This window comes from Dermacentor andersoni, chromosome 5 (assembly GCF_023375885.2).
Source record: "Dermacentor andersoni chromosome 5, qqDerAnde1_hic_scaffold, whole genome shotgun sequence".
In the NCBI taxonomy this organism is placed as follows: domain Eukaryota; kingdom Metazoa; phylum Arthropoda; class Arachnida; order Ixodida; family Ixodidae; genus Dermacentor; species Dermacentor andersoni.
In genome coordinates this window covers 68,866,934-69,131,712 of record NC_092818.1, presented here as the reverse complement: position 1 = coordinate 69,131,712, position 264,779 = coordinate 68,866,934, and the positions used below count along the sequence as shown (strand labels likewise).

Genomic DNA, 264,779 nt, shown 5'->3' with positions numbered 1-264,779 from the left:
GAGAAGGGCAGTGTAGGCCCGGGCGAATCTGCTCTCTTGATTTACATCCTTTCCCAATATGTCATTGTACGCCCACGGGACACTGTGGTATAGCCTGAAAAGATCTATTCGAGATAGCATTCTAGCACAGTTTAATTAGCTCATATGTTTATGTGGCTTCACCCTTTAGAACAGGCGCGCGCTAATGCTGCAGTCTAACCTTGATAACTAGAACCTGTGCAGAAAAGCGAAACCGGATGGGCTCAGAGAATTATTTGCGTGAACGCGCGTATTGTTATTGCGTACTATGGGTCACTTGTCACAGGAATTAAGATGGCAGCGATCAATAACATAATCGGCTTCAAATTTTTAAAGACATACCATATGGGGGAAAAAGTTTTCTCGTTGCGCACGGAAATCTTTGACGAACTCACCATACAATGCTATGCGCTAAGCCAATAAAACAACCGCACGGTGATTCAGCATCTTGAGTAGTTCGATCTTCCGCGCTGTTTCTTGTTGTCTTATTTTTTTATGCTATTCGCGTGGCGCATCCCCTCGATTGAAACGTCGGGCAATCCTGCTGCCTCAAAGACGTAAACTAATGAATACAATGGGGTACTCTTTCCTAGTTTATTTAGTTAGTATTTTGGTGCAACCGGAATCGCATCACCGGCGTCTACAACACGGCCACCGGACTTTCCACGCTCCCGTATACCACCTACGAAGCGCACTCTCTGGTTGTCATCAAACTACCGTCAGCACGAGAATTTCTCCTTAAGGATAGCTTGTACAATAGCAAATAAGAGAGCTTTTCGCAATCCTTTTTCTTGGCGCTCCTCCGGTATGCCACCGAGATGGCGAAGTGCCCATAATATACATTGTAAGTAACCTTGATAGTGGAAGGCCTTCGTTACTAGGTGACGTTCCCAAGAGCAAGAGGGTAGGACAAAGCGTCCAAATCTCATGGCAGCTAATAACAAGCGCACTCAAAGATACAGACCGCCTGTAATATACCCTTATTATAAAAAAATAAAAGAATATGTTCATTGCATGTGTGCCATGAGCTTCATTTTCTCTCAATTTAGCGCATAGAAATCATGGCCACGAAAAGCGGCATCACGCTTTACTCGGCCCCAACCGCTCATTGGCTGTGGCACATGATCACTGAAATAATCGCTAGCCTAGCATCGAGAGCCAAAAAAGAATTCAAGAATGATCCAACATTACGATTTTTAAGAAGGAAAAGCCATTCATTTCGGATTCAGTGGACTGCGAACAGAATTGCAACAGTGATGAGACGTTGAAAATATACAGATTCTAAACTCAAAAATACGCTATCGAAGGCCCAAAATACATTAGATTTAATAGGAATTCCATATTAGCGTTAAACATAACCATAACTCATAAGTGATGCTCGCACAGAAGAAAATTACGGTGCCAACGCAAAGTAGAAACAAGGCACTTCCTTTATTGTAGTACTGATCGGTTCCACCGTAGAATTTTTCACAATATACAGAAATATTTCGAAAATATCAAAATTGTCATTGGCTTTAACTCGACTGTTATATTCGTCTGCTCATAACAGCCTTTTATCCTTATTTTGACTTCCTCAAGGATAGCTATGTTAGTCTTGCATCCAATGTTCAAGCTTTACAATAAAATTGCACCAGATATTAGTCCTCCAGAAGCTAACTAGCGATGAGTCGAAATTCCCAATAAGAAATACCGGGCAGAGGGTTGAGAATAGCGAGACGGCTGTCATCCACCACGACACCGTTTGAGTAAGGTGCTCATACGTTCCTAAGCAATCTTTGCTTTGCATTATTTGACGGCCGCGTTATCAGTCCCCTGTGAAACGTTCGCGATTGTGTGTATTTTCCTGATGCATATAAGCATTCAAAGCACATTCCTACGTATGTTTATTAGTAACACAATAAATATATGAACACGTTTGTCTTTTCAGACATCGCACTTCAGAGACCGTTTCCGACATCTGAATAGTCCCGATAGCAGAATATCGGATAGCAAACTCGAGTTTCAAGACTAATAGTTTGCAGAGATCAGCGTAACCTTGCAAAAATCAATTGTTCTCGAACGAATCTGGGTTCGAGAGCCACATTTGCAAACTAGTGCAAACACATTTTTCTGTCGACGCAACGATCACACTTCGCGGTCACACGTTAAAAAATACTGATAAGTCCATCCTAAAATGCCTGGTATAATAGTTGAATGTATTGTTGGAAATAAAATTATCGCGTATGAGCATTCAGGATAAAACACGCACAAAAAATTGCGCCTGTTATCAGTTTATTATAGGACATTTTCATTTATGAAAATTCATGCTTCATCGAAATCATTCTCTTCATGGCCATTTTGCGCACTCACATTTCTCAACTTCATCGAACAAATAGTTCTACATACCACAAACACAAAACCAAAGCAGCCTACCATTACACTTCCTCCAACCCAGTCACATACCTGGAAACGTATGTGCAAATCTGCACATCTTGCTGTGAACTGGTGTTTTTATACTCTATGCAAAGGACAAGCCCATATTCCGACACATAGCTTTTGTTATAACTCGAGGCCCTTTGAAACTCTACATCGCAAAATAAATTCCTTCCTTCGAGGTCAATCACCTGCCTGCCGTGCCCTCTTTCACACGAAGTATGACTAAAATGCTGTCAAAAAAATCGTCCTGAAACTTCATGTCCACATAGTTCACTTTCGTGGCCTTGAAAGGCAGTCTATTGTTGGAATTCGACCCACCTAAACACCACCCACGCTTTCAGAGTATACATATGGGCAGGGTTTGGCGATGGTAAAGGGATAGTTACTGAGAAGGTACAATACTGCGCATGCAGTCTTTCCTGTAATTCCTGCGCATGCGCAGCAGCAGTCTCTCGTATGGTTGAGGTATGGGGGAATAGCACCAAAGAGGGAGTCATTTCAACGCTAACCAACCGTGGAGTGGGCCACGTTTGAGGTCTTGTGGTGCGGTGTTCAAGCGCTCTGTGCACTACTGTTTCGCAATGGGCATCGACGTCGATGGTTTACTCGAAGCAGCCGAGGACAAGATAGCCATGATTGACAAGAGCAGTCAAGATATGGGCATCCACAAGCGCCTCCTGCTGTCGAACTTTCTTCAAGAATGGTCCTGGCTGAAAGACGACGACACTGGGCCAGAACAACCAGCCAGCCACAAGCGTAGTAGCTCTAGTCCGAGCCCTAAAGCCAAGAAGCGGCGAGTGCAAAAAGAGGCGGCCTCCTCGCGGAATTCCCATAGGAGGACTCGTCGTGCAGAACGCTCTAAAGGTGGGCAACTTCTGAAATCTTTCATTATTACATCTTTTAGGATTCCGTTAAGCTATAGCTCCAATGTGTATCTTACCGCATGCGATGCGCGTGTCTTTCACACATTCAGGTGAAGGAAATCAACAAGGTCTTGTCTCCCACGTAGGTTGAGCAGACTAGTTGGCGGTATATGCAATGGTATAGACATAAAAACATCCTAAAACGCGATGTCTCCTAAGGGCAGTTGTACAATTACGACTACTCATTGATTCCATGCAGTGGTTACTGCAATGTAATAGCACTCCACTGAACGTAATACTTTCTAAACTAACTCCGCTTGTCTCGTTACTCTTCATATGAAGGACAGCACTTTTCGAAAACGTTTCCAAATCACTTGGCAAAACTTTTGCGTCACCACTCTTGCGTGATTTTTCCCACACGCAATACAAGTTTCGATCTTCAAAGCTTCGAATGTCTTTCGAAGACATGTCGCTATCAGCGCACAATTTCATGTGATTGAAATTCTTGCGTCCCGCGCCTACATAGGTGATTCAAAGGTATGATAAGCATTCGATGCAAGCGCTTCTATTGCACTGATAGTATAGAAATTAACGTTATCATTCATTGGTTTTGTAACTCAATGTACTTAAGCTGGGTGATGGGCACCTATTAAAGCTGTCACACGAGTTGTCATTTTTCTCTATCATTCATACGACTGTCTTCATGTTGTGACAACCATGCAATAAAGTACCTAGCTTTCATTTTTTAATTATTTCGATTATTTTACTCATTCACTTGTCAAAATTCTCGTAGTAGAAATTGCTCCGTGCATATCTGGAGTGAGCGGTAGCTAGTTTCACACGTACAGTGCGACAAAGTTTTTTTTTTTAACAGCACGCTGCTGCCATGCAGCAAATAATTTTTACAGTAGCATTAGTCATTTTAGAAACTTGCAGGTCCATGGGAGAAAAAATTAGAATATTATAACAAATTTGATGATCTAGTTTTACTGGCTCACACATAAGAGTAGGTAGAGCGAAATGGCTTTGCCTTGATGAAGTGGCCCAAACGTTTCGTTTATTTTCTTCAGAGTGCTCATTAAAAGAAACAACTGATCATTACAAACCCACCTTAAAATTATTGATCCCACGAGTATTCCACTGAGCAGACAACTGTTTGCAATATGGCCAAGAAATGCTAATGAGCTGGAAAACGCCCGTGTGTGCCATTCCCACTATTTAAGATATTCGCGTACGCTCCGCCTACTGCAATAGCGAGTACACCAATTACAATATTGTTATTATATATTGTTACAAGGTCTGATTCTGATTTCCCGTTTGCCCGCAACTGCTGTCGTGTCTGTAGCGTTTCCTTGCCTACTTACGGACCTTTTCTCAGTACACACCCCCCCTACCCCTTTCTTTGTATTGGAACTTCGAGCGAAGAGTGGGCGAGCTGTTTTCGTATCACGACCGCGACGGTTCCGCTTATTCTCCGCTTCTCTCTTCCACTTTTCTATCATTCTATCTCGCTTCCCTCTGAACTTGCACGTTCGCAGAAAGGTAAGCGCTGTAATTTTCCCAATGCTTTTAGAGGGGTCACGGATAATTACAGCTGTCAAGAGGATAATGCGACGACGCATAGAGGAGCTCCGGAGGGAATTGTGCACATTCGACGCGGCGCAAATATCCTAACGTTTGTCGCGTCGCATTTACCATCTGACACACTCTCTGACGCCCCCCCCCCCCCCCCCCCTCCCCTGCCCCGACGCGTTGTGCCAGAAAGCAGAAGCAGTAGGAAAGACGAAGGAAAAAGCTTCGCTTTAAAAGTAATTCTTTGTGACAGAACCAAATGGCGTTGTCTGTCAACCGCAAGCCTTGCTGCTACTGCGTGCATTCTTGCCGACACATAACATTGTGTTCAAAGGCAATATTTAAATGTAATGCTTCCAGTGGTGAAAAGTGGCAACCACGATTCGCAAAATATTTATATTTACAATGACCGGGTATTCTATGTAAAAACAAAATAAACAATACATCACTCGTCCTTTGGTATGTTTGAAATTTCGCTTTTGCACTTTCGCATTGCGACTTTTTCCATATGCTTACATACATTCTCGATTGCTATAAGAAATATCGTCACTAACTTAAATATTGAGTAAGCCGTAGCAAGCCCAATGGCGCGTGAACATTTTAGGCAATATCTGTCCTACGGGACACGTTGCAGAATCATTTCCGAGGTGCAGATTGCGTCATGTTGAATAAGGGAGGCACTTGTAATCTCAACCGTGCTAGGTTCCGTCACCAGGTGCCTCTTCCTTATTTGTCTGTTATGCTGCTACATTGAAGATGACCTAACATGTGCCATAACATTACGACGCTCTGCTGCGATGTGTTGCGTCATAGTATGTATAATTGAAAAAAAAGTATAATGTATAATATTGATATAACCATAATAGTTTGTGACAACTGTGGCATGCCTTGACTAAGCAAAAAGAAACTGCGGTGTAAGTTCGAACTTTCATAATCAGCGGAGTGAATTTCTGTCTAATGGTGAAACAATTAACTGCTTCTTATACCAAACTGCAATGAATTTTTTCGCCAAGAAAGCTGATGAGCCAGTCTGATTTAGTGACAAACATTTTTGCTAACAAGCTCTTTCTTTGTGTTATTTTCACTCCAGGCAAACTGGTGAGCCGTGCCTATCCTCCACAGTGCCGAGCGGAAGCCGTGCCGTACGATACCAGTTGTGTTCGAGAAGTCCAACCAGTGCACCCGGTGGCTTGCCTTCTGCCCATTCTTTACGAAGCAAAGCCATGCAACACAAACGAGTGGGATTGGCTCTTCGTGGACGTCTACGACCTGCCAACCGACGCTCCTGTGCCTGACCCGGACTTGTCGTTTCTTGAGTAACACGCAGCTGTGTGATTATTCTATTGGATTTTTTACTCTTTTACTTTCAACTGGCTGCTTTTTTTTACACTTTTACTTTCAACTGGCTGCTTTCTGGCTCATATGCCGAGACCAGTGCGTACCCATACCTAGGTGCTCAGTTTTTAGATGTCCCTCGCGTGCACAAGGATAGCGTATTGTGTGATGACGATTTCATTCATGTTCACACAATCACCAATTTGCTCTGTTACCTTCTCGCTACTACATGCATGAGATCTGCGTACAAAGCGCTAATGTGTTAGAAACGAGTGTGCCCGCCTCACTCTATCTCATTGTACATTCTGATTTTAATAAAAGTCTGTTTGGCACCTGACAAGCGTTGTTTTTCCTTCATCAACTGCAAAAGTACGCGACATTCAGCCGTCGCAATCTCAATTAAGCGACCATTTTTGATCACACCTAGTGTTCCTACTATCTTACATTTCACCCTTTGGATGGCAGTATTCCAACCTTGGAGTGCGTGGTCGGCTACATATGCATTATTTATATTTCTCTTACGCTCTGCATACGAACATAAGCTTGGGGCTGTTGGCTTTCGGGAGATTGTTCCTATGCGTTTTCTTTAGCAGACGCCTGAATTTTGGGTCACGTGATGTCGCGTGACACCACCGCTCCATCGGAACAGAGGACATTGAGTGCGAATGGGAAAGGTATACGATGGTGATCATTTTTAGAATTTACGGAATTTTAAAAGCCGCCTCTGGCAGATGGCATAATTCTTGTCTTTGATGTGCATTATTCAACACACCAAATGAATTCAATATTTACTGGCCATCTTGAAATTTACGCATTTTATCTGGTGAGGTTGCTAGACGTATTCATTTCAAAATAATTTCAAAGGGACAATTGTTTTCGCATAATTTTTCAGAGGGTGTATGAGCAATTACATCAGCATCCCAGTCAATTTGGAGTTTCAAAGCAAAATGAACGTTTGTTGAAATTGTTTGGTAGAACCGTGCATATTTAGGGCGACTTTGATGGCGCATATCTCTAAACTGGTGTCATTCCGTCAAATTCAAAGTGGATACGCCTTTCACACTTGCCGGCTCCAAATCATAAATGTCAAATCGTAATTTAAATAAATCACAGGGAAAATTTATGATTTTTCTTAAATAATTGAATATGTATTTCAATTTTTCCTGCAAGTAATGTAGGCCTTTCTCAATCTTTCAGGTCAAGGACTAGACTATCTTATCTGCTACAGGCAATTTCTAAAGATTACGTAAAAACTAAACAGGATGACTGCGTACGTCGCACTAGAAGTATCTATGGTCGTACTAGATCTTTACTAAAAATTCTTTTGTTAAAGAGCCCCTCGCCAAGTCTGGCCATTTTGAGCTGACAAGCGCAGAGCATACAATGAGCGCCAACGATCCTGTTTGCGAAGAATTATAGCGCTACGTGCCGAGGTATGTTCTGCAATTTCAATCCGAACGCCGTTTCTCCTTTCCCTCGCGGCGACCGCGCTCCAAGCCGGACGGTGACGTACTCGTGCCCCTGCGCCTACGTACTCGTGTCTGCAGTGAAACGTCGCTCGTGGTGACCACGCAGCATCTGTTATTTGTGTGATCTGTTGTTTGAATTCACGAATTGAAGTTTAGAGAAATAATAAAACACACAAACGGAATGTCTGCGTGCTTCTTGTTTTACTTCGTACCAAAGCGAGAGAGATGTACTTACACTCCCTCTGCTTGTTTTCACAGTCGAGCAGTCAGGTGCGCACATATCGAAACTATGCCATTTTCTACCGTGTTCCAGCGCGTGATCATGCTCTGCGATTCGCTTGTTCTGCGTCAGTATTCCTGTTGCACTTAATTATATCGCTTATGATATGTTCTTGCGCACAGCGCGCCAAATCGTGCGGCTCGCGAAACGAGAATAACACAACAGTTCGAGTGCAACGCCGTAAGCAGAAGTGCGCAGCCCCACAAAGATAAAAAAAAAGCGAGGAGAAAAAAAAATGAAGTTGGGGCCCATGCCGTATGCGTCACGCGATCCTAGAAGTCCGGTATGGCAGAACGCCGGCATGGAATTTCGCTTGCGGAGGCTAGATGGGGCAAGTGGAAAGAGCGTCCGTGTTTCCGGTGAAACTCGCCAGCTGAAATAATGGGTACGCGGCACCGAAATATTTCTACCTCGGCTAATAAAGAGCCGATATGAAAAATTTTTGCGACAGAACGCTCTCTAGAGGACACGTCAGAACTTGCAGCGTATAGACAAAATTTTCTATGGGGCCTGGTGAGAGGCCTTACATTAGGTTCCCGGGAGGTGCCATATTAATTAAGTCCTTCTGCAGCGAAAATTATAGATAAACATTAAGGTGGCAGTACAACTCTGGTGGCACGCGCTCCCCATTGTGGTCATTGTTTGCGGGCGCACTGTGTTTTCTGCGCTCATTGGACGGATGATGATGATATTGGATTAGAAAGCTTACTTTCGGCGCTTTCCAATGACGCCTAATATGATCGCCTAGCTTGAAGCGTTACCTGACGGCACTCAAAACAGTCTGAGGAAAATACGGTATTTTGCTGTACTAGCTTCAATTGGACTGCGTTTCCGTCAAATCTGCGTAACATAACAAAATGAAGTTCGTTGTGCCTTTACACGAAATAACACGTCCTTTACACGTCCTTATAAGGATGGGCAGAACAATAAAAGTTTATGACTTAAGATATTTTTTTCATTTTTACCACACAACAGTATTTAGTGGTTTTTGAGGTTACAGTGCACTTATCTATGCGATGTTATTTTGTTTTCTGATGAACAGTTGATTAGTTATTATTACTTCAAATTGGCACTTTATGGCCACAAATTGTCACGCATTAGCGTAGAAGAGGCAAAACTGTTCAAAATAAAACGCTGCAATTTTCAGTTATCAAGCCTCAAGCCTTTTTCTGCAATTATATGAAGATAAAATTGCCTTATGTTGATTAAGGATCCTTCAAGGCAGCAGTGAATTTCACAATTTTTTCTGCTGTCCAGGTCCCTAAAATAGACATTCTTTTTTCATGTACACGCTAATTGTCAACGTGTACTGCACATCAGTAGCGCCATACAATGTTTTGTAACTACTAGCATTCACTAGTTTTCCTAAGCAGTGCTCGAAATAAAATATTTCCACTAAGTAACAAATCTTACGGGCTTTTGCTGGTGGCGCCATTTGTGCAAAATCACATCAAGCTCTTTCGTGTAAGTTCGAATGTTTGTCAAATGTTGCGCCACTAAACATCACAAAGCCAGCAAAACGGGGATTGACTCAGATTTGAGTGTTTGGCTGAGTCTAGTCGCCGCGCCTACCTTACATTCCTTGAAGCACATATGTGTCTGCAACCAGACCTTCAACGTGGTCCTGACGCAGCTCACTCAATTGTGGCTGTTTGGAAAGGAAGAAAGAAAAAAAGAAGGAAAGAAACAAAGAAAGCGCCGTGCACGGTACGGCCACCTAGCTAGCAGGTTCGGGCATTGTGGCATTGCGCCCCGGACAATTGCAGATAATTATTCGAGAAATTTCATGGGTGCCTAATTTTGTTAACAATTGACTGCGGAAGCGTTTTTAAAGTGCAGAAATAACTTGCCCTCGCCTCCGCCTAGTTGCCAGGTGCGTACGACGTTATCTGAAAACTTGCTTACCTCACGCGGTGAGGTTCGATGTGTTTGGTAGCGTACTGTGTTTGCCTTATTCTGGGCGACGCCGTTACAAGAATAGGACTAACAGCAAGAAATTAACGAGCCTTTATTTCACCAACTGCAGCGAGAAGTGCGGAAGGCTGCGTGACCTGTAGTATTCCAAGCCGCGCGCTACCAACGAAGGTCACGTGTTCTGACGCCCAGCAAAGTTTTGAAACAGGTGATTTCCAGCAGGCGGTCTTCTCGCACAAAGATGTATCGTATCTACCCTCGTAATCATCGCTCTCGCGCACTCCTCGAAGCCCCACATTGTCCTCTTTATTTTTCGAGTAATCATCGTACCCTCTTAAATTCATGCAGTGATTGCCATCTGCTGGTTGCGGTGCATGGCAGCCGATCAAGCTAAATTTTACGCCATTTTTTCTTTTTTTTTTTGCGAAGCCTTTCCGCCATTGCATGCGCAACAGCGCACATGCTCGCAAGTCTCCGAATTCAGTAGAAAAAGAGCACGGGCAGTGCGAAAAAGGTCGACAACACGTGCACAATTTACGCTATGTAGACTTCTGACATTTAGAAGAACATACTTTTGGCAAATATTCTAGTTATGCAGTACCTGCTTGTATAGTGCGTGTGATATTATTGCAAAGGCCAGTGCGAGGAATTGCTATAGGACGCCTGTGACATAGGAAGCTAGAGAAACTCTCCTTCGCAAAGGCAACGAGAACGGCTGTCGGCGAAACTTGGAAAACATCTGAGGGCTCTGCGCAAGGCTATGCGCGAGTGCTTGTGATGGTCGCTGTGATCCTCACGATTACGCAATGAGTGCTAGCAGCGGTGAGGGCATGCACATTTAATTAAAGCCAACGTTCTGTGCTACAGCTTGTTTTACCACTTCGCTGTACCGCGTCTCTGAAACTCGAATGACGCGACCTCCAATACCATGCGGGCGTGTTCTGTATCGGGTGCACACGCGACAGCACGTCACGTGACCAGAAGAGTGCGTGATTTATATCGCAATACAACAGACTAACCGCGTGTACTACATGCTATCTGTTTTGTAGGGGTGCGTGAATAGTAACTTTTGTCACCAATCGAACACTGCCAATGACAAATGGATACAAATAACGATTATTCGATTCGACAACCGAATCGAATACGCCACTATTATACACTCTATTCAGATTTCGCACACCCCTACCAGTATTTCATTTCCTTCAACCTTCGATCTTACAGCTGCTGTCCCGTGATAGCGTTCTAGGACTGCAATATATTTGGCTTAATGTCCACTTATTTGGTTGAGACAGAGAGAAACGACTAAATAAAGTTGTTTCTCTCTCTTTCAACCAAATAAGTGGACATCAGCAATTGACAGTTGGCAAACGTTGAAACAAACCCATATAATAAACATTTCTTTTCGTGCGCACATACGCACATTCATCATGTCCTTGAGTGACACTTATCAGTTCAATCATAATGCCTTTTTTTACTCCTGTTTTTTGGTGTAGAGAATAAAGTGACACGCAAGCAGTATTCTTTGGGTTTCCTTTCTTCATTCACGTGTTCGCGTGTCGAATCCTTCATAAATTTTATGAGTAAGTTTCATAGGCGGTGGGTGCACATGAAACGAGCATGATTTCTGTGTAATATCATAACTGCGGGACGCATATTTGTGCTAAGTGGCACACAAGCAGGTGCATCTTGCATGTATTCATATGGAGACTCGCGTGAAAGAACGCTACTGCAATTGTTGTGTGTTTATCTGTACAAGATGATATGAATAGTATCCTTCTCAACTTCCTCTCACAGCCCATCCCACATGAATAGTGAATTAAAAGCATGCGTGCACATGGACGAAGGAATGGGAAATATTTCCGCGCCATGGCTGCGTGAGGTAAACATGCATGAGGCAATCCCCGTTTTATCAGGTGGCTTCATGTCCGGGAGTGCCGCTCTCTGCGCTATGTCCATGGGCCATACAGACCAAACATCTCAGCTATTTATGGCATCTCTATTCTGACACCCGAGCAAAGCAAATACTGATGACAAGCATGGCGAGGGTTTTGTCCGCATGCTCCGACACGGCGACGGGTCCCAAAAACCATTCTGCCGGCTCGTGGGAAATGAGAAAACACGACGTCTTTCGATATGGAGAGAATTCAACGTAGATGAGTAGCATGCCATGCAGACAGGAAGTATCCGGCTGCGTCCGCTTAACTCTACCATTATGCGGATAGTGACTGCTCACCTTCTTTCAGCTTTCCATGCATTTTTGTCAGGAGGAATTGTTGTTAGTGTGGGGGAAGGTGATAGCCTTCGCGGTCATTACCATAACAGTATCGCACGTGGGGAACATTTGAACTATTCCGTGGCAGGCTGCGCTATCATCAGTTGGCGTTCGTGGAAGTGGTCGCCCTCTCCAGTACTAGCTTAGATCAATGATTCTTAGCCTGGGTGATTGCAGGAGCTGGCACCATGCACCGGGCCATATGGCCGATGGCCTGCAAACATTTGTTCGCCACCTAAATCCCTATTTATGTTCAGGCAGTCAGACACCTGTTTTGGGATGCATGAGGCTAATGGTGCTTTGGTTGGCTACACGCAAGGACTTTCCGTCGCGCATCTATATAAAAAGCAGTTTTTTTTTTTTTGCGCACTGCAAAGCGCGTAAAATGTCCGAAGCAATGGAAACCAGCTTGCAGGGGGGCTTCTGAATGCAGAGAAATAGGCATCAGGTCACGTGGCACACGAGCTGGAAACAAAACTGGTTTCAGTGGTGTACACAGCTCTAATTTTTATGCACGTGGTCCGAGGTAGCTTACAAAAGCACTGCGACTTCTTCGAGGAGTTGGTATTCGCCCTCCCCCCCCCCCCCCTCCACCCATTGCAACACGCGACATAACAGTGCCGGTGACAACCTTTCTCGAGGAAGTCACTTCACAATCCAACTGTCTTTTTTTCATGTTTGCTTAGGCGCTATGTCGTAAATATTTCGTTTTTATTCTATACTCTCTACTAACTTTATGCCTTCTCTTCTATCGCCACTCCTCCTCCACTGCTGACCACTCTTCAGGTGTCAGCAGGCTTTGCTTTGCAGTTATTGCAGTCTTTCCGGGCGAGAAGTTGGAGTGGCGCCCTCTTACGAGTGACGTCACGGCCAGGACGCCGCTCGCTGCGTTCGTGCATGCTTGGGGTATTTTTGGCCCTAGCCGTGCTTATTGAAAGATATGTGGGCTTCATTCGGCTGCCATGCCTGAAACGCAGCTCATTCTTCTAAAGCACATGAGTCGGGAAAATTTGCGGCTTGGATATCGCAAGCTATATGGCGTTTAAAGGATGCACTGGTCTTGCAATGCATGTATGCGCCGTACGTCTGTCCATAAATTTTGCGTAAAAGGAATATCTGCAAATTCAACACGCGAAGTTGTGTGCGATGCTTTGCTAAACACTTAACATTACTTTAGTATTAGCTATTAGGAACATTGCATTTTACATGGAAGAGTATTCGTGGTATTTGGTGTCGACGTTATAAATCCGGGTCGGAAGGACACTACCCAGCGAAGCTTTGATCATGATTCGTATTACTTTTGTGAGTTGTTCTAGTCGAATACGGGCGTTTTAGTAATGCGTAAGAGGTAGAGCTGGGCGCATTTTGCATAAAACAATTTGCTTCTATACTTTCACCGTTCTCTGAATTAAACAGGCACCCAGAAACCCACTGCTCATGGCGGTTAACACGATGGCGGGCCACGTAAATGCTTCACGAATACCATGACGGCAATAATCTCAAGGGAAAGTTTCGTGATTAAGATTGAGTGTGCCCTTCACAGTAGCCCTCGGTAGCCTTTATCGACAATATGGCGCATACCTCATGCAACGGAAGCAACCGACTGTCGTTATGGCGAGGCACTGCAGACTGCACTAGACAGTTACTGCGATATACGGCAATTTCTTTCTCTTTCTATCTGTGTGTTTATACGCATAAAACTACATTTACCATTTCAAGCCTAAAACCTTCCTTTAGCGGGTCAACACTTTGCAGATTGCTAAAAAAATAAAAAGAAAGGTAGACACTAGGAAAAAAAAGGAACAATACTAGACGATCAGCGTCACTCAATGTCCCGTCCATTTCATTCTTAGTCTCTCTTTAGTATTACAGGTGTTGTGGTCCGCCGAGGTAGTGAGCACTGCACTCTGCAAACCACCTGCCGAGACGGTTTTCGAAGCAGAGGCCCGTACTCACATGATAGCCACGTCTAAAGCGACGGTGACGAACCACTACCACGCCTGACGCCACCATCAGCAGCACGGAGCATTTTACATGGAGACCATTGTTACATGCATTACATGGACCATTGTTGAAAGTATCAGCGGGACGAAGGCCACCACGCGCAGAAACAATACAACAATGGTGCCAGGCAGAAATCCTCCTGAAAAGAATAAGGGTGGTTGAATTTTCCTCAACTACAGCAGATCGCATGGACCAGCGTCGCCACAGGGACAGACCGGAGCATGCTGCGACGGCGAAGAGCAGATTTTATTCCTTTTTTTCTACACATGACTGAGTGGGGTCGCCTGGTGGGAGAATCTGAACTACACGCGAGATGGCGACAGTGATACCTCCGCCTTAACATATCATGACGAGCCAACAAACAAAGACACCACGGAAACCATCGGGGAAATTACTTGTACTTGCTAATTGAATTAAGCAAATGATAACTTAACAGCAATGAAAGTGGATGAAAAAGCCACTTGCCGCAGATGGGGAACGATCCCACGTCTTTGCATTATGCGTGCGATGCTCTAACCAACTGAACTACCGTGGCGCAGTTTTCCCACCCCCTGTCTTCACGTAATGCATAATTCTTTATTTCAATTGGTAAGTACAAGTTATTTTTTCCTATGGTTTCCTTGGTGTATTTGTTGGGTTGTCATGATAGGATTAATAAAATTCGAGCCCCTCGGTTAATCCCCTTCCTTCTCGTTCTTACGTAACGAGGGTCTCGAATCCGGCAACATTGATTCCTTCAGGTAGTAGCATGTTGTTGCGCTTCAGGGGCGATCCCACCGTTAGCAACCAGTTTGTTGCGTTTGGAGGGCGATCCCACCGCTAGCAACCCTTTTCTTGCGTACTCCAGGGTAGCGTACCGTACTGCTGCCGAGAAGTAGCGACGCCTGTCTATCGAAGCTCGACCGACATTACTTATTGGGTAGCATGGCGTTGTCGGCGGGCTGCAGGCATCCGGTAGACCATGGCGACCGAGCAAGGGCGAGACGATTTGCTAGTGCGAAACTTGCACTGTTTATTCAAAGGTAGTTGAAAGAAAATAAGAGCATGAAGTATGAAGTATATCAAAAGTACATTTCGGAGCCCCTTAAATAGGCTCTCTACAAGTGTGGGCGGCATCTTGCTTCCGTCGATGACACGTGACAGGCACAGAGAGAGGGCGCCTCCTCCTGCATTACCGAGCACGGGAAGGAGAAGTCGATCCTCTTTTCGACGAATCCGGGGAGAAGGTCGGGTGAATGACCCTCTTCGGCGCCGTGGGGTGCGGCCAAGTAGAATGTAAGGGGATGACGTATCGCCCTTGGCGTCCGACCAAGTAGAAGGTAAGGAGATGACGTCTCACCCTTGGCGTCCGACCAAATAGAAGGTAGGGGGACGACGTATCGCCCTTGGCGTCCGACCAAGTAGAAGGTAGGGGGAAGACGTATCGCCCTTGGCGTCCGACCAAGTAGAAGGTAGGGGGATGACGTATCGCCCTTGGCGTCCGACCAAGTAGAAGGTAGGGGGATGACGTATCGCCCTTGGCGTCCGGCCATACCTAACAATGTGCAGGTTTATTGACCAGTTGCCTTCACCCAGAAAGATCCCGTACTCGTGACGCCTGCGGCAGAAAGGATGTTCCACATTCGTCGCCAAGGTTTGTGTGTGGTGGCGCTGGCTGACACTCCCAAGATTAGCTCTAGTAGTAACACATAAATATCCAAGAAAGTGGATGGGGAAACCGCGCTGGCAGTAGCTCAATTGCTTAGAGCACCGCACGCGTAATGCGAAGACGTGGGATCGTTCTCCATCTGCGGCAAGTTGTTTTTTTCATCCACTCTTTCATTGCCATTAATTTATCTTTTCTTTCGTTCAATTGGTAAGTAAAAGTAATTTCACCTATGATTTGCTTGGTGTCCTTGTCTGTTGGCTTGTAATGAGATGAATAATAAAAATCGGGCGCCTCGTTTCCCCCTTTCTTCTTGTTCTTCACCTTAACAGTGAGAAGTAAAATGGCACCCAAGCGAGTTTTCACATCTTAAGAGATTCAAAAACGTAACCTTACTCCTTTTGAGACGAACCGTCGTCGCGCCTGAATGAAAACAAAATGGAAACCTAGCTGCTTTCACTGCTTCTAGATTTTAGACAAAGCTTCAAGACAAGTATCACATGAAGCGACTACATTATGCCGCACAGAATGTTTTCGCGGTAACGCTTCTGCCTGTATTCTTTAGAAAGCGCATCAATGACAAAGTGTTCGAATGTGCACAATGACAAAGTGTTCGAATACAGACGTATCTTGTGTCCCGACCGCGAGAACAAAATGATTCGCGACCTATGCGCTTTACTTCAGCGCACTAGCACCGTGGCTCCACCTGTCGGGAATGGAGACGGTAGAGCGGCGGTTCGACTCCTACGTGGTGTGCCGGGCATTTTGCGCGCAATTTGCGTAGGAAAGACCAGTTGGCTTCGCTAAGGTTGCAGCGCATCGACATATGATTGAACTCTACCGCTACTGTCCAATCAGAGCAGTTCTTTCAAATTTTGACGTAAAAGCCGCGAACAGATGACATTTGAGATCATCACCCTTCGAGTAGAAATGATCTGTTATAAGATACTTGCCTCCCGCTGCATTTATAACAAATGAGCTTAACGTTCTTGTAAAAATGGTACGCAAGCCGTCTGGCGCAATATGAGGATTTCATGATTTATGACAAAATTGTCTTTTTTTTCTCGCGTTATTTATTTCTTTGCAATACTGCCACACTCCTGTCGACACCAAAGGAGGTGGGCATTATTATTATTAATATTTGTTTTGAAACATATATACACTGTACAGAAAGGCAAAGCGAGGAGCACTGCCACGAGAAGGGGTCCGACGCCTGCCTACTCTTCAGAAAAAGGAGAGAGAAACATAGAAGGATTACACATACAAGGCATGTTTTATATAACGAACGGGTAAACGCACCTAAACATGTGTAACAGTTATGAAATTACGATATGAAATTACATCAAACAGGTTCAGTGCGCATGTTTACAACAATACTAATATTAAAAAGGACAAGCCACATTAACAGTGCTCTTCATGTTACATCTGTAAAGATTATTACAATAAAACAAAAACAAATGCAAGGAAGTCAAATTAGTTATAGTTCAGAGGAACGGAAGTTTTGACGATTATGAGTACACAAAGACTGTTTTTCCTAACTACTTATTACATCGTTCAATAACTTAAACACATTCACACGTAGGTACAGTGTTAGTTATAGATGCATCTACGTTATTCCACATTCGATCAACCGGGAGAAACATGCTGGCTCTCTCGTAATCGAGAGTACAGGCAAGCATGAAATGGTAACGGGCAAAGCAGATTCGTTCGTGAAGATACTAGCCACAATCTTAAAATTGATGTTGTACCAGTTCGCAGCAGCAGACCAAACAGCGCCATGCTGTGCACTGGTCCATATGGACGCTGCCCAGCTAGAAGAAGTAAACCGGCTCAAGGTGGCACGACAAGCAGCGAAATGCGCCAGAGACACGGCGCATTTTGAAGAAGAAAAGCGCCTGAAGGAAGCGCCACGCAGTGTGGCGCCATCTCTCGAGGCGACGGAAAATCCGCGCCGCGCACCTCAAAGACCTCTGGCGTTCAAAAGAGCACAGGCAACCCTGTTTCCGCGCCAAAAGATGACAATGAAGTGTATGGTCCCCTGTACCTGCCTTTCGAACGTCCCTATTCGAACGTCCCTATTGCAAATGAGAAGTTACAGCTTGAGTGAAATTGTGAATAAGCTTTAGGAAGAATGTGGAAGCAATATTTCTTGAACTTCTTTGGGAAGTAACTAGCCTATGTAATGTCGTCTTGTGCAACAAGTTAGGGGCCAGGGACTGCAGTATTAGGATTTTACTGATTGCCAGGGTGATTTCATATTGTTCTCGAAACGTGATTGTGACTCAGTGTTCGTACCGTCTCTTCTTGAAACAAACTTTTTCGAAACACGCCAAACGTTAACCAGAGAATTTCTTCACGCCGACGCCGGATTGAGGAAGACGGAGAATAGTTTCTGCTGACATCCGTGCATGTTTCCCGTCAGGGGCCTCGACTACTCAAGCTATCACACCTACAGTGCCGTGGACTCCTTCGAAGTACCAGGTCTTCGATGCTGCTGTTCCTGCGGGGGATGGTCCCGAGACCGTCGTCGACGCCACGGCCTCAATAGTTGGCCTCTCTCAGGTCTGTGGCATTCAGCACATGGGAGGCCTCAACATCCAAGTCACCGTCAAGAGCATGGCTTCCATGTTTCTAATCGTCGATGCTGGCTGACTGGCCATCAGTGGCGAGCGTTGTTCTTTATATTTATAGCTGCATCTACGTTATTCCACTCGCGAGCAACAAGGGACAAAAAAGGAAACGGGAAGGTACAATGTTACAAAGGAACTCATTTAGTGTATACGGATGATCAAGACGAGCTATGCGGGATTAGGAAAAGGTAACGTGCGCAGAAGCATCTATGTTCAAGCGCTTTTGTAGTACGTAGTACATTTTGGTAACGACGATGGTGCGGAATCGTGAATTTATTTATATTTCGATACGTTAGGATATACACTGCCGATGTACTAGGCAACCGCCTAGGCAAATGCCTATACGTGCATTTTCGTATATATTTCCTTCCAAGATTTTCTTATCAGAGCCTCAAGCTTGGCAGAAAAAAAGAACAAATTCCGAGTAAAGCAAACGATAGTGGGATCGTGATTTTTGCACAAAGGAGCACAGAAGCGTTGCGGAAAAAAGGAGACTTACTAGACAAGAAAGACGCTGACTTGTAGCTAAGTATATTTTCAGAGACAAACCACCAGGAATGTTATTGCGCATGCGCTGGCATTGAGAATTCGGAAAAAACATGTTTACATTTTCTGTCAAATAAAAATTTGCCTAACAACGGGGCATGCATCACTGCATCAATAATGACAGCTATGGTGTAGGCAACACGGCACGTGCAAGTGGCCGGACAGAAGTCATTCCAAAAAAAACTTAAGGGGGGTGGAGGGGTATGAGGGGGCGTAGAAACTTTAGCCAAGGGCGAGGAACGTGAATTCCTCATACATCAGATGCGCTGACGGGGCACTAATACAAAGGTTAGCATGAGCGTGAATCTGACCAGCCTCGAGGATTCCCCTTTCGAGCCTGCCTCTGGATCTGCTTATAATCTCGGTTTTATCGAAAAGGCGTTTACAGCCACAATCCCTGCAGTGCGCAGGAAGGTGCGCGGAGTTACTCAGGGCCTCTAAAGATAAAGATGCGCTCCCCTTTGCAAAAATCATGTCAAACCAACAGGCCCAACAGCTTACTATTCTAGATACTGGGAACACCCTAGCCGAAAACTGCACCCGTGCGCGCCTCTTGAGGCTCAGAATCCCAGCGTGGAATCACGTTTTTCTCACTCTCTCTTCAACGGTAGGCTTCCCCTCAACTGTTTCGGGAATGCCGGCGAGTGCCATATTTCGTCCTATGGCGGATACCCATAGAACGATGCTCTTGGCCAATAGCTGACATGGATCATGAAGCGTGAACCGAGTACCGCGTGACCAGCGTAGAAATGAGATTTTGTCCTCGCAGCGTATCACTGTCGAAGGCGTCGGATCTCGATAATTTCGATTAGTCTTGACACTCGATTAGCCTCGAAGTACGCGAAAGCTACGCCCAGAGCGTGAGTACCCAAGGCTACCATGGCTCACGATGAATGACGGTTAGCACCTACAAGAGACGCCGCGCCATTGCACGCTCACTCCCGGCCGCGCTTCTGGCTAGACGTGCTTGGTATTGAGTGCCAAAGTGGCGGAATTGCAATCTGAGTTTGCCTACTATTCGGGCTAGACAACGTCGGTACTCATATCTCATGTGGAGTATCTACGCTTGCATTAGGTCATTATGAAAAATTATTTCGATAATACATTTCTTGGAAGCGCCATATGCGTTCCTAGGCGTTAGGGTCTCTGTGCGCTAGGGTCTCTATAAGGAAGGTTGACAACTCGGCTCTAGTTAGTATAGATTGTTGAAGATTCCGCGTCAATCGACTTTTACGCGTTAATCCCATAATTAAATAAAGGAATCGACATTCCACCTTTCCTGACCTGTCCTCCTCGCTGCACGCATCCTTCCTCACAACTCGATCTCTCTCTTTGCTCTTTTCGATGAAATGCGCCAGGTGTTGCCTTTCACCCACTCTGCTCTGTCAAGGCGTCGCAGCCAATGGGAATTCCGTCGAAGCGCGGCCGTGACGTTGTGTCGCAGCCAATGGCAATGCGAGTTTACGTGCCATTTCGCTGCTACAAATAGCTGTTCGCCGGCTTTTTTGCTGAGTAGGACATGTGACGGTTTTGCATAAAAAAAAAAAAACCTGGAATGCCCGTAAACATGCGGACGCTTGCGAGATTGCTTCCGCGGAAACCGTGGAAGTCAAAAACGTGACGCCGCTCCACGTTAAGGGAGGCGCGTATAAGCCCCGAACCACGCTATGGCAGTCCGCCATGCTCTTTAGACTAACGCTGCAATAATACAGTATCCACAAAGCGACCACTGCAGTGGGAAACATGTATGACAAACGCTATGTTCTTCACTTCGAGGGCCGCGCAGGAGCACAGCGCACCCTTGTGTATCGACGGCGACATGATGCGAAACCGTAAGCGCAGGCTGCGAAGTTAGCAGGCTTGCGGAGAAGCGGAAGATCAGGCAAATCTTGTGGTCCTGGGCTTCAGGAGGCTTAAGCCTATAGACGCACAGAGGGCAGGACGTTACCCCAAGCGCTGGGATTTTCCGTTTTCGTGAGAGCGATCGAATGCGAGGAAACGGACGGTACACCAGAGGTGCTTGCAATAGCCAGTGTATGTAGTACATCACGAAGAAAATGCTGTATGAGTGGTGGAGGGCAGCGAGCGAACGTTTGCGAACTGAAGGTAGACCGTGCAGTCGAAAGCGAAAATTGAGACTGTTTCACGTTCTTTTATGTTCGTTTGAATCTTTTCTTTTGTGACGCAGCTATTTTATTGTTTTAATTCTTGTTATCAGAGCTAGGGCACGGCTCTAGCGCCCGCCCGTTCTAAAGGGTGAAGCCACATCACCATATCAACTCCTACCTGTCCTCTCTAAACATAGTGAACTAGAATGACATATCGAATAGACCTTTTTCAGACAATCCCACAATTCCTCTCAGGCACGCGATGAATTATTTGGAAAGGGTTAAGTCAATGTGAGTGAGTCGTGGGATTATAAAAATAAATTGAGTGAAAACGCGGCGGGTCACATCTTTCTTGACGCTCCTCAAGACATAAGTACACATGTGCACAAGCAACAGAATTTGTATCTCTATGCAAGAAATTTCCAAGAAAAAGTTACAGACGCACTTAAGTCACCTTACGCGCATGGAATGCGGAAGCATTATTACTCCTTCGCGCTAGGCTTTTCACTTGGTCATGCACTCGAATTTGTCAAAAGTCAACCGTGAGGGTGGGCCACCGAAATATTGGAGGTGGGCAAGTCATTTTGGGGGGGGTGGGCCAGGGCGGTGTTTACCGTCCGTCAACTCGAAAGTCAATTTTTTGGGGGGAGGGGGGGGGAGGGGGGGGAGGGGGTATTGCCCTTTCGCAATGCCCCCCGCGAGGCACGGGCAAACACGGAAATCCAGCTTACCTTGCCTTGCCCCGCCGTGGGGGTTATTGCCCCCTGCTCTTCCTTGGAAGTGAGGTGGCCGCCCGCCTGGGGCGCCACCACAGCCACGCGGCAAACCTGCTTTTACTGTGGAATGAAGCCAATCGACTCTCCGTTCTCAACCTGTCAAAACCTGTATTACTTGCCTCCGGTAAACCTAGCTCCCAACGAGTGGTGACCCAGGACATTTACTTTTTTTTTTTTCGAATACTGCCATGGACGACGCTGCTCATACTTCTACTGACAGAGAAGGCGCCACGATTACGTCTGCTGTCATCGCCGCAGAGCTTCAGCTTTCAAAATTTTGGCCTTCCTCGAGTTAGGTTTATGCAAGCAGGGCCCCGTTTTCAACTCTGGCGCGTCACTCCAGACAGCAAAGTACCTCCACGTCGTCTCCGCGCTATCCTCCGACATCGCCGATGCCATAGACGACTTGCTAGCGGGTACGCCTTCGGCCACAGCGTACCTGAAACGCGCGGTCCTGCAGCGGCTCGAGCCATCGCAACAGACTAGGCTCCAACAGCTCCTCTCCGAGGAACTCGGCGACCAACGACCGTCACAAATCATGAGCCGATTACTTCTGTTACTGCGTGAGCACTATGCAAACGAGAGCCAGCTTCAAATTTTGCGCGAGCTGTTCTTGCAGCGCCTCCCACGGTCCGCACGCATAAGCCGCCTATTCTTCGTAGCCGACCGCATCACCGGCACCCGCCTCCTCGCCGACATCGGAGCCGAGCTGTCTATCGCTCCTGCCACGGCCGCAGATCTCCAGCGCGGCACGCCCACACCCACGCGCCACGCAGTGAACACCACTGCCATAGCGTCGTATGGGCTCCGGTCAATAACGACAGACGTCGGACTCCGACGCTCGCACAGATGGATGCTTGTGATCGCCGACGTCAGCTTTGCCATACTGGGAGCGGACTTCCTCAGCCATTTCAACCTAGATGTGAATGTTCGCAATCGGTGCCTAAAGGATAATGTCACAACTCTCGATTTACTTGGCCTCCAGTCCAACTTCGCCTCATCTGGCATCCGTACGTTTCGGCCGGTCTCAACGTACGACAAGATAACTGCTGGGTACCTATAAGAAGCCAACAAACACCGACACCAAGGACAACATAGAGGCAATTACTTGTGCTTCATAAATGAAACAAAGAAACGATAAATTAATGGAAATGAAAGTGGATGAAAAAACAACTTGCCGCAAGTGGGGAACGATCCCACAACCTTCGTATTAGGCGTGCACTGGCACTTTCGGCTGCAAGCTCGGAAGCCCGTTAAAAAAGCAGCTGAAGCTAAATTTTCTTTCTTACTAGAGTGACCACATTATTTATTACGTATATCCTTGCTTGGACAAGGACGGTTGTCTTTTATGCCTTCTCGGGACCCCCTTTAGCGGACAACGCGCGGGATTCGCCATACACGCTTGCGTTGGGGATAACATGTGGCGCTGGGCAGTTCCGGCCATAACAAACTGTCAGTTTGCGCAACTTGCATCATGCCTAGTTTTTTTTTTTTTTTTTCGGGGGGGGGGGGGGGGGGCGGGAGTGGACCGCTATCTCCGTATTTTAAAACACAATCAGCTCGTCACATTCAATCTCCAGGTGAGCCGGAAGTCCGGATAAAGTATTATAATGAGCCGCGCCCAGCGACTGGTGTGGCTTACAGCATGAAATCGTTGGATTGTCAACTGCGAGAACAATTTAATATCTGTCCGTTGCAGCGTTGCTGTCTCAGTATCTTATCGCAATCAGAAATCTAACCAAACTCTTACAGGTACGACTGTCGAATTTAATTATGTAATCATGACTTATGGTAGATATGCTCGTGAAAATGACCTTGGTCGAACTCGCAGAGCCATTTGAATACCAATAGAACACTGACTTCTTCTAAAGACATATGTCACTTCTGACTGACAATTTCATTTTCAAGCTGTTTCTAAATAAGAGCTACACTATTACTTGTTTGCCGGCAGGAGTAAACACAGCACTTATTTCGTAGTTTGAAAAAAAATGAGGGCCAATTTCTGGTGATGCGTACCGAAAGGTTGCACTGCGTAGGTTGCTTACGTACTCTGAAAACAGTAACTGACTGGTCGCTTTATTCCAATATTTATGCGTTACACACGATATTTGGTTGCTTCCCGCAGTGCCCTTGGTAAAATACGCGGGGCATGGTGTTCATATTTATTCGACGTACGAAACAATGTTCCGAATGACGAGCGATATATGTTTACTCTGTGTAGGTTAATTACAGCCTTTGTAGAAAGTTACTCATTGAAGCGTTCCAAGGTGTCATATACTGCCGCTAATCTAGATGTTTCCTGAGCACCTAAAATAACGCACGAGATACGGACGTGAAATTCCGTGAAAATAGGAACATTTTAAACGCAATGGGTAGCGAAACTTTCACTTTCCTGCTTCATATGCAAGTATCGCAGAAAATTACTAAACCCTCGTTTTTTCGTGTATTTTCGTGAAATACCTTCAGTCACGAATTACGACCGACTGTCGATAAATGTGTGAAATCGACAAAGTTTTATCCCAAGGTGCTGGAGACTCCATATAGAAAGAAAGTGAAGCTGGGAGAATGACTCTGCATTTTATAGTGACATATCACAATTACATAGTAATTAAATATTCATTTACTGTACAGCCAGTCAGGCTACGTTTCTTCATTAAATATATTGACTCACCCGCTCGTATTACATGCACGGGTTAATTATATGAAATAATCTTTCGCGATTACTACCGAAACGCCCTACACTTGAAACGTCCCGTGCAAGACGGTAGTGCCTTCACGAAAGCGGTCGTGTGAAGGCATACATTTCACACAGAAGTGAAACGGACGTACTCTAGGAATGCAGAATGTTCAATTTACTAAAATCTTAATTTTCATTGTCTATTCCTTGCAACCACTGCACAGTAACGGTAAAAACAAGTCGCCTTCACAAACGTGCACTTCGTGACTGAAGGGGGATTAACGAGATTCATTGTTTGTTTTTCCGGTGTTCCCGGCGAGCTAAACAAGGCATTTTGTTTATATCGAATTAAAGTTAGGGGCATAGCATGGATAAGATGTAGGCAATGTTCCAAATGGGTAGGTTAAATGCGCATTTTCCAGTATAATACGCATGCAAGCATCCGTAGCGTTATATTTTGTTTTACGAGCAGTGTAAAACTTAGACGCCTGCGCTGGCATAATTACAACTGAGGTCAAATTTTGCGAACATAAGGGGGGAAATACGCCAAGTTTATGTGCATTGGTAAATACGTGTCGACGAAATACAGCGTTAAAAAATTGCAAAGCAAGTGTTCGAAAGTATCGCGCTACTGCTATCTGCTAGGTTTCCTTAGTGTCCCTAGAGTGCGTTTCAGATATATTATACTTTGAAGGAATAGGCAGCATTTTAAGTGCAATGTGTCGCGTAGTTTTAACCTTTCTGGCTTATTTATAAGCGTTACGAATAATTATTGAACCCTCATCTTTTTTTCTACTTATATTTTTATGCAGGATATATTAGTTTCGTCCGGTGCCCTCACTGAACTAAACGAGGCAGCTTCGTTATGTCTGGTAAGTGTAAAGACAAGCTGTGGAGATCAAGTTCAACACAGATGGGGAATGCGGGCTTTCGCAACAAATTACGTATGCAAGCACTCTAAAACGTTATGAGCGTGTCTAACGAGCGGGAAAGAACCGAGCCCGCTGCCCTGGCAGAACTATAAAAGCCGCCAAGACCAAATTTAGCGAAAGTTTGTAGTACACTGTGGAAACTCTTTGTGCGAAGTTAAATGCGGTTGGATGAAACCCAGCCTTTGTAAACAATGTCTTATTCAAGTGTTAGAGCGTGTGATATGGCCGCTATCAGCTATGCTTCCTAGTGTCCCGACATAGCTGTAGTTTACAAGTTTTTATCTTGTGTAAAAGGGAGGGGGAAATGGTAACTGCAACGTGCGACAAAATTTTCACGTTCCTGGTCCGGTTCGTAGCGTTGCAATCATTAATGAGCCGTACCTTTTCTTTCCCTATTTTCAGGCGCCATAACACTTTCCGCCTTAGTTTCAGCAAGGTCCTCGGTGAACTAAACAATACATTTCGTTTACATTTGGTGAAAAAAAGCGCGCATTTGGGCAATATGAAGGCAAACTTCGAAGATGGGGCACTAATTACGACATTTGTAGTAAATTACGCATGTAACCTATTCGGAGCTTTATGAATGTGTTTTATGAACAAAGAATTTGTCCCGTTATCCTGGATGAGCTGTGAACTCAACAGATATCTAATCTAGCGGAATTTGAGTGGGAGGGGACGCATAACATTACAAGCATTACATACCCTCGTCAGCAGTTGTAGTGGTGGTTTTCAACAATTTCCCTAGACGTTCACTGTCGCATGGCCGGGATGGTCAGTCATATATATATATATATATATATATATATATATATATATATATATATATATATATATATATATATATATATTTATATATTTGTGAATATAGTAAGTAACTTATGTTGATCGTACGTCGCTGCGTATAACCTCGACAATACCATTATCTAAACTAGCGATGCATTTATGCTGCAGACTTAAACACCAAGAACAATTATTTGTTCAATTGAAATTTTTTGTACCAAATGTGGATCTTTTATGTGCGCTGTACTTCTGCTACTGGGCGGGATCCGGGACCACTGTGAGGCATTCGTCGCCTTTTGTCCCTGCATCATCTTGAGATTTAGCATAGTTGCCAGGAATAAATGCAAATTCAGATCATTTTTCGGGCCTCCATGGTTCACCATGTGTGATTGATAAATAGGTACCTGTCTGTTAAATATAAATATAACTGACCGAAGCATTTCCAGGCTATTTCACTTATTGTAATAGTAATTCGCAATATATATATATATATATATATATATATATATATATATATATATATATATATATTTATATATATATATATATAAATATATATATATATATATATATATATATATATATATATATATATATAGAGAGAGAGAGAGAGAGAGAGAGATCAGAACGTCTGCGGTTTGCCCACCCACTCTAGAAATAGTTGGTACGCCACTGTATACGGGAGCCTTACGGCGCATAAAAATGGGCGCTTTGTCGCGGTTTTCTCCGCCCTTTACGAATTTGCCTACCGTTACGAACGGTACAAGTCATGCGGTCGCTTACAAAATTATCAATCGAACTTTGACTCCGGCGAGGTTTTCCCTTTAAACAGACACTAAAGCGAAACACTAAATCAGGTTAGACCGACAAAGTATTGCTTGAGAATTCTATTAACTTTGCGATAATTGGTTTATTATTAGAACAGAGCATGAAGGCCAAAGTTCATCTATTTGTCCGTTCTTTTCTTTTTTGTATTTTGATAGGCCGGCACAATCCTTGACGCCACGGAAAGCGGGCGCGGGAACGTAAAGGCGGCTTCGCCACCAGTCTTATTCATGCGCCCTTTCTTTTTTTTTTTCTTTTTTTACTTACGAAGCATCTTCTGCCGCTAAGAGTGGTGTTCTTGGCCATCGTAGTAGAATCGTTTACTGATACATCTGAAGTTATTTCTCTCTCTCACGCATCCTTTAGATGCTACAAACCACCCGCCGTGATTGCTCAGTGGCTATGGTGTTGGGCTGCTGAGCACGAGGTCGCGGGATCGAATCCCGGCCACGGCGGCCGCATTTCGATGGGGGCGAAATGCGGAAACACCCGTGGTACTTAGACTTAGGTGCACGTTAAAGAACCCCCAGGTGGTCGAAATTTCTAGAGTCCTCCACTACGTCGTGCCTCATAATCAGAAAGTGGTTTTGGTACGTAAAAGCCCATAATTTAGATGCTACAAACCTCGTAAAATTTGGTGGAGTGGACACAGAGATTTCTTCGTTTCAGCGTATTCAGATAGGTGCTTCCGAGCAAAAGCTCCCTCTTAAAGGTTCGCACAACGTGGCACAGCACTCCCTGCAGTGTGCTTGCTTTGCATCGCTAGGGCTGATCCCCCATGAGCCCGTGTTTTTTTTTTTTCTCTCTCTTTTTTAGAGCGAAGCTTTTTTTTTTTTCCCGGTTCCCCGGCGTTTGGCCTTCGTCGTTCCATGCATAGACAACCTGTTGCTGACTGCTGCCTTGCCCAGTAGACTATACTGCGGTCATCGGATATATGAGCCCGAACAGACAACTTCGGTACTGGGCAAGTGTTCATGCTTCGCCAGTCTCCCGGAATGGATGCAGCTGAACGCATTTATAACAAATTGCTCGGGCTACACATCATTCTTTGTACATGTCACACTGTTGCAGAGGCGCTCAACCATATTCCATTGCAACCTAAGAGGTAAGAAGCCCGTGTACTTAGATGGGCCCAATTTCAGGGTGTCTATCGAGTTAACACTTCCGAATTCCCCAGGTTTTCCCCGAGTGCCTTTGCGAAATTCCGAGTGACACAGAACTTGGTTTCATGTCAAGGCGGGCTGACACCATGTCGCCTGATGCTGTCACTCGATCTCTAGTAAGCATGTTAAAAAAAAAGGCCTTAATCCAGTTTGCATAGTAAAGAGTAGTGTTTATTTTATTCAAAAAGAAAACAGAAGGGAGGAATTTGTAAAATTCACAGCGAATAAAATACTTTCGAAAAAAAAATGGTAAAAGGTCATTGCAAACCGAGTCGAACATTTTTAAATTCTAATAAAAAGGAGATGCACACAGAAGCAAATATTTTCTAATATGAGCTATTTCTATTAAATGATAGCAAGTTCATTGATATGTTACGTAGGAAGACGCCGACGAAAAGCTATATACAAGTATGTTTACAAGGCAATACGCCGCACTTGATGATGATGATGATGATGATGTCCTTGATGAGTTTGGCGCTTACCCCCTGACGGGGATTGGCCAAGCGTCTGGCAGACTTTGCTTATGTGTTCAGAAAATGGTGGTAAAAATATATAATTTTGTTACATAAATTTAAGCGAGGAAAAATCAAAACGGTTCAGTAGACTGTGTGGGGATGCGCGACCCTCACGCGTCCCCTGATATGTTGGTTTTCCCGCACGGCTCGCGTGGCCCGGCGCCCGCGGCGGTCGGAGTGGTTGAAGCGCAGCGCGAGAGATGGCGCGAGTGTTGCGCTGCTACCGGCGGGGTTACTTGGTTGCGGGAGCGGAAGGCGCTTCCTCTTTGGCGGCGGGACAGCGAGCGGGACGGACGTGCCGCGCGTGCGCCGACCCATGCTTCTGCGAGACCGTCTCGCGTGGCCGCCTTGGAATGCGCCACCGTTCGCGTGACAGTACGCGCGAACGACCAGGCGTTGGGATCCAGCATGGGGCGAACATATTCGCTCGCAATCCGGTCGCGGTGAGTCGGACTTCTAGATTTGTCGCGCGCCCATCGGCATGTTTTGTGGATAGCAACTCGGCTAGCAGGCATTGATCTATGGAAGGTGCAATAAATGCCCTTGTGATTGTTTGCACTACTGTACTGTCGTTCCTTTGTCCCAAAGTACGGGAGGAGAACCCCATATCTCCCACAACTGTCATGCTATGAACAGGAAAAAATCTATAATATATAAATGAGGCAATAGAGGAGGAATGAAAATAATAATACGGTCATCAATGAAATCGGTGTGATTCAATAATAAATTTTTGTAAGGCGAAGCACACATTCCTGTGTGAGTGCCCAAGCACAGACGCTCCGAAAGACAGCAGTACCGCAGTGTTCAATGGCAGGCCAAGCTGCTGCACTGTAATTTCTAATGTCATTTTCCTCATGGAGGAGAAACGCCGGCATTCCAGTAAGTAGTGCTCAATCGTCTCTAATGCGTTGCAAAAATGGCATAATGGGGATATTGCCAGACAAGATCGGTGCATGTAAAAATTTAGAGATGGGACACGACAACGTAGTCTCGTTAATGTGACTTCCGTTTGTCTTGTTTTGCAAAATTTCCTGCTCCAAGGGAATTGTAAGTGGTGTAGTTCCAAGGATGATTTAAGGTTTGATTGTGATGTTAAAAGGATGTATCTTCTGAACCTGGCGGACGTGATAAAATACATCGTTGGAAGAAGGGGAATCACTGGGCCGCTGATAGAAGCCTTGGCCAAGCTGTCTGCCACCTCATTCATAAATATGCCTTGTGCCCAGGTACCCATATTAATCGTAAACTTCTCAAATGACTTGGAGCCAGTGAGTACAAAGTTTTCAATGTGTGACTCGCCGGGAGCAGTAAGTGAAGTGCACAGCGACAAAGAATCTGTGATTATTACCGCGGTTGTCCTGGAAGATTGTAGCTTTCGTAAAGCTAGGACAACAGCTAGGAATTCCGCTAGGTATATGGGAGTAAAGTCGGAAAGCCGAACAGAAAAATACCAGTCCAATGATGATGAAAAAATTCCAACTCCTGCCTTTTCCTCACTCTGCGAAGGCCGTTTCATCGGGCGAGGAGGATAGGGCGCGAGGAGAGCCCTTCCTCCTCTCTGGCTTGGGCGATCCGGCGCGGCGCTGCTTGAAAGTATTGCTGTCGCGTGCTGCGGAACGATTTCGGAATATTTTAGATCGTACTTTGCGAAATTTACGCCATGTCCGTTCATATAAGGTCGTCAGGGAAGCCTTTCGGTGCATCGGTAACTACAGTAGGCGGAAATATCTATTGGGGGCGCAAAAATGTGACGCGTTTTATCAGCCGCGGTGTACGCACATTATCAGTCGCGGTGCGTGTATGTGTTGTTTACTATTTTGCTTATATCGATTTTAATTCAACAAAGAAAACCGGTGTCTCTGTATTAGCAGCATGAAATGGTAAATCTGCTCACTATCGGATCGCTTGGCGTAGGGAGTAAAACAAAGCGTAAGAGCGCATGCTCGTGCACGGCCAACCTAAGGCAACCACGAAACATCTAAGCGGCAGGCACTATCAAATATTTGTGATGCACCGGCATCGTTCTCGCGCATTTCAAGTCTAGTAGGCTTCAAATTACCATATGTCTACGCTAGCCTTCCTGCATGAGGCCGATGGCGCAGCTCAACACACAGCGATCACTGCGGTTGGTGAACCAGCACGATACATATGTAAGCTGTGCGCTTCGGCATTGCCTTTTTGGCCTGCATACAGCCATAATATATGAGAAGGATCGCATAAAAAGAATGCGATGCCTATTTCTGAGGACAAAATTTCCGTAATAAGTGTGAATGCGTCGTAGAGAACGGAACGAACACAACCGAAAAGAAAAATTCGGTTATCATCATCTTTCTCGAAAAAGCAAGAGAAAACGGGGTAACGCCGCAATAGGACCTCGCATAGTCACGCCGCACAACGTTTATAAATATATAACCGCTGATGCCGTATGCTTGGACCGTGCGGTATATAGAACAAAGATATATGTAATCCAGCACCTACCACTGCTTAGGACGCTCGCGCAGTTCGTAAACAGTCCATTTGCTGGAAAAGCTTAATTCAGACTGTAAGGTATGCTGCTATTACTTGCCAAAACTATTTTATTCAGGGGCGGAAACCTCATCCATCGAACCAAGTAGTCACGCAATGTAACCTGCAGCGAACAGTTTGAACGCTTGTCAAAGTATAACATCACAGCTCCTATCGTAGCAGAACGTTACCCACGCGGTTACGATCGTCGCGTATGTTTCATGGCTCCTGAACCTCAGCTTAGAAATAGAGGATAATACTGCAATAGGTCAAATTAGTGATTGGAACATTCAGAAATACGCAATTGGTCTCCGAGGCTGATTGTAGGCTCAAATATGCGCGCACACCATCGCGCTGCGTGTTCCGTCCACCTCAACGCCAGCAGAAATTCCGGCCATGACGCCTTAAACCACTTCAGCTCGTCTCACAGAACCGTTTACCACGTAGAATACGCGCATCGTACTAAACAGACCGCACGACCGCGAAAACAAACGCCAGAACCTACCGCGGAGCGTATACCTGCCATGCAAAAGACCGCTTTCACCCAAGCCAGTATGGCGCTGCTCATAGGCGGCGCCACTGCGTTCACAATATGGCGGCGCCTACGAAAAAACGGTCTATGATTACGTTAGTGTGGAGTTGATTCAAGTGATCCTGGAGTAAGCCGTTAAGAATATGCGAGGGAAGGTGCTTTGCATAGTTTGGGTATAGGTCATCATAAGTAATAACTAGTGAATTTGAGATGCTGTTTTCCGTTATTACATCACTTATATTTACGTCTAACGGATTCAATAACGATTGTGATACAATGACTTGTGGCGTGTGAAACCGTGGCCATCTGACTCCAAAAAATTGGGCTCGTTGTTTGATGAAGATGTACTGGGATCTTCTTAGTGGGGATTCATAGAGCCTTATAAATGTTTGAACGGTAAGTATTTTAAATCTCATTTCAAGGGAAGGTAATCGTGATTCCTTGTAGAGCACAGCGTTGGCTACAAACTTTGGTAGCCCCAGACATAAGCGAAGCGCTTCCCGTTCCAGCAAAACTAGTGGGCGTAGCTTGTAAGTCGCGGCGCCGGAGAATAACACACAGCCGAGCTCTAGTATAGGTCGGATATACATGCGGTAAATCATTATGAGTGTGTCTCTGTGCATGCCCCATCGATAATTGCTTATCCTTCGTAATATCCCCATTGCACGAGAAGCTTTTGAAGTTATATGTTCAATATGCTGACGCCAATCAAGATTTCCATCATAAATAATTCCAAGGTACTTGACCTTTTCCACTTGTGGGATAGTGGAATGACGATACGAAAGGGATATAGTAACTGGGTCTTGGAGGGGAAAGAAAAGAACGGCACTCTTATTTACATTAAGGGACAAGCGAATACTGTCCAGCCATGCTTCTAGCTCGCATAAATATTCCTGTAAGCATTCGTACAGTGACTGAATATCACTTGCTGAAGCAAAAAACGCTATATCATCAGCGTAAACGTACGTGCTTACATTCTGATGATAAGGAATGGAGCTGAATAGGATGTTAAACAACAGCGGGGACAAAACTGCGCCTTGAGGAACCTCGCGCGTTTGTCTGAATTTTCCCGATGAAATTCCACTTTGTGCACAGTAAAACTACCTGCTCTGCAAGAACTCTGCAGTCCACTTCACGAAGTAGTCTGGCAATCCAATATCCTGCATCCTCTTTATTAATAAAGGGTATTCCACACTACCGCATGCTTTAGAAATGTCTAATGTAACTAGGGCAGCACATTGTTTTTGGTAACGAGCCAACTAAATTCGGCTTTCTAGGTCGATATGTGTGCACCAAATGGACATCCCTGGTCTGAATCCAATTTGGCAGGGGCTCAATAATTATCTTGTGGTCACAAACTTAACCATAGGTGCGTTTAATAATCTTTCTATTAATTTTACAAAATTCGATGTAAGAGAAATAGGCCGAATATTGTCTAGGACATACCCTTTGGTTTGGTCTTTCAGCAGAGGAATCACCTTCGCAATTCTCCACACAGGAGGGAACCATGCATATTGTACTGAGTAATTTACAGCATCTAACAATCCGTTAGGAGCGACTTCAAAGAGAAGTTTAATCATCTTGGTAGTGAGTCCATCAGGACCTGGGGCTGCAGCTGGTAAACAGGAAACGGCTTGGGACAATTCTGCCATGGAAAACTCTTCGAAATCTTCTGATGTGCCCGGTCCGTGAAAAGAGAAGGGAAGAGAGGTAGCGAAGCGGGTCTCTAACCCTTGCGTGATTACGTTTAGAGAGTCAGCTTTTTCACTTGTGGTTAAAACTACCGACTCCCAGTTCAAGGGCCGTGGAATCACTTTTTGGGATCTTAAAAGCCGAAATAATGTATGCTTATTATTTGCTTTTGAAAGGAATTCGAAATGTCGGACATTATAATCGTATTTTGCCTTACACACCGTTCTTCTAAATGTTCCAGCAATAAATTTACAGTTGCTCCAGTTTTTCGGAGATTGGTTATGCACGAGTTGTTTCCATGCAGCCTTACGTCGCTTGTAGTCCCGCGAGCAATCTTCATTCCACCAATTTGTAGAAGCAGTGTTTTTGCGTGCCTTTAACTGGAACTCTGATCTTTTGCAGGAAGTATCAATGATTGAGCAAATATCCTCAGCTTTCAGTGGAGAATTTTCCATTGATTTGAAAGTGGTCTGCAAGCATTTTTTAAATGTACGGTAATCCACAAAAGAGTGGATTCGAGCCTCCACGGTGGACTGCGGACCTACCACTTCAAACACAACAGGAAATTGTTGCCAAGACGCAACAGCCCGCGCTAGCCTCTAATCGTCATCGTCGTCTTCACCCTGCTCGCCTCTTTGTCATCGCAAATACTGTTCCGTAGCACTACCCCCGGCGGCAAACGCGCCGTCCCGGAGCGACTAAACGCCGGACTCGGAAGCAGTGTGGTAAGCATTGAGCCTACTGACGTGCACAACATCACTAGATGCCAGTGTAGAGGACGAGGTTGAAGGCACAGGAGCAATTTCGTACGTCACAGGCGTCACCTGGCGGAGCACGCGGTAGGGCCCTGTATATCGCGAAAGGAGCTTCTCTGAAAGTCCGACGTGACGAGTGGGCGACCACAGGAGCACGAGCGCACCAGGCGAAAACTGTACGTCACGGTGGCGGGCGTTGTACTGACGCTGCTGAGTGGTTTGCGAGTCCGTCAGTCGAGCACGGGCAAGCTGGCGTGCATGGTCGGCGAGGGCTATGGCGTCGCGCGCATACTCGCTTGTTGAGATCGCAGCAGGGGGAAGTGCCGTGTCTAGGGGCAAGGTCGGTTGGCGACCGCACAGTAGATAAAATGGAGAAAATCCGGCGGCGTCGTGCCGGGAAGAATTGTACGCAAATGTGACGTAAGAAAGGGAAATGTCCCAGTCGTGGTGGTCCTTGGAAACGTACTTGGACAGCATATCGGTAAGAGTACGGTTTAACCGCTCTGTCAGGCCATTGCTTTGAGGATGGTATGGGGTAGTCAGCTTGTGTTGAATGGAGCAGGAACGCACAATGTCGGCGATAAATTTCGAGAGGAAGCTACGACCACGGTCAGTAAGCAGCTGTCGCGGGGCGCCATGAAGTAAGATAATGTTACGCAAGAGAAAGTCCGCGACGTCAGTGGCGCAACTGGTAGGGAGAGCCCGCGTGATAGCGTATCGGGTGGCGTAATCAGTTGCGACGGCTACGCATTTGTTCCCAGAGGATGACGTGGGAAAGGGACCGAGGAGGTCTAATCCAACACGAAAGAACGGTTCCACAGGGACGGTGATCGGCTGGAGATGACCGGCAGGTAGCACCTGAGGTGTTTTCCGACGCTGGCAGGGATCACAGGCAACAACATAGCGCCGAACGGAGCGAGCGAGACCAGGCCAATAGAAGCGGCGGCGGACGCGGTCGTACGTGCGGGTTACCCCAAGTTGTCCTGCAGTGGGTGCGTCATGCATCTCAAAGAGCAGTCTGTCGTAGATGTTTTGGCACGACAAGAAGATCAGAGCCGTCAGGGAGGAAGTTCCTTCGGTACAGAATGCCTCCCTGGAGGACATATCGGCGAACGGATGCGTCGGTAGGTGTAGAGCGCAGACGCTCGACGAGTACTCGCAGCGATAGGTCTCGGTACTGCTCATCGGCGATGTTACGTAGGAAGACGCCGACGAAAAGCTATATACAAGTATATTTACAAGGCAATACGCCGCACTTAGCCAAGAGGCAACAGTCCGCGCTAGCCTCTAATCGTCGTCGTCTTCACCCTGCTCGCCTCTTTGCCACCGCAAATACTGTTCCGTAGCAATATGAGGCGCGAACTTTGTCACAAGTGAGATTCTCTCTTAACAGCTGGCAAGTCAACCTCAACTGTCCCGACATACTCTCAGCCCGCGCAGGACGCCTCAGTGTTGCGTTTCACAGCTTTAAAGAGATTATATTGGTTTGGATGACGGACACCTGAATCTCGGCGTCAAACAACACTTTGGTCTTCTTTTTTTTTTGAGCTCCAGCTTCAAGGAAGTGGCGGCACGCTTCCTTTCCCATTCATTTCTCAATGCGCTGGTCCTTTCTGTTCTCGTCCTCCTTCCGCTGCGCGTTCGGCCCACGGACCCTTTGAAACATGCTCTTGAGCATAGGCACGTCCGAGAAAGCTCTGGAGGCCTGCCAGTACACTTACTCGGCACATCCGTGCTCGTACTGTGACAGGAGACTGCGCGTGCACGCGAGTATAATTAAGGAGTACATACCGTGTCCCACTACAATTGCCCCTTCGTACGCTTGCTAAGCTTCACCGCGTAACAATTCTGTATTGAGGCGGAGCTAACTTGCGATAACTGGTAATATGTAACGCGCCGTGCATTCCGAGCTTGGAAGCCAATCACAAAGATTACAAAGGCAGAGTCGGTGACAGCAACGATTTCAATGAAAAACACGGCCCAGAAAGGCAAGAACCTTAATAGTGAACGTCCAAGCGGCGCACAGTTGTATACAAGTCTGCAGTGAAGCCCCGCCCATGCCATCATAACCGCAAGCTACTGTTCCTCCGCGAGGCTGCAAATAGTTCGTACTTCAAACTTTCCGTTACCTAAATAACACAAAAATAACATTTACATATTTTCACTCGTATATTATAGTGGAACGGTGAAACATTATTTATTGAACCGAGATAAAACACTTGCTTCGCTGCAACTATTATAAAGTTTCACGAGTAAAACGGGCCCAGCAATGAAATGAACTGTACCGCGGACTTTTATCAAGTGAAATGCTCAGACTCCATACACTTGCCTCATCGCTTCCGCCTATGAAGACAACAGCAGCAGACGCTCCGGAGGCATCAAGTACGACGCCATTTTGAAAGGGTCACATTACGCTTTTGTTTGCTTCTGCGTACAGTGTATTCTGCGATTGCCTGGCGGAGTAACACAACCTCGCGCGGTCCGTGTGCCTTCGTTGCTAAAATTGCACCTAATCTTTCCCGATAGAAGCACCCATTCCCGGTTGGTAGACACCTTATTTCTTTGTACATACACCTCTAAACATTCACCTTACAAGCATAAACGTAGGCCTCGTGCCACAGACTGCTGCAGCCTATGCTCTTCCACGAATTCCAAATGCCAGACCGGCCGCGTCAACCACTACTGCTGCTATCTCGCGAACTCAAATAAGCTTGGAGTCATTACGACTCCAGTATTGTTCCCTTGTTCTTGTTTGCTAGGCTTTGAAATTGTCGCGTGATGCTTTCTCCCACTAATTTAATGCAAATTGCATTCTTTGCAGTCCGACCAGTTTTCTTGCCACCTATCTAACAGGTGCGGACCCCAAAGATAGTGCAGTCTTAATGACTTGCAGGTCAAGTGTGCAACACACACATTCAAGCGTCAGTTGCGAGTTGGTGCCAGTGTCGCGTTCTTTGCCTGTGTGCTTGTCTGTGTAGCACTGTTACTTTTCAAAACATGTAATTACCACCGACTCGCTGAAGTTTTCCTTCTCATGCAGTCTAGGCATTTTCGCTCCCAATCTCGAGATGAACAAATTGTTGTGGGATTGTGTGGTCCCAATTCTTCCATGACATTTTAGTGTAGAGGATGCCTCGCAACCTTCGCTTACACTACTACCCTACGCTTTTATGCTGGAGTGTTCGCCAGTTTCTCAAGCACACACTAGTGCAGTTTAAGGCGGTAAGACTACAGCAAGACGGTGGTATAACGGCATTGTAAAGACAGCATGACGAGTGCGACAATTGAAAAACGATAGAATTACAACTGTATGGCAATGGCAGATTCCGAGATGATGGAACAACAGTGCAACAATGGCGTTACAACAGCGCCCCGAAGAGAATCGTATGTAAAACTGGATGGCTTACGACAAACGCCAGACAACTGCGTGGCGATGTCACATTCATGATCGGATGTCAACAGTACGATTACAATGGAATGACGAAGGAGCAATGACGACTGAAGATAGGCACAATCGGTGGGTTTCACCACTCTATGCATCTATAACACCATCTATATATAACACCATCAGATGGTGTTACTATAGGGAATTGAGCTTTGAACACCGAACACTCCTCTAATTGATGGAAGTACGCGACGTCGCATGCACTTGTGGTAATGGAAGCACCTTCTGGTGCCTCTCTATGGACGGCACCAACAGAGGAGCGAGCTAAGGAAAGCTTTAAAATGTGGGCCGTTCACGTGGATATGCAATGCACTTCAATGAACCTCCGACGACAACTTGGGCAACTTTATGTGCCACTGGGTATGCGTGGACCTAAATGAAAATTAAATCCTGGGGTTCTTGCGTGCTAAAAAACCACGATCCGATTCAGGGCCTCCAGATTAATTTCGACTTCAGAGAAGAGAGAGAGAGGAGTCCAGCTGCAGCATGCACCTCATGGATGAAGCATTTCGGACATTTGCATACTCGACAGCGATCATAGATGAATTCTGCCCAAATTCTTTCCTTCACGTCTGTACGTGCCCTTTCAAGGAGACAGCCATGGCGTAGTTACGCCTGGCTCGCAAATGCACAATCACGGGCCCATCTGCAGCAAAGACTTTCGCCCGTCGGCACAACGTTTTCGCCACATGCACTAGATGGCCCAGAGTAACACATTCGTGTTAAGAGAGGCACACATTCCACAAGCATAGCATTTACTTTTATTTCCTCAACCCAGCCAATGAAGAGGGAAGGAAAAAAAGCAAGCACACTCTTTGTTGTACCAAAGAAGTCTGCACCTTACGAATACACGCTGCAGCATCAAGCAAAAAACATTACATTAAGAAGTGATCATTCCTTTAATTAAAAAGTTATGTACACTGCTCTCTACCAGACAACTACAAACCCTCAGTAGCTTTTTTTTTTCCTCACCCCGCTCCCTTTTTCCTAGAAAAATGGAGCCAACCTCTCGTGACACTGGCCCGAAGGCAAAACCATGGCCCAAGATGCTGCACCGACAGCAGAAGGCCTGAGAAAAAAAAAAATCCTTGATGTCACGCATTCCTGCAACCGCAATTGCAAGCAAAAGTAATAAGCAAAAAAAACTACTCAGGTATGTACATGTCTCACGAGTATGTGCATCGTCGTACACAACAGCGCACAGGCAGGAAAAAAGAAAAAAAAATGTTATCGAAGTCCATTTTGCTATTTAAAAAAGACCACTATTTTTCAAGGACAAGACGGTCAGCCACTAGCGCCTTTTTTTTTTTTTGATCGGCAGCATGCAAGAGTCCGACACGGCTATCGCTACACACTTTAAGCGCTACAGCAAAGTGCTGGAGTTTCAAAGGTCAACTAGGCAGCCAACAGAGCACCTATAGTAAACCAAGGCCGACTGACAAGAAGAAAAAAAAATATACAAACCTGATTGTATATCTACAGCCTGCCAAAAAAAAAAGACCAAGAACAGCTCAACAGTCCCAAGGACAGCCACTTCTCTCACGCACATCAGTGCTACATGCAAGTTGTTGAATACCGATCCAACGGGGAGTAATAAATACAAACGCAACTTGTCTTAAGATACCTGGGAAAATGAAGCAGCCGTGTATATATTGCTGGTAAAATGATTTTTTAAAATTTTGCCTGCATCCGTATGCCATGAGCTGCTTTTTATTAATATATATATATATATATGTGTATATGTCTTTCAGGATGGAAGCGAGCTCCCACAGGCTGCTGAAAGATGTCCCATGGCACGCACAAGAACAAACCTAAACATGAATTAGAGCAATGTCAATTGTGTTCGGAAAAGTTTCTACAAGACAGGAAAGAAAAAGAAGCTATTTTAAGCAGCCAATAGAGAAAAAAGAAAATCTAGAAGTGCTTGTGCATGAAGGTTGTTTGTAAAAAGGAAAGAAGAAAAAAAATGCAGCCAGGCATGAAAGAGAAGATGCAAGGTGAGTGGGAGAGCAAAAGGGAGGAGGAGGAGGGGAGCACTTCTTCAGCAAGAGTCACTAAACCAACGACGTTGCAGCCGTGGAGAAGAAGAGGGTGCACAGGCATCATCGTTGACGTCACAGTCAGCTTTGTTTTTAGTTTTTTTTTTTACTCAGAGACTTCGTCTCCATCTTCTTGCTGCAGATGTGCGTAGATGTTCCTGCTTGTGTACACCTGGGCAGAGAGACAAACAGGACATTTACTTATTTATTAACTATATTCAACCCGAAAGAATTACAGTAGAAGTGTTAAAAACAGGCAGTTTTGGTGTCCAACCAACCAAACAGTGCATTGCATTGAAAAGGTTTAGATCCAAAAACACATTCTCCTCACCAGGCCACAAAGCAAATCTTGGTTATACGCTGCAAGTTGTTCCAAGTCCTCTAGGGAGCATTCTACCAGAAAAATTCTTCAAAACGGTTCATTAATAGACGAGATGGAATTATTTCAGTGCCACGGACCGATGATTTCAGGAGATGAGGATCACCACCAACATAGCACCATCTCCAGTTGTTGCTGTCTAGCGAAATTCCTTCCAGGCATTCTCCCATACCAGAGCTGGAAGATCACGTGATGCACACGTCACCGGCCCCACCTTCTTTCTTTTCTATCCTCTCGCTTTTTTTTGCTGCATGGCGCACTTCCACTGATGGTCTCCCGTGCGAGGTGTTGCATGTCTCATTTCATAATTTTGCGCGCTCTGCATGAGAACTGAATAGCGGTACAAGTCAAAACCACACAAACATTTAGACAGACAACGGCTTATGAAGCCTCCACTTCATGGCTTTTTTATCACTGTAGAAGGGTAATTTAATATTAAAACTCGAATTATTTATATCATTGGCCTCATTTTACCTGACAGCACGCGATGCAACTAGCAATTAACGACCCCTCTCAACTACTGCTTGATCAAAAAACTGCACTGGCACACGCGCATGAAAGAAATTTACACCCCAACGAGAAGAACGATTTCTAAGGTCCAATTCGCACTTGTCCACTTCCCCCAAGCAGCAATAGAAGAACGGCCCTCACCACTTCTTTGTCGTTATCACTCTTGTTGCCAGAAGTGAGGTCTTGTTTCGAGAGTGGCCTCTCGCCGCCATTCCGGGTGGGGGGGCCGTCTCTTGGCCCGCTACCACCAGAGTCCGGACGTCTGATGCGGTCGGCCGGCCGCTTGGCAGAGTCTCCGGGTTCACCTGACGGGTGACACAGCAGAACACTAAGGTTGCGAGCACGGATGGCCACCATCCTTCTTCACGGTGCAAAACAAAACTGTTCTAAAGCCACCGTTACTGCTGGCTGGCATGCGATCACTCTAAGCACAGCTTCCTTTCCAGAGAATGATCGCCAATTCGAAGGCACTGCTAGAAAATTCTCACTGGTTGCAACCGCATGTCGGACATATTTCTTGCAGGCCATCTCGTTCCTTTCTGACCCTTGCATATTTTTTTCTATACAGTATTTACTTTTTGGCTTTTGTTCATTTATGCCCATATTGTAGCACTCTCCGGCCTGCAGTACTGTGAAAATAAAAAAAGTGGGGGGTGGAGCACAGAACAGACATCGGCACTTACTAGCGCTCCTACTGCGTGCTCACGAACACAGGCACTCAAACCAGACCTGCACGCACTCGCAGGCAGTCGCTCACGTTCGCATCCGGCGACTCGCTCAGGGTCCTATTCCTACTCGCGCACATTCAAGTGTTCTGCTACTTGCACTCACGCCTACGCATTCATTAAAATTAAATTCTGGGGTTTCACGTGCCAAAACCACCATCCGATTATGAGGTAACCCCCCTCACTGTAAAGGGGGCCATGAGATTAATTTTGACCACCTGGGTACAGAACAAGTACAGAATGGCAGAACACTGCCTGGAAGGCAAATTCAATAAACAAGAGCAGGACATGCGTGGTGGGGCTGAAATGGATGTGATGATCGCTGTGTTGATGCGACCTCACAATCCAGGCAAACTCTCCAAGACAAAAGCATTTGCAGTTAAATCTCTGAGGCGCAGTGCTGCAACCAAGGCAAGACCTCAGAGATTACCACCTAGAGTGTAACCTGAGGCAATTGTCGTGAGGTTCCCAGAGGATATTGGCGGCAGAGTCGGCGTGCGCGACAGCCATGCAGGGAGTCCTGATAATCAAATGTAGAGCTGGTGGCTGTCCACCATTAGTGCTGGTGGCTGTTTAAACATTAAGTCTACGGGGCCATTGGCAGATCTGCAAAGCTGTCCAAATTACCGAGCGTATCCGGATCATCGGTGTCCGATTTATCGTTCGGCAACTGCACACATTTAGCACTCACCTCGAACAGGCGCGTCGTAACCTTGAGAGCCGTGCCGGCTACTTTGTGAATGTTGGTCGCTGTCCTGCAAGGAGCAAAGCAATGTTTACAGACTATGTAGACAGTCAAGAAAATCACATCGTTATCACAGGATTGTACGAAAAAAGATGAGGGGACAAACATTTTTATTAAATAGAAAGAACTACAGTTGAGCTCACTTGCAGCATCACCGGGTTTAACAATACTCGGATGTAACAATATGCAGCTGTGGACTTTTGCGCGTGTTCTATGGTAAAAGAACACTACTTACTACAATGTTCCCATGCTGCATTAATGGCTATACAGTCAAACCTCGTTAATACGTAGTCAGCCAGGAACAATATTTAGGTACGCACTAAATGATGTACGAATTAAGCGCCAATGCCAGTTTAGAAGCTGCTTGCTGGCCAGAAAAGAACTACGTCACAATGCTCTCAAACACACGCTCAGGCAGGCTTTATTTGTGCGTAGGCAAAAAAAAAAAACCTCGGCAATATTCACTTGCCGCCGTGGTGGCCTTGCCGCAACAACTCCAAACTCTGTGAGGCCGCGAGAGAGTTTGTTCACGAGGCCCCACTTCTCTGCGAAAGCTCGTATGACGCTCAAAGCACGCGCTGTGTTAGATAATGAAAGGCCGTCATCCACTTCCACATCGTCGCTGTAGTCATAACTTTCGCTTGAAGATGGGCAAGGTGCGATGGCGCAATAATGTCATCCGAGAACTCCGCAGATGTAACAACGTCAACAAAGCATTGTGCCGCCTGCTTATCTCCATGCAGCCCAGTGTCATTATTAATGTTATGAAACTTGAATAGGCCATACAAACAAATGACAGCGCTGCGGCGACACACGGGTGCACTGATGACGTTCCGATCAATATAAGTCGTTATCACTCATTAGCACCTTATCCATCCACGTCGAACCCTTCTGAACTGTGATCAAACGTACACTGGTGGCACCTGCGTATATGGCATGGTCACGCGGACCATATCTTTAAAACAATCTGTGATGAGGTGAGAAAGAGCCAACTGCTAATAGCCTCGCATGCTGCATTTTCGCCGCTGCGCGCTGAAGAGAGATACCGGGCCCGCATCTTGAAAGCAACCCATAGAGTAATATAGTAAGTCATTTGGTATGTTACCCTATGAGCGACCTGTGAAAGGGGCACGGTGCGGCTTGTGCCGAGAGCTTCGTGAACGCTGTGTTCTTGCCGCCTCATTCGCGTTGAAGCGACACTCAGTGTGAAGGTACAGTCGTTCCCTGCTGCGGGCTTTATCTTGAAAGCGGTCGTGTTACAGGTCGGACGGAGGGACATCTTTTTCTTTGGATAAGCATAGAAATGCCTATGCATCTTTAAAAAGTGTGTTTTTGTATGGTTACTACTTGAATTGGATTGGGTTCGACGGCGACAGCGAATTCGCATCCCTACCGGCAGCTTCTTAGCATTACCAGAAGCAAATCTCGATGGCCATACTTTTGTGCGCTGCAATCGGCAACAGCTGTATGAGCAGGAACTACGTCATGGTGGCCATGTTCAAACGTCACTATCGCTGGCGGCTGTCGTCCGGGTATCGCAACTTAAGAATTGAACGCCTGCACACACGAGATTTTGCCGATTTTGTGTCTGTGCGTGTAGAACAAGAAAGAAAATAGTACGCACTAACTGTTTGGTGGGCACCGAGCGACTACGGCTTAAGCGGTCAGCCAATACATGGGGTTCAATGGAGGGTGGGTGGGGGAATCTTCGCAACAACATTTAAACCGCAATTACATGTTAACGAGGTTTGACTGTAACAAGTCTGGCTACTGGGTGCCCGTGCTGAAAAGAAAAGCAATGGGAAACCCAGGAAGAAAAAGCACAAGCCCCTTTGACACGCTTTCCCTTGTGCCACGCACACAACATGGCATACCTGTCATCCCTTTCCCTTCCACTCATGCGACGTCAGCGAGAGGGTGGAAGGAAAACAGGAGAGGGCGTGAGGCCCGCAATACAATGTGACGAAGGCGTGCCGTGTGGGGCACGTGGGACAAAGCCAAATGCGGCAAAGCAGCTCGCATACACTTTCTTTCCCCTAAGCAATGGGATGGAGGCACGCCATGCAGGGTGTGCCCCCGGCTTGCTGCATAGCACGTCAAGTTCAAGTTTTCTGGTAAAGGACAATTTTAGGAGTGAAATAACAAAAGTTTAGGCCCATAGATATGCATAGGCGCCAGCCGGGACTTTTGGTCAGGATCAAATTTACCGAAAAATCGAATTACCTGGAATCTAATGAACGGAAGTTTACTGTACTTTTTATTCATCACTGTGAGCAGACTACAAGTTAATACGGAATTAAATGCAATTACCAGCCGCAGAAAAGCTCACACAAACACTAAGCCTAGCCTTGTGGATTTTTAACGAGAGAGAACTTTTTCGCATCTAAATTGGACTCAGTTGTGCAATAGCGCCACTCAAACAGTGCTCCCTAACCACACACTTCCGGGCTTTAGCTAATCAAATGAACACATTTGCTGCCACAACACACATGTTCAATGTTTTTAAGGCTCGTGTGCATTCAGCTTATAGCGGAAGCGTGTGCAGCCCTGAAATCAAGACAAAGCAAAAGACCCACAAGAGAAGGACAAGAGGAGAAAAAGGAACACGGAGGCGTTTGGTACCACTGCCCCTCATCTGGCGCAGTGCGGCCACTTACGTTGCTGTACTGCCGCGACAGTGGTTGCCGTCCCCCGTCGTCATGGGAGTCCCTACCAGACTCCGAGGAGCGCCGCGATCGCCCTGACCCCGAGCCGACACTAGAGCGCCTCACACGGTCATCCTTGCGGCTGGAAGAAAAAAAAACAAAAAACAAATGATACAGCATGTCCCCTGCCGTACAGAAAGCCCCTGCACAAGTCACGGCAAATGCATGGAATGAACAAAAAAGAGAGCACGAAGAATATTTTACAAAACAGTACAAGGGAGTTCATAGTTTTGTGCCTCGTGTTAGGGGCGACGCGGCTTTCGCATTGCGAAAAATAGCCAAAAAATCGAAAACCACATTTTCAGTTTCTATAACTCCTTTTCTATCCGATTCATCATCACTGTAAACCACGTAGAAGTGCTCTAAAAAATTTGTTTTATCAGCCAAGATGGCGAGAAATTTCGCAGAAATCAAGAAAGAACAGCATTTTTCAAGCCACAATATCTCCGGAACAGCGCAACCGAGCGCAGCCATCTTGGTCTCGTTGGAAAGCGCATTTCTCCATCTTCAGATCTGCTGCTTCAGCTACCTCCTCCATACAGAAACAAGCTCATAAAAAGCAAATGATTGAAGGTCGTGCCGGAGTTTGCGACTGGCCGTGCACACCACGTAATTCCAGCACAGCTTGCCATTGGCCCGGCGCTCGCGTCGTCTGCTCGGCTCTTTACACCTCACAAGTCTGGCAGTCTGGCACTGTAACCTCGACGTGTCAAAACGGGCGCTATGCGGACATTGCAGTAGCATGGCCGATCCCTACGTTTGTGGACATCTCAGACCCGCGGCTAAGCATACCGAGCATACCTATTTCACTAAGATCGGTTGATGTAAACATCAAAACGGCCGTAAGGCAAAAGCACTTGACGAAAAAAAAAAAAAAAATAGCTGAGAAAACTGCATTTGAAGTTTTACTGCCACAGCTCCTTTGCCTACTGAATAAATGGAAAACCTCGGGCTCTAACATGTTGCCTAGGTGTTGCTGGGCACAAGAACACCAAATTGACCGAAATCAATTCATGGAAACTTTATCAAACCTTTCATAAGGCAAAGGAACTTGACGAAAAAAAAAAAAACACCCAGCAAGTCACTTTTAGGTTTTTGAATGCTCTCACAAGTTCACACAAGACCTGGGCAGTAGTTTTGCGTCCTGTCAAGCTTGTGCTTCTAGGCCATTCTCTTCATCTTTTCAGTCTCTTTGTGACTTTTCTTAGACCTGTAAAGCCTTTGTTTGTCCTTTTCAAGGCTCCTTCGAATGAGGGAGCTGCCATGAATGAATGTTTGATGTTTAATGGCGCAAGGGCCAAGTATGGCCAAAGAGCGCCATGTCCTTCGTGATAAATTCGCAGTGTAATTACGAGTTCGATGAAATTGGTGGGACGCGACTGTAAAGGGGCCTTAAAAATAGTGGCGCTAAAGTGCGTAAAATCTGTATAATAAGATTATGGCGATGACTTATGACGTGTACCATGAACATTAAGATGTATTTAAATAGAAGAATGATACAATGTGCAAAAATATATCAGCTTATAAGAAATGCTAGAGCACTACTGCCTCCTTAGAGCCCTTGAAACACAGGGGCCTAGAGGCATGTGCTATGCAAAACAATTATCGCAGCGGCATCCTCTGGAGTGAGGATGCTCTACGAATTTAGTGGGCTTATAACGTGTAGAACGACATCATTTAAGAAGTTGAGGACTGCCTTGGTGTTAAAAAGCGGTTCCTTACCAAGAAACATTAGCCAGGTGTAGAGGGATGCAATAACGGTATGCAAGCACTATAGCCAAGCTGCACTGCAACAGCCTTGCTGGTTTGTCATTCCCCGATTGCAGTGTAGTGTGACACTGCTTCAGCAACACCCCTTTCCACAGCCAGCAATGAGTCCTGTCTGTTTTTAGAGCTTTGGGTCTAGATCACAGAGTGCAGGCACACAAATGACATTTTGTGCCATGCTATCACTGCAGCGCTGTAAGAGGGCCTGGTCACCTAAGCCTAGCAAAGACTGGCTCTAGTGCAATGCGAATAAACCTTGGCAGACTGTTTTCATCCGTTGGTGGCTCCTTTTGGTTGGCCAGGGCACGGTTGAAGCACCAGGAGTCATCACCTTCAGGGCAATGACTGATCAGGGGATTCGTCCGTTGAAGTAATGTGCAACAGTGCGGACTGCACCGCCTTCTGTATTTCAGGAACGTCATATGCCTGTGGCTCCTCAGAGCATACCCATAATAGTTTGTTATCTTTTTTATTTTATCCTGGGTAAGTCTCCCCTTCCCACCAAGAGACTCTCCTTGGGCTTTTTTTCTCTTCCACTAAGGTGCCAAGGGCTGTCCCCATTCGCTTATGGGTATGGTTAAGACAGTCTTTTTTTCAATGTCTAAGTATCCGTAGATGCTGTCTTGAGTCATTGGATGAAAAGTGCGGCTACTGCTATCAGAATCGTGTAGCACAGCCCATTCTTCTGCAGGGACCACACCTGAACAGGATCAGTGCTGCTTCCTTCTCCATCCGTCCGGCACTGCAGTCAATGTTTTTTTTGACACTTGTGGGTCATAGCCCAGTCACCGTAGCAATTATCATCGGGGTCAGGTGCTCCTTGGGAGCCATGGCAATACCAAGAAAGGACAACATGGTCTAGCACCAGGCCTGTGTAAAGTTGAATAATGCACCCCACAGCTATGTTAGCATTGTGGCCACGGGTTTTCCAGGTGCCATCAAAAATGACGTCCACGTTTCCTACAGAGTTGAGGAAGTCCTTGTAGAGGGTTCCGACTACTTCCACGCTTGCTGCCTCTGTAGCTGTAGCTACTGTCTGGCAAGCTTGCACCATGGCTTCCATGTGTCCCCTGAAGGTCTTGTGGTGAAGGCCCTGGTGGGAGAAGTTCAGGGTGGCACACAAGTCCGCGAGGGCTGTCACTCCTTTTCCTATGGTTTGTATGCCTTTCATTGCCCCGATTTTGACCTCAAAGGGTGTGGTGTATGATGCTCCGGTGACCCGTGGCGACGAAAAGTGCCGCTCCGCGAAATCGCAACTTCAGCACGTGAGCAGTAGCCTCACCGCTAGGCCATACTGTTTCTCATTGCACTTTTTGAGCTCAATAGTAGCCATCCCACACTTGCTGCACGTTGTGGACGCGAAAAGCGTCTGCAGAACTTTCTTGTGCACAATGACGTACTCCATGCCGCAATCGTCATCGTTACTCACCGCGCCGACGCCTAAAAGCCCGAACTTCCACGAAGTCGCACACTTTTTTGTCAAGGAAGACCTCATGTCTGCATGTTCTTCGTGCTCCACACACTCAGCCTTTGTGTAAAACGACGTGTTGATGCGATGCGCACGTGAGCTTGGTCCAGCTGCGCCCACCGGTGATGCCGAAGTTGACAGTCTTGAGGAGCTTGAAGCAGCCGCGTCGCCCCACAGGCTTGCAGCAACACCGAAGTTCTTGAAGAGCTTGGAACAGCGGCGTTGATCCGTGGTACGATAGCTTGCAGTAACCAAAAACTTGACTATCTGGATGAGTTCAATGCAGCAGCCCCGGGGGACCACGGTACTGCGGCTTGCGACAACACCGAAGTGGCCGTTCCCGGTGAGCCCGGCGCAGCGGCGTCGATAGGTGGCACTGTGGCTTGCAATGACACCGAAGCTGCCGTAGTTGTTTTTGATGATGCAGTTGTCTTGTTCCAAGCATGTCTCCTTTTGCGAACCACTTTCTGCGTGCTTGATTTCAAACGCGAGTCCTGCCCCATCAGAATAACGGCACAAAAACACACATGCACGTATGCACGGCAGCCTGGCTAATAAACGTAGTAACGAAAGTGAAAGCTAAAAGGGAGCTAATAAACGAAAATATTTACATGAACAATGCGAAAAGAGACTGGGACGCGAAACACTGCACAACAAAGAGAAGCCTCGGGCGCACGCAGACAACGCGAAGGCACCACGCTGTCAGCACGCGGCCACGCCAGCTCAAGAAGGAGAGGAGGTACGCGCCAGGGCCAATCGGAGGGTTGCGCCTTGGAGAAGCGCGTGCTTCGTCCAATCAGCGTCGCTCTTTCCGAATTTCACCCTTTGAAAACGTCACAGATGCTGTCGCTCACAGAATGCCTTCGTCGTGTTGAAAAGCGTCAAAATGAAGTACGGGAAACCAGGTTTCAAACGAGACCAAGATGGCGGCGATCGCCCTGCATCGCCCGGAGCTTTGTCGGCTTGAAATTAGGACACATTTTTGAGCTGGGCCTTCAATTCCGGCCCACCAAAACTTACAAATGGCCGTTTTTTTAATACTTTGAGAAGGAATTGAGCAATAATACAGTGGGGTAATACTTTGGGCAATGAAGACTTCAAAATCGAAATTTTTTAAAATTGGCATTTTTTTGCATCTTTTTTTTTTCGATTTCAAGACACGTGTCGCCCCTTAAGTAAAAAAAAAAAAAGAAAAGAAGACTATGAAACAAACAACATTCATTTTGCTTCCCGTGTAATGATGACAGCTTCATTGGCAAACTGAAGTCCTAAAACTACCAGTGCCCTACCAATCCCCGATGACAATAGTCAAGAGGGGAGGGGAATTGGTGAAGAATAAGTTCCACCGAGCAACAACACGCAGTGCAAGAGAGGTAGGAACATGTATCAGCTAGTCCTATTTGTTGCATAACTGAATATAACGCAGAACATAAAAGCAGCAGAAATGAAACAAATCAAATAAAAAGAACTTTGAAGCCAAATTATGTGCGGCAGAACCTCAAACACGAGAAAAAATACATACCAACATGGAAAAACGTACAAACCAAAGTCAATAAAAAATTGTGCAGGCACAACTGAAGTTGACATCTACATAGTGCGAAGTGTTGGGCTAATTTTCGCACAACGTGCCTGCTGTTAGATACCGATCATTAACTGACATCTGTCAAGTTCTCTGAACGCAACCTCTCGCAGTTGCATTCCAATTATGGCACGCAGGTACGCGTCAACCGTGCTATCGGACCCCTAACACAGGTTGGATATTCCGTCCTCATGCGCCGCGTGTGAAGCTTCCCCCCCCCCTGCATCATCATCATCATCGTCAGCCTGGTTACGCCCACTGCAGAGCAAAGGCCTCTCCCATACTTCTCCAACCCTCCTGATCATCTACTAATTGTGGCCATGTTGTCCCTGCAAACTTCTTAATCTCATCCGCCCACCTAACTTTCTGCCACCCCTTGCTATGCTTCCCTTCCCTTGGAATCCAGCCCGTAACCCTTAGTGACCATCTGTTATCTTCCCTCCTCATTAAATGTGTCCTGTCCATACCCATTTCTTTTTTTTTTTATTTCAACGAAGATGTCATTAACTCGCGTTTGTTCCCTCACCCAATCTGCTCTTTTCTTATCGCTTAACGTTACATCCATCATTCTTCTTTCCATAGCTTGTTGCGTCGTCCTCAGTTTGAGCAGAACCCCCCCCTTGACACTTCCTAAAACAGCAACTGGAAGCCGGCATGCTTTGAGGTTGTCGACTCTTGCAGCACTGGAATGCCATTCAAGGACGACCCGTCCCCTCAATTTTCTTGCCGATTTCCAAGACAACACGCTAAAAAAGTGATTTTTTTTTCAAATTCTGCTGCGTATTTCTTCTAAATATTTATCCACAAGATAAAAGAAAGGTCTTGAGATTGTGGAAAATAAAGAAATAGGAAATCTTTACCAAGTCAGCCATTGCATTTCTGTGCCCCCTTTAGCGATTTTTAAAAAGGTCTTGGGAGATGAATTTTGGGTAATACGATTTTTTTGCCCCATGCCGAGAGGTTCATAGTGAGTTTTTACTGAACTGAGCTTTTGTCAGGAAATTAGCAGTTACTGGCACCATTCTGGAGAGGTTCTATGCGTGGTCTACGCACGGTCAGCGGGCTTATATTTTTTTTTACGATTTCACTCGTCTTTAAACTCTCCTATTGCCTAACATATCTTTCCCGTCCCGTCGTGCGCAGTGAGAAGTCACTCTGCCTACCGTCTCAACGCACCTGTCCTGAAATGGCTCCCGGTCCCGGATTTGCCGGCGCTCTTCTTCCTCCCGCTGCCGAGCGAGCCGTGCTTCTATCTCACGCTCTCGGGCAGCCGTGTCCACGGGCCGTGCTCCGCCGAAAATAGACGAGGAGGACTTAGGTGCCGGCTGCGAGGCCTGGGGCGCGGCAGCAGCCGCAGGCTCCGGTTTGTTCGCCTCCACAGGCACGGAGCGAGGTTTGAGCTGCAGCTTCTTGCGTTCCCGTGGCCCAGAGTCTGAAAAACGAAACAAAAAACAGAGGACAGCTTCAGTGCTCAAAATGTGAGCTACGATGTCCCCAGTTATTAACAATGCACCATACAAAGTTACTTGATAGCTATTGCTCGGCAAGATCGACGCAAAAGGATACATCAGAAACAGTCTGGTAAATCGATAACTGTTTAGGTTTCGCAAATCAACTCGGATTATTAGCCCTAAAACACACGTGACGGCAGTTATGAAACAGAGAAGTGCTTGAAAGCTCGTGCAACATGCCCCCCCGCTTCAGACTTTCGATTCGCTTTTTTTTAAATGAAATAAAGATCCTAGATTTCGAAACGACAGGTAGACTACTGGCAAGCTTCAGAGCGCTCCAAGTCATTCAATACACGGCCAACAACTTATTTTTTTTGTTTTTAATGTGACCGTGGGTCCGAAACGTTATTAATCGAAGCCACCATTTTGCTTATCTTGCAGATTCGAACCGCTATAGCCCATTTGCGTTTGGCTGCTGGGCAGTGTTGCCTTCTGCTGTCATGCACTCTGCAATGCTGGGCCTGGCTGCTTTGACGTGAACAGCCAAGCTTCCGGCTGTTCGGCACCATGCTTTTCATTTCAGTCATTTCAAGATAATAGTTTGATTATTAGATGAGAAAATAAAGGTTGAAGTATCAGTATTTGAATTTCGCACCAAAACCCCAATACCGGTACGGCAGTGTGACGTCAGGGATTCCAAAGTATGTTTTTGCATTTAGGCCGCAATGGTTGAGTGAAGGTTTCCGAAACTTGCCATGTTTAATATTTGGTTCCTTTAGAACACAATGTAGTCAATCTGTACCGCTATATAATTAAGTAGGCCCTAGAAGATCGCCACCCGTCTCGTTCTCTCTGGCTTACCAAGAGTCTTATCGTAGTAAGAGCGGTGTTCTTGGTGTCCTAGAGAGGTAATTTACTGATGCAAAAGAAATCATTTTTCTCTTTAGTGCCCCTTTAAGGTTATTCTATGCAACGGATGCAGCATGGATTTTTTACTTTACACAACATAGAATAAGAATGCACATGCCACGTACGCTGCATAGAAACTTATTGTACAAAACACGTGACACAGACTTACCGGGAACAGTGCCACAGAAAGCGACAAAAGCTTTCGCAAGTACGCGCTACACGAGCAGGATGTAACAGTAACACGCGAATTTACCGACGCCGGAAGAGCTGGGATGACTACAGACGGAGGGGATGGCAAAGACAACGGCAAACACGACAAAGGACCTCGCGAGGTGCCGACAATGGCCAAAACAAAAAGACATCAGCCAAAGCAAACATCACGAGATAAAGTTGAGTGCTGCAGCAGGAACAATCGGCTCATGGGTTGTGTAAAGCAGCCACAGCCCACCATTCTAGGTCCAAGCGCTACCGCGAAGCAGACACCAGCCTTGCAAAATAGAGCGGGTTGATATCTCCGTTAAGTTTTTATTTTTTCTTTGAAACCTTTCCGAAGAGCTAGTTTAGAAGCTCTTGTTGAAAAGCTTTTTTTAAGAAAGAACTCTTCACTGCATTTGCCGTAACTTTGCTTATCTCGAAATTTTATCCAGTATTTACTACTTCCAGTTAACAAGATATTGTACACACACACGTACCCATTGTCTCCTGTCAGGCTTCAGAACTATTTCGGATGTGGCTGTGGCGATTTGAGCCCCCGAGGACAGTAAAAGGCACGAATTTGTTTTCTTTCGAAGTGCTCGATCTTTCGTGCCTACATCATATCGCATAACAAGTAGCTGCTAGGAGGTGAACGAGTGAGCCGAGGAGAGTGCCAACATGTGACAATGTCCTGCTCCCACACAACTAGTTTCTGTGTCCTCGCATCAAGACTGTCACCTCATCGAAAATGAAACCAAAGCCTATTAAGGGGGGACGCGGCCCTTGAAAACCGAAAAAGCGTGAAAAAGTCGATTTTTGAAAAATCATATTTTTGGGTTGTATGTCTCATAAACTACCTGTTCTGTAATTATCAGCACCTAATTCAACCATAAAGTACCAAAAATAACGCTACTTTTGAGGCCACCGCGGCCCAAAAAACACGCGCAAATGCTGAAATGAAGTCAAACTTCGCGCGCGAGCCATTCCCGGCCCATGCGGCCTGCCCGCGCCATCTTGGTGTCGTTTTGACCGTGGATTCTTTGTCTCTATTTTGCCGCCTTGCAAAATGGTATCGTCGGCGCGGTTGAGGCGCTATTGGCGTTCTCCCGCGATGTGATGCGGAGCACTGATTGGCCGGAACAGCGCGTTCAAATCCCGCGGGCTAAAGCGCGCCTGCCATTGGCTGCTGCGCGGGCGGCGGCGGCGGCTGCTCAAATCCCGCGGGCTAAAGCGCGCCTGCCATTAGCTGCTGCGCGGGCGGCGGCGGCTGCTGCTCAAATCCCGCGGGCTAAAGCGCGCCTGCCATTGGCTGCTGCGCGGGCGGCGGCGGCGGCTGCTCAAATCCCGCGGGCTAAAGCGCGCCTGCCATTAGCTGCTGCGCGGGCGGCGGCGGCTGCTGCTCAAATCCCGCGGGCTAAAGCGCGCCTGCCATTGGCTGCTGCGCGGGCGGCGGCGGCTTCTCAAATCCCGCGGGCTAAAGCGCGCCTGCCATTGGCTGCTGCGCGGGCGGCGGCGGCGGCTGCTCAAATCCCGCGGGCTAAAGCGCGCCTGCCATTGGCTGCTGCGCGGGCGGCGGCTGCTGCTCAAATCCCGCGGGCTAGAGCGCGCCTGCCATTGGCTGCTGCGCGGGCGGCGGCGGCGGCTGCTCAAATCCCGCGGGCTAAAGCGCGCCTGCCATTAGCTGCTGCGCGGGCGGCGGCGGCTGCTGCTCAAATCCCGCGGGCTAGAGCGCGCCTGCCATTGGCTGCTGCGCGGGCGGCGGCGGCGGCTGCTCAAATCCCGCGACTAAAGCGCGCCTGCCATTAGCTGCTGCGCGGGCGGCGGCGGCTGCTGCTCAAATCCCGCGGGCTAAAGCGCGCCTGCCATTGGCTGCTGCGCGGGCGGCGGCGGCTGCTCAAATCCCGCAGGCTAAAGCGCGCCTGCCATTGGCTGCTGCGCGGGCGGTGGCGGCTGCTCAAATCCCGCGGGCTAAAGCGCGCCTGCCATTAGCTGCTGCGCGGGCGGCGGCGGCTGCTCAAATCCCGGGGGGCTAAAGTGCGTCTGCCATTGGCTGCTGCGCGGGCGGCGGCGGCTGCTCCCTTTGATGCCGCACTCGCGTCGTTGTTGCCCCTTGCTCCGTCCGCCTCAACATGAGCTTGCGCTATCTTTTAGATTATTTGCTCAGCTTTTTTCTTTTCGCTAGTTCTTCGCAGCACGCGATGCCGGCAAAGCCCAAGACAGTGCAGATGTTCGGTGCACGGGAGCGCGATATGCGTCTTGTACGAGCATCGAACTTCCGATCTTCCGCTGCGAGTGCCAACTGCGTAGACGCTTTTCAGCGGCGGAACTGTGCTTTCGGCTGTCGCCAGCCGAAAATCCGACACACTGAGTGTGCCTGGAGCCGCAAGAGCTAATTAGAAGCTCTGCAGGAGCTTTCTAATAAAAAAACACATGTGTTCAACTTTAAGGCCTGTTTACTCGGAATGGATTTTTTCGCTAGTAGTGGTGCTGGGGAAGGCGATATCTCAAGAACCGCTCTTCAGATTTGTATGCCGTTTTTTTTATTCTGTTCCTGAATGACTTTGCCAGGGGGTAACAGGCTTCTTTTTTTGAAAGCTGGTGCAGTTAATTTATAATAAGCAATTAATTTTTGATGAATGTGGTCATTATTGGCTACATCAAATTCAAGGTCGTCTTAAAATTTTTTGGGGGGGAAATTAAAGAAAAGGGCTCTTCAGCCCCCTGGGATATCTATCAAGGGATCATCACAGTGAATTTCAGCTTCATACGATGTCCTGGCATTTCTCCAGGCTCTTCCTCGGGCATATACATGAATCACCTAGTTAGACCTCAATAACTCTGGAACTAACAAACATATCTTCATGAAACCTTGCAGTTCCTCATAGCTCGGTGGTGTGAACGTACCCTGAACATTTCATCTGGATATCTTAAATAATAAGAAAGTTCGGTCTCCAATTATTTATGGGAATAAATTGGTGAAACTTTGCATGCAGATGCGATTTGTGTTTGATATCATAACTGAAATTAGTTTTGTGCTATCTATTATAGCTTGAGTTACAACAATTGACAGCTCCTAATTGTCATCCCCAAATTGATAAATTTCATGTAAGTTCGCAAGATTTTCAAGTACGCATGTTCACAAAGGTCCATTCTGTACAATAAAGCCATTGGTTTATTTTTTAAATGCCGAAATGAGCATAAAAATATTTTTTGAAATTTCCTATGCATATTGTCTTACTTATGACTTGCAAAAAAAAAAGTATCCAATTATTTTTTTACGAGGTGCAGTTAATAATGGACAGCTTTATTGCACTCATCAATTTTCAGGATCTAAGTGCAAAAGACAGAATGATGTATCTGTTCATTCGTTGTGAAACGGCAATGGAATCACTGAAACTGTACGAAAAATGAAAGCTGGGAAAACAGTTCAGTTTCCCTTGTTGTAAAGAAATATTTAATTTGAACACCTAACACGCACCTGGGATGTAGCCCTTTGCCTGTGAGGACACAGTTCCTTTACATTTTCATGTAGTTTTTTGCGTTCTTGCAGCAGTTTTGTGCAGCTTAGTTGCCTTTTTTGGCCGTCGTGCATCCATGCGTCGTATGGAGGTAGATGACAGCGCATTCAAAACGTCCCGCTCTGGTCTCTCGTTGCGCAACCTCTTTATTAGTGAGAGTTGGAGCTGAAATCCGCAGTTGAATATTTAACGCGAAAACTTATGCTCTCACTGATGTCGCGGTGCCCCATCATGACCACACGCGGACGCGATGTCACCATAGCCCTCAGTCGCGTCGTCAGCATCGCACGCGGACACGCTTTCCCGGTCACCCACGTGCGCCAGTCGTGCCTCATCGACAAGCTCGACAGCATCCGCTTCAACAAGTGGTTTTCTCTCTCTTTTCCACATCATTAGTGGTCTTCCGTATGCGTGAATCGCTGGAACTTGATTTCTTTGGGGCTCATTGCAGAACACGCTATGCAAATGCACATGAGAGGTTCATCAGCTGTTGTAGATTTGAATTGCGCACCCTGTGCTCCACACGTGACTACTGCGCCCAATCGCAATGCTGCAGCATTTGCCTTTTTTTCGCTTACGTTTGCTGGTTTATTTTTCGGTGGAGAAATGCGTCACTCCGGCAATCTTGAGCTCTGATCTCTCCTCTTTACGGTGATACCAAGATGGCAGCGCCGCATCAACGGATAGCCAAACGATGCGCGGTGCAACGGGGCCTTCCGAAGCCAGATTTTTTCGCAATTTTTGATGACAGCACTATAGGAAAGTGCTGTTTTCTCTATTTCTACTGCGTATTTTGTTATAATATTTCACCACGAAGCAAATAAAGCTCCATGAATCGTGGAAAAAATCAATAGGGAAACCAAAAGTTTTTGACAATTTTGACCACTTCAACTGCCGCGTCCCCCCTTAAATTATTAAGGTGCTCAGACTACTGCAACTGCATTTTTCTGGAGATTATAGAGGTTCCGGTCCTTCATTTGACTTGTTAAAGAAAAAAAATAACAGAGGAAGAGTACAAAATATCATGTCGGCACACCTCCAACCCATTCCGCTGGTCCTGTCGCTACTTGTCTGTCACCTTTGTCGGACACTGACCTCAGATTGAACAAAATGCACCGCCAAAACAGCAATGCTATCAACACCGCCTCAGATGAAGGGAAAAGGTGAGTTGAGCCTATATGGCAGAACACCCAAACAAGGGCTTTCAAAAATATTTTTGGGAATATATTCGTTGAAAGGCATCAAGGCATCGCACTCATTCCGGAGCGCTGCGAAGGTTCCAAGAAAGGATCGGTAAACCCCCGGTAACTCGAAGCCAGACATCTCCAAATATTGACCCCCCGAGTTCTGGCTAAGCTTTGGCTAAAGTCGCTACCCAAAGGTCTCCATACTTTATCTGCAGCTGCGATATCGCCAAAAAGTGAGAATAAAATTCTGTTACCGCAGCGAATCCCGATTAAAGGAGTCGACAAACTTGGCAAGCGTCTTGCGGTTGCGCCGGGTTGGGCAGAAGTAACATGAGAAAACTAGAGGGGGAGAGCGAACGAGGAGAAAAATGCCAGAATTCTGAGGACAGCCCACGGTAAGGAATGCGAGGGTGCGACATTCCCACCTCATCTACGTGCAGGTGCTAGTAGCATTTGACAAATGTCATGATCAGAAAGCTAATCACCTTGTTGCTCACGGTCGTCTCGGTCGTCGGGGCCACCCCGGTCATCCCTGTAGCTGCTGCCATACTCTCTCCTGCCACCACCAAAGCCTGGGAAAGACGGGCAACAGAAGAGCGAGATATCAAGCACAAGTTCTTGGCAATTCAGTTCAGTTTACTTGTTTTATAGAAAAATAAACACACATACGAGAATATGATGGAGGTCCCAGAGCACATAGCTCAAAAGGGGACCACCTGTCAGAAAATGTGCATTATACAAAAGAATGTAGCAAGATAGAAACAGCCCTGTGATTATAGCCATTACGCATGATAATACAAAACATATAATAGCACAACACAATGGCATACAGTTCAGGTTATTTGTCCGTAAATACAGTAGAACCTCGTTTATACGTTCCCGTTATGTACGTTTTCTCGGCGCCAACTTTCACAATCGAGAACACAAAAAATGACCCAACAGAGTTACGCTCATTTTTTATAAAACCGGTTCATACGTTCCCGGAATACACTATTTTTCAGCACCAACGTTCAGTACGTCGGTAAACTGCGATCGCATGATACTTTTCCGGTCGCTAGATACCATGTAAACAAGAAAATGCACGAGGTGCATGCAATCGAGAACAGTATTTATTTAGCTGCTCGCCGCAGCTGATAACTCTTTCCGCACCGCGCCCCTTGGGCATTGTTAGCTCGCTAACGATGGTTTGCAATGCCACTTTCAAGACCTTCCGTGCCGCTCACAACACTGCGCTATCGGATGTGAAGGAGGAGAACCATATTTTTATGTTCTAAGCAATTCACCTTTTTTCCCCCCCAGGCGGTGATTTTTTAACACAGACCAAAGTTTCGCGATCGTCAAAGTAGAAAGCAAGAACAGCCTCCTGCTATCAATGGTTTGAAAAGCCGCTTCCGAGACCCGCCGCGCCGCTCACGGACACTCTACGCCATAGAACATGAAAGAGGAGAACTGTACTTTCGTTTTCTAAGTAGTTCGCCTTTTCACCGCCAGGCGTTAATTTTTGAACGCAAAAGCAAAAATGGCCACCCACTATTGGTGGTTTGAAACGCCGCTTCCGAGACCTTCCGTGCCGTTCACAGACATTATGCTATAGGACGGGAGGGAGGAGAATTCTACTTTAGTTTTCCAAGCAGTTCACCAGGTGTTAATTTTTGAACACAGTCCAAAGTTTCACAATCGTCAAAGTCTAAAGCAAAATTGGCCACCTCCGATAGCAGCGCATGCACTTCGAAAGATCGCAGATCTCGCGATTCAACTATTGTTGAATTCCAATGGCGGAGTCGGAGCAGCCGACGGACTCCGCGAGCAAGCACTCGACTCTGGCGCAGAGCAACGCCTCCAGATCCGCGAATGGAACACAACCTGCGCCGCCGGAGCAAGGCGGAAGCGGTAGTTCTATCATCGAGTTACCCAGGATACCTTGCGTGTTGTCATTTCCTTCCGCTGTTTGCTCCCAGCACCGCCGCACCGGTCACTTGTCTCTTCAGCGGCATTCACCTGATGTTTTTTTAAAAGTGCGGAATGGATATCTCGCCAAGCGTGCAGCAGCTTTTGCTTCCTCGCAAGTCATTACCGGTGGCGCCTCCCAGCAGACAAACGTGGTAAAGGAAATACGTCACGCAGAGTTCCAGTCCACTCCGCCGATTTTGGCAGAGCATCTTTTTCTGCTCCATGGAGTGACTCCCGCTCTGAATCCCCTCCGACTCTCTCACTGGAACACCTTACTCCCGCCCTCACTCTGCCATTGGAACAAACTTGCTCCGAAACGAGCAGAATAACTTGCTCCGACTCCGCCATTGGAATTCAACATGTGTCTATGGCAGATTTTATCAATAGATCGAGCAGCAGTGAGTGAGGATGCTGCCTTTTTGTCGGACTGTGAATCTGGGAGCGACGAAGATGCAAGCCAGTCTGGAACATTGGCGGCCACAGCCCGGCACACTAAATTGCAATACCTGTTCAATGGAAAATGTTCTTTCTTTTTTTTCCCGGATAGTGCGTACTACACGGTAATACATTTTATTTATCTCATAACCGTTAAGTTTTTTCTTAGTAGATATAAGTGTGTCCTTACAATCCCACTATCTTGATTCTGGAACAAGAAGAAAGGGGGTTAACCGAGGGGCCCCGATTTTTATTAATCATGTCATGTGTGGGGATGCGCGACTCTCGCGTGTCCCCCGATATCTTGTTTTTCCCGCGTAGCTCCTTTCTGCAGTGAGGCTTCGCTGCGTGGCCTGGCGCCCGCGGCGGTCGGAGTGGTTGAGGCGCAGTGCGAGAGATGGCGCGTGTGTTGCGCTGCTGGCGCCGCCTCACGGCAGGGTTACTTGGGGGTGCGAGAAAGATAAGGGGCTCTCTTGGGTGGCGGGCCGGCGAGCGCGGCGGACGTCCAGCGCGTGCACTGATCCATGCTTCTGCGAGACAGTCTCTCGTCGCCGCCTTCGAACACGCCACCGTTTGCATGACCGTACATGCGAACGACCAGCCGTTGGGAGCGAGCATGGGGCGAACATATTCGCTCGTTATCCGGTCGCGGTGAGTCGGACTTCTAGATTTGTAGCGCGTCCATCGGCATGTTTTGTGGATAGCAACTCGGCTAGCAAGCATTGATCTATAAAAGGTGCAATAAATGCCCTTGTGATTGTTTGCACAACTGTGTTGTTCCTTTGTCCCAAGAGCACGGGGGGGGACCCCACACATGAGAAGCCAACAAACAACGACACCAAGGACAACGTAGGGGAAATTACTTGTACTTACTGACTGAATTAAAGAAATGAAATTAATGGCAATGAAACTGGATGAAGAAACAACTTGCCGCAGGTGAGGAACAATCCCACATCTTAGCATTATGTGTGCGATGTTTCTTCATCTTTTTTCTTGCAAGCATTCAGCACACATAATTGAAGTGGCGCGAAAAATTAGGATGACCTTTTTCAAGCGAGACCCGACTGGAAACGAAGTTTTGCTGCAAAACGCCTTTTCCTGCAGGTGCGATATAAAATGATATCAACTACAATATCAATCTAGGACCGTTAAATCTTCAGAGAACATGCATCGGTAACTAGAACTTAAAAGTAACATTTAAAAAATGCATTCTTGGTCTCCAAGACCAGTGTGTACCCTTTACCAGTTTCAACAAGTCAGCACACAGACAAACCTAGTAGGAAGGCTGCTCACATCTGTCGGTGGTTGCCCGTGGGCCCAAACGACGCTTCTATGGAAGGAGTCTAGCTCGTGTGCGTTATCTCAGGCCCAATCACCGATCCACCGATCATGCACTCTACGAGTGGCGAACTTCTCGCTATGTTTTACCGCCCGTTACAACGCCGGTCAGTGGCATGTTTTTTGTCACGGCCACGCTGCCTTGACCAGCGATACATCCATTTCTGTTAAAAACTGTGCTCCTGTTAAAAGTGTTAAAAAATTGTGCGAAGCGCACCTCGATCCCTGTCAAAGTCTCTGTCCCGTGGCCTGTCGTAGCCGCCGAGCCCACTCCTGCGCTCGAAGCCGCGGTCGAAGCCTTGGTCGCGGTCTCCGAACCCACGAGGTCGGTCTCTTGAGTACCGGTCACGGTCCCCGTCTCGGTCAAAGTCCCGCCCAAATCCAGACCGACGGTAGCCGCCATCGTCATCAAATCCTCGGCTACCACCAACTGCAACATTAAGCCAGAGGCACGATTAGCAAGGGCTCTAAAAAATTTCAAAAGAAAAAAGGAAAGAGCAGGAAAGCAAATGAAAAGATGCACAATGTTATTGTAGCATCAGCAAGTGTTGGTTTATATAGCATACTGCCAATCCTATCAGGGTTGCTGGGACATTAGATGAGCAAGCCTGTTTGTGTAGTACTGCCAGAACAACAAGAGCAAAAATTAAGCAAAGAAAGATCTCCAGCAAGAACTTGCAATGCTTATGTCACCACAGAGGTCTGGTGTGGAAATTACAAAACCCAATTTTGTTTTCCCATACAGAATCTACCCAAGATTGCCAAAAGTGTGTTAGCAATTTGTGTAGTTGCGGCCACATAGCCTTGATCAGCCCTGGGCCTATTTGCACTGAAGTATACCAGACTAGGACAACTTTCTATAGTGACTAAATTTATGAATATAGGCTACAGCAGTGTGAAAGTTTTTAATGTGTGGGGATGCGCGACTCTCACGTGTCCCCTGATACATTGTTTTCTTGCATAGCTCCCATCTCCTGTAATCCGGCTTTGCCGCATGGCTTTACTTGGTCGGTATGCTGGTATGCTAGCAGGGTAGTACGACAGATGGCACGAGTGTTGCTCTGCTAACGCCACCTAACAGCGGGGTTACTTGGGGGCAAAAAGAAGAAGGCTCTTCCTCTTTGGCTCGAGGTCGGCAAGCCTTAGCCACTCGCCGACCCAGAGCCTGGTCGTCCGCGTGACCCTACGCGCGAACGACCAGGCGTTGGTGTCCAGCATGGGGCGAATATATTCGCTCATTATCCGGTCGCGGTGAGTCGGATTTCCGTGATTTGTCGCACGCCCATCGGCATGTTTTGTGAATAGCAACTCGGCTAGCAGGCAGTCTATGAAAGGTGTAATAAATGCCCTTGCGATTGTTTGTACTACTGTGTTGTCGTTCCTTTGTCCCAAGAGCACGGGTGAGAACCCCACAAATGTTAGGATGACAAACAACAGACAAAGCGGCCAGCAATGAACAAATCAGCTACAGCAGAAGCCAACTGCCTCTGGTTTTACCCCAGAACACAGGTCGACTAAAATACGTGTGTGTTGGGAAACAAACCACAGAACAGTCCATTGCCTGACAAAATGCAGAAAGCAAAAGCAAGAAAAAAAAAAAAGTACAGCAACTCACAGGAGGATTCTCTCCGGTCATCTTCCCCGTCATCCCTCGTCATCGATCGCCAATCCCCGCCTAACGGTCGGTCGCTTCGGCCGATGTCACGGTTTCCGCGCTCACGGCCTTCGTTGTCTGTCAAAAAGAACAAAGCAATTCATTGTCAGCGCACGCACAGCATCAGCGAGAAGGTTGCTCCTCTTGGAAGCAGACAACCAATAATCGACAACTCACCATGTTCCTCTGCAAGGCTCACTTTTAAGGACCGGCCCTTCAGATTCTGAAAGACAAACGCGTGCGTTTAAGGGGAAGCAGTCCATCAACATCTTAGTATACCCAGCTTCACACATAGCAGGCAGTGCTGTGAAGAATCTCTAGACAGACGTCTTTGACTGTTCGCATTCACGACCAAAAAGTACTGCACACCATACGATAGATGAAGGCAGAATTCCCCGCCTCCCCGAGATTTTTGACAGGTGGGCATTAGCGACCAGAGTCCCGTAAGCCTTTTTGATGCGAATAGCAGTCTCAGTATTGTCAGACCAGTTTTCTTTCCGGCTGTCTATACCACTGAAAATGTGGGCCGATCCTAAAGCTAGCGCCGTCTAAAAATGTGGGCCTTTCATGTGGGTATGTGCCACTGAGCAAGTGTCGCTCTTCAATGAATTTCTTGACGCGCAAACTTCATGGTGCCACTATCAGAAGCTGCAATGTGTCCAGGTGAAAGAGCAAGAGAGGAGTCTGGCTGCAATGCTCGCCTCCTGCATAATGCACTTCGCCTGTTCTGATACTTGAATAATCATCATAGACGAGTTCTGCCCGAATTCCACCCTTCCATTTATTTTTCTTTAAATATGATCGTTTTTATTACATACGACTGCCTCCAAATTTGCCACATACGACGACTTCCCTCAAGGCTCTCACAAAAAAGTTAACAAATGTCTGTTTAGTCTTCTGAAACTCGCACTACTAGCAGCATGGTATGACCACAGTGCCTAGAAACTACAAAAATGCCCCCTTCGCTATGTTCATGGCCTTTTTATATATATATAAAAAAAAAAACATGAAACAGTAAAAACAAAAGAGAACGTCCTCTAGAGTGACTGGCACGGCAAACGCTTAGCTACCGTGGAAACAATGGGCATTAGGTGGATTTGTCCTATCTCCATGCTTGCGGCTCTGTTTATTATGCTTTATCTGCCTTCATTGGCATAAATTTCCAAGCAATCAGATTTCTCTATATGGATGAAGGCCACGAGACTCTACACACATGTATAACGCTAGCATTTCTAACACCATATTTCACTGAATGCGATCAATCTGCAAAGCCGCCAAGTCAGCAAGTCGTTTGAAGCCAAGCAGACGACGCTTAGGGAAATTCATGCACCACTCATCTGTCCCATGCTGGCTGAACCACTATGCTTGCAGATGGAGAAACTAGCAACAGATTTCCCAGCAGCAATTATTGTGGCAAACTAAGCCGCTACAAACCTCACCAAGTAGGAGGGAAGGAGCCATTGTTATATAGCCTTCTGCATGTATCTTCTTATATGCAGCAACATACTCAGGTTTGGTGAGCAAGTCATTTGAAAGAAGGAGGGGGGGGGGGGGGTAATCAATTCGTCACTTTTCAATGTTCCTACTACACTAAAACTTTGTGAATTCAGATTTCATGGGACCGAAAAATATGTCCAAATTAAATGTTGAATTATCGGGGGTACCAAGAGAACAATAAACAAAAGCTTAATACATCAACCCAACTCCATTTACCAAACGAATCGGCAAATTGTGTTTCTACTTTGCACAAATGCAGTTCGCAAGTTGCAATTCTCGTTACCTCATGATTAATTAGTGGCCGTCATGCAAAACCCACGTCTTCATCCAAAACAAGAGTTTCGCTACCATGCGCTCCCATTATTTTTTCGCCAGTGAGCTGGTAGGCAACAGATTGTGTTTGTGGCAAATAGCGGGCAAATTTGATGCCAGTGTGTGTGAGCTGCGGTATCACTTACGCATTGCACCGAGTCAAAACATCACTGTTCCTCGCCGCAACCGACGAAAACGAAACTGTGGTCGCTATCAACGCAATCACGAATGGCGACTACACAGTTTTAAAGGCACATGCCCAGTACAGCATCATGCACAGTGGCAAACGCAAGAATAAGGGCCAAAAGGACAACTAAACATGAAGTGCTCCGGAGATCTTGACGTTTTCCGCTGATGAATGGCGATGCGGAATCTGCCACTTTCTTTTCTTTTGGTAAGATGCTAGAGCCGCTTTTGCAGAGCTCTGCACTCGAACATTTGTCCGACTTGACCAGTGTGCAGCCAAATGTGCCCGAATTAAAAAGAGCTTCTTGCAAAGCAATGAAGGGGGCTAGTTGGTTAACGTTCATGGTTCTTTTGCGCTCAGTTTTACACAGACGATATTAAGGAAGGACAGGACGTAGACGGACGTAGCGCCAACTACGAACTGTTTAATACTGTTAAATAACGCGCTTATATACAACTTGTCATATCTTTTATACCCACCCCCCCGCCATATCTCCTTGTATATAAGCGCGTTATTTAACAGTATTAAAGAGTTGGTAGTTTGCATTACGTCCGTCCACGTCCTGTCCTTCCTTAATATCATCTGTGTAAAACTGAGCGCAAAACAACCATGAGCTTCTTGCCATTAAATATTGCATACACCTGCCGGGATCATAGGACGAGTCCGAATTAACAAGGTTTTACTACCAGACGTGCATTTTCCGTGAGAGATTTATTTTTTTCCTCCCCGCACTTGCCGAAACACTGCTGCTCGTGCGTGCAGTGTTTGACTGCAGCATCACGATTATCGACAGCCTATTTCCTGTCTACAGTGGCACAAAGGCCTTGCCCTGGGATTTCCGATTACCCTTGTCTTGCGCCAGCCAACACCACCTTGTGCCACCAAATTCCCTAATCTCATCCCAGCACCTAACCCTCCACTGTACTTGACTTCATTCCCACTACATCGGTACCGATTTCGCTAGTTTAAAGATCTCCAGTTATTTGGTCCAAGTACTAAATGACCAGCCCGGCTGCCCTACTTAATCTCAACTGGAATGCCAGCAACACAGTTGGCTTTCTAACGCATGCATCATCTAGTCTCTTATTACACCTCACATATGACATTCTATCATTTCAGTGTACAGGAGGCATGCATGAATATTGTGGGAAATATCTACAATGATTCCCCACCTACTTTGGTTCTCCACACAAAAAGTTGAAAATTAGCTATCAAGAAAGGGCAACGAAACAATCTCTCCAATGCTATTCACGGCATGCTTAGAAGTATTCAAGCTATTAGACTGGAAAGGCTTAGGAGTAAGAGTCAACAGCGACTACCTCAACAGCATTCAGTTTGCAGATGACATTGTCCTGTTCAGCAACAATGGGGATGAATTTCACAACACGATGAGGACATTAACAGAGAAAGTGTAAGAGTAGGGTTGAAGATTAACAAGCAGAAGACGAAGATATTGTTCAACAGCCTGGCAAGGGAACAAGATCTCTCGATTGCAAGTCAGCCTATAGAGTCTGTGCAGATACGTTTACCTAGGTCAATTACTCATAGGGGACCCTGACCATGTGAAGGAAATTACCGAAGAATAAAAATGGGTTGGAGTGCATACGGCAGGCATTACCAAATCATGGCTGGGAACTTACTAGAGGCTTTGAAGAAAAGTGTACAATCGCTGCATTCTACTGGTGGTAACATATGGGCCAGAAACTTGGATAACAAAGAAGCTCCAGAAGTTGACGACAGTGCGAAGAGCAAGGGAATGAGAATTGTTAGGCATAACATTAAGAAAAGGGAAAAGAGCAGCGTGGATCAGAGAGCAAACGGGGACAACCGATATTCCAGTAGATATTACGAGATAAGACAAACGGTATTATTACCGTCAACAAGCTGGGCTCGCCCAAAACGCCTAAGGGGTTAATGTAAATGACAAGGAACATGAGTACTAGCGAGTGAGCGCACATGAGTGTGGGTAAGTATGCATATAAAATGTAAGCATACCTGTGAGTGAGCATCCTCTATTTCAGCCAACCAATTTTCACCTCACACAATGTGTTTTCCCAAAGAGCAACAAATTCAATTTCTATGTAAAACATTAGCAGGCTTTAAATTCAAATGCTGTTTGTTTCCAACGTACTGCTGAACATTTTACGAATCTATGGTCTAGTATTAACCTGAAGATTCAAACAAAAATTATGACTTGTGCTAATTGACGACTTAACTACAGTCGCCGACCGATTTTTCGGACATGCTCGATTATTCCGTCTGCTTCGCGGCACCGCCGAAAGTTTGGACACCTTGCAACCTCTCGTCAGATTTTTTGGACACTCCTTGAGCCAACTCGATCGAGAGCACCATGCACCGACTCTGACCGGTGCATGGTTCGACTTGCTGAACGCCATTTTTGTTTTGAACGGACCCTCCTTGCTGCCCCTCGAAGTGGCGCTAATGCAAATCCCCGCTCATCATCGTTTCTGCCTGGTTCGTAGCTCCAGCAGTTATGGTCTCAGCTTAGTAAGCCATGTCAAGACAATCCAGCAGCTGATTTGTCTTTTCGTGCACGACACTGCGAGTAGGCCCCGTTTTTAGTTTGTGCGACTGGTATCAGCGTGGTGATATTTGCTTTGTGTGCTGTGTCGAGGTTGCAGTGATGCAACGCGGCATACGGAAACATCACGTCAAGTGTCTAATGGCGCCGACAGTGCCTACACACACTGCACTGGGGAATGCTGGCAAGGGGGTGGCCTAGCATTTGTCGCCTTCCGATGTCCTCCCTGCCGAGACCTGCGCAGTGGTTGCATTGCGATTCCGGACACCGTCTCATTTGACAGTTTCATAGGTGCTGATACTGCCGTACTGACATGCACAGAACTCGACGACGGCGAGATCATTCGTCAGGTTTCTGCTGCGCTGCCGGACGATGACTCCGAGTCTGAAGATGACTAACCATGTCAGCTAGAAACATTTCAGATTTACATTGGTATACTTGATCATTATTTACATGCATGTTTGTTACATTGAAGTTCTATTGTATAGATCATATTTTGCGAGGTGCAGTGCCTTGGATCATTCAAAGAGATACAGTCGAACCCGGCTACATCGAACTTGCAAGAAAACGCCTATCAGTTCGATATAGGGCACAATTCGATATAAGCCTGCTAAAGAATTGGGCATCATAAAAGCACATACCATTTATAAAATCACTTTATTGCTGAAACTAGCTTGTTTCGCATGAAACAGTCCTGTATTTTCTTCTTCTTGGGCAGTTTCGCTGCCTGCGACGTATGCTCTTCTCCACATTGTCTGAGGAGTCGGAGCAGCTGAGGCCGCAACCTTCCGCATTCGCGCAGAAGCACCGGACTAGTGCAAGTGCACCAATCACCTCAGAGGACGTGGGCAAAGGACCGTTGTTGCTTTCCCCATTGTGCCCACCTTCACTTGCGCTTGGTATGAGGTCAGTAATCTAGTCATCGTTTTCAAACCTACACAGATACAGTAAAATTCTCCCACATGCATATCGCGGCATCTGCCCCTGGTGCAGCGACACATGCCCTACACTCTTTCACATCTCGTGGGGGTGCGGGGGCAAACCTCAACACTTAAAGACACCTAGTACGTCATTTGAGTGGTGGGAGGTACAGCTGACCGGCGATACCCTGGCGGGACAAGAAGCTCTCGTCCAGTAAGTACGTCGAGCAGCCATGGCCAGTGGAGTCCTGGAATGAGGACACCACCCACTCAAGCTCAAAAGCAACCACCTCGATGGTCTGAATAAATGTTTTCTCTCCCTCTCTCTATCTCAAGCTCTCCTGTGGTGCGACATCATCAACTTCACTCGCAAGTCGCCGACCGTCGATTCGTCAACGGCTTTCGGAAATTTTGACAGCTCGGTCCAAACTTCGGCAACACCGGCAGCAGCTTTGTTGCACTCATCAGCGGGCACGCGGAAGCTGGCACGCCCGAAGCAATTTCGGATGAACCACTTCTACACGGCCGTGCGTATGCGTCGGGCGCCACAAGCACTGGGTCGCGAGTTTATCCACTTTAGCCCTAATCTCCCCCTTATTCTTCGAAGATTGCGCTTAGATTGCTCTTCGAAATCTTGCACGCTGAGGGCATCCCGCGTTTGACCAGATTTACGATTTCGAGCTTCATGGTGAGAGAAGGCCCACAAGGCACAAACACAATGATCCCAAAAAGCAGCGAGACAACTCGCACTTGAGCCATCTTGAAAGGGCACAAGAACCTCTGATTGGCTGTCTGAGCAAGCACTGCGGGCGGGCCAGGATAATTTTTTGCAGGGAGGTGTCGACGGCTCGTCCGAGGCAGCGCGGTCACGGTAGGGACAGCGGCTGAGTGGAACTGCACCGCTGGGTTTCCCCACCACCGTGAGGGAAAGCTAACTTCTGGGAGCACTTTTCCACCGCTCGACATTCGATACATCGGGAGTCGCTGCTATTTGTTTGATGTAAGCGTAACTTTTGCTATAGTATATGCTTATTGTAGCAATACCGTGTTCATAAATTGTTTGATATAAAGAATAATTCGATGTAAACGGGTTCGATACAGTCGGGTTCGACTATACTCCGGTACAGCCTTTAAAGGGCCAAGAATAAAATTCTGAGCTAACACTACATATAGATCACAAGTCCTGCGACATTGTGACAAACAAAGGTGAAGCGGACTCCGATATAAGTGTACGCGCCAAAATTGCGTCAATGTGTCACGAACTACAGCCAGTGGAAATGAGAGTATGTGCATTAGTTAGGCCTAAATTGACGCGTTTCATTCCGCGAGCACTGTACATGTTTGTTACATGGGGACATTTCAAGATATTCACCCGAAACACGTCTCAAAATTCTGTGGCTGGTGGGAAGGTCTTTCCTCAGAATAATAGCACAGTTTATGCCTTGAAAAAATTTAGACGTTTAAATTAGGAGATAAACATGTACGATGACTATGAGCCTGCGTGCAGTGGGGAAACACTAATGAAATAGGTTTCTGTGTGTGCCCCCGCGACTTCGCCTAACTACGCACGACTTAAAGGGACACTAAAGGTTACCAGAAACTCAAGTTAAAGTGGTAGAGCAATGTTCTAAAACGTCTGAGACGTCAATATAATCGCGAACAGAGCTTTAGTAACCGAGAAATTGAGGTAAATGCATGACACGATTTGAGACCCCCCAGCGACATTCCGGTACTAGCCCGATGACGAAAGCACTCCTCATAATTTGTGTTACTAATACTCAACTACTCGTATTAAGAATATTTCATTTGATTATAAAACGGAAAAAAATGCTACTTGTCTACATCTATTCGATTCTAAGAAAAAATAACATTTTGACGTTACCCTTCAATAATATGGGTGTTCGAAAGGTTTCGTTTTCGCTCGACTCTGCGCCGCGCACGCTTTGGAGTTTCAGTAGTTTCGTTATCGCGTCGTGCTGTGAGGGTTCTGCTGGCTCGCGAAACTTTCATTTGGAACAAGCAGCGAGAATGCCACGTCCATGTGATGTCGTGGGAAGCCCTCGTTGCTTTCCCGCTCCGGATAGCCGGTGTCGAGGCCGCCGTCGTAGTACGCAACGATGCCAGCAGTGCGAGCCCTCAGCAGCAGGGTCACGCTCGTCGGTGCTCAAATCGCTGAAGTTGAGCCCACCATCGCGAGCCAATCTGTCGGTGTCAGGGTTCATTGCGACGAGCGTCGAAGTTTGCGTCATAGAATGAAGTACCAGCTTATGGGCGTTTTGCGCTGGAGTTTGAGGTATAGTAGAGGCGCCTGGTGGCGGTGCGGGAAACGACATCTGGGTCGTGCCAGCTTGGGTCGTATTGAGCCCTGGCTGTGGCGAAGCACGTTTCTAGGCCAAGTTTTGCGTCGATTCGCACTTTTTTATGCCCTGCTGCGAGTGCGAAAAGGCTCGTCACTTCTCACAGACCACGCCAACCACGCTGCGAGCTCGCCACAGCCTATAGTTTAACGAAAACGGACTCTCCGTGTGCCGTGGGACGTAATGCTGGGAGCAGAAGGAATCGGTGATGCCGATCCGGAGAGACCTAGCCCAGCCTCGAAAAGGCGTCACTGTCACTACTTCTGCGTCGTGGGCTGCCATGAACAAGAAGGCCTGAATCCCAACATCAGATTCTACCGTTTTCCTTCAAGGCTTCACGAAGTGGAGCGTCGGGCGCGCTGCATAGCTGCAGTTCGTCGCGCTGAGTAAGCGAAACTTCGTACCATGCTGACTGCTTCGCCTGTCTTGAAGCTTGCTTGATTATCTGCGTTCGAAATTTCGGTCTTTTGCACCTACAGTACCGACAGCAGACCGACATAGCAGCAGGCATGGCTGGTAATTCACGATTCGAGACCCGGCCACAGCGACAATTAACAATTCGACCGATGCGAAGTGGTGAAGTGTGTGCAAATGAGCACAAATGGTCGGGCTCATTTCGATGACAATTCACTACTACTGCACGAGCAGCACAGGTTAAGAGAGTTAAATGCGCTCATCCTTGATCTCATGCCAGCACGTTGAGGCAGTGCAGCAAGGCAATATTGATTGCAGCACATCGATGTTCGAGCGCTGTCATTAAAAGCTACATCAAGCGAGCAGCGCACGAGCTCGCGCTGCAGCGCGATTCGCACGTACGTGCGAGCTCACATGCATTGCATCAGTTTAGCGGCATGCAGTCAACAACGATTGCAGGAGGCCCGCCGTTTGGCGGCATGTCGAAAGACCGCTGCCGTCGCGGCGCGTACGATCGTGCGTTCGAGCAGTTCGTACATTGCGGCGCGTACCGTCGTGTGCTCGAGCAGTTCCGCACACATGATGTCTGCTTATCGCTGCTGTGGATTCATTTATAGTACGCATTTCCTCGCGTTTGCGCGCCTGAATCTAGCAGCTAGCGTGCAAACCTTACCTGTAGTTCCACTTCGTACGCGACTCGCTTCACTTGCGATTGACACCGTGCTAAAACTTCGCCGCCTAATTCTTGAACGGCGTACACGTATTCGGCACTGCATAATCTCTTGCCTTTACGCAGCGTGCCACCCCTGAAAAAATCTTCGGCGCCCGATATACGCAGCAGGCCGTGCTACAACACAACCGAAAGTGGCGGGTCCATATTGTAAACATGCTTTCCGAAGCAGACGACCGAGCTTGGTACGACCCATTTTAGGACAGAGGGCGCTTTTTAGCACCTTTCTCGCAGCGCCCCCTGGGCAATGCAAGAGCCCCATGGTCGCGCATTTCTCCTTCCGCTAGCCACCATACTCCCGCTTTCGCTCTGCTGTCTGCTCTGTTTCTGGCCGCGCGTTTGCGTTTTGCGCAGAAAAGCCGTAGCGCCGTCTGCGGACGCAGTTCTACTCACCGATGGCGCAACGTCACTATGAGACCATGATGTCAGTACTCCTCGATCGGAGGGCGGGTGATTTGAACTGCGCTAGAGGTACGCGGACGCTTCAGAACGCATTTTCTCTTAAAATAAGTCTCTCCTTGGCACGAAACAAGCGTTTCGAGGTTTCTGTGATGGTACTTCAACAGTCCACGTTGACTTAATAGTAACCTTTAGTGTCCCTTTAAGCCATTGAGAATCCTGCAATGGAGACTTCCTTCACAAATGTTTCCACCTGCTTTGTACGAGTAGGTGCTGAGTGTGCCTGCTTAAGAAACGTAAGCTCAGAAATTTTGGATTATTTCTGATGTTCAAGGTGCTGGGACCTGTTCAGTCTAACAGCTGCACACTCTACACAGGCCTCAACAAGCGTGTACCTCAGGGCAGCATCAAAGGAGGCAAACACGGGACAAGTGCCAACATGCACGTGAAGTTTATTTGAAGTAGACATAGTAATTTCTGGGGCATTACGTGCCAAAAGCACAATCTGATTATGCAGCATGCTGTAGCAGGCGACTCCGGATTAACATTGACCACCTGTAGTTCTTTAACGTGCACCGAACACACAATACACAGGCATCTCTGCATTTTGGCCCGATCGAAATGTGGCTGCCGCGGCCCGGATTTGATCCCGCGACGTGTTGCTTAGCAGCACAACATCACAGCCACTAAACAACCACGGCTGGTTCCAGAGCAGACATGCATTTGAAGCAGCAAGGGATGTGCACAAACTACACGGCACATAAGTGGAAAGGAACATCACAATCATGTTGCAATAATTTAGCAATCCAACAAAACCACATCACAGCAGCTTGTAAAACATCTGTGACGTGTCACTAATCAGCCTTCCCATTTCTTTTTTCAGATATATAATGCTTACATTAATTCCTATGCAAGCAAATTTTTACTCCAGCCCAGAATTCTGTCTGCCTTCTTTTGTACCAACATAAACTGCACGTTTGTTTGAAGTTTCAACGAACTAGTCCGGGAACACATTTCTTTATACCCCTGACACACGGGCACTCTAAAGTCCTTTAGGTAAGGGGACATCTACGGGAAAGGCGTTCAAGCACAGTGATACCCGTGTCACACGGGCAACTCGGATCTCCTTCAAACTTCCTTCCCTTAAAGGACCGCAAGGGAGTTTCACCTCAAAGGAGTTAGCTCCGTGTCACACTGCCTATAAGTGAGCTTTTGAAAGCTGCCGCTGGGGGCCCATTAGGCGTCACTCACCTCCTACGCAGTCATGAAAGAAACACGTTATATGTTGCTAAAAAGTCTTGGGAAAGACGCGAGTCACTCATTCCGCATGCGCGAGACGTGCGATCGCGTTGACCAAAACAACAAAAATGGCGCAGTCGGGGCAAACGCAGCAGCCATTCCGAGAACGCCCGGTTCGAGAGTCGAATGTAGCTGCCCAACTCAAATATCTTTGTCAGTGCTCAAATACTATATTATATGCAATAAAAACAGTTATAATTGCGGGTAAAAGTGAAATTAATAAAAATGAGGCTGATTTCTTGACTTGAAATTCAAGCACGCTGAGAACAAGAGTACTCCCTTCAGTCTGCAAAGGAGATCTTTCGTCTCCTTTCGCTAGGAACTTCCTTAAACTTCCTTTGCTGAAGGACTGCTGTGTGACACAGCGCGCATCTCCCTCAAGATAAAGGCGTCCTTGGTTGAAGGGAGTTAAAAGGACTTTAGCCGCGTCCGTGTGACAGGGGTATGACACACGACAAAGGAGTATCTCCCTCCCACTGAAGTTCCAAGGAGATTGCGCATCTACTTTTCAAGCAAAAAAGGTGTTACCCTCGCACACAGCATGCACTACTCATCAATAGAAAGAAACCTGGCACACAACTACGGTGGCCCATAAGTATTTTTTTTTTACCTTGCGAAAATGTGTTAATTTTGTAGCGGTAATGTAATTTGTCGAACAGTGAAGATTTACTCTAGCTATACTTTCAAATGCTCCCATCACGTCTCTAGTGCTGCCATGTTGAATTCCAGCAGGGTCATTTGCTGCATCGTCTTTGATGTGTTAACATCGTGAAACCATTGTTCGTTGCGCACGTAGGCCCACCTTCTGCAGTTGGCAGCCCGAGGGTACAGTGCCAGAGCAGTCAACATGGAACTGTTCATGATGAGTCGACGTTTGATGTTTTACACTTTCGCCTTGGCTGTGTTTATCTTATCTTCAAGAGATCCGAGGGTAACAAGCGTCGAAGCAACTTTTAACTCTTGCTTCATCGCTAGCATTTCGCTGAGCCATGATGCAATTGCGCAGCTCTGTCACGCTATTACAATTGTGCGAATAATACATTGAATAAAACGTGCTACACCTGCATGCACGAAGGAAGGGAGAACAAAAACCTGGGCAACACCAGAATAAACAACATGCACAGCAAATGACAGCAAAACACCGACTGTACAGAGTTGCTCGACCAATTTAAATTGCTGCTAAGAGTGCAAAACGCAAATAAAACAAAGGAACATGCACATTATAAGGCATTAACAATGAAAAAGAAAAATTGGGGGGGGGGGGGGTTCTACAGTAGCTAAATGCAATCTAAATACGCAGCTTCTTAAAAATGTTTTTTTCTCTTGCTGCTTTAACAAGCAGTGCCATCTTTCTTGCGGCATTCATCTGAGGGAACACCTAAGGAAGTTAGTGCGGTGCCGTGTGTCATCGGCTCAACGTCTTTCCGCAAAGGGCCCTTCAGAGTAACAATAGAGGTTTACTGCAAAGGACTACTTTTGCCCGTGTGTCAGGGGGTATTAAACACCTCCTCTACCTTTTCAAGGTTGAAGGTTCGATAATACCGTGCAAGCTTCGCATGCTGTACTCCACTTTACACATAGCAGGCAACACTTCAAAGGTTAGAGAGACTTCTACGACTGCCCTAATTCACAAACAAGATTTTGCAGCGCATAGAAGGTTGCATACAAAGGATAGATATGCATCACATAATTCGATTTAACATAAAGTCTCGGACTTTGGTACAACAAAATTATGACAATGCGCCGGCACATTTCGGCGACCAGTGGCCACAGCACACTGCTGCACTTGTGACCGAAACATATCTTGCATACCTGAAGCACAAAGCTGCACAAATAAGTTAATTGACATAACCTTAGATCAGCAAGTTGCGATTGTAATATTTGAACTAGTTATTCTGTATAAAGAACCACTCATAAAAAGCAACCGCACTGCGAAAAGCACATAGTGAAACCTCTGTTTGTACTACTTGCATCACTTACTCAGCATTGCCTGCTATGTATGAAACACTATAGCAACAGGCACAAATGTCTATTACTATCCGAAAGCCAGTCAGGGACATGCAACTTGCCTCATTGTTGTAACCCAGGGCCTCCAGGAGGGTGCTACGGTCCGGGAACTCGGCATAGCCAAAGCCACGCATGCGACCCTTGTCACCACTCTCTCTAGGCAGGCGCACAGATGACACCTTTAACGAAGAAAAAAGGAAAAAAGGGAGAAAGGAAAGAAGGGACAAAGTTAGTAACCCAATCAATCAAGGGTACCACAGTGCTCTTCACCTTCAAGCCGCGGAAAAATTTGATGACGTCTTCGTCACAGATGTCGTACGGTAGGTTGCCCAGGTAGACTGTGTAGGGTGGTCGGTTGGGGACCCTGGATAAGTCCACGTCCGGGCCCCGGGCAGCCTTTGGAGCGGTAGGGAGGATGATCTTCTCGTCCCTCTTGTAGTCGATGGTGAATTTCTCTGCTTCCGACGCAAATAGGGCGCATGCGAGTCAAGATAAGGGCTTCGTGTTACAAAAGTAGCAACATTCTCTAGAAGAGTGAAACGAGGTCAGGGAGATCAAGTGGCATGGCTTCTCACACGGCAATGTCCTCGAAAAGTAACTGCAGCATACGATGCACGGACCCCAAGACTCAACAAACAGCAGGTGCGCTAAGCACCAAGTCGTACAATATCACATTTTACAAGCAGAAAAAAAAAAAGGAGAAGCTGAAGGACGCAGTGCTGCAAAGCTGTGAGCGGAAGGGTTCGACAGTTCATTTAGCTTAGCATTAGGACTTATAATGTATATAATGTTAATATAATGTTCAGTAGCTACCACGTGCACCCGGCGAGGAATATCAGCTGCCGCACGACATGCATCGCAAGCGCGATGGCAAATTTCACACGCATGCGCCAAGTGAACAACAGCACAATGCCAAGAACAAAGTGCGCCCACGAAAAGGCCTTACCGTCAACGGCTTCATTTTCCATGGTGTCCGCCCAGTTGATACGACGAGTGTTGACCACGGCATATCCCGACGGCGCTTCCTGATCACCACCCAAAAAGTCATTTAGGTTGAGGGTCTTCCCCTTAACCTTATGCTTTTTTCCTGCAACGGAAACACACGTGGCTCAAACTGCGAGAAGTGTAGCCCAGAGCCGGCACGCGTCGCGACACAGGCAGCAGCCTAACGACGCGACGCCTCCCGATCAGCTCCCTTGCTCCGGCAATTCGGGGCACCAAAGAAAAAAAAAAATGCAGCGGGCGCCAAAGAGCTACGCTAAGCTGGCCGTCTAGCGCTAACAAAAAAAATGGCACACAAAAAAAAAACTGCTGCCTAACTGTCAAATAGCAGTCGTACGCGCTAGCGACAACTCGAGTTCTACGTTACCTGGCATGTCTAATATGAATCCGCGCGCAGGACGTTCACGGGGCGCACGCTGAATGAACACGTTGGGCACGTTCGCTATCAGTGGCCACCAAACTTCGCGAGCAGGCTTAATCGCTACCGGCGGCGGACCGCTGTCCGGCGCACCACGATGAGAGAGGCAGACTACGACAGCGCCTGAACTAGTGAAACACTGCGTGACTAACACGCCGAGATAATTGACAACCATACGTGATAACCACGCCGAGCGGAATTTTATGGCGGGCCCACGAGAACACTCGTCAGGAGCGCGACCCGGTTACTACTACCATATTTAACGGACGGGCGCCGCTTTAGGCATGACTACAAGCGCGCCTTACGGATGACTCGAGACATTACGCGCACGAAACGCACGATGTGAGCGCAAAAATTGCCCGCTGCATAACCAAAAAACCTCAGAAAATATGTTAAAGAAATCCCACGTATTGACCTACCAGTCGACGCCATGTTGAATACTTTCACGATATGCTAATATTGCAAACGAGGATTAGATAGACTCATTTATCGAAAGCGAAATTTGCGTAATTAATTGAGGGCCCAGATTACAGAACGATTGTAGTAGGGTATTGGGCCTAATGACGCGGAAAAAACAATGACTAACAATTATAGGTGGCGTGAAGGAATGCGCTGCTGGCGACACCAGTCCACAGCGGGCACACCGGGTATATTTCCTCTCCTCCCTCCTCCCTGGTTCTCTGTAGCCTCGTTTGAATGGATGTTGTCGTGAAACTGAAAGTTTCGTCGTGCTTTGCGTAGGTGTGCTTGGCCTTTGCTCACCGGAACCAGAGCTGCGTCCCGTCGTCCATTAGGAAAGATAAGAAGAAATGGGACCTCGCGACAATGTGCTTCGCAGTATCGTCGCAATTCGTTGTTGACAAGTAGGCAGCCGGCGAGCGTGTATCACAATGGAAGCCTGCACACCCACGCCCAGCAGTGTAGAGCCCGCAGATGAGGATGCACTTCAGGAGTTCGAAGACTACGAGGCCGTCATGAGCGTGATTCGCAAAGTCACGAAAGGTGGCCTCACCGAACGCGAGATCGAACACTTGCTGGACACGTTTAAGGGAACTTTCGACAAGTATCTCGAACAGCCGTACCTGTTGGACAGTCATTTGAGGGAGATAGTGCAGGCTCTGGTCAGCCCTGTGAAGTCTCCTGACTGCACCGACGATATTCTGCACACTTGCATGGCCTTTCTCGTCGTGGTGACCAATGTTCGCGGATACAAAGTGGTGGTTAACCACCTGCCTCACGAGGTAAGAGGGCGTGGGCAGGAAAAGGCCTTGCACTGCGAGATGAGGCACCAAATTTGCGTTTATAGAGGCAAACGTGACATAACGTAGAACACAAACGCATTACACAGGGCTTTTCGCTCAGGAGGACCTATCGGACACATGCTGGCATGTCGGATTGGAGCTGTCACCTATGGAGTAGTGGGTAGAATGCCAATCGGTGTTCCAATTCATATTGCACATCGCCATACATATGTCACTGTGCATGCTCGACTTTCGTTGTGCTATCCGTGAGCGTTTGAGGTGCAGCGTGAGCCGCTCAAATGTTATCAGCGATAGTTTTCGAGGGAACTGTTAGACTTGGCAGAGGCACAAACCTGTGTCAGTGCTACTTGGTCCTACGACCTCGCCGTTGATAACAAGATGGAGAGACACGAAAAGCCTCACCAATTTTCCGCCAATACACTAAAACAAACCATACGATGGGTATCGTACCGTAGCACACCACAAATTTTGATAGCATTGCCACCTGGAGTGTCATTTGTGTCATTCATTGTGAATTTATTCACTTTGATTAATAGCCCGAAAATTTTGTTGTAACAGACACAGGCATTGCCCTGTCATGGGTGTCGCTATGACCCAGCGTTGCACGCGAGAACACTTGGTATTTCCCATTATTTAATTAAAGACAAGTGTCAAAATCGGGAATCGGTGCTGCCAGGCACTCGCATGCATTTACGGAGAGTGCCTGTCAGAGCATATATGCTACTAGCTTTAGTTGCCTTATTGCAGGCCTCGATTCCCTCATGGACATTGGTAAGCCCTGTCCAGCTGGCTCCTATGACAGCAGCTGCTGTTGGCAACAAAGAGTGCTTCATATTAAAATCGCATCCAGGCTTCAACCTGTCCTAGCACATCTTCCTCAGACACAGAGGCAGCTCAAGGACGTACTCAATTTTTAAGTCGGTTCCTATTACTGACTCGATTGTTATGAACACAAAAAAAAAATATTTATTTGTTTAACCCTTTCCTTATAGGGCCCAAATAAATCAACCAAGTTGATTGACAGCTTTTCAACTTGTTCCTAAATATTGCCGTCGAAACTGGCATCCAGTGCTTCTAACACTTGTCTAATAGAACACAAAATTTGCTCTTTGGTCGACTTGGCTACCTCATTTTTTAAGTCACAGCAGCAATGAAGACACAAGCTTTTGCTGGGTTGTCTAATTTTCCAATGTCTCAAACATCGGTATATGCTGAAGAGTGCATGTTGTCTTTATGATTGTGTTCGACTAATGTCCAGGGGAGCTTTATTTCATTCCCCAGTGAGTTGGTTTTTGTTCACTAGCATTTCGACAGTGTGTGTACTATGTATGGCAAATCGTCACACAAGAGTATGCAGTCAATTTCCGACCGACCTTCTACACATACTTGACTAGCAGTCTAATCTCTTACTTTTTTGAGCACTGCCCTTAATCATCGCTGTGCAGTACTGTTCAAACACTGTATAAAGCATAGAAGGCCCCAGCATCAGTTCAAGGTGCATGACTCGGCCAGCTCTCTTTGACCGATAAGATGATCGAACATGATGAATGAGTATGAGGAGCCTTGTGGATTTCACCCAGTCTGACAACCATCGCTTCAAGATTGCAGAAGAAAAGAAAATTAGGGGGGAGGGGGCTTTGCTGCTAGGGTTCAAAACAGTCCCTGCATAGTAGGCACATACCTGCTTTGGCATGTGCATGATGCACATGTCAGAGGCATCACTGTGGACAATACTAATGCCAACAAATCTGCATATCTGTCATGGTGATGTAGTGGCTTTGGCGTTGCGCTGCTAAGCCCGAAGGCACGGAATCAAAACCCAGACGCAGTGGTCGTATATCAATAGAGGCAAAACGCAAAAATGCCCTTGTATTGTGCATTGGGTGCATGTTTAAAAACCCCACATGGTCAAAATTAATCTGGAGTCCTCCGTTATGGCACATCTCAGAATCATATCGGGAATTTCGGCACTAATTCTGGCAAAACACCAGAATTAAATTAAATTTGCATATTATTACTTTTGCATAGTCTTATCTTAGATAAGTTAGACTCGAGAAACAGGGCACATAATTTATATATTTCAGGTTTTTTTAACTCGATGCACTGAGTAAAAATTGCAAGTTACTCTTTTCATGCATACTTCTTGGGTTGCTTTTGGCTTGCTTTAAAATTTACATAGGAATTTCCAAGCACTCCCTTAGGAGTTATTTGTGCTTTACTTTCATTTAAAAAAAATATGGTGATTAGGTCACAATTTTATGTACCATGGTATATCTTGCAACTAACACATCACCCGCCGTGGTTGCTCAGTGGCTATGGTGTTGGGCTGCTGAGCACAAGGTCGTGGGATCGAATCCCGGCCACGTTGGCCGCATTTCGATAGGAGCGAAATGAGAAAACACCCGTGTACTTAGATTTAGGTGCACGTTAAAGAACCCCAGGTGGTCCAAATTTCCGGAGTCCTCCACTACGGCGTGCCTCATAATCAGAAAGTGGTTTTGGCACGTAAAACCCCATAATTTTTTTTTTTTAACTACCACATCTAAAGTAAAACGTAACATAAAGGTACCAAAAATCTGCATATATCTGGTGGTAAAAAGAAAGAAATTAAATACCCTGGTTAGGTACTGAAGGCAGTATCTTTGTGTACGTGGAGAAAGTAACTGGCTTCTCGTATTCTTTGTAGTAAAAACTGCTTTTCTTAGGCTGCATACAGAGTTGAAGGTGTAACGTCACATGGTAGGTTGGCATATTGATGCTGCGTCTCGGATTTTCATGTGAACTCGTGGCATTTGAAATTCGCTTCATTGGTGCTTTTGGTCTACATGAAATTGGTGTAAGTTGTGAAAGCTGTTGTCAAAAATGTGCTTAAACCATTTCCATAGACTTAGAAGGGTTTGAGTGCGAGCTAGTCGGTACAGGTCATTCATTTTAAACAGTACCAAAAAACACATGGACAAATGCGTGCTTCAATAAAGATGTTGTTGGCAGTCAGCGCTGGTCCTGTGCTCTTCCTTGTCTGTTCTTTTTTTTTGTGCTGTTTAATATGAATGACTTCCATAGAGTTCTCCAAGCAACCGACTTTGTATCCTGGATTAATGTTTTACCTCATTACTTCCAAGCTTATGCTGAAAAGGACCGAGGGCAGGCAATGTGCATTAGAATTTATAAGGAGTGGCATGAGCATGTTGTCAAGAGCAAGACAGATGCATGGTGATGATTAACTCAAAACTGCAGTGAAGCAGTAGCTGTGTTGTTCCCAAAGGTACAGAGGCACGGAACTTTCAGTAAGCCTGTGTCACTTAAGCTAGGCAGATCTCAAGATAGCTCCAGACTATGTTAAAATGTGATGGTGAGGTGACTGCTTGCACCTGGAACTTTCGCTAGGTTGCAGCACCTTTTTAAACAGCGTGGAATTGCTCTTGGAAGTCGAGGATCTTGCTTAGTGGCTCAGTGGGGTGACTTGAGCTGCTATTTGAGTTGTTTGCCTAGTAGAATTGTGCCTCTGTAGCTGATAAAATTGCTTTTGTATCCAGCTTTGGATGCACGTTAAAGGCTATGTGGTCAAATGCGTCTCTCATAGGCCTTCCTGTTTATTTGGGTCATTAAAATTGTATCAGTCAATCAATCAGCTGTGAGTTCCATGAGCTACGTAAGGCTAGAAATAAAGTAGTACTCCACATTACAGAGTGGCAACTGTAGCAGATAATACACTCTTTCACCAACAAAAAATTGGAAGTCTCGAGCTCAGGTCTTTTTTTATAGAGTGGCTGTTTCCTTTCTTTTTTTACATCCAAAGTAAACAATTCTGCTGCCTTTGCAGGCATCAATGAAGCAAACTTGTATCACCTTTGCACATCGTACAGCTTAAGTTATATTAGCAGTTTGAACAGGAGGCATCTTGAATGCTGACCGACAGCAGAACAAAAGTTGATCATGTGCAGTGGCATGAGGCCATGCTCAACCTGATGGGGAACACCGAACGGGCATTCAAGCTACTAATTAATAGGCGACACTTCCAGTTATAGTTGCAGCCTACTATAACTGCAGACCACATGCAACATTTTAGAATATCATACTTCTTTAAGCATTCTAGTATCCCACTGGCCAAGAAGCTGTATTTCTAAAAAAAATTATGCAGATGCGACAAACTGGTAATCGGTGCAGCTGCTTGTGTTAATGCTAAACTAGCTGACATTATGTGGTGTTGCATTATGTAGCTGCTCCATTGATGTCGTGCATGTGATGACATAGCTTGCATCAAAGCAATACATTAGAATGAATTGACTTCTTTATTGCTTGAACTAAGTGAGTGATTGTCACTGCTTCACATTTAATGATAAATTGCACATCTCAATCAAGGTTTTGGTAAATGCCCTCTAGGGTTGCACTGAACAATACAAATGCCATTTGTGACATATGAACTAGTGCCATTATGTAAATACTTCTTTTTTTAATGATAAATTGCACCTCTCAGTCAACGTTTTGATAAATATCCTTTAGGGTTACACAGAACAATACAAATGTCATTTGAAACATGAGCTAGTGCCATTATGCGAATACTTCTCCTTACTCTTCCCATACTAATGCATTCTGGAATTCCACATGCTAGGCACTACATTAAAAAAAAGTGAGAACATTTGCATTATTCTGATGAGACAAGAGCTCTGTGTCCTTGTTTAATCGGCTGCTCTGTTTTACCTTGTGGATTTGCTTGCATTTGAAAAACTTTGTTCCTCATGAAGAGAACTTGCATAGGAGTTTTGTGATTGGATAATTGGCCTGCAAAGCCACTGGGTGTTTAATGCATTAATCATTAAATGTACATTCTCATTACCTAGTAATAAATCGCAGTGGTCTTCATAGTTTTTACTGTTGTTGTTTTCTTGATGGACCAATAACAAGTAAACATCATGTACCCACTCCTGCCTTGGCCACGAAAAGGTGGCTGGCAGTATTGAATAAAAATTAAAAAATATTCTGCAGTGGACATCAAGCAGTGACTAATATGCTGGTCTGGTCGTAAATTCTTGTTGCGATTCTAGCTGACAAAACAAGAGCAGCTTTCTGAATCCACTGGTTTTCGGCTTCTTGCCCGACCAACTCCTTGGTTCCAAAAACCATTATTTTCTTAGGCCATGGTGTAAGTGAGGCATGGTGAAGATAAACACAGAATTAACCGGGACTGTAGTATTTTCTGTCCATTGTTTTTTTCACTTCATCTGCATTGTGAATATTCACCACACCATCTCACCAACTTTGCAGTGTAGCAAAAACTTTTGTGCCACATCAGCCAACTAGAAAAGAGAACCAGGAGGAGGACCTTTCCTTTGCCCACCTCGCATCGCTCTCTGGGGCACTGACTAAATGGAAGCAACACAGAAAGATTCATTATTATTATAATCATCTCAGCCTATTTATGTCCACTGCAGGATGAAGGCCCCTCCCAACGGTCTACAATTACCCCTGTCTTGTGCCAGCCGACACCATCTCATGCCTTTAGACTTCCTAATTTCATACCCGCCGTGGTTGCTCAGTGGCTATGGTGTTGGGCTGCTGAGCACGAGGTCGCGGGATCGAATCCCAGCCACGGCGGCCGCATTTCGATGGGGCTAAATGCGCAAACACCCATGTGCTTAGATTTAGGTGCGTGTTAAAGAACCTCAGGTGGTCGAAATTTCCGGAGTCCTCCACTACGGCGTGCCTCATAATCATAAAGTGGTTTTGGCACGTAAAACCCCATAATTCAATTTTGTTTTCCTAATTTCATCACACCACCCAGTGCTCTGCTGTTTCTGACTGTGCTTCCGTTCTCTTGGCACCCATTCGGTAACTCAAATGGTCCACCAGCTATCTACCTAGCATGTTACATGTCCTGCACAACTTCTTCTGTCCTAATTTCAGCTACGCTATTGGCTACCCCCATTTACAGCCCAATCTGCACCGCTTTCTTCCTGTCTCTTAACATTACGCCTATAATTTTTATTCCATTGTTCACTGTGTGGTTCTTAGCTTCTCAGTTTTCTTTGTCAGCATACAAGTTTGTGCCTCATATGTTAGTACTGGTAGAATGCAATAATGTTACACTTTGCTTTAAATCTGTAAAGACTCCACAGCTACCTTAATTCTCCCCAAGGAAAGAGGAAAAGTATCAATGGAGACACAATCTCTCTAATGTTATCCACTGCATACTTAAATGTATTGAAACTATTAGACTGGGAAGGATTGGGAGTGAGGGTCAGTGGGAAAGCCCTCCTGTCTTTTTTGGAACGCACCGCCAGCCCTCGTTGCTGATTGGCTGACACAAGACCTAGCCTTCACAGCACTGCATGAAGTTGGGGATATGGAGTTTAGAGCATGGAAAATCAGTTTTGCAAACGCCCTCAAGCCACAGGAAAGCTCATGAAAGGGAAAAGTTGTCACCAGTCAACTGCAGCATTAAAACTACAAAGAAAAACCATATGGGTTTCTCAGAAAGAAAGCTTCAGTTTATTTCGTAGTATTGTCCTACAGTCGCATGGATGACACTTTTTTCCCTCTTATGAAGTTTAGGCCAACAGTCAGTGATTCTTCATCTGTCGTGTGCTGCTTTCACCTGGTGGGACACTGAGTCTGTCTCTATTCCCTTTATAGAGATTAAACTTCATTTACAGAAGTGAGGGCGGAAACCAAGGGCCTTGTAATATAAAACTATTCTAATTTGCTTTTATTACAATCTCCTGATGTCAAACTTGGGTAATCGCCGACGCAAGCATAAGGTGTTGACCCACATTGTTGTTTTAAATGCCCAGTCAAGCACCATCCTCGTTTATAGGAGGTCACTTTTGTTTGCTTCCAAAGTGAATAGCATCTGCTACCCTGACAGGTTTTTGTTATCTAATTGGTGGACAAGAGGCAAGGAGCGCATAGAAGTGGAAATGGTTTCGGTGGGTCTGAGCCAGCACAGTGAAAATAGATAACTGGGTGAGGAGAGTAATACCAGCATCTGGGATTGGCCCTCTTCCCCTTGCTTAGCTTGCGGTGGCTGGTCAAAAATTTCGATGACCTGCAATGTAAAATTAAAGACGATGCTGAAATAGATCCTCGGCTAAGAAAATTTGGCAGAGCAGTGTCAAAAACATTCCAAAAGGGTTCAACCACGTTCTGCTGCCATGCAAAAGTGTTATTATACACATATAAATCCATTCTACCCGGCACCTCCGAGTAGCCTGTGCCAGAGCAATCAGTGAGCAGACATTCTCTATTCCTTTTGGAAAATCTTTGACCAATTGGGAAGGGCAGAAATGGAATAGAAACAGTTTGGAATAGCTTTACGTTATAGCGCCTCAAGTCGTGGTCTTCATTCTATCATAGGTATTTACTATACAGAGGCAAGAAAGGGACACCACGCAAGAGGATTCATATAATTAGTGCAAGGCAGTCTGCCAACTGATTTTATTGTAGAAACAATATCCTCATATGCTTGTGGCCCAACCTACAAGGCGCTTGAGCTGAAAACAAGTGGGGAACCAAGCGTAACTGAAATTTACAGTCAGCCACAAGTGTTTACGGGACATGGGCTCCACGACAAGTGTTATTGAAATAAATTTGGGGCTTTTACATGCCAGAACCACGATCTGATTATGAGGCAGTCTGTGGTGATAGACTCCGGATTAATTTTTGACCACCTGGGGTACTTTAACATGCGCACCCTATGCACAATAGACGAGCGTTACTGCATTTCACCCCCCATCGAAATGTGGCCACCATAGTCGAGATTTGATCCCGCGACTTCGTGCTTAACAGTGCAGCGCTAGAGTCATTAGGCCACCACAACAAAGTCCCACGACAAGTGTCAATTTCGGCTTTGCTAAGGCATCAAACTTACAGTTCGATGGATCACTATACAGGTTGCAAATACTGTGCTTTGGAAAGCAAAACTGAAACTTTGAATTGAAGGCCATGTGCCCAGCCTTCACGAAGATTCAGCTGTTTTGTAAATACCCTGTCCTGTAAGCTTTCGTGGCTGACTGTACACATATTTTGTTGATATCCTATGTGGCTGTCTAGGAAACATGCTTTGTAACTGAACAGAAGTGTTGTGCTAAATCAGTTTAAACCAACAAATTATTATTTCGAACCTTAATTTTTTTTAAATAATTTCGCGGCTATAAGTTGATTTCTTTATGAAGAAATACGAGCCAAACTTGCACTCTTATTTTCAAGTCTAAAACCAAGTGCTGGTACATCAGTGTGATGTCGCAGATTTCAAAGTTCTTTTGGGGGGGGGAAGGGGGGGGGGGTGCTCGTTTTGGCTCGGTAGAAGTTCTTGAAAACTGCCAAGTTCAATCTTTCAATCTTTTAGAATACAGTTTAGTCCATCTTTACGGTTAAAAAAAGGAAAGCCTGCGCAGACACCGCCCAAATCTATGACGTCGCAGCAGGATGGTGTGGGAACTTAAAGGTGCTGGAACCGCCCGCATTTCGTTTTTGTGTCTTTTCTGATTTACCAAGCCTCATCTGATGCTAAGGGTGGTTTTTGTGGTATTGTAGAAGGGTGATTTATTAATATAGCATGAAGTGTTATTTCTTTACTGTCCCATTAAGAAAACAAGCTTTCAAACCAACACAGCATCCCATTTTGGCCTATGTAGGCTTCTCGACATGTGAATGGGTTTGGTATACTGCTCCCATGGCATAATGCACCACAGTTGCTGTTATGCCTATTAGTTTTTATCTTGTCCGTATATGTATTATTCTTCACAGAATATCCGGTTAATGAGGATGTGGATGGCAGCAACAATGCTTGCAGCGACAGGTTATGTTTCGTTTAACAACAACGCAGCAAAAACATTTTTGTGTTACGCAGGCTTTCCTGTCGAAGGAAAATTTTTATTTTTATAAGCTACGCAGCTCCAACGCACATGTTAGACTCTATGTGAAGCAAAGCTGTGAAGTGGTTAATGAAATGCTATAAATCTGCCCATTTTATTTCTGCATCTTTGGCATAGTTGAAACTGGCAACTGGCTACACAACATGGCAGATCTTATGTTGACATGTATTTCATTTCTTATTTATTTTACACATACTGGCCGCTCATAGGGTGATCCCCCTCCATGGCGTACGGGCCATAGTACAGAAATTAAAATCATAATCAACATGCAGCGATCATCTCAAAGATCTAGCTGATATTTACCGACCGCTTCTTGGCTGATTCCCCATTGTGGGCATGTGGGATTGTGCCATTGACCAACCGACTGGCAGGCAAACAGGCCCAGGTGAAACCATGGGATAGTAGATAAAGAATGCTTCACGTGGATGATTACACTGACACTGATATTTTATGCCAACAGCCAAGTAGAATATGATGGTTGGTCAATGCAGTCATAGCTCTTTATCCTCTCTGTTTGAAGTCCGCACCACATGATGCTGCCGCCAACGCAGCTGCTCTCACCTGCATCTTCTGTAACCCAGTATACTGTGAAGGGTAATTCATATACAGGCAAGTGAAAACTATTATTACTTCCTGTGCACAATTTGCCAGTCTCCTATTTGCTTGAGAGAGAGAGAGAGATAAAATTTTAATTTGTCCTTGATGGGGTCCGGGGTTGTGAGGGTTGGGAGACTACCCCCCAGTCACCCCCCTCCCTGAGATGGCAGCCAGTCCTTGCTTTCCATGGACGCCTTTGGCCATCCAAATGGCTCAGAGCTGCTCAGCTGTAGTTATGATGCGCGTAGTGTTAGCGTGGTGGATGTTGGAGGGCGAGGCTTTGGGGCATGCCCAGGTATTGTGATCGAGGTCAGTGCAAGCCTCTCATGCTTTGCAGAGTGGGGAGTATGCGTCGGGGTAAATGGGGTGGTATAGCATGGGGTTTGGGAAAGTTTGCGTCTGAAGTAGTTGCCAAGTGGTGGATTGAAATTTACTAGGTGTTTTGTGTACTTGGGGGGTAGTGTAACCGCTCTCTGCGTTAGTGGAGGAGGATTTCTCTGAACGTGACCACTCGGTCCCACACGAGACCGCGATGCAGAACAGTGGGCTCCTCAGGATCGGAAAACACATGAGAAGGGTGATGCTCCCAGTGTATGATAGCTCGGGTGGCGTTCTGGGCGGCTTCGTTTCCAGCCAGACCAGAGTGACCAGGGGCCCAGATGATCTGGACAATTGAGAGGATGACGTCGGACAACTGTCCTGGCCTGTATATAGCCCATGCAGCACCAAGGGGTGGTGCGCTGCACTAACGCCACCAACGACCAGTCCGGCGTTGTGTTGCCTGCTACCATACACTGCCTGATCTCGAAGGCCATGCATTCACTGCCTTCACAAGCCATGCGTTCTGCGCACACTCACTACATTTGCGTCTTTAATCAATGGATACACTGTGCTGACACGGCACAGACCTTAAGAGCTGAAAACATTTCTAAATAACAAGAAGTTCGGCAACATATTACACTCCTGTAACATGTGAAGGAGAAAGCCTGCTGCATACTTAGTGATGCATTAAGTTATGCAATTGTAGGCGTCAGACTTCCTCCAACACGTAATGAGCCAAAGTGTGAAGTACACGTGTGGCAAGCCGTTGTCTGCGAGCTTCGGCCTCCTCTCTATGTTGCCGTCTCGCATCGCCGCATTGCTGCTTTCACAGTTCGGCTTCTTTGGCTCGTCTTCAACGCTTAGTTGTGGCTTAGCTGTGCGCTCGTACACCAGGCTCAGATTTGCATCAGCGACGCTTCTCTTCGACTTTGCATTGCATCCTCTCAGCAGGGGAAAGCAGCACTCATGGTGGAATGCCTTGCTCCCGCCGCTTCGCACATCGCACCTCGTTTCTCGCTTGGCAAGCATCCTCAGCCATAGGGTACTTCTGAGAGGGGTATGCAGTGCTTTATTGATGGTTCAGATGCTTCTTTTGAACTTGTTCTTTATTGAAACATATGCTGCTCTGTGTGTTGTATGGGTGATTCCAATGAGGGTATGCACTGAATGTAGGGAGGCACATTACTTTGCTGCATGCTTGTAGCTGCTGCCTTAAAGGGGGTATTAGCCATTGATGATGATAATTTTTTTACCACTCGACTAGGCACTGCATTTTTTGTCAAGGCCATTGTGCAACAAGCCACTTAGGACTTTTGCTTTAATAATTGGGCAAAGTATGAACAATTTCCTGGCCCGGAGCAACACTTTGGTGGTCCCTCATCCCCATTACAGTCCCAAATTGGCTCCGTGCAAATTTTTTTGTTTTTGTTTCCACGACTGAAGACAGTGCTTAAAGGAAAGCATTGGGAGATCGTGGAAAACATCCACGAGCGTGTTACAGCTTTCCTATGTCATGTCTTGTGGTGCAATGTTCACGTATATGGATCAGCCAAATTGCCCTAATTTTAAAACAGGCAGTGGATGCTTGCGCTAAGGTTATAATATGTATTGTCAAATTTAGCGCATCAGTGCTGACACAGACTAATGAACGCTTAATTGTTACAGGCACGAAGCTAATATATTGTTGGTGCAAATTGCATAGTATTGAAATGAACTCACAAAAGAAGTATCTATAGCACTGCTTGTGGGGGACGCACAGTAGATAGCATCAATGTTAACACGACATAGCTGCTAAACAAGCATAAGTCTCAGTGTCGTAGCTTTAAAAATTTGTATGTTGAGCACGTGGATACACAAGCATTTATTGAAGCACGTGTACTGTTTTTTTACAGTCATGTATTTTAGCTAATTGTCAAAACTTAGCACATAAGATGGAGAAAGCAGAAATGTAGTAAATTAGCTTAAGAAACATCACTATGTATAGACCCATCCATTATGCAGAAAGATGGCGAGTTGGTTGACATTCATATTTTAGTTAGATTGAAGCACACCTCAGATGTGGACACAGAAAGGAAGTAGACAGGATCAGGCGCTGTCCTGTCAACTTTCTTTCTGTGTCCGCGTCTTAGCTGCACTTCAGTTTAACTCAAATTTGAACCATCCATAATCACTCAAATGATAGATCAAGTTGCAAGGAACTGAACACCGCCGAGCAGGCGCTTGCTGAAAATAAAACGCGGTGCCCACCCTCTAGCCCTCACTCTCCTTGTTGTGCCACCACAGTAATAAGAATTATGGTATTGAACTCATTAGAAGGCAACTGGCACAGATATTTGCATACCTTGCGTAAAAGTTTACAAAAAGAACATAGTTTATAGCAGCATACCGTCATTTGCTGCACTTAGAACGCAAGATGCCTACTCCACAGTGTGCAGCCAGGGCGGCGCCACCATCTTGTTGTTGGGCGCTCCCTATTGGTCACTTGTCATGTGGTCCTTTCAGCTGTCGGACATTGAGCCTGTGCTTGCCCTGCTGGAGAGGATGGCGCCAGACAGTTGGAAGTTGCGGCCGACAACGTATATGCTGCTGCTCTGGCTCGGCGTGCTGTCCATGGTGCCTTTTCAACTATCACGCCTAGACTCCGGAGATGCAAAAATGAAACCTGTGGCCCAAAGGTAAGGGTTCTGTTGCTTAGAGACAGGGGGCTCTGAACGATCATGTACCGGTGTCTGAAAAGTAACTGTACAGTGAGAAAATAAACATGATGATGATTGTGAAAGACAACACAGTTTCATGTGCAGTATGGTGGCGCAAGACATCTAGTTTGTCCGGTAACATTCGTTCATTTGAGGGGAGGCGAAAACACCAAGGGAAGGCCTCATTCACATAAATGCCCTCCTGCTGAATGAATGTAGTGTTAATATACAACCTTTACAGAGACATTAAGGGCAGACATGTCAATTCAGTGTTGCAGGATGTGCCACTACAGCACCAGCTCCCATAACAGAGTGCATCCTACTTGTTATTGATAAATTTTAGGCAGCCACTCCTAATAAAAAAGTTGAAGACATTGTACTGCGACAGGAAAGCCAATTCAGTTTGCGTTATGTTATTAGAATTTCCTGTGAAAGAATTCACTGGTGCCACTCTTTGCATCACTTTGTGAGCATTATTTGAGGGAGTCTGGCGTCCTCTCTGTGCGGGTTCCTGAAACAAAAAAAAAATGCAGTAGCATCCAGTACAGCAGTACTTCGGTTATCACTGGTGCAGATAATTCAGAATGCCCTTAATCTTAAGCAATTTCAATATACGAGGGCAAATCAGAAAGTCCTCGCCCCTATATTTAGTAGTAAGGTACATACAGGTAATTACAAATATATGTTCTGTTCTACGTACCTTACACCATTTTTCCAGATTGTTCCCGCACCAGTTCAGACATTTGTACCATCGCAGAACTAAATTTGAGATGCCCCTGTCGTGGCATTCGTCTGGCTGACTATGGAACCACCGTTGGGCTGCTGTCTTGGCTTCATCACTGCACGTGAATCGCTGTCCTGCCAGGAACTTTTTCAGCAGGCCGGAACACATTTCCCCATACGTGGGCTGCATTTCCCTGTGGATTTCGATGTGCGTTGGTCCCTTGCTCCATAGAAATCGAATCACACTTCTTTGCTTGTATGCCGTGGACGTTTGAAACACAACCGCTGTCTTCAACAGCCGACAGCAGCGCTGTGCCGGGGAGCTACCGGCAGATGAGGCTGGGCCAGTCCAAGAAAGGTCCACTGCTGGGAATGAATATGTTGACTTCACATTTACAGCCGTAATTTAGCTAAAAAAAAATTAAGGGCAAAAACTTTCCGATTCACCCTTGTACTAAGGCATCACTTGGTGATTTTCCCTGAAACTTATGCCTCTTCTTGGCATAAAACTAAACTTGTCAAATTTCTGGAAGGGTAGCTTAGCAATTTAGATTTAGATTTTTCGAGTCCGCACTTGTGTGGTCTGTGCTGTGAGTACATGTGTGCTTTGCTTTACTCATTTTTTGTTCCATGCTGTATCATTTACTCATTCTAATTCATTTTAGGATATTTGATGTCATCAAGGCCAACCTCACTGCCGTCGGTAAGGCAAACACTGCCTCCAGCTTTTTAAGCGCTCATTTTATAACACGTCCCGACATCAAAGACTCCTACCTTGATGACTTCATGATGTGGTTGCAGAATGTAAGTGATCTTCCTGGTTCCTTGCTCCTGTTAGCCATATTTAAATAAGAATATGAAAAGTTTTCACGAATTTATTTATTTTTTACATGGAAAGCAATCGAGTCACAAGAATTCTTGTAAAATTTTTCGTCCACTCTTCTGGACGATGAAGTTTGTCCTTTAAAAAATTGAACTAGAAGGAACAGCCAAAAAAAAAAGAAAATTGTGCTCAGTCTTGTAGCTATACACATGCAGCACATGTCAGAAGTTATTTTGTTGCCACTGGTTGCAAAAACAACACACTAATTCACTTCAAGACTGCTCTGAAGTCTACCAATAATTTTTAACAAGGCTTTTGCTGAACACAAGTAAACAGTTTAACGATTTGGCATAAGCTGTAATACAGTACATAAAGTTTGTCCACTTATATGCTCTAATACATGCAGTTTACAGAATTGCAATATGTTTCTGGTGACAAGTTCTATTGAAAAGACCCAATGTCCAGCACTCTTCGAAATAATTTTATGTGCTAACATTTAAATTAGAGGTGTGTTCCCTACAGTGACTAGAATTTTCTTTCTTCGTTAAGGTGCACGAAATGATAATAATAAATTTGTAACTAACAATAGTTAACAATGAATTCCGTTGCATATTTCTTGCAAATATTTCTCCAGGGGATAAAGGGAATAAAATGCTGTGTATTTGTGAGCGGATTCATACACTTCAGAAGTTAGCATGTGACAGCATCACTGTCCACTGGGACAGTGACCATGGTCGGCACATGCTCGTGACCTCCACAGTGACCTTGCGGGCCGCATTCCTCGGTCCCTCTCACCACCTGTAACTCTTTCCCTTCCCTCCAACCCCCACTCTGTACTCATTGTTCAAGAAAATCTATACTCCAGGTGGGCACGCGTGCTCTGATCACCCTGCGTATCTGCTCCCTTTTCTACAACCTCTTTCGGGCAGAGAAAGTTGCTCCAGAGGCCTTGGGCCGGCCCTTAGAGCAGCTTGTACCTGTGGTCAACCCCACGGAGACAATACCCAATGTCCAAAGCGCTCCACTCCTGCATCTGTAGCGAATGCCAGCCATCTACTTTAGACGTGCCTTGAGATCAGGGTATCGTACCAGAACTGAACCAAAAGCTGGGGGAAAAAATCTTTATTTTTGCTTGAAGTGGAACTGAACTGGAACGTTACTTTCTTCTTTTTTTTTTTTTTTTCTGAAGTGAAACTGAAAGGCAGAAATAACAGTTTTCGCTTCAGGGTGGCCACCTTTTCTGAAGCTTTTCATCTATGCATAGCTTGTACTTGTGGCTCAACCATCCTACCTCATTTGTAGATACACGCCATCTTCCCGTGATTTTAAAAGTAGCAGTACTGCTAGTATGGTTTTCAGCATATTGCATCAGGGAGCAGACTACGCTAATGCGGCATTTTCATCATGTCCTATACACGAACTCGCCATAGTGTGATGCGTGCTAAGTAGTACGAGACTGTGGAACAGCATACTTGTCGTGTGTCCCCAGTTTAACTGAGAACGGCAGGAATTGATCTCTTCGTTAGTGCCAGTTAACATCAGGCTGTTCAATGTAAAAGTGTTACTGTACCATTGGCCGGACACGTCAATGCTCTCTTGGCATACTTGTTTAACACAGGTCTAGATTCAAGGCCATGAATGGACCCTTCGAATGGAAACATGTATATAATCACATTCTACAGCCTGTGCTCCTCGTTACCTCCTCAGTCTCCTATTTTTGTCCTCTTCCCTTTCACCCTGAGCAGAGTAGCAGTCTGGAGGATTCTCTGCATTTCCTAAATATATTCACGTCTCTCCTCCTCAGTACAGCTTCGCTTCACATAGATTCCGGCATTGGTGTTGGATCTGCATAATTCTTTTGTAACTGTGTTCGGCTTGAAGAACAAATAGGCATATCGGTAGGGGTGTGCGAATATTGAATAGTAGATTTCAAATCGAATATCGAATTGGATCAAGGAAAAGAAAAGCTGAATATAGAATAGAATAGCAACAATTCTCTCAAAATTTCATGCTTACAAATTTTGGGCAAGAAAATACAGTGCTCCACATGCTCGGCAGTATTCTAGCATTACATAACAAGAATATAGCAAGCTATCAGTAACCTAGATACGTAGAGATTAAAATATATAGTACAGTCTACTCGTATTAAAGGGAACACCAAATTAAGTATGCCAGCACTGATTACAGATAAGTTTTGGTATATAAAGGGCTGTCAAATAATTTTTTTTATCAATGGAATTTCTGTTGAATAGAACCTAGCTTTTTTTTTTCCTCAGAAACTAATGAATTAGTGAATTCTGTTGTAATTAATACCAATGAGGTTGTCACTTTAATAGCATACCTGTGTGTTTTGGCCATTTTTATTTATTGCATAAGAAGCATTGCTTTCCAGTTTTTCTCCAAGATACAGAATGCCTATTTCTACTTTACGGCAGGTGCTTTATCGTAAGGCCAGTGTGCGTCACAGACGAACGGACCACGTGTCACGTGACTCGATCACCGCATTGTGCGTAGTCGGCACTGATGTGGAAAGAGCAGGTGCCGTCCGCGCTGTTTCATTATGAGGTTCAGCTTGATTTGCCACCTATCAAAGATTCTGAAAGCTGGAGGGCCAAAGCAAGCTCGCACGACACTCCTTGGCTGCATTTCCCTTTCATTGGCACCCTCTCTGTAACTAATTGACCACCGGATAACTGCCTTACACATTACATGGCATGCCCAACTCCATTTTTCCCCCTTAATGTCAACTAGAATATTGGCTTCCCCTGTTCACTCTCTAATTGACACCGCTGTTTTCCTGTCTCCTAAAGTTATGCTTAACATTTTTCATTCCATCGCTCATTGCGCAATCCTTGAATTCTCCTGAAGCGTGTTTATTAGCCTCCAAGTACTTGCCCCATATTTTAGCTCCAGTAGAATACAATGATTGTACGCATTTTGATCGTGACTTGCTAATGCCTGCCGTACACGCTCCAACCCATTCTTGTTCTCTAAATTCCCTTCCCATGATCAGGGTCCTCTGTGAGTACTAATTTGCTTATTGTGATAACTGCATAGTCCCGGGTATGCCAGTTGACGGACTGAAAAGAACGCACACATTTGGGTGGGTTTCATAGTGACCAAACTGGATCGCACGCATTGCATTTATTACTATCAAACTGTGGTGCCCCCTGAGCGCTGGAGCGACAACTTTGTATTTGATGTCACTTCAAAAGTGCGAAAATGTTCTACATTCAGGGATTATTTGTCTTAACCATTTGTATTCGATTAAATTTAGAAATTTCAGTACTTGAACACACCAAATGAAATACCATGTTTATTTCCTGCGTTTGTGTGTCCCAGCTGACATGGAACAAGCTTAAACTAAAAATGCGCTGCCTTCTGGGCTATTGAAACCAATTGTATGCTGTTAGTAATTTACGAGAGAACCCTCCAGCATCCTGTTTCCTGTTTTTTGCGTTTATTCAATCAGCATGGAAGCGCCGACTGCAAAACCACGCCGAGTCCACCACGATGCCGCATTTAAAAGGAAAGTTATCATCTGCGCGGAGACGGATGGAAATCGGGCCGGATCACGGGCGGTCAGAGTTCCCGAAACTTGCGTGAGGGACTGGTGCAAACAGAAGAACAAGGAAGGGTTTCAGTGGACCAAAGCAGGGCCGCTTTGCCGAAATAGAAGAGCTGCTCGTGGAATACGTGCAAGAGCAGCGAGCGGCACAGCGGCCTGTCTGTGACGACCGATCTGCTCAAAGTACCCCACCTGGGAGCCACACTAGGCCTACCTGCCCTAACTTCCTACCCTACAGTGGCAAATAAAGTTGTTTCTCTCTCTCTCTCTCTCTCTGCTCAAAGTACGGGCGATGCAGTTAGCCCTACAGAAAGGGCTAATGCGGAGTGACTTCAAATTGAGCAGGTGCTGGCTCTCAGATTTTATGAAAAGAAAAGGCAGACAGGGATATGCCAAAAATTGGCCAAAGAATATGAAGAGAAATTGCACAGTTTTCAGCAGTACGTTTTGAAGTTGCGCCATATAAATGGCTACCACTTCAGACAGATTGGAAATGCCGATCAGATGCCGCTCTACTTTGACATGCCTGTCACCACAACTGTTGGAAAGAAGGGGGCGAAGCAAGTGCGCCTTTTGTCTTCCAGCCACGAAAAAACTAGAGTCACCGCAATGCTTTGTTGCACTGCGGACGGGCACAAGCTGCCCCCGTATCTTATCTTCAGATGGAAGATGCTCCTGAAAGGAATTGTGTTTCCTAGTGGCGTGATTGTGCGCGCAAATGAAAAAGGTTGGATGACTACAGACTTGGTCGCTGACTGGATTAATAACATTTGGCGGAAGAGACCCGGCAGCAGTTTGCATCTGTGTGGGATGCTTGTGCTCAACGCGTTCAGGTGCCACTTTGACCAGCGCATCAAAGACAAGCTGGCTGCATGCAACACCGACCTTGTCGTGATATCCGGCGGCATGACATCGCAGCTCCAGCCGCTCAATGTTTGTTTGAACAAGCCAGTGAAAGGTAGAATTCGGGCGCTCTACATCGAGTGGCTTGCCAGTGGCTGCCACGAATTCAAGCTCACCAATAAAATGAAGCGTGCCACGCTGCAGGACTTTGCTGGATGGGTGAAAGATGCATGGTGCATGATCCCATTTGCCATAGTCAACAAGGCGTTTAAAAAGTGCAGGATTTTGAATGCCATGGACGGCACTGAGGATGAAATGCTTTGGTCGGTTGATAGTGATAAGGAGTTTTCTGATAGCGACGACTAGTGATATCTATTGCCCCACACAACTTGTACCGGTGCAATTAAAATCTTGGCAGCAAGGTACCCCACTACCATTAGTGTTTTTATTCATCGCAACTTTAGTGTATTGGGAATAAACCTGCTTTTTTTCCAAATGAGAGAAAATGGTACTTCTATATAAAAGCACGAGGTGCGTCGTATTTTACTCTTTTTTATTTTTGGTCTTGGGAAACGGGTGCGCGTTACAATCGAGGTTTTAATTTTGTTTATTTTTTGGTCACGGAAAACGGGTGCGCATTACAATCAAGTAAATACGGTAATCCAGACAAGATGAGTGCAACTTTTCTGTGACCTTTCGCTGCTTATTTACTTTCACGAAGACAGCCGCAGATAAGTTGGTATTGATGCTGCACACCGTTGGTCTCATCTACTTTGATGGCCTATCGTTGTTGAAATTTGTCATGAGGTTATAAGGCGTGCTCAGCTATGGGCAGTAAGCCCATGAAGAATGGCCACTGAAAGATGCAGATGTCGTTTTGCTGTCAAGAGATGTGTGAAACCTGTGGCAAACCCAACTTGTGCAAAGCTGAAAAGGGTGGGCTCACTAATGGCATAATATACTCATATTGACTAGGGAGATTGTCTCTTATCCAGGTACTTGCTTTTGTGGTAAGGAAATTTCTTCTTATATTTTCTACTTTTCACTTTAGCAAACATGAAGTTATGAGACCACTACTGCCAGCAGCAAAGCTGCATGCGTGCTTTGGTTCCGTAGCTCTGCTTTCATAGCCACCAGATAGTGCTGCCTGAGGGGATAGGGTGTATGTTGTTGCTTGCAGCCAGTGTGTACAGAATGAGTGCATAGCTCAAACAACCATTACCACTCTCCTTTGTTCAACAGCAAATTGATGCTGAAAATAAGGTGACGACGACAAACATGTTGTCGGCGCTCGCCATGATCTTCAAGCTCGCCAAGCGGGAGGTTGTCATGAAGCACGCAAACAGCTTGATGAGCCTGCTGATGAAGAAAAAGTTATTTCAAAGCAATAATATCATTATTCAAAGGCTTGCATTGAAGCTGTGTCAAAGGATTGGTGAGTGGTAGCATTTTTTCTTCTGTTCCTTTTTCTCTCATAAATTTGCACCTGTGAAAGTGTGTTTTTTCATCTAATCCTTTCAGTTACCCCTTTGTAGTACAACTGCTAACTGTATTCTTGAAGGTAATGCCTCAAAACTAAATTACTAGTCGAAGTAATAACTTACACATGAATGAAGCCAAGGAAAGCATCAGAGATATTAAAGTTTTTTTTTTCTGAGCTGGAATGTAGAAGTTATGTAATGGAAAGGGAAATGAAAGCCGAAGAAAAAACAACTTGCGGCCGGTAGGAGCCGAACCCACAACCTCTACGTATTGAGCAACAATGGAGGCTGTAGCCCATCCACTTCCTTGAGCATTTTCTTCAGGTATTTGCATATGTGTAGTAAACATACTTTGCGAGTGTTAGAAAGCAGCGCTCATGGCCATGGCGGCGAATGTGGAACATAATGTTAATCGCAGATGTCGTATAGTATGTCAACTAAGGAGGGCGAATCTGGCCAATAAACCCTCTTATGCTACCTCAGTGTATCAAGGCAGCCAGAGTTGAGACCAGCTTCACCTGGTCATTGCGAACAATAAATCAAGCACCAGAGTTGCCCTGATTATTTCTTGTCAAAATAAGGACATTCTTTACATGTTGCATACCACTGGAGAAAGAAAAAGAGTTGGAAAGTATTAGCGTTTTGAATGCAGTTACTGCTATATATAGTGATGTAGGGAGTTCGCTGCTTTAGAGTTCCCAGGTAGCTGGTTTTTAGAGCACACTGCTTGTAAAAAAGTCAGTTGTGCTTCTCTAATTGAAATACTGTTTTTGATAGTTGAAGGGACGCAGCAACATTTTTTTAACTTTCTAATGAAACATTTATGTTTGCTCGACAATGCTGCCATGAACATGTGAGCCAAATACTTCGTCTGTTCGATTCTCCTGCACTTCTTTCACGAGTTGACTTGGCAGCAGTTCTGAACTGATGCAGCTCCAGTTCATAAGTGCGGCTGCAGTGTGATGCTGCGGCCTTCCTGAAATTGACGCAAAAGTGGTGCTGCAGAGCAGGTCTCCTGCTTCCGAGTTTGCATCTTGCGCCTTTCGTAGCTGGCATTGTCCAGTGCATGTTGTTTTAATTGTATTGTGAATGCCCGCTTTTGTCAGATTCGCAGCCGCCGTGCCGTCTTTGCCAGCACTCCGAATCGAAAATGAGCAGTGTAATGATGTAGTAATTGCAATGCCGGCATGTTATGTGGTAAGATGGAAAGACAACTAGTAACGTTATTTGGAAGAGGCAGCAAGAAGCTATGTAAGTTGAATTTGAGTTCGAGCGCCTCTTCCGCCTGTCTCGGGACACATCTGAGGGCCGCTCACAAACGCTGACTTCTGTAGAAACGAGTGCCGTTGTTGCTGATTCGCAGTGCAATTTCTGATGCCATTTTCTGAGTGCACAGTCGTATTTCTTGTAGTGTTGTCCGCTGCCATGGCACCAACAGAATTATGTGCTGCTTTGTTGCTTTGGTGGTGAAAAATCACGGTGGTGCAGAAAGTTCAAGAACCGAGTCTGAACTTTACCTGCACTTTTTTAAACAAGCGATGCCGTGCAGAGAATGTCACACCTGCACTGCTGAAACGAATCGTGAAGTGCCAGCACTGTCTGAAGTACCTTCCTCATTCACAAAGTGTAGGGGAACTGAATGCACCTGTCATTCCACTGCTTGCAACAGAGAGCCCACAATCACTCGCCCTCCCCTCCTTTGGCTTTCGAGGCTCTTTCTGGTTTGCTCTTTCTATTCTACTCTTTCTATTTTTATTTTTCATACATATTTCTTCATATGATAGCAAAGAAAAAAATTATGAAATTTTGACCTGTCAACCAGCATGGGAGGTGACAAAGCCAGAGCGGTGGCCAGTAAACCAGAGTATTTAGCAGTAAATCAGAGCAGTGGGCAGTAAACAGAAGTGGTGGGTGGCAAACCAGAGTGGGGAGCGGTAAATCTGAGCAGTGGGCGGTAAACCAGAGTGGTGAGTGGTAAATGAGAGCGGTGTGCGGTAAAAAGAAGCGGTGGGCAGTAATCTGGAGTGTTGGGCAGTAAACTGGAGCACTGGCCAGTGAACCAGAACAGCAGGCGGTAAAGCAGAGCAGTGCAGAGAAACCGGCTGCTAAATTTTTTTTTTTTGCCTTCTGCCATGAAACCACAGCCTCAAGCTCTTATTCCTAAGTCGACACTTTGTGGAAATACTTGATCATTTAAAACTTTTAAAGCAGTGCTTGCTCTGTTTGTATCCTTTCTTTCGTGCCTTTGTTTGTTGCATGGAGGTTGGACTGTATTGCCGATTTGTGAGCGAAACCTCTCTTGTCTTTCAGGCCTTTGCTTTCTTCCCGTCAACCTTGCCTCTTGGAGACACCTTAGAAGCATAAAGCAGCTGTCGAAGAATGTGCAAGAAAATGGTCCCTTGTCAGAAGCAGCCTTCCCAGCTGCACAGGAGAATGGAGAATTTGATGTCCCAGAAATCGTTGAAGAGGTCATCGACAAGCTTTTGGAAGGCCTCGAAAATTGCTCTATCAATGTCAGGTTGTAATCCACTGTCCAGTTCTCTGTGCCCACTTTTGATTCCGTCTCTATTGCTTCATTGTGTAATGGAAAACACGAATCTCCCAAGCCCTCACCTTCTAAAAAGAATACCTAATAATATTTAATTGCAGCAGCATTGTTGCATCTACATGCAGATGCTAAAAACGTATTTTTTCAAAATTTACCTTTCTTTGCATTTACCAAAAGTATTATTTTAATTAAGTTGCAGCAACTAATATGAATGTTGGCGCGAGTAAAAGTGCGTAAATACATGAACAAAGTAATGTTTCTTCCTTACTTCCAATAAATAAGTTAGTCCACAAAGAATTCATAAATACCATGTGGTATCATCTCACATAGCAAAAAAAAAAGTGGCAAAAAATAGCGGAAAGGACTTCTGCACATTTTTCAATGGCTGGAAAATCTCTTTGTAGCTGTATACTTCATTTCATACTTAATCAGCAACAGAAAGATAAAACAGGAATTTTTCATGATGGCCTAAAATTTTCTCATTGACAGGCTTGCTCTGATTATAATATTTGAAAAGTTGAATAATTATTAACTAATTATAGACCTAAATATGCAAAGTACAAAAGATAGTCTGACTTGCTCCAAGCGACGGCAAACAGCATTACCTTGGTTCTGTCCAGCTATGTGGCACTCGAATATATTAAAATTTTGACGCAAGTTACATGGGACAATAGTCTGGTGCAAATTTTGTTGCCAGCAATTTAATTAAATTAGTAACTCAAATTTATTTCCGATGCCGCTGCTGCACCATGATGAAGACGACGGTGCGTGCTACGAGCAATAGATCAGTTCTTTCATATCATCTCATGAGCAGCATATTTTTTTGCCACAAAATAATAAATCAGTGAAATTAAATAAATTTTTTTTTCAACCTTGATGACTAGGTAAGTGTCAGTCTTTTACATGCTGGTTTGCTATGGCTAATAAAATGGCAAACTGTGGCCCACCCACTCCTGACCGCAGCATGTTTGTTTGCTTACAGGTGGTCAGCTGCGAAAGGCATAGGCCGTATTGCGAGCAGGCTTCCAAGGGAGTTTGCCTCCGAGGTTGTCTCGTCGGTGTTCTCCACGTTTGAGAGGCAGGACAGTGAAAGTTCACTTCATGGGGGATGCCTCGCCCTTGCTGAATTCGGTATGTATTTGTGTCATAATATCAACAGTTTACTTCTACATGCAAGTTTAGCGCATGATGTTGCAACATAGAATGCATTTCTAGTTGCAGTATATGTGGTGAACGCATGACTTTTCTTACATTTTATGGACTTGGTATTTTCTGAGCTTCCTTTTGGGACTGTATGTTATCCCTCCACAGACGTACGCAGCGGTTTGAAGAAGCATCTGGTTATGAAACTAGCCAGGTTTCGACCAAGATTAAAATTTTCTTTAAAAACTTGGATGTTTTGGTTTCCACAAGCGAGCCTCGTTTGCAGTGCTTCATTGTGAACAAGGTTCCTGTGTAGATGCCATGAGTGTAAAGTTTTTTTAATAATTAAACTTGATCAGGGTCTGTCTGTTTTTAATGACAGCTTCGGACCAGACTGCATGTTTTCAGACTCCCGGCATAATTTTTATACAGAATGTGTAATTATCATTGTCATCTAATCAGTCACTGTTAAAGAAAGGTGTTCTGGTTTATCGCTTGTGCGAGGTCATCTGTTGACATTGTGTAGAGCACACGAACATCTCGAATGCATTTTTTTCATTGAAAATGAAAACTTGAGCTGCATAACAGTAATACGGAGCACATTGCCAATAAGTAGGGGTGTGTGAATAGTGATATTGAGACCGAATCGAATACAGTCGATGCTCGTTGCAATGGAGCCACGTACAACAGACTTTCAGATATAACAGACCATATTTCAGCCTTAGTTTGCTCTACCTATTTTATTAATGCAACGAAGTTCGCTTTTAATGGACCGCACTACAACGGACTATCGGCTACAGCGGGCTAAATTAGCGGCAATTTTTTTCAAAATCGGGTGTATAAAACATACTTTTGCCATGTCAACACGGGCGACGACTGACTTGCAAGGGTCAGCCGACGATCACAGCTCAATACCGCACGCGCTAGGCATGAGGGGCCGGAGACGAAAGAGAGAGGCGTGCTACTCCGGCAGCTGCTGCTTACGGCACAGCCACCATATGTTGAAAGCGATCTGGATGTGGACAAAGCGCACACAGTGCCGGTAGCTTCGTATGCGCTGTGCTTTCGACGTTTAATTCGCGTCGAAGTGAGAGACAGCACAAACGTCGATTCTCTCGCTGCTGCTGCCACACTTATCTTGCTCAATTTGCCATCGTAATCGATGCTTTGCCTTTCGGGCGAAACTGCAACTTTTTTGTTCGTTCGTTACTTTGGACGTTCGTCACTCACCCTCTGCAATAAATTTGTAAGACGTTGCGACGAAAGTTTTGGAAGTGACGCGTTTCGGATATCACAGACTTCGGATAAAACGGTCATTTCTTTTGCCCAATTATATAGGGGTTTGTTCTAATGAGAGTCGACTGTATAGCTCTTTCAGATGCGCATGCTGTTGCTCAAGAACTTTGGGTCGGCTCAAGGTTTACAGGTTGCCTTGCACGCTGGTTCTCGTGCCACTGCAGACAGCATGCATTTGATGAATTTGCTTTATGTATAGCCACCTGTGCTGCTGCTACAGAGGTGTTGGTCAATGGCTCTGTACCCTATGCAATTACGCAAGGAAACAACAAACGCTGCTTGTGTATCCTTACTGGAACAAATATATGCCTCCAAGTGCATTGTCGCTCTAATAAAGCATATAGCTTTCTAGAAGTGTTCAGCTATTCACTTACGTTGACACTCGTCATCAATGGCATCTGCACAATTTTTTGTTTCTTGTTCAAGGACGCCGAGGCGCCCTGCTTCCTGAGCAGCTGCCTGATGTGGTGGCTTCCGTACTGCCTTGCCTGACCTTTGACGAGCAGCTGGGCAAGCAGTCCTTCGGATGCATAGTCCGTGACGCAGCCTGTTACGTCTGCTGGACTTTGAGTCGTTCGTATGACCCCTGCCACCTGGCGCCTTTTGTAAGCGCTATTGCTGGGGCACTTGTCAGCGTTACTCTGTTTGACAGGTGAGAATATATATGTAAATTTTTTCTCTACTTTGAAATCGTTCCTTTTCTTTGTGGCTTCTCTTGTCGTTCATATGTTTCACACGTTTTGTTCCGCCGTTGAAAGGCAACTCCGGCGTCTTTTTAGTTTCAGCTATATCAGAGAAATGTTGACTGTGAGTTCTGCTCTGTGTTCTGATCATCTGTGCCAGATTGCACAACCTTGTGGTATCATCGTGTTTCTATGCAAATAAATGTCTAATTTATGTGCAGTGTCTGTGCCTGCCAAGTAACGAACGTTCCACATCTGTTTGTTCACTTTCAGTGAAGGGACGCTGTCAGACTGACAGTTCTGAGAGGCGACACCTCTGTTGCATTATTCAGACATTATGTAAGGATAGTATGCTTATCGTGACCCTGCATGCATGTGTCAATGTACTGGATGATCCTGAAGCAAAATAAAATATCCAATAATTTAAAAGTACAGTAAAACCACATTAATTTGGACAATCTGATGATTCAGACTCGTCCTCTGTGCTCGGCATGCATATGCATTATTAATGTCATCAAGCTCTTGTTAATTGGCATGTATTTGGCTGCACACCGGTTAATTCAGACAGTCCTTGGGACGCAGCGAGTGTGGAGCACTGCAATTGTGCTGCATAGTAGATCAAAAAGCGGCACTAGTGTGCAACCGTAATGAAGTGGCAGAGTCCATCATCAGCGGAAACCGTACTGAAACTATAGGAATGCCGGAACACTTCATGCCCATTTGTGCCTGCGCCTTTATTCTTACGTTCACGACTGCGTATGATGCATGTTGACTGCATAATTTTCAAACTGCCGAGTCACCATCTGTGGTCGCGTCTGCAGCGGTTGCGGCAAACAGTAGTCTTGTCTTGACTTGGCCTGCGCCTTGGTTGCAAGTCTTCAGAACTGCATTCTTGCCAAGGTCATCATCAATGATCACGTCGATGGAGCCTGCTGTTTCACCCGCAGCAGACGCAGCAAACTTTAGTTCCATTTTGGCTCGGTGCATGTTGGCAGCATGCTTAGAGAACTGCATAGTCACCATCGGTAGTGGCGTCAATAGCAAGCACAGTTTCGTTCACGGCAGTTCAGAATAAAGAAAAGCTGAAAATCGGCGCTGTCTGCATGCTCTTCTGTCCCTTGTTGCGCTGTTCTAAGTTCAAGACATCTCAACCAGCAAGTCCAAATTCTGACCTTATCATCTTTTTATTTCAAAGAAAATTGCAGTTCTTATCATTCCTACATTTTCAATGAAAAAGCACAATTTTCTCTATGCCCTCTTGAATTTATTGTTAGCTTCACATGGTCGTAAATGAAGAAAATGTTAAAGAAAAGCTAGAAAAAGGAGCTTCCCAATTTCTCTTATTCTTCTCTAACAGTGTGTTGATACTACAAGTATCCCTGCATAGAAGTGCAATTATTACAGCGAAGCTGCATATGTTCTAGGGTTTCGTGCATTCTTGTTCTCCGTCAAAAAACTATCATCATCAGTGGCTCGTACCCCCGTATGCAAGCAAAAAATGCAATGGCTCATAGCCCCATAAGGCAGAGGCTAGAAGCACTCAGCCAAGTGAAACAAACAGTGCTTACATTTTTTTCTAATCACGCATACGACATACAGAACAGCACGTTGAAAACTGTCATCATCAATGGCTCATACACCTGTAAGCAATGGCTCACTCACTCCGCGTGGGTTAGTTGCGATGACACCACCCCTGTGGTAATTGTCGGTGATTTCAATATGAATGTGTCAGGACCGAAAAGGGAGTGGTTACACTTTGACCCACATCGGCCATATCTATGTTTGCACCGCCCTCTCTTTGTCGGCGTTCCAAGCACTTGTGTATCCAAGTAGACCCTTGTTCATACGTTTTGGAAAAAAACGCAAGAAAAAAACGTGCAATCTGAAGTAACTAAAAAAATTTGACAGACTTAACTATTGGTTACAGCTACATAATGCAAAGCCTCACACAGATCGTTGCGGCACGAGACGCCGACAAACGTCGAGCTGGTGTTGCTCCGGTAGCCCGAGACGCATTTTGTTAACGAGGTTCTACTGTATTTTCCTTTCCTTCCGCTCTCCTGGGGTGGCGGTCCCGTTGAAACCTCACGCTTATCTAGTTTCCTCCAGCTCCTCGGGGGGGCAGCGGTCCTATCGTCCACGCGAATGTATATAAAAATCACAGTAAAGGAGTTCATACTTTTGTTCAAAATACTGTGTCACCTCTGTGTCTTGTGCTAAACAGCTTGACTGGCCATCCACCTTCACCGAGTGGAATGGTTCATAATGTTTTTTTTTTCTGCATACGTTTGTAACGTGTCTGAATCTTGTAGATCATTACAGTGGTTACAGGGCTCGCTTGCATGTTCTTTTTTTGTCATTTACAGGGAGGTGATATGCCGTCGGGCGGCTGCCGCTGCTTTCCAGGAATGTGTGGGAAGACTAGGCACATTTCCGCATGGCATCGATATCATCACTGTGGCCAACTATTTCTCCTTGGCACGAGTGCAGACCTGTTATTTGAGCCTCAGGTCAGTGACCTTGTGGGTGAAAAAAATCGCACCTCATTGCGGCAAGGACATTCTGCAGCAGTTGCTGTTCTGCATCCTTCAAGCTCACAGTGTGCCTTTATGTCTGAGTTAGAACTGAAGGATACCCAGAAAAGACAACCCGAATTTATTCTAGAAAACTAGGTTTTAACCGAAAAATGTCAGTAATTTAGCATAATTTGGCACGAGAGAGAGAGTAGAGAGTTACTGCCAAGAATTTTGTAATCTTAAAGTGGTACAGATTGGGATTCATGCATATGTGTGCTCATTTAGGCGAGTAAACTTACCTGCACTCATGACACATGTAAATTAGTTTCAAGTTGAATAAAGACGAAATGCAGTTATTGCTTCATCTTTAGGGATTTGCCTCTACTTGTACTTGTGGTAGGCTGGAGCTGAGTCACCTGAGAGTAATAACAGCTTAACAATTAACCCTTTGAGGGTCGAATTATTTTGAAAAAAACTTTCCCAGGTGGTCAAATTACTTTATTGTGGATCTTGAATGTACAAAATGTATAAAGTCGGGAATAAATAGTAAAAAATAATTAGGAACAGTATTTTGGTGTCGGCATCACTCAGAACTGTCAAATGTTCAATAGTATTTCCGAGCGTGGTACTCCTTGAAACACGGGTCTACGCACAGCGCCTTATCACAACACCTAAAATGCGTGTCTGTTCTCTTGGAGCGATCAGTTGTGTTGGCGCACACGACATCTCTGCGTGCGGCTGCCTTGGGCAGAGGTCTGAGGCACCCTCTCGCTTAAGCGCGTTGCCGCAGAGAGCGAGAATACCTCGTGAGCAGTGGTGATAAACAAGCAAAGAGCAGCGACAATCAAGATAGAAATCAACTTCCACCGCCCTGCAAAAGAGTGCCGACAAAAAAAAAATTTACGTTTCGCGCGCCTCCGTTGCAATCACGCAACGAAACCGAAAGCGCCAAAGGGGTGTTGCCGCAGTCTGAGCGACGCGCTGAAGCTAGCAATCAGTTCTGTTTATCTCCCTAAAAGGTAGCACCAATTTCAAACGCATCTTGTAAGTGCTAAGAGGTGGCAGCACCTCCCTGTGAGCATGCATCGTCATTATGGCGTGAAATTTCAAACGGAGGGTCGGAAACGTACCCATTCGGCAGAGACCTTGCGGGACAGATAACCGCCGCTGTACATGTACGGCAAAAATCTTCAAAGGGTTAAATTACAATAGCATACAGCCTAAATTAGCTGACAGGACAAAGAAGAGGCAGCGGGTCACAGTTCCGTGTGTAAATTTAGGCTGTACGCTACTGTTAATCATGAAGCAACTAGCTCAGACGAAAACATTTGTGAAAGGGCCCCTAAACCACCTCTGACATTCTTTTTTTTTTTTCTTATGCACTTTAAACAGACTTGTGCACCAGGTACAGCACTATACTGAGACAATCATATTTCGCGATTATGTCAGTGCCGCATTCCGCAACTATACCACAAATTCGAAGAACAATCTTGTGCTCCTCTTCGAGCTTTCCTGGTCCTTTCTTAGCACTTCGTGATGCCAGCAGGGCCCTGCACGTGACATCACTAGGGTAAAGGCTGTGGATTGGTCAGCTGGCAAAGGACCGTAGCGCCAGCGTGACGAGAGCCAGCTGTGTGTTCTAAGAATGGTGGGGGACTCGGCCATTGTGTGTCACTAATCCTTTCATAAAGCTTTCATTCATTCAACGTCACTTGGAAAACAATTAGGTAGGGGTATACAATGCAGTAGCCTTTCTACTGGTGTGTTGATGTGACCTGTAGCTTTCGCTGCAGTGCATGGAGTTGGTGGGAGTATGCGGCGAGGAGCAGAGAGTTATTGAAGGAAGTGTAGCAAAGGTAAGCGAGGAACTGTAATGGCTGCGTACTTGTTAAAACGAATGCCTCTAACTTTGCTATTACAACATCATCTTGCTGCTGTATTTTCGTTGTAGACTAGTACACGGCTACCACTGTACAGTCGAACCCACTCATAACAGCTTTCAAGTGCCATGAAAATTTCACTGTTATAACCGATTATTGTTATGACCGGGGTGCACGAAAAAAAAGCAAAATAGAGGGATGGCAGAGCTGTTGTGAGAAAATGGGTAGGCCAGTGCCCCTCCTCACCACATTCCTCCATCCGGCTGCTGATTGCATTGACTCGTTTAACTGTTCCAGCGTGCTCCCATCACGTGTACAAACCACAGCTGTTAGCATTCAAGAATGGCACTGCTATAACAACTGCCAAGAGGGATAACAGGTGGCAAGTGACATGGAGCTCTGCCGAGGCCTTTTAAGGAAGGAATGCGAGAAGGTTGCCGCAACAGTCTCTCAACTTGAGAAATCTAGTAGAAACACTGGGGCAAGATTGCCACAAGCATCTTGCCACATACTTCTCAGCGGCTTGCACGAGAAAACACCATGTCCATTAGCCTTGCTTGCATTATGCAAAGCTTGCCAACATCATTCTTGAAGGGATTGTGGTGTTCCACCTAGCGCAGCAGAAGGTTCCATGAGAAAACGAAGCCCAGGAGGGACTGAATCATCTGCAGGGCCTTCTGCGAGGACAATGTTGAGGCAGCCTGCCCTACCGCGTCTTCGCTGCCGTCGTCGCCATCACGGTCACCGTCGCTATCCGATGCAAGCATGTTCGCGATGATCACCTCTTCGATTAAAAGTACTGATGCTTCTAATGCGTCGTCCACATGTAGGAGCCGTGAAGCAGCCTCGTTGACTGTGGACTAAAGTTTAGGCATCACTTGGTCGGTGGGAGCTTCGCAGGCTTCGTATAAGTCACTGCTTCCTCGGACAAAACACGCTTTTGTAAAGCAGTTCTGCACCGTAGAAGCACTTACTTCGGACCTCGCACCAAAGATAAACTGCATGGCCATCAATAGATTTATCTTCAGGTGTGGTTGCTTCCTGCTTGTCCACGTGGCCATGTCCATCAACAAGACTAACTTGTTCAGGACGCGGCGATGATGCATGACCTTAAAATTGGCGATCGCGCCAGCATCCATGTGCTGCAAACCTGCCGTCAGGAAAAAAAAACTTCCGTTCTTGAGACCTTGGGCATGGAGTGGTGGGCACTACAATTATCTAGGATGAGCACCACCTTTCTCTCGAACCACTCGATACGTTGATCGAACTCTAAGAGCTACTCACGATAAAGTTCTCACGTCATCCATGCCTTGCAGTTGTGATGGTAGCATACCGGTATCCTGGCAGCACCGCGGAAGCAGTGGTGATTTTTTAATTTCTTAATGACAAATGTGGGACACTTGTCACTCCCATCCATGTTGGTGCACAAAAACACAGAGAGGCGCAGCTTGCTGTTTTTACCGCCCTTACGCATGTCTCCTTTGAGTGCATGTGTCTTGGACGGCAACATCTGGAAGAACAGTCCTGTTTCTTCACCATTCATATACATCAGTGTCAGCATAGTTGTGGAAGATACGGGGCAGCCTAACATTTCCTCCATCCACTTCTGGTTCACCTCCATGTCAAGCGAAGCTCCCTCGCCGATGACGGCTTTGCAAACAACGCCGTGCCTCTCTTTGAAGCGCTGTACCCAGCTGCTACCTGTCTGGAAGTCCACATTGTTGGTGAGTAGGCCAAACTACTTAGCCTCTGTGGCCAGAATTGACCCGGTGATGGGCAAGTTCATGTCAAACTTCTCTGCCAAGCGGATTACTGTCGACACTGTCAGTTGTGATGGACCGTACTTCTGCACCAAGTCGCACACATTTTTATCGTCTTTGTAGTCCTTCGCGATACTGCAATTCGTTTCCAAATCTATAGCTTTGTGCTTATCTTTTAGTAACATAGTGCACTGCCGATGATCAGCAAGCGGATCAGCCATCTTTCGTTTTGGCGGCGAGTCAAATGAGGCGGAGAAACCACGTGGCCAGGAACGACATCGACGCAACCAGCAAAGACGAGCACAAGCGACTTAATCCATTGGCAGAACCTTGCAGAATGAGGGGCCAGTGAGCAATCTGGGGGCAGCACTGTCAGCGCAGTTGGCACGGTCCATTCGTGTTTCGGAGGGTGGTGCGGCATAGAGCTGTGGGTGTTCGGAGGGGTGGAAGGGCAACGGGAGAGAGGCGAACAAGGCTGGTGATGCAGAGAAAGCTAGAAAACAGGTCCTACTGTATGAACATGTGGCTGCCGTTGAGGTGGTGGGTGAGGGTGCAGCAGCTCGAATTTCTTTTTCTTTATTTCAAGCATTTCACATTCCATTACTTTTTGGCACAAACACCCAGCAGCCAGACTTCATCGTTATAACCGACAATGCGGCATAGGGGCATTGTAGTAAGCGGGTTATTTCAGCATAGAAAACAAAAAAAAATTTGACAGTACAGTAGCTTCTCGTTGTTATAACCAATATATTACTAAAACCGGTATCATTATAAGTGGGTTTGACTTCGTATAGCAAATTTTCAAGCTCGAAGAGTGGTTTAGAGTCCGTTTAATAATTGCATCTCCCAGATTTATTCAACTTGTTGCAAGTGAAATTCAACAGTTTTGCTAACTGGCTTGCTAGGACTCCTGCTTGGCCAACCTTGCGTGAAATGTAAAACAGCCTGCAGGTTGCCAAGTTCATGGACTACACGCAGCCCCTCATTTTGCACCTCGTGGAGAAGAAGTCGGGTCACTGGGATCCCAACATAAGGACGCTCTGCTCGCAAGCGCTCTTCAAGCTCACCGTGGACGACCCTGGCTTTGTGAGGCAGACCTGCATGCCCAAGCTCTTGGCTGCATTGCATAGTCGAAACCTGAACAACAAGCTGGGAGCCTTGCTGTCTATTGGGGAAGTCGTGCACTCGCTCTGTGAGCTGGGCGAGAAGAGGGGTGAAAGTGTCTACGATGCCTTAGGTAAGCACTTCCCTTGTCTGTCTGTAGTTCACTAGAAATGGGTCAGCTTGAGTATGTATTCCAGTCTGTGCCAACGTGAATTCTAGGTGGACCCTGGATTTCGGGAAAGTCAGAAAAAAAAAAAGAAGCTTTCCTGGAATGGAAGCAGAATGAAAAAAGGGCACTGGACTGCTAAAAGAACATGTCGAGATGTTGCACTTTCAGGATGCTCGCGTTATGATGTCAGCCGGAATTTGATCCCATGTCCCCAGCACACTACCTGACTAAGCAAAGTACACATGTCAAAGGCACGTCGAAGCACATAGGTGTCTGATCTTGTTCTGAGCCATGCCTTGAACATTTGCGACCTCCTTCACCTTGTCCTGTATGATGTCCGTTGTTACAAACAGTCACGCTTCAGTTTGTGTCCTGCTAAAATTGACAGCATCTTTTCCACTTTGTGGCATTGACCTGTTTTGTGGTCGACACTGCGTGGCCGTTTCCTCCAAACTGCATCCTCAAAGCTAAGCTGACCCTCTACTTTCATAAGTTATTTTTTTAAAGAAAAGTATGAGCCTATATTCGACTAAATATGGTAGGTTGTTGCTTAGATGGACTTCAAAAGGATGTTCTCTCTGGGCTCAAAGTCAGCCAGCGTTAGAGCTGTAGTCGGTTAGTATAGTATGTATGCAATGCAGTTTACAGAATACCAAAGTAGCGGAGACATGGACAGTGACAGCAGCGATATTAGGGATGTCTTGTGCTAGTTTGTCAAACCACAGAGCATCAGAAAGAGAGAAGTTGTTTCTTGTCGAAGGAAAAGAAGAGGCATTACTATACATTCACATCTATGTTGCTGTGACACCTCTACGCCGCCGGCTAAATTGCACGTGGCCTGTCATTGCAGTAATAGTATTACACGTTCTTATTGAACTCAACGTTGAAAGATGGCGCCTCTGTCACAAGGTGCTGACAGCTACATCTGCAGTATTACAATGTACAGACATAGACAAGCTAAAACTATCCGCTGTTATAAAACAAGCAAGAAACATACTGTTGGCGGCCCTATGCCATGAGACCGTTAACATATGTTAGGAGACGTTCTCAGATAGGTGCCAACAACTTGTTGGCCAACATTTGGGCAAATATGTCCCTAAGGAACCAGCTAAAAATACGGCGCTGCTAGTTATAGCAGGATTCCTTTCTTTGCTGTACAGTCAAAACTTGTCACGTCTGACACGGAAATGTCTTCGTCACATATGGTATTCATTAAAATCTTATTTCAATTCAACGCTAATATTGGCAAGATAAATTGTACGTTTACCTTCGTTAAATGCTGTAATTTATTATATCAATGTTTATTTCATCAAGGTTAGACTGTACGTTTTCTTCTATTGTTGCCAAGAGCTGTCACACAAAACATATCTTGCTGTTTCCAACAAATATATTGACCAAATTAACCAGCATGTCAGAAAACCATGTTGGTTCCACGTGGTCAGCACATTATAATGCCTAGTATGTAAAACTAATGCTATGCTTGGCATGAGGTCACAGGTCAAAGTAGGTGGAATGCAGAAATGCTCAAGCACTGAAGTTTTGGTGTGCTTTGACTCCAGATGGTCGGAATAATTCTTGAAGCTTTTCCCCAAGGCATCTGTTGTAGCCCGCATGTTGCTTTGTGACATTAAATTTAGGATGTGCAATGTTCAAATACCACTAAATCAAATCAAGTAGTGAACATTTGAATAATTCCATTCGTGAATGGAATACCACTCTTAGATTTTTCGAATAATGAATATACAGCCGGTGTCAGATTTTTCAGACTCGTTTGGGGGCTGCAAAAACGTCTGAAAAATCGGGCAGTCCAAAAAAGCAAATGCATGCTCTTTACTGCCCCCAAAAGCTAAAATTGCCTCAGGCACATCTGAAATAGCTCTGACGGCCTGCCAGTATGCTAATGAGCATATCATTGCTCGCACTGTGACACAAGAGTGGGAGTGCACACGTGCATTACTAAAGAATACATACTGTGTCCCATGACAGTGGCCCCTTTCCATTTCTGATATGCTTCACCGCATACCTCCGCTGTATTGCGGCGAAGCCGACTTTTAAGAACCGACATTTTGCAATTTTTTAACCCTTGCCGTATCTTTCTTTTTTTTTTCCGCGATTCAAAGCTATCTGCGCGGATGACAAAGGTGGTGTCGGCACCATCGCTGATAGCAGCGAATTCTTTCAATGAAAAGCACGGCACCGAACAGCAGGAAGCTTGGTAGCGAACGTCGCAGCAGCTAAGCCTATAGCGTTGCCCTGATGGCTACGGCTGTCAGCGAATCAGCGTCTGAGAGCGTTGGTTCGACGCTGCTGGATAATCAAAATGGTGGCAGTGGTAGTTTACTTATTGCTGTTTCGAACCTGCATTCATGGCAAAAGGTCAGGAGAATCGGACAGCGAAGTGTTTCAGCGTCTGAAATGTCTGACATCCTTGTACACGGGCTCTATGGGGCCTATGGCGGTGCTGCAAAGCCGTCCGAATTATGGGGCACGTCCGAAAAATGATGTGTCCGAAAAATCGGTCCTTCACTGTATTTGATGTAGAGGCTCGCGCAGTGCCACACATTGTGTGAGCCGCGGAGCCCCTCGTGTTCGACGCGCTCAAGCAAGTGTCTCACTTCATTTTCGGTGAATAAAGAGCGCCGAGCATGCCGCAGACGGGCTGCCCCAGCTAACGTAGTAGCTGACTTTGTCACTGCGTACGCTACCCAACATCGGCTCGATGCAGGGATCACACACACAGCGCCCGAACACCGCAATTGACAGAAAGGTGCCGTATCGGCCAGGGCCACTCCTGTAGGTACAAGGTCAGCCTGGGTCGACAGGACATAACGCGACAGACAGAGGGAATGGCAGCAAAAGCAGCACATGTTTCATAATGTGCAAAAGCATGTGCGAAGATATTGCTGATCATTCGCCGATGGTCACACAGATTGTGTTAGATATGCGGCGCCGACCCGCACGCCTAATCTCGGGACCAAACACTGATGAGCCACCCCATATGAACATATTGGTGGCAAGCATTCGCGATGGTTTGCAGCCAGTTGTACCGCGATGGCTAGCGGTGAATTTTTATCGTGGCTAAACTACCTGGGCTGTTGGGCCTAATCAGTGCTCCATCCGGCATTGGCGACTTGTGTTGCAGCGGTGTGCTGAATCACTGCAGATCTATTCGCAGCAGCCACGCGACACTCAAAAAGCTGACAAACTGCCTTGCAAATGAAAGCAAGTGCACGGGATGGCAACAGTTGTTTGTTCATGGCCGCTACCTTTGTGACGCACTGTACGTTGGCCTCTTATTCCCAATGCCATTTGTAGATGCACATTGGTCAGTTGCACATTGCACATCGCATTGCAATTTCAGATGCACATTGCAGCCTTGAGCAACCCATCACAAAACTAGCTTGGATTTACACTTACATGGCAGGTGTGTAAGTGTCATGGCCGGTTGCATGCGTTTACGTGAACACGGGGGTAGGAGGGAGCGAGTGTCACGTGAACTTGCCGTGGCCCTCCAGATTTCAGAATGTTTTGTAGGTGGCAAATCGCGTCAAACCTGACATTGAAATGGCGTGGCCGGTGCTTGCTCTTAACCGTCGGTGGCAGCTATGCACGGACTGGAGATCGCGTCACGTTATGCACGGTCCTTTCGTCTGTCGCACAGATTGACTTTATGATAAACCACCTGCTGTAAAGTTGGGACAGCCCTTCTGTATTTTGGAGAAAAACTAGAAAGCAATACCTTCATTGCAATAAATAAAAGATTGCTAAAGAAAAACGCAGGTTCACTGTTAAGCCTTTCAGGGTCAATGACGTAAATAAACGGCGCTGCGAACAAGTCCAAAATGGTCGATGCCATGTATTTACGGCGCCGTCTGTACATTTAAAAAGCGCGCCAATTTCCCTAATTTTTTTCTTTCCTGGCATGTGCTGCCACTATGTGGGAATACAGGGAATTTTTTTCTCGTGCCTCCCTCTCTTGGTTTTCGTGGCATGGTTTGTTTTAGAGCTAGTTTGCTCCGGCGCATCTATATACTACCATTCGCGCATTGGCACACACGGGGGCGGGCGGCTGTTAGGGTTTTGTGACATGGGCTGTTTTGGCTTCTTGCACTCGCAAAACTGATTGCCATCTCGTTACTAATCGCTCAAAGGGCGGCTGCCTGTTTCTCGCGTGTTTAGTGCTCACAGTTGTGAGCATAGGAAGGATGCCGCCGTGCATGCGTTTCCTTTTATTATCTTTTTTTGGGGGAGACTCACATTCTCTAATTGCATCTGGTTGGCAATAAGATGCAGATTAGCGGAAGTTTGTCACATCTTGCTTTTTTGACGGGCACACAACCACACGGTTTTCTTGAGCACACTGACCTATGCAGTTCGATATTGCTATGGATGTAAATATTAGTGTAAGAGCAGGAACATTTGACACTTGTGAAATATTCTCGTGTGCGCGTATTTTAAGCCTTGAACTATAACAATGCATGAAGTTTTTAATTCTTATAAGTTTAATTCCTTTTTTTATTATTGTTATTGATGACTAAAGAGTACATATATACCAATGCAAAATATTTTTTTCTCACTTTACGCTCACCCTAGAAAGATTAAGTAAATTTTTTTCGAAATAGAATTGAAGAAGGATTGAAATCTGCAATATTGAATTGAAATCTGCAATCGTATATGGCGAAAAAAATCGACCCTGACAAGGTAAACTGAGAGCCTCATTGGTATTCAGTACAACAAGGCGTCACTAATTCATTAGTTGGGATCGAATCCCGGCCACGGCGGCCGCATTTCGATGGGGACGAAATGCGAAAACACCCGTGTAGTTAGATTTAAGTGCACGTTAAAGAACCCCAGGTGGTCTAAATTTCCGGAGTCCTCCACTACGGTGTGCCTCATAATCAGAAAGTGGTTTTGGCACGTAAAACCCCATAATTAAATTTTTTTAAATTAATTCGTTAGTTTCAGAGGAAAAAGAGCACTTCACTCTATTCAACAGAAAGGCTGTTGATAAAACGAAAAACTATTTTCCAGACCTTCATATACTAGAACTGAGCTGTAATCAATGCCAGCATACTACTTTGGTGTTTCCTTTAGGAAGAGTAGACCGTACTGTATATTGTGATTTCTGTGTACTACCTCAGTTACTGATAGCTTGTGTCATCCTTGTCATGCAATGCTAGGAGACTCCTGGGCATGTGCAATCCTGTATTTTCTTGTTCGAAATTTGTAAGCATGAAATTTTGTGAGACATTTGCTGATATGACTTTTTTCTTGATCCAGTTCAATATTCGATTCCAAATTTGCTATTCGGTATTCGCACACCCTAATTAAATTCTCTGAATGTTTCCTGAATGTTTCGTGAATAAGCTTCCTGAACATTTGCGTATGTCCTTGGCGCAGATCATCTTTGCCGTTACTTTGGAGCAGAGTGCCTGCCCACAGCACGCATACAAAACGAGCTCTGCAAACATATTAACATTTGAATTATGAAACAATTTTAAGTGTTTTTCACCAAATGTTATTTTTTTGGCATTGACGGCAGTGTTTTACAACTTTTAAGGTTGACGGGTCTTCTAATGCCTCTCTCACTCTTCGCCAACTGACCTCTCTAGGTGATGACACTGTAGAAACACTGAAAGAGCTGGTCTCAAGCTATGAGGAAAGCAAGGTGTTCCAGGGCCTTGGAGGAGACCCTATGAAGGAAGCCTTTTGCTTGTTCATATACAAGCTGTCTACTGTCCATTTTCCTGTTCACAAGTCGCGGCCTATTCTTGGTAAGCATTTTTTTTAACCCGAGTAGAACGCAAAGGTGAGCTCGTTGTTAAGCACTTGCCAAAGTAGCCCAGCAGCTATGGTGTTACACTGTCGAGCTCGACTTCATGGGTTCGATTTAGGTGGAGGTATTTCAGTGGAGGCGAAATATGAAGTTGCTCACTTACTTAGATTTAGGGGCACGTTGAAGAACCCCAGTGTTCAAAATTAATCCAGAGCTCCCACTATGTCGTGCCTCGTGCTGGTTTTGCCACGTAAAGCCGCAGAAATTAAAATTAAAGAAAGGGACACGCTAGCTTCATCATGCAATAAACAGCATGAAAATGGGACAAGGGAGAGGACTCGGGCACAGTGCTGCATTCAAGCCCCTCTCTGTCTCTCTCTCTCTCTTCCACTTTTGGCGCTGCTTCTTATGCAAGGATTTTTTTAATCTTGACCCTTTGTCTGATCTTTGGGAGTGAGAGGAAGACATTTCATTTCTGCAAAATTGCTCAAGTATAATAGATTATTGCTGTGCAGTTGCCAACTTAGATGGGCTACAACTAGCGTTGCCACCCTTCTCCAAAAAGAAAAACCGGCCCTTCCGCAGGGGTTGGGGGGGGGGGTATTTATGCAGAAGATTGAGGTTATTGTGAAAGAAAGACGCCATATATAGTCTCTGATATGCAATGCTATTTATTGTGCCATTGCTTTCCTACCAAGAAATCAACATAATGTACATGTGCACAAGAAATGCAACATGTAGTTGCGTATTTACTTGAATCTAACGAGCACTTTTTTCCCCAATAAAATGGGTCCGAAAATTGTGTACGCGTTAGAATCGAGTACGACCATAAATCTGCGTTACCATATCGCCATCGGCATTTCAAAATGTCCACCTTGTACGCGCTTCGAGCCTAACTGCCGTAGCTTCCTCCATGTGCTGCAGTATGTGTGCTTAGGCAATGCTTCCTTTGGCTTAGGTTAGTGCACCGTCTGTCTTCCCGTTTTCTGCATTTGCTCTGTCAGCATGGAAGTGCCGGCTGCAAAGACATGCTGAGTTCATCACGGTGTTGCAATTAAAAAGCAAGCGATCACGTCGGGCCACATCACGGGCGTTCAGAGTTCTCGAACTTGCATGCGAGACTGCCACAAACAGGAGAGGCGTTCTACACCGACGGCTGCTACGTACGACACAGCCGCGCAGTCCCTATCTTGAAAGCGATCTGCGACGGAGACAAGGGTCTATGCATCTAGGCGCACCGTGCTGTGTTCTCATCACGTCGTTCGTGTCGAAGCGAGAGGCTGCGCAAAGGTCAATTTCCTCACTTCTGCTGCCTCACTTCCTCACTCCAGCGTTCAAAGAATTTCCGCAGTCATTTTGTGAGACGTGTTCATGTTTGCTTGTGCATACAAGCAAACATGTCCTTTAGAATCGAGTAAATACGGTAGTCTGCTGATTGGCATAAAAGTACCAGTGAATGGAATAATGTTTTTACTAAAAGTGACTGAAGTTTCGGTTATCGCTCTAAATGTGCACTGCGAAGTAACCGCACAAACTTCATCCTTAAAAAGCTCTTTGCATCTGTATGCACCAGACCAGTGACATCATAAATACAAACGAACGTCAAATAGTATACAATGCATATACCACAATGTATCTGTTGTTCATATATACATACACCCACAATAATATGCAGTATACAAACAACATAGAAAAGCAAAAGATAAAATTGTATTACTCGCCTTCTTTTATTTGTGGAACGTTAATGTATATTGAGAGATTCACCTTGGCAGCTCTGATGAGCTGCTTGTTTTCTCTCGCCACCTTTATAAAGTCTTCGCAGATATACGCCATATTATACCTCGCAAAGAGCTCCGCTTTAACCATTGACACGCTTAGCCGATTTCTCTCATCCGTCCACAAGTTCCCCATCGCACTAAAGACGCGTTCCACAAACATGTTGCAGCAAGGGAATGGAGTAAACATGCTCCATTAGGTTCTGCAAATGGGGGCACTTAACCTCTTTCAAGGATTTGAGCCAGATCGGGCTTGATTTCTCGTCATATCCCAGAAATCCAGGTAGAGTATCCCTCAAAAGACAAAGCTCTGAGAACAGTTTGTCACCTTCCTCTTCAATGTTTACACCAAAAAGCTCCCCTGCGTTCATTACGACTGATATGCTGGGTGCATATCGCACCCAGCAGATCCAATTCAGCGAGCCTCTTTAAATGGGGAGTTCTCTAACTCAAAACACTTCTCAAGGTACGCAAGGGCCCTGTCATAGACCAGCATTGCAACTTGTTCGTCAGGAAGGATTTCAAGTCCCTGATTTCAAGTCCCGAAGAGCACATCATCCTTCGGGTAATTGGCTGCTTCCTGAGCTTAGTCATTACAGTGTAAAGTTCTGTCGGCTCAAGGTGACTCTTTTCGAGGGCGAGGATTGCCAAATGAAACATTGCACGGAACGAGTGCATGAAGCGCATGTAGCACTCCGGAAGCGCAACACTCTGCCAAAGTCAATTGGCTCGGCTGCCAATAAATCTCCAGATTATGCTTTCGCACTCCTCATCGCCCTGACTTGGAAAGTATGACTCAGTGGGTGTCCAGTTCTTAATAAGTCTGTCTAAGGCTGTAAACAAGCTTAACCAGCTGATCGAAATATGACCCAGCACTTTGCTATATTCCTGGTCACAGAAGTCAGAAAAACATTTTCAATTCCTCTACACATTTCAAGCTAGAAGAAAATTCTTTAAAGACCTTTAGTACACGGGTTTCGGCATCAAACTTTAAAAGACTTCACTGCATGCTTGGCAGTGTTGTGCACAACATGGCAGTTACAATTGGCCTTCAACAAGTTCGGCTGATCTTTCTGCATTTTCTGGAAAACTGAGCTACGATTCCCGTAATTCACGGAAGCGTTATCTGCGCTATACACAGCAGCTCGCTCCAAAGGCCCACCTTCCCCAAGCTTGTTGCCGAGAGTTCACAGGTGCCTCCAGAAGTCGCGTCCACCTGCTCACACAAGTTGATGAGAGCGTCTGTTATTCCGGCACCATTCACATCGTAGAAACGCATTGCGACGGGGAAAAGTTTTTTATTTCCCCTATTTCTCTTGTTAGAGGCATCCGTGGAGAGAGCAATCGGAAGGTTGTGGCCTGCTGAGTCAACGCTTCTCGACTATGCACTCGGTGGCATAAGGCGCCAGTACATCTTTCACGAGATATTCCAATTGTTCTTCCGAGTCGCATTCTGGAAGCGACGTCTGTATCCAGGAAGCCTTTTGGGGCCAGTTTGCTGCCACAGTTCATTGACAAATAACTGTAGTTGTGCTTGATTCCATGGAAGATGGCGCCCAGTTCTGCAGCAGTCACATTATCTACTGTGCTAGAAGTCGCTGGAACAAAGAACTTCGCGAGTGCAGCTGACTGTTTCAAGGCGAAGCTCTTCTGCTTATGTTTCTGCATTGACGCATGTGATGCTTGACAGCGGTGATGCCATGAAATTTTACAGTAAATATGCTTGCACATAAGGTGCATCTTGCGACTGTAGCGTCATCGTCCACGGGCAGGAGCCAGCTCTCGGACTCGGGTTGAGGCCTCCAGTCTTTCTGGAACACGCATTGACGTAATTTTCAATGTTTCGAAGGCGGAGAATTTGTGCTCGTGATGCAAGCAACGGAAGCACGTAACCACTGCTGCTGATTTTCGCTCTATTCTAATGATCAATATACTTGAAGCGAGCTTGCCTCGAGATCTTGCCAACCATGCTCCGGTGGTCGTTTCATTGTGTTGTGCCTACCTCTCTTCCTCTCTTCCCTCCCCCTCCATCTCGGGGAGCACACTTGCCTGCAAACTTTCTCTGCTCACGTGTCTTCACGGTGCTTGTATAATTCAAGACTTTCTTTTTTGCCGACAAATATTTATTGTCATATTTGTTGAATCGATGCTTATAAAACAAAAACAAAAATAATCGTGATACAGTGGCCTAAAAACTGGTCAATAACGGCCGGTCGAAGGTGCGGACCGACAACCGGCCCACTGTCTAAAAACCGGCCGGGCTGGTTAGAAAACGGACAGGTGGCAACCCTAGCCCCAAAACATAGTCTTGACTTCCTGCATGCATACCATCACGAGCAAAAGTTTGATCGTCATGGGGGCTCTGTGGCTGTAGCCTTTCACTGCTTAGCACGAGGTTGCGAGTTTGATTTTGAGACACCGTGGCTGCATTGCGGGAAAGAAGGAATGCATAAATGCTTGCGTACTTAAGACTTAAGCGCATGTTAAAAAGCCTGATGGTGTTCGAAATTAATCAGAAGCTCCCTGTCTCCACCTCCCTCATTACGGCATTTCTCATAGCCCCAGTGTTGCTTGGGGACATTAATCATAATCTAATAATGAATCAGTTATCAGTAAGTAAGTCAGTCAATCAATCATTCAACTTATCAGTTTTCGACTTCCTGTAGTATGCGTAAAAGATCTGCACGGGCTGCAACGCGATTTTTTCTTCTCGTGAGTACATTATGTGCATTGAAACAGTTTCTTCCGTATCAGTAATGAATAATATCGTTCATATTATCATGTGGTGGTGACGTTGAAGAACACAGTAGCAATACTGTGAACGACAAAACTAACATTTATTGGGCAAACCTGTGCCCACAAGACAGGCTACACTTATAGCACAACGATAGCGGCGAACACAGTCGGCGATCGGCGAAAATCTGATCAGCAGGTCAAGCGCGTCGGCTTTTATGCAGCAGTCGTCGAATGTTCCAGACTGATCGTTGAGACCCACGTGCCTTCCACAATGTTCTACACCATTTGCGTCACGCGATGAAATCTGATAACACAAGGTTCGGCGACAACAGACAGCCGGATAGAAGCATCGATAACTTTCCAGAAACTTCGGATACATGCAGGCGCGTCCCGCGCTGTGCGATAACATTTGTTAGGCAGCGAAACGTGGTCGCCCGATAAAGATAAGTACACGTGTCAATATCGACAAGTTTGCGGCAATAACGTAGCCATGTCCACTTTGAGGGGACAGAAACAGATGGGCGCGCTTAGCTGCCACAGACATAGGAACAGACGACGGGCATGCTGCAGAAACAGTGGCATCTATCTTCACTACTATCCTAATATGGCACGTTTCCGCTAAGGGTGGGCAAATATCTTAGCTGTGTTACAAGCGTCGGCGTATGAATAGGGTACACTTCTAATGTATCAGTGTAAACGTGGCTGCTATCGTTGCCGCTCGCGATTTGTTGCGTGCCCACGAGTGCAGACGAGAAGAATCGAAAGGCGCCTTTTTTGTTGTTGTTGGCCACAGCCATTATAAAGCCTACACATAATAAAGGCAAGTTTGGTTGTAGCTTTTTTTTTTTAGTCATGGAAGTGCGGAAAGTGATGAAAGGAATTGGGGTGTGGGGGGGAAATGAGGCATCTACTTAAGAATGGTTGGTGCGTGCAGACCGCTTGGTTTGTCTTGAAGAGTCGTTCGTGTAGCATTCGACAGATGGTAAGTGCGATCAATATGAGCTCGACTTGCCGCACGACGTATCGCTGCGACAAGTTCGGGGTGCGATCATTACACGGGAAATAACAAAAAACGAATTTTGACGACAAAATTCAGGGGTGCGATCATTACGCGAGTGCGATCATTATGCGAGTAAATACGGTAAGCCACAAGCGGAGAAAACCAATGAGACCGGTTCCTCAGTTATGTACGCATGGGAAACTGGTGACTGCTCAATTCATACTCTCGTCTGGTTCAGCTGGACCGCTTGTTTCACACTATCATCTGCTCGTGTCAGCTCTTGCTTGCGCTTGTTTTGGTCTCGTTTGCGCTTCTTTTTTACAATGACGAGTCGAAACCGATACGTCCTGATGGAAAGGTTGTTGGAGACAATGCACCATATCCGATTCTGTATGACAAGACACCCTGAATACAAGGACACGAAGGCGACACCCAGTACTTCATTCTCCTTGTCTTTTGAACACAGCGGTGCCACAACAGAAGGGAGCACACCAACACGATTATGATCGGTGGCAATAACGTCGTCGTCTTGATAAGACAGGACTCGCATTAAGAATGCACAACAAAGAACGTAAACACTCTAAACTCCTTCGTAACTCCTGCACCTTCGATGCTGTCTGCTCTGGCACCACCAGCCCGGTGGCAGCTTAGCCCGCTCCCTGAAGTTTCATTTTCTGCCATTATCGGGAAGCGAGCATTGGCTGGGGTGGGCAGTTTCTTGGTCCTCGCTCGCTGTCTGCTTGCGCGCCGAAATATTTCACGGCTCGCACCATTCGTGTATTGCGCTACGGTGCACGAATACTTCAAGAACAAGTCCTTCTCTTAATTCAAACAAATTTTCGGGCCTTTTCGATTTCGAATTATCGAGATTCAACTGTATTACGTTTTTTCCATCGCCATCAAGGACGCAGGTTCTGGCAGCTGCTCTTATAACTATTGCTAAAACTGCCTGCTACTACAAAACAGGCAAGTTGATCGTACCGGGCATGCGCTGGCGAGGGATCTGGTATAGGAGAAAAAGAAATCGCATTTATTGGGCTTCTGCAGGCATTTTACAAAGCACTTTACAAAAGCTTTGCGCGCTGTGTTTTCAGGCAGACCGTACCCTGCTTTGCAACCACTTTGCCACAGTGCTGACCCACTTCGCGCGCCCAGTCGGTGATTGGGGCTTATCGTCCTGTTACATCTACTCATTGTAGAGTGCCACCACCCGATCCTTGAACGACTTGTTTAATGCCACATCGAGAGGCTGAAGAATAGAAGTCAAACTGCCTGGGAAGAATGCCAAGGAGGCTTCTTTCTTCTCATCATAGGCATCAGGTAGCGTCTGGCAAACCGTGACACATGTCCTGAAACTCAGCCTGTTCCACTCCATAAAATTCATCACCCAGTTTTTTTAAACCTTGAACTCGCTGCGGGCAATTTTCAGTTATTCCAGCAGAACCTTTTGTTGGGCTAGTTGGTGCATGTTACTGAAGTACTATAGCGCCAAACAGACAACACAAGAAGAGACACGGACGAGCGCTTACTAACAACTGATGCTTTATTGACGGAAACACACAATATATATACGAAAATTTATCGGTGTAACTCGCGCAATGTCAAAAAGAAAAGAGCGCAAGACGAGCGCATTGTCAAAAGAGCGCAAAAAGAGCTCTTGTCTTATGAGTCAGCCCACTCTAAGATCGTAAAAAGAGCGATAGCCACAGGGCAGGGGCGTAGCCAGGGGGGGGGCTTATGGGGCTTCAGCCCCCCCCGAAATTTTTTCGTGCTGTCCATGAGCCGCCGACCAAAGCAAACACCGGCGCCGGAAATCATTCTGGATTTTGTCTAGAACGTCTTTTTCAAGCTCGAAAAGCCATTTCACCGCAAAAATTGCGAACTCAGGCTGGATTTCGCGGCAACACCCATGCACCGGGAGTCACATAGCGCAAGCAGCCCCATCCGAGCACAAAGTTTCAAGGACATTTTGATGGCAAACGGGCTAGCCGGGCGTTTCGCAGAGGCCGCGGAATCTACACTGTATCATGGTATCTACGGAGCGCGTGGATGTCAATTCCGAAACTTTATGGGTATAAAGTTCTCATAAACTTTTGATGTTGAAGGTGCATTGACATTTCCAAACGTGTGCTTTAGATTTCAATTGCGGAACTTTGTAAGTTTAATGTTCCCATAAATATTTGACGCCAAAGGTTCATTACCTTTTTCAAAGTCGTACATCGGGCCATACAGCGAGACAAGCCACATCAACACACTATCAGACAAGTTGACGAAGCCGGCAGCGAGGCCCAATGAGAAGAATCGTTGTGGTGGTTCATTCGTGCCGTCATGTCACATAAAGAAATATGAACATTTTTTTCCACCTGCTCCAAAGCATCCAGTGAAGACTAGTACTAAAGCCAGCCAAGGTAACTACGTTCTTATTAATTTTTTCAACTTTGACTTTTAATCGCGAGGACACATTGAGCCTCTTCAACTTTTTTTCTCTCTCCCCTACCCGCGGGCTGCCAGAGCCAGCCAGAGCGCATGCGTCTTTCTCGTGTTGCCCCGACCACCGCGCGGCGCACTTCGGTGCGCGTTCGGTTTTCTCTGGCCGAGTGCATTTTCGCCTGGCCGAGTTTCGGACGCTTTCTAGCTAGAAGACGAGAAAAAGAAACAATGGTCGCTGGCCGCCATCACTGTGGGGACTCGATAGATTTCACCACGTTCGCCTGAGCGCAACCTCTCCGAGAGTCTTGTCTAGCCGGTGTAGAATACCGAGCAGTATGCGTATGGTTCTAGGTGGACCAAACGTCTCACAATTTCTTCGATATTCTTTCGGCAGCCAAATTAGGTGCCCAAAGTAGGCATTCGATTGTGGAAGTACTTTCCTTTGCGTTTCTGCATTTCAGTGCCCCCGCCCCACAAAAGGAAAAGGACATTGTTGTAGCACAGCGAATTGTCGCATGGTGAAAGTTCGATTTTGTTGTTTCTTCTTTTGCGGAAAGTAATGGGCCATGGGATGCTTCAGCTGCCGGATACTCTTATTATATTATTGCGATAGCAATTATATCGACACTCTAGGCGCATTCCTATGGTTGCCGTCGCCCTCATGTTCCGCATAAAGTCCAAGCGCGATAACATCATAACCGCGCACCGCATGCTGTATGTGCGATTCACGTAAGGAGGGGGAGGGGGGGCTGCAATGGATGAGCCGACGATGGTGGCTCAGTCTTGTGTGCGCAAGGGAGAAAAGTGAGGAGCAAGCGCGCCGCTTTCCGTCGCGCGCGATACATCGGTAGAGTGGATGGAATGGGGGAGGGATCTAGGATTCTGTAAATCTGTGATTGCGCAACATGTTTATTTGCCTTGTTTGACCCATCATATACCGCGACTTTTTCTTAGATACGTAGATTTATTGGAGACTTATACGTACGTTTAGATATCTTGTTGCAAAGTTTTGTGCATACGTGCAGTATGCAAGTATGCAGTACTTTGTTTCCAGTGGCACTTTTTTGCCCTTTATCAAGCTGTATCTTGGCATTTGTATATTCCATTGTATCTTCGCGTTTCTATTGTACGAAGGCGAGTGAAATGAAAGTGAGCCCACCCATCCTGCGCAATTACGGTTCTGTTAATTATCTGCAAGGCCTGCGCGTAGCACACAGGCATCTCTCATTTACAAAAGTGACACGCAGGTGTGAGGATGAATGTTCTTTAATGCGCACATACACTGGGTTGAACATGGTTGCGAGAGGTAACGGACGCTCCAGAAGTCGAGTAGCGTGGTGCCGTGATGTTTTTGACAGCTGAAGGTGTTTCCCAAAAAGAAATTAGTGACCGTATGGCTGCCGTGTACATTGCAAGCAAGCAAGCAAGTAAAGTAAGTAAAGTAAGTAAGTAAAGAAAGTAAGTAAAGTAAGTAAGTGCTTTATTTCCCATATACAATATACATTTGAATATGGACAGGTCTTGAGGAAGAAAGCTGCGTCAGCAGCTTGACTAAGTCCTATTGAACATTGAACATTGCGTTTCATTGGCCACTGTCAAGCGTTAGAACAAACGGTTCAAAGAAGGACGTGAAAGTTGCAAAGACGATCCCAGACCGCACCAAAGCCATCGTGCAATCACTCCTAACAAAACTGAAAAGGTTGATGAGCTGATGACACAAGAACGGAGGATAAGCATCGCTGAAGTGGCAGAGCGTGTGAACATCAGTCCCGGTTCAGTTCACCGTCACCGTTCACGCCATAATTCATGAACATCTCGGTTATCAGCTCTTGTGTGCGCTATGGATGTCAAAGATTTTGAACCACCGCCAGAGTACGGAGAAGTTCGGCGCTGCCTTTACTCTCTGATCCGGTATCACAATAAGGGTGACGATTTCTTGTCTGCAATTGTGATCGGAGACGAACCATCATGCCACTACTACGAGCCTGAAACACGACGGCAAAGCTTACAATGGAAACATTCGAATTCACCACCCCCAAAGAAAGCAAATGCCGTCATTTTCGCCGGAAAGATGTTGCTGACTTTTATTTTTCGATTGTCATGGACCATTACTGATAGAATTTGCTAAATCTTGAGAGACTATCAATTGTTTCAGATATTGTGAAACGCCGGATCGGCTGCGTGTTGCAATCAAGAACAAACTACGTGAAAAATTGACGAATGGGGTCATTCAATGACAATGCCCGTCCACACGTCGCTGATGTGGTTAACACAAGACTGGCAAAGTTCAAGCGGGAAACGCTGCAACATCCGCCATACAGCTCAGACCTGTCGCCTTGCGACTTCCACAATTTGGGGCAGCCGAAAAAACAGCTCAAGGGAACCAGATTCCTCTCGGACGATGACGTGAAAGTCAGTTGCAGACGTTTTGAAGCAACAACCCAAGGAGGTTTATGAGACGGGAATTACGCGACTCGTTAGTCAATGGGCCAAATGTCTAAATGCTCATGGAGGCTACTTTTAAATAAAGTATCCCGTCTGTCATATATTCGCATTGGCTCACTTTGATTTGACTGGCCCTCGTATATTCTGCAGAATTCCTGCTTTTTATACGTGCTCTCTGTTGCGACTATAATTTCGTTGCAATTACTCACGATACATGACCGGTGACAGCTGCTCCGGCGTAATACATTGGAACAAATGACAGCGTCATTGAGATTTTTCACTGGCCCTTGCATATGTACAAGAATGTAAACAAGGATCTTGAATGACAAAGTTTCATTACCATATTTGTCCTCAACTTGTTCATTTCATGGGCTTTACATTTTTCATATCAGTGGCATGCACTGCTTTGCTGGTTTCGAACTGATGTAGTTCTAAAGTTCGTGTGATATTTTCTTTACTTACTAAGTAGACAGAAACATGGAAGCATCGACATCAGTTATGTTGGGCACAATTTTTGGCACATACGAGTATAATATTCAATGAAAAAATACATATTTTACTTGTATTGACAGTGCGTAGCGTTCAAGAATTCGTTTGCAGCATCTTTGGCAATGACAATACAGTTATTATTCATGTATTTGATCCCTAGGCAAATTGTTTAAGAGGAAGCTTTAGCTCGGGCCCAACTCCGACGCGGCCTATTCAGATACATGTAAAACGCAGAAACACTTTTCTGAGATAACTCTTGAATCGCTTTTAATGAAATTTGTTGCAGTTGAGAGAGTAAGTTAAATTCTAGTGTCTGTTGGAAGCGGAATTTTGATTTAGGGCCCGAACTTTGTTTAAAATATTTTGAAAAATTCGAAACTCCGAAAGAAAGTAGAAGCACGAAGTTTACAATTTAATAGGTCTTCATCAAGAACAGATATCGTGGTTCTGTAAACGGCATCCATTACACCATTCAAAGCGGACAAATTCGATATGTCTATTTGAATTGGTTATGTTATGTACAAGGGTTCAGCTAAGGCCTTATTTCCACAATACTTAATTTTTTGAGACTCATGTGTAACATCAATTTTGTCCGCTGAAGATCTACTATTATGTGCAATTTGCAGAATTGTGATATCAATTTTCATTGCTGATTTACAGAGTTGTAAGCTTCATTCTTTCGTTTTCTGAAAATTTTTGATGTTTGCCACTTTTTAATAAAATATTGACGACGTAAATAAAAAATTGGAAACAAAGAATCACTAGAATTTAAGTTTTTGTTTTAAATTCAACAAACCTCATCAAATTTGGTGAAGTGGTTGCCGAGAAAAATGAATTTTCCTTCTACATGTATTTAGATAGGAGCATCCGACCTAATATTTCCTCTTAGGAGGTGGCCGAGCTGCATTGTGAGCCCCCCCCGAACGAAATTTCTGGCTACGCCACTGCCACAGGGGCATTAGAATCAGCTGCCAGGAAATCATGTAAGCATGCCTTACGAAGCAGCTTCCATCAGCAGATTGAAAGGCTAAAGGAGGCAGGGTTTCCACAGACAGTTCTAAGTTCTGTAGTAGAGTGCCTGCTCCAGAAAATAAAAGGGAAAGCAAGAAAAAACACGCAACAAACCAGGAGATTAAGACCTGTATTCGTACCATACTCTCACCGCGTAGCTCACAACCTGAAAAAGGTCGCGAGTAAATTCAAAGTCCCGGTTGTTTTCTCAGCCCCTTCAAAACTTGCTACATTGTGCGCCCGCGTTAACAACCAAAAAACAGAACGCGCGACCTGCGGAACCCAGCATACCGATCCACTTGTCAGTTGCAAGGAAGGGGTAGTTTATCAAATTCCGCTCTCATGCAAAAAGGTTTACATTGTACAAATGGGGTGGTGTTTAAATGAAAGGCTAAAAGAACACGAACGGTCACAGGAAAAAGGAACTGGTTCCAATATGGCCATCCATTGCAAAGAGTGCGGGTGCAAGCCACGCCTAAGAGATACCATCGTTCTGGACAGAAGTCGAGACAGCGTTGCCCGTGAGCTGAAGGAAGCCTTTCACATTAAAAGGAAGGGCCTTGAATGCCTGAGCGAACTATCAAAAATTCTGTATAAAAGTGAGATGTCCTTTTTAGAAGCCCTTAGTTAGAACTGAGCATGTTGCTGCGCCGCCTGCGCTTGGTGAAAATTCTTAATCTTTTAGTTTTTATGAGGTACTCCCTTACGGCGGTGTTTGTGTATCGCGTAACCATTATCATTTATAGTCATTTGGCCCTGTACACCACATGTCATCTTCAAGAACGTCACCTTCACAATCGTTCTATCGCCTTTTGCCTGGTTACCAAGTTATTTTTGACAATGCGCGGTTGCGCCGCCAAATTTTCCTATATATATTGTGTGTTTCCGTCAATGAAGCGTCAGTTGTTAGTAAGCCCTCGTCCGTGTCTCTTCTTGTGTCGTCTGCTTGGCGCTATAGTACTTCAGTAATTTTCAGTTAATTTGCGACAATGCGAGCGTTCACTTGAATGTCCTCGTAGGACACGCTCGGGCCTTTGTCCGGCTGTTCTCTGTCCCACTTTTCCACAACTTCTTCAATGACAGGATATCTGCCCTCCTTCGGGTCCCTGGAAAGACATTTGCAATCCTGCGCAAGCAAAAAGCTTGTCCTTTTGTTGCAGCCAAGTCTAGGCATTCTCCTGAAACGCCATAATTACGCTCTGCTGCTAAGTTGTTGGTTGATTCAGTGTGAATAACTTTCTGCGTAAACACCACACACTAATTGGGCCATTGAGTTGTTGCCATTACAGTGTCATCCTGCCAGACACCTCACAATGTGATGCGGACAAAGCTGCCGAGTGCTTGCAGAGGTATGGTACTTGCAGTTGGGGCGAGTTTTGCAAGCGAGCAAAGCCCGCGCAGCAATACGCAATAACAGAATTACTACTATTCAGACGCGACTGTGCAAGAAGAGCAGAGCCCGGCGCAAGCGAAACCTTTCTACCACCTGCATCGTTCTCAATGGTAACGCCAAGAAATTATTTTTCCATAAATTGGACAGAGATGCGCAAGTAGCATTTTATTAAATGTGTAAAACAACTTTTGTTTTAATTATTGCTCCTTTAGTGCAAATATAGACTAGGTATATGTATGGGAATTGCCATTTGCCAAGGCTTGTCTGTAATTTCTCTTCTACCTTCATTCGAACTAGTGGTGAACAGGATACAGAGGCTCCTTCTCTAATTAGCAATAAAGCTAGAAGGGCCTTGCAAGACATGGACCAGGGAAAAGCAGCAGGAGAAAATGGAATAACAGTCAATATAGTCGGTGAGCTGTCGTAATTCAATCGTGATTATGCACCCATTGTCATGCCATCGTCGTCAGGCAGTCACGATCATGTATGCATTCAATGTCATACCGTTGTCGTCAGTCCATTGTGCTCATGTCATCATCGTCATCCCATTGTCACCTGGTTGTCGTCATACCATCGTCGTCATCGTCTTACTGTCATCATTATACCATCATCATCATTTATAAATTGTTGTATCAACGTCATACAGTAATTGTCATGCATTCGTTGTCATACTGTTGTGATTATCCCATCACGATCATTCTATTAAAGCCATTCTAACTTCTTAATTTGACTCTTGTCATGGCTTCATCGTCTTACCATTGTCATCACACTTCATTGATCCATGCTGCTGTCATTCATTCCTGATTACATGCCTTTCTCGTGCCATTGTCAGGATTTGTGTCTTTGTCAGACAGTTGTTATCATGCATCCATTTTCATAACATCATCATCATGCTGTTGTGGTTGTTCCATTATTCTCATTCTAACTTCATCATCCGACTCTCGTCACGCAGTCGTTGTCGTGCCATTATGTTCATGTCATCGTTGTCATGCTGTCGTTATTCAGCGTTCAGCGTCTCCTTGCCTACGTGCCGTGGTCATCATATCGCCTTTGTCATTCCGTGAACATCATTCATTCTTCGTCATTACATCGTCGTCACTGTCTCGGCCTCAAAATTTCTAAATATTTCATGTTTCACAAACATGGTATTACAAACTTACTGCACTCCTTGGGCGCCTACATATCAGATAAAAAGAAAATTATTAAAATTGGATAATTGCTTGGGAAATTGCTTATGACCAAAAATAATTATTTCAGAAATGTGCAAAAAAAAGTAATCTCATGGGAGAAAATTATTTTACTCTCCTGGGTGCAACAAATGTGGCAAGAAAGCATGCATTTTTGGCAGGAAAGCGAAGCAGAAGACATGCTCTTTTAAGCGAGACCACAATGGCCTGCCTCTGATAAGTGATTCTGGAATGGTGGATGGCAAAATAGTAATTTTCAGTGCTTTCATGGACAAAACTGAGCATTTTTGTGGCATAGCAACAGTGAGGTTTTTTTTTTCTCAATGACATGTTGTTTCAAACTAGCCTTTTTTTTTCCAGAAAGTGTGCAGTGATACATAGATTACATAAGTAGCATAAATGAAAAAGTTATATTTTTTGTGACAGTTTTGTCTGTAAGACCCAGTTCCCTCCTTAACTGCGGGACAGCATAAGACAAGCATTTGACCGTGCAGGTAATCTAATTTTCTTGTGGAAATGAAGCACTAGCAAATATTTCGGACCCAAGTCGGGCTCTGATGCCATGCCGTCCCACCCGATAAAGCATGCCTGTTGGTCCGAGAGCCAACCGAGCCTGACTTAAGATGGGCCGGGTTGCCCGAACCCAGCTTGCGGGCCGGGCCGGACCTGACTGGGCCCTGTGGGCTGGCCCGGACACACCTCTCATATGTTACTATCGTGTTCAAAACTTTGAACACCATATTGTTAGCTTAAAAGATTTACGCTTTCTTCTGGCGTGGCTGTGCAGCCTGGATTTGGACATGCACTCGATTTGTTTGCATGCAGGCACGTATTGTAGTACTTAATGTTAGGATGCACATCTAGCCCGCTAGAAGGTCCTTATTCATGGTGTGATAGTTCTGCAGAAACCCCCAAGGTGGAGAGGAGAAATTAATGAAGGGAAAACGAGACACCCACCCCAATCGTAGCAATTGTCCTTATTCGCCATCCACAAACTCTTGCTCGTTATTGTACAAGCTTGCAGCATAGCAGTTTCCACCTCACACAGCGCAATACTGCTCTGCTTCATGCTTGCCTTGCTATTTTCGCAAAGCTCGGTGTGTAGGAATAAATATTTTGCGATCTCATTGCCAGTGCAAGTTTTCAGCTTGCTTCTTCCGTTTGCTCTTTCTTGCAGATAAGTGGCTGTCTGTGATAAGCCGGTGCCTTCTTCGTGACGAACGCAGCCTGAGGGCCAATGCCTGTGCGGCGTTGTCACCATTTTTGGAAGAGTACTGCAAGGACGAGGACGCCATCTGCGACACTCTTGTCACCGAGTACCTGGAAGGGCTCAACTCGGGCACGGAAGGCGTCCGTTGCAACTTTGCACACGCACTGGGTGAGTGCTGGAGGCAGGGTACTCGTTGGTTTATTTACTGATTGTTTAATTAAAGGGACACTAGAAATGAATGCCAAGGAATCCACAACAAATGAGTAAAAAGAAAATGCCAACTCCCACAGCAAACTTATTGATACTTTCAAGCAGGATAGGTGTATCATTAAGAGGCAACATCAGCATCAATGAAAGAGCAAAAGGAGGTAGATGGAACTCTAACCCTTACCCTACCACTTCAGAGTATACAGTAGTACGTTGTTCGCACATTCTCGAAAAAAATGCCAGAAAAGATGTACTTATTAGGAAAACGTACGATCCTAAGTCCCTAGAAAATTTGGCTAACTAAACTGTAGTTGACATCTACATAATGCAAAATATGACACACCAATGCACCTGGTGGGGCCTGAGCAGCCTGAGAGACGTGTCGTCTTTTCGGCTTTGGCAAACTTACGTGCACGCTTGTCAAATTCAACTTGTCTGAACAGCTTCGAGGGGGGCATTTCGGTGGAAAGTTCTGACGTGCACACTCAGCACGCGATGCCGATGCGACGCACGTGGAGCTGGTGGGGTTCAAGCGACCCGAGACGCACACATTGTTTTCCTATTGCTTAGTTTTTTAAGATGGCAAACGAAATTCAGCTGGTTGGCGATGCTGGAATACGATGCCTACGATGTCGCCAGAGCGAAACACGACACTGACATCATTCTGCCGTCTGCAGCAGGGAACAGCGGCACATTTGAGTTATCGCCTATTAAAAGCGTGCAGTGTGCTTCCAATGGTATGTGCTGTAAAATAGATAGGTGAAGATGCTTATCGCAGTAGGGTTGGTGGCGATAACTGTGAATGCGGCATGCGATGACCCGGGAGGAGGTTTCTTGGAATAAGAAATTGTGTGCGTGCCGGCGTTTTCATGTGAGATGGGTGGGCGGGCGAGCGTTGCATGGAAGCTACTGCAGCGGGTGGCTACGGTTCTTGTCTTATGCGCCTCATGCCTTTTCTTTTTACATGAGATAGAGCGGCCAGGAAACGTATCGTGCAATTGCAGTTTGGCAAACTACTAAGCATTAATGCAAAAGATCACATCTTCCAGGAACATATGAAATGTTAAAAGGTAAACATAACTGTGTTGGGTCATTTCTTTGTGTTCTCTATAGCGGACATTGGCGCAGGAAAATTGTACGTAACAGGATTATGTCAACACGGTTCTACTGTACTTATTTTGTGTCTTTAATGCATTCCCTGTTCTCCAGAAGTAAGTCATGCAAAAAAGGAACATTGCATATTTGTTGTGCCATCTATGGAGAGGTCATCTAAACGCACAAATAAATTTGTGGCAGCAAGTGAAGCAGAACTGTGAAGCAGAAGCAGTGAACTATATTTAACACTGTAATGTCATCAAAACTCTGTTATCAGTAGCCATAAAATGTAATGCCAATATATATAGCATTAACCTTATAGGAATTCATCAGTAAATTTATCTATTTACTTGAATCTAGGCCAGCCCCCATTCTAAGCAGATCCCCGAATGTCTGAAGCCAGAAAAAAAAAAAAACTTACCTCGAACGTAGGCCGAACAAAAAAGTGAGGACAGCGTTAACGAAATCAAAACAGCATTTATTTAGTGTAAGCATGCTGAGCTCACTCTACGTCATCATCGCTGCTAGCCTCATGCGCTTATGGATGCGCACAAGCTCGCGTCTGTGCGTCTGCACATACACAGACAGTGTGGCACGGCTAAATATGCTTCAACTATGTCTTCATCTTGACGCTGAAATTACAAATGTGTGTTAGTACCAGGCACGTACCCAGGATATTTTGGAGGGGGGTGGTCGAATCCTGGCCACAGCAGCCGCATTTTCCATGGCGGCGGAATGCGAAAACACCTGTGTACTTAGGTTTAGGCACACATTAAATAACCCCAGTTGGCCCAAATTTCCGGAGTCCGCCACCAAGGCGTGCCTTATAATCTGATCGTGGTTTTGGCATGTAAAACTCCATAATTAATTAATTAATTAAACCTTCAAAAGTCTGCAGTACAGTTGATTTCACTGCTGAACCCATTTTAGTCATAAATTTCACTGCCAACTCAAGTGAAACTTGACAATAAATAGTTGCAGCGATGCAAGCATTTTATTTCAGTTCAATAAAGAATTAGGCTTTCACCACTCCACTATAATAGGCGAGGGAAAACGTATAAAATTACGCGCTAATAATTATATTTTTGTGGTTACCACCTTATTTGGGTAACGGGAAAAGTTTGAAGTACGAGTTATTTGCAGCCTCGCGGAGGAACAGTGGCTGGCGGTTATGAGGGCATGGGCGGGGCTTCACTGCAGACTGGAGTTGTATCTGATTATAGTAGCGTTTTTTGAATTAGCACTGGAAGAATTATAGAGATCTATATATTTGCGGAACAATCACAGTTCCTTTGGATCCCTCGTTTACGGCTCTATCAAGTGCCAAAACCGACTCTTATTGTTATTTAGGAAATTGCGTAATCATGCGTGGCCGCCAGTCCTGTACAGCCACGTAGAGTGCAGGACGCTGCGGTTCTAGCCAAATGCGCCCACTGTGGAAGGTTAGAAAAACACCCACAAAAGCACAGCAGAGAAGTGGCTACATCAGGCGGCTTGACTGATATAGAAGCGTTATTCAAAACACACAAAATCATTCTCCCCTTCTGGTGGCATTTTCTCTACTTCCTTTTTAAATAAAAAGATATTGATCCGTAAATATTTTCATAAACGATGGTTAAATTTGTTAATTTTCACTTTTCCTTCCTGTTTGGCTGTTGCCTTGGCTCTCACCTTTAGTATATTGTCTAATTTCTCAACTGCTTGTGACTATTGTTTCCAGTTGCCAATTTTGCACGAAAAGTGCTGTACAGTTAGGGAAAAACCAGATGAAGTAACGGGTGACAGTCATATTGCTTATGGGTTTAAGGGTTATTGCAGGGTTTGATGGTGGACGTTCTTTCGCATTATATTAATTTGCACATTATTTAACCCCATATCACGGGTATATGGTTCTGACGATCTGCCAGCATCGCGGCGAGCTGTCACTCGAGGAAATAATGAAGCAAAAGGAAAAGTTGAACGCAACTGGTGCTTTCTCCTACCGCAACTTGTTCCTCGAGCATACAGACCAGCTGACTATGAACCAAATCCCTTTCCTGGTCCGTGGATCAGTCTAAACAAAGAAGGTTGAACTAACGAAGCAACAGCAATGCACGTAACCGTTGAATAGGTGGTGACAAGTGAACGCATCTAGAGTTAAACGCATCTAGAGACAGAAAACTGTCTTTCACACCCCAGTACATGCCGATAACTACTGCCATACTAAAGGAGTGAAAAAGGCAGCGAAATGTTGACCGCCGAGTAGTTGTCACGTCTCAACATTGATTTGACGGCGCTTTAGGAATGTGTGTGGGAATGCGGAGAGGGGGGGGGGGGGTAGTCCGCTTAATTTAGGGGGGGGGCCCTCTCCCTGGTTACGTGCCTGGTTAGTACTAAGGACACATGTACGTGGTACTAAGTTCAAAATCCAGGTGAACTATTTGCACTCAATTCATGCAAAACTCTTAAGGCCCACTATTTTAATGCTTGCTGCTATAGAATGATAGCAGTAAATACGGATGGATCAGCAAGCGTGTTTGTGTTAACTCGTGACGCGATGTTGTGGCGACTATTCTCGTTTACCTATGCTTCATTTGTACTGTTATGTGATCTGTGTATGTAGCAAGTGTGATGTGATACGTCTTGGCACAGTAAACGATTTGGCGCAACAAACCTCAAATGGCAAACAATTTTTTTATACTGAGAAGTTAGCCCCACAAAATGTTGGTGGTGCTTCCGTGCCTCCACAAGAAGCCATTTCAGGACGTGTGGGTTTCTATGGAAGTTTCGCTACTATGTGTACATTTGCGTTGGTAATTTGGTTCCACAACAACTTGTCCTCACAGCCGCTTCCGGCCATGTGTCGTGATCACAAGCATCACGTTAAAGGGCTACATTTCTGCATCTGTTGTTTTGACAAGCACGCTGTGTGCACCTCTTTCCTCTGACCGTCCTTCTCATCAGCATGTCAAACTTTATCTTTTGTCTGATCAGCGTTTCTGTTTTGTGAGCAGATGAATTCTCTGTCCTGCAGCAGGTGTATAACTTAGGGCCCATCGCACACAGCAAAACTGAAAATGCAGAAAAGCGAGCAACAGACACGCGAATTTGACACTGTTCCTCACTATACTCTCCTGTGCTGCCAGCTGCACCACCGTGCATTGCACGCACTCCCCTATTATGTCAGAGTAAAGTTGCGTGTTTTGCTCTGTCCAGTCCGCAAGGTACCTTTGCTCCAGCAAGCATGCAGTAAGAACAGGCTCAACGTTTCGTGGTCACTCTTTCCGTCAGGTCTGGAGAAACTCTGGTAATGTGCAGCCTGTTCTGACTGCATGTTTGCCACCAGTGTTCTCTCCCGATGTCTTTGCTGCCAGCTTCTCGGCATTTCTCAGTTGGCATTATTAAGTACTTCCAACACAGAGACGGGCATCGAAATTAAGTGGGCTTGCTCTGGACACATGTGCAAGAGTAAAAGATTCTAGTCTGCCTCAAAAACTACAGCATGGCCGTTCAACGGTGGGACTGCACAGGAGCAAAGTTTGGAGTGCGTTTATTATGCAAGTGCATTCATTATGCGAGTATATACAATAGCTTTCTTTGCATCTCGCCTACTTTCGTACTTGGTGGTGGGTGGTTGAAACTTCAAGTATAAACCCCATGCAAGCGATCTTGAACGCGACAGCGACAAGCGACACGATGGAGATGGCTATCGCGTTCGCTCGTCGCCAACAAGTCGTGCCCCATGCGATCGATGACTTCGAACGACGTCTCCCCAGTGTTGCCGGTATGAGGACAGCAATATAGGCGCCGAAACTAGCGTGACGCATGCTTTATTAACTTCAGTTGATGTGTTTTACTGTAAAAAGCAGCACAAAATATTTCTGAAAGTCTTGCAGTAGGTTCTTATCCTTGCACGTATAAAATTCAGTCGGAAGTACTTGAGTTATGTACATCCAGTTCCGGCTTCGTGCTATTGGCTAGTCGCTCATAGCACTTCCGGGCGACGAGCGACGAATTCTAGATTTGCAGAACCAAGCGATCACGTGACAAGACCGAGCGATCTGTTCACGTGATGGTCCGATCCATCGCTCGTCGCTGTCACACACAAAATCGCGCTTAATGGGGTTTAGCCTTCACCGTCGATGCGAAGGTGCCGATGCAAAGAAGACGTGCCCTTGCATAACCAACTTGTGGATCACATTCGTTGCCTAAAGCCAACTAGCTCTTTGAGATGCGTGTGCTTTCGCGTGTGAGCTTTGTGGCATCTGAAGATTTAGATGCTGGGGCGCAGCACTCGCTCGTGCTGCTGGAGACACCACACGGCAAATTCCTTTACAAGAATAGCCCCCCATACCACTGCTACCGATGTGCTGGTTGACGACTCTTTTCTGTACGAAATTACGTGATGAAATGACAAGCACTGCTTAAATATGCTGTTACAAATAGGAAACGCATTCGTGCCCATCATTCCTTTAACAAAGCGAACAGCTTTATGGAGGTGTTCTATTTGCTTACTTTGACAATGGTTGTTTATAGGTTTTGCACAGTTTTTCTAGTTTTAGCATCACAAGTGTTTTTAACATGATAGCGTTAAGGAGCCCATGTCGAAAAAAACCCAGCATCCCGCATCAGCATCCAGCGTCAGACGTAGGATTTGACAGGCGATCCTACCGCTGTCAACCAGATGTAGGAGTCGTCGGACCATCTCGCCGCTGCCACCATTTGAAGGAGATGAAGGTCGTAGACAGGAACTCTGTGAACAGGATTTATTTACATATTAACAGTTTAAGCAAGATACATTGGCAGTCTAGCGCGACTCCCATATGGAGCCCGCAAGACTAACATACAGCAAACAGCTTACGAGCACACAGCTCACTAGTGCATTTCTAGCCTGACAAAGAACACTCAGCTCCCGACAACGAGCACGACACGAGCACGACCTAGCAGCCGGCAAACGCTGCTTATAAGCTCTCCGCTTGACGTCATAGTTCGACGTCATTGTTCGACGTCACTCTTCGAGGTCCTCGTGGACGGAGTCCCAGTGGACGGAAACGTTCGTCCAGTCATTGCAAACTAGCCGCCCCCCCCGCAGGACGGCCCACACACACAAAGGCTCACACGTTTGAGTGCCCCGTGGACGGAAATGTTCGTGTTGCACACACACACAGGTGAAAAGGCCGGACAGTTCTCGGTACCGCCCAGCTTTCAGTGCCGACGTCAGAGGGCTTCGTAGAACTCTGCTTTGTCCCGGATGGCTCGGCCAAGTACCAATTTCCTGAGTTGATCGCGCGCCACGTGGTTGCCGCCCCTTCGCAGTTCGAAGTGCGCCCCGTCGGCCGGATTGGAACACGTGCAGCGGGCTGAAAGCTGGCACGTTGTCACCCCGTACGGCCATTCTTAACAGCTCCTCCATGGCACGGAAAATCTCACCTGGCCAGTGCTGGCAACCGCTGGGCAGGAAGAGAATGGCTGGCGAGCAAGACGATGGCTTTGCTCTCTGCAACCCCTGCTTACTTGGAATGCCTTCAGCCATCTTACAACAACTGGCACAGAAGAGTCGACCCGGCAACACAATACCGCTCAGCGTTCAAACGCCCGGAATCAGCTGCTAACCCACCAGGCCTCCTATCACAATTTCAATGCAAGTCACTCAACTGGGAATTTTGCCCCAAAATTTTGTGCCGCCAAAGCGAGCGTTCACGTTCCCCTTTCAGTTCGACCAAATCTGACTGTCGTGCTGCACAAGAGTAAAGGTTTACGCAGAATTAAACCGAAGGCTCTCAAACACCAATACCCAAACATAGCATAAGCAGCCTAACTTCACGAACAGCCTGTTCTTACCCTATCGCAGTGGCATACTTATCTCACGTACTGTTGCCACTGAACAGTCTGGCCAACTCCACAGGTACGCAATAACAATCGCGCTAGCTTTGTGGTCCCTATTCCGAACACGTGCTTGCATCATACAAAGTTTTCATCACGCTGACTCACATTTGTTCCTTTAGTCCACACAGGACACGTTCCTTAAACAAACAACCAAACTTGCGTAACTTACGCAACGCAGAGGAACCTTTGAACAAATGTCTTCTAATAACTAGCTCTACGCACGCGTACTAGAGAAGTCAGAATACGGCTGCCCTCGACACACACGAGCAACCCAGTCATGAACGTTCTGCTTCCTTCCGTCCGCACAGGACACGCGCTAATGGACCTAAGAGCTCTTCTCAGTGCAAATCACGCACTTACTGAAAATCTACACGGTTAACCTTAGAAAATAAAAAAAACGCTTATAAAAAAAAAGAAGGTTAACTAAAACACACGCGCGTTACGATAGGCCTCTCAACAATAACCTTGACACTCAGGTTACTTACACACACAAAAAAAAGAAAGCCTATTTACTTATTAATGAACACCTCGCGAGACTACATGTTTACATAAACCTCATCTTTCAAATCTCAGAACTTCTCAAACGAAAACACAAACAAAGCTCAAACCTTACACATTGAAAGAAATCCTAGTCTCAAATCGCGAAAACTTTCCGATGCTCAAAATAAAAAACAAACAACATGCTTTACTTCCACGGAAACTCTCTTGGCCTCCCGTTCCCGATTGCTTACGACTGACTCATACTTTGAGCCGTACCCGAGGTGGTCGCGGTTTGAAAGCTATTCTGGCTGCCGAGGAACAACAAAAGGGCTGACTCACTATCAGCTCCCCCAAGACGTTACAGTCTCCTGCCAATTTGCGTCCTGGCGCCCCTCTTTCCTCACGAACTCAATTGACCGCGTCGCTACTCCCCACCTGGTCTCGACTTGCCACCTTGCGCTTATTGGTACTGCACGCTGAGCTTTGAAAAGAACTACGGAACGACGAGGAGTTTAACTGCCCCGTGCCCTTTGTCCGCGTCCGCGCAGAACATGCTTCGCGGTCCCCCTTTGACCGGTGGCTCGAACGATTAGGATGCGTCAACATCGTCCGTGACGACCGCACCTGTCTCTTCTCCGCGCCCTGCTTTCTCGCGCCTGTCGCCGTCTTTGGCTTCGCTACTTTAGCCACCGCATTCCGATCCTTTCGGCGCTTCTTTCTGCGGCGCTTTCTCCTCGAACTCTCTTTCATGCCGTCATCTCGCGCCTCGTGCTGGCCGTTACACATCTCGTCGGCCCGGATCGGTCTCTTACCCGCACAGTCTGAGTGATTATCATTTAAATCGACTCTATCTTTGCCTCGACTGGCGGACAGCTCAACCGACTCTGGCACAATGCAGCAGGCTTTACTCGAGTTATGCAACTCGCACTCTTGCGAACTGCCCTCTACTGCATTGCCCAGCTCACGCTGTGCATCGACACACAGCCCGTCGGTCTCGAGCGCTGTCTCACGCGCACAGTCCGAATGATTCCTAATTAAATCATCCATCTCTAGGCTACCTAGACTGGCGGAGAGCCGCACCGATCCCTGAACAATGCAGTTGTTCTCTCGTGAGCTACGGAGCTCGCCACCCCGAGAACTATTCTCAACTGCATCGTCCAGTTCGCACTTCACTTCTGCACACAGATCTGACTCTACATGGGTGCTCACGTCTGTCAAGTCCGTAGTATTCTGTACCTCGCTAACGACCTCGCTACCATGAGATGCGACGCACGCGCGCGGTAACTGTGCCAATTTGTTCGCAGGTGGCCTAGCTGTCTCTACAGTCCTCTGTTGGCACAGCACCTCGTCGCTCTCACTCTGGCCTTTAACGGCCTCTGTTGCCACTAAGGCTTCGTTAGCTGCTAGCACTTCGAGTTCACCTATGAACGTGCTGCTACTCTCACAGGTACTACTACTTTTCTCGGCTTTCGACGAAAATCTGCAATCTACTTCCTCACACTTTTGCTGCGTCCAGCCTACAGATTTCTCAAGCCGGTGTTGACTTCCTGCGTTTAGCTGCTGCAAATCCTGTATCTGTTTCTTTACTGCTGCAATTTCTTTTTCAACCTCCTGCCGTTATTGCTCACGCTCTTGGCGTTTTTGCTCGCGCTCTTGGCATTCTTGCTTAATTGATTCCTGTTCCCGCTTTTTGCTTAGAATTCGTTTGCCCATTTGTTCTATGAATTTCAAATCATTGTTACTTTCTAGAATGGTTTTACGAATCTCTGACTCCCTCAAGTCCTCATCTACGTTTACCTCGATCTCCTCACACAACCACAACAGGTCAGCTCTCGTCAAACACATTAGGACCATGGTCGCTACTTTAAGCTTTGGCTCTGCTGTCACACAGTACTTGTTGCGATACCCACGCAAATCAAAATACAAGTAATAGATCCCAGCGAATCAAATTCAAAAACACAGAGAAATTGAAGCCTGGTAAATCTTACAGCCAAAACCAAACGCTTACCCACTGAAGCAGCACCATATCACCAGTCCTTCCCCGCCGTATCCAGTCAGTTGCAAGAGGTGGTCAATCTCAAGTCGCCTCCAACTTGATCAGGATGCCGGTCGGTCACCATGTGCCAACGTCCGTCAGCTGCCGTTGCTGTCTCCGAGTCGTAGGCCGATCTAGGAGCCGTAGGCTGGTCTAGGAGCCGTAGGCTGATCTCACCGCTGCCAACCAGATATTAGGATTGGAGCGGTCGTAGTCATAGCGAGGACCTTGGGACGACAGGACTGGGCGAGCAGGATTTAATGGCAGTCTTTACATTTTATAACACGAGGTACATCGGCAGTCTAGCGCGACTCCCATATGGAGCCCGCAAGACTAACATACAGCAAACAGCTTACGAGCACATAGCTCACTAGTGCGTTTCTAGCCTGACAAAGAACACTCAGCTCCCGACAACGAGCACGACACGAGCACGACACGAGCACGACACGAGCACGACCTAGCAGCCGGCAAACGCTGCTTATAAGCTCTCCGCTTGACGTCATAGTTCGACGTCATCGTTCGACGTCATCGTTCGACGTCACTCTTCGAGGTCCCCGTGGACGGAGTCCCAGTGGACGGAAACGTTCGTCCAGTCATTGCAAACTAGCCGCCCCCCTGCAGGACGGCCCACACACACAAAGGCTCACACGTTTGAGTGCCCCGTGGACGGAAATGTTCGTGTTGCACACACACACAGGTGAAAAGGCCGGACAGTTCTCGGTACCGCCCAGCTTTCAGTGCCGACGTCAGAGGGCTTCGTAGAACTCTGCTTTGTCCCGGATGGCTCGGCCAAGTACCAATTTCCTGAGTTGATCGCGCGCCACGTGGCTGCCACCCCTTCGCAGTTCTCCGAAGTGCGCCCCGTCGGCCGGATTGGAACACGTGCAGCGGGCTGAAAGCTGGCACGTTGTCACCCCATACGGCCATTCTTAACAACGTCACCTCGGCAAAAAGAATTCCGGACCAAATTCCAAACCATGCATACCCAACCACTTCTCTGCCACCAAAGTTGCTCGTACCTTGTCTTTCATTCTTTACAAAGTTATTCCTCGGAATTTGGAGAATGGCAGCGCACAAACAAAGGTAATGGAAAAAAACACCGACAGCGCATGGCCTTATATTAGCTCTTCTCAGACTGAAATATTAAAAGTGCGAGACAATAACAGCAGATCGAGCCACGCAAGAGGCCGCGTTTCTACCAGAAAGCTCACCTTGGTGCATAGCGTTCGCAGCCAGCATTACATAAGCTGCAGTTGCCGGGATTCATGAAAAGCAGTAAGGGGTCTTTCAACGCTATCGCGTTCCACTCTTAAAGGCGAATCTTAAGCATCCTCTAAATTTCTGTTGCTAGCTTTTCAAAATGCACACGCTCATATTTCAAACATAAGATTTTTTTATGAGTGGTTGCAGCTGGTTTTTAAGACATCTTGCATTCCTATTTCAGGATCCCTGCCAAGCTTTGTTTACAGGAAGTACTTCCAAGTGATCCTTCGTGGAGTTACGGCCAGAGCGACAGCAGAGGGCCGGGAGTATTCGGACTCAAAAACTGAGGCGGTGCTTTCCCTGGCACGTTTTTGCATCTCGGTTGGTGTCGAGGAAGGAGGCGTGTCGCCGTCCCAGATTGAAACCATACTCAACATCCTAATCCAAGGAATGGATGACTACACGCACTGCCCAAAACGAGGAGATGCGGGAGCCAACGTCAGGAAAGCCTGCATGACGTCATTTAAGGTCTGTCGAGGCTTTTGACACGGTGATCACCACTGTGCACGCGTGTGTGCATGGGTCCAAATCAAGCGTGAATAGTGCCAGCTCAGATAGCTATAGAAAAGTTTGCAGTTTGTGGTTTATGTATGCTGATCCCTTTGATGCGTTGTTTTTCTTGGTGTTAACAGAACCAGCGAAGAGATGCTGATTTTTCTCATTCTCGTCACTCATCTTAACATTTTATGTGTAGTGTCAGCAGCTAGCCATTACCCTGACTCGCACAAAGTTAGTACTCCGTGAAGATTTTGAAAAGGAAAGAGTGTGGGTATTGCATGAACTATTACAAACATACAAAACCAGCGGACAACAAATCCAAGGAAAGCCTAGGTGAAACGAACTATGGTTTTTGGATAAAATATATAATTAATTATCAGACAACGAAGACGAGGAAAGCGTAGATTAAACAAACCATGTTTTTTGGGTAAAGCTTAGAATTATTGTTAAATATAAAACTTTGTGGCAAGCTTCATTATATAATTATAGAAAAAGAAAATGGAAGTGGGAAAAAAACACGGCTTGCTGCTGGTGGGAGCTGAAGTCACAAACTCCGCAGGGCACATGTGATGTACTGCCAAGTACTACTGTAGTGGGCGTATCTTTGTCTACTCTTTTCACTACTTGTGTAGTTCATTTAGAAGACTGGGGAAGCCTACTACGAACCCCATACAGTCGACTTCCGTTAATTTGGCCCTGATGGGACCAACGAAACTTATCGCATTATGCGGCAGGTCAAATTTAACAAGATGCCGAAAAAAAGACTGAAACACGCTGCCAATCATTTGGCAGTGGTATTTGCCCAATTCTGACATGCCCCCAAATCAAACGTGCACCAAGTTTCCATGTGTTCAAAGTAGAAAGATAACGTAGAAATGACATTAAAGCTCCTAAACAAAGTAGAAAGCTAATGTGCAACTGACTTTTTAGCAAAGAACATAAGCAAGGTGTAATATGCGTTACCCATTGGTGGCCAGTTTCTTAAAGTCAGCTTTGGTGCAATATATTTCTATTATGCGGTAAAGCACACGAACTCTGCAAAAGCGATTTTGGTTTTGTATTATATTGCATCGCGCATGCAGCTCCAGCCCAATTTTCTCAAAATCAGAACGTTGCGTATTCAAATTGGCTAACTATCATAGTCGTCCGACATTGTGAACAACAGTTATTGCTTAATAATCTTGCTAGAGCAGGCCAAAAATAGGTGCTTTCGACAGGAGATGTTGTATGTTAAACACATTGACTGTCCCCTAAGCCTCATCGAGACTGACGCTGCCATTAAAGGGGTTATACTTAGGGGTGTGCAAATATTCGAAAATGTCGAATATTATTGAATTTACATTTTTAATATTCGTATTCGATTAGAAAAATAGATATTCGGAAACGTCAGAATATTCGCTTGGATACGAATATTAGAATCAAATCAAATATATCGCTGGCTTTGTGGGAGCAAACACAGTTCTTAGCATTTGTTTCTATCTAATGTAAGAATATTGGGGTGATTTTGTGCTCAATGTTGCAATGCGTTCGTGCTGCTAGCGAAATTATGCCTATAAAGCATGCTTAGCCACTAAACGTTTAAGCTTGTGGAAAAGCCAGCCACTCAATAGCAAGGGGCATGGGTTTGCGGACAGCGAGGGTGCACTTTTTTTTTTCCTTTTGCAGCGCCACCCCCAATTCTGAGCTTATTGCTTGGCAGCAAGTGCGATGAGTGACAACTGGCACAGGGTTGAATGCCTCCGACTTTACGGGAATTTAATGGCATAGGCTGATGGGGACAGCTAGTGGGAATTACTAAATTTCCCATGTTAACAGGAGCCAAATAAACAATGTTATTGTATAATGGCTAACTAGTCTATTTTTCTAATATTGACAATGCGATTGCAATGTTCCAACATAACAAATTAACCCAACTTGTTAATAAATGGATGTGCATATCATTATTCTATGTTCGATTCAATATTCGAAGCTGAATGTTCCTGTTATATTCGTATTTGAAAATTTTGATATTCGCACACCTCTACCTATAGTTGCAGTCGCCATACGGGTCAAGCACGTGTGTGCTGACTGGTAAAGTTCAAATTATTCAGTCAAGGATAATTTCAGGATCGAAATAACCAAAGTTTGCACCCATATAAATGCTTGGGCACAGACAGGACCTTCGGTTGGGTGCGAATTAACCGGAAAATTGAATTAACTGGAGTCGAATTAACGAAAGTCTGCTGTATAATGCATGAAAATAGGGAGAAAATGCCAGCTCTGTACTTAGTATGTTCAAAGCTCACAATTTTGCCAAGCTATGCAGTAGAACCTTCTTGATATGTACAATTTCTTGGCACCAACATTAGTGATTGAGAGCACAAAAAATGATCCAATAGAGTTGCACTTACTTTTACCGGTTCATGCGTTCCTGGAAAACACAACGCTTAGGCACTGACATTGACTACATCGCTAAACCACAATCGTATGATAGGATTTCTGGCCGCTAGATCCTATGTAAACAAGAAAATGCACAGGGTACACACGATTGAGAATAGTGTATAGCAGCCCGCCGCAGCAACTTCACCACAATATTCACTCGCCCATCTCACGTGAAAACGCCAACATGCACTCAGTTTCCTATTCCGGTACCAGCAATTCTTCTCCGGCATAATTGCATACCGCATTCACAGCTATCGCCCCCAACTGTATTGCGATAAGCATCTTCAGCTATCTGTTTCACAGCGCGTGGAGTATGGTGCCGTTGGTAGCGTACTGCACACTTTTAGTAGGCGATGAACCAAATGTACTGCCGTTGCCTGCTGTGGGCGGCACGATGTGAGTGCAACATTTCACTTCATTGGCATCCAGCATCGCCCACCAGCTCAACTTCATTTCAGTTTCCTGTTGTAGTCTTAAGACACTGTGCAATGGGAAAACAACAAAACCTCTTGCAACAAAGCACCACCAGCTCGACGAGTGTCTCATGCCTCATGTGCAACAATTCGCACAACGCTTCACATTACGTAGATGTCAACTACAGTTGAGTTGGTCAGATTTTTTAGTCGCTTCGGATCATACATTTCTTTGGTTAGTACGTTATTTCTCGCTTCTTTTTCCAAAATATATGAACGAGGTTCTACTGTACATAAAGGGTAGGCCCAAATTACGTTGAGAAGCTTTGGGGACTACACACACATACCCAGCACAAAAGTGTTTATTGACACTGAATGGTTATTGTGAATTTTACTTGTATATCAACACATTAGATTCAAATCCACACACAATGAGTACCGTATAAACCAGAATATATTTCGACCCCTGACCTTGACTTGGCCAGACAGTGGCTCATAATGTGCTAAAGACTGCTATAGAAAACGAGAAACGACCTTGGCTGTTTGTTTTCTTTTAAAAAAATCTTGGCTTATATTCAGGTTTATATCTGGTAATTATTCCTTGAAAACTAATAAGGTGTTGTGTCCCATATAGCTCACAACTGTACAATGAACCACAAAATTTTATGGACTCGGAATCAGACCACGGAATCTAAAAACAAAGCTGAATATCTCCTGGTGTTAACAGTTCAATTAGATGGGGACACAAGACAAGAAAACGACACCACGAGTGCTGCTAATTACGCTGCCAACACCAGGATGGAAAACCAACAACCCCAAGCTGCTGGTCTATTGAATGTCTCTGCAGCCTCACAATGCAGCCTAATGTTCACACTTCCACTACTAGCATATGCAAACAACTTTGTGATGTATGGTTTTACTGACTTACAGTTACAGGCTGCTTGGAAATTGAACATTGTCTGAGATACCGTGGTCCACAAAATTTTGTGGTTCACTGTACATGTATTAAATCTAGCCTAGAAGTGCCAGCCACTGTCATTTGCCACCTTTATGTAGATGTGTAGCCTTCTTTCAACCACAGGTGTTGTGCAGTATGTGATTGACTGGACAATGAACTTGTATGCTTTCCTTGGCTTCATTCTCTCTTGGCTTCTTAAGGTTGCTCTAAAAATAGACCCCCTTGGTTTCCCAAGTTCTTCTCACCCATGAGTTAGTACAGTGCCTTAATATGCTTAATCCGCCTTTTGCGATGCATTGTGGCGCCATCGTGCGGTGGCCATGAGAAACAATTTGGCAGGCACCGTTGCATGTGAGACAAGACCGAAACAATGTGCTCATGCCGTCATATTTTGTCATCGTCAGCTAGCCATGGAGACAGCTGGTGAATGCTTTGTACCCTGAGGTTTCTTCAGCGTGACTAACGGCTGGAAGAAGAGCTTTGGCAACGCTTTACAAGCTCCTCCTTGACCTGAAACCGCTGCACCTGTGGCGTAAAGTGAATAAGTAATAAAACAGTATGAGTACGCACAAAAATGCATGACTCGAATAGGGCACGAGGTGTAGTTCTTAGGGTGAATATCACGTTTCACCACTGCATGTCTTGCTTTATGGTGTGCCATAGTGCTAGGCGTACATACATGCACGGGCAGTGGGGAGGCCAACAGAAAGCAAAGTTGCATGCGTTATTTACCTACATAAGGTGTGTGTACATCTACAAAAGTGCCAAGAAAATGGTCAGAATGACCAAAATTGGTTATACCTCCTGTTTGTGGGGCACCTGACTTCCTCTCAGAAAGTGCCGCGGCACGGACACAGCGGTCGACCGCGTCCTTATTTTGGGCTGGTCCATGTACATAAATAGTGTCGGTATGAAGTGCAGATGTCTGGGCGACAGCGAAGTCGACCCTGAAACGTGTTGGTTACACAATAAAGGCTAAACCCCATGAGAGCGATTTTGTGCGCGACAGCAATGAGTGACGGCTTCAAGCGACGGATCGGGCCGTCGCTAGTCACGTCATGCTAGTTTCGGCGTTTACATTGCTGCCCTCATACCAGCAACACCGGGCAGACGTCTCTCGAAGTCATCGTGCGCATGGGGTACGATTTGTAGGCGACAAGCGAACACGACAGCCATCTCAATCACGTTGCTTGTCGCTGTCACGCGCAAGATCGCTTGCATGGGGTTTATACTTAAGACGTGCCACTCGACTCTAGAAGATGCCGCACAGAAAAATGAGCCTTAGTGCATACCGTACTACATCCTGATTCGCTAAACAAACATAAACGCCTTCTGTAAGTAAATATTATGTTACTTAGTTCCGACAAGAATGACTAAACGACAACTAGCAACGATTGCTAACTAGTACTGTAAGCTACTTTTACAGAGCACGCTGTTTCACACATCAGCCCGGCAGTGCAGGTGAGCTTGGCTCTGACAGAACTACGCTGGCATCACAAGCATTCACTGAGCGTTTATAAAGCTGCAAGTGTGGTCAGTGTGAAGTTGTGAAATGACGGCGTTGTAGCGGTGGACGCACAGAGACGATAGAAAAAAAAAAACACTTCGCGTTTCACTCAAACAGAGCGCGCGAGCTCAGAGGTCATTTGTTTCGCTAGCTTAAACATACATTTGCGTCTTCGTCAAGATTATTTGTATGAGTCAGTAATGAGAAAAACACAGAGGTAAACTGCATCTACCAATACATACCTGTCATAAAGTGCTTCCCGCATAGTCTAGATACTGCTGCTGCTGCCACGGACGCCCTTGCTCATCTTCCTGCTTCACAGCCCTAATCCAGGCTTCATGGTGCTGCCGATCGCATTTTACTGACAGAAATCGAAAAATTCTCGTTGCCCTGCTGGGATAGTCACGGGAGGTGCAGCCGTAAACGAGACACGACACTGCCGTCGTGCCAAATTACAATGGCAATAATGTTCAAAAGGCGTTCCATGAGTGCGGTAGCGAGAATGGAAAGGCTGACAAGTGAGTGAAAGAACATTATTGGAGGTCTGGCGAGGACGCAAACTCGTCGCACACCTGGCTAGTCCCACGTCTTGACTGGCAGGTCTAGCCCACCGGCCTGGTCACGGGCACGCCGGGCAGCCAGGATTTGCCTGTCTAGAGTGGGGCTACGCAGAAGCGAGCCTCACTTCTCCTTGCTGAACTTGTATCTCGACCCGCACTCCCAGAGCATGTGTGCTAGAGTGGAGGTCTGCCCACAGGACAGGCAGGCATCATCGCGATATGCGTAAGGGTAAACCGTGTAGAATGGCAAGACACGGATATGTGCTAGTCTGTAAGAGTCTAAGAGAAACAGCTGGTGCCTTATTCCACTCACAAGTGCAGCGCCTGCCATGGCCGGACTCCACTCACTCGGAGGAGAGAGTCGAGTCTGGCCGTGCGCCTGCCTTGCAAAAGGCACATTGCATTTCAGTTGTGGTTGCCGTTGCAGTAGAATCTCGGTGATATGATCACAGCTCATACGAATTTTGGGGCGATACAAATTTTTCAGTGACCCCTGCCGACGTCCATTAGTCTACAACATGCTAGAGTGCGGTTGTTGCGAACAGATTTTCGCCCCGCACCATTTCACACAAACAGATATCGCCTCACAGACCGCCTCCCGTCTGTCTGCGGAATAGAACAGCATGCGGTCACGCATTGCCAAGCACACATCGGTTTGGCAGGTTGTTAGCGTCACCCACCAGCTGCGCCTTATATAGCCTCTGAAATGGTGCACGTAACGTGCTTAAACATGCGCAATCTCGGAGGCCCTGATGCGCCTTCGTGTGCCTTCGCTGTGAGAGCACAGATGGCGCTGGCTGTGGAGGCTGCCGCCTGCCCACTCGGGGAAGTGACGCTTTTGTATGTGTGTCTTAGGGTGCCGTTATTGTTTCTGCTGCTGCTGTACTCGAAGCCACGCTGTTGTTCATGGTTCAAGCCTGTTTTCTGCATCACAACAAGCTACGTCTCGCAATCGGAAAGCTCTGTTTCTTAAAGAGAAATTGAACATCCTGCAGAAGGTGGACAAGGACCCCAAGAAACAAATATTCACTGACAATTACGATACTCCGTAATGCAAGATTTGAGTGCAGCTCTATACGCACTTTCATTTCGCTATGTATTGGCTGGTGCAGACAGTCTGTCTCATGCGACACATTAGTAATGGAGGAAAGCATTGCAAAACGAGTAACGCCCAAGCACATTGGTAACGGAGAGCACTCTGTGATCATCGAAATCTGATCCGTGGGTCCACCATGTCGGCTTTTATACATGACTCTTCGAAGGTTCCAGTGTAATCACTCGTGCCCACATGGCTTCCAGAAAGTACTACATAATTCTCATTGCACATACAATCAGATTACAAACACTGTGGCGCCATCTCGTAGCCGCGTGCGGCACTCTGCTTTCCTCCTCACCCTTTCGTCATACTCTCCTCCTCTGCTTTCTGCCTCATGCTTTCACTGTAGCCTCCTCCTCCGCTTTCCTCCTCGCGCTCTCTTCGCTATCGCCGACTTTCATCCTCCACTGCACTGCGCATTCACGTTCATCTTTCACTGTGTTCGTTCGCTCAGTTACAAAAAGCAACGCTGACGCTTGCCACAGAAACAGGTGCCTAAGAGCTGCAAAAAGGCAAACCAAGTTGGCGAAGGAGCTAGGCCTTGCAACATCGACATTAAGCACAATTGTTGGGCAATGTGAACACATCATGAAGAATGTGCTTTCCTTCAATATCAATGCGAAGGCGGTGAAGACGGCCCCTCACATTAAGCTAGAAGAAGCTCTGCTAGAGGAAGTTACTGCGACCAACATGAATATCGACAGTGAGGCTTTGAGAAAGAAAGCCGTCGAGATCGCACTCACTTTGTACGTTGATAGATTCCAGGGTTCTGGCGGCTGGCTGCACCGTTTCAAAACTATGTATAGTCTTGTGTACAAAAGCGTCTGTGGTGAAGGCAAAAAAGGTTGACAAGTCAGTCGTGAAGAATTGGCTCTGGACTACACTGCCATCGCTCATTGCAGAATATGAGCATTGAGATGACTTCAGCGTAGATGAGGTACGTCTGTTTTCCAACCTTCAGCCAGAGGAGAGCCTGTGCTTTAACGGTGTAGCATGCTAAGGAGGGAAAGAAAAGCAAGGAGCAATTACCGTTCTCTTTTGCAGCAACACTGACGGGTCTGAGAAATTTACATAGTGGTGGGGAAGTCTCAGAAGCCCCAATGTTTGAAGCGGGAGGTTTATCTGCCTTGCTTCAATCACGCTAACAAAAAGGCGTAAATGACAACAGCCCTGTTCGAAGAGTTCATCTCGCTCCTTGACAGAAGAATGGGAAACAAGAACAAAAAAATTGTCTTGATACTTGATCAGTGTGCTGCACACCCGAAGCAAGGGAAGCTTCAAAACGTCAAGCTTGTATTTTTGCCCACAAACACAACCATGCACCTACAGCCGCTTGACGCTGGAGTCAAAGAATGCGAAGCATTATTCTATAGAATTTCTCGTGTGCTGCCTTCTTCCCAAAATTGATCGCAAGGATGGCGACTTGCTAGTAAGCCTGCTGGACACTCTTCACTCTATAGACAGAACTTGGGGCCGAGTCACGCCAGTTATGATAGCCAACTGTTTCAATAAGTGCGGCTTCTTCAGGAGTCAACAGAGGTGCCCTCAGAGCCAGAGGACCCAAAAATCGAGGACTGGGACCAGCCTGGTGCCAGGCGCTCTGTGGATAATTTTATCACTGCGGACGACAACCTTGCTACTTGTGGTTTGCACATGTCCGAGGCTGCAAATTCCAGTGATGATGAAAGCGATGAAAGTGCCGAGGGCAACAATGAGCAGCCACCTGTCGCGTGCTATGCCACGGATGAGTTCAGCGACGACATGTGCGCCCATTTTTATTGATATGGAAATTGTCTGCTGGGTAGCATGACGGAAGAGAAGAAACAGAAAGACATCAGGGATTTTACCTGCCGCAAATAAAATTTTCAGAGCACAGATTTTAGGTGCCCATTTCTGTGGCGAGCAGTCGACGTCAGCCTAACCCAGTGAACGAGCACAGCGAAGGATGAAAGAGCGAACATGGAATGCGGCAAGGGGATAAAACATGCAAGAAGGAAAGCGGAGGAGGGTATGGCGAAAGCGTGAGAAGAAAAGCTAGTGCAGCGACTATGGCTACAAGATGGCGCCAGAGTAGCACGCATCGTCTGGGAGGTCTGTCTGCGGCAGTTGCTGTGAATCGCTGCTGTGCCTCTTGTGATCTCCAGATTAGGGAGGCAGTCGCACCACACTTCGCTCCGTCTGCAACGTGCCGCATGCGACAGATTGTCTGCGCCAGCCTATATATCGCAAAATGAAAACATGTACAGAGCTGCTCTCAAATTTCACATTAGGGAGTATCATAATTGTCAATTAATTTTTGCTTTTTCACTTTAGGGAGTATTGTAATTGTCAATGAATTTTTGCTTTCAATGTGCTTTTTGCTTCTCTAAATAAAAAATTTGTTGCTGTGAGTTGTGTTAATTTAGCTTGCCAGTTTTCAATGTTATTCGGTGATATGAATTTCTGATGATGCGAAAATTCTTCGTGACCCCATGAGATTCATATCGCCGAGGTCCCACGGTACTTCTATTTTGAATACGGTTAAATGTTTAATTATCCGCACTGCAGGACCTCATCTGCTACCTTGCATCGGTACAGCCCAGTGCCATTCCCGAGGCACAGGTGTCGTCAATGATGTGTGCCTTAGCCCAACAGAGCGTGGAGCCTGTGGATAATGTGTGCCGCCTGGCGATAACAACTTTCATTGAGCTGCTGTACAAGTAAGAGTTTGCTTTGGACTAATCCATTATGTCAACATTTTACTCAAGCATGCTCAGATTGCTGGCTTAAAAGGCACTCAAAAAAGCCCTCTCCACACCCCTATGCGGGTTGCAGGAGGAGCGTCCGGCACCGCTAACAGATTTACTCATTAACAGTTCTGTTCTTCACTGAAGTATGCAATGAAACAACGAACGCTCCTTAAATGTTCTCACTGCAACAAATGTATGCATTCATGTGCATTGTTCCTGTAGTAAAGCAAATATCTTTGTAAAAGCATTCAGCTACCACTTACATAGACACTCATTGTCAGTGGTTTGTGCACATTTTCTCTCTCTCTCTCTTTTTCTTGCATGCAGCGTCTGTTGCCACCACAACGTTCACTCAATTCTTGTGCTCTAAATTGCAACGTGCTCCCTGATTTTCATACTTACCAAAAAACAAAGCAAATATCCTTGATTGTTTTATTGTTCTCTCATTACATCTTTGTGGTAAGAGCAAGAAATTGTGACTTGTTTTTACTTGAAAAAATAAAATTTATGCACCCGAGCCACAGTGGACCGGGCATTACTCACTGGACACCACCCACAGTGATTTCAATTTATGGCAAGCTTCAAACACTTGCAGTTCATCAATGCATGGCATTCAAGATTGGAAGGTGGGGTTCCAGATGGGGGGACGGGATTTGGACACCACCTGTCCCAGTTTAAGTTGCGTACTCCATTCTAACGCATGTGTCATATTTCAGTGAATTTTTCAGGGAAAGAAGTGCATGTTAATATTGATCACAAATATGCTACGTAACAAAATGCACTATCTTTTGCGTACTAGGGCACTCCATTTTATTCTTTCAATCAACGCAGCACCCCAGAGATTCCATACATCCCACACCGAGAGGAAGCCTGCAAGATCCTGCCTGAAAACCTGGGGAGCCTTATCAACCTTCGGCATTCCAATGAGACGTTCCCCTACTGGAGCCAGCTGCTGGCGCTCGACTCGTACCGTGAACCCCTGCTTAAGGGATTTCTCGTCAGTGTGGGCGGCATGTCTGAGAACTTTGTAAGCTGTGCTGTTCTAGCCATTCACTTTGATCGTATTCAGAGCACAACACATGAAAAAAATAAAGGACAGGCAGCTAGTGAAAGAGCCCTGACTTCCAACTGTAATTTAATTTTCGTGGATAAGTGAAATATATATTATATGCATGCTGTAGACGCTCAGTATACAAAACTTCAAGGGACCGAAGAAATCAGTTCCATTTAACAGCAGTTCTGTTTACTGGGAAATATGTGCAAAGGTACAGCATTTTGTGCATACACCCTCTTAACCCTTTGAGGGTCGAATTATTTGGAAAAAAACTTCCCAGGTAGTCAAATTACTTTATTGCAGATCTTGAATGTACAAAATGTATAAAGTCGGGAATAAATAGTAAAAAAAAAATTTGGAGCATTATTTTGGTGTCGGCATCACTGAGAACTACAAAATGTTCAATAGTACTTCAGAGTGTGGTACTCCTTGAAACACGGTTCTATGCACAGCGCCTTATCGCAGTCTGCACACCTAAAATGCGTGTCTGTTCTCCTTTTGGAGCGACAAGTTGTGTTGGCGCACACATGACATCTTCTCTGCGTTGGGCTGCCTTGGGCAGAGGTCTGAGGCACCCTCTCGCGTTAGCGTGTTGGCGCTGAGAGCGAGAATACCTCGTAAACGGCGCTGAAAAACAAGCTAAGAGCAGCGCCAATCAAGATAGAAATCAACTTCCAACGCCGCTGCAAGAGAGTGCCGACAAAGAGAAAAATGACGTTTCGCGCGCCTCTGTTGCGATCACACAGCGAAACCAAAACCGCAAAAGGGGTGTTGCCGCAGTCTGCGCGATGCACTAAAGCTAGAAATCAGTTACGTTTATCTCCCCAAGAAGGTAGCACAAATGTGAAACGCTTCTTGTAAGTCCTAAGATGTGGCAGCACCTCCTAGTGAGCGCGCATCGTCATTATGGCGCAAAATTTCAAACGGAGGGTCGAAACCGTACGGCAAAGACCTTGCAGGACAGAAAACCGCCGCCGTACATGTATGGCAAAAATCTTCAAAGGGTTAATAGCATTTTAGGGAACTCAAAACACTAGAAGCTGAATGCAGCTGATAGCTTTTCAACAAAACACAGGAAATCACAAAAGGCTTTGGCACAGCATATTATGCATGTACTTGCCGCTGTGCATTAAAAAATGTATCAATTATCGGTTGCTTGAGTCCTTGCAACTGCATTTTCAGGATTGCTTTGCCCATGGAACACAAGCTTTGCAAGAACATTTCATATCTTGGTTCTTTCTAAAAAAACACAATTATTGAAAGCCTGCATATCTAGTTCTGTTCCTTGAAATGGGGTAGCTGCTTCTGTGGTAGCTTGACATGCCTCCTCTGGGTCGTCCTCTTCTTCTTCATTGCATACCTTTGCAGCAATGCTTTCCACTGTGTTTTCAGGGCAAGTTGCAACATCACTCTATACGTGCACATGCTCGCCAAAGTCCAGTGGAATTTCCCTCGATGCACACTGATCTAATAGGTCCTGCTTCTCAGTGGCATCCTCTTCACTATCATACTCAGGCAAATCCTGCATGTCAGAAGTCTGGCCATCTGAGGAAAATCCTGCACACCTGAAGCAATTTGCTACCGTGCTTGCCGTCAGTTGCCTCCAGGCATCAGCAGTGAGGTGAATGGCACCAAGAATGTCCACCTTGTATTCTTTCTCCTGGCTCATACATACCGGCATCCTCTGCAGGAAACTCTTGCGGAAGCTGGCTTTGAGGGCTTGGATAACTCCTTGATCCATGGGCTGTAACATTGTTTTGGTATTAGTAGGTAGGAACTCTAACTGAATCGACTTCAGTCCCGTTACAGTTCCATGACCAGGGCAGTTGTCAACAAGGAAAAGGACTTTCCTTTTCTGCCGCAAAAATCGCGCATCCTTGATGTGAAGCCACTTGCTAAAGAGAGCCTGCGTCATCCATGCTTTTGTGTTCGACTCATAGGCTAAAGGAAAGGTTGTTATTCCCTTAAAACAGCGGGGATCTTTTGACTTTCCGATCACTAGAAACTTCAGCTTGTCTCCGCCCGACATGTCGGCACCTACAAGAACAGTTACCCTCTCATTGCCAAGTTTGCCACCCGTGCATCACTCACCTTTAAAAGTGAGACACTTCAATGGCAGCAGCTTAAAAAAAATTTGCCATTTCATCCACATTGTAGATATTGTAGATATTGTTACGGCCTTGAAGTGACTTAGGATCTCCGGAAGCCGTTGTGCCCGCCAGTCCTGGCATGCAGTAGCATCAGCTGCTGCAGCTTCCCCTGAAATGGCAAGGAAAACGAGGCTATTTCTCTATTTGAACCTCGTCAACCTGCTCTCGCTGCACAAGAAGTCTTTTATTCCCAGCTGAATAACAAATTCTTCTGCCTTGGCATAGATTAACGGTCCATTGATGGGGATGTTTTGGCTCCGGGCTGTCCTCAACCACAACACCAGGCTCTTTGCCAGCTCCTCATGGTCGCCGTGCCGTAGCCTTCTCCTTCAAGGCCCAAATTCCGAACTTTCGAAGGCATCCCGTAACTTCTCTTTGTCGTGCAGAATCCTTGTCAAGCTGCTTTTTGGAACCCCGTGTTTCATCACAAGTGCCGACTTCATGTAACAGCCGCTTTCGAAGCCAACAATAATATACATTTTCTTTTCTAAAGTAAGCACATAGCGTGCATGCTTCTGTGCCACCATGGAAACAGTAGAGGCCAGGCCTCGTAACTTCGCCGACATTCACCAGCCACCAAAGTGAGAAGACGCCGACGTGGCAACGAAGCACAGAATAGGGCCACCACGGCACGAACGAAGCTTGTGAAGATGGGGACTTGTAACTTCGCAGACTTGCACTGGCCACACCGAAGTTACGACGATGGGAACTGGACCACTAAGACAAGGGCTGCACTACTGACGAGGCTAGAAAAAATAACTATGGGAATGGAGCATAGCAGGAACCGAAAAAAACTTATTACCATGGTCGGGGGTCGTACAAGAAGTTGACGAATACAACTTATTTAACCCTTTCACTGTCGGACCTTTCTGGCCATGACGCACCCCCAGTGTCGGCTTGGTTTCAGGGAACGAGCATAACAGGGAATGAACATAGCAATTTATTTTTGATTAAGATTGGTATACAAATAGCATAGTCAATGCAATATGCACATTTCAGTGTTCTGCAGCTGTTGTTAGTAAACATCATCATCATCATCAGCCTGACTATAAAATCCGTTCAACATCCGAATCTGACGATGCGGAACCCTCTTCCTCGCATGCGACTGTGTCCGAGTCCGAATCCGAGCTCGGCTCGTATTCTGAATCGGAATTGAGCCACCGCTCCAATGAGCAGATGAAGGTCCCGCGCGCTCAGCCATCTGAAAGTAACCGCGCGCAGGGAGGATGCGCTTTCAGTCGCCTGCACAACGGAGAGAATCGGGACGTTGCGTGATCAAGAAGACAGAGGGAGATAGAAAAAGGCTAAAACAAAGTTCGAAGGGCTTTACGTTTACTGCTGCAAGTCGGAAGTGAGGGTGCGGCGAGAGAGCGAAAGCAGCAATCGAGTCACACTTTTCGGAGAGGCAACGGCACGTGCGCCTGAACCTAATGCGCCGTAGCAGGCACACCAACAGAAGAAAAATAAAAACCTTCAAACCAGCGGAGATGGCAGAACAACCCTTGAACCCATAACCACACGCGCGCGACGCATGATCCAGCGAACACGGAGCCACCGCGCCACTCAGCAAAGAGAAAGTGGGGAGTGGCAGTCGCACCGTACTCTTCAATACATGGACTAACACAGGTCGGGGCGAATATACGAACTTGTAGAAAGAGTCAACAGATGGCGTGGCCAATCCAGGAGCGGCAGCTTTGCGTTCGGCGCGAAATTTTGAACGCACGATAGAGAACGTACCGGTACGTCAGTGACACTGTGGGGGGGAAGCGCGGTGACGTACCGGTACGTCCGTGACAGTGAAAGGGTTAAAACAGTTCTAGTTCCATCTTCAGTTCCGTTTACATGGTGATGTGGAAATTTTCGTTCCAATTACCAGAAGTTTTGTTTTTACATTATCGAAGTGCAAAACCAACCAACTTCGTGCCCTTCTGTGTACTTTACAAACAAGGCCAATTTTTAACAGTATTGCACGACCATCGACCCGCGTGTTTGTCAGCACCTTATCATCACGGCACAGAGCGGCGAAATAGCGAAAGTAAGCGCACGTGTACACATGCGTGTATCTCATTTGTTTCGCCGCTCAGCGCCGTTAATAAGGTGCTGACAAGCACGCGGGTTGATGGTCACATGATACTGTTAAAAATTGGCCGGGTGCACATGCGAGCAGCGTTTAAAGAAATACTGTCACTATTGTGCATGAGTTGCATTTGTTTCAAGGTAAGGGTGTCTTTCGGTACTTTTGCCATTGAAAAAGATTTTTTCATTTTTAGAATTCGTTAGTTAGGGGATCGACCTATATTCCGGTCCGACCTATAGTTCGGTTTTTACGGTATTGCGATAAGCATCTTCGCCTATGCGTTTTACAGCGCATTGTGCATGGTGCCATTGGTAGCGTACTGCATGCTTTTAGTAGGCAATAATCCAAATGCGCTACCGTTCCCTGCTGCAGTCGCCACAATGTGGGCATCACGTTTCGCTTCGGAGGCATCCGGCGTCGCCCACCAGCTCGACTCGTTTCGGTTTCCCATCGCCTTCTTAAAACACCGCACATTAACAAAACAACAAAATGTGTCTTGGGCCCCTGGAGCGACACCAACTCAGTGCGTGTTGGTGTCTTTGCATCACATAGATGTCAATAATAGTTGAGTCTGTCGAATTTTTTTAGTTACTTCAGATCGTGCATTTTCCCAGTTTCTCAGTCACAAATGCACTGGGTATCTGCCGCTTTTCAACGAAGACCATTCACGCCAACACTCGGCGAGCTGTGCCGTGAATGCAATGGCTACGTGCCACTCTTCAGCAAACCTCTCACTAACTTTGGTCACTGAGGGTGTGCGGCCAGTGAGGGAACCATCCTCAGCATTCGCAGGCACTGGCACCCCATGCTTGTGGATTCAAAGGCTACTCGTGGACTTCTCAACCGTGCCACTAGATGGTGCAGTGTGTCCAGAAAGAAGCGCCAGAGAGAGGAGCCCCATGACGTGTTTCTCAGCGTTCTCACACACCAGCGCACCATGAATGTTGGAGGCCACATGCAGGCTTCACGGCGGCAGCACTAGATGGTGCCGAGTGTTGTTAGGGAAGTGCAAAGGAGGAGTCCCGCTACAGCGTGCCTCATACATAACTCATTTGGGTGGTGGCACTAGGTTGTGTCACTATATTGATCCAGTGCTAAACGCATTGCAGTCAACGGTCGTCGTGGAATGGGTTCTGCAGAATTTTTCTGTTGCCACTGTACTAGGATTGCAACTCTGGAAATTTTGGGCGTGAAACCCCATTGACCTTCATACTTTTTTTTTATTATTTCAGTTCATCACTGGCAAGAAAGCGCTGCTGTCGTTCCTCAGCACGGCCAAACAAGACCGCACCCTTGAAGAGTCTGTGTATGGATTCTTGGCCAGACTCCTCAGTGACGAAGCATTCGTGAACAGGGCTCTGCCCAAGTACCTCAAAGCCCTGGACCACCTTGCAGTTTCTGGTGCCTTCACCGGGGTTCCCCCCGAATTTGTCGAAGTGGTTCAGCAGGATGCTTGGCTTAAAACATACAGGTTTGTAATGAACAGGCTTATGTTCTAAAGCGAGTTGGATACAGTTTCCGGTCCTATATACCCAAGGTCATCTGTAAGGAACTTGAATGAACTTCGCTGGTGTTTGCTACAGAATGATTTTTTATCTACAGTGGAGATAAGAAGCAAGCAAGGAATCCATTTATTGGAAACAACTATGTGCGTATGCTGTAATTTTGCCCGTGCCTTGAACCATTTCTGATCGCCACTAAGAAAACAGTACTCGATGCTTGAGATGGTGTTGACCTGCTCCTGTGCAATGCCCTCAATATCTGCACAGTATCGGTGCAGCATGTCTGCCATAGAAAGTGTCCCATTAGTCGGGCGAGGCGGCTCCTCACACTCAAGAGCATGATGGCGCTTGGAGTGGACGCACCTAGTTCGATATACTCAGTGGCTTGTTTGTTATGAGAGAGCTATTTTACATCAGTACCAATCTATACTAAGTTTCGCATTTTTGACGTAGAGATCAATTAGCTTTATCCAGGTTCGTTACATTTGGGCTCCACTGTACTGGTTATGAAACCTTGTTGTGGAATCATGAGAGCATTTTTTTTTTTTCCTAGGCGTTCACACAACGTTTCAGTGAAGAGTGTCCCGAATTAATAAATGTGAGGTATTCAAGACTAAGCTGTAATTTTTGCCACCAAAAATTTGGGCCGGTAATGGAGATTCAGGACCCTGGGATGACTGCTGACAGGCTCTAGGGTAACTAAACTAAATCTTGCTGTTGACCACCACTGTTGATCACTTTAAATTTTACTGAATAACTTATGAAATGAATATTCTCTGTGCACGTGTTGCCATCCTGAAAATGCTCCCAGCTAGTGATCAAGGAGTATCCACTTGGTTAGAATCCCAGCTTCAAGGTATCCATTCCCGTAGTCAAACGATCAAATGCTTTGGTGTTCCAGTTATGTAGCACTGTGCAGGAAATATTTTGGGGGATGACAAGTGCATTTAGTTATCAGTTATGCCGCGGTCACTCGCCGTGGTTTCAAGTTATAAAGCACAGAAGGTGTCCACCCCCCACCCCTTCTCTTTATTGCCCATTAACGTTTCATTTCGCCTTGATAATATTTACCACGTTAATATTTGCGAGTACCATTTTTTATGAATCTCTAACATGCAGTCAGCTTATAACAGGGGGAAAGTAGCCTGCCTCCCATTTTTGCTGTCCTAGACAGATGGAACTTGTAGAACTTACCCACGTGGAATGTAAATTTATCCACACTTGCTGTCGTCGCAGTCATTCTTAGACAGCTGTTTACTGGTGTCTATGGACCACAACATGTCCTCCATGTGATCGCGAATGGCATGGTGCCTCGACTTACCACCCTGTCAGTTCATCCTGCAATGCACACGAGTCTTTACAGCACCAAAAACACGTTACATGGTTCTGTTGCTGCTAGCTCCACATGTGAAATAGCTTCTCTTTTAAATGCACTTTTATAATATGAGCAGCATATCATCTTCACCCACCTGCGCTAGAGTGTACTAGAATACAGTTGAGTGGGATGAGCGGATGGGACGGTGCGTGCTTTGTGGTGAGGTTTGTGATGACGAAAAATACTATGGCGGCACTGCGAATGAACTGGATTGGGCCGCATCAAGGTCGCGCCGTTGGAAACTGCTGGTGATTCTGCTCAGCGGGATCGTTCGTACTGCTTCGCGCGCTACTGTTTGCGATCAGACTGCCCTAATGGTGTTTATAATTGGATATGACATGTATTTGTATGGCTTAGGAATAGATGCATTTCGTTATCTTCTTTATTTCCTTTTATTGATTTTTAATGCCGTTCGGTGACTGCACTGGCATTGTGGCTGCAGAGTCGGCTTTCATTCTACTATGTTATTGTACGGTTCCCTTTGGAGAACAAATGTTTTTCTTGTTCTTCAAGCAGTATGTATCCCTCATTTGTATATTTTCGCATATAGTTTTTCATCAGTAGGTCTTGAGAATGCAGACGGAAAAAGCTTACGTAAACGTCCTGCTTGCTGCTTCAAACAAATAAAACATATCGACCCCATCCTGCACCCTTTACTCAGATTTACAATTTACTGGGATAGAAAAAGAAAAAAGAAAGCTTCAGTGCTACATACCATTCATGTTTCCATCATCCTCGCGTAACACAACACGAAATAATTGGCACGTTTTCTTTTATTGCGGATGGCACTCGGGCGCCAAAAACGGTTTTAGGTAGCGATTATATATGCTAATCTTTGGCCTGTAAGCCGTGTGAAATTTTTTGTCCAGTCCATGATTAACATCAAAACTCAGTGCCCTTCCACTCTGTGAAGAAGGATGACCAGTGAAGCTGTGTATGTGGGCCCCTTAGTGGCGAACTGCACCTCCACAACGGGTCAGCCCAGTATTGTACTATCTTCGAGATCGGCCCACATATGGGGAGTGCTTAACGCCTGTGTCACCTCCGCCAGCAGTCGGCCTGGCATGGTACTATCTTCGGGATTTTTTCTGCACGCAAACGCGATAGTGGAAAAGTAGCCCTTTAAACCTTCGCTGTTAAGTGGATATGGCGTTGTGCTGCTAAACTCGAGCTCACGGGTCTAAACCAGGTCTATCTGCTATCAAGTAAGTCTCAAAAATTACAATTCATACACCCTTAGTGCACTCTACGCTTGTTACGCTCTATACAACGGACCCACCTACAAACGACTTTCGGATATAACGGACCATACTTCAACCTTAGTTTGCTCGACCTATCTTATTAATGCAACGAAGTTCGCTTTTAACAGACCATGCTACAACGGACTATCGGCTATAGTGGATGAAATTAGCAGCAATTTTTGTCAAAATTTGGTGTATAAAACGGACTTTCGCCTTGTCTACATGAGCTTACAAGTGACTTGTGAGGGTCAGCTGATGATCGCAGCTCAAGGTCACGCGCGCAAAAGAGGGAGGTGGGGCGGCAGCACACCGTCTTCTTTTACGCGTGAGGCACGGGGAAGGGGGGAGGAAGAGGGGGGCGGTTCTGGCAGCTGCTGCTTCTGGAACGGCCGCGCAGGCGCATTTCTTCAAAGCGATCTGCGATATGGACAAAATGTGCGCCCGTGCGGGCGCTGTATCTTGAAAGCAATCTGCAATGTGGACAAAGTGCGCCCAGTGCCGGTAGCTTTGTATGCGCTGTGCTTTCGACGTTTAACTTGCGCTGAAGCAAGATACAGCACAAAGTTCAATTCACTCACTACTGCTACCGTGCTTCTTCACTCCAACGTTTTGACAGCAACTTTCCGCAGTCATCGAGCGAGATGTGTTCATGTTTACCTGTACACGCATCTAATCTGTGCATGTCTAATCCACGCCGCTGTCTTCCTGTATCTTAATGTTACGTCTAAAATTTTTCATGCCATGACTCATTGCGCAGTTCTTAACTTCTCAAGCTTCATTGTTAACCTTAAAGTTTCTGCGCCATGTGTTAGTACTGGTAGAGAATGCAATGGTTGTACATTTTGATTGTACAAAAAACAAATTCTCTACGCTATCTTGTAATTTTCATTTTGTTGGGCATCTATTTAGGTTCTCCTTACCAGGTTTTGACATTGCAGAAGACAGACAGTCGCAGTGCGTAGGTCACATTGCAATCGTGTCTCTAAAGTAGGATACCTACATACTCTGTGAAAGCAGTAAAAAATTCAAACAAAACCCTGCGTGCTCTTTCAAAGGAGCTGGTCCAGCTGTGAGTGAGATTGCATCACACCCTGGCTGCCTCAGTGTCACACATATGCTGCCTACGGTGCAAAAATAGCCAGCAGCAGCATGAACAACTTGGGTATTCTCATAAAAAACAGAAATGTCAGAGAGAAAAGAGGCGGGAGTCTCGGGGTAGTTGTCATTTCGAAAGAGGAGTTTTGTGCTCAACTTCAATGTGGCAGAAGGCAGGAGAGGATTGTCGCTTGTGGGTATTGATCGAGGGACCTGGAGAGGGACTCCGCAAGGGGAGGGTAGCTTGCCTCCTCGCAACATTGCTTTATAGCATTTCTTTGCTTTTCTCTCAGCTACTATAGTAAACCCTCTTTAAAAATTCTTGTGGCAGTATTCCCCCTGGATGGCACTCTATGATGCCTAGTGTGTTATCAAAGTTTCGAATGGGGCCTGGTGAAAGGCCCTTCAAGAGCTTGGAAACTGGGTTTGCTCAATTCAGTTATGGCGTGCGCCGTTGTCATTGCCATCATGCCATCACCGTTATCGTGCCGCCGTCGAGGGCCACTCCCTCACCCTCCCCATACCAACATGGAGGGTATCCACCATGTTGGCTTTGTGGCTATGGTGTTCTGCTGTAGCAACCTCATTTTGATGGGATATCTCGCAAATGCTATAGTATTCCTGAATGTGATCGCCCAAGAATACTGCCCCTGGACTGGTGATCATATACTATTTCATTCTATTCTAGTTAAAGGGAGGTTGTGGAGCTGAGCAGTTCATGTGAGCAACAGAGTGAACACAAAGGTTTAGATAAGGTCATGAGATTAAGAAGCCTTTGTACGCCTGCGTCTATGTGAATTGGGAATGCCAGATTTGTATTTGAAGCCGTCAAATTTGTTTCTTCATCAGGGAATTCCTCTACATGAAGCCCCTAGACAGTGGAACATCGGCGAGTGAGGTTCCAACTTATACATTTGCAAACATTTCAGTTTGAACACACATTAGGTGTTACCTGTCACAGTTGTGCGTAAAGTACATAAATTAGGCTAGATTGCGACTAGGCATGGCTAACCAGATATTTCTGTGAGAGGTATTCATTCTGCGGTGGGCTTATAGGTGATCATATAGTTCAACCTTGTCATGAAAAACTCGCATCTTCGTTATACCAATATATTCATTATATGCTGATATCAGTGAGAAACCTTTTAGATTTACATTGTTATACTTGATAATTATTTACATGCATGTTTGTTACATTGAAGTTCTATTGTATAGATCATATTTTGTGAGGTGCAGTGCTTTAGATCATTCAAACAGATACAGTCAAACCCGGCTATATCGAACTTGCAAAAAAACGCCTATCAGTTCGATATAGGGCATAATTCGATATAAGCCTGCTAAAGAATCGGACATTATAAAAGCACATACCATTGATAAAACCACTTCATTGATGAAACTGGCTTAGTTTCACATGAAATAGTCCTGTATTTTTTCTCCTTGGGCAATTTTGCTGCCTGCGACGCGCGCACTTCTCCACATTGTCTAAAGAGTCGGAGCGGCTGAGGCTGCAACTTTACACATTCGCGCAGAAGCACCGGACTGGTGCGAGTGCACCAATCACTTTGGACGATGTGTGCAAAGGACCAACATTGCTTTCCTAATTGTGCCCACTTTCACTTGTGCCGGTACGATGTTGGCAATCTAGTCTTCGTTTTCAGGCTCTCCTGTAGTCGCGACACCATCATTTGCACTCACAAACTCATCAACAGCTTCCGGAAATTCTGACAGCTCGCTCCAAACTTTGGCAACACCGGCAACGGCTTCGTCGCACTCATCAGAAGTTATCACCAGGCATGTGGAAGCCGGCACGTCTGAAGCGATTTCGGATTAACCACTTGTACACGGCTGTGCATACGTGTCAGGCGCTCTGGGCACCGGGACGCGAGTTTGTCCGCTTTAGCCCTAATCTCCCCCTTATTCAAGATCATGCTAAGAGTGCTTCTCGTAATCTTGCACGCTGCGGGCTCATCCGACTTCTAACCGCGTTCGACCCGATTTATGATTTCAAGCTTCACAGCAAAAATCAAATTCTGCCGCTTCATCACGGCAACACTGTGGGAGAAGGCCCACAAGGCACAAAAACAATGAACCAGAAAAGCAGCGAGACAACCCACACTTGCGCCATCTTGCACGACGAGGGTGCAAGAGCCCTGATCCTGGCTCGCCCGCAGTCTGAGCAAGCGCTGTGGGCGGACCAGGATCGTTTTTTGCAAGGGGGTGTCGATGGCTCCAGCGCGATCGCGGTAGGGAGAGCGGCTGGATGGAGCCACGCCGCAGGGTTTTCCCACCGCCACAAGGCAAAGCCAACTTCTGGGGGCACTTTTATGCTGCTTGTTCGCTATATCGGGAGTTGCTTCTATTTTTGTTTGATGTAAGCATAATTTTTGCTATATATACTCATTGTAACTATACCGTGTTCGGAAATTGTTCGATATACAGAATAATTTGATGTAAATAGGTTCGATATAGCCGGGTTCGACTGTATATAGTACGTTGTGCACAGAAGCATGTGAATTCATAGACATCGGCATTATTGGCGTTCACAAGGTGGGTAAATATGCTATATGTTTTCTTTTTTTTTTTTTTTTGCTTTAGGTCGAAGTCTTTCCAGAAACTCGAAGCCATCTCAAGCTTGCTTGCCACTTGGCTGCAGTTTGAAGGAGATGTGAGGAAGAAAGTGCTCGTAAAGCTCTTCAGGCTTTTGCAGCATCGTTGGAGCAAAGTGCGCAAGGCAACTGCACTCCGGCTGTGCGAATCTCTCTTGCTATACATGGTATTGGAAGATGAAGAAAAGTTGGAAGAGGCATGCATACTTCTGTCCGAGACAGACTGGAATGAGGGCGATATTGACACGCCTGTAGAAAAGCTCAGGAATCTGTTTGGACTGAAAAGCGAAAGCTAGTAATGAAGCGTGCCCATTATGCGTCTTCTGGTGTATACTGCAATGCTTGCAAGGTTTTCTATTTATATTTAGCGGTTAGCGGAATTAAATTTTAAATGATGTAGGAGCATTGTGCACATCTTTTTTTTTTTTACAAGCTGCTCACTTCGTGTTGCATTTATCACCGTGCTCTTCCTGTTTCGTGTAGGCTTGGGCAAATATACTATATCTTCGAATATTCATCACATAAATACTGTGCTATTCAGTATTCACTTCCATTCGAACTTCAGCATTCATAATTTTCGATGTGTCCTGAACCGGCGATCATAAATTACAAAACAGGTGTGATAAACATATCCTGTGTTTAAATCGCATTGCCATTGATGCAGCTCAAAGCCAAGACAAGCCACAGACATAGAATTTGTGTATAGTCGCCAACCGATTTTTCGAACTTGCCCGATTATTAGAACATCCCTGCGTCTAGTTTTTTTTTTCTTTATTGTTTTGTTTCACGGATTCTCTCCGTGTAGGGGGCAGAGGTAAAGGCAAAATGCGTGACAGAGCCTCTGCGCCCTTACAGTTCAAACTAACAGTTCCAGTTAGTTTCTTCATTCTTGTAGCCCGGCCCCCTCTTTATTAACGGCGACCAAAGTTTCGGACCTGATCCACGTTCACAATGGTGGAAAAATGGCGGTCGTGATGAAAGTTGGCGCCATTCAGGTTGACCTCCATACACTTGCTTTTGCCACCCTCTGCGGTGACTTGCGAGATCAAATCCCGGCTGCCGCAGCCGCATTTCGATGGTGGCGAAGTGCAAAAATGCCTATTGTCCTATGCATTGGGGGCACGTTAAGGACATCATAGTAGTCAAATATAATCCAAGTCTCCCACTATGGCGTGCTTCATAATCAAATCGTGGTTTTCGCATTTACAACCCTGGAATTCAATTGACTTGTTTTTGTTAGCGAGGTGACATCTCAACCTTCCGGGAGCCGTACATATGGCCACAGCAAATGGATGTACGTCCATTTAGTCAAATTAATTAAGCAAATAGAATGTACATTTGCAGCACGGTAACAAACCTGTCATTGAATACCATGTTACTTGCATCAATACAAGCTGGCTAAGTGTATAGCTCAGCATATGTAGACATGTAAGGAACGAGCAGTATAATAGACGAAGAGCTTACTTGTTTAGTATTGTAGTAGCCAACGACTATCTTCTGGGTTCCCTTTAAGAGTGGACGTGCACTCCTACTGTAGCAACAGGTCCAGCCTAGCCTATGCTTCGGTGATGACGAAAATGACTGTTCAATGCCAGTTCGCAGATGGTGTTGAGCCTTCTGTCTTGTTGCAGTCTGCTTCAATTTTATTGTCATGCCTCCGGAATACTAAACAAAACAAGCACGTCTGGCTTTCTTTCTTCCAGGTAACACTTTGTGAAAATTCAACAAAAAATTAATGGAATGTCTGTTATAGAAAAGTTAATGAGCAGTACAGAGCAGAAGTTTAACTGTCATTGTGGTGGCTCAGTGACTTGAATCAATAATACTTAAATAGGTCGTCAGCCAAAGTTTTTGTTATGGAATCGTTTTCGTAAGGTCTAGCAGCGCTAGTTAGGCCTAAGCATAGGGGATGTTGGTATGTTCGTACGAGAGAGCCATCAGCGATTGCATTCATGGGCTATGTTATACTAAGGGCTGTAGAAGCGACGTTCAGGTCCCTGGTTGACCAGCCAACTACAGTGAGTGTGCCTGCCAAGTTCATATGTATATGTATGCATATGTATGCTTATTGGATGGAATGGGTTAATCTCGCATGTATAGTTAGGAAACATCAAGCTGAATTTGTGCAATGCAGCCTAAACTCCGGCTGTCGTACCAACAAAATTGCTTGCGGCATTTGCAATTTGCGACACAATGGGCAAATGCATAATGCCTCCACGGCCTCGACAGTCAGGAAATTTAAAGTAGACTGAACCACAACACTGAGGAAGTGTTGGGGAAACAAATTTTGTGTATTGTTGGCAATGTAAAAAAATGTTGACATTTTTTCATAAGAATGTCTTGGGGGGGGGGGGGGAGGCAGAATAGTAGCACAATGCATACAAACCGTTTCCCAAGGTGAAACTCTTCACAACTTTGCAAGTAAAGCCCTTCCGTGTCTTTTTTCTTGGGATCTGTCCACTATTGGATGTTAAGTCAAAGGTTTATGAAAGCCCACAGATATTTGAACTACTCACTTCAAAATTCAACAATATTACTCTTCAAATTCGCTTCAAACCAAAACATTGACATTTGTGTAAGCCTAGTTTTGTGACATCACAACCTATTATTTTGCGCTAATATATATTTTTTAAGTACTGGTTATGCCTCTGTGTCATCCTATGTAATGTGTGCATATTTCAAACTGTGAGCTGGGTTCGCAGTGGTTTGCTGTTATACACATTTGCATATTGCACAGTAGATTGAACACATTGTGATCTAAATAAAGTACTGCATGATGTCAGTCACTTTGTTGTGCCTTTTTTGTGTTGTATAAAAATCCATAGCTTTGCACTAACCTATGCAGATGCTGTGAAAGTTGATGTGCATAGGTCCTCATGTAAAGCATAGAACTGCAGATGAAGTGACACCTTTGCTACTAAGAAGGCTGTATGTAAAAATTTGTTGGTGTGATGTGTGAAAAATATGCCTCAGTGTCACAATGTGTGTACCCATTGTCCTATTAATGTTGCGTCATGGTGCGTGACATGCATGTGACAATGTCACATTATCACAATGTGCTTGTGTGCACATCATTTTTTCGTTTTCTTTTTTGTGCCCACTCGGTGGTCTGGTGGTGCTTCTCTCGATGGATCCTATCACTAGGGTTAGCTTGTCGTTAAGCGTTGATGATAAGAAAGAAATAGAACAGAGCATAAAGAATTGAACCACAGTTTATTGAAATCAAGAAATGCATTTCAAGTTAAAATAGATTACTTCACAAATACCTTGCTGCAAAAAGTACTTCAAAAGGTTCAGCAGAAGCCGAGTTATTGGCAATGAAATGTCGTGGTGCTTCAGCTGCTGCTTCAATGCCTTGCACTGCGAAGGCTACGGTGAAGAGGGGCGTGCCCGCAACGCTCTGCCTACAGAATGTCACCGTGCCGCGCAGTTCAAATTTAATTTTCGATGTGCACATAGATGCTACTATTTCCGATTTTGGCACCTGCGACGTGGCAAACGTATTGAGGGGCTTTAGCCAAACGCGGTTGCCCTCAACGAGCTGCAGTGCGCACAGTCAGCGGGCTTGTTGCGGCACCCAGCGGCGGCTGCAGTGTCTACGCTACATAGCAGACTGCAGCTACATGCAACTGTAGTCCGTATGTGCAGCATTTGCTTTGTGCACGACAGGGCTTGAGTGCACGCTGGCACTCGTACATGCTCCAGTCTGGCATTGCTACGTGGTGCAGACCCACCTTGGTTGCTTAGTGGCTGTGATGTTGAGCACGAGGTCGCAGGATCGAATTCCGGCCACGGCAGTCGCATTTCGATGGGGCGAAATGTGAAAACACCCATGTAATTAGATTTAGGTGCACGTTAAAGAACCCCAGGTGGTCAAAATTTTTGGAGCCCCCCACTATGCCATCCCTCATAATCAGATTGTGGATTTGGCAAGTAAAACCCCATAATATAATTCTTTTACGAGTTGCAGACCAGCTTTGTCCTGCTGCATCTTGAACAATGATAACAGAACATTTTTAAGCGCTATCGATAACTGAATACGAAGCAAAGTCTGCCAAGGCGCCCAACCAGGAGTGAGTGCACGCTGGCAAGCTTGCATGTGGTCTAACCATAATTTTCACATGGTTCGAGGCTAGTTGAGTGCTCAAAACTAGTCGAAATTAGCAAGACCTGATGGCTACGATACCCATAAGCAGGGTGGTCAAAGTTCAATTGCCTATGCGGGTGGCCACAGCCGAGCGTGAGCAGACGGCAGTTGGCTTCTTGCGAAAGTACGTAATTGTTATTGAAATTCGAAAGCAGATTTTTGGTTACTTCAGCCTGTTTATTGAACTGCGTCAATAAATTCAGACAGTAACAGTAAGAAGAAGTGCCCTGATCCAAACACCATTCTTTATTGATGTCAGCTATTGGCGTCCAGAAAAGAGTGAGGAGCACGCTTCTGCTGAAAAGAGGGCATTTAAGAAAAAAAAGACTTTGCGCTTCACTTGCGAGCTACACGTGCCGCGCACGACTGCAGAATTTGGCTTAGATGTTCACAGCACCGTATGCTATACTCGGATTATATTGTTACAGAAGGATTAAAGAAGATGGTGGGACGCTGGCTGCTGCGTGTTGTTGGTGGTCAGCCATCTTAACTACTCTGACTCATATTGTATATATATTGTAAATACACTCTTTCTATACTCCCAACATCCCCGTAACATATTGCTGAAAGGTGTGGGGTACCACGGCTGGAAATGGAGCTCCACAGTGGACGTCGCATCACCGTCTGCACCATGAATGATGGTGAGCACGCGGGATCAACGTCGTTGCTGCCTCCTACATCACCATCGCCAGCTATGTCGCTGTCACCTTCGGTTGTCATTGTGCAACCCAAGGACCCTGGAACTTTCTGCGGGACTGATGGCACCGACGTTGAAGAGTGGGTGGCCATGTACGAACGCGTGAGTGGAATCAACAGATGAAACCCTACGCTTATGCTAGCTAACCTGTTGTTTTACCTAAGAGGCTCGGCAAAGGTGTGGTACAAAAACCACGAAGAGGAGCTAATCAGCTGGGACCAATGCAAAGAGAAGTTAGCAAAGTTGTTTGGCAAACCAGCTGGCCGTAAAATTGCGGCAAAGCAGGAACTGGCCTCCCGTGCCCAATCCCTCACGGAGTCCTATGTCTCATACATCCAGGACGTGCTGGCACTTTATCGTAAAGCCGATCACAACATGACAGTAGCTGATAGCGTCGGGCACATGCGTAAGGGCATTGCTGACTACGTGTTTAATCTGCTCATGTGCAAAAGCTACTCTACACTTGATGCTATCATTAAAGAGTGCCGACAATTCGAGCAGGCCAAAAGCCGATGCATCTTGCAGCCATTCGCCAGACTTCCCAATACTGTCACAACGTCGACGTGTGAAGATCAACCCGCACAGCAGCATGCGTTGCCATCAGAGGATGTGGTGCCAGTAGTTCAACGTGAACTGGATGCGATGGCGCCCGCAGCTTTCTATTCGCATAGCCCTGATGCTACCACATTTTCAATTCTTCTTGTGCAAGCCATAGTTTGCCAGGAACTTGGAAACATTAGTTTATATTCTGTCTGTGCTGTCGCCAATCCCAGAGCTAATGAACGCCTTTCTACTATTTTCGCTCCACCCCGATGCTTCTCTCCGCTTTATCGCAACCCAACTGAGTGGAGAACTGTGGACAAACAGCTGATATGTTTCACCTGTCGCCGCATTGGTCATGTTGCCCGATACTGTCGCAAGTCATGGCCCTCAACACCTCGCACGCCAACCAACCTGAGCCATTTTAATGGAAATACCCGCAATGTTTTGCCCACTGCCGAGTCTAACAGCACCAACAACTCCTCTAGGAACACGTGGTACGGTCGCTCACCATCGGCGCGCTGATACCAGTCTTGCCCACCGCAAACGTGTCGCCTTTCTTCCGTGCGCCAGAGCCGTTGTCACCTTTCATCCCCTGTGGCTCTTGGCCGCACCCTTTCGAAAAACTAAGGAATTCAGCCCTCAGAGGTGGTGCTGCATTGCCTACTACTGCAGCAAATCCTCTGTCTGTGCCCTCAAGGAGAAGTGCAACTGGCGTTAAAATAGACGGCGTACTTGTCTAAGCACTCGTCGACACTGAAGCCCACATATCTGTGATGAGTGTTAGCCTACGCAGATGTTTAACCCATTCACTGCCGCCCGCAGTGCGCGCGTGCAAGCCATCCATACCACGTAATTTTTCACCCAAAGTGCGCGCATGCCCCATGCTCACCTTTCTGTGCGTCATGAGCACCTAAGCAAAATATTTGCTGGATGCTTATCAAAATACATTCATTGACATTTGAGAAATATTAACATTTCACTCTGTAATGTTTCTTCAATTCACAGGCGTTTCACCGTGTGAAAAACCTTGAAGCACTCAGACATGTGAAGAGAAGTCGAATTTATCAACAACTCGGATGTCAATGTCGATGTTGAAAACTCTCGATGTCAAAAACTGTCGTCAAACTCTTGCCTTTGCTTCTGAGTTGTTGATAAATTCGACTTTGCCTGCCATCTGCTAGCTGCCTGGTTAGCTCAAATGGTAGAGCGGCTGCACCGGAAAGGCGGTGGTCCCGGGTTCAAGTCCCGGACGAGGACAAATTTTTCCTCAACTGCGAAGCTTCTCTTTCGAGGAACCCGTATGGGTTTCCTTTATTGCACTTAGCTACGTCTGGGTGGATGTCTCATTTTTCCTTTATTAATTACTCCTCTCCACCTTGCGGGTTTCCACAGAACCATTACGTCAAACTCTTGCCTTTGCTTCTGAGTTGTTGATAAACTCAACTTCGCCTGCCATCTGCTAGCCGCCTGGTTAGCTCAGATGGTAGAGCGGCTGCCCCGGAAAGGCAGTGGTCCTGGGTTCGATTCTCGTATGGGTTTCCTTTATAGCACTCAGCTACGTCTGGGTGGATGTCTAATTTTTCCTCTATTAATTACTCCTTTCCACCTTGCGGGTTTCCACAGAACTATTACGTCATCCTCCCTTCTGTGCCACGTGTTGCAACTGAGTACGTTCGTGAAGTCGTCGATCGCACTCACATGGCACGTCAAGTCGCCCAATCTTGTTTATTAGCCTCGCAGCATATACAAAAAGAGCATTATGACCGGTGCCATCGCAATGTTAAGTTCGCGCCTGGTGCTTGGGTGCTCCTTTGGTCACCATGTCATCGGGTTGGCCTGTCCCAGAAACTTCTCTCTCACTACACAGGGCCTTATGAAGTCCTACATCAAGTTAACGACGTAAATTAAGAGATTTCGCCGCTACAGTCTGATGCATCCTCAAGTCCGACGCCTGTTGATGTCGTGCACGTTTCGCAGCTGAAACTGTACTTCAATCGCAATTATTCGCCTACCATGCGCTGAGATGGCGCTTAATCACCCGGGGGTCCTGTTACGGAAGGATGAAAAAAGAGAGAGGAAGAAGAAGATCGTTGGGCGCTGGCTGCTGCATGTTGTTTGTGGTCAGCCACCTTAACTACTCTGACTCATTTTGTATATATATTGTAAATACACTCTTTCTATACTCCCAACATCCCCGTAACAATATTTTTTCACCAAGCCTGAAGGGCAGTTCAGGGCCTCTTAAAACCGGTCCTAGGTAGGTACAAGAAAATCGCAAGAGATGCCCCAACCCCGAAACATAATCGACCCCTTGCTAAGCTCCCAGCTTAAAGAAGCTGAAAAGTTACCCACCTGAAAGTTACTTAGCACACTGAAAGTTAGCCCACCCTATATTTTCAATTCACTTTCTCTCGATCTTAGGGTGGCTCTCTCTTGGGATTTCAGGGTGTTGGACTATTATCATCAGGTGTTGAAAGGGCAGCAAGCAGTTAACCTTGTGCCATGATGCCTGCCTCCCCAAAGATAATTAAGCCAGGAGTGTATGAAGCAGTCGCTTTGGCTGGTGGAAATCTCCCAAGAGGAGCGCCCACCCTCGGAACATGAATGGTGTCAAAGTGAGTGGCAGCGTTCGTACCTGTGTGGATCTATGTATTGCTGCGGCGGACCACACGCATTTTGGTTTGCCATTCTCGGGAGAGACGCTAATAGATGCATCCGCACGGTGACATTCACGTGCAGGAAATAGAGCTAAGCGTATGGCCGTGAGGATGGTGCAGTCTCTTTTTCCACTAGCTCTCACAAAATCTCAAAAGAAAACTTGTTTCTTAGTATCCATATTTTTTTTTCTTTTCGCATGAAAGTTGCTTTCTTTACCATCCCTGGAGCTTCTAATTTCTTGGATTTGCTAGACGCATACTCGTGAAGTTAGCCGCCATGGTGGCTTAGTGGTTATGGCATTGGGCTGCTAAGCAGGAGGTTGCAGGCTCGGCAGAAGCATCCCGATGGCATGAAATGAAAATAAAACCCTCGTGTACTTAAATTTAAGTGCGCATTAAAGAATTCCAGGTGGTCAAAATTAAACCGGAGTGCCTCATAATCATATTGGGGTTTTGGCACATGACATCGCAGAATTAAATTTTTTGGTTTTATTCTTTTATATGTATTAAAGTCTGGTGCACTATAGCCACCATGCTATCACACAACAGCAGTGCATTGCAAGGTTTTGCTCTCTGCACAGACTCTTGAAGCAGTATGTGGCACCTGTCCGTGTATTTCGAAGGCCGAACAAGCAATATTGCAGTGGACTACGATAACATCATGTGCATCGCATAGATTTTTTTTTTTTTAATGGTGGTGAGTAGAAGTGAAGGTCTTCATTGTCATGCTCCTGAAAACTTCTCAATTTTGTGGTTTTTGGGAAGCTTTAGCTCGGGGACGAGTCCGATTTCCCTATTCAATTTAACAGAAATACAGAAATGCTTTCACGATACAACTGCTAGAGACACATTTGAATGAAATTTGTTGCATTTGAGAATAAACATCGAACTCTAGGAAGCAGAAATCTGATTTAGGACCTTGACAGTCTTGCACAGGTTGGCAAAAATTAAAAGGTAAGAAAAAAATATAAACACGAAGTTTGCAAATCCGTTATGCTGTACCAAGAACAGATATCGTGGTTCTGTAATGTACATCTGTTAGAGCATCTCAAGAGGACAAATTTTATATGTGAATTTGTAGCATACATTGAATTGTTACATTGCTTTTGAGAGTTTTGCAAAAGATCTATGAAAAGATTAGCGGCATATTTCAAAGAGCGATGTTAAATACATCGCCTTTTTACATTTATCGTTTTTCACGCGTGAGCTCCCACTTTGAAGATTTGCGAAGCGGGTGTACGAACCTCGGCGGTGAAAGTTGGCTCAGCAGCAAGAATGAGGTCAGTGTCGCAGCTGTGACGATGCACTATGGATGACCTAGATTATAATAGGCAAGTGGCACTGCGGATGACGTTATCGGCACAGATGGTGCGGTGCCAGTTAGCACAGGTAGCATGGCACGGAATGGATGGCTTCAGCGCCCGATTTTGCAGCTGAACAGCAAGCTGGAAGGACGGTAATGGTAGATAATGACAGAAATGGGCAAAAGTACACTCACCTGAAAAATGGGTTGACTTTGTGGATCGAGGTCGTTCTTTATTGCTGTGTTGATCGCGATCGAAAGTGGTCGTGTGACACCGGCATAAATCATTGAGATGATTTGAGCGTGTAGCTTCAAAAGGCGATCAGTACTGGCCGCTGCCCTATCGGATACTGACATCTGACAGTTTCAAAGTTGCTGCCTCTTATAACCGGCGGAAAACAACTTTCCTTTGGTAAGCAGTTCACAGAGCAAACGGCGCCGGCAGAATCTGGATATGTCGTACAAGTTACATATGTAGAAAAGCATTTGCTACATGCTTGTCTCACTGCAGGAAATATTATGTATTCCGGTTTCTTAGTCAGACGTTCGATCGCATATTTTATGTTTCTTGTTTGAATATATCCACCTCGACTGCCGCTCTGAGGTTTAGAACCGCGAAATAAATTTTTGCAATGTGCTAGACCGAGCTTTATCACAGTCGGCACCGTAAGCGATGTTTGCGAGATAGATTGTTGAGCTGTTTTAATAAATTTGTACAAACGAAAACAACTGAAAAAGCTACTTGAAATGACAGTCAGAAGTATCCTACACTACAGAACCAGAGCGAACAAATGAAAGATCCCCGACAACTCCTTGCACTTTCCAGCAACTGCAGCTCATGTAATCGTAATGTTTACCAGAAACGCTGGCGGCGAACGCTATGCACAAAGGCGAGCTTTATGGTACAAATGCGGCCTTTTGCATGGGCCGATCTTCTGTTATTGTTTCACACTTTAAATATTTCAGTCCGAGATGATTTAACATAAAAGGCATGCGCTGTTGGTGTTTTTGTTTCATGACATCTGTTTGTGGGCTGTCATTCTCGAAATTCCAAGGAATAACTTTGTAATGAATGTAACAAGGTATGAAGGTATAGAATATATACAGCAATTTTCGCTCATGGGATGCCAATGACATCTACAACACCGGATTTCTTGCGATGCGAGGCCCTTAACACTGTCTCGTTGAAATTCCTAAGCACACAGCTACACGGTTAGACGAGCTTCCCGTTATGTAGATGAATGAATTATAGCAAAAAAGGGGCATGACACAGTCACCCGACAATTTGCGATTCTCCGCAAGAAATTGTAGTAGAGGGTCTATTATGGCTATGCATGTGTAAAAACTGGGCTGTAAAAGCATACAGTGGAACCCCGGTTTTGCGACGACCCGGGTTTTACGACGGATTAGCGCAGTCCCGGCGAAGTCCCCATAGAAGCAATGCATTAAAAACCCCGGTTATCCAACACAATTTTACGCCTGGCCTGCGTTATACGACGACCCTCGCAAAGCGCGGGACAGAACGGTGCACGAAAGAAAAGTGCCGCGGGTCTCTTTCCTCGCTCCGTTTCTCCACATGCGGACACCGCTCGACCGGTTCGCTCCAGCGCAGCTTTCTTCCCTGCCTCGTCTCATCGTTCGTTTCTCTCTCCCCTACCAGCAGCCGCCCGCAACGCTCGCTGTGCTGAAATAGTGCCTTTTCTTCTCCACAATCACTTTCTCCCTGCCTTCTCAGTGGCATCGCCTCTCGTCGCGTTGGGAAAGTGTTTCTCTCCTTCCAGTTTCCCAGCAGCGGATCGCCGACAGGGTAGCGCAGAGAGGCCTAGGTTTATCGCACATGTTCTTCGTCGTAATCCTAGCGACCAGCGTTCAGCGTAAGTTTTGAGTTGTGTGGAGCAACGTGATGCACGATGTCCCAAAAGCAGACAGTTATATCGCTCGGCCATAAGCTGAATATTATCGACGAAGCAGAAAAGCGGCATGGAGCCACGAAAGCCAGCATTGCCCGGGACCTTAAGATACCCGAATCTTCGCTTAAGACAATCCTGGCAAACAAAGCGGTGATATTGCAGAATGCCAACAAGTTCGGGCTCAAGCGAAAAGCGGCAAAAGAAGGACAGCACGAGAAGTTAGAAAAAGTTCTCGTCAAGTGGCTGCATCAAGAACGGAGCTCTGCGATCAACGTTAACGGCGCCATTCTAAAAGAAAAGGCGGACCTTGTGGCATTGCGTCTGGGCATCGATGACTTTCAGGCATCGAACGGGTGGCTGGATCGCTTTAAAAAACGAAACAGGATTGTGTACAGCCGCTCCTGCGGAGAAAGCACTTCCGTGGACGTTTCAACGTTGAACGAGTGGATGGAGTCGCTGCCGGAGATGATTGCTGCATACAAGCCCTGCGACGTTTTCAACGCCGATGAGAGTGGTATAATTTTACCATATGCCGCCCGAGCAAACACTTGCGTTTAAGGGTGACAGCTGTCATGGTGGCAAGCGTAGCGAAGAGCGTGTGACGGCACTATTCTTTGCTAACGAGGACTGTTCCGAGAGGCTGCCCATGCTCATTATTGGAAAGTTTGCAAAGCTACGGTGCTTTAAGAACTTGAAGACGCTGCTGTGCAGCTACAACTTCAACAAAAAGGCGTGGATGACGTCTTCGCTCTTCAGCAATTTTTCACAGCAACTGGATAACAAAATGGGTGCTAAGGCGAGGAAAATATTGCTTTTCGTGGACAACGCACCGAGCCACCCACCCGATACATCCAGCCTGAGGAACATAAAGGTTGTTTTTTCTCCGCCTGACTGCACAAGCCAGCTGCAGCCGCTAGATGCTGGCATCATTAAGTGCATCAAGCAAGGGTACCGGAAGCGGTTAGTGCAGCGTCAGCTGGCGGCTATGGAGCGCAGCGAGTCGGAAAAAAAGATCACTGTGCTCGACGCCATGCATTTTATTGCCAGTTCGTGGAACGCAGTGTTGCAAAGCATAATCACTAACTCGTTCAAGCACTGTGGCTTTAAGCGAGAGACTGCCTCCTCTGCTGGGGACGCAACAACTTCGATGTCGCTCGAGGCTGATGCAGGCTTCACCGACGACGATTTCGAGGGTTTAAACCTCGCCATGGCCTTCGCCAAGTACATGGAGGCTGACGACAACGTTGCGATCTGCGGCGAGGTGTCGCTGGATGACACCATCGAGGAGGCTTTGCCTAGTGCCGACACCGCTGCAACGTCGTATGAGGACAACGACGACGCCACAGATGCCATGCCTGTGCCTACCACCTTCGCCGAGGTGCTATGGGACATAGACAGCATCCGGAACGTCATCTGTTCATGTGCCGCCACAGAGGTCCTCCTTTTGGACGTTGCCCAACTCGAGCGAAAGCTCATGGTTCGCGGATCAAACAAGGTCCAAAAGAAACTTAGACTTTTTTTAAAGTTCGCGCTGGCTGGCGGGAATCGCGACAGTGGGCAGTGGAGTGCCGTAAAGGTTCGTTTGAATAAAGTATGATTGGTACCTGTACTGCAGCATTAATTCTTATCACATTTACTTTTTTGGTAATTTGGGTTTCCAAGCCCTTTAGAGTACATTAGTAGTTTACATTGAAGTTTCTCGTAAATCCGTCGCGCGAAATAAGTATTTTTATAAGCATAATTTACGTTCGGATTTTATGGCGCTTTTTCGCAGTCCCGAGAAAGTCGTTTAATTGGGGTTCCACTGTATTTCTGTCCAAAATATGAGCTAGAACTCGCCGGCTCTAAGCCGTGCCCTCTGGCACCGAGTGCCATATTGCCATGCCATGTGCGACGTCATGTGCTGCATGGAACCAAGCCATTGTCTGCTACAGAGTGAGCCACCACACCACCCGAGGTCAGAGCATATAGCTGCCGTTTGTTGCCACATTTGCATATCGCACACCATGTCTTTGACACTGCCAACTTCGTGTGAAGAAGCAAGCGATTAATCTTTGGGCAGCAGAAGCAGCGATGGCATCGTATATACGCTGTGCATGTTGACTTTGGCCCCGTTGCCACGAGCTCAAATGACGAAGACAGTGTGGAAAACATTGTCAACAGAGATGACGACATTGGTGTTGCACAAAACGCTGGTGATATGCCTTCTGCACTGATGAGTACTATGGCTTCATTGCATCATACTTCGTGTGTGCAGCGCTGCTTAGCCAGCAATTCACGGGAGACGAAGTGTGGCGCTACTTTGCACAATGCATATTGTTATGCGCATAGATTGTTTGCTGGCATGCATTCCATGCATGCCTGTTCCTCGGATGCGTACTCGACAAAACTACGATTTTGCTCAACTGCCACGTGTCCGCACCAGTTTTTTTCCTTCCTCGCTGCAGTTGCGTGCGCCAAATGTAAACAAATGCCCACGCACGACATGTGCCCACGCACACGTGTTCGTGGCACAAGAAATTTGCGTGATGTGCGCTTTGGCGCACATCACGCAAAATTATGCACATCACGCTAACCAATGGTTAGCGTGATGGTTTATGCACATCAATGGTTTATAACATCAATGGTTTATGCACATCACGCATAAAGCATTATTTGAACTTACGTTATTGCACCCGATATCGATAAAAAAAAATAGCAAGGCTGACATTTGGCTGGGGCACTGCCTAGCTGCCTGAAGCCTCAAGAAATGTCAATAGAGCACCTCCAAGAGCATAATACTCGCCGTGCAGCTCACTCGGCTGTGTTACAATTCTTTTTCGAGCAGCGTAAACAGATTGTCAGCTGCAAATACCTACCATTTCGCCTCTTCAGTGGGGTTAGTTCAATGGGCAGTGGACATCGCAAGCTCAAAAAATTATGGTGAAAAAGTCACTGACAAATTTGTGCAAATTACCATTTTAACTAACAACCACAAGGCGCATGTTGCAATGGCGCAGATGTAGCCAGTCGACAATGTATCCAGTTACAATTAAATCTGTAAATGCAATGTGGAACATAATGCATTCATGTTGTAGTTGCTCTCCTCCTGCAGCATAAAAATGTGAGCAAAGTAACTGAGACAATAATGCCTTTTGCACACACTTATACAACGTATACCTTGAAACTGGTGCAACTTCAGAATGAGGGCAACAATTTTGCTATATCAACATGTCGCATAAACTCATTTTTGTTCCGATGTTTTGTTCAACATGCAGGCTCTGCCTTTGTAAGTGACCACACGGGATAGGCAAATTAGCGGCATCTCACACGATTTTTAAAAATTATCTTGCAGGTTAAAAAAGAGCAATGCCTCAGTTAATTTCTGACTCTGGGTTAATAGAAGTTTATATATTTTTGGAAGCAAGCTCACAAAGTCGAGCGTTGAGTAAAGCTTGGTACAAGACTTGGCAGGAGGATTTGTACGCCACCTGATAAAGAAAGGACATTGCATGTTTCAGGCGTCATTGTGGCTAGTGCAGACAGACGTAGACAGCTACAGAAGACATCTGCTGCCTTAACATGCATGCCCTAACTTGCATGTTTACATTTGCATGTAAACATGCAAATAAGAAAACGGCATTGAGGCCCGTGGAACCGCTACACAGCAAGGCTTGCAATGAACGTTGAATAAAACAACAAAAGAACCTTCGGCGTGTGCAACGCGTGACTTCGCAGCTGACATGACAGCATTTAGATATCTGCCTTCTGCTCCACTGTGATGGTAGTTGCCTCCGCTTTCCACTTGGCTCATCGCGGTCGAGCAGCACATATGGCACACAACACAGCTGTGTGATCGAGGCGGCAAGCGAACTTCACCGCGTTGGTTTGACTCGGCCGGCTTGTAGCCTACAAGACTGCACCGATGCCAATGCGATCTCGGAGGCCACACCCAGTTGCGAGCCCGCGCGGCACGCTGCAGGAAGAGGCCAAAGTGAATGCACGGCTTGGGCGTGACCTCAGAGAGTGCACCGCGGAGACCTGTGAGGCCAAGCCCAGATGCGGCTGCCTGAGCGACGCGCCATGTAGAAAGGTGTGAATGCACTAATCTTTCGCACCACCGCGATAGCAGCGCAGCACGGCATGACTGTACTCGTAGGCAACTTCCTGTGGCTATGAAGGGAAAGCTATGCGGGTGGTGCTTCTGCACATGCGTCACCGCGCCAAGTAGCCCACCAGAGTTTTACAGTGCTTTTGGTTGCGCTAGAGTACACTCTAGTTGCGCGGAACTAACGGTGAATCAACGCAGCTTCCACGTGCGACGGTTTTGCATTTGCCCGGACGCAGAAAGGAAAAGCTGCAAAATAAGTAAACGTTTACATTCAGTGGTGTGTTTTGCCAAGCTTATTTGCCTGTTGCTAATAAGGTTTATGTTCAAGGTATCTACCAAGTTGACATATCGAAATTCCCTCAGTTTTCCAGGTTTTCCCTGCATTTGCAAAATTCCTTGAGTGACACAGAACTTTGTTTTACATCAAGACGGGCTGACACAATGTCACCCAATGCTGTTACTCTCTATATACTAGTAAGCACGTTAGAAATTGAAAAAAAAAAGCAACTTAATCAAGTTTGAATAGTAAGGACTAGTGTTTATTTTACTCAAAAGAAAACAGAAGGGAGGGTTAGTAAAATACACAGCTAATCAAATATCTTTGAAAAAAAAGAAATAGGTAAAGCCATATGCATTGCAAATCGAGCCGAGCATATTCAAATACGAATAAAAAGAGATGCATACAGAAGCAAATATTTTCAAATATGAGCTATTTCTATCAACTGATAGCAAGCTCTTTGGTATGGGGCCCAAACTTTGTCACAAGTAAAATTCTCTCTCCCTGCAGCTGGAAAGTCAAGTTTCGATATGGGGCTCTTGCATTGCCCAGGGGGCGCTGCGAAAAAGGTGCTAAAAAGCGCCCTCTGTCCTAAAATGGGTCGTACCAAGCTCGGTCGTCTGCTTGGGAAAGCACGTTTACAATATGGACCCGCCACTTTCGGTTGTGTTGTACCATGGCCTGCAGCGAATATCGGGCGCCGAAGATTTTTTCAGGGGCGGCACGCTGCGTAAAGGCAAGAAATTATGCAGTGGCGAATACGTGTATGCCGTTCAAGAATTAAGCGGCGAAGTTTTAGCGCGGTGTCAATCGCAAGTGAAGCGAGTCGCGTACGAAGTGAAACTTCAGGTAAGGTTTGCACGCTGCTAGATTCAGGCGCACAAACGCGAGGAAATGCTTGCTATAAATGAATCCACAGCAGCGATAAGCAGACATCATGTGTACGGAACTGCTCGAGCACACGACGGTACGCGCCGCGATGGCAGCGGTCTTTCAGCATGCCGCGATGTACAAACTGCTCGAGCGCACGATCGTACGCGCCGCGACGGCAGCGGTCTTTCGACATGCCGCGAAACGGCGGGTCTCCTGCAATCTTTGTTGACTGCATGCCGCTAAACAAGTAGTTATGCCTGCGTTGTAGTAGCGGCCATCTGTCCCTTTTAGTAACTGGTAATAACTGATGCAATGCATATGAGCTCGCACGTACCTGCGAATCGCGCTGCAGCGCGAGCTCGTGCGCTGCTCGCTTGATGTAGTTTTTAATGACAACGCTCGAAAATCGATCTGCTGTAATCAATACTATCTTGCTGCGCTGCCTCAACATGCTGGCTTGAGGTCAAGTATGAGCACATTTAACTCTCTAACCTGTGCTGCTCGTAGTGGGGTAGTGAATTGTCACCGAATCAACCCGGCCATTTGTGGTCATTTGCACACACCTGGGCACTTCACCACTTCACAGCGGTCAAATTGTTAATTGTCGCTGTGGCCGGGTTTCGAATCGTGAATCACCAGCCATGCCTGCTGCGATGTCGGTCTGCCGTCGGGACTGTAGGTGCAAAAGACCGAATTTTAGAACGCAGTTCTATAATCAAGCAAGCTTCAAGACAGGCGAAGCAGTCAGCATGGCGCGAAGTTTCGCTACCCAGCGCGACGAACTGCATGCAGTTATACAGCGCGCCCGACGCTCCGCTTCGTGAAGCCTTGAAGGGAAACGATAGAATCGGATGTTGGGATTCAGGCCTTCTTGTTCATGGCAGCCCACGCAGTATCGACGGTGACGCTTTTTCGATGCTGAGCTAGGTCCCTCCGGATCGGCGTCGCCGATTCCTTCTGCTTCCAGCATTACGTCCCACGGCACACGGAGAGTCCGTTTTCGTTAAACTATAGGCTGCGACCAGCTCGCAGCGTGGTCGACGTGGTCTGTGAGAAGTGACGAGCCTTTTTGCACTCGCAACAGGGCAGAAAAAAGTGCGAATCGACGCAAAACTCGGTCTAGAAACGTGCTTCGCCACAGCCAGGGCTCAATTCTATGATACGACCCAAGCTGGTACGACCCAGATGTCGTTTCCCGCGCCGCCACCAGGCGCCGCTACTATACCTCAAACTCCAGCGCAAGACGCCCATACTCTCACTTTGTTCACAATATGCCTCAGTGTCGCGTTTCACTACTTAAAAAAGTTTATTTTGGTTTGGATGAGGTACACCTGCATCTAGGCATTAGCCAACACTTTGCTTTTTGAGCTCAAGCATCTTCAAAGAAGCGGTGGCACACTACCTTAAATTTCCCGTTTATTCCTCAATGCGCGCCGGTGCTTTCTGTTGTCCTCCTTCCACCCCGTGTTCGCCCCATGGACCATTTGAAGCATCCTCTTGGTCAGTTGTACAGTCGAAAGTTCGATTTTTCGTACTCCCTAGGATTCGCTAAAACTTCCGAAAAACCGGGCAGTTCGAAAAAATGAATGCATGTTTCTTACTGCCCTTAGAGGCTCAAATCGCCACAGGCACATCCCAGAAAGCTCTGAAGGGCTAGTGATTTGCGTACTTATTGCGCAAATCGGTACTCATGCTGGTACAGGAGATGGCGGGTGCACGAGTGTATAATTAAAGAATACACACTGGGCCCCGTGACAATTGCCCCTTACCCGACTTGTTAAGCTTCACCGCGTAACATTGCTGTATTGTAGCGAAGCTTAATTTCGGAAACCGGTATAATTCAATATGCGTCGTGCTTTCCAAGCTTCAAAGCCATTGGTGAGTACAACAAAGGCCGAGTCGGCGCCCAACAGCGGCGAATTCCTAACAGTAGCGAACGTCGAAGTAGCTAGGCCTGAGATAAGCAAACTAGCGGCGGTAGGGGCTTTGATTGATGCCGTTTTGTACCTGCGGTCACGGCAAAAAGCTGGGAAAATCGGATGGCGAAGGGTTCTTGCATCCGAAATTTCATACGTTCTTATGCATTCTCTATGAGGCACGTAGTGGTGCCGCGAAGCCGTCCGAATTACCGGGCGTCCGGAAAATCTGTCGTCGACTGTACACTGGCAAGTCTTCCAGCCGACGACACGGCGTCAACGATTCCAATCTGTCACTCGAGCCAGCATTAGCGCGACTTTCATTCCCTTTCAATAAAACTATAGCTAATTTTCCCCGATAGAAGCATAAATTCCTTGAGTTTTCCCTGAGCATTTCCGAACTATCCGTAGCTTTTCTTTAATAGCCACAGAAAGTTGTCCGCGAGTATAGCACAGAATTGGGGGGGGGGGGGGGGGGCGCATACCCCCGAGATTGCGCCAGGGAGATTTCGGAGTGCACGCCCACCTACGCGCGGATCGTGCAGCCAGGCACGCTCAAGAGAGGTCGGTGGAGAAGTGCGATAGTGAATTGCTGCTTGCCACGGAGGAAGGAAACTAAGGAGAGGCCCTGACGTCACTCTTTGTGAAGCAAAAGTGAAGCCGGAATTTGGCGTTGCTCATGGCGATGCTCCGCCTTTTGGGCCACCCTCCTCTCTTGTTTACATTTTTCGCGAAACCACGCCGCGCTGCGCGTGGTGTCGCGCGCTCGCGCAACATCTGGCAGAGCAGGGTGCAGGTAACACAGCGCAACAAGACACGCTGACTAACGCAAACCCGCCCACTCAGCGCCTTTGCTACGGCCCGAAACCTACCAGAGCAACACGTGTGAGCGCTCAAAACCATAACAACGCCGCCATTATGGCCCAAAAGGCGTGGCCATACAACAAAAAAAATAAAAAAGCAGCAAAAAAATGAGAACCTACTACGTCATTTCCGCCACACTTTTCTCCTAGCGCGCGGAGGGGGTAGGGCACGGAGGAAGGAAACTAAGGAGAGGCCCTACCCCCTCCGCGCGCTAGGAGAAAAGTGTGGCGGAAATGACGTATAGGTTCTCATTTCTTTTGCTGCTTTTTTATTTTTTTTGCTGCATGGCCACGCCTTTTGGGCCACAATGGCGGCGTTGTTCTGATTTTTTGAGCGCGCACACGTGTTGCTCTGGTAGGTTTCGTGCCGTGGCAAAGGCGCTGTGTGGGCGGGTTTGCGTTAGTCACCGTGTCTTGTTGCGCTGTGTTACCTGCACCGTGCTCTGCCGGATGTTGCGCGAGCGCGCGCGCTCCGCGTGCGAAACCACGCGCAGCGCGGCGTGGTTTCGCGAAAGATGTAAACAAGAGAGGAGGGTGGCACAAAAGGCGGAGCATCGCCATGAGCAACGCCAACTTCCGGCTTCACTTTTGCTTCACAAAGAGTGACGTCAGGGCCTCTCCTTAGTTTCCTTCCTCCGTGGGGTAGGGCCTCTCCTTAGTTTCCTTCCTCCGTGCTGCTTGCGCACGGGGCAGTGAGAAATACCAGTGTTGCTCGACTACGTATTCAACACAGGGATGCGGGAGTTTAGAATTGCCGTAGCGAACGAGTGCCGAATCCCGCAGAAAGCGATGTACTCGGCGTGCAATGGTCGGATATTTTTTTGGGGAGGGGGGGGGGGGGGTCCAGAGACAAATCTAGATCGTTACTCCAATTGGCAGGTCAATTTTACTTAGTGACAATAAGTGTATACGGCTTTCAAGTGGAATTTCATTTACTTCATTATACCCATTATTTCGTTATATCTCGTTCCGTTATAACGAGGTTCGAGTGTATTATAGAAAAAAATTTAAAAATAGAGCCTTACTGCAAAAGTTTATTACTGACATTTGTAATGAGACATGATAGAAAGTACAAAATCCTATCGTGAGGTATCAGAATACTTTAAGTACATGCACACCAGAATGTATACTGCACACATGAGCGGTGGCCGAACTGCAACAGTGCATGCTTTACTAGACTTGCACACTACATGCCATGTGCAGACAAAATCTGCAACATATTCCTGATATAGTTAATCTGACTGCACAGAATAGCGTTCTTCGTAATCATCAATGCTACAGGGGAGCTTCCAGCACTTATGCAGTTCTTTGTCAGTAGCACATGCATTCACCAAAACAGCTAGCTTGCTTTGTACTCTGTGCACAGAACTGTTAAAAATGTGTCTCAACAGATATTTAATGTGTGCAAACACTTTGTGCATGTTGCCACTACTAAAGTGTGCAGCTAAGCAATCCAGTCACTGTTCCCATGCTCCCGTTAAGTACCAACAACTGCTAATGTTGTAAACTTTACGTACCTCAACGAGAAGCATTTAAGAGAAGTCTGCTGTACTTGTTTCAAGTGTCATTAGACAGGCCCTACAGTGTTTACCTTGTTTTATCCACTTGCATCGTTCCAGACTGCCATGCTCCAAGTTAAGAAACGGGGATGAATGTCCACTGTGCACATCAGAAATGTGGTTCAAAATGGAGAGCCACTTTGCTACAGTCAGATTCCTAGCTTCATTGCTTGTAGAAGCGCAGCAGTACAGGTGACTGATGACTAATTTTATTCAAAAAGCAATAACATTGATGTCCTTGAAGTGCTTTGTAGCCGTTAGAAGTTTCTCCTTGATGCCTTGACATTTGGAGAACACAACGAAGCTGCAAGAGTGCCACTAATGAAATAACTTATTTTTATACATTTGCATGACACAGCCTCTTCAAAAACACATACAGGAGCACCATATGCAGATATCCATCTATCAGTGATTACCTTTTGCAATATGCCATACATCAAATCTGTGGTCTATATCTCTAGGGCTGCTGGCAAGGCACTTCCTGGTTGGTCTATGCCTGTCAGTTATTAGTGCGGCAATTGTAATTCCTTGACTTTTCAGGTATCTCGGGCCTCGTTTAAGGTGTTCCAGTTCCGTGTTGTTACTGCCACCGACTTCATTCAACTGAAAGTTATAAAAAAAACAAGCCAAGTGACATCCAATGCAGTTGCATTTGGGTACACAAGGAAAAGGATGCAGTTACCTGCACCAGCTTGAGGTGAATGACCTTGTTTTGGTTCACACGCAACACAGAGTATGTGCCAAACTTTGGAGAAAACCCCGGCTAGTCTGAACGGCCATCACCAGCTATAATCGTTTCACTTCCCACAGCTGCTGACCCAAACCCCCCAAAAATTTTGAAATAAGTATGAAGAAACAATGTTTAGAAACAGCACTTTAATACAGTAGCCACAGCTAATTCTTCCAGACAGTGTCACTACCAGCAGCTTTAGCAGCATCAGTGGCAGAGGGAAGTTACTGGAGGTAATGGGTCTTTGCAACTCAGGCAGTTTAAATTTGTGTTCATGTCCACTGCGATGCAATAATAACCTGTACTGCACTCTACAGTCAGTGAAATAAACCAATTTTTCTACCCGTGACATTTATAATATAACGGTGGAAAGCAGACAGGATGGCACACATGACTCTTAACACTTTCTGCACAGACGGAATCAACAGGTTCTGCTTATGACAGAAGAAAGTCCTCTTTGACATGGTAGCCACCTTTACCGATGACAGCATCCGCAAAGACTTCGCTGGGTTCAGGCCAGAAAAGAATTTCTGCTGCAAGAAGCACATTCCCAGCCGCAAATGGTCCAATTTGGGGTTGAATGTGCCAAACAAATTCGTGCTGGTTGGGGCAGAGAGCTACGACTTCGAGTGATGTGCCGTTCACTTTAGTTGTGATGCTTGCATCTTGAGGACAGCTGCAATAATCTACTCTAAAAAACAACATATTTTGATTCATCCTGTGAGCCAGGGGACTCGTCAGTCACATATAAAGCTCCTGAAAAAGGCAAAAAAAAAAGAAATTTGACACACCATCAACTGTAGTACAACAAATCGCACACTGAACTAATCACGCAAAGGAGCCCTTCGAGTACAGTCACTTCCTTAAACACCAAAGTAGGTGCACGAGAACCAACATTGCACTTTCAACCTTTTGTTCCCCTAATTCAAACACTGAATAATATGCTTCTTGTGTCCATAGGTTGACACCTTCATACTCACATTCATTTCTGAAGAGTGTAACTGAGTGGGTATAAACATGAGAGCGGACCCGAATATTGCTATGCTTGTTTACGGAAAAAATTACTTTGCACAGTAGACTTCAAATTAGGCAGCAATGAGATGAACGAAGTGGCCTTGCCCGATATTAGTGGCACAAGCAGACGGCTCATAAGAGCCCAAATCCTGAGAAATGAACACTTCACCACTCGGGAAATACGAGTGAACAGGGGTAAGAGCAAGTGCATGTGAATGTTGATATGCTACATTTATGGAAAAAAAAAATAACTACACAGTCAACCTCAAATCAGGATGCAATGAAATGAACAAAGTGGCCTCACCCAGCAGACAACCATGCACGCAGCAGCCCATGTGAAGAGTCCAAATCATGAGAAACGATGAACTGTTCACCACTTTACTGCCGTGTTCACCACTTTACTGCCGGCTTTTACGAGGAGCAGAGTGCCACACTAAGGTAGTGCCAATGTCTTCAGCTCCTACTTCAAGTTCAGAATCACTTGAATCTGGTGAAACAGCATCAGTTTGTGAACCTAGAAGTGTAAAGTATGCACTATAAGTAAGGCCTGTGTTCAGGAAATCCTTGAACACATTCAGGGATTTCCACGGCTGCGCAAACTATTTGTGCATCCAATAATTATTCGAGACACTTGGTCTGAAAGATAAAAGCTACCCATAACAGCGAACATATCTGCCAATGCGAGGCAGTTGCTTTTCCCTCAATTGTTATTGCCGATGAGGTTTATGGTGACACCTCCTGAAACTTATGGCATTGGGATGAAACAGCCACATGTCCCGGAATAAAAATGATGCACCCAGCCTGCCCTCTTCAGGCCAAATTTATAGCAATTTCAGGCCTGTCTGCTGCCAGCTGTTTTACTTTAACTTCCGTTTGTCTCGCCTTGACAACAAAGCTAGGCTGTTATTTCAGCATCCTTACTCAGATTTATTCTTTATATTATAGGGTCTAGGTCTAGCCACTGATGGAGACCTATCATTAGGGTAATGTAGTGGCCGTCTTTGCCTTCATCAGCCGCATTTGGTTTGCAGCACTCCAGTGGCAGCGCAGTGGGCTGTGTGTTTGTCCAAATAGAAAACTGACGTCCCTGCCTTAAAACTGGTCAGTCATATCTTTTGCTCGCCTGATCTCATGCTGCTGCAGCAGGCTTAGCTTAGGTCTCCACAGTGACATCAGAGACAGCTTAAAGGGACACTAAAGCGAAACAACAAATCAGTTTAGACTAATGAAGCATTGTTTAAGAACCCTGCAGGCAGTCATTTAAAAAAAAATAGTTTATCAGATGAGGAAATGAAGGTCCAAGTATCAGTATTTGAATTTCGCGCCGACACCCCAGCGCCGGTACGTCAACGTGACGTCAGGGATTCCAAAGCATGTTTTCGCATTTGGGCTGCGTTGGCTGAATAAAGGTTCCCGAAACTTGCCATGTTTAATATTCGGTTCCTTTAGAACACATTGTAGTCAATCTGTACTGCTATATATAATTAGTAGGCCCTAGAAGATGCCATAAAAATCCAAGACGTCACAGCCCCCAAGTGCGGGAACTTAAGTAGGCGTCGCTACCCGTATTTCGTTCTTGCGCTTTTTCTGACTTACCAAACGTCTTATCGTTGTAAGAGTGGTGTTTTTGGTGTTGTAGAACGGCAATTTACTGATGCAGAAGAAATCATTTTTTCACTTTAGAGTCCTTCAAGATTCATGCTGCTTTATATGCATATATGCCAGAGCAAGCATCAGGTTGAAATTTTTGTGGGGGGCTTCCAAACAAGTGAAGAACACTGTGATAGGTCTAGTTAAACACCACCAAAACTTAGATAAGGCCCTTGTGTGGCATCCTTTTCTCACGGTGGTTACATCATTACAGTGAGGTAGAATGGATAGTGCAGCACACTGGTTAGATCCGGCATCTCGGGCTGTATGAGGCAAATGCTGGCAATGCAACGGCTTTGCCTCTATTCATCTGCGACACACTTCACCTAAGCCATAGAGCAACACAGCCTACTCTCTCTGGTAATGTCACAAGTTCTAGGTGGTGTTGGCTAGTCGCTTGTACATACTAGCCAACTTGCATAATTGACTCGTGCGGTTGGTGATGGGTGTGTGTGGTACCATGACGAGCACATTTAACCTTAGAGGCTCTGGTCTCGGTGGGGTGTCCTGCAGCAGTTTCCGTGGCTGTCTAGTTTGGTTCAGAAATCAAGTAGTCCCAATTTTTTTATTTCACTTGACCATGCATGGTGCTTTTTTTTTGTTTTTAATGAGTGGAGGGAAACAGCTAAATTTCTGAGGTTATACCATTAGTCAGTTTTATGATTATTTTTGAAGTATTACCATAAATAGTGCTGATTAACGTTAAAAGAGGAAGCTTGTCACAGCATGCACTAACACCTGTACACTCTCTAAAGCAAGTCTGTTTCTGCAAAGCATGAAAATGCAAGAGCATACTATATTTACTGGAATACAAGTTGACCCTACATATTGAACTCGCCAAATAACAAAAAATAATAACTCAAATACAGGTCGACCCACAGCTTTTGAGAAAGACCAAGAACTTCGAGCATGACACTTTTACCATGAGCTCGGCCACTAAATCTCGTTAGTCGAAGGCACAAGCTGTATCCTCGTCGGAACTGCCAGAGAAGCTGTTCTCAGCAGACGCTTCGCAGAGGTGCACAGATGCACACGGCTAGCTGTACGAGTATTCCACTTTTATTCTCATCCGTGGGGTGGCAACACACAAGCATTGGCTCACTGGCACGGCTGGTTCGAGTGCAATGTGCAAAAGCATGGGCACTTCTGAGCATATTTGATTGGTTTCCTCAATGCTACTTTCTAACATTTAATTTTTTGGTATATATATATATATTTAGCACAAACAAACATATGTAACATAATAGTGCCAGCGCTGCATGAAGAACTAGGTGTGACAGAGGAACTCCCTCTCTCAGTACTTTTGGTAACTTTGTTCACGATTAAAGGTTGAGATTCCTTAGTCAATAATAATATAGATCAATAGCTCATATTGGGCAACATATTCAGGGGAAAAAAAAGTTGACTTATAATTGAATAAATACGGTATTTAATCAAACAGGCACTCATTTAATATACAGCCACAAATTGGCCCAAGCACCAGCGAGTGAGCAGACGAGAGTGCGATACAGATGAACACAGGAAGGAGAGCTCACTGATAAGAATCATAAATGTCGCAAATTGATGCACTCACTTGTAAGCACGCTGTCATCAAAGAACAGTGCTCATGTGCATGAGTAAATGCAAATGTAAGCATAGCAATGGGCAAACGAACAGTTCTTATAAAGTACGCTTAAAATTGGAAAGCTGTTTGTGAACTCAACATAGATCACTGTGGTATAGTAACCTGAATTTGCAGTCTTTGTAGTGGTTTGAATCCGTACATGTCGTTGCACTGGTCGCAGAAACACTTGTACATATTCAGAATGCCTCCCACAGTCGTTCTGTATACCGGCATCTCTACTACACGAGGCAGTTGAGGTCAAGGAGTCATTTGTGCCACCTAAACAACATGGATCAGCTTTCACGGCCGTTGTTGCGCCCAGTGGGAAATGCTCCTTCTGCATGTCAAGCTCTTCATTCCCAGCGCTTTCTCTCAAGAGATCATCAATGACCTGTGTAGTTGATAAAAAGAAAGCAGAAGGGGAGGGTGAGAAGAGGGCAAAGAAAAACACACGACACTATAATGCATAAAACAAGGACCTGCAATGCTACGATTTAGCTGAGCAGCTATGTCAACAAACAAGAATAAACACACTAGTTCTTGAATAAATGTACACCGTTAATTGTTCACTGTGTATATTATACGCTCTGAAATTTGCAACGCAACATAGTATATGGGAAAACAAAAATGCTGGTCTAGGTACAAGAGTTTAGTACTGCTGCATTCTCCAGGGTAGCGTACCTCACCGCTGCCGACCAGTTGTTGCGACACCTGTTTATCGAAGCTCAACTGAAGTTACTATTGGGTAACGTGGCATTGTCGGCAGGCTGCAGGCGTCCGGTAGACCATGGCGATCAGGCGGGGACGGAGACAACTTCTAGTGCAAAACTTGCACAGTTTATTCAATGGTTGGTGAAAGATAAGCAGAGAATGAAGTCAAAAAGTACATTGCGGGGCCCTTTAAATAGGCTCCCTAAAATCGTAGGCGGGATCTTGTTCACGTCAACGTCACGTGACATGCACCGAGTCCCACGGTGCTTGGCGGCGGCACCCACTTTCCCAGGACGATCAGTCCTCGTGGCGCTCTTGTGCCTTTTCTCCCTGGTCCGGTCCAGTGAACGGGACTTGCAAACCAGTCTCGGAACGTTTCGTCTCCTGTTTGGGCAAGCAATCACCCCAGAACAGTGCCGGACCCACAACCACAAAGCAGAGAGCACAATGCCACCCTCCCCCAAGACACACCAGGCTTTACAAACACAAAAAAAAAGAAAACCCGCTGCTGCTTTCCCATCCCCCGAACACTAAAAACAGCCATTTCTTGAAAGCGTTAAGACGTGGTTACTAAAACCAGCTAAAAATCAACTACAACTTCGCGATAATAAAAAAAAACACGTAAGAGCAAAAAAGAATACCAACGTAAAAATGCCACGGAAACCCGAGTGAGCATGAGGCTTTTGTTACTCTAGGGGTAACGACCCAGACCATCGGCATTGCCGTTAAGCTTACCCTTCTTGTAGCGAGTACCGAAGGTGTACTGTTGAAGAGCCAAGCTCCAGCACAAAAGATGACCGTTTTTTGTAGACATGGACTGCAGCCATGTGAGGGGACAGTGGTCAGTCTTTATGGTGAACCTTGAACCAGCGATATAGCAAGCTAGCTTCTGCACCGCCCATACTAAGCAGGTGCATTCTTTTTCTGATGCAGTTTTCTCACGAACCGAAAGCTTTCTACTGGCATACAGGACGGGGTGTTTGTTTTCGTCATCTCTCTCTTGACAAAGCACCGCCCGCATACCCCGGTCGCTGGCATCACAATGAAGAATGAATGGCTTAGAGTAGTTGGACGCGTTGAACACTGGCTGACTCGTTAGTGCTTTCTTCAGCATACTAAAAGCCTTTTCTTTTGCGTCATCCCACTTGACCATCTGCGGTTCTGTTTTTCTGAGAGCATCTATTAAAGAACTTGCAATCTTGGAATAATGCGGGATATATCTTTGGTAATACCCTGCCAAACCAAGGAATGACCTAATGCCCCGCTTGGGAGTGGTTGCAGGAAGTTGTCTACTGCGGTGAGTTTAACCTCGGAAGGCCGATGATGGCCTTGCCCTATTATGTGACCTAGATAGGCTACCTCCACGCACCCTAATTGGCATTTGGGAGCCTTGACAGTTAAGTTGGCCCCTCGAAGATGACACAACACGGTTCGCAGGTGTTGCACATGGTCCGCCCATGACAAAGAAAAGATTGCTATGTCATCGAGATACAGCAGTGCGAAGTCCTCCATTCTCCGTGGAACCTGGTCCATAAGGCTAAAGTAACAACAAGGAGCATTCTTCAATCCAAAGCTCAGGACTTTCGGCCGAAAGGTTTCCAGTGGGGAAATAAACGCCGGAAGCCTGCTTGCCCTCTCGATCAACGGAACCTGCCAGTACCCTCTGAGTAAATCGAGTGTAGAGATGAAATTAGCACTGCTAACTCTCTCAAGCCTTTCCTCGATATGTGGTATTGGGTAAGTCTGGTTCTTCATGATTAAGTGGAGCCTGCGGTAGTCGATACACGGTCGTGGCTCCTTTCCTGGGACCTCAACCAAGATAAGAGGCAAGGTATAATCACCCTCTCCGGGTTCGATTACACCTAGCTCTAACATCTTGTTTATTTCAGTGGCCATGACTTGACGCTGACGGGGTGAAACGCGATAAGCTTTCGAACGAACTGGTTTCGATGAGGTTAACTTTATATCGTGGATGATCACAGTGGTCCTGCCAGGGGTGTCTGAAAATGTCTTTAAATTCAAACACAAGTTCCCTCAGTTCTGCCCTTTGTTTTGGGATTCAACTCTGCCTGCTCTACTAGCTTTTCAATGGTCTTTTGAATGTCTTTTGCCTCCGTTACTGATGTTAACTCCGGAAAATCGACAGGCATCTCCTCAGGTTGGTTAAGGAACATGTTCACAATGGCCTCCCTCTGCCAGTAGGGTTTAAATAGATTGCTGTGGTACACTTGTGGTGTCCTTCGTTTTCCCGGTACCATGATTACGTAGCTTGTTTCAGATAATTTCTGAATTATGTAAACCGGTCCCTCCCATTGAACCTGTAGTTTGTTTTTCAATGAGGGTTTCAGGATCACTACCTTTTCCCCAACTTCAAAGCATCGCGTTCGAGCCGTCCTGTCACAGTAATGCTTAGCATTGCATTGTGCCTTATGCATTTCCTGTCCTGCTAATTCTTGAGAAGTGTGCAGACAGTCTAACAGCTCTAGCACGTAGGCCACAACCGAAGGATCGTCTGCCCGGCCTTCCCAGGCTTCTCGAACAATGCGAAGAGGGGAGCGAAGGCAGCAACTGTAAACGAGCTCTGAAGGTGAAAACCCTGTTGACTCGTGCAGTGCAGTTCGAAGCACGAACATTGCTGTAGGCAAGCAAACCTCCCAATCGGCTTTGTGCTCATAACAAAGGGCTGGCAAAAGCCATGTCATGACTGAGTGGACTTTCTATACTGCGTTTGACTGCGCGTGGTACACTGAGCTATGAATAATTTAATACCGCACGTTTCCAGAAACATTGAGGTCAGTGTGCTCGTAAAGACGGATCCTTGATGTGATTGGATTTCTGTGGGAAACCTTACTCGCGCGAAGATAGACAAAAGCGTGTTGACGATCTCCACCGAGCTTAGTTCTTTGAGGGGCACTGGCTCTGGAAATTTCGTTTCAGGACACAGTACGGTAGGAATGTGCCGATAGCCAGAGTGCGTTGCAGGAAGTTGTCCCACTGTGTCTATTATGAGCCTGCGAAATGGCTCCGTGATAGTGGGAACAAGTTTCATTGGCGCTTTAGCCTTATCTCAGGGCTTGCCTATGTGGTGACATGTGTCGCAGCTTCTTACGAATGCTTCTACTTCTCAAAAGCAGCCGAGCCAGTAAAATTCCTGCAGTAAGCGGTCCTTTGTTTTACGAATGCTCAGATGCCCTGTCCAAAAGCCCCTGTGGACCAGGTGCAGGAGCTGCTAATGATAAGGATGCAGCACCACGAGTTGGTTGAATTGCAGTCCCTTTCGACTTGTGTACTTTCTATAGAGGAGGCCTGCCCTCTTGAGGAACTTTACGTTCTGTTTGGCCACACCTTCTTTCGCGTCTGGCCTTAGGTTACGCAGGGTAGAATCTTTTTCTTGCTTAGCAATCCATGTGGCAGGGCTTACATTTAATAACTTTCTTCTGCATTCTGCCTCTTGAGACGTTTGAGGCTCCGGTGCTTTCCTGACCTCTTCATTAGCTGGTGTACTTTCCACATTATCCCCTATAGGGCTGTCCTGTTAGGTGCTGGTTGACGAATCCTCCGTCAAACCTGTTTCCTCCACCACTGGACATTCGTACACTGCCTTGGCCGCGAGCTCCCTTGCCTTGGAACGAGTTAGGGCTTGCACTATTCCTTCACTAAACCCGATTCCCCTGCGTCACAGCAAGTCCTCAGATTTGTTAGAAAACAAATATGGATACTGTGGCGAGAGGTGTGCCGAGACGGCGGCTTCAGTGTCCAGTACTCCAAAAGGGCCTTCGATACGAATCTTGGCCACAGGGAGACAAACACTGGAGGTCTCTAAGGCTTGCCTTATCCAAGCACATTCTCCCGTGAACGGGCCTTCCTCTACGTACGATGGATGCACCACGTCTATTGTGGCCGAGTCGCAAAGCACCCTATATGGTTTGCCGTTTACCACGAGGTCTCGAATGTACGGTTCTAGCAATTTCAGATTTTCCTCATTACAAGTAAGTGACGTGAACACTAGTTTGGGATTTTTGCATCCCATGGAGATATGCCCCATTTGCTGGCAGTTGTAGCAAACTATTGGTTTCTTGGCCTCGAAAGCTTTCTTCTTTTGCCTTTCTGCCCTCTGTTCGAGTGACTCCTCCCTTCCCTTGCTGTTCTCGTCACTATTTTTCACCGAATCTGACCTTTCCTTTGAGTTATACTGACTCGACTTTGACCATCGCTTTGACTTGTCGGGTCTGTATGTATTCATCTCCTTCTTAGGAGCTTCGCTGCCTTCGAATGCACGGCGAGTTATGTACTCCTCCGCGAGATCAGCCACTCTCGTGATAGTATCTACACCTGGCCTATCCTGAACCCAATACTTGATGTTTCCTTTCAGCCGGCGGTAGAATTGTTCTAAAGCAACACACTGCATTGTCTTTTCGGCGTCACCGAGTGCACCCTCTTCTCTGAGCCATTCCTTCAGGTTTACCTTCAAGGTGTATGCAAAATCTGAGCAGGACTTACTTTTGGTCTTCTCGACTTCCCTGAATTTTTGCCTAAATGCTTCTGCTGATAATCTATACTTTTTAAGCAGATTCGCTTTGACTTCATCGAAGTCCTCTGCTTCTTCTTTCCCCATGCAGGCAATGATATCAGCTACCTCACGTGGCAGTAACGTAAGCAAGCGTTGCGGCCACATGTTTCTCGCGAATCTTGCTTCCTCATACGCGCTCAAACTGCACCAGAAAAAGACTTATGTACCCTCCTACTGCATAGGGTGCCATCAAGTCTGTCATTCTGCGCTCTATTTCATGTGCCTCTGTGCTAGGTATTTCAGTATTTTTAGCTCTCAGAAGCTCAATCTCTAGGCGCTTCATTTTGAGTGTGTCGCGTGCTGCCCGCTCATATTATTCTTTTTCCTCTAGGCGCTTACGCTCTTCCTTTTCTTCCAGGCGCTTACGCTCTTCCTCCTTATCTGCAATGCTCTCTAGGCATTCCTTCAGTTCATCGTCGTCTGCCCCACTCTCTTCGATCGCCTGAATGATCTCCGAATTTCTCATTGATTTGGCAATTTGGAGGCCCAACTCTCTGGCCAAGCTCAACAATTCCGGCTTCTTTAGTGCCTTCAAGTTCATGGCTGCCCTTAGTGCTGCTAACTCTTCACTCTATAACAACCTCGACATACTCAAAACTTCCGTCAACGGTTAAAGAAAAATCACTGCTCTATATATCTAAAAAAAAAAAGTAAAGCCAAGTGGTATCTTAGTGAAGAAAAGCCGTGCACTCACCATATGCAGTCATTAATCCTGACACCTTCCTTCCGAACATTGTCACCAGGACAAAGAGGAGATGATCTCTTAGATGTCATCCAAAGTTGGGGTCTCCAGGGTTGCGTATCCCAATTGCTGCCAACCAGTTGTTGCATGCTCCAGGGTAGCGTACCTCACCGATGCCGACCAGTTGTTACGACGCTTGTTTATCGAAACTCGACCGACGTCACTATTGGGTAGCGTGGCATAGTCGGCAGGCTGCAGGCGTCCGGTAGACCATGGCAATCAGACAGGGACGAGACGACTTCTAGTGCAAAACTTGCACGGTTTATTCAATCGTTGGTGAAAGATAAGAAGAGAACGAAGTCAAAAAGTACATTGCGGGGCCCTGTAAATAGGCCCCCTAAAATCGTAGGCGGGATCGTGTTCACGTCAACACCACGTGACATGCACAGAGTCCCACGGTGTTTGGCGACGGCACCCACTGTCCCAGGACAATTTTTTCCAGAGTTTGCTTCCGCTGGTGGCAACCCGCAGGTCATGGGGATCGTAGGCAGCTAAGCCCTTCTCTTTTGCTTGTCTTTGGTTTGCGGAAAGGGCGTACGGTTGTGGATGGGTGACTGATCCATTCTCCCAGTTGACGTCTTCACGAGCGTGCCTCCGCTGGCGGCAGCTCGCGGGTCCTGGCTGGTTCGCGGAAAGGGTTTTCATGCACACACACAAAGGGGCCTGTGAACACTGCGGGGCGTCCGCCAGACCGGCATCCACTTGAGACAACCATAGCAAATTAGGAATCCACTCTTCATTTTGCTTAGGCATGCACGCACACGAAGGGGCCTATAAGTACTGTAGTGCGCCAGACAGACTAGTAACCACTCGAAACAACCACAGCAAATTAGGAATCCACCCTTTGTTTCGGTGAGGCATGGTGGTAGAGCATCCTTTTTGTCCAGGGTGTTACACGCCAACCGTAACAGTACCTCTGTCATATGGGCACATCGCATTGTGATCGAGCCCGATTTGGATCAGACCACCAACGGGATCTGGTGTTGCTAAATGAACAATTTAGATTGTGATTTCACTCAATCTGGAAAAAGTAGATCGCAGTCCACGCACTGCGATCGAGCTTCTCAATTGCAATCGTAGGACGTCGTCTGCATCAACATGAATGCTCAACCAAGTCAATCCAGATTGCTGAACCATGAAGAAGCAACCATCCTTGATTGTGATTGAAAGTGCCGGTGTGGCAGGAACAGACTAGCTATATTTTATGTGAGCATACTCACAAGTAATGACACATTTTTATCATGCAATCATTCGTTCACACTTCCACATGTTCATGCCTGTCACTCACATTCTTACAATCACTCGTTCATAATGACACTCGCGGCCATTTGCACTCACCAGCACACGCTCACATTCAATCTTTAAACAAACAACGCAACACTTGCCTCTTTCCTTCGATGTTTTTCCAAAGCGCCATGGCCCTTGGCTTGCAGGAAGGGTCGGTGTGCGAACACGGTCGGCACTGCATCTGGCCGCAGCCTCAGCCTTTTCACAGGTATCCTGAACTCGGAGAGCAGGCGTAAATCGTCACTGTAGCTGTCTGGCGTGAAATGTTCCGAGCACAAAACAGAAGCGTCACATGCACGTCAGTCCTTCCTGCCCACATTCATCTCCCAAGCCTTACGTTTGATGGGCTCCTTGGGGAACCTGAAGAACGATACGGAGCTCTCCTTGCTCTTTTCGCTCTGGCACCCCACAGCGCAACATGGGTGCCGCAGTGAAGTTGGTTCAGCCACTGCAAGATGAACAATTCCAATGGCAAGCTGAACAAAACGTAAGTTTCCCACATGCACGTAACAGCTGAAACACAGAGGGGTCGCGCGTGCACTCTGCAAGAACGGAGCTTGTGATGTCACATGGTGATGGTGGTGTTGCCCTTTGTATTGGGTCGCCGTAGCCTGTCCAAAACAACATTCTTAGACATACTTCAGTTTCACAGCTCCACTTGGGAGGTTGCCAAAGTGGTGATCACGCAAACTAGTGACGCTGTAATTGCGTCTTTCGTCACTTCTGCCGCTTCTGGTTTCACCTCTGCTTACTCATTTCGGTGGTGCTGCTTTTGATGTTGCTACTGGGGGCATGTTGTTGATGTCGTGTGATGTGCAAAATTCATTTCCAGTGAAAAGCTTTGCGCAGAAACTTTCTGGTGTCTCACAACGGGAAAAAGTTTCCTATGCAGTTCTCCTTTGCCTACAGCTGCTTCAGCAACCAGATGAAATGCAATGGTGCTCACAATTTGTTTTTTTTTTTCACACTGCAACGAACACAGTTTTACCTTTACCATTAGCTCAGCCACTAAATCTTTCTGTCGGAACTGCCAGAAAAGCTGTTCTCGGCAAATGCTAGGCAGATGTGCACAGATGCACACAGCTAGTTGTACGAGTATTTCACTTTTATTCTCGTCTGTGGGGTGGCAACACACAAGCATTGGCTCACTGGCACGGCTGGTTCGAGTGTAATGTGCAAATGCACGGGCATTTCTGAGCGATTTGATTGGTTTTCTCAATGCTACTTTCTAACATTTTATTTTTTGGTATATATATTTAGCACAAACGTACGTAACATACTAGTGCCAGCGCTGCATGAAGAACTAGGTGCGACAGAGGAACTCCCTCACCTCAGTACTTTTGGTAACTTTGTTCACGATTAAAGGTTGAGATTCCTTGGTCAATAATAATATAGATCAATAGCTCATATTGGGCAACATATTCAGAGGAAAGAAAAGCTGACCTATAATTGAATAAATACGGTATTTAATCAAACAGGCACTCATTTAATATACGGCCACAAATTTGCCCAAGCACCAGCGAGTGAGCAGACGGGAGTGTGGTACAGATGAACGCAAGAAGGAGAGCTCAGTCATAAGAATCATAAATGCCGTGAATTGATGCACTCACTTGTAAGCACACTGTCATCAGAGAACAGTGCTCATGTGCATTAGTAAATGCAAATGTAACCATTGCAAATGGCAAATCAACAGTTCTTATAAAGTGTGCTGAAAATTGGAAAGCTGTTTGTGAACTCAACATAGATCACTGTGGTATACTAACCTGAAGTCTTTGTAGCAGTTTGAATCCGTACATGTTGTTGCACTGGTTGCAGAAACACTTTAACATATTCAGAATGCCTCCCACAGTTGTTCTGTATACCTGCATCTGTGCTACACGAGGCAGTTGAGGTCAAGGAGTCATGTGTGCCACCTAAACATGGATCAGCTTCCACGGCCGCTTCTGCTCCCAGTGGGGAATGCTCCTTCTGCATGTCAAGCTCTTCATTCCCACCACTTTCTCTCAAGAGAGCATCAATGACCTGTTTAGTTGACGGAAAGAAAGCAGAAGGGGAGGGTGAGAAGAGGGCAAGGAAAACCACATGACACTATAATGCATAAAACAAGGACCTGCGATGCTACGAATTAGCTGAGTAGTCATGTGCTCTGTCAACAAACAAGAATAAATGCGCTAGTTCTTTAATGAATACACCGTTAATTGTTCATCATGCATTTTGTACACCTTGTATTTTGCAACGCAACGTAGTACATGGGAAGCCAAAAATGCTAGTCTAGGTACAAGAGTTTAGTAACCCTGTCACACGGGCATTTTGCATCGCGATTGAGGCCGGCTCGGCTAGGACCGCCATCCGGAGGTGTTGCTGACTTCACTCGATCCGGATAAAGTACATCGCGGTCCGCGCATCGCCATCGAGCTCCTCGATTGCGATAGTAGGACGTCGTCTGCATCGTCATGAATGCTCAACAAAGTCGATCCAGATTGCTGGACCACGCGGCAGCAACCATTCTTGATAGCGAACGAAAGGTAGAACGAAAGTACCTGTGTGGCAGGAACAAGCAGCCATATTCTATGTGAGCGTACTCACAAGCGAAGACATATTTATGTCACGCAAATATTCGTTAATACTTTCACATGCTCATGCCTGTCGCCCAAGCCCACACAATCCCTCATTCATAACGAAACTTGCGGCCACTCGCATTCAGTCTTCAAACAAACAAACAAACATTGGACTTGCCTCTTTCCTTCGACGTTTTTCGAAAGCGAAACGGTGCTTGGCTTGCAGAATGGGTCGGTGCGCGAACACGGTCGGCACCGCGTCTGGCCGCAGCCTCAGCTTTTTCACAGGTATCCTGAACTCGGCGAGCAGGCGCAAATCTTCATTGTAGCTGTCTGGCATGAAGTGTTCCGAGCACAAAAGAGAAGCGTCAGATGCGTGCCAGTCCTTCCTGCCCATATTCATCTCCCAAGCCTTACGCTTGACGGGATCCTTGGGGAACCTGAAGAACGATACGGAGCTCTTCTTGCTCTGTTCGCTCTGGCACCCCACAGCGCTACATGGGCGCCGCAGCAGCCGCAGCCGCTGTGGCATTGTTTCAGCCGCTGCAAGTCGAACAATTGCAATGGCAAGCAGCACGAAGCAGAACTTTTCCGCATGCGCGCACAGATCAAACAGAAGGTTCGTGCGCGCGCTGCAAACGTGCACCTTGTGACATCACCACATCACCTGGAGCATAGACCTGGAGGAAGGAAATATATAGTAGGTAGCATTACGTCGCGCTCCCAGCCTTGGCAAGCGAACGCTGCGTGAAGCTATGTATGGAATGGGGCAGCAGTGTGTCGTCCGCACGGAAAAACAATGGGAGAACTGGGACGCTTCAGCGATGACACCACCAGTAGGGTGCTGCGATCGACCGGCCTGCCTAGCGCGCGAAATTTAAACATGTTGTGCAAAACTTACTGCATTTATAAACTAAAACGCTCTCAAAACACAACTCAAATTCTTATAATTAGCAAAAAATAATTAATACAAACTGTTAAGATACATCAATAACGCCGTCTATGCTTGCACGCTTCCGACCACAGATCATGCAGTGTTCCTGGTCGTCTGCTCAGCCAATGGCTCAGCGTTTCGGTTGCAGAAGACAAACGCTCGTCAGCTCCTTCCGTTCGGTAAGCACGCATATGTTTAGTATTTCGAAAGACACGAGGATGAAAAGACCGGAAAGAGCGCCTGCATGCACTGTGCCTATATAGTCGGTCGCACGGGATTTATTTCATTTTATATCATTTCATTTATACCTTTCATTTTATATCAGCCAGAAAAGCGGTCACCAGGTTTCAATGAAAAAAAAAAAAAAAAAACTGCTCCGTGACAAATGCAGCCGCTAACGTTTACATATTTCACTCCGTAAAAGGGCGCCGAAGGGCTAGAATACAGCCAATGCTCTCAATGTGCCCGATCTGAAGCAGCCCGGAGTTATGATCGTTATGCAGGAACCTCAATTCACGCACGCGCACACACATACACACACACAAAGTACATTTGCAAACCCAGCGCTTGCCGTGCACATAAAGGATGTGCGAACGTGGCAGGAAAAACCACAGCAACCGATCGGCGAGCTCCAAACGTACACGCATGACCTCCGCGACAACCATAACTGCCATTCCCGGAGGCCCTGCTTTGCACGATTACTTATCCTCTTGCCAGCAATGACTCCAGGCTGTAATAGATGGCGCTACCGTAGACCGGCGTGCTCCAGCACTCCCAGCCGTCATGGCAAAAAGAGCCACGTTTTCGCCCCCGCACGACACAATACTCAGACTAAACAGAGAAGTGCATATAGCAGGCTTTGGCGGAGGCTTTACATGAAATGGCATCCACTTTAATGGAAGGCTAGGAGCCGAGATCGGCTGGCGCCTGGCAGGCCGCGCAGTAGCTTTTTTAGGGGGTCCACTGCGGATCAGGGCGTAGGGGTAGGTAGAAACAATGTAGAAAGTGCAACAATAGATGTAATGCAAAAGGATAGACAGTTGGGCGAGTTGGTACGGTAACATGATCTTAGCTTCTAGCGCGAAGTGAACACGGACACAGAAAGGAGCAGACAGGACGAGCGCTCGTCCTGTCTGCTCCTTTCTGTGTCCATGTTCACTTTGCGCTAGAAGCTAAGATCATGCAACAATAGAGGCTGACGCCAATAAAATGGCCACTAGGAGGTCCAGGAAGAAAACTACAAAAAAGAAATTTAACACCAGGATCAGGTGCATCAACATGCAAGGCGGTAGAAAGATATCGAAGTGGTTAGAAATAGAACAGCAGTTAAAGGACGAACAAGTAGGCGTATACGCGCTATGCGAAACACATCTCAGGGATCTAGAAGACCCACCGTTTATTGAAGGCCACGTCTTGGAAGGGAGCAATAGAACGACAACGGAGAGGAAGGGAGGAGGAGTAGGTATGATGATACATCAAGGAACAAATTGGCAAAGAATAAAGTTAACTTGCAAAGAACATGTATGGGTATCAGGTACAATTGCCGGTAAAAAGACATAGCTAGGAGTAGTTTATTTAGGGCCAGGGGACAAATGCAGGCAAGAGAACAAGGATACAGTGAAGTGTCTCAATGATGATATAAAGCAGTTTGGAGAAGGTGCCGATATTTGTCTGCTGGGTGACATGAATGGCCACATCGAGGATCTGGATGGATACACAGATTGTAACGGGAAGTTGATGCGACACAACCTAGTTATAGTAAATAGAGAAACTAATTGTGAGGGACAAATCACGTGGGAATCCCGTAAAAGACAAATGGCCATTGACTACTGCTTGATGTCGCAGGGGATGTATAGCAAGCTCGCAATAATGGAAATAGACGAAGAGGGGAAGTACAGCCTCGGAAGTGATCATAAGCGTATTAGTCTACAGTTGGGAGCCCTGCTCAAGAGAGAAATGCAGGGAAGTCAAAAAGAGTACGCAAAATTAAATGACGAACAAATAGCGCAAATAGCGGCCGGCATAGAGGAAGCAATAGAGAAACATCCCATGGAAAGGTGGGATTATAATCAGTTAGAACTACTCATTAGTACAAAAATAAAAGAAGTAAAATGAGTAAACCGCTGGAGAGGAAAGAGGAAGCCACGAAATTGGTGGAATAAGGAAATTAGAGAGGCCATCGAACAACGACGGTTGGCGTCACGGGAACACAGAGAAGCAAAGAGGGCGCAGTTATCTGAAGATGAAATAGGCAAAAAATGGGAATCTTTTGACAAAAGAAACAACAAGTGCAGGTCCTTGTCCAGGCTAAACTAAAGCAGTCCTCTTATCGCTGGCTGGCTGAAGTTCGCGATGCAACTAAAGGGGGGTCAAGAAAATTCTGGAACCATATAAGCTGGCTGGGTAAAGCGAATCACAGAAAGCAGGAACAGATTCACGATGCCGAGGGAAATTGTTTAGAGGGAGATGACTCTGTGAACTACATTGGTTCAGTTATAGATGAGTCATTTAGGAAAGACGATAGGGTAATCGCCCCAAATGAGGGAGCAACACAGGATAGCATATTGGAAAACAGCTTAGAACTGACCAATCTTAACTGGAAAAAGGCGGAAGCAAATGTTCCAAAATGCACGTCCACAGGGATAGACGAAATTCCAATCAAGTTAATGAATGAACTTTGCCCAAGAAGCAAGGAAACGCTGATAAAAGCATTGGAGGCAGTCATAACAAATAAGCAAATTCCGCACAGCTGGAAACAGAGTAAAATGAATTTGATTTATAAAGGGAAACGTGATAAGAACACAAAATCCTTCCGACCAATTACGATAATATCAGTTATATATAGGCTGGCGATGCAGGCGGTGAAATTAAGAATGCAGTCATGGGTAGAAAGTAATAGAATACTCGGAGAACTTCAGAACGAGTTCAGAAGTGGTAGGCGCTTAGATGTTAGCCTGTTCGTGCTGTGGGGACATATGCGCGTTCTCCTCCGTACTCTTGGGACAAAGGAACGACAACACAGTAGTGCAAACAGTCACAAGGGCATTTATTGCACCTTTCATGGATCAATGCCTGCTAGCCGAGTTCATATCCCCAAAACATGCCGATGGGCGCGCGACAAATCCAGAAGTCCGACTTACCGCGACCGCATTGCGAGCGAATATGTTCGCCCCATGCTGGATCCCAACGCCTGGTCGTTCGCGTGTACAGTCACGCCAACGGTGTCCAAGGCGGCCACGCGAGACGGTCTCGCAGAAGCATGGTCGGCGCGGCACGTCCGTCGCGCTCGCTTCCCGAACCCAAAGAGACCAAGCACATTCCCTTTCGGCGCCCAAGTAACCCCGCAGCAGCGCGACAGTCGCGCCATCTCTCGCACCGCGCTTGTACCACTCCGACCGCCAGGCCACGCGAGCCGTGCGGGAAAACAGCATATCAGGGGATGCGCTATGCGGGAAAAACATCAGGGGACGCGCAAGAGTCGCGCATCCCCACATCCCCCCAACCTTAAATCACTTCTTATTCCGGCGAAACATTTCACACGGTCTAACATTAACCCGTGCTTCGCGAACAAGGTGGTACATGCAACAGTGGCCGCGCCGGGGAAATGTCCACACGCTGTCCATAACATGCGAGCCGACTGTCCTTGGGGTACACCGCTGGCGTCCGCCGGTCACCGCAGCAGCTTTGCGACTCGACGGCACGATCCCAGGCCAGAACTCCGGAGACGACGACGCAGAAGTCGGAACGAGCAAGCGTCGCTCGCGCCGACGCGCCCAGCTGGCAAGAGCCGCCGTAGCTGTCGGTGACCGCTGGCTCCTTTGTCCGCCGCCGAGGGTTGTGAGCTGGATGCAGGAGGCCGCCGAAGTCGCTGCGCCGAACTGGCCACAGCATCACCATCGCCCGGGGTGACTCCAATCACGCTGCGTAAACTCAACACACTCGGCAAACACTACAGTAGTGCAAGGGAGAGGAATTCTGCATGCGCATCGCCCACGTGGTACGATGTTCAACTCGGCTAGCAAAAGATCGGGCAGCTACTCAGATGCTAAGTTCACGTGAACGAAGCTCGCTTCCTTGAGCCGAACGAGTAATTTCAATTCGTGCGAGGCTAAATAGAATGAGGTAAGCAAATTGCAACGCCTCAACGCCACGGTCCACCAGGTTGTGTCCCTCCACGTGCGACAGGCAGCTTCGTAAAGCCTTAGGCCTAAATCGTCGCTACCCTGACAACAACCGGCATCCAAAAACAACACCCAAAATGGGCGCAAAACAGGCAGCCGCGAGGAGACGTTAGCTCTGTGAGGTGGTCCTACTCCGCTCGGTGCACACAGCATCCGAGTTGACGGCGCCCACCGTCCCAGACGGTGTCGGAGCGCCCGGTGCCAGGCCGCAATACCAGTCAGCCCGTCGTGGCACCCGTGGCCCGCGGCCACCCGGCTCCCAGAGCCGCGACTTCATCCGAGTCAAAGAGATAGAAGAAGCTATTTACATAAGAAATTCGGACCACCCACGAGGCTTCCGTACTCACTCGCTTCAGGCTTGCCACTGCTCCGCGGGCGCTCAGCCTCGCTCTCCCAGGATGCAGACCACGTGGCTCTCGTACTGACGAATGTCATTAAAAAAAACACTTGCGAAAAGGCTTAGCATGTTGACAAGTCCAAACACACTACAGCCACCGTCGCCTCTCTCAAGAAAGCACGCCGCCGACGCTAGCGATCAAAATCCACGCTAGGCCTACGCTTCGGTTCAAACAAAGCTCTCGAACGAAGCAAAACTGTTTAACTCTATCGTCCGATGCCCCAAGAGGTCCACGTTGGGCAGCCAGATGTGGGGAGATATGCGGTTCTCCTCTTCCGTACTCTTGGGACAAAGGAACGACAACACAGTAGTGCAAACAATCACAAGGGCATTTATTGCACCTTTCATAGATCAATGCCTGCTAGCCGAGTTGCTATCCCCAAAACATGCCGATGGGCGCGCGACAAATCTAGAAGTCCGACTTACCGCGACCGCATTGCGAGCGAATATGTTCGCCCCATGCTGGATCCCAACGCCTGGTCGTTCGCGTGTACAGTCACGCGAATGGTGGCACGTTCGAAGGCGGCCACGCGAGACAGTCTCGCAGAAGCATGGTCGCCGCACGAGCGGCACGTCCGCTCCCGCTCGCTTCCTGAACCCAAAGAGGCCAAGCGCCTTCCTTTCGGCGCCCAAGTAACCTCGCCTGTCGGCGGCGTTAACAGCGCAACACTAGCGCCATCTCTCGCACTGCGCTTCAACCACTCCGAGCGCCGCGGGCGCCAGGCCACGCGGCGGGCGAAGCCGCCCTGCAGGAGACGCGCTATGCGGGAAAAACATCAGGGGACGCGCGAGAGTCACGCATCCCCACAGTGCTTACCCAGTGCATAGAAATAGGTAAGGCGGAAAATAGACCTCTGTATTTAGCCTTCCTGGACACAAGCGGTGCATACGACAACGTGAACAGGGAACTCCTGTGGAACATATTAAAAGATGAAGGTATCGGTCATGAGGTAATTGATTTTCTACAGGAAATATATCAAGAAAATAATGTTCAAATAACATGGGAACGAATTAAGAGTACGGCAACTGTCTAGGTACACAAAGGGTTAAGGCAAGGTTGTCCTCTATCACCGCTGCTGTTCATGCTTTATATGATAAGTATGGAAAGAAGGTTACAAGGAAGCAATCTAGCGTATAATCTGTCGTACAGATTAGGCGGAAAGGTTGTTGAGCAACGACTACCGGGTTTAATGTATGCGGATGATATTGTACTGTTAGCAGATAGCCAGGAAGATTTGCAAACTCTGGTTAATTACTGTGGAGACGAAGGAGACAGTTTAGGTTTTAGTTTTAGTGCAGCTAAGTCCAGTGGGATGTTTTTCAACGATACAACTGATCAGGAGCTTACAATACAAGGCCATGAAATACCCCGAGTGGCCGAATACAAATATCTCGGGGTATGGATAAACAAAGGACAGATGTACACGAAAAAGCACGAACAGTCTCTCATAGCAAAAGGGCGAAGAGATGCCGGGATAATGAAACATATGGCATTGTGGGGGTACAATATTGAAAGGCCGGTATTTGGAAGGGAGTAATGGTGCCGGGGCTTACTTTCGGGAATGCGGTCCTGTGCTTAAGGGCAGAGGATCAGTCGAGACTAGAAGTAAGTCAGAGAGCTGCGGGAAGATTAGCACTAGGTGCCCACGGGAAAACCACAAACGAAGCAGTACAGGGGAATATGGGCTGGGCATCGTTCGAAACACGGGGAGCTCAGAGCAAAATCCTATACGAAAAACGCCTGAGGAAATTGGATGATAACAGGTGGGCAGCTAAGGTATTTAAATACCAATACAGAAAGAGCGTTGACTCACAATGGCGGAAAAGAACTAGGAAGCTAACCAGTAAGTATGCCAAACACGAGGACGAAAAAAGACAGAGCATTAAACGAAAAACGCCGAAGGTAAAAATTGGATAAATTCAATGGAAAAGAAGCATAGTGTGGAACTATATCGATACTGGAAACAGCAGATCAGAAAGGAAGCGTTTTATGATAACTCAAAAGGCAGTGCCCTACTCTTTGAAGCTAGGTCAGGATGTCTTAGAATGCGGAGCTATAAAAAGAAATTTAACGAAGAAGAAGACACATGTTCTGTGTGTGGCAAATATGTAGAAAACATAGAACACCTCATACTAAAATGTGATGGTATCCATCCCGATGTCGATGCGGGCACAGTCACGCTTCCTGAGGCCCTAGGCTTCAGAGGACGATGGAAGCCTATCGTCCACCGTGGTTCAGAGATAACAAAAGTCATGTAAATAAATATGCGGTGGAAGTTAGCAAAAGGCGATTGGAGGATTGGTGGCTCAAAAGCAGAGAGGTGACATAAGGTTAAAATGAGAGGGAGACGTATTTAAAGAAAATGGCGAATTTTAATAACGCACAACACAGGTAAACAAAAAAAATGGCTGTGGCTTAGCTAAGGTTAAGCCCAGGATGCGAAGCATACTAGCCTTTATTTTAACGCGACAGCGTTAATGAGCTCGTGTCGCAGAAAAGCCGGTGTCGTCGGCGTCGGCTCAGGCGTGCGTCGCTTGCTCAGGCGCACATTTCGTTGCCGCGCCGAACGCTGCGTTGCTCGACGCTCACCGCGTCCGATGCGGGGCGCGTAGTCGCTGCGCCGTAGCCCATTGTCTTACACCCCTTGGCGGGTCGACGGGAACGCTGTCGCGTTCCACTCTTGAAGGCGAAGCTTAAGAGGAAGCTTTAGCTCGGGCCCAACTCCGACGCGGCCTATTCAAATACATGTAAAAACGCAAAAACGTTTTTCTGAGATAACCCCTGGACCGATTTCAATGAAATTTGTTGTAATTGAGAGGGAAAGCTAAATTCTAGTGACTGTTGGAAGCGGAATTTTGATTTAGGGCTTAAATTTTGTTCAAAAGATTTTCAACAATTCAGAAGTTTGAAAAAAATAGAAGCGCGAAGTTTACAAATTTATAGCTCTGCATCAAAAAAAGATATAGTGGTTCTGTAAACGGAATCCGTTAGATCATTCAAAGCGGACAAATTTGATATGGCATTTTGCATCTTACGTGAATTTGTTCCGTTGTTTACGAGGGTTCTGCAAAAGTTGTAGTTATATATTAATAAATTTTTTGAGATTCATGTGTAAGATGTCAAATTTGTCCGCTTTAGATGTGCTATCAGATAAAATTCACAGAATTGCGATATCGTTTTTTCTTGCTGAGTTACGGAGTTGTAAACTTAATAGTTTCGTTTTCTGAAAATTTGCGATTTTTGCCAATTTTTAATAAAAAATTGACAACCTAAATCATAAATTCGAAACCAACAGTCACTAGAATTTAAGTCTTTCTTTTAAATGCGCCAAACCCGGTCAAATTTTGTACAGTGGTTGCCGAGAAAAACGAATTCTCCTTTTACATGTATTTAGATAGGAGCGCGCGAACTAAAGCTTCCTCTTAAGCGTCCGCTTTGCAGCTGTTATGACGTCATATGGTAGCTACGCGGCCGCGCGCGGCGCAGCAAGGAAGAGCGTGGTTGTGCGGCTAGTATGCTTCGCATAAAAATAAAAAGCTGAGCATGGTGGCAACTGCCATCACCCCGTTTCAAAGGGGACGCTCCTACCTCCTAGAGTTCCCTCTAGTAATTTTGTAGGAAACTCCGGAAACTCTATGGTGGCGGCCCAACACGTCACCGACGTCACCTATTGCGTCGTGATCTCGGAGGAAATTCGAGATTTGCCGAAATGTTTGGTTACCGGTAGTTTTTATTCGGTGCGCACCCGGCCGGCGGCTGCTAGCTGCTCAGATGGAGGCTGTGGAGGCCTCCATGGCTGTTCAGCTGCTCTGCCCGTATCATTGGTCGCATTTTTCTCTGGATGCTTGTTCCGGTTCGCTCGTTTCCTGCAAGGCATGCACTTTGGGCGAGTTGTGAGCGGTTCACAATCCAATGTCAGCGCATTTAGGCTACAGGTATACTTTGGCCGAAGTAAACAGACCGCAGTGAGCGATAAGAAGCGATGTGTATTCGTCACATTTTTGACCGAGGCCTTGCTCGTGTGTACTTTGCCCTGTTATGCGAACTTCAGTGATTTGCATTGTCGCTGGATCAGTGGCATCTTACGCATGAAGGTTTGCATGCATGCGATTGATCGCATTGAGGGAGCAGCGTCATCCTTGCAGGCCAAACGCGGTCGAGCTTATTGGTTCACATGACGCTGACTCCCGCAAGAAACGGGGAGTTGCATTCGCTAAGGGCGTGCTATGCTCTTCTCTCGTGAAACGCGGTGCGTTGTCATTTTATCTGCTCCTAAGGAAAGCAGCAGCAACTGCAAACAGTGATTTGTTCCATCTTTTGGAGTTTGAGGCACATATACGGCCGGGTCATGCGGTCTCTGCCGCTATGTTCCCAAGCTCTGACCCTGCTTCGAACACTGCGAACACGAACAAGCGGTAGGTCATCGGACGCAAAGGATCTTAATTTATTACAAAAAATTATGGGGTTTTACGGCACAAAACCACAGTCTTATTATGAGGCACGCCGATGTGGAGGACTCAGGAATAATTTGGGCCACTCGGAGTTCTTTAACGTGCACCTAAATCTAAGTACACGGGTGCTTTCGCATTTCGCCCCCGTCGAAACGCGGCCGCCGTGGTCGGGATATTCGATCCCGCGATCTCGTGCTTAGCAGCCCAACACCATGGCCAATAAGCAACCACGGCAGGTAAAACATAACATGTATCGGCGAACTAAATAGAAAGGTGCATTCCAACTGAAGCTAAACTATGCTTTATCCCTCGCACGTAAACTGACCACTTTACAAAACAGTTTTTAGCCTCCCTTAATAAGTGAAGGATATGCGTGCTTAGCTTCTGAAATGACAACAGACATTACTGTGAAATTTACTGCAACACGAACCGCAGCGCACACTTATCGCAAAACCAGTCAGCAGTAGCAAAGCCGCGCACCTTTCGGAGAGGCCTGCAACATTCGCCTTCAACTTCCGACACGCTTGAGAGGCTTTCTCACTGATGCGGCTCGCCGAACGGACACGCATAGCGCAACTCCGCGATTCGATGCCACAATCCAGAAACTTGAACGCGGCATTAAGTGAAAATGACGCCGTAGTAGCCATGTTTTTCTTTATTTGAAGAGCTTCCAATTGTTTCGAATGTATATCGAAAAAAAAAAAGAAACCTACCGACAGTAGTGAAACTTACCACGCGCTCTGACGTTTTCATCACGTTTTGGGTCGCCACAACGGATTCAATCGCGTTGTGGCATGCGTCCTCCCTCGCGTGCATGTCATTCCTCCATGTGTCGTACAAAAATCCCTCATGTGACCTGATCCTAGGCGCTTAGGGACGGGATAGTTTAGGGATTTTTGAGAAGGCACGATGGTGACGCCGTGGCGTGTTCATCCTCGGCGTGATCGTTCTCTGGCCCTCGCGGACCGCGCATTGTTCAACGTTGCTTATGTGATTATGCTTGCGTTGCTTGTGTGTTGGTTGTAGGTTCTGTGTTACTTGGCGGAAAGGCGTGAGTAGTGGTTGTGCGACAGTGCAGCTTTGGCCTCGGTGAACTCTGGCAGTACAGAATCTGCGTTGTGTGACCCGTACTTCCTTGAGAACTCGGCGGTGGTAACAATTGAAATGTCGAAGTGGCCAAGTGGCCTAGCGCCTCGGCAGCGAAGTTCTGCGAACCGCGATGTGGCGTCGCCGTGTCCGACTTTGCTTAAGGGACATCGAGGGATGTGCTGCTCGCTACAAGTCATGTAAATGCGACTGCGTCGACTGCTCACTGCTCAGCGCTGAATGTGTGTTTGGTGTGCTGTGCTTGAAACGAGTGGTGCAGCCGTGCATCGGTGTGGGGATTGGGGTCGGGCATGAATTAAGTGGTAGCTGGCCCATGCCGTCGTCCGACTCATCCACGCTGAGGACGTTGTTGAAGGGAAGGACTTGTTCTCAACGAGAACGAGGAATATGCGATTTATTTACAATATCTACATGAAGCGCGGAGAACGTTACATTTCATCAGTCTAGCATGACTGAAATAAAATGCACCCCAAGCAGCCGTAAACGGCTGCTTAAAAACACTCTGTCCTCCCTATATCCCTAGGTGAGGGTAAACTGCAGTTCAACCTACGACCAATGGGAGCGTCCAAAGTAACCGTAGACGACCCGCTTTTGATGGGGAGGGTTCACACACTGACTTCCGCACTTTGGTTTCACTGAACACTCCGAGGTGAGAGGGTTCTCGTAGACAGAGGTCTTGACCCGAGCAGGCGCCTCTTGATCCCAGAGCTGACCCCCCAGTCAGTAGCCGCCGCGTCTGTCTATTGACAGTGACGACCTCTGGGGCCCGTGGGAAAGCACCGCAATACATCCCCTTCAAGGTTTTCCCCCGCTCCAAGCAAACCGGGAAGGCGACAGCGAATTAACTAACAATACTCGGCCCGCCGAACGTGGCTAGACATGTCGGCGCTGCTGGGCTGTTGAGGCGGCGCATTGTTGTCTTTACAAAGCGAGTCGTCGCAGCGGGCTGGGAAGGGTTCGCATATTGCTCCTCCGAAGATCGCCAGACCCCGCAGGCCGATCGTAACAGCGGGGCGTGGTGGATGAGCAGAGTAGCCTAGGGGCTACATTGGCGCGTTCACAGACATGTGATCCCGTTTTGGTCTCATTAGCGGCTGTCGCGGGATTGTGGTGTGCTCCTTGCCTAGTATGAAGTTTACGATGCTAACACACAACATGTTCACATTTCCCCGTGCTATATGTCATTTGCTTGACGACCGAGTTGAAAACGATGCATACGTCTGGGTTCTTTGCGTTTGTGTGTTGTAAATTACTTTCTATTGTGGAAGTTCTGGCAGTCTTATTACGCAAGGAGTACGAACGTATACATATAAACATATTTCTGTGTGTCTGAAATTTTAAATTACCCATAATACCCTTTACGACTGATAAGTGGGCTACACAGCCTGTGTGAATCAGCTACCTTATGTTTCGACGCTCTTCCATGTGGTAGACTGATGCATGGTGCGCGTTTATTTCTGTACTGTTGTAAAAACCATTTGTTCATTCACTCAATACAAATGTACTGTTTTTCGCAGCAGTACATTTTAGTTACGCGGTGAAGCGTACTAAAAGTGGGAGCAGGGCCGCTATCACCCAGCGTAGTATGTTCAATCAGGCGACCTGAGAGGCGGTGGGTGCTGAGTGCATAATTAAAGAACTCTTATGTTCAGTGACAGTGGCCCCGTTCCACTTTTAGTATGCTTCACCGCAGTACATTGCTTAGGCTTCACCGCGGAACATAGGTGTACTTGAAGAAAGGTGATCTTAAAAAGCCCAATTATGCAACGTTTCTTTTGTAGCTTGCTACACCGCAATACAGCGGTGGAAATAAGGATCGTGCAGTAATTAAAGCATGCTAAGAGTGCAAAGGGCACATAGGTTTACACTGCGCTCATTATTTTCGATCGTGATATAATTTGCAAGTGCGTCTGTCCTAATGGTAAGCTTCATTGAGAATTCTTTGTACATTACAAATTCATGTTGCAGGGAAGCTTACTAAAGTACATTCGGCGTTACGGAACGCATTATTCACCTTCAATACAGGAGCACAACGCGGATTCATGCCCATGCTTTTGGCTGGATGCACATGCTCTTTGAGAATTGATTCGTATTTCATAATTGCACTGGTACTTTACTCTAAACTGGAGGGCTGAAGTTGATATGGAAGCACACTGTTTATTAAGGGGGCAAGATGTTGCCAAGATGGTTGCAGCTCAGCTCTTTTTTCTTCCAGGCACCTTTTCTACCAGAAGCTTCCATTGCAGTGTTTCGAGCCTCTTTGAGCCAGCACATAGTGCATATAAAAATTGGGTGCCGATTGGGAGCATCACAATGCTCTCTGCAGTAAGCTGTGCAGAGGAGAAGTTGATGCCTATCTATAGAAAAAAACGTAGTATGACCAGACAAAATAAAAGAAGGGGGTGGGCTGCAGCAATACTAAGTGTTAACTGTTGCTTTATCCTTTCCCTTAAGTTTTCTGTTTTTGTGCTTTTAATTATGGATTCTCTACAATAACCACGCGAGTGCCGAACTTGAGCTTGTTGGTTTCGGATCTCATGGTTGTTACTAGCTACTAGCAGAACAGTGTGATAAACGAACAAGGGCTTGGAGGCATCCAGTCACCTTGCTTGTCTCATTGTGTCGCTTCATGAGCACCGTGAGCTTCCAGACCAACTAGGAAAGGAGGTTTGTTGCAATCACTTCTGAACTGTATCGCCACCAAACCAACAGTGCTCTTAATGACAACTTTTGGACGGTAAAATGCTTGCACCCAGCAAAGTCTAAGAAGGAAGCATTCAGGATGTGCGAAGTGGGCCTTTCGATACTGGCATCATTGCTGAAGGGGCTTTGCCTGTCGGCCCTCTTTATGGATACACAAAGATGATTTCCTCTTGAGAGGGATTGTTTCAGAGGTCGTTACATGACAACAATGCTGGGTGTATAGTAGCAGAGAAACTTGTCTTTGCCCACTGTCAATAATCTGTTCCTTCTCCAGTGCCCCTGTGAGGTGCCTACTTTTTGGACGCAAAGTGCTCTCCATGCATGCATGCATCTTTAGCTTGTAAAGACGTCTATTACTCCTTGCCTCAAGCTGGTCCTTGCTAATGTCACACAAGAAGGCATTGGGGAGTATGGCGCTGCACACTTACAAAACACCAGATTAATGGAGCTGCTGTTTTTTCGTCCACTCCATCTTCATCAGTTACAATGAGCAGTTCTTTGTCCGAACAGAAGGCATATGTAGTTGGTCATGCATAGCCTGCGCACTAAGACTTAGCGTGTTACAAGAGAACGTGACTTAGCGTGTTACCTGCCTGAGAACCTTAGCACACTGTCTATATGTAAAAACCTTCTGATGTGTTGATGACTTCCTTCTCATTATCACACTTTGCCCGATGAAGCCAGCAACTGGGTCAACCAGATGTTCAACAGGCTTCCCACTAGTTTACCCAGCGTCTCCTTTACCAGGGTGCTGCTCATAGATATCTGTTTTCTTGATCTTGCGCTGCACTTCAACCATGGTCACACCTGCTAAACCTATAGCATGCGACCACAAAAATGCTATAGATCATGTTGCTCCAAATTCATGACATGTGCTGCGAGGCCTTGAGAAACACCCTCATTTATTTACGCCCTCATCATACTACATGAAGCTTCGCATGATAAGTGCGACAATTAACATCTGCTGGTTTTTCAGTGCTATTCCGGTCCAGCTTGCTGAAAGCTATCCTGAGTGTTTCAAAAGCAAGACTGCGGCCGAACAAGAAGTGCTTAAAGCAAGGGTCGCTATAACCACATATGTCACACAAAATGAAGAAGACCGCTGAGTCTACAGGCGGTGTACTTCATATTTAACAAGCTTGGTTCTCCCTTTGCAAGTGAGTAAACTCAACTTGCCCCGAAGACATGGCCTGTGACAAACTATGTGTCAGATGCTTTGTCCCCTGCAAAGCTGAAGATGCGTACGAAATCCTGACACCCCGCAGCGGCCCCTACACTGGGCAAACAGGCTACTATATGAACGACTGCCTTTACTAATATGCTAATAACATGAAAACGGGCAGAAATTTGGCTATTCATTGTGCCCAACTGCAGGTGCAAGCCACTCTTCCATCAGATGTGTGTTGTTCACAGGAATTGGAGCTATACAAATACAGATAAAAACAATGATGCTTGAAAGTAGTAGAGGTGAACTATATTCTGCACAAGCAATGCTACCTGCAGCGCTGGTAGCTTATAGCTACAATTCATGGCTGCGCCACTATGCAAAGACACTATTCTTGAATTATTAACTTCTATTTATTATATTTATGGTGGCCATATATTGCAAGTACATATCATCCAGATTGTGTGCAATACGGTTAAATGATGTCAACTATGATAGCCATTCCTAATCTGAAATGGAACAAAAGAACAAATATAGGCAACAAATTGTAATTCAAAAAGACAAAGACAACCAGGGCACAGGATAAGTGACAGACTTCCTTTTATTGAGCAAAAAATGTCACATGTGTCATGCCACCAGCAGTGGGTAGCAAACTTTCATGCTTGGGTGACAGTGGCAAAACTTAGCAAAATGCTACAATCACACTCAAATGTAAAACGGCCATGGACACAAAAAACCAACATCATACGGTACAGAATGAAAGGCCCAGACTCCATCCAAGAACACTCCATGGCACCACATACTTGACATGGTGTAAAAAAATGTTAACATGCCCTACCCATAAAAAAGCAAAAAACACAGAAAACACGCCTTAAAATGCAATGTGCAGAGTCTGAAGCCAAGAAAAAGCAACACAAAAAGGTTTTGCTAAGCCTTTCAATGATTAAAATTGTCAAACTGTTGCGTCACTTCTTAATGAACTTGCACAGCTGAAAAGGAAGGAAAGAAAGTGTAATAGCAGGGCCGCAGAAGATGACACCAAATAAACATACTTTGCTTACCAGGATACCTCTGGTTTAGTTGTGGTCTGACTTTGCCCAATAATTGTGTATAAGTTTTTCTTGTTTATAATGGTTTAGCAGATAGGGAGGAAATGACCATGAGAGCACCAGGTATATGCATAGTTTAAGCACAACAAGCCACTACTTTCTTACTTTTATTTTTTTATCTACTACTATCCACGAGTAATTAAGTGCCTCAATAGCACTGCTAACACCCTACTGCAAAACACAAAATGGGTCAAGTTTTGGCATAAAGAACATTGCAGTTTCACTCATAATGGGAAACAATGATGCAGTATCTGGCGAAATATGTGCAGGAAGCTTGCTTCATGCAGTGTTTCTTGAAGTGAACACTTACTAATGCAAGTCAGTAATCTCCTTTAAAGAAGTAAAATAGGTACGAGTCGTGTTTATTTGTGGGAGTTGTGCCTCCAAGTGTTGAAGTGGAAAGACTCGACTTTTCTTCCTCCTCTTTCATATCCGGACTTGGCCACTGGTCTCCACCACCCTTAGATTATTACTGCTGAATTCGTTTTGGTTTTGTCAAGTATATATTTGGGCTACCCATTGCTAGGTCTCGCGCTGTGCTTGAGGAAAACAAGACACCAACAGCCCCATCCAGTAAATCTGAGAAGCCAAGCACTAGAAGAAGTTTAATGAAGCAGATGCACCCAATCACTGTCAATACATGTAAGAAGGAAATTTAACATAGGACTGCCTTCAGAAGTGGGAAGGTGATGAGTAAGAACATGAAGGCGTGGACGCCAGCTCTATATACAGTACGCAGACATTGAGCAGGTGTTAGTCAATCATGGCACCTTTTGGCTAGATCGCACTCTCCAGGATCAGTATTCCCCACGATTGTACCTTCAGCAGAGTGGCTGAAATGTAGAATTGTGGACTGCCAATCTTTTGATCATATGTTTGAATCCTCACAGCACAATGAGAACTTTATTTGCAATAGTCTAGCAATAAATTTGGGAATTCGAGTGACAACACCAGTAGACATCAAAATAACCAGAAGAGTTAGCTCAAAGCAGCTATTGGTGTAAAAAAGAAGACTGGCATAAGCACAAGAATTGAGATGGGCACACTACATGACTTTGTTCTGGTAGTGGTCCACTACTTTGGTGCTACAGTTAATGATCTCGAATGAGTTCAAGGAGCAAGAATTTAGCCCACAAAAAATATTACGCTTAACAACTGTATCGATCGAGTTGTATCAGTTTGCCTATGCATCTTTATATAACCCTGTCAACACTTACCTAAAGCACATGAGTGGCATAATGAAAAAGAAATTGAGCTTTTCATATTGTCACGTGGTCGTGACTTCAAAGAACACAGTAGCAATACTGTGAACGACAAAACTAGATTTTATTGGGCGAACCTGTGCCCACAAAACAGGCTACACTTATAGCACAACTAGAGCGGCGAACACAGTCGGCGATCGTCGAAAATCTGATCAGCGGGTCAAGAGCGTCGGCTTTTATAGAGCAGTCGTCGAATGTTCCAGACTGATCGTTCGGACCCGCGTGCCTTCCACAAAGTTCTACACCATTCGCGTCAGGCGATGAAATCAGATAACATAAAGTTCGGCGACAACAGAGAGCGGATAGAAGCATCGATAACTTTCCAGAAACTTCGGATACATGCAGGCGCGTCCCGCACTGTGCGATAACATTTGTTAGGCGGCGAAACATGGTCGCCCGATAAATATAAGTACACGTGTCAATATTGCTTTGGAGAAAATTAATCGGTTTCGGCCTAACAGTATATATACACAGTGCACATACCTGCATTCGGTATATCTTATCACCAACTGTTAAGTCACCTTCTTACCTCATCAGCGAATCACTCCTGCAACCAAGTGGGCTGGTCCGGGTTTTACCTGCATTTCCACCTGTGCAGTTGGTAAAAGTCTTTGGCTGTTTACTGTAACTTCATATTTCAAACATTTGGTTGCATAAGAGGCTTTGGAAACACTGGCAACCCTATGCCTGGGCAGGCTTCACGAAAGGCCACCAGTACCTCCTCGTTGCAGACTGTGCTCAACATCCTTCTTGGTTCGACTGTGACTAAGAACCCATATATCTTTCCTCCGAAGCGGCTGGTATTGGCGATGCTTTCATGTAGAAAGAGGCTATTGTCGCACATGTCAACCTTAGGCCAGATACCAATCTGGTACAGGTGGAAATAGTCTTGTCTTTCCCATATTGTGGTTCGTCCTCGCGAGGCGCATTCCTTCAGTCAATTTGCACACTGTCAATGTGAGTGAGACTGATCAAAGGTTGGCTATGGTGTCAGATTTCTTGCGTGGTTTCGGCAGTGGCATCATGACCAAGTGTTTCCACTCTGCGGGGAATTCCAATATTCCAGATTTCATTGATTACAAGCAATAGTGCTTGCTTCCTCGTTTCGGCAAGATTCCTCAGCATCTGAAAAATGCAGATGTTGAGATGCAAATGCAAAATGCAACATCCCCAAAATGCAGATGTTGTTGCAGATCTTGGCCACGTGCACTTTAAGTGTTGACATGCTCGACAGCAACAACAGGTTTTGCCATTGTAAAGAGGCTTTCCATTCCTTCCTCGGCAAGTGGTCATTAAGGTGCGCACAACTCAGGTGACGGTCAGTCACTGTGAGGTGGTCGGGGAAAGCACCTTCAACTTGTTCCTCAAATTTCTCAGATGTGCACTGAAGATCGAGCAGCAAGTTTTCAATAGTATTACAGTATTTGGTTCATCTTGTTATAGCCGAGAATGTGTTACAGCTTACTGAGACCTATACGTTCAAATGATGCCCAGTGGTCCATCCACTAGTCTCTGGCAAGTTTCTTAGCATGATATCTTTCCTGCTCAGTCTTGTGCAGAATATAGATCAGGGTTTGTTGCTTGCAGCCACAATTTAAGTATGTAGTACGCAGCTTGGCTTGCTCACCCCAATGTTGCAGCAGGTGCTTGTCAGGGCTTAGTATTGCCCCAGTAAGCTCTAGTTCGCACGTCGCTCTTTGCAGTGTGTAAAGGATGCGTGTTGCTAGCGATTCTTCAACACCTTCACATTCTGCAGACTCAAGTGTATCACGGAAATGGTCCCAGCCTGAAACACTGATTTTGTGAATGTGGCACATTTTCACCACTACATCAAGTATTATACTGGATAATGGTCGCTGCCTCTTGGGGCAGAGTCGCACTGACACTCTGGATGAAGGCCCCAGTTGCCCATGCTAGGTAAGTGTACTGCCCTTGTGGTTTTGATGGAGGGTGTGGTAGTTGGGATAGGTGGTGTCATTTGTTAACTTGAGGTCTGTGGTGTCTGCTTCGGCAAGGTGGCATCCTCTTGGCCGTACGTCGTTGCATCCCCAATGTGGGTGATGTGCACTGAGCTCACCTCAACTGAGTATTCTGTGCTCGGGAAAGCGAATTTGAAGATGTCAAAGCCAAGTGAAGTCGCCTAGGCTGCGGTGCCTGGTTTTGAGACAGAGGTAGACCAATGCCAAAACGGCTTCCTTTCACTGCCTTAGCCTGCAGCACACCACCACAACTTTCTGATCAAACATATGTTTATTCAAGCTGTTCTTTCCTTCCTCTAATTTAATAATAACCAATTTTAGGAGCTGCAAATTAAGCTGACTTCAGAAGACTGCTGATTTTTAGCTACTTCTAGTAGCTTATTGCGTGGTTAATTTTCTACTTGGGCATGACATGCTTCGTGTTTAAAGAAATGAACTGTTTAACGAATTCTTGGAGTAATATTAGGACAGACAACTCTAACTGAGTGGTCACTACTTTTGTCGCAAAATGTGGCAATGAGTTAGGCAGATGCTGTCACGACAGCGTAGTGTTTAGGTTGTATGAGTATAGAAGAAACAAAATTGGGGTTGTAAAGTTTAAAGCCCTATTTTTCAACCTCTCTTTATACTGCTGACATTAGAGAGCGTTAGATTAGTGGACGCAAGTAGCATGCGTAAACAAGAACCCTGTTTGGGTATTTCTGTGACCCATGTGGTGTGCATAACCAAGCAGCACATGAGTCGCTTGCATGCTCTTATCCAATACTAGTATTTTAATTGCAAAGCAACCAATATCGCAGTAAGTCTGATCAACCTGCATCAATATGCTAGAAATTTTTAAGCACTTAAGGTGTGTCTGTTCAGTGTTTAAAGCACTTCACCACACCCTTGGCCACTATACTTGTGCTTTCCACTATTACTTGCTAATCAACTGTTGAGTTGTTTACATCGTTTTTCTGTGCTGTAAGATTAGTGTGACAGTCCTAATAAAATTATTAAAGTGAAGGTCTGGGCTGTTGTATGGGCCATGTCATTCTGAAACTGTTAGGTCTGACACTGTCAAAGCATTTGGCAACTTTAATAAGCTTCACCTCACTACAGATATGTATTGCGGTGGGACCATTCAGCATGTGAAAATAAAAATACCGCAAATAGAGAGTTCATGATCACCTGAGATTATAGTAAAGCGGGCGGGGAAGTATCTTCAGGGCAACGGGGACATCAAAGCTGGAACTAGGGCTGCCATACATCCCGTCACCGCAATACACTGTTTGCTTCATCGCATTACAAATTTTTTTTTTTTTGCGGTGAAGTTATTGCAGGCGCACATATACACATTCATTCGTCCCGACTTTACACAGAACCCTGCGTTCCATGCTAAATCTAAGAGCGCGAAAAACGGGCAGAGATGCAGCTGAACATAACAGGGCACAGTATACGCAGTGTTCCCTTAGTACCAATAATATTAAACATCTACTCTGCATTTTAGTTCGTGGAATTTTGGCAGACCATGTGATGTCACTAAAGCTCCGTTAAGTTCACAGCACTACACGATAATTGTCGTAAAGTCCACCATAAAAGTAAATCACATGAAGTCACGGATGGCGCACTAGCGCTGAACACGATTGAGAACATGCGCTGCCCCATTTCAAGAATGCGTGAACCGTCGTGAGCAAACACCACCTTAAGCATTATGTTACGTAACGTAAGTCGTGGTGAACAACGCGTACAATACTTCCGCCTACGACGCCCGTCAAGTGAAGGTGCATGTGCGATGGGATGACAAGGGCGAACATGGCGACGCTGCTGCACAGCGCCGGTTCGCAAATTGCATTGCCGAGGCGCTACGCCACTTCAATATTTCGATCGTCAGCCCCACTGAATTTTTCAGAAATACGGGTCTCACACCACCAGAGTTCACCGAGACCAAAAGCCGACATACCACACAACTACTGCTGCACGACTTTTCGCCAACAAATACTGAACCCACTGCGGAGACATCATACGACCAGCGGTCGGCGTGGACCGGAGATTCAACGAGCCACATGGCACCACGGCATCACTTGGCGCCATCATCGCGCCTTCTCAAAAGTACCTAAACGCATCGAGTTTCGTACAATAATTACTAGGGGGAACTCTGGCGCTAGTGTCTACGGGAGCTGCAATGAGAGCGGTTCTACCGGCATGGGAATTATGAGAAGTACATGGATTTGCCCAAACTTCGTCCTTTTGGCTGCAAACGGCTTTGCGACTGTGTAAACTCGTCATTTTCAACAATGTACTGCGTAATAAATAATTAAATGACCATTATTAAAATTGTCCGGTGGCAGGTTTCCAACACAGGAACTCTAGCACAGAAGCCTTATATTTAAACCATTAAGGCATGCACTATTTTTTATTTATTGCCTGTTTTGTACTACTATATATATATGAAAACAAATGACATTTGAGAAAACAATATAAATTAGCAAGTTTTCAGCACCAAGTGTCAGCCTTACAGGGCTGACTATTTTAGAATTTTTTGAGCGCGGTCAAGGGTTCCACCATCACAGCCACGCAGGTACTCTTGTGCTTTCTGAATTTCTGCAAATCTCGACATGCATTCTTGAAAAAGCATTCGTGCAGGCCGAGCATCTGGATCGCAGTGATACCCCGCCATACGGGCGCGCCATAGACAGTGAAGGCCAACTAGCATAATAAGGTCAAACGGTAGTCCCTCATCGTTTTCTATGGGTAAATATCTAATACCCTGTGGATCTAAAGGAAAGTCTTTTTTGATAGTCCTCTGAAGTACATCCCAAAAGAAAACACCCGCCCAGCAATGTAGAAATACATTATCTATAGTTTCTGGTTTCTTACAGATCGAGCAATGCGAGCCCCAGGGTAAGAAAAAACCACGATCTTCTAAAATGGTTTTCACAGTAAACGTACCCGTGTGAAGCTTAAAAAAGAAAGACTTCGTCCCTGGCGTTACTTGCATTCTTTCCACCCACTTAAGCACGTCTTGCCCCTGGCCTCCACTGTATATGGCCCTGTACATTGGCACATGGAGAACTACACCGCATTAATCTTTTTACAGAGTCTTACGTTTCACTGAAAAAATGTACTCATTTGAGAATCTAACGGACAAAAACCGTACACTTAAAATAACTTCTTTAAAAAATCCACAAACAGGACCGCTCATATTCGCTGTACAGACTACATAGCCAGGTAACGCGCTCCTTAGCCTCACTTGGCACACCGTGCGCAAGAAAGGATCGCTTAAGCCGCGGAAAAATAAAAACATGTTTAGGACCTGTCGTATAAAAATGTGTGTCATTCCCAAATCTCCATCTTTAACTCGCCTGAACATATTCATTCGACTGCATCGTTCCAAATTCGAAGCCCACACAAATGCTGCGAGGACTCGGTTCGACTTCTGTATATTTACCCTTAAACAATGCAATACCTGTATTACATACCAGAGTTTTGCGACAAAAATAGATTGCAAATTGTAGCTTTTGCAAACAGTGACAGATGTCCACCTTTCCACTTGTTCGCTTTTATCTGTGTTTCTCTTGTTTTATCTTGCCAATACTGATTGTTATTTTTGTAATATTCCAGCGTGACGCCTAGGTATTTAACGGGTGTCGTCAGCCACTTGACGTTGGCGAAAGTGGCCGGGGTGGAAGGCCATTCTCCGCGCCAGAAGCCAAGGCACGTTCCCCAGCTTACCATGCTTCCAGTTACATTGCCGAAACCCTTCACTACAGCGATAGCTGCAGTTACACGTCTTTATCTGTACAACAAACTGCGACGTCATCCGCAAACGCCAGAATTTTAACTTCCGATGCATTTAACCTGAAGCCGTGAATACTGCTGTTTTCAATTATCGCTAGGCACATTGTTTCTATATATATATACAGAACAGAAGAGGACTCAGAGGGCAGCCTTGGCGTACAGAACGCTTTAGGTTAATGGGGGCCCCCACTGACTTGTTAACAATTAAACGCGTAGTGCAATTTCGGTGCACCAAAGCTACCCCATCTCTAATGATGGATGCGACATTAATGTGGTCTAGGATGTCAAGCAAAATACCATGAGGTACACAATCAAACGCTTTCTCAAGATCGAGCTGTAGAATTGCTACCCCTGCTTGCATAATGTCGCAGCACTCCAACACGCACCGCATCTTATGTATATTAGTCCCAATCGACCACCCCATAATTCCACATGCTCGGTGAGGACCAACCAATTCCTTAATTACTTTCTGTAGCCGCCTTGCTAGCACTTTCATCAAGATTTTATAATCACAATTAGTTAGTGATATAGGCCTGTGTGAGGAAACCAATTTTAACTTCTCTGTCTCTTCTGCCTTTGGTATTAATACAGTATGTGCTTCCCCAAATGACCGGGGCAGGACATCTAGTTCGTAAGCCTCATTAAAAAGAACTGTAAGCAGATGAGACAATTCTTTTTTAAACATCTTGTAAAACGAAGCGCTGAGACCGTCGGGCCTTGGCGACTTGCCGAGATTCAGGTTATCTATAGCCTTTTCTACTTCCGTTTGTGTTATGGGTGATTCCAACTCTGTTCTGGTGTTATCTTGCAGCCGTGGCATTCTCTCAAGAAATTCTTATTTAAAACTCTCTGCATTCACACGTCTAGAATCAAAAAGCGCTTCGTAATGTCGAGCAAACGCACGTCCTATGCTGTCATCGTCTGTCATTACTATCCCATTGTCTTCAATAACATCTGTATGGTTCCGCCGGGCGCGACTTTTTTTGAGTCCAAGTGCGCGTTTTGTTGGACACTCATCTATAGCCATCGCGTCTACCCTTGCTCTCACTTGCGCTCCGCGATAACGGTTCTCATCATAAAGCTCGAATTTGTTTGATACTACGCAGATCTTCGGCATACACACCTGGCGTTTCGCATTCAAGCGCTGTTAGCTTTTCTAAAGTCATCTTGAGATTAAGCCACGGACGCATGCATCGACAAGCGAACGAAACGCCCTTATGAATTTATCGCGAGCATGCCGGTGCCTTGAGACGCTTGACGCGTTTCGTTTTGGCCACCTGGACAAGCTCAATCGTTGCAATCAACAGCAATTGCGCGTGTTCGCGGTGTCTTCTGCACTTCGAAGAGTACAGATTGCGCTGAAACTTACGACAATAAGATTTATATAGCGTAATATACAAAGCCACAAGAACGTCTGAATCCACAAGCACGAAGATCAAACAAATCCATGTACTTCCCATCATTCCCATGGTGGTACAACAACTGCAGCGCCAGAGTTCCCTCTAGTAATTATTGTAGGAAACTCTATGCCTAAACGATCCTGTCCCTAGGAACCTAGGATCAGGTCACGTGAGGGATTTTTGTACATATATACATAGAGTTACTATACTGACTCTAGAGGACAAGCTACCCATAGGGCCCATGCATTGAAATCGGGAACCGCAAGAGCGCCGCCATGTTGCTACGCGCCGAGGTTGCCACCTCTTGAGACGCTTGCTAGACTTAGTGACAGTAGTCAGTTTTAATCCGGCAACCGTTGCAGCGTAGCAGCATGGCGTCTCGCTTGTAGAGTCGTGATGTGTGCGTGCAGCCGTGTGTTTGGGCTTTATAAGTTGGTTCTTTATTCTATGTTGCGGGACGGTGTGGGTGTGGTCCATGTTGGCCGTACAGGTGGCAGTTATACAACCGAGGGATGATCCTGTTGAAGTTTCCGGCGGTATGCGGTTTTCAGCGGTCACGCCTGTTGCAGGAGTGTCACTCGACGAGGTTACGAGCTTGAAGCTGTGGTCAGATTCCTCGTTGGCGTTCCGTAATTCTCTTCGCACGGGCGCGGTATGTTGCAAAAGCCGCTTTCGCGATCTATCGTCGCGACGATAGATCGTGTTTCTTTATTATTATAAGTACTGATCCAGCTGTAGGGCACATGTAACCGACAAACGGAAGTCTCAGGAGAGCACCTGAGATTATAATAAAGCAGGCGGCGCAGGAACTCCAGGGCACCCAAGGGACAGTGGGGGGATCAAAGCTCGAAGCAGAACGGTACGTAGGTTGGGGCCGCCGAGGCAGGTGTGTGCCAGGGAGTGTTCGCACGGATAGCTCCCCTGGCACGGGCAGCAGTGCCTCGCAAGGTCGAGATACTTTAAAGGCACCTGCGCCCATGATCTTTCTTTTGCCTCGGTGCAGTGAGCACGATTAACCAGAATAATATGAAGGGCATCTGGTGCAGTCGCGAACGCGTCATGGCAAATGTAGCTCGCGTCGCCTGGCGTGTGTAGTAATATCAGAGTTGGTTGTATGAACTTTATGCATAATACGCTTTGTTACGGTACCTTAACGGAATGGGTCTAGAGGACGGTGTTGGTAAATTTTTTTCGTACCGCCCTAATCCTATACCCCCCACTACAAACACACATATATCCCTTTTTTTATGTATACATACAATTCCTTGCCATGACGAATCATAGCCTCCTTTATTTTTGAAAAATAAAGGAGGCTATGGACGGATGACCAGTTCAAGCAACGCTGGTACAAGTTGTCAACTTGTCAGTAACTGTCTTAGGAATCACTGCAATAAACGCAATTCCACGATCGGATTGTTTGCTTTCATTTTTTATTGTAACACTGAGGACTACATAGAACTTTATTTTGTATATGTGAGAGAAGTATGTGGATATCACGAGCTTGAGCCAATGTGCGATACACAAAGTAACTGCTACAACATGAACTGCATTGAGGGCCACACAACACATACGTAATTAAAGGCGCAAAATATAGGGGGAAGCTCCAAAATACGCTCTGTAGCACTGCAAAGTATAACATATATTGTATGTGTCCAATAAATGTTCAAAAAAACAATGCATCAATGTCCCATTTGCCTTCAAGTTTATTATCAAGTTCAAGTTTACTGATGTTTATTATGAGCATATGTACAACAGGAATCTACTGACACACCCGCAGTCAAGGTGGCTGTTCGAGGTGTGCTGGCTGCCTCAGTGTAAGAAAAAGAAAGTGGGTGAATGTCGACACCAGTGCCACTGCTTCTTGCCTCTGAGCTGCACGTGCCTCCGCAGCATCTTTGTGCACAAGTGTGCTGGCGTGGCGAGGCGTAGGAGTCATCCGAGAGAAAGTATTGCTTACGTGGAGAAGTGGCTGTTCACATTGCCTGTCGCTTTCCCTCAAATGTTTCCTTGGCGACTAGGGTGACATGCCCGCAGTCAAGGTGGCTGTTCGGGGTGTGCTGGCTGCCTAAACAAAAGAAAAAGAACAAAATTAGATGAATGTCGATACCAGTGCTATTGCTTCTTGCCTCTTACCTGCATTTGCCTCCACGGCCTCTTGGCTTGTGGAGTCTGTATGAGGGAGCTGCTGTAGCTAGGTGTAGGCATTGTCTAAGCAAAAAGAAAAGGCCATTCAAATGGGGAATTATGGAAATAAATGCAGTTGTTATGTCTGCTTCTTGCACTCTTCTTGCCTAAAGTTTTCAAACATAGTGTCCAGTACACACCAGCACTTTGAGTGCTTCCGCTTTTTACCTGCAGGTGTTGCTGCGAGATCCTTAGTATGGCTGCGTGCAGCATTGTAACACTTGGTGGAGGCATTTGAAGTGGTAGCCAAAAATATAAATAATCATCCTTGTCTGCATGAATGCTTTCAATTTCTAAATGCAGTGGTAACTATCACTATTAGTGCAAGGCCCCCCACATCTATGCGGCAAGTGCCATAGCTCGAAACTGAATTTTTCCTTTAGTGTTTCACAAGGCGTCTGATATGTCCACATTAGATGTGATGTGTTTGTATTTATCCCAGTGTGGAGAGAGCATCATTAAATTGTTTTTTACTTTTGCGTGTCTTGTTTTTTGGTTTATTTCTGAATTTATCAAGCAGCAGTCTCATGATGCCAAAGTGACTTATGTAATAGCAATCAGCTTTTGTTTTGCAAAAAAACAACGCATTTCCTGAGCCATTGTTTGACATCCCCTCACTCGCACAATTTTGCAGAGTATTCTACCTATACTGACTTGCTTGACCTCCACTAAAGAGTCTTGCATTTTCAAATACGACTCTTTCCTTAAAGTCATTTGACACTTCTCATAGTTTCTGTACCTTGGGCTTCTGATACTCTGCATTCGCAATTTTTGCTTGTTTCTGACTAGAAATGTCTTCTTTAATTTAGAGCTTAAATTTTACCTTTGGAACAAACGGAAGGGCTTGCCATTGCATATCTGCATAAAAGGGAAACATGTTTCATTAAACATTTGCAAAATCCAATTGAAGATTGATGAATGCAGCTTGCAGTGTGATATGACTGAATGAGCCATGAAAGTAACTCATCTCACTTGGTAAATTAAAGCACTTATTAGTGTGATGTACAAGATACGTTACACTAACGTGGTGGGTTCTCTTGCTTATATAGCAAAATAATCGGTGCGTGAGAAAAACATTATTTTTGCATACCCCTTGTACACACTGATTTAAGGAAAATGAGCTGGAGCTGTCCACATGATCTACTTATTTTACCTGCGAGTATGGTCAACAAAAATGTGTCCCAGCTGCTAGTGGTATTTGAGATTATGTCAGTATTGCATATGTGCCTGTTGTCTAAAATAATTGAATTTTGAAAATGCTCTGATGTGCATATCTGCAGTTTATGGATACATGTAAAAGACTCAGCATCAAGTGTAAGTGAACGGTCCCACAGGCCCGGAGTCTATCATGCAACTAGATTCGCTACACAAATTTGTGACCAGGAGAGATATTCCACATGAAATGGCATGAAGGGAAGTGTTGAAAATATTGCACAGTTAATAAAACGCCTACGCTATTAATATGTGGGTTGATGCACTCGTTATGCAAAACGGAGGTGAGGCGTGCTGACAGGACACAAGAGTAGAGTATTTACAAGTAAACAGGAGCGCCGCCCATTTCTTTTACTCTTGTGTCCTGTCTGCACCCCTCACCTCTGTTTTGCATAATGAATCCTTACCAACTAGCTCAGCTTTCTGTCGTTCTAAGTCTCGATGCACTCGATTTCGTCCGCATTAGGCACTCGCCTCTTGATTACTTCGTGGCACAGAAATACTCGGCATCAGGCTGTTTTTCTGCTATGGCCTTTGTAGAAGCATGATTGTTCAAAGTGCAACAATTAAACAGATTCTTTGAGTTGCTTGTGGCTTCGCCAGTACAATTCCGGTGCGCTGGTCCGCCTGTCCAGCAATTTCCTACTGAAGGGAAACCTGCAAATAAAAACAACGCTCCGCATGTGGAAAAATGCTCTACTAGCTGTGACGCTTCTCAAACGATTGTGATGCACCACAAGAGCTACCTACTCGCGTGATATTCTCAACAAGGAGATACATTCGTTTACTTACATGTGAAGGTATATGCCAGAGCACTTCGGGGCTTCGGTGGCACATAAGGCACGAGTGTGCCGTAGCGTCCGATGTTGACGCGCGATCGCATGTCAAACCAACGCGTCCTATAATATACGTTGGTCAAACCTAAACTGTACGAAACTACTACGCATCCAAAAAACAGATTCGAAACCGAAATTCGCGTCATCCTTTATTGAAAGAATGCGTACATAGTGATTTACATAAGTCACGGACTTAGCGATCGCTTTCTGTAAACTTAATATTAACGCGCCACCTTCATAAAGCCATCAGGTATGCGTTTTTAGATGACAAAGCATAAGGTGACCTGTACTTGTTTTCAGCCCTTTCAATAGTAATTGCGCTGGCCACATTGACCAGTAGCAACAGGGCGGCGCCCTAGAGGTTCCCACTTTTCCGGCCCAGCTTTTCCTCTAGAGTTGTTCTACTAACTCTATGCATATATACGCGCGCTGTTTCCTCCTATTATTTCCTTCCTCCATGGTGATGATAGTGGCGGTGATCGTGATGGTGATAATGCTGTACTGGAATGCGGCAGTGTATCGACCGTATAGCAAAAAAAAATGGACAAACCGGGGACGGTTTTGCAATGACGCCACCAGGGCAACGCTACAATCGAACAGCGTGCCTAGAGCGCGAAATTTAAACATGTGCAAAACTGTCCGCATTTATGAACTAAAACGATCTCAAAACACAATTGAAATTATTATTAATTTGCAAAAAATAAATAACGCAAACTGTTACGATACATCAATAACGCCGTCTAAGCTTGTACGTTTCCAACCACAGGGCATGCAGTGTTCCGCTCGTCTGCTCAGTATTTCGGTTTCAGAAGACAAACACTCGTCTGTGCGATCGCACAAATAGCTCGCTTTCAGATCGGTTTGGCTGTTATGTCACAAAGTGGGCCATCCGCAAATTTCTGAGAACGGGAGGGAGAGCACAACCAATCATAGAGTTTCCCACTATATTGCCTAGAAGGAAATCTGGCGCTGCTGCGCTGTGGTATGCATGGGAATGCCGGTATGTTGTCACTTAGAGGAGGAGGAAAAACTTTATTTGCTCTAATTGATTAGAAATTAGCGGTGGCAGATGTGGTCACTTCGAATTTGCATCGTTCTCGGAGAGCCTGGCAAGCACTTTTCCATCTGTCACAATGATTCATTCTCTACTAAAGCAGCACGTAAAAAGCTGTTTTAGCTTTATTATTACACAAGAACATGTTTTGTTTGATTACGAAAACTTGTTCTTGCATGTACAGTTATATGAAACGTATAAAGTATCAGCGGGCCGCTAAAGTTGGAGGACAGACGACAAAATTCGCGCTCGCTTTGGAACAATTTGTCCTCTGTTCCAGATTTTCTTCGTTTGGTTATGCATTGTAGGTGATTAAACTTCATTGGAAAATGTAATATGGTTGAATGAAAACCTTTTATGAAGATTTTACTTTAAGTACACGTTATTTGTGTAGCCATATCCACGTTTTAGACGAAGCCTCTTACAACACCAGCCAACACAAGCCTCGCAGACACATATACCGTCATTCCCATGACGGAACAGCGCCCGTTATAGAAATTCCCATAGACGGTGGCGCCATATTTTCCTCTAGGTGTTATAGTGAGAAACTCTATGCAGCCAATAGACGAGCGAGCTTAGCCCCGGAAGTTTTCGTCACCAATTTGAGCTTCAACTGGGGACAATATATTATAGTAAGATACAACTTAATAATAAAAAAAGAACAGTGGTTGGCAACCAAGGCATACGGACCACGCGGGATTGTGTTAATTCGCCAGCCAATCACACAAGCAAACAAAATCGCCGTCATGCGACCTTTTCAATGTGGTGTCGTACTTGATACCTCCAGAGGGTCTGCTGTTCTTGTTGGTTTTCATCAGCGGAAGCGATGAGGTATGCAACAGACATGGACGAAGTGTATGAACTCTGAGAATTTCGCTCTTCAAAAGTTCGCGGTACCGTTCATTTCAGTGCTAAGCCCGTTTTACTCGTGAAATTTCACTGCCAAATGAATTCGTGAAACTTGATAATAAGTGCAGAATTAGGCTTTCACCGTTCCACTTTAACAGACGAGTGAAAACGTATAAAATAACGTGCTTATAATTTTATTTTTGTGGTTACCGCATTTTTTATGTAGCAGGGAAAGCTTGAAGTACGAGCTATTTGCAGCCTCACAGTGGCGGGGGGTTTGAGGGCGTGAGCGGGGCTTCACTGTAGACTTAAGTTGTATCCTCGACTATAGAGAGATTTAGATTAGGGCCCTTGACCGTTTGAGGCCCCAAAGAAATAGCGTCGAAGCCCCTGCGCATGCGCGAGACCCAAATTGCGTTTGGGTATTGCGTCACGCTCGCTTTTTCACTAGAGAGTTTTAGAATTGGAGACCCAAGACTATGGGTACCCAAGCCGCGTTGCGTAGGCTGCCTTGGGCTTAAAGGAGCAGCAGAGTTTGAGAATTGGGTCAAACACAGACAGCGTGAGGCCGAGTGCTCATGACTCTGCAGTGGGGAAAATGAAAAGGCGCTTGAAAACAAAAAAAGAAGAAAAGCTTTTCTTACAAGGGAAAACAAGCAGAATGCATTTTTTAACAAGAGGGGCAAACTATAAGATGTAACAAGCGCAATTACTGTGTTAGTACTACGACCTGAGTATGATGTTTTAAAACCTAAGGCGGCTTGGGGACCCACGCTAGCTTTCGATTTTTGGGTCTTGGGCCAACGCGAACGCAAGAAGTGGCTTGGATTCTGCGCATGCACTTGCGGCCCGCAATTTTCTTGGATATATATATATATATATATATCCCAAGCAAATTGGGTATATATATCCCTTAACGTATATCATTTACTCTGGCCGTGCTCGCAAGCTCACATAAACTCCGAACCGGACAAGCGCAAGTTTGAAAAAGCAATCCGGAGCGAAGAACCCGCTCCCCAACTCTGGGCCGTCCAGCAGGTCCACGACGCCGCCAGGAAACTGAACCTCCCGGTTCCGCCTTGGGAGACGCCCAAGACGCAGGCCATGAGAGCCCAAAGCTCTCGTGGCCTGCAGGACCTGAATAAAGTTGATTTCCTTCCTTCCTTCCCAAACCGGAGGGTGCCGCCTCTGAAGTGCACATCATCATATGACGAGCTAATCGAGGAACTGCAGAATGTTTCTGCTTACTAATTAAATATGACATATAAATTAAATATTATACGGCAAGTTCTAAAGTATAAACATGCGGTGCCGGGCGTTCATCCAATGCTTGAAGTGATTTATTAATGCCATTCTTCTTCATTCTCAGCCGACAGGCGGTATCCCAAGCGTAAATGTGTCGGCAGAGCGCAGCGCTGTGACGTCTGCTACCATGAGCTTGCACGATGCACGCAACAGGAACGCACTGCCAGCACTTCTCAAGTAGCGAGCGCAACAAAACCGTCAACTGGTTCTTAGGGCCCCCTTTAAGGCCGATCCACACGACGGACTAAATTGCTATTTTGGACCGCGGTCCGCGCATCACGCGATAGGACGTCACCAGTTCGTGCGTACCGTCGTTGGCCCGCGCAAGACCGCGGCCCTCGCGGTCCAACAAATCGCCAAGGCTTTCCCGCTTCAGTTTTGGCGGCGGACCGCATGCAAACCGCAGCGATTTTGGCGTAGCCAACGAATGTTGTCCGGCAACAGAGTGTCTTCAGCCAAATCCAATCTAGTTTTCAGCTCAGCAAAAGCCAGTCAAGGCAGTCGTTTCATGTCCGCCGTTCCGCCTACACGTGCGTGCAGCAGATATATTTTTTAAACACCGTGTCCTTTTGGAGTGACGAGGAGGCTTTTTATTTTGTATCCCTCGTTGAGCAGTTCCCGGCTGTGTGGGACTCGAGCCGGCATGATAACAATGATAACACTCTGGCCGAGAGTGTAGCTGGCTGGTCTGCTCTGCCGTCTGCTATGGCGGTCCGCCGTGTGGATGTGCTCTGCGCCGGACCGGACCGCGGCGGGCCGTGACGTCGCATCACGTGACCGAGCGGCCCGCGGACTTGGTCCGTCGTGTGGATCGGCCTTTACTAGCCGACTATATCAAATTTTCTTTTTTCCCCCTTCGTGATCGGTTCGTACATGACTCGCTCGGCGCCGCGCTGCCGCTATCGCTTCGATCTGCCTCACGGCGCGTCGCGTGATAGAAGCAATGGAACTTGAAATCGAACATATACTGGCCCTGCATTGCCTGCGCGAAGTGAAATCGAAGAGCGAGGTGCTGACGGTGCGCGCTGTGCCATGAAATTGAGGACGAAATTGCGGCACTCCCGAACTAGAGCAAAAATAGGGCAGCCAAATAAGAGATCTCCACCATATCGTCCCGTCCTGACTGTATAGTTTTATCAGCCGAACGAAGGAAGCGCTGGACCAGCCTAGGTTGAACCCTTATGATTGCTGAATGGCGATTTGCGAGCTATTCACGCTGGCGATAGCAGTGCAGGAATTCGATCTCACCCTGCAAATATCTCCTTGGCGTTCGCTTTGAAGCGGAGGTCACGGTAAAGCTGACCCAGCGCTTCTACTGGCCAGTTTCTGCAAATCCTGACAATAGGAGGACGAGTGCACTAGAAGCACTAGCAGCGGCTGCCTCATTCATATTTTATCACTTCAACATGCATTGTTTTAAATTTACGCTGTAAAGACCATGCACATACACAGTATATTTAAATATACACACATGACGAAGTTCACTATATTTTTTTGAAAGAGAAGAAGGTAGCCAATTAAAAATATTTCTAAAGGTATGGGTAGCTTATGCTTAGAGAATGAATATGTTGCTCTATGTTCACCTCGCTTCAAATTGCTTTGCGTGCTTTTTCGACCCTGAATAAAAACCCGCAGACTTCAATGACACCTTCGGCTGAGTCTGCTATCAACGGCGTGTGAAATGCACGCGAGTGATATGCGTCTCAGTATTGCTTCTCTTTCCATTAAGCAATGCTAACGACAAAAAAAAAACTCCTCATAATTTACAACATTTATTAGGAATGAAAGCATCGTCACTTGCACGCAGAGGTCATAAATATATACAGGGTGTCCCAGTTAACTATCATGCACTTAATCAACAAAAAAGAGCACTTTCGTTACTCGAAGGAAACCTAGTGCATATTGTTTCCGGTACAGTAGAGTAGCTGCCAGTAATTTTTTTCATTACTGAGATTTATTTAGGTAATTGTAATTAATTTTCTAACTGAGGACGTAATATCCTAATTATCAAAGTGTCAGTGATGCATTCGTAGGCACAGCTAAGGGACATCTAATTGCGGTATATTCAGCGACGTACTAATTACGTTATAATTTTTTCCGCCGATAATTAAACTCCGAGAAATATGAAAAATAGCACGTGACTGCGCTCCCACCAGCATCATGAAGCAGCGCCCTCGAACAGGCTCCCTCTGAGTTAACCAGAACGAAATAAAGGAAACAACGAAAAACATCGTGATCTAGCTGATGCTTTATCTGCCGCGCCTCGGCCGAAGTAACACGTCGCGTTCGGCTTAGTCCGAAAGAAGCTGTGATAGCAGTTGTCTTAGCGTAAAGTGCACGGATGGTTCTTTTTTTTTTTTGCCACGATACCTATCACCAGAAAAGCGAATTGACAACGTCAGTGCAAATGTTTAAAGGTGTGTTTTGTTTCGTCTCAGTCACCATGTCTTTCTCTAATGAGCAGAATGTAAAAATTATCCTTGCCTTGAGAGTTGAAAACGACAAGAGGAGCCTAGGCCACAAATATAGATCAGTCATGGAAGTGGGGCGGTAGACCAAATGCGTTGACTATCATCAGAAATGATGAAAACCCTAGACAAACCGGCAGCTTCAAGGAACAGCGGCCTAGGACTCGATCTTTGAGTCCGAGCCTACGCACGGATGTTCTAGCATTTATGGCCTCAAACCTTCATGCTAGCGTGCGGGACGTGGCCGTCCAGGTACCAATTTCGAAGTCATCAGTTTGGAGGATTCTAAATGACTCGGCCTTTCACCCGTACCACCTTAACCTGCACTAATGCTTTGGACGATAGGGACCTGTAGAATCGTCTATATTTCTCGAATTGGGTCTTCACAAAAGCCGATGAGTCACTAGACTTTACCAGCAACATCATGTGCACAGATGAAGCCAATTTGCACAGAAACGCCCAGGTAAATTTGCATAATGCACTCTATGGGAGTGATTGCAATGCACGCTGGGTAAAGCACAATTGACACCAGTGCCAGCGGTCGTTCAATGTGTGGTGCGGAATTTACGCCGGTGCTATAATCGGTCCCATCTTCTTCGATCTCACACTGACTAGGTAACATTACGTCGACGAAATAGGAGTGGTTGATGAGTTTCTCAGTGAAGTCCCGCTGTCACGTCTTCCACTTCAGTGGCATCAGTAAGATGGGGCTCCCGCAGACAGCAGCAGCCGAGCACGAAAGTGGCTGGATGCGACTTTTCATGCGCAATCGATTGGAAGACACGGGCCTGTAAATTTGCCGACTAGGTCACCTGACCTCTCGACTCGATATCTTTCTTTGGGGTTAATTGAAAGATCGTGCTTACATGATCGAGACGCACGTAAGATTAGCTGAAGACAAGAATAACAGATGTCTGTCGTAGAATTCGAATGTCGGTCATCGAAAAAGGGGCTGAAGATGTGATAAAGCGGCCTCAGTACTGCGTAGCTGCAGAAGGACACCTATTCGAACACGTCTTCCAGGCAGCAGTTTGTGTTCAACGGCGCTTACGACTTCATACATAATAAGGGCACACTGAAATCTGATGTATTTTTTATATTTATGTTCAGGCGTCCCGATTCCCAATTCGGCTAACTTATACGTGTTTATTTACTTTCTTGAACGCATTGGTTTTGCCTTTCCTCAACATGTGGGTCGCTTCCCGGTCTGTTTATTTCGCTTTTATTTATTGCCATGAACCTGTTTTTGCAACAGGTATACACTCCCATGAAAACTAAAACCGTCACATAAATTTGGCTTTGGTCCGAAGCAAGGTTCTGGCGCAAAATATAGCTTCGCGCGCACTCTTTCGATGCGGTGTGAGCAAAGCCCGGATATTGAAACGTTCTATGCCTATTGCATTGTTTTTCGCGTTTCATGCGTAGTCAGACCAACGCTTCGGCCGCGTTGTCAAGGGGCTTTTGTTATCAATGTGATCAGTCGGCTTTTAGAGACGGATAATAAGTGTGAAGTAGAGAGGAAAGAATAGCTGCGAAGCCGCGAAACCAGCTGTTGGTCCTCTGATGCGCTGTCTCTTCGGCTTTGCGACAGGCAATACAGTTGCTTTCATTTAAGACAGAAAGCTGGACTAGTTGATGGTTATTCGTATAAGGGGACATTGCATTCGCGCGTAAAAAAGGACACGGACAGGAACATGAAAAAAGACTTCACGTTCGGTGCGTCTTTTTTCATGTTCCTGTGCGTGTCCTTTTTTACGCGCTAGTGCAATGTCCCCTTGTACGAGTTGCTTTCAATCAGCTTATTTGAGGGCGCTGCTTTATGATGTGGGTGGTAGCGCACTCACGTGGTATTTTTCATATTTCGTGGGGTTTCTTTACCAGTGGAAAAAAATTACGCAATTAGTATGTCGCTGAAAACACCGCAGTTAGATGTCATTTGGGGGTGCCTGGGGGTGCCTACAAATGCCTCATTGACACTTTGATAATTAGAACAGTACTTCTCGAATTAGATATTCAATTGCAATTGTCGAATTTCAGGAACGAGAGAATTACTGGGCACTACCCCACTGTACTAGAAACTGCACTGCACTAGGTTTTCTTCGAGTAACGCAACTGCTCTTTTGTTAAGTCTTGGTGCATCATAATTGGGGCACCCTGTATAATTTACTCAGTAACCAAAATGAGGTCAAGCTGTATCCACTCGAAATCAGAAGGAACAGCAGTCATGCGCAGCAGCGCTTATGCTCGGACTCACCGCAAAAAAGAAGAGAGGTTGCAGTTTCTCCAGAAAGACGAAACAATATTAGTGGTAGGGAAGTATTACGCCACCAAGGAAGATTACGCCACCAAGAGACGCCATATGCTTGGTGGCGCTAGAAGACTCAGGCTGTGAAACTGAACTGTCTCCTACTATGAGTTGTAAATTATAATATAAGGCCGTCACTTCAGTGAACAATTCTTCGAGGTAGCAACGAAGTTTCTTCAAGTGCAAGATATATATATATATATATATATATATATATATATATATATATATATATATATATATATATATATATATATATATATATATGAGATTTGGAAAGCTGGTCGCTCCGCCCCCCCCCCCCCCCCCCCGGGGAAATGAAAACTTTCCGCCTATATGCCCGTGGTACTGTACGCAACCTTTTCGTGCAGACTGTGATGCCGACGTCCACATCCCTTTCCTAGCTGTGACTTCACGGGCGCCTTGTGGAGTGCCAGTTTCATTTCGGTGATTGCTACTGCCTTGTCATCTGGAGGATTGCTTGCCCAAGAGCTGCCACAGTCGGAACAGCGGAGTTCTCTTTCCTCCACTTCTCTCGATGTACTCTCCCTTGTAGGTGCAACCCTAAAAAAGCGGGAGTCCTACGCCCCAAGCTGTATCCTATTTCTACCTCCTCCTCTGTTCTGTAACGGTGGCCATTTGTGTCCCCTTCAAGTGTCTTCCATACTGGCCGTACAAACTCAACTGGAGCTCCCAACTCCGAGTGCATCTGCTTCGACCTCTTCTTCCAGATTAGCGTTTCTTCTCATTAGCATTTGTTTTTGGGACGCCGTAAATTAGGAAGCGGTGTTCCCTCGATTTCGTCTGCCAGGCTAGCAGGTTGCGCTTGAGATCCTGGGCCATCACTTCAGAGTCATGACCCTTGTGCAAGGCATCGCTGGTCCTTGCTTGCAGGACTACTATAGCTTCGGGTGTTCTCCAGATATCAGTTGCCACGTCTACTTCCGCAATGACCTCCTGGAGAGTGGCACTGTTGTTTTACCGGCAAAGGAAGTTCTTGCTCCACTTTTCAGTGCGGAGCACCGCGAGCTTCATCTTGGCAAGCATTTCATCTCCACAGACAAATGCTTGGCGATCGTTTCGTACTTGGGGCGTCGCATTATTCTGACTCACTTGTGTGGCAGTAGCTGGACCCACCCGTTCTTGCTGTTCCGCCGTTTTTGCATGTGCCTTTTCTTTTTCTTGCTGGGAATGGTCTCCCACTCCTCGCCGACAGTACGGGAACTATACACGGTTTTCGAGTCACGGCATCGCCATCTACATTTCGCGGTGCCAACGTCTCGGAGGGGAGAGAAACGTCCGTCTTTTCCGTCCGAGGCTTGTTGCACAAAGTCCTCCACAGCTCTACTGCGCCAGCTCACATCACATTCGGTATCAGATCACACAAAAGTACAAAATGAAGCGTAAGTAAGGGAGAATATTCGCCACAACATCGCTCCACAATGTAAACTCATCTGTATTTTGAGGCGTCGTTCTATAGCGGCCCATAGAGGACACACAGAAGTTTCGAGTGCGGAAAAACTACAGAAATTATGTTTTGTCATAATTTAAGGCAAATTGTTGAAGGAAATACATGATAAACCTTATATTCTCAGTCATTGTTAGACCTTGTGTTCCTATCTTGCAAAATAGCTGCTAGTAGGGCGTCAGTGGAACCAGGAATATCAGACCACAAAACGATATTCGTCGATACACCAATTGATATACACATTCGCTAGCGATCACCTGCTTTTAAACTTATAGAATACTACGCACAGGCAGACGATACAATAGTAGATAACTAAAGTCTATCACTGAGTGAATTTGAGCTTGGGTCATCTAGTGAGTTTGTAGAATAATAGTGGCAACGTTTCAAGGGAATCGTCAACCATTGCGTAGATAAATTTATTCCTATCCGCATGAAAAAGAAAGCAGCATAGTTCATGGATAACTCGGGAAATAGTACACACAAAACGCAGAATAAAACGATTACGCAAAAATAAACAAAATCCAGTCCAGGGGTACAATTTGCGGGCTCAACTATAATTAGCGTTACGGGAATCCAAGAAAAAGTACTTTAACGAAGCTCTTCCTGGGTTCCTGAAGCCTTCGCCACAAAAGTTTTGGATGCACTTGATCGATAAAAAAGAAGAGATGGACCATATAAAAAGCGCATCTGAAATTATCACGGAAAAGACGCAGATAGCAGACTGCTTCAATATATTCTTCCAGTCAGTATTTACGAAGACGAGAACAGAGCAAGAAAACAAGGAGCGCAGTGAATTGGGCGCCTGCGCAATGGCTCCACTAGAAATCACTCAGGTAGGCAAAATTCAGCAATTCCTTACACTTGATACCAAAAAAGCAAGCGGACCAGACGGGATCCCAAGTGAATTTTCGCGGCGATACGTTGAATGGGTATCATTTTATCTAACAATAATCTTTAGAAAATCCTTGCAAACCAGAGGCCCTATACCGTAAAACTATTCCAATATGTTTTTATTCCAATCCCCTGACGTCAAATGTGCGTAACCGCCGAAGCAAGCATCGGGCGGTCACCCGCGGGGTTATCTGAACAGACCAATCAAACGCTCTCCTCGTTCATAGAAGGTCACTTTTATTTGCTTGAAAAACGAATAACATTGCCTGCACTGAGCGGCTCGTCTTATCTAATTGGCTCACAAGAGGCGAGGAGGACGCTCAAGTGGAAAGGAATTCGACGGGGCCGAGCCACTGCACTGAAAATAACTGGATGAAGAGGGTGGTGTCGGCATCTGCGATTGGTCCGCTTTCCCTTACTTAGCTTACGGTGGCACGTCGACAATCACGGCGGCATGCAACGGAAGCTTAAGAATGACGCTAAAATGAATCCTCAGCAAAGAAGAGTTGGCAGAACGAGGTCGTAAACGTGCCGAAAGTGCTCGAAAACGTTACACGGCCACGTAAAAAGTTTTATTACACGCAAATAAACCCATGCTCTCCGGCAGGTGCGAGTAGCGAGTGCCTGAGCGATCGGTGGCAGCCATCTTTTATTCCTTTCGGAACGGGCAACCTGCGGCTATTCAAAAGAAAATTCAGTTTTGTTCGGCATATTAATGCATCTTTAATACACGTCATCTTTAATTAATACACGTCACTTTGACGCGGTGAGTTTTTGCGGTTTCGTGACGTCGCGTGAGAGTCACGTGAAGTGGGCGCAGCCCGAAAACTTTTCACCAATAGCCCAGGGCTAATGGGGAAGAGGCGTAGAATCAGAAATAACTATTTTTCTTTTGTTCGGTCAAATCATGCATAATCCGTGTGTACACGTTATATCAGATGGGGAGCTGTCGCAGTTTTCGTGACATCGCGGGACAGACAGGTGAAGTGGGGGTGGTCCAGAAAAGTTTTTGACCAATCGCGGAGGGCTGATTTCAGAATTGGAATAGAAAAGATTGAAATCGTTTTATGTTATAACGCCCCAACTCACTACCTCAAGATTGGTGCAACACTGTTATGATTCCGATTTAAAATCTGGCAGTCGAGGTCAAGTTAGCAACTATCGTCCTATATAACTTACCTCTGTGATTGCACGCTTTTAGAGAGCATGCAATAACAAAGCATTATTTTCATTGAAGCGAATAACTTCCTTTTTTTTTCGTCACAACATGGATTCTGAAGCGGATTATCCACTGTTTCATAACTAATTGAGACGGTTCGTGATTTTTATCTAGCTTTATCTAGCTTTGGGCTCACGCAGCCGCTCGGCCTCCTCCTTATAGAATTCGTCGATAGATTGAATACATTAATAATAACTGCATTGCCATTGTAAACGATGCTGCAAACGAATTCTTGATCGCTAAGAATCATCTAGACAAGTAAAATATGTCTTTATTCATAAAAGACTACACTCGTATGTCTCAAAAATTGTGCTCGAAATAACTTATATCAGTGTTTCCATGCTTTCTGTCTATTTAATACGCAAAGAAAATATCACACGAACGTTAGAATTATCTCAATTTGAAACCAGCAAAGCAGTGCATGCCGCTGATACGAAAAATGTAAAAGCCATGAAATGAAGAAGTTGAGGACAAATAGTTTAATGAAACTTTGTTAGCCTCCCTGCCTTTCTCTCATTTGCATCTTTCTCTCTGTGTCATTCAAGAACCTTGTTTACATTTTTGTGCATATGCAACGACCGCGGGAAAATCTCAGTGCGCTGTCCTTTGTTAGAATGTATTGCGCAGTAGCTGCTGTCATCGGTCGTGTATTGTAATTGCACCGAAATAAAAGTCGCAACAGAGAGCACATGTAGAAAGCACGAGTTCTGCAAAATATGCGAGGGCGAGCCAAATGAATGTGAGCCAATGTGAATATATGACTAACGGCGTACTTTATTTAAAAGTAGCATCCATGAGCATTTAGACATTTGTCCCATTGACTAACGAGTCGCGTGATTCCCGTCTCACAAAATTTCTTGGGTGTCTGCTTCACAAAGTCTGTAACTGACTCTTTCACGTCATCGTCCGACACGAATCCGGTTCCCTTGAGCTGTTTTTTTTTTTCAAATGCTCCCAAATGTCTGAGTCAAAAGGCGACAGGTCTGGCCTTGTATGGCGGATGTTGCAGCATTTCCCACTGGAACTTTGCCAGTTTTGTATTAACCACATCAGCGACGTGGGGTCGGGCAATGTCGGGGGGCAACATGATCTCATTGCTCAATTTTCCACGTCATTTGTTCTTGATTGGGACACGCAGCCGATCCGGCGTTTTACAATATCAGAAGCGATTGACAGTCTCTCCAGGTTAAGCAAATGGCCGCTGACAACAACAACAACAAAAAAAGTTAACAAAACCTTTCCGGCGGAAATGACGGCCTTTGCTTTCCTTGGGGTTGGTGAATTCAGATGTTTCGACTGTAAGCTTTGCCGTCGTGTTTCAGGCTCGTAGTAGTGGCACAATGATTCGTCCCCGGTCCGAAATGCAGACAGAAAGTCGTCACCCTCATTGTGATACCGGATTAGATGAGTCAAGGCAGCGCCGAACCTCTCCGTCCTCTGGTGGTGGTCCAAAATCCTGGGCATCCATTGCGCACACAAGATCCGATAAGAGAGGTGTTCATGAATTATGGTGTGACCCGAACTGCGACTGATGTTCACACGCCCGGCCAATTCGTCGATGCTTATCCTCCGTTCTTGTGTAATCAGTCTTTGCAATTGGGTTGGGGTGATTGCACGGTTGCTTTGGCACGGTCTTGGATCGTCTTTGCAACGTTCCCGTCCTTTGAACCGTTTTCTCCAACGCTTCACAGTGGCCAATGAAATGCAATGTTCAACGCACACGGCAGCCATAAGATGACTAATTTCTATTTGGGAAACATCTTCAGCTGTCAGAAATCACACAGCACCACGCTGTTAAATTTTGGAGTGTCCATTATGCCATGAAACCAAGTTCAACCCAGCGTACGAGACCATTACTTAAAGGGCCCCTCACCAGGCCGCATAGCAAATTTCGATTATACGCTGGAAGTTGTTACGTGTCCTCTAGGGAGTGTTTTACCCTAAATATTTTTCAAGTGGGCTCATTAATAGCCTAGATAAAAATATTTCAGTGCCGCGAACCCATGATTTCAGGAAGCGAGCTCCACTGCATATTGAGACTCTCTCTCCACTCGCCCCGTCTAGCCTCCGCAAGCGAAATTCCTTCCCTGCGTTCCCCGATGCCGGACCTCGAAGATCGCGTGACGCATACGTCATGGGCCCCCCCGCCTTCATTTTTTTCTCCTCGCTTATTTTTTGCGGCGCCGCGCACTTTCACTGGTGGCGTGGCGCGCGAGCTGTTATCGTTTCGTGCAGCGCACGATTTGGCGCGCTGTGCACAATGACACATGACTAGCTGTATAATTCAGTGCTTCACGACTACTGAGGCAGAACAAGCGGATCGCAGAACATGATCACGCGCTGGAATACCGTAGAAAATGGCATAGTTTCGGTACCTGCGCACCTGACCGCACGACCATGGGAACAAGCAGACAAAGCGGAAGTACAGGCGCCGACAAAAGTGGTATACTCCACACAGATTGCTTCTGCAGCGGCGTCGCTCGGCATTTTGGGGAGCTGAAGCACGAAACATTGACACGAGTCAAGCGACATGCCTGCAGATAATAAAGGGCACCCATTGGCTGTCTCGATCCCAGATGCTGCCTGTAGATGGCGTTGCGATGCAGTTTGCCTTTGCTCCGGCTCCCGCTGCGTGGAGTATACCACTTTTGTCGGCGCCTGTACATCTCTCTTGCTTCACTGCGAAGTAAAAAAAAAAAAAAACACGCAGACATTCCGTTTGCGTGTTTTATTACTTCTCTAAACTTCAATTCAAACAACAAATCACACTGATAACAGATGTTGTCTTGAGTAATTTCCGAAGTCACGTGTCACCCACAAGCGCCTTTACACTGCGGACACCAGTACGTAGGCGCAGGCACAAGAGTACGTTATCCTACGGCTTAAAGCGCGACGGCCGCGAGAAGGGAAAACGGTGTTCGGTTTGAAATTTCGCATCTTTTCGTGGCGCATAGCGATGTTATACTTTATAGACACGATCGTTATCGCGCAATGTATGCTCTGTGCTTGTCAGTTCAAAATGGCCAGGCCTGCTGAGGGGGCCCTTTAAAGAACCTTTATCCTCACACATGCGTGTCACTTTTGTAAATAAGAGATGACTCTGTGCCACTCGCATGCCTCGCACATAATGAGCCGAACCATTATTGCGCGGGGTGGGTTGGCTCATTTTCATTTAACTCGCCCTCGTGCATTAGAAATGCGAATATACAGTGGAATATACAAATGCAAAGATACAGCTTGATAAAGGGCAAAGAAGTGTCACTGACTGGAAACAAAGTTCACTGCACGTATACACAAACCTCGTAACAAGATATTTAAATATACGTATTTAAATATACAGAAAACTAAAGTAATGTTTAACAGTCTCGGAAGAGAATAGCAGTTTACGATAGGTAGCGAGGCACTGGAAGTGGTAAGGGAATACACCTACTTAGGGCAGGTAGTGACCACGGATCCGGATCGTGAGACTGAAATAACCAGAAGAATAAGAATGGGCTGGTGTGCGTTTGGCAGGCATTCTCAAATCATGAACAGCAGGTTGCCACTATCCCTCAAGAGGAAAGTGTATAACACCTGTGTGTTACCAATACTCACGTATGGGGCAGAAACCTGGAGGCTTACGAAAAGGGTTCTGCTGAAATTGAGGACGACGCAACGAGCTATGGAAAGAAGAATGATAGGTGTAACGTTAAGGGATAAGAAAAGAGCAGATTGGGTGAGGGAACAAACGCGGGTAAATGACATCTTAGTTGAAATCAAGAAAAAGAAATGGCCATGGGCCGGACATGTAATGAGGAGGGAAGATAACCGATGGTCATTAAGGGTTACGGACTGGATTCCAAGGGAAGGGAAGCGTAGTAGGGGGCGGCAGAAAGTTAGGTGGGCGGATGACATTAAGACGTTTGCAGGGACAACATGGCCACAATTAGTACATGACCGGGGTAGTTGGAGAAGTATGGGAGAGGCCTTTGCCCTGCAGTGGGCTTAACCAGGCTGATGATGATGATGATGATGATGATGATGATGAATGCAATACCTGCATTACATACCAGAGTTTATATACCTGCATTACATACCAGACTGAGCCACCATCATAGGCTCACCCATGCCACCCCTGCCCCCTAACGCTGTCACTCGCACATACAGCAGGTGGCGCGCGGTCACGATGTTGTCGCCCTTGGACTTTATACGGAACATGAGGGTGACGTCGACGACAGGAATGCGGCTAGAGTGTCCATACAATTGCTATCGCAATAATAAGCGTATCCGGCAATTGAAGCATCCTGTGGCCCATTGCTTGCAGCAAAAGAAGAAGTAATAAAATTGACCTTTCAGCATGCGACAATTTGCTGCTCCACAACAATGCCTTTTTTTTCTATTGTGGGGCGGACGCACGGAAATGAAAAAAAAAAAAACGCGAGGAAAGCATGTTGGCCATAATCGTATGCCTACTTTGGGCACCTAATGTGGCTACCGAAGGAATATTGAAGGAAACGTCAGACGCTTGGTACACGGAGAACCATACGCACACTGCTCGGTATCCTACACCGGCGAGACAAAATTTTGCTGAGAGGTTGCGCTCAAGCTAACGCGTTGCAATCCGTCGAGTCCCGGCAGTGATCGCGGCAAGTGACCATACATTGTTTCTTTTTCTCGTCTGCCCTCCAGAAAGGGTCCAAAGCTCTGCCAGGCGAAAATCCACTCGGCCAGAAAAAAGCGAACTCGCATCGAAGTGCGCCGCGCGGTGGTTGGGGCAACACGAGAAAAACGAATGCGCTCTGGCTGGTTCCCGCAGCCCGCGGGTAGCGAGAAAAAAAAATTGAAGAGGCTCAATGTGTCCTCGCGAATAAAAGTCCAAGGAGAAAAATGAATAAGATCGCAGTTACCTTTGCTGGCTTTAGTGTCTTGTCATGGATGGTTTGGCGCAGGTGAAAAAAATTTGATATTCTTTTCTGTGGCATAAAGGCACAAATGAACCACCACAACGCTTCGTCTCATCGACCTCGCTGCGTGCTTTTTCAACTTGTCTGATGGTGTGTTGATTTGGCTTCTATCGTTGTGTGATCCTATGTGCGACTTTACGAAAGTCAATGCACCGTTGGCGTAAAATGTTTAAAACAACATTAAACCCACAAGGTTCCGGAGTTGAAAATCTAAAGCACAACATTGGACATGTCAATGCACCTTTCGCATCAAAAGTTTGTGAGAACTTTATAACCATAAACTTTCAAAATTGAAATCCGTGTGCTCCGTAGATTGCGTGGCCTTCGCGAGATGCCGCGACGAGCCCGCTCGCCATCAAAACACCCTTGAAACTGTGTTTGGATGGGGCTCCTTGCGTTAAGATATATGGCTCCCGGTGCATGGGCGTTGCCGCAATATCCAGCCCGATTTCGTAAAGTTCGCGCTGAAATGTCTTTTCGAGCGTGAAAAGGACATTCTAGACAAAATCCAGCATGATTTCCGGTGCCGGGGGTTGTATTCGTCGGCGGCGCACAACAGCACGAAAACATTTCGGGGGGGGGGGGGGGGGGGCTGAAGCCCCATAAGCCCCACGGCACGCCCCTGGCTACGCCCCTGCTACTCGCACTCAAGAGAAATGCGTGGGTGCAAAGCCTGCTTTCAGTCGTTCAGAAGACAACATTTTCGAGTTACGAGTTCCTCGTTTTTGAGCTCCTCGGCGTTATCTTTTGCGCATTCGGCCAGCGCAAGCAACACACTCCCTTGTTATCACTTTTGGCAATCACTCGTCGCGTTATCGACAAGCGTGAGTACCGAAAGAAGGCATACGTTGTTGCGGGGCCATGAAAAGCGTCACAAACTTGCCGCACTAAAATTCAGTACACGCCAAACTAGATGACCACGGCCGAGCTGCTTATTATTGGCACGAGCACAGAATAACACTCTCATTTCTTGCGAAACACTTCCGGTTTACCTCCTGCATGGGACGACTGGGGAGGGAAGTCAAAATGAATCAGAAAAAAATAGTACAGTACAAGATTCACGAGTTTCATTATAGATATGATATCAGACAGAGTTTCATACAATAATTACTAGAGGAAACTCTGTTGCTAGTTTCTATGGGAGCTGCAATGGGAATGAATGTACCAGCATGGGTAGTACATAGATTTGCCTAGACTTCGTCATTCTAGCTTCAAATGGCTTTGTGACTTTATAAACTTGTCATTTTCAACAATGTACTGCGCAATAAATAATTAAAACATTATCAAAATTGTCCGACAGCAGGATTCGAACACAGGACCTCTACCACAGAGGCGTGATATTGAAACCATTAAGCCACGAACCCTTTTATTTCTTTATTGCAGTGGTATAATAATAAACCACGTAATGTCAAACACACATGCTGCAATTGTTTCATATGTAACAAAGATTTCATACGGGGCACCCAATCGGGTGCACATTTTCGCGCTTTTTCAATTTCAAAAAAAATAAAAATGAGAGACTCGCGAAAGTACTCTATAGCCGGACGAGTATCAACATCTGCACGGCGAACAGCCATGCGTGACGTCCAAATGCTATGCAAAGCCAATAACATAGTAATATCATAAGGAAAACCATCCTCATTGTCAACCATTAGGTACCTTATTATCCCTTGTGCATCCAAAGGGCGTGTTCTTCTGGGATGTCCTGCAAAGGACATCCCAGAAGAACACGCCATTCCACCATTCCAAGAACACATGTTCAATCGTTTCTGGCTTGCGGCACAAGAAACAGCGGTCACCCCACGGAACGAAGAAGCCCTTTTCAGAAAACCATGTCTTAACTGGCAAAACGCTTGCATGTAATTTAAAGAAGAAAGTTTTCACCCCCGGACGCACAGGCATGCTTTTTACACGTTGCAGAACTTTTCGCCATGTTCCCCCAGAGAAATGAGACCGGTACAATGGAATCGGCAGAACAAGATCGCATAAATCTTTATACAATTTTTTACGTGATACAGTGCTTAAAAATCCAAAAGAAAAGTATGCCTCCAGGAAGCGACATGACTCAACAACCTCTTTGAGGTAATCCTGTAGTCGACCTTCCATTTTATTGGAAGAGATGACAAACTGGGGCAAAGCACTGGCCAGTCGTACTTGGCAAACTGTGCGCAGGAAAGGATCCTGTACATCCCGAAGGTCATCCCGAAGGTACAAAAAACGATTCTCAAGCTGTCTCAGAAATAAATGCGATAAGCTCAAGCCCCCATCGCGGACACGCCGAAAAAGATCTGTCCAACTTGTTCGTTCCCTTATTGATCCCTATATAAACATGGCATAACCCGATGAAGTCTTTGCACTTCGTTCGAGAATAGTTGAGCACTTGCAACACGTACCACAATTTACCAATGAAAAACAAATTGCAAACTGTAGCATGAGCAAAGATAGACAAATCTTTGCCCTTCCATTTTTCGGCCTTTTCTCGGATTTCTTTTGTCTGCCTCCGCCAATAAGGATCGCTGCCGGTATAATATTCTAAGGGTACGCCTAAATACTTCACCGGTGTTGTTACCCACTGAACATTCAGAGAAAACTGTGGCGTGAGATCCCAATCCCCGTGCCAAAAACCGAGACATTTTTCCCAATTGACTGCACTTCCGCTTACCTCACAAAAGCGTTTTACAACGGTAATAACCCCCTGCAATACTTTCGAGATTTCAACAAAAAATAGCTCTATCATCTGCATAGGCCAGAACGCGTACTGCGCATGCATCAAGCCTGAACGTTCCAATTGCACTGCAGTTAATAATCCTTAGGCAAAAGCTTTCAATAAACATGCAAAACAGGAGAGGAGAAATAGGGCATCCTTGGCGAACTGAGCGCCACACTTCGATGAGATTTCCCACTTCATTGTTAAAAACCAACCGAGTACTGCAACCACTGTAGGCCATACGAACGGCTTTTGTTATTACCGCACCAACGTTCGCATGTTCTAAGACAGTTATAAGCAAGCCACGTGGCACGTGTCAAAGGCCTTTTCAAAATAAATCTGGAACATCGCGACTGCACCCTTCATGACATCACAACAAACTGATACACACCTCATTATGTGAATGTTGGTAAAGATGCTTCTGCCCTTTATTCCACATGTTTGATGCGGGCCCACTATTTCTTTTATTACACTCTGCAACCTTCTAGCCACTATTTTCATAAAAATGCTGTAATCTACGTTTGTGGGACTGATAGGCCGATAGGCTGATACCTGCGAAGTTTGATAGAATCATTCGTTTTCGGAATGAAAATAGTATGGGAAGTGAGAAAGGATGAAGGAAGAGATTTAAACTCAAAGGCTTCTTTGAATAAGCGCCGCATTATTGGAAATACTTCTCACTTGAAGGTCGTGTAAAAAGCCGCACTTAGCACATCAAAGCCAGGGTGTCGGTGTCGTGACACCAACACCCTGGCATTTAGGTCATCGATCGCCTTCTCTACTTCCCCTACCGAGATTGAAAGTTCCAAGCTATGCTTTACTTCGTCACCTAGTTGTGGCATGAAGGACAGAAATTCACGTTTGAAATGGTCGCTATTTACCGTACCTAACGAAAACAAAGCACTATAATACTCGTAAAAAGCTTGCTTGATCTCGTGTTTCACGCTTGTCACGACACCGTTATATACAATTTCTGCTATTGTATTACGTTGTGCATAACTTTTTTCCGTACCTAGTGCGAGCTTTGTAGGCCTTTCGGCCATTACCGCTTTCTCTGTCCTCGCTCTTACAATTGCACCTCGAAATCTTTCAATGTCTATCAACTTTCTATCAGTTTTTCTTTCATCACACGGATATCTGCCTGAAAGGCAGCAGGCGCTAGACTCTCTTCTTTGACAAGAATTTGCTAGTTCGAACGTAACGTTTCTCGTGAATTCGTTCATCATATTTAAGTATATTTTGCTTAAACGTTTCCCACTTCGCCCAATCTTTGAGTTATTACCTTTGTTCAGTTCCCGCATGCCCTCAAGTGATACAGTTCTAAAAACATCGTCATCAAGTAGTTCATTATGAATTTTTCATGACTCCCAGTAAAATTTTCCTGTATTTTTTTTTTACTGCAAATGCCAAATATCACGAGGCTATGGTCAGTGAAGGAGAGAGTGGTTACGCAATAATCCTTACACAGACGCACAATATCCGTCGACACATATGCACGATCTAAGCGTGCGTGACAAGAACCTTGAAAATGTGTGAATTGGACGCCACGCCCACGGGTAATACATTCTCCCACATCTTCAACAGCGAAGTCGTGATGATATGCATTAACTTTACCGTGCTAGTCTCACGATGCGGCGTAGTACTCACTTTTTCTCGTGATGAGCATACACAATTAAAATCACCCAGAAAGATGAGTATACAACCAGTGTTACAATTCTCACTAATGCAGCAGAAGAAACCTAAACACTGTGCAACGTCATTTGGAGCACACAAACAAACCACGCGCCACTCATTGCAGGCAAAAGCAAAATCACATACTACAAAGCGGCCCATTGGACAACTTGTAACCAAATGTATAACAATCCCTAAGGAACTACGTACAAATAGGGCACACCCTCCTGACTTCCCAATGGCATGACTGACGCACACATCATAATTCGCCGAGAACGGGCGCAACATGCCCTCGGTCTGGTCTTCACCTTCAACTTTTGTTTGCATGCACAGCGATTATTTCTAATTCTTGTTCCGTCGCAACATGATACAGCTGATTTTGCTTTCTTTTAGTCGCTAATCCGCGAACATTGATTATTCCTAAGCGCAGGGACCTTTCCAACAACACATTTTTCCTGCCGGACGAGACGGCGGGCAGGACGCCCTACTTACCCATCTCGGTACTTTGTGCACTCGCCATAGTGGCGTCTAAAGGTTAGCACATTTGCCGCCCCTTGAAAGCATAGAGTTTTTCACCATTACATCTAGAGGGAAATCTGGGGCCACCGTCTATGGGAGTTTCCTAAGGGGCACTGTGCCGTCATGGGAATGACGGTATATCTGTCTGCGAGGCTTACGTTGGCTGGTGTTGTAAGAGGCTTCGTCTAAAGCGTTGATATGGATACACAAATAAGGCGTTCTTAAAGTAAAATCTTCATGAAATGTTTCCATTCCCGCAAATTGCATCTTTACTCACCTACAATGCATCACGAAGGGAAGAAAAGCAAGAACAGACGACAAACTGTTTCAAAGCGAGCGCGAATCTTGTCGTCTGTCCTCCAACTTTTGCGGCCCGCTGATACATTTATTGCGAAGCAATACTACTTTAGGTCGCACTTCAGCCCGTTCCGTGGCGAGGCGGTGGTAGGCACCATTGACCTTTAGCGTGACCTCGCTGCGTGACGTCACACCACGTGACCTAGAGTGACGTCACACCAGCTGTGTAAAAACGGGGCCCCATCTCACGCCGTCGCGAGGCGAGGCGGTAGCCACCAACGGCGGCCTAACTCCCGCTCCTCTCACCAGGGGCGCTACGGTGGGGAACGAACGCTACTGCAAGCACCGAGTGGGCATATCTTACGACGCGGAGAAAATGGAGTGTTACCGCACCGTCGGCCAATCGATACTGGAAGATTTTGTAATGGGCACGCTGGTGAGGGAAATGTTTGTCGGCATACACGGATTCGACGGATTACTTCCTCTTAGATGATTCACTGTAAGCCGTAACACTAGCATAACCCAAGACTACCACCAGCCATACTACCAGCTCTTCCTTATCCAAGACCAGCTAACTTTGCTCTACAACTGTATATCTGCCAACAGCTTTGGCGTAGCTGCGAGTACATGCCTCCTGTCCGTGGCCAAACGCGTGACATTCGACGATCTTCGGAACCCTACAATCTCCACGTATATGACACGTGTTCTTGCAACGAAGGCACAGAGGACGTCGACCTGGCGCCACAATGAGCACTGTACCGCTACCAAGACGCATTTGGTGGGGTATGTGGTCTAGTGCGGTACCCTCGTTCAAAAACGGTCGTACAAACGTTGTTAGAGAATCAGCACATTCGAAACCCCCCGCTTTCCACCTATCGTTGGTCACCTCCTTCACTTCAGCACATTCACCGAATGCCCTCCGAACGTTATAGTTCGGGGCACCCAAAGCCACCCACTGCAACTTGAGACGCACCTCTTGCCTGTTGAGATCGATGACGATGCAAAGACTGCCCTTGACGACCAAGCGTCCATGTTCTATAAGCTTCTTTTTAGCTGCATCCGTCCATAGGTTAGCGAGCCAGACGTGGGAAATCTGGTAGGCACCTATCACAGCAACGTCCTTGATGACGCCGGCGTCTTGCCGGGGCTTTCGAAAGACTTCGATGCAATACGGATGACCTGAGACGTCACAGTGCGGCATGACCGCATGGACGGAAAAAACTTTAATGAGCAGAGGACCTGCGAGGTTGCCAGCCCGGGCTCAGGCCACCCGGACATTATGTGCGGTGAGGCATAGCCTTTCCACCGCTGCCCGGGCCCACTGGATAGCCCATAGTCGGTCCTGTAGTTCCGAGCCAGTCAGAGCGCTTAGCCATCGCTCCTCGAGAAGGTCCGGTTGTATGTTGTCCTCTACATATATTGATCTGATTTCTGTGCACTTCCATAAGATGTGTGCCATGTCTGCGTGTTCGTGCTTGGAGAGCTTGCAGCTCGCGTCTGGGTATTGTCTTGAATTTACCCTGTTTAAATGTGCTGGGTTTTGGAACGTTCTGGTTTGCAACCTTCTCCAATCTGTTTCTTGAGACCTGTCGAGTTGCAACTGGAAAACAGTGAATTAGGGTCTGATTTATCTTGCATGAGTGATTGAAAAATCTCGCAACAGAAGGTCCCTAGACTGATGTATGATGATGATATTATGCCACTAGCGGACAATGCATGTGATTTAGACACATGCGAATATTTGTGGCAGCGCAGCGACAAACGTAGGCCTTAAGTTTAGCACAGAGAAATCGGGAATTGTGATCTTTAATGAAAAAAGGAATAATTCCATGGTGTCAATTCGACTGCAAGTCATACCCATAGTCAAACAACGTAAATACCTATGCGTATATTCAGGGTGTCCCACGTAGTTGAACCAAACATCAAAAATATGCAAATGCAACGTAGCTGGACAGAACCAATGTAATGTTGTTTGCCATCGCTCGGAGATACTTAGACTATATTTTTCATTTGACCTAATTAGATAATTACCCTTAATTAAATAATCAGCTTCCCAAATATTATAATTAGGTGAAAAAGTTTAGTGAAGCGTGTCAATGAGAAAATTGTAGACCAACATGAAAACTCGCGATACAGTTTTCTCTTGGCACATAAAAGTGTTTTTGTGAGCGTGAAAGAAGCCCACAAATACACGCAAAATTTTCGCGCGACTGGCCGCTCGAGGCACTTTACGTGTATTCGTGGGCTTGTTTCACTTTCAGAAAAACACTTTTATGTAGCCGAGCAACAGAAAGCTGTATCGGGAGTTTTTCATCTTGCTCTATGATTTTCTTACACTTTTCTTATAATTATAATATTTGAGAAGTTGATTAATTAAGACTAATTATCTGATTAGGTGTAAGGAAAAAATATCTGAGTACCTGCAAGCGACGCCAAACACTACCTTCGTTCTCTCCAGCTACGTTGCGTTTACATATTTTTAATGTTTTCCTCAAGTTACGTGGGGCACCCTGTATATACGCATAGCATATTTACCTTGTTTGACTATGATAATGACTTGCTGCTGAATTGACACCATGTAATTATTCGCCTTTTCAATAAAGATCATAATTTCCAATTTCTCTGTGTTAACTTAAGGCTTAGGGTTGTCGCTGTGTTGCCACAAATATACACAGATTCCACATGAGAGAGAGAGCGATTACGGAGACGAAGAGGCGTTATTTTCGGCAGCAATGAATGAATGAATTTATGAAGAAAATGGGACGCCGAGCACCGAGAGAAGCACGTCTTAGCACATTGCGAAAGGGGCGAGGGACATCAAGAGAAAAAAAAAAGAGAAGAGTCCTGGCGGCCGGCCAAGTCCCAAATTGGGGTCTAGAGAATACAAGAGGGCGTTGGCGAAATCAGTTAAATTCCAGTGTAGATGTGTCATGTGGCGAGCGAACGATTGCAGTCGCCACCCAACATCCGTCCTTTGCAGCGGTATAGGCGCCCGTAGTTCATGGTAATAAACGCTTCCTGAATAATATTCTTGGCGATTATTTCGTCATCGGCCATACCTCGTTTCGTATTTCTTAGCGACAGGCGCTGCACTCCGTTGTCTTGGCAACTTACAACTTAGAGAACAAGTCATACTTTCGACTCTTGCGATTGCGGAAATACTAACAATATGGGTTCAGCGAAAGGCTATTCTACACAGGCAGTTTGAAATAGCGTATCTCGGCTTACATACGTAGGAGAGATACGTTACATATGTTTAACGTAAGCCACACTATCGCATGTTACGGTGCGCGTCCCTTCAGAACTGAGTTTACTGTACGGAAACGGCAGCATAATACGACGTTAGAAGACAGGGTGCTGTCGTGGGTCTCCTGACAAACATATCCAAGTCATCAAAATGCATTAGCAACCATCCTGTCATTTCTAGGCCAACGCGCGTCGTTAGATCTACGGAGGCTGGACACTCAACGTAGTTTCGAGCCAGTCCTCGAGATTATCTAGCTGGGCGAATGAATATTAAACATGCTTTGGTTTTCCACAAATGTTTTGCAGGTGAACTCTTTGAAAGCATAACTGACGCTGAAATAGAACGTCTTTAAGAGTGACCTGACCGAGACCAGCCTTTTGTGATATTGGTAATATTGTCATCAATGGCCTTGCTGCGTGAGCATGTTTCTTGCGGCTAGCTAGTCCGTTTTCGATACGCATTTCCGTTTTTTTTTGAAAGTCAGCAGTTTAAAGTTTTAAGTTTTAATGTCAACACAGCATCGAACGTGTGCCGCCGAAAGCTACCCAACCGCACACCCGAACAGTGGGAGGCCGCGCTGACTAGTTCGGACCCTCGTAACCAGCAGCAACTGGTGCGGCGGGCCCGGGAGACAGCAAGAGCCGCAGGATCCCTGGACTAAGGGCGCCTCCCGCACAAGCAGAACGACACCTGCTTGTCCTATCTTTTTAATAAATGTTTCTCCTCCTCCTCCTCCTCGCTTGGTCGCAGAAGGAATGCACGAGGAAATGATGGTGCAGTTTAAGCGCGTGATTGCCGGCAAAAGAATCGGCTGCTGCCGAGGCAAGGAAGATAACGAACGCGAACAGCTAGCAGCTCTTCGCGCGACCGTGCCGGCGGTGATGGTGCCATTGCGACAAAATGCAGGGCGGCAATACTGACTGCGCAGGCGCTTTCACAGCGAAGATGTATACCTCTGCCCCTAAATGCATTTGTCATGTCAGTGAGCAAAAATATGGGCCGATCCCGGAGGCTGTGGAGTATCGGGCCGTCATGCGGCGGAGATCAAACAGGCTTCAAGTGCTCCGCCCGTAATAATAATAATAATAATAATAATAATAATAATAATAATAATAATAATAATAATAATAATAATAATAATAATAATATTCAGAAGGAGAAGAAGAAGAAAAAAGAAGAGGATGAAATAAATAAATAAAGATGCATTGTTTCAAGTTGATGGCTATGCTGGAATCGCTTGTGAAGAGCACATGGATTCGCGAGCAGAAGGCATAGCCATATATGCAGAGGAGCAAACGTATGTACGGCCATAAAACCTCGACTCGTAAGAGGACAGGGGCACCAACTGTGGGGTTGTCTGTGCCGTACAAACGAAAGACGGAATTATGATATCCACTGTCTATATACGTAATTCAGGCACACACAAGTGTGATATCGAGAAGTTCATGACCACGCACTTTGCATTGGTTAGCCGCGATGACACCACCCTTGTGATCAGGATTGGAGACTTCAACGTGGGCATTTCAAAACCAAAAAAGAAATGGTTCACTGAGTTTGCGCAAAAAGATTTTTTTCGAAGTGCTATTCCAATCCATGTAACTCAATTAAGTAACAACGGTTGTGTATAGATTCAACTTTGGCCCAGATTCTGTGTAAGGTTGTGACTGGACCAACCCGTATATATCACAGTAAGCACAAGGCTATCGTCACTACCATTTCCAAATGATGAAAATAAATACGTGTCCCCTTGTCTAATCCTGTGTGATGGCCTACAGCTTAGCTGGTCATCCATCTTCACAGAGTGGAGTGGTTCCTAATATATTTTTCTTTTTGCGTCGATTTCGCTATCAGAAAGCGATAATGCTATAAAGGCACTGCCATTCGCTCTTGTGTATGTGGATATAAATAAGATTCAAGTAAACTCTATATCCGCGCCATGCTTACTTAGCGTCTGTGGTGTTGGGCTGCTAAGCACGAGGTCGCGGGATGAAATCCCGGCCACGGCGGCCGCATTTAGATGGGGGATGAATGCGAAAACGCCCATGTACTTAGATTTAGGTGCAAGTTAAAGAGCCCCAGGTGGTCGAAATTATGCCGGAGTCCTCCACTACAGCGTGCCTCATAATCAGATTGTGATTTTGACACGTGAAAACCCCACATTTTTAAAGTCTATTACCCATTTGCATTCGAGAGTAGGCGCAAGTAAGGAAATGCTCGCTTCTCACACACACCAATACACGCAGACAATCACACTTTCTCTGCGATTACAGTTCCAACGACCGCTCTAATAAATCGCCTTGCGGTTTTAGTTTGGTCAATAGGGCATTTTTTTTATCTACACTGGCTACACGAGTGTCGTTAGTGTAGGAAGTCGCCATTTTTTTTCTTGGCGTAGAAAAGTATACCTCCGCCTACCTACACGAAGTCATTTTTATAGCTGAAGTGTAGCATGAAAACTACACTTTCTACATTGCAGTTTCGATGAATGCAGACAGCGGACATCAAATTATATTAGTGATATAGCGCCGATAGTAAATATTTGCTGCAAATACGGTAGCGAAGTGCTTGCGTGACCATGTGTCACAGGGGTAGGTGTGCTAGTCTTCCAAGAGTGTAAAATTATCTTAGTCATGGATGGTGCAGGCTGTTTCAAACTCCGCGCTGTCTTCGTGCACTGCCCATTCTTCGGGTATTTAGCTGCAGTTTGTCAGGATTTGTTGACGAAAAAAAAATTGTACACTCGAGTTTAGTTTTAGGGTAGCGTGAGGTGGATAGTTCTACACTCGTCCGTGGCGTCGTCAGTCCCTAATACCAGCGTGTCCGACGGCGATCCCTGCGCCCGCTAGAGGCGATGGCAAGCCGCTACGAGTAAGGCTCGACGCGATGCTCCCTTGGCTGTTGCCACCGATAACACTGAAATATGCCGCCAGTAAGTGCGGAGTCAAGTGCGTTTCGTCTGCTGATGCAGGAGATGACAACCAGTCTGCTGTGATTCGCTACAGCCCAGCGAACCAAGTGCAGCACCCGGCGTCATAACATCTGCCTAGAATCGTCTACACGAGTCTGCACGAAGTGAAGGTAAAAAGAAATTGCCCTAATTTTCCCTCTGCCGGGAGGGTTCAAAACAATTTTCTCTTGAAGTGAAATGTGACTTCCCCACCGATCGCTGTCCAAAACACTGCTTTAACGCAGCACCAATGTTCTGACTAAGTGCCATAAGCGCATATGCTGTTAGAAGGAGTTACAACGCCAACAGTCATCTCGTCGCAGTCCCGAAACCCAGGAACCTTTTCTGGGACCAACAATCTTGATGTCGATGAGCGGCTCCAAATGCACGAGAGCGTCAGTGCCCGCAACAGGTGGTACCGAACTGTTATGCTGGCCGTCTCTCGTCGCGACAGCACCCGTGAAGCGGCAATCAGCGAGGGGCACCGCGAGCGACTCAATGGCAGCAGGAAGCCCATTAGCCTAAAGCACAAGATCATCAAGTCGTCGCGAATGCCTCAGCTCCCGAAGGAACACTGGAAGATTATCGCCCGCCTCAGGGGTGGTCTGGATGTTCAGAAAACGGGCTCCGCAAGGCTTGGTCGGGCCGTCGCCACCGGGGCAGGACTCACGTCCGAGCAAGCTAGCCACGACATCGTCTGCCCCAACGCAACACAAAATATTATCGTCCTTAGCACCGCGTCTCGCGATAACGCAGATGCTTATCTAAAGATGAATTGCATCACTCCGGGAATAAAAAAATACGAACTCAGCACTTACGAAGCCGCGCCGCACGCCACGTGCAAGGGTGTCATACGCCAAATTGATGTGTCGGAGAACCAGGCCGACCTGGACAGAAGCATCCTCAACGAGAGAAATCCCTTAGCCCTGGGCGCCAAGCGAATCAAGAATAGCGAAACGGTAGTCATCGTTTTCGACGGTTACAAGGTCCCCAACTTCGTTTTCTACGGCTCGGCGCTAGTCAAGTGCTCCTTGTACCTCAGGCAGCACGACTGCTGCTATGCCTGCGGTAGACTAGGCCACAGAGCCGACGTCTGCCCAACGCCGGAGGACAAACTATGCAGGAAATGTGGGGCCAACAACCCCGACGACAACCACACCTGCTCGCCTACTTGCGGCCTCTGCGGCGGCCCGCACGCCACAGCGGACAAGATTTCCAAGCAAAGATTCCAGCTCCCGTACATCGTTCGACGGAGGAGGAGGGAAAGAAATGCGGAATCCAGGAATCCAGACCCGTCACCAGCACAGACATGCGCCGGAAGCGAACGGGCTAGATCTTCGAGACGGCGCTCCCGCTCGAGAAGCGGCTCGAGGTCCAGGAGCCGTTCCCGGTCCAGGTCCAGGTGCCGTTCTAGGTCCAGGTCCCGGGGCTCACAGAATAGGGTCCGGTTCGAGGAGCCAGCCGGTCCTGGGAAACAAGGCGCCACCTGGGTAGACAGGGCGCGGAGCGGAGAGAGAACTGCCGAAAAGGTAACGGGGGGGTGCGGCGCCAGAGCAAGGTTCCTCTGAAATAGCTCAGCTCAGGAAAGAAAATGCCGAGATGCGCAGCATAATCGAGTTAATGCGAGCCGAAATAGCAGAGCTCAGAAAGGCTAATCAACCTCACCACGTTCCAGTCCCTAGTTCAACCCCCTCAGGGACCCTCCCGGTGACCCCCTCGCCCCATCCCCCTCGGGGACCTCAACCCGTTCCAGTCCCTAGTTCATCCCCCTCGGGGACTCCCTCTCCCCAAACAGCAGACATTCCCATGGTCGTGGATGCAAGCCACTCGGGCAACCCAGCGAAAGGAAAGGCCGTTCCCAGCATGCCCGATAATGTACAGGCTAAAGCCATGTCGGAAGTCAGAAATGTTGAATTCCATCTGCTTCGAGATCAAGAAGATTAATGAACGACTATCTGCAGTGGATCAGCGACTCTTGGTCGTGGATCAGAAGTTAGACGCGCAAAACATCAAAATTCGATTCTTAGAAAACAGAATGCCAGAGATAGAGTCCAAGGTGCAGGAAATGGACTTCAGGGCGTCGACCCACGTACGTCCCGTTTACATCCCGGATGGCGCGTCGGTACCTACGCCGCCACCACTGCACATCCCCGGACCGAGTAATAGAACCATCTCCCTCGAGACCCTAGTAGCAACGCCGGAAGGTGCTTTATACAGCAATGATGGGGCCACACAGCCAATTTAGAATTTGGCAGTGGAACTGCCGGGGACTCCACCATAAAAGATGTACCCTGCAGCAGTTTGTTCGCACTCACAAAGAAAAGCCACATGTTATATTATTGCAAGAAACGATGACTGATCAGGTTTCACTCCAGGGATACAAAGCTCTGGCTCTCCGTGGGGACGGCAGAGGAATCTGCACATTAGTCTGCAGCAAGTTCACTTTCGTCGCACACGATCTAGGGGTCCGGCCTAGCAAGACGGAGACCTCCCTAGTAGAAGTCATCCCAAGTCAATCCAATATCTCCAGCATTTTTATACTTAACGTATATAGCAGCCCGAGCGATCACAGACAACGTTTCAAAACCATCATCACTAGGGCAACGAAACTCGCCGGAAACTCTCCACTGGTTGTGGCCGGCGATTTCAACGCCCCCTTTCACGCGTGGAACTACACGCACGACACGGTCAAGGGCAGACGCCTGTGGCAGGAGGCGGGAGATGCGGGACTCTCTCTATTGACGGACCCAGCCTTTCCCACCAGACGTGGCACCTCCTCGACCAGGGACTCTGTCGCAGATCTCGCCTTTGTTAAAAACGCTGGCTCAGCCGTGTGGTCGAATCTGCTCACAGACCTCGGTAGCGATCACTACATCACGGTCACCAGCTTACAAGTGGAGCAGAAAAGGAAGAAGGCCTTCTCGGTCCCTGACTGGGACAAATTCGGTGAGGTTCACCGGGCCCGCGCCGCCCATAGAGAAAAGCCGGAGAGTCTCGTCCAGTGGTGCGCATTAATTCTGCGAGATGTCTGCTCCACCACCAAAACAATAGAGACAGATCTACAGACAGACAAAATGGATAGCAGGCTAGCAAACCTTCTGGAGGCCAAGCAATCACTTCTCGAGAGGTGGAAAAGCCAACGCTTAAATCGCAAGCCCAGAAAAAAGACAGCCGAGATCAACAAGCCGATCGACGAGCACTGCACAAGCCCTGTCTAGGCAGCACTGGGACGAAATTTGCAATTCAATCGACGGGCAGATGCGCACGGGAGGCAAGTGGAATCTTCTCAAACACTTGCTCGACGACTCCGGCACCACGTCAAACCAGAGAAGTGTCCTCGCTAAAGCGCTCCACGAAGCCAAGAAGTCGTCTTCGGAAAAGGACGTGCTGGAGATGCTAGCTGAGAAGTACTTGCCGCTCAAAACTGTGGCCGATGATGCGGCATACCTAGTATACAAAGGGAAGCCGAACTCCGCGCTGGACGAGCCTTTCAAAGCCAGTGAAATCCGTCGTGCCCTACACGACCTCAATGGTAGGTCAGCGCCCGGCCCAGATCACATTAACAACAAGGCTCTCAGAAACCTAGAGGACGCATCGATCGAGTTTCTCACAGATGAGATAAATCGGATTTGGGAGGAGGGAATTGTACCGGGAAAATGGAAGTTGGCGAAGGTCATGCTAATCCCAAAGCCCGGTAAACCGCCGCGCTTGGACAACCTCCGCCCCATCTCACTGACGTCATGTGCAGGTAAGGTGGTCGAGCTCGCCATCCATAACAGAATTGCCGAGTATATCGAGACCAACGACTTTTTCCCTCACAACATGATAGGCTTCAGGCCAGGCCTCTCCACCCAGGACGCCATGAAGCTTATCAAGATACAAATCCTGGAACGCTGCACTCGGAACACGAGAGCCATCCTTGGTTTGGACCTGGAGAAGGCCTTTGATAACATCCGTCACGAGTTCGTTCTCGACGCCATCTCCAAACTCGACCTAGGCTCGTCCTTCCATGCCTTCGTCATATCTTTCTTGAGCAAACGATGCGCCATCCTCAAGGCTGGAGATTTGGAATCGGAGAAAATGGAGCTGAGCAGAAGAGGCACCCCTCAGGGCTCAGTCATCTCACCGCTCCTCTTTAACATCGCAATGGTCGACCTCTCAAGGTACCTAGGCAAGGTCCAGGGCATCGGTCACACGATCTACGCAGACGACATAACTGTCTGGTGCGCGGGTGGCAGTGACGGACAAGTAGAAGCCGCTCTCCAGGAAGCTGTCGACACTACAGAGTGCTTTCTAACCGGCACGGGACTCCGGTGCTCCCCAAAGAAATCGGAGCTCCTTCTCTACAGCCCAACTAGAAAGGGCCGCAAGCCACATAACTGGAAACCCCCCACTGAAATTGAAATTAATCTCTACACCAAGTGCGGAGATCCCATGCCCAAAGTCGTGTCCATTCGAATCTTGGGAATGACACTCGAAGGGGCGGGCACGAATAGCATCACTATTCACAAACTAGCAAAGAAGACGGATAGCGTCATCGGTCTAATCAGGCGGGTAGCTAACAGAAGGAGAGGCCTGAGCGAAGAGAATCTGATAAGGCTAGTGCACGCTTTCTTGTTATGCCATTTCACGTACGTAGCGGCCATGCACGTCTGGAAGAGGGCCGAGCGAGACAAGCTAAATGCCATGATAAGGAGGGGGATCAAGAGCGCACTCGGACTACCAAACTACACACGCACCGACTGACTCCTGCAGTTGGGTATTCATAATAGCCTGGAAGGCATTAAGGAGGCCCTTGTGTATGTACTTCGACAGCAACCGCCAAAGGCATGGGTGATTTTCACAGACTCAAAAGCAGCCCTACAAAGCATGTGGAACAGGCATAAGCGTTGCAATAATCAACCAGCAGCATTTGACATTGCTTATCTTCACCACAGGGCTAAGATTGCTGGGCATTGCATTAAGTTCCAGTGGATACCTGGCCATGCCGGCATTTCGGGAAATGAAAGAGCGGACGAAGCTGCCAGAAATGGACTCCAATACCGCAAGTTCAAAAGAACATATTTTACAAAAGCCGATGCTTCAAACATGGCAAAAAATATGCCTATCAAGAAAAAGACCGCATCTTGAATCTGCCGCTTCACCAAGATAACTTCCTACGTTACATTGACCCAGATATGAGACCGAAAATTCCATGACCACTTCCTCGACACTTAGAGACATTGTACCATCGTCTTCGACTGAACGTGGCATACACGAACAATTATCTGTACCGCATAGGATTAACCACTAACCCATACTGTGATAACTGTCGCAACGTGGAGACAATTGAGCACATATTACTAGAATGCCCCGTGTACCGCGACGAGAGACAATTTTTTGAGCGCCAAATGGACATGATTTGCCACGAACCGTTAAAGTTACCGAGCATCTTAGGTCCAATGCCAGGCCCTCCAAAACAGCGACGGGTTTTGGATTTATTGTTCAAATACCTGACAGAAATTGTTCAAATAGGAAAGCTTTAAAAATTGCATCCTTCCTATACAAAAGCCTAAATTTACCCGCCATGTCACCTGTAAATATTAGTATCAGGTCCACTCGGACATTTCATATGTACTTTTATCCTTTTTTTCTCCCACTCATTTCTGGAATCTTTTCATCCCATTCCCCATCCCTATACAGAGTAGCATGCCAGCGGTTATATACGCGCCGGAAAAATTCTCTGTTTTTCTAATAAAGAGCCCTCTCTCTCTCTCTCTGGAAGAAATTGCAGAAGCACAAGAAAGGGCACAGATTCTCAGGCTCTCCGGCACCAGGGCAGGCAGACGACTCCTAACAGAGATGGGCGTCCTCCCGGCCACTATCGAAGACGCCTATCAGGGCCTTCCGAAAGAGCAGAAAGATAGCATCATCATATCGCCTGCCCCGCGCAATATGCATCCCCAGCGCAACTTAGAAAGAAGGAAGGCCAGGGTGGTGGCGCTCCTACGCCGCGCGACAGAACTCCCTGGCGGCAACTGCTTCGTTGACGCGGCCCAGTATGGCAACAGCAACAATTTCACGGTAGTGTCGATCAACCACAGGGGTTCGACCGTTAACGCCGCTTCGGTACGAAGCACGTCGTCGCGTGCGGCCGAACAAGTGGCCATTGCCTTGGCCCTCCTGGACGACAAACATGCCCATATCCTCAGCGACTCCAGGGCAGCCATCCGCGCCT

At 46.2% G+C, this 264,779-nt stretch overlaps 3 protein-coding genes across 13 annotated transcripts; 1 reads left to right on the top strand and 2 right to left on the bottom strand.

The window, feature by feature from the left end:
• Nucleotides 1-38,406: 38,406 nt before the first annotated feature.
• eIF4B (eukaryotic translation initiation factor 4B) lies at nt 38,407-76,829 on the bottom strand. 3 transcript variants are annotated; one of them, XM_050178044.3, is made up of 13 exons: nt 76,726-76,829; nt 75,833-75,973; nt 75,157-75,344; nt 74,949-75,065; nt 62,400-62,445; nt 62,184-62,300; nt 60,786-60,998; nt 57,331-57,417; nt 50,762-51,017; nt 44,724-44,853; nt 42,013-42,076; nt 40,738-40,901; nt 38,407-39,879 (listed from the first exon to the last, which is right to left on the bottom strand). In XM_050178044.3, exons 1-13 carry the CDS (start codon nt 76,736-76,738, stop codon nt 39,814-39,816), a joined length of 1,602 nt encoding a protein of 533 aa, XP_050034001.2. In that variant the 5' UTR covers nt 76,739-76,829; the 3' UTR covers nt 38,407-39,813. The 3 variants fall into 3 exon arrangements, with proteins under 3 accessions (XP_050034001.2, XP_050033999.2, XP_050034000.2); XM_050178042.3 differs by lacking the exon at nt 76,726-76,829 and adding an exon at nt 76,256-76,607; XM_050178043.3 differs by lacking the exon at nt 76,726-76,829 and adding an exon at nt 76,256-76,604 and having other exon boundaries at nt 75,157-75,341.
• Nucleotides 76,830-76,904: 75 nt separating this feature from the next.
• Nucleotides 76,905-169,057, top strand: Tbcd (tubulin folding cofactor D). The gene is made up of 16 exons (XM_050178041.3): nt 76,905-77,547; nt 89,862-90,034; nt 91,444-91,582; nt 97,255-97,447; nt 99,804-100,011; nt 101,024-101,172; nt 102,907-103,132; nt 105,530-105,673; nt 110,264-110,556; nt 116,205-116,366; nt 132,012-132,212; nt 143,171-143,457; nt 152,990-153,141; nt 154,003-154,198; nt 159,685-159,923; nt 166,261-169,057. Exons 1-16 carry the CDS (start codon nt 77,197-77,199, stop codon nt 166,565-166,567), a joined length of 3,420 nt encoding a protein of 1,139 aa, XP_050033998.2. The 5' UTR covers nt 76,905-77,196; the 3' UTR covers nt 166,568-169,057.
• An 18,236-nt stretch (nt 169,058-187,293) lies between these two features.
• LOC126531968 (uncharacterized) lies at nt 187,294-203,686 on the bottom strand. 9 transcript variants are annotated; one of them, XM_055070784.2, is made up of 7 exons: nt 202,150-203,680; nt 201,177-201,435; nt 199,512-199,861; nt 192,227-192,494; nt 189,155-189,364; nt 187,523-188,592; nt 187,294-187,410 (listed from the first exon to the last, which is right to left on the bottom strand). In XM_055070784.2, exons 1-3 carry the CDS (start codon nt 202,501-202,503, stop codon nt 199,713-199,715), a joined length of 762 nt encoding a protein of 253 aa, XP_054926759.2. In that variant the 5' UTR covers nt 202,504-203,680; the 3' UTR covers nt 187,294-187,410; nt 187,523-188,592; nt 189,155-189,364; nt 192,227-192,494; nt 199,512-199,712. The 9 variants fall into 9 exon arrangements, with proteins under 9 accessions (XP_054926759.2, XP_054926761.2, XP_072144302.1 ...); XM_055070786.2 differs by having other exon boundaries at nt 187,294-187,709; nt 188,310-188,592; XM_072288201.1 differs by having other exon boundaries at nt 187,294-188,592; nt 201,276-201,435; nt 202,150-203,686.
• Between the last annotated feature and the right edge of the window lie 61,093 nt (nt 203,687-264,779).

Excerpts from the sequence above, each read along its gene's own strand:
- eIF4B (XM_050178042.3), bottom strand. The coding sequence starts at position 76,481 with ATGGTTGTCAATTATCTCGGCGTGTTAGTCACGCAGTGTTTCACTAGT. Across the intron at positions 62,446-74,948 it reads CCCTGGGTTACAACAATGAG|AATCTGAAGGGCCGGTCCTT; the intron begins GCAAGTTGCATG and ends TTTGTCTTTCAG. Across the intron at positions 57,418-60,785 it reads AGACTTTGACAGGGATCGAG|GCTTTGGTGGTGGCAGGAGA; the intron begins GTGCGCTTCGCA and ends CGTCTTTCCCAG.
- LOC126531968 (XM_055070783.2), bottom strand. The coding sequence starts at position 202,503 with ATGCCACAGCGGCTGCGGCTGCTGCGGCGCCCATGTAGCGCTGTGGGG. Across the intron at positions 201,436-202,149 it reads AAAAACGTCGAAGGAAAGAG|GTCATTGATGCTCTCTTGAG; the intron begins GCAAGTCCAATG and ends TCAACTAAACAG. Across the intron at positions 199,862-201,176 it reads AACTGCTACAAAGACTTCAG|TGGCTGAACCAACTTCACTG; the intron begins GTTAGTATACCA and ends TTCATCTTGCAG.
- Tbcd (XM_050178041.3), top strand. The coding sequence starts at position 77,197 with ATGGAAGCCTGCACACCCACGCCCAGCAGTGTAGAGCCCGCAGATGAG. Across the intron at positions 100,012-101,023 it reads AATTGCTCTATCAATGTCAG|GTGGTCAGCTGCGAAAGGCA; the intron begins GTTGTAATCCAC and ends GTTTGCTTACAG. Across the intron at positions 143,458-152,989 it reads CCTGCATGACGTCATTTAAG|GACCTCATCTGCTACCTTGC; the intron begins GTCTGTCGAGGC and ends TCCGCACTGCAG.